The sequence below is a fragment of the Tamandua tetradactyla genome, chromosome 16 (assembly GCF_023851605.1).
Source record: "Tamandua tetradactyla isolate mTamTet1 chromosome 16, mTamTet1.pri, whole genome shotgun sequence".
In the NCBI taxonomy this organism is placed as follows: domain Eukaryota; kingdom Metazoa; phylum Chordata; class Mammalia; order Pilosa; family Myrmecophagidae; genus Tamandua; species Tamandua tetradactyla.
In genome coordinates this window covers 76145070-76419706 of record NC_135342.1, presented here as the reverse complement: position 1 = coordinate 76419706, position 274637 = coordinate 76145070, and the positions used below count along the sequence as shown (strand labels likewise).

The window sequence follows — 274637 nt, the reverse complement described above, 5'->3', positions numbered from 1 at the left end:
ACTAAAAAGAGGTGGTGATGCATGACATTGTGAGTGTACTAGATGCCACTGAATTATTCACTTTAAAATGGTTAACTTGATGTTATGTGAATTTCACCTCAATAATTTTTTTTTGTAAAAAGGTAATCTGGAAAAAAAATAGTGGCGCCCCAAAAGTTTGTCGTAAGAAATGAGACACAAGCGATTCATCACCCATTTCCCAACTGAGATTTGTTTCTCTGCCACTTTAGTGTATAAGCTTCTAACCATATGGATGGCTTAGTCAAATGCCTCCTTAGGGTAGTCTGATAAATTTATCTGCACATGCTTATTTCAAGTCACATATTGCATGATTTAATATGTGCTTTAGGGAATATTGCTTTTTTCCATTCTCATGTTTGATGAAAGAATTTTATTGCAACCCATCATATGTGTCTTTGTTGTGACCAGGTGTCTTATTAAAGTCACCTACTGGGCAGTCAGCATATCAATTTTACTAAAAGTTGCCTGACTTAACAGCGTCTTGTGAATTTCACTGAAAATGTTATAGCCCAAGCCACAGGATTTATTCCATGACTAAACAATCTGTTGATTTATTTTTCACTCTTTTCTCAGTCATGTACCAGCCCAATTCACTGCAGAACCACTTACTGTCCTGCTTTTTAAAAAACTCTTTAAAGGGCTTATTATAATGTCAACCACTTAGAATTGTGGAATAATGTACCTTATAGATGAATGCAGCAATTGATACGTGTAATTCATTATTACCCAATCTACATGTTAAATCCCTCACTGATCAAATGAGATTAAATGAAATCGGAGGTTGTGGAGAACACTCTAAGAACCCTTGGTTCCTAAAAGTCTGTGCAGATAGATGCTAATTCTCACTGGACTTTTCTCTGCTCCAGGGGGTTCCAGCAAGAAGACCTCGGGAACATGCTTCCATTTACAGGACTCTCCTTTAATCTGTGATTGTAAGCCTGTAACACTTCTGGTTAAAATGTCCATTGTATGGGAGATGATGCACATATTAGATGGCAGTTTCCCTTTTTTCACATTTTTAATTCCTTTTTTTCTTTGCCTCATTTGTACCAACCTTCTCAAGTAACAGCTGAAGGTATCCAGTGCAATGATGAGCATTTGGGATTCCTGTCTCTTTCTCAAACATTACTTGGTTGCTTAAACTTAAATACTGGAATCGAGATGGCAGCCCCAGTTCTGAGAGACTCTGTGAGCACTTGAATATAAGGCTATGCCTCTTTTCTGAGGGATGATGAATAGGATAGAAACTGCACTGGATGTTCAACAGAAAGCCCCTGTCACGGGTTAGCTGCTGGTGGGTGGTGGAGGCAGGATTTGAACCTGGGTCTTTCTGGCCATGCTCACCCACATCCCAGCTTTACTGGGAGACATTTGGGTGGGGAGGGCTGAGTTTGTAACTGCTCCACATGGACTCACACATGGGTCAGGAAGTGACCTCAAAGGGTGGAGGGAACTTTCTTTTCCTTTTCATATAAAAAGAAAGAAGACAGAAAAACAAAATCACAAAGAATAACACGAAAGAAAATTGTCCTTGAACCAGCATGATCTCAACTCCTCCTATCTGACGTCCCTTGCCAGTCACAGATACGCACAAGCTTCTTTTCCCATACCTTCTTTCCGTCTGCTGAGAGCCTTGTAGCACTGGGCTTTTCACCTCTCCGAGCTTCAGTTTCCTGCTCTGGAAAATGGGTCTAATAACTGCACCTACCTCTGAGGGTAATGGGAGGGATTAAATGAGATGATGCAGGTAAGGCACCTGCTCCAGTTCAGCCATCAGTGCTGGTGATGTTTCGCATTGCTTTTGGGAAGAAGGAAAAGCTGCATGGTGCAGGAGAAAAGTATGGACTTTGAGAGCTGGGAGATCTGGGCTGTGTGACCTGCCATTTCCTCAGCTGTGTGACCTTGAGCTGCTCAGAAACCCTCTCTGAACCTTCCAGTTCCCCATTTTAAGACCTACTCTTGAAATATCCAGAATAGGCACATCTTTAGAGGCAGGAAGTCGATTAGTGGCTGACTAGGGCTAGAGGAGAGGGAGGATGAGGAGATCTGAAGACGATGGCTAAGCGAGGTGGGGTTTCTTTATGGGGTATTGAAAATGTCCTAAAAGTGATTGTGATGATGGTGGCATAACTCTGCAAATATCCAAAATCCATCGATTTACACACTTTAAATGGAGGCAATGTATTTTATATGAATTATAGCTCAATAAAGCTGTTTTTTTTTAAAGAAAAAAACTACCTTTATAATTAATAGCACAATTACAAAAAAGTTCTTTCATGAATTATAACAAATGTATCACACTAAGGCAAGGTGTTAGAAATAGGGTGTTAGGTGTGAACTCTATATTTTATGCAAGATTTTTCTGTAAATCTACAACTTTTCTAATAAAAAAAAGAGCCACCTTATAAGGTTGCTGTAGAACTATAAATAATAGGATCAGAGCTGGGCATTCCAGGGCCCTCAGTTAGCCACCACTGTTTAACAGTCAGTCTTAACGGTGGGGGGGGGGCTTCCAAACCCAGGCTTCCTCCCCCACCTCAAAGGCCCAGGGCCCTGCCCCAAGGATCCTCTCCGGCAACCTTACCCCGGCAGCCAAAAAGGACCCAACCCCCCCCAGAACCTTTGAGTTTGGTTTCCTTTCCCGACATTGTTCAGAGAAGTACACGTCCCCTGGGGACAAGCTGAGTCCCAGCTGCTGGCTGCCCTGCGGGAGAGGAAGCACCCACCCAAAACGGGCCTCCAGACCCAGCAGCCTCTGCGTGGGAGGCGGACACCCCTGCTTTGAACTAAGGTCTGCTTAGAAGAGTATCTGGTCCCAGGTGTTTTCTTTGGGCCTCTCAAGAGCCTGCAGGATCCTACCGGGGCTCAGTTATTCATTCAACAAACACTTGCTGAGTGTCTGCAAGGGACCACGCTGCTAGGCTGCAGGGATGGAGTGGTAACCCAGACAAAGTCCTGCCCAGCTGGGTGTACGCTGTAGCTTGGGAGGACACACGAAGGCAGCTGTGGTGCAGACTGACCCAGTTCTTCTACCTTTTGCTCTCTGCAGCCCTGAACAGATCTTTCAGCCTCTGTGAGCCTCAGTTTCTTCATCTGTAACGTAGGGTTCTGTGGAGAGTCGAGTCAGCTAATGCACAACCAAGTCCTAGGCGGGGTTCCCGGCCCAGGGTGAGTGGGGCCTCTGGAGGGGACAGTGCAGTCATTGTGTTGTGATGGGATGAATGACACACCTGCCCTCCCTCCTGCCTTCCCACCTGTCCCCACTGTGCTGAGAACCAAGCTGTAACCAGTTCTATTCCAGGCCCAAAACCTGATGTAAAATTCAAAAGAGTTGGTTTCAAATCAAGAGTGATAGTGTGCTAGAGCAGCCAAGAATGCAGAATGAGGAAAGAAAAGGGGATGAGTGTGAATCTCAGCTCTACACTTACTTGCCTTGTGTGTTTGAGGGAGGGACTTACTTTCCCAGAGCCTCAGTTTCCAGGCTGTACTGCTAAAGCCAAAAGCCCCACCTCTAATGGCTGGAGCAGCAAAGAAGCATGTTCAGCATCAACATGAAGGCAGCAAAAGGCAGAAGAACTGGGTCAGTCTGCACCACAGCTGCCTTCGTGTGTCCTCCCAAGGTACAGTGTACACCCAGCTGGGCAGGGCTTTGTCTGGGTTACCACTCCATCCCTGCAGCCTAGCAGCGCATGGTGCCTTGCAGACACTCAGCAAGTGTTTGTTGAATGAATAACTGAGCCCCTGTAGGATGCTGGAAGCCCAGGTGTAGCTGGGGGAGGGTACCATGCAACCAGAAGTTCAACCGCATCAACAGGGACACAGAGTGTTTCCGTGCCCGCCACTCTGGACAGCCAGAACCGAAAAAGAAAAAGCCAGGAAAAGGAAACTTTCCCCAGAACCCCCAGGATTGCCAGAATCAGGTCACGGAGGGTCACAAGCCCCCAGTTCCTCAGTTACTCTCCCAGGAAATGGGACTCTATGTTTGGCTGGGAGCTGGAGATGGGGTCAGTTTCTGCAGAGTCGTGAGAAGGAGGCTGTGGGTATGTGACAAATGGGATAGCTGTTAGGGGGAGGGGATATGGATGTCACTAGGTAATCCCATGTGACAGCCCTCCCAGTTGTCGTGGGGCTACCTGAGCAGGTCAGTCCAGAGGGAGAAATCTTCCAAGCACCTCCTTTTTGTTCCCACCATAGGTAAGCAAGCCCCTTACTCAGTTCTTTCATTCATTCAACAAACACTGAGCCTTTATTTGACTCTAGACTGTGTCTTAGTTTCCTGGGGCTGCATCACTCCAACCTGCCTCCATCTTTACATGGCCTTCTCTCTGTGTCTCTCCCTCCTTTCTCCTAAAAGGACACCAGTTGTCCTAAATCCAGGTGAGCTCATCTAGAGATCCTTCACTTCATTACATCCGCAAAGACCTTTTTCCACATTCACAGATGAGAGGGTAGGGCTTAGACATATCTTTGGCAGGGGGTGGGGAGTGGGGGATCACAACTATATCCACTATACCCCATCTTAGGTAAATGAGTTGGCCCAGCCTTTGCCCTTGAGGTCGAGACAACCAGGAAGAGGCATTTACTAGGCAAAATGGTGGAGAACCATTAGAGAGATGACCAAGGGGCTGACCCTCTGCCTCGAGGAGTTGGGAAGACTTCTCAGAGGAGGTGACCTCAGAGTTGGGTCTTGAGGGATGAGTAAGAGTTCTTCAAAGGAACCAGAGGGAGAGATGCTTTGTTTAAAAGCCAGGCAGTTTTTGGCAAAGTTAATCAATGCTCTTGGAAGTCAGAACAGTGGTTATTATCTTTGCCTAGTTGTGGGCACAAGGCAGGTCCTGGGCTGCATGTCCTGGCTTTTCGTCTAGAGGTTACACTTTATGAAAATGTATCAAGGTGCCCAATTTCCTCTGCTTATGCTACACTTCAATAAAAAGTTAATTTTTTAAAAAAAAGGTTGTTCAGTATGCTAGCAGATTGTCTCTGAATATTTGTTTTCCAAATATTCTTTACTGAATATGTCTTTGTTATAAGAGGAAATTAAAACTGCTTTGAAAACAAAGCTGTTGGAGGTCACCTGGGAGGGTGGAGGTAAAAAGAGGTGAGCTGAGTGGGTCCCTGGGATGCTGGTTTCTGGGTCAGAATGCTGGTGGCATGGTGTGTTCAACATGTAAAAAGCCATAGAAGTGTACACCTAAGGTAAAGGCATTTTTCTGAATTATGGCTTGCATCAATAAAAAAGTTTAAATAAAAAGCAGTTAGCGAAGGGGGGAGGGAGCATTTAAAATCTTTGCATTTATAAATTTAGTAACTTGTTTCCATATCAGCCTTGTGGCAGGGCCTTTTATGCAGGAGAAAAATTTAGTCCTCACAGCAAAGCCGAAAAATTCAATTATTTTTGTGTCTATTTTACAGATGAAGAAACTAAGGCTCAGAGACACTGAATGACTCATGGAGGTGACCAGCCAGTTGGTGGCAGTGCAGCTGGAATCTGAAGCTGGAGAGCCTGCCACCAGATGGGAATTACTTCCACTCCCACAGGGGGTTGCTCCATGAGGTATGACACACACCCAGGGATGCCAACTGAATGAGAGCTTTAAAGGGGGAACCTGTGGCTCTGCATTTTAGCAACCCACCCCCTTGACTCTCTTGCACCCTCTGGAATAAGCAATCTGAAACAATAGGGAAGAGAATGCACATATGCCTTGTGGAGGTTGGAAAGCAGTCTGGACACTTTGGGCAAATATGGGAAGGTATTAGCCATAATAACAAGGAGGTTGAGCCTGGGGCCACCACTCTGTAGTGGGGTGGTGCACTGACTAAACCTCCCATGGGAACTAAGATAAATTTGCCTTAAACATCAGCTCCCTAGCTCATCATTCAGTTATTCTGCCTGCGAGCATTTAATGAGCACTTAGTATTATGCTACGCTATCCTAGGCCCTGGGGATATGTGATGAAAGATTCATTCTCTGTCAGGAGGCCACAAATGAACGGGAGGAACCAGCAGGTAAAAAGATGATCAGACACTTATTACTTTGGCTAAAATAAAGCAACTCACAACACCCAGTGCTGGTAAGGCTGGTGGAGCAACAGGTGGGAATGTGAAATGGTGCAGCCTCTTCAGGAGAGGACAGGATCTTACAAAGGCAAATATATATTTACCACATGACCCAGCAATCCTAGGCATTTACCCAGGAGAAAAAAAACATCAAGTCTTATCTGGATATCCTACAAAAAATCTGTATGCTCATATGTACGGTAGCATTATTCATAATGGCTAAAGACTGGAAACAGCCCAAATGAATTTCAAGTTGTGAATGGATGAAAACATGATGGTACATCCATACGATGATTAGCACTCAGAAATAAAAAGGAATCAACTACTCATACACACAACTCCAGGGAAAAAGCTCAAATGCATTGTGCTAAGTGACAGAAGCCAGAATAAAAAAAAGGCTATACACTGTGCGATTCCATTTATATGGCATTCTAGGAGAGGCAAAACTATAGAGACATAAAACTGATAAGTAGGTTCCAGGAGCTGGAGGCAGGGAGGGGGGTGACTACAAAAAAGCAGGGGCATTTTGGGGGAGGGTGTGTGGAATAGTTCTTTATCTTGATTGTGGTGGTGTGTACACAAATGTATATGCATTTGTTAAAACTCATAGAACTGTATACCAAAAAGGATGAGTTTTACTGAATGTAAATCATGTCCCAATTTAAATATAACTATGATTATAGTACAGATGATAAGCCCAAGGGGAGCTGAAGAGAAGGAGCTATTAATGCAGCCTCAGGGAGAGGGGGATCAGGGGGGCTTCCCAAAGGCAGAGACCCTTAAGCTGAGACTAGTACAAAGACTTGGAGTCATCCAAGTGAGTGGGGTAGAGACAAGCGGGAACAGCACGAATGGCGTAAGCTCTGGGGAGCGTCAAGTGATTCACTTCTGCTGGAGTGAGGGGTATATGTGCCTGGCAGTGAGATGGTGAGAAAGGCAGGTCCCAGCTCACACAGGTCCTGTGGGTCTGCACTTTATGCCCAGGACCACGGGTGGAACAGGAGAGTGACCTGGACAGACTTGTGGCTTAGAAAAATCATTCTGTGGTCCCTGGGAGGGTGGGATGAGGAAGCTAGGCTGGGAGCAGTAGAGCTAGTCAGGAGGTTCTTTCCCTATGACTGTGCATTCTTGAGTGAGATATCTGTCACTCAACAAACATCAACCGATCAATTGTTATGTGCCAGGCACTGTTCAAGAAGCTGAGGATACAAGAGTGGACAACAACTGCAAAAGACAAAAGTCACTGTGGCTCTGACATTCTAATGGAGAATTGCAGGTGGGGTGTGTGTGGATGCTTTGACAAAGCAGATGAACATAACGGGGGAGGTAGGGGAAGCTCTTCACATGTGATGATCAGGGAAGGCCCCTCGGAGGAGGAGACATTGGAACTGTGTCCTAATGTGGAGGAGCCGGCAGAGTGAAGGTCTGGGGAATCAGTTTCCCAGGCTGCAGGTCTGGCAAGCGCAAATGTCCTGAAACAGATGCCTGATTGCTTCTGAGGGTCCTGCATTGACTGCAGAACCCAGAATCTCTAAGAGCTGGTGGGGTGGAGGCAGCAGCACTCTCTCTGGGGTCTCCAGTCCAGCAGAGGGGAGCAGAGTTTTTCCTAGAAAAGGCTGTGTTTCCCTCGCCTGCCCAGCATGCTTCATATTTTGGTGAATAATCATTTGTGGCCCTGTGCGTGGGGACAACAGTCTGAGTCACCCTGTGGCAGGCTCCCTCCTGGCTCTAAAGGTCATAGCTGTTGCCACTGTAAGCAGCCCCTGTGTTGACAGAATCACACCAGCTCTAAGAGACAGGGGAGACTCAGGACACACCTGGGAAGGCCTAGCTGGATTTTCAAATTAGAAGAAAAAAACAGACCCAGCAAAAACACACGGATGTCTCATGACTCGGAGCGAATGGCTGCACCAGGTACCAGGTCCTCCCCACCGACAGAGTAGGATTCCAGTGGCCCTACCAGCTCTCCCCTGAGGTGTCACCTTCCATGGCCACGCAGCAGTGCCCGCAGGGGTATGCTCTTTCACTAACTGAGCCTTTGAATCAGATCTGAATTGGCTGCTCACCAGCCACCCAGACTGCCAACTTGTAAGGGGCCAAAGACAAGAAGGTGAACAAGAGGGAGAAAACTGGGCTTTCCAAAGGCCTCTCGAAGAACTGCAATGGCCCATGAGCTTGGCTTGCGGCACAGAAGCTGGGGTACAGAGTGAAATACCACAGGACATGCTTGGGTAATAACCAGAGGTGTCAAAACTGCCTTCTGGGGGTGGGGGACAGGGAGTCTATTCAAAGCTCTGCTGTGGGAGATTGTCTTTTCCAAACAGAGCTGCACACCATTATCCCATTGCACCTGCTCGTCCACGGTGCAGCCGTGACATCCCTCCATTGGGAGGAGGGGTCCATCTTCCCTGCCCTCGAACCTAGGAGATCTTTATAACTGCCTTGTCCAATAGAACATGGCAGAAGGGAAGGTGCCCAGGGGCTTCTGTCTGGCTCGGGACAGAGATCTAAATATGACTTAAGAAAACTGGTTATCCTGAGCTCACTGTGCTGGACAGACTGCGTGGGAGACCACAGAGAGTTTGAGAAGATGCCCGGGGAACCTCAGATGCCCACCCCTCCACTGGTCATTCTTCCCAGCCCAGCAGCCAGACATGAGCGTGAACAAGTCCAGGTGACCCCAGTCCAAGTCACCATCTGCCTGCAACTACACAAGAGATCCCAAGCCAGAGACACCCAAGCTGGGCCACTCCCAAATTCTTGACCCACAGAAAGAGAGATTATCACTGATCACTGTGGTTGTCAGCCAGTAAGTTTTGGCGTGACTTGTTATGCAGCAATAGATAACAATACAAGGGGTGTGCTTGCTGAGTGGAGCTTGCTACGTTTGGAATAGAGCAGAATCGTCCAAACAGTGGAACAGAGTTTGGGTTCTGCCACCTGGAACTCTCTCTCTTGGACTTTCCCTGAAGCCTCTTCTGCCTCTCCTCTAAATAAAATCTGAACAAATATTTAAAAATGATCAGCCTACCTTAGAGTTCCCATATTCCAGCATGGAACACTCACCATCAGGAATCCCTGCACTGCTTTCTCACTCTTTCCTCTGTCTGATGAATTATTTGTCATCCTATAGGACTCAACTCATGTTACAAGAAAAGCTGTATATGTTATTCACACATTCTTTAAAATAGCAGTGGACTACCATGCGATGTGTCATGCTGGAATATGGGGGCTCCAAGGCAGGCTGACAAACTCTGGGATCTGTCCTGTAACTACATGTTGAAGGTTGCTTTTTTCTTTCTTTCCTTTCTATATATGTTATAGCATATAATAAAGAAGTTATAAAAAAAAGTTTAAAAAGTAGCATTGGAGACTTGCTTTTAAAAAATATTAGTAGCAACATGTGTATGCATTTTCCATTCCTTTGAAATGCATAAAAATAAGACGCATTAATGAATGGTAAGAGGTATAAATAGGTGGACAGAGACATGATAAAACCAACACAGTAAAATGTTCATGATAGAAACTAGGTGGTGGGTAAATGGATGTTCACTGGCTTCATTTCCAGCTGTGTAGCCTCTGACCCTGGATCTCTGCCTTCCTAGATATTCTGTGACTGGCCTGATATCCTTTAATAAATTCCTTTTTTGCTTACACTAATTAGAATGGGTTCCTGCTCAGCACCCAGTGACTGACAGATACATTGTCTCTTCAGCGTGGTTCCTAATTATATAAAGAAAACACTGCAGAGCCAAAGGACAGGAAAGGAGATACTGGCAAAGGCTAAGCAGAAGTATAGGATCCTAGAATTTAAGGATGTACATATATGAGTATACATATATAACTTATCTCTGCAAGGACGCAGGGAAAGTGGCAGCCGTGGTTGGCTCGAGGGAAGGGTACAGATGGTGGGGCTCAGGGCAGAAGAAGACCTGTTTAGACCTTTGGAATTCTGTACCTGCATAAATATTACCTTTCAAAAATAAATCATAATTTCATTTATTAAAAAGACAAAATCAAAAGAAAACATGCTCAAATACTAATCAATGGTGACCTCTGCATGGCTATTTTTCATTCCTTATATATTTCTGCAGTTTTCAAATATCTTAGCATCCTCCAATGAGGGTTTATTATTTAATAATCAGAAAAAGGATACAATTTTACAAAAAGAATGGAATCATACAGAATAGTAGAAGCTATCTGAAAATAATATATCTGATAAGGGACATGAATTTAGAGTGTATAAAGAACCCTCCAGGCGGGCCGCGGTGGCTCAGCGGGCAAGAGTGCTTGCCTGCCGTGCCGGAGGACCCCGGTTCGATTCCCGGCCCCAGCCCATGTAAAAAACAAACAAACAAACAAAATATAATAAAACAAGAAAATGTTTAAAAATGTTTCCCTTTCTTCCTCCCTTCCTTCCTTCTCTGTCTTTCCTTCCCTTCCTCCCTCTCTCTTTAAAAAAAAAAAAAAAAAAAAAAAAAGAACCCTCCAACTCGATAATTAAAAGACAAATAATCCCTCCCCCTGTCTACGTGGGACATGACTCCCAGAGGTGTGGACCTTCCTGGCAACGTGGGACAGAAATCCTAGAATGAGCTGAAACTCAGCATCAAGGGATTGAGAGAACCTTCTCAACCAAAAGGGGGAAGAGTGAAATGAGACAAAGTATCAATGGCTGAGAAATTCCAAACAGAGTGGAAAGGTTATCCTGGAGGTTTTTCTTAACGCATTAAGTAGATATCACCTTGTTATTCAAGATGTAGTGGAGAGGCTGGAGGGAACTGCCTGAAAATGTAGAGCTGTGTTCCTGTAGCCATGTTTCTTGATGATGATTGAACAATGATATAGCTTTCACAATGTGATTGTGTGAATGTGAAAACCTTGTGTCTGATACTCCTTTTATCTACCTTGTCAACAGATGAGTAGAACATATGGAATAAAAATAAATAACAGGGGGAACAAATGTTAAAATAAATTTAGTTTCAAATGCTAGTGATCAATGAAAGGGAGGGGTAAGGGGTATGGTATGTATAATCTTTTTTTTCTATTTTCGTTTTTTTTCTTTTTCTGAATAGATGCAAATGTTCCAAGAAATGATCATGATGGTGAATACACAACTAGGTGATGATATTGTGAAATACTGATTATATATGTAGAATGGAATGACCAAAATAGGAATGGTCGCGTTTATTTGGTGTTTTTTGTATTTAAAAAAATAGAAAAAATAAATAAATAAAAGACAAATAATCCACATTTTAAATGAGCAAAGAATATTTCTCCAAGGAAGAATACAAGTGGCCAATAAGCACATGAAAACCTGCTCAACATCATTAGTCATCAGAGAAATACAAATCAAAACCACACTCAAAGGGCAGTGCAATGGTGGCTCAGTGGCAGAATTCTTGTCTGCCATGCCAGAGACCTAGGTTTAAATTCTGGAGCCTGGCATGCCAAAGAAGAAAAACACACACATTAAAATACCACTTCACACCCACTAGGATGGTGTAATAAAAAAGTCAGATAATAACAAGTGTTGGTGCAGATGTGGAGAAATCAGAACCTCATACATTGCTGGTAGGAATGTAAAATAGTGTAGCTGAAGTGAAGTCTCACAGTTCCTCAAACTTAAACGTGGAGTTTCCATATGACCCAGCAATTTCACTCCTGGGTGTACACCCAAGAGAGATGAAAACATATGTCCACATAAAAATGTGTACACAAATGTTCATAGCAGGATTATGCATAAGAAACTAAAGGTGGGGGCAGGGGGGAAAAATATTCATCAACTGATGACTGGGTTAACAAAATGTGATATATTCATACAATATAGTACTGTACAATAATAAAAAGAACAAAGTTCTGATAGCTGCTGCAACGTGGATGAGCATTGAAGACATTTTGCTAAGTGAAAGGACCACATATTGTATGCTTCCATTTATACGAAATGCCCAGAATTGCAAAACTACAGAGACAGAAAATAAATTACTGGTTGCCAGGATCATGAAATGGGGTGCTGGGGGGAAATGGGGAGTGACTGGTAAGGGGTACGGGTTTCTTTTGGGGGTGATGCAAATACTTTATAATTGACTGTAGCGAGATTGCATAACTAGGTGAATACACTAAAAAACACTTTCAATGGGCGAGTTGTATTTGTCTGTGATTTATATCTCAATAAAGCTGTCAAAAATTGAAAAAAAACTGGGGGGAAAATTGCCAAAAAATGTGGAGTTTTTTTCCTATGAGTTTTACTATTTTATTTGTTTTTGTTTGCTTTCTGTCCTGTTTGGTTTCCTAGACACAAGGTGGAGACCAGCAAATATTTGTTGATGGATAGATGGAAGGACAGATGATTAAAGGATGGATAGATAGATGGATGGATGGACAGACGGATGGATGATGATAATAGCCAGCCTCCAAAATGGCCCCCTGTGATCCAGGCCTCCTGGGATTTATGGCCTTGTATTGTGCCCTCCCATACCGAATAAGGGATGATGTGTGTGATCAATAGAACCCTATGGAAGTGACAGTGTACAGTTTCTGAGGCTAGGTCATAAAAGGCATCGCAACTGCCACCTCGGTCCTTTGGGTTGCTCTGAGGAAAGCTAGCCAACTGCCTGGCCGTGAGAACCCTCCCCAACAGCCAGCATGAACTAACTAGCTGCTCCTGAATTCCTGACCCACAGAACCCATCAGATAATAAATGATTATTGTTGTTAAGCCATTAAGTTTTGAGGTAAGGCAGAAATAGCTAACAAAGTCAGATCTATGAATGGATGGATGGATGGATGAAATCTTCAATTTGGGTCCTCCTAGAGCTTTCTGAAAAGTAAAAGGATATGCAACAACGCCACCTCTTTTCTAAACTCCCTCTTTCAGCAGGACTCCATCCACAAAAGGCGTGATTGCACTTCTAACACTTGTCCTCTCTTTTGCCCAAAGCTGCAGCCAGTGGAAACGACTGGGAGCTCCTCCATGATTTCAGAAAGCAAGTGTGGAGACTGGGTTCGCTTGTGTGAGGCTCGGGCTCTAGGTCCAGGGGCTCATGAGAGGGATCGGACTCAGAATGGACTGCTCAGGAAGCAAGATGAGGCAGCAGTGTCCCTGAAAGAGCAAGGCCGTCCAGTAGATACCACTAGGCTCAAAACCTAGAAATCCCCTTGCTTGGGCAACTCGACATCTTTGCGCTCCCAGTTCCTCATCTATAAGAGCTAATGGCAGTAACACCCTCCCCGTGAGACCCTTTAACGACAGTGCTGGTGAAAGGCCCATGGGGCTAGGCGCCTCACTCACCTTCCTTCCTTCCCCATCAGCTCTGTGCCTGCCCTCCTCTGGCCTGACACAGTCTGTGGTGTGGTCACCTGCACAGGCTCTGGTTGCAGATGACCCGAGATGGAGACCAGACTTGGCTCCTCCACTGTGTGACCTTAGGCAAGATACTTAACCTTTCTGTGTGTCAGTTTCCTCACCTGCAAGGCAGAGATAATAGTAGCTGCCTTAGAAGGTTGTTGTGAGGATTAAAGGGGATAATCTTATAAATCAGGTGGACGGTTGGCACAAAATAAGCACCCTGAACGCTGGCAGTCAGGTGATCGGCAGCAGACCACTGTTAGCCCATGAAGCTCTGTCTGAAAGGCAGGAGGAAGGGGGCGGCAGTTATCTGGTTGGCCCTAGGGAAGATGGAGCCCATCCAGGGGCCCCCTCATCATCCCTGGGCTCATAGCCCATACTTTACCCTGATGGAATAATGATGGCTCTGCCACTTGAATTACCCCTGCCCTAGCAACCTCCCAAATCCCAGGCTGCCCTTGAAACACAAGGAGCCCATCCTTCATCCCGAAACTGCTGGGGCCTTCCCTGGTCTCCATGGCAACATGGGCTTGGTACTGTCGATTGGCCTGGAATCAGGAAGCAGATCATAGGCATCCGCAATCCTCTTCCCTGGGGTCCCAGGGGAACACCGGTCTCAGATGGACTTTGTGGCTGTTCTCTGCATGGTGGCCGATGGCCGGGAGCTCCAGAGAACAGCATGGCTTCACTGTGAGGCCAGCATTAGCAGGTGAAGTGGCTTTCAAAGGGGGCAGGCCAGGGCCATGTCCCATAGACAGCACACCTTCCTGCCTGCCAAGGCTGATCATGCTTTGTCTCTCATCTGGGCCACTCGCAAATTGTCTGGGCAGGGGGCACTTCCAGTCCCGTTTTATAGATAAGGAAATGGAGGCTCAGAGAGGCAAAGCCATTTGCCTAAGGACACACAGCTGGTTCTTTTGGGGGCCACTGCTTCTGATGCAGGCTCAGAAAGTCAGTCTGACTCCAAGGGCTGGATTTCAATACTGCAGTACCTGAGGCATAGGCATCCAATGAATATTTTTAAAACAATGTCTTTCCTTTTTATACAATGTTATTTTTTTAAATAATAAGTAATAATGTTAACTAAATTTTTAATTCCTAAAATGTGCCAGACATTTTCTATACTTCGTTATATTTAATCTTTATAACATAGTCTATTTAACATCCCAGGACAAGTACTAGGGTTCTTTTTGGGATACTTCTAAAGATGTAAGACAGGATGAATCTGTTATGTACTCCAGAAAAGGCCATGTTCTTTTAATCCATTCCTGTGGGTGCAGACCTGTTGTGGGTGGGACCTTTCACTTAGGTTGTTTCCATGGAGATGTGACACAGCCCATTTAAGGTGGGTCTTAATCCTCTTGCTGGAGTCCTTTATGAGAGGACAAAAGGCAGAGATACTTTGGAGAGACCTCAGAGAAGCTAAGAGAGAAATGCCAGAAACATTTTGGAGAGAAGGACAAGCAGATGTCACCATGTGCCTCCCCATGTGACAGAGGAACCCCAGATGCCAGTAGCCTTACCTGACAGAAGGTATCTTCCTCTTGATGCCTTAATTTGGGCACTGCCATGGCCTCAGAACCCTAAACCTGTAACCTAATAAATCCTCTTTGTAAAAACCAACCCATTTCTGGTATATTGCATTCTGGCAGCTTTAACAAACCAAAACAGCTAGCTGGTTTGGATAATGTATGCTTGGGAGAGGTGTCAGGTGGAGTCAGGGCCTCCACTAGTGAACTCAGCCAGAGAGTCACACAAGAATTCATTCATTAAAGCAGGCATTGAGTGCCCACTCCTTACTAGGACCTTGGTGCTGACAAACTATGAAGTGAGATGCACTGCTTTGTGAATTTCCAAACTGCTTACCACACAGCTTGATAGGAAATGAGAAGAACAAAGAAGACATGAACAGGAAAGGAAAGGGGATGGGAATGAAAGTGAATGGAGGAGAAAAGTCAGAGAAGTGCCCTCAGAGGCTTCTCCCACATCACAAGTGGAGGTGGCAAACCTAGCAGTGAGCATCCAGGATTGGGGGTCCTCAGTTCAACTCCCTGGCATGGTCCCTAAGAAGTCTACCAGGTCTGGCCCTGATCTTCTTTCTGGAATCACCCCAGTTCAGCAGAAGCATCCTCACGAGGGCAGGGCTGTGATGGGACCAGACCAGACCAGGTAAGCGGATGGTCAGCGGCCTCACCCCAGCTCAGCCTCCACCTAAAGGCAAGATGTCCTGGCCCAGTATCGAGGCCCTGGCTGCTGTCCCAAGTATGGTTAGAATTTTCCTCTCCACAGCATCCTCCAGTCCCCAGTCCCCAACCAAGCCCTCCGGCCACTTTCCTCTAGACAAATGGGTCAGACCATGCGCCCATTTCATCTCCCTCCATCCCCTCCCAAAACTCAGGACCCAGACTGGACCTGGTCACCAAGAATGGCGGTCAAGGCCAAGGGAAAGAAGAAAGGTGTCCTCCTAGCCTTTTCCTGTGCCAGCCTTTGTGGCCAATGTCCTCAGTTTCCCCACTGTGTCTTGGGCTCAGGCTCTCCCAGAGTTGGCTCAAGGCATTATTTCCTGACTGTCTTCAGAAGCTTACGGCATGGATGGAAGAGGTTTCCAGCAGAGAAGAGCTTTCTCAGGATAAATGGAGGTTCCCAGAGACCCAGAAAAGGGGAAAAAGAAATCCAAGTCCTAGGAACAGCAGGGAGGGACAGGCTGGCTCAGCAGAGATGTTCCAGGAAGGGGCCAGCCTGGTGGGAGCGGGGGTGGCCGTGGAGGCAGCTCAGTGGACACTGTCACACGTGTGAACAGAGCAAACAGCTGTGAGCGCTTGCTGTGTGCCAGGTTCTAAGCAGAAACTTGCCATCTATAACTCATTTAACTTTCACCATTACCCCATGGGGTTGGCAGCACTGCCATCCAGGAAACTGAAGCACAGAGGGGTTAGGGGTCCTGCCTGAGGTCACACCAGTGAGAAATGGCCGAGCAAGGACCCACAACGTCTAAGGCTTGCCCCGGGCTTCTATCCCTTATACCACCCAAGGCCTCCCATTGCCTTGGCCCTGCTTTAAATCCCATGAGTCTGGCACCACACTGGGTTGGGGACACCCCAAAATGACCAATACCGATGTCTTACCAAACTGGCTGATATGACTATGAGTCTAAAAACTAAAGAAAAGTCATACCTGCTGCAGGTGGGGAGCTGGGGGCTGCTGGGAAGAGGTGGGAAGGGAGAGGCAGAGCAGAACAGATGGGGGGGGGGGGGGTTGGTAAATGATGCAGGGAACGGACCCGCGGTAATTGCGGCTGGTTTTCCTTATTAGGAGCTGGGGTGGGGGTAGGTGGGACCCTGAGTGGCTCACTAGGCCCAGGCTCTAGTTAATAAAGTTAATACCCTTATTAAGCACTTGCTGTGTACCTGGCACTGTGCTTAGCACATTAAATGCATCTCCTCATTTAATTCTCACCACAACCCCTCAAGGTACGATTATTTATATCCATTGCACAGATGAGGAAACTGAGGCCCAAAAAAGAAAAGCGACCTGCCCGAGGCCACATCTTCCTACAGCCATTCTCTCCCCCAGCTCGCACCTCTGTCCCAAGCAGGCACTCGTCACACGAGGTGCCTGGGACTGGGCTAGGGGCTTCCATCCAGGCCTGGAGCCCTCGCCTCCCCGGGTATCCTAAGGGATCTGGTTGTCCCTGCCGGGTGTCCTGGACTTGGGTCATGTCCTCCCCGGAAGATGCTGGAAGGTGAAGCAGCCCAGGTGGAACCTGAATGGAGGGTGCCCAGCTCAGGGCCAGCGTTTCAGGCCTTGCTTGGGGGGTGGGGGTGGGACACCCTCCCTCTCTCACTGCTCTCTGGGGCACACAGGGTCCCATGGAGAGGAGAGGGTGGAAAGCAGTGGAGCCGGCCCTCAGGCCCAGCTGGGAGAGCCTCTCCAGGAGACCCAGAGGCCTCCAGCGGCTGCCATCAGTGCTACCGCAGCTGCCACCACACCAGGAAAAAGAGGAAGTGGTCAGAGGCCAGCAAGAACCTTAGAAGAGGACATGTCCCAACTCGTGCTGCCCCCTCCCCATGGGGAGAAAGGGCCCCAGTGGCCCGGTGCTTCATGGACCCTCCCACCCGGGAAACACGGAACCTGCTTTAACCCTGCAGCCAGGTCACGACAACACCCTAGAGTTCTGAGGGCTCCTGGCCTCCAGCCTTTGGGGAGCCCCGAGGCCCAGGGGACAAGTGCTAGACATTCAGTAAGCTCCTAACCCCTGAGCCATGGAGCAGGGCAGCACCTTGAAGTCATGGGTTCAAATCCAGCTCTGAGGCTTATTAGCTGTGTGGCCATGGACAGGCTGCTTACCCTCTCTGGGCCCCAGCTACCTCATCTGCAAAATGCAGGTAATAAGAGTCCTTACCTCTAAAGGTGGTACTGAGAATTCAGTGAGGTATGAGCTGTAAAGTGCTAAGTGCAATGTCTGGTATGCAGTGAGTGCTTAATACATGTTAGCTGTCATTATATGTCAGCAGAATCTCTGGGACCTGGGGCCCACAGGTTGCCTCCCTTTCGTAGGGGGCCAGATCTGGGACTGGCAGTAGGTGGAGGCTGGGGGCAACAGGGGAGCAGAGCAAACCAGCCACCCTGCTACATGAATGGAAAGAGAATTGGAAAGTCTTAAAGTCAGAAATGGAGGCTCCCCATCTCTGCAGAGGTCCACCTTGACCTTCTGTCTAGCACAGTCTAAGCCTCAAATTCCCCCAGAAAAAGAGGCACCACCCAGGTGCCAAACAACACAGAAGAAGGATCTGAAACACTATCACACAGCAAAGCCAAAACTCTGCTAGCTTGCTCCGGTCTGCAGCCACCACCATCTTGAGTCCATTCTGCAGAAACACTCTCCACCATCTCTTGCCTGAGAGGACAAAAGCTATTATAGTTTTCTGGTTCCACCATCAAGAAGCACAGAGCAGGGCCAGGCCTAGGCTGAGGTAACTGAAGTGCAGAGGGCAGGACCCTGCGAGTGAGCTCCTCCTTACATTTTCACTCTGGGGGCCTCCCTTGGCCTAATCCTGGCTTTGGCAATGGGGCTCTAATTCCCACTATGGCTTCCTCCTTCATACACCCCAACCACCCCCACTTCCAAACTATGCACCAAGAACTGAACAATATGCTTTATAAGAACATCCTGGAATTATAAGAAGGAAAGAAAAGTAGGAAGGAAAGAAGGGAGTAGCAGTTTTTGGCAGGAATCTCCCTCCCTTATTTTTTGGAGCACTCCACACTTCACCTCGCAGAACAACTCATTTTATTAAGACTGAAAGTGTCCTCTGCTTCCAGCCCAGAAACCTTTTCCAAAATATCCTCATAAGGGGCATCACCTAAACATGAATTTCTATTATGAGACATGGGACAGGAATCTTACATTATTTTTGAGTGACAAAAGACCAAGGAACATCAATAACTAGTTCAGCAATTCACAGAAAGAAAAAAAAAAAAAAGACTGTCAACCTCACTCATCACCAAAGAAATAAAAATGAAATACCATTTCCACATCTTCATCAAATAATTTGCTAACTTTCCAAATTGTCCTGTATTTGTTCACGCATATACACCTCTGCTTATCTCTGTTTATAGTTAGTTTTCTCCCAAAATGGGATATTTTCCTACTACTGTTTATTTTGTTTGTTTGCTTGTTTTGCTTTCTACTTAAAAAATATATTGTGGGCATCTCTCTAGGTAGCAAATCTAGCACACCTCACTCTCTTTGGCAGCTGTAGCATTTCACACCCCATGGTGCAGCTGCTGGGGGTGGGGAGGCGCGGGGAGGGGGGGAGTCTCAGCCATTTCCAGCTGTTGTGCCTTTGTTTCCCTCTTACAAGGAATGCAGCACTAACCATCTACCCACATGGATCTTTGAAAGCTTAGGCGACTATTCATAGAAAAATACCAAACTGCCCTCCAAATTCTTTGCTATTTCATTGAAAACCACACCCATCCATTATTTCAATTTTTTTTAATTAAAAAGAACACTTTGTTCAAGGCGTATAAAATAATTTGAGAAAAACCAATCTAGGGATTTTTGGAGATCTATGCTTTCAGGAGTTACAGAGACGGTAAACAGCAGGCCTAGATGGGCTAAGAGGTTCTTTGGATGATTTAACCTCTGGCCCCCACAAATAAACCGCCAAACCAGTTTTGCATGAACATGTAAATCAAACCCATGCTTTGGGCACTGACGTCTATTTCCTGCCTGGAGAGCCCCTGGTCAAAACAGTATCAGGAAGGCAGCTGGGTTGAGCCTCAGTGAGCACCGGTGCCTGGAAGTAAACTGCACCCTGTCCTCTCACCCCAGGCCCCCTCCTGTCACTAGGCAGGATTCAGTTTTAATCCCAGCTGTACTAACATCTTACTGTACAACTTTAGACAAATTGCTAAACTCTCCGAGCCTCAGTTTTCCTAATCTGTAAAATGGACCTGATAAAACCTACCTGGTTCACAGGAGTGTAACGAGGATTAGCTGAAGGAATGGATGTGAAAGAAACTGGCTTTCCTTCCTTCTGTGTTGGATTTGTCTTCAGGTTTACAACAGAAGAAAGGGGAGCCCGGGCTGGGGTTTTCTGACCACAAGTGCTTTACCAGAAATTGTCTTCTTTGAAGTTACTATTTATTTCTCTGAATAGGATATACACACACATGTTACAGCATCTGAAACATCCATAAGGGTAGGCGTGAGAAACAAATCTCCCTCCAACTTCTCACCCCTCCCTCCCAATCCAGGTCCCCTCCCTAGAGGCAGCCTTTGTTTCTTGGGTCTCCTTCCACAAAAATGCTGCATTCTGTGTACATAACTCTGCCATCTGCCTTTTTTTTTTTTTTTTCTTAATTTAACAACATTCCTGGAAGATTTTTCCCTATCAGTATATATGGGGCTTCCTCACTCTATTTTCTCCCTGGTTTGTTACTTTCAAAAATTTCAAAACTCTAAAAGTTGCAAGAATAGGGAAATTAACAATCATATGTTTTTAACTCCAATTCATCGATTATGAATATTTGACACATTTGAATGCTCTCTTTCTGAACCATCTGAGTGTCGGTATTTTGAGCCTAAGAAGGACATTCTCCTACATAACTACAACACAATCATCACATTCAAGAAATTCAATATTGATACAATACTGTTATCGAACATGTGGTGCATAATCAAATTTCTCCAGGTATCTAATAAAGTCCTTTTTAAAAAAACAGTTTTCTGTTAAGCATCCTGCATTGCATTTAGCTGTCATTTCTCTTTCATCTCCTTTAATCTGGAGCACTTCCCCAGCCTATTTTGCCTTTTATGACATGGACATTTTTGAGTGGCCAGACCAGCTTTGCAAAAATCTCCCTCAATTCTAACTTGTTAGATTCTTTCTTCACAATAGGTCGAGATTAAACTTTTTTTTTTTTTGCAGGAAAATTATAGACAACACCGTACCTCATTGTTTTAATGGCAGCATAATATTCCATTATATGAATGTACCACAGTTTATGCAACCGGTCCTCTCCTTTCCTGGTAGATGTCTAAGTGAGTTTCAACCGTTTGTTTAATATGTAGCACTACAATGAATATTCTTGGCTGTGATTTTGGACGTGTCTGAAGGATAAAGCCGTTCAGGTGGAATCTTTGGACTTAAACTTACATAATCGTAATTTTGATTGCCTTTGCCAAATCGCCCTTTATAGAGGATATATAATCAGCATTCTTAGGATTATGAGACACTTGTCTTACTTTAGTGATTCTTCATCTGTGTCCTGCCTGGTAAGTCTACACATCCTTGCTGAGTCTATGGATGTGGTAAGAAATTCCTGAGAACTTGTCCTCGGTGTACATGTCCTTTTATCTTTCCCCTAGGAGTTTCTGCTGGGATTTGAATAAAATCGTTATTTTCCCAAGGTACGATGAAATCCAAAGTGCTCCCCTGAAGCAGAATTTTTGCTCTTTGTTAAAAAGCACATGCTCAGCTTTGTAGACCGTCATGATTAAAAGTGAGGAGAGATTAAGATTCGTTAAGGAAGGCGTGGCAGGCACTCTGCCAGTTGCTTGGTGATGTTATCAAGACTCTGAAGAGAGAATTATTAATATTCCATTTTACAAATAAGGAAACAAGTCCACAGAGCTTAAGCGGGCTGTTTACTCAAGCTCAAATGACAGCTAACGTATCCAGACCTGCTTCGCCATCACGCAAGCGTGGAAGGCTTTTAGCTCCATTCCTTGCCTCTTTGGCTGCTGGGGGGACGGAAGCGGTGTAGGGAGACAAGACAAATCCTTCTCATGAGCTAAGTCCAAATGGTGATACTCCCCTAACGCAGGGTCGGTCTGAGACACATTCACCTCATCTCAGATGGCAAAACCCTACCTTTCCGGAGGGCAACGCTTTCCGGACTCTTCCGGCCACACCCACCCCCCTTGGACTACATTTCCCAGAAGGCAGCACGCCCACACTTGGCTTCCGCTTCCTGCCCAGATGTTTTCTGGGTGTTGCAGTTTCTGTGCCGGCGGGTTTCGGGGGACAGTGGGGGGACAGTGGGAGGACAGGAGGACCCCGGGGCCGTCGGACGGCAGCCCCCACGTGGCGTAAAGGCATTGGTTGGAGTAGATGCCGCCTTTAGGAACCAAGTGCCTCCTTAGCCGGCCGCTGGCTTTGTTTCATGCCGCATCGCCCGTTGACGGTGGAGCCTCGTTTGGGGGGGTGACACGAATCTCCCTCCTTTGTCTGACTGCTGCTCCAGAAACTCACCCATTTTCTTAATCCTTGAGACATCACGTTCCATCTAAGCAGTAAAGAAAACAAAAAGGAAGGAAGCACCTTTTGATAAGCTAATCTTGTTCCTACAGATAATTCGGATCATGGTATTACAGGCAGGAAGCTCAGGAATGAAGTTTGGCTGCTGAAGTCGGGTTCTGAATCAGCTGAAAGCAGAGGTTCCTGGAGCTCATAAGCCAACCTAGAAGCCTGGGGATTATGATTGAAAGGCTCCATGAACTTGAACGGGGAAAGAAAAAAATCCATCTTGTTTGCACTAGCCTCTAGATGAAATTTAGCATCTCCTGTAATTATAACCATGAGCAACAAAGCACAGGAGAATCAGCAGGTCCTCAACTGTGGAAACACCAGATATTGTCACTTCACATTACATTTGCTGCAAATTCTTAAAATATCATTATATCACTAGAAATTATCAGACCCACTGCTAGATCTGGTTATTAAATGTGTTAATAACAAGCACAGGTATCACTATAGCACACATTTGTTTTTTCTGTTTTGTTAATTGTATTTCAATATAACTATTTACTTTATAATGCTTTGATTTTATTTTAAGTACTTAAAGATTATTCAGAAAAGACAGCCACCGGTCCCCACCAGGAAGAAGCCCTGGGAGCAACCTTTCTTTTTCTTGTTATGTGTCCCATAGGAAGGATCACTGAAGGAATTGGCACAGCTCGCCTCCAAGCAGACAAGACCCAGAGGGACGTGAGCGCTGGAATGAATATTTAAGGGCTATTGGAAATGAAGAGCTAGTTCCCACAGTGGGTGTTGTGGGAGTGCAAATCTGGGGTCCCTATAAGCAAGCCACTCCCCACTGTCAGAAAGATCCCACCCTGGAGAGAGCTGCTCCACGAGGCAATGAACTCCGACACTGCAGTGACCTCCTCCACCACCACCCACTCTCGCCCTCTCCAAGGAGTTAGCCACGCTGCAACCAGGACTAAATCGGGTCATGTCACTCAGTTGCCCTGCATCTTTCAATGGCTCCCTATTGCCCTCAGGATGGCACCTGGACTCTATACTGTGGCCCTCTAAGCCCCCTAGGCCTCGCCCCTTCTGACCTGTCCTGCTGCATCTTATTCTACCGGCCACCCCATTCATCCACTGCTCCCGAATGTGCCAGGTGCTCTCCAGCCTGCCGGCTTTGGACTGTGCAGTTCCCTCTCGGGGTCTGCTTTTCCTCCCGTGCGTGCCCTGCCACGTGCACTGCACATCTGGCCGGGAGACGTGTGGCCCAGTGGCTCTTTCAACGCGGAGAGAGTGACAGGAACAACCAGGTATCAGGAAGTGAAAACCGGGGCCGCTGAGGTGTCCGGGGCTACAGTGACAGCACAGCCTCCACCTGGGGCTGGAGGAACAGGAATGCGTGCGTGCGTGTGTGCCCGAGTGACACTGGAAGGAGGGGCCCCACAGAACTGCAGGGACCAGCCAGTCCCTGGGCCCTGGTGGCACCTGACCCTGTCCTCCATCACGCTGTCTGGGGGTGTGACGAGACACCACTGTCCATCTGATGTCTGTCTCCCCCACCCCACCCCCCCAGAACCCTAGGAGCGGTGACTTAGGTACCCAGCACATAACAGGTGCACCCCCCGACCCCATACCCCACCCCACCCCCGAAAAAAAAACCTTCGCTGAATGATTCATTTCTCAGGGGTCATGTCCTGGAAATCCCCACCCTGGCTGGACTAAGACTCTGCCAAGTTATGTAAACTCCCCATCTTGAACCGGGGCTGGGAGGAGGCGAAGCAAGGCAGCTGCTGGGGCAGGGAAAGCACTGCCGGGGCCACACAGGGGGCGGGCTCCGCACTGATAGTGACAGTGGGCGCCCCTTCAACGCTCTGCCCCGGCAACCTCACCTCCTTGTCTGGCCCTGCCTGGAACACCACCCAGCACCCAATAGATGCTCAACAAATACCTGTTGATTGAGTGAATTAGGCCCGACCTCTCCTTTCCAGGGGCATGGCCCCAATTGGAGGAAGGAATTCCCTAGGTCACCTTTTGGCTGAGAAGGGCTAGTCTGCCTTTTTAATTCCCACCTCCTTCCCCGGTTTAGTGGGACCTGCCGCTGCATTGGAGCCAGACTCCCTGGCTTCAGATTGCAGCAGCTCCACTGCCTGGCTGTGTTTTCTTTAGGCAGGTACCTTACCTCTCTGAGCTGCATTTGCCTCACCTGTAAAATGCAACTACTGCCAAAGCCCCAGTGGAGCACTTGGCACACAGTAGACACTTTATAAAAGTTTGTTTCACTGCACTGGGCATGACTCCAGCTGTGAAAAAATTGTATGTGTGCATGTAAAAGGGCTGGAGTGGGAATTGGGCAGAAACCAGAAATACTCCACACACTGACTCAGGCATGTGCTTGGGCCGCTGGAGTCTCAGGCCCAGCCCTGTACGCAGCAATGGATCAGAGTCCCTTAGGAGTGGGCAGGGCTGGGAGCTGAGATGGATGGTCCCACCCAGCCAGTTCCCCAAGGGAGAGGGGCTGAGCTCCCCCAGGAAGAGGGAAGGAAATAAAATAACAGCAAACCTGACCACACCCCACGCTCGATTCTAGGCACTGGTATTTGAACTCACTCCCTGAAACAGCCCTACAAAGCAGCACCCCAGCTTACAAGTGGGGAAGCTGAGGCCCGGGAGGCTTAAGTCTCTTGCTCCAGGCCACTGTCAGTCGGCTCCAGAGCACAGGTGCTTCTCCGCTCCTCCACACCACCTGTGCCTTCAGCAGAGGCCCGGGACGGCCTTGGGAGCAGCCCCAGAGTGGGGGGTCTCGGCCCTTCCCAGCGTGGTGGCCAGGTGCAGCCTCTGCAGGAAGCCCCTTCCCAGGGCCCTCCAGTCTGGAACATGCCAGGGGCTCTCAGAGAGCATATCAGAAATTGAGGCTACATCCAGGTGCCACCCCAGGGGCAAAAGGCCTGGCCTGAGGACCCGAAGGCTGCTGTGTGACCCTGGGCCAGTCCCTGCCCCTCTCTGGGCCGTTTTCTTCCTCTCACCAATGAGCGAGTTGGGCCTGAAAATTACCCTGTCACTGAGGGCCCCTGGGCTCCCTGGGGGAAAAGCTGGGGAACTACCACTGCCACCTGTGGTCAGCCAGAAACCCCTCGGCCCCCGCAGCCAGGTGCTGGAGCAACAAGAGTCCTTCACCCCAGCCCACCCCACGCCCCGGCCCCCACCCCCACCCCAGGCCTGGCTGTTCCCCTCTGCCACAACTTCCCCTCCCAGAACCAGACTCTCCAGGGCGGGGGCTGCCTAGAGAGGTGTGAGACCCCCACTAGGACAGTGGTTCTCTACCGGAGGGCACCCCCCAACACCCCCACCCCAACCCCCACTGGTAGGGTTGTCAGATTTAGCAAGTAAATCTGCAATATTTAGAACATACTGATACTGACAGAGTTCTGCATTATCTGCAATTCAAGTTTCACTGGGGTATCCTAACCCCCAAGGAACAGTTGGCCACTTCTGGGGACATTTTTGATTTCACAACTGGGGGGCGGGGGCGGGGGGTGCTGCTACTGGCACACAGGGAGTTGAGGCCAGGCTGGTGCTAAGCATCCCACAGTGCACAGGCCAGATCCCACCACGGGATCCTCCAGCCTGATGTCACTGGTGCGGAGCGCCAGAAACCCAGGGGCAGCAGTGCACAGCCACTCGCGGCCCCAGGCTGTGTCACCGGGAGGGGGTCATCCTTACGGGAAGGCCAGGAAACTGAGGCATCCGTTAAACGGCACGTCAGGGTCCGAGTGGAGTCTCCCACCCACAGTGTTTCTCCTCTCCTGGCAGTCAGGGCTCCCTAGAGGAGCAGGATGTGTGCCTGTGGATATAAGTAAAGAGATTTCTTTTAAGGCACTGGCTTGCCCGGTTGTGGAGGCGGACAGGTCCGAAACCGGCCGGGCAGACGGCAGGCAGGACATTGTAGGAGGTGCAGGCTTGCAGTCACGAGTTCAAAAATCCCTCTTAGGGGCCGGCAAGCTGGAAACTCAGAGGTGCTGCAATCTCGAGACCCCTCCCTCAGGCGGGAAACTCAGGAAGCAGTGGGGCGCGCGGCCCTGGGACAGAATATCTTCTGGAAACCACAGTCCTTGCTCTTAAGGCCTTCCGCTGCCAGGACGAGCTCAGCCCGCGGTGTCCGGGCGGCTCATTCAGTGAGTAGCTGCTCCCAACGGTTACCCGCAGCGCCCAACCCCCCTCGTCTCCCCTCCTCCAGGAACAGTCGCGCGGGTCAGCCGGGAATTACAGGTGCAGGGGGACAGATTGCGCCGCGCATGGTCCTTAGTTTCCCCCGAACTGGCCCATTCCTGGCTCCTCTGGCGTGGAGCAGGGCAGCCCCAGAGAGGGAGAAGCCGCAGGAGTGCGGGTGTCACCGCTCGGTTCCACCGCCAGGGGGCAGCAGAGACTGGGAAGTAATTCTGGCCCCTCCAGCCTGCTGCTGCGGGAAGGAATTGAGGAAAAATGCAAACTCCTGGGTCCCAGCCGCAGACTTGGATTCAGCTGGTCTGGAGTCACGACCAGGGGTCGCTATTTTTCTTAACAGCTCCCAGGTGCTTCTGACGTGCAGCCAAGACTGAGACCCGCCTGTCTAAGTCTTTGGTTTTCATCTCCGGTTGCAAGCCCCACTCTAGGCCAATTAAATAAAAATCTTAAATCAGAATTAAATAAGAATCTCCGAGGGTGCAACTTTGGCGCTGAATTTCTCCTAGAAGTGCCCCAGATGGATTTCACCTGCAGCCATGGTTGAGCAGCACTGGTCTAGGATTATTCTAAGATTACAACACCCCGGAGAATGAGGGGGTCTATTTATTCATCGTGGCATTTTTAAAATGCGTCCACAGATTTGTCGATAGTCCTCCTGCAAGAGATGGCGCTGAGCCCCCCTCCTGCTGAGTGTGGCGGGCACTCAGCGACTTGTTTCTAAGCAACAGATCGGAGGCAGCAAGACAGGCCTGGCAGGGAAAAGGCACAGCATCCCTGGGAGCATTTTCGGCCCCTCGAGTCCTCGGGCCCCTGACACTCAGCAGTGTACGAAGAGGCCTGCGTGGAGAGGAGCCCGAGGTGGGGTGGGGGGGGGTTGCCCTCGAGCATCAGATTCCCCTCCTACCCACTGCACAGGGGGCAGCCCCAGGAGAGACTCAGTCACAGCCAGCAGCCAAGCCGGCCCCACATTCCTGACTGCATGGAACCCTGAGATAATAATGTTGTTTTAAACCACAAAGTTTGGGGGTGATTTGTTATGCAGCAGTCAAGCTACCTGCTTGCTTATCCTGCCATCCACGCACCCACCTGCCCCACATTCCTCTATCCGTCCACGCACCCACCCAGACCACTGTGCCAGCGGTCCGGGCCCCCTGGACAGGCCTAGGCAGGCCCAGGATGGCCTCGGGCCTCCGGGGACTTCCCCGCCTGGGCCCACTCAGCCTCATTCCCGCCTACCCCCCACCAGTCCCCCAGGCCCGCTCCCAGGGTGGGCTTTGTTCTGCCCCAGCCCCTCCCCCTGGCAGAGAGGGTGGGGTGGAGGGTGCTAAGGCCACTGGCTGCAGCTCAGGGGGTGAGCTTTGGGGCAGGTCAGCTGGGGGATGGCAGAACTGCCCACCTTCCAGGGAAGTGTGTCAGGAGAAGCTTTGGGCAAGGTGGGCAGCCTCAGAAAGGCCCATTTCCTTCCTGGAGGGGGAGACCTCACCATGTGCCCGGATCCCTGCAGGGGCCTGGATCCCGCCTGACCTGCCACACACCGAGTCCCAGCCCGATCCCTTCTCGTCCTTCGGGGCTTACCTGGCATGCCGGGGCCGCAGTTTCTCGTCTGTAGGATGGGAGTAACGCTGCTTCCTCCTGAGAATATTCTCAGGATTAGATGACACGGTGCACACAGGACCCTCAGGCAAAGCTCCAGCTAAAAGCAAGTACTACAAGAGGTCACTGCCGCTGTCAGCCTGGTACAGAGTGGCAGCCAAACCAGAGTACCCCTGCAGCTGGCCAGGGGCCCCTGCCTCTCCTTCCCTGCCGCTTTGTCCACCCTGCTCTGGCTGCACTCACCTCCTGCTGTTCCTCTAACACGCGGCACCCACTCCTGCCCCAGGGCCTTGGCACCAGCTCTTCCCTCTCTGCTCCTGCTCCACCTCCTCCTCCAGGTCTTTGCTCAGTTGTTGCCTCCTGGGTGAGGTCTCCCCAGCCATCCTTCCCCGACTCTCTCTACCCCCCTTTTAGAGTCACTTTTTTCCATCTTGGTTGTCCTTCTAAGATTCCTCGTCTTTTTCTTACTGATTTAGCTTCTTGCCTGACTCCTCCTAGAGTGCAGGGCAGAGGTGCGGGTCTTGTTTGCTTGCTGCTAGATCCCAGCACCCTGAAGGCCGGCCAGCATACAGTAGGGTTACAACGAGTTTCCACGAACGAACGAGTGGTCATGGCAAGAGGACACTGAGCAGGCTTTCTCCAGCTGGCGTGAAATCGGCATCGAGGAATTGGTTTCCCATGTTCCAGAGAAAGCCAGAAAACTGGGCCAGTCCCCTACAGGCTGTTAAAAAGTGGCAGCAAATCAAGATGCCCCTCAGTAGGGGAGTGGGTGACAAACTGTGACACAGCCACACGATGCAGTATTATCCAGCGATAAAAAGAAAGGCGCTCTCAAGCCACAAAAAGCCATGGAGGAATCTTAAATGCATATTATTCAGTGAAAGAAGCTGCTCGACCTACTGTAGCCTCGTAGTGGGATCCCAGCTATACGACCTTCTGGAAATGACAAAATGATAGAGACAGTGGCTAGGTGGAGCCCAGGACATTTTTTAGGGCAGTGAAACTCTTCTGTAAGAAACTGTAATGGTGGGTACATGACATTATCCTTTTGCCAAAACCCATAAATCTGTGTGATGCAAAGAGTGAGCCCTAATGTAAACTATGGGCTTCCTTTACTAATCATATATTACTATTCTTCATAAGCTGTAATAAATGTACCTCACTAGTGCAAGAAGTGGATAGTAGGGGAAGCTGGGTGTGTGTTGGCGGGAGGTTGGGGGTGGGTGGTAAAGGGTAACTCTGTACTTTCTGCAAATATTTCTGTAAATTTAAAGCTACTTGTTTTTGTTTGGTAAAGTTGACAAAATGCAAAACGCCAGAAATGGGCTGGCTTGTAATAATGGGATTTATTAGCCTACAAGCTGGCAGTTCTGAGGCTGTGAAAATGTCCACATTTTGAGTCATAGTTAAGACGATACCTTCTTTCTGGAGACGGGTTGCTGGTGATCCAGGGCTCCCCTCTGCCCCATGACCAGGCACAGTGGTGCCTGCTGGCCTCTCCCTTCTCTTCCTGGTTTCACTGCTTCCAGCTCCTGGCTTCAGTGGCTTCCTCTCTGTCCCATCCCTGAAGTTCATCCTCTTAGAAAGGATCCAGTAAAAGGGTTAAGACCTACCTGGTGTGGGCCTCAACTGAACCTAATCAAGAGGTCCCACCCACAATGGGTTCATACCCTCGGGAATGCATCAGCTTTAAGAATATGATCTTTTCTGGGGTATAGAACAGCTTCAAACCATCACATTATAAAAGATAGTTTGTAGGGAAAAAAAGGAGTTGCAAAGATTCCACTGCCTGTATGTCATCCCAGGGTCAGACTGACTCCACTGCACCCCAACAGCCTGGGGGAGGGGTGGAGCCAGAGAGAGTGAAAGCCCGCAGGCACCCTGCAGGTCCTGGGGTGCTGGCCTGATAGGGTGCACTGCATCTCCCCATGGCCCTGCCTCCCACCCTCCCAGCCAAGGCAAGCACGGAGATCCCAGAGGACCCACAGAGCTGCTGACCTCCACACTGCCACTGCCTGAAGGGGGTGAGACCTGGCAGGGCTGCAGGGGGCGTGTGCCAGGGCTGTGCGTGTTTTGGGGAGCCACGCGGATGCTCTGGAAGGAAGCCAGCTGGAGACAGCTTCCTGGTGTCCTACCCCAAAGGGCTGGCCACAGGGGCAAGGTGGCCCCCCTGCAGGATGGGGTGACAGGGGAGGGAGTTGGGGGGAGGCGATGGGAGAGAACGACTTGGAAACGTGCCCCGGGAACCGGCACCTCGCGCCTGCCCCAACACCTGTGGTGAGCCAGGGAGCGACATGGGCCAAAGCAGGGCCACGCAACACCAGCTGGGCTCCGGTCACCTGTCCCCGCCTGCCCTCACCCCAGCGAGAGGGGGGTGTGAAGGAGCACGCGTTGGGGATGAGACAAGTTTCCGACCATCCTGGACTCTGCTCCCGAAAGTCTTTACGAAACTGGGAGGTAAGACTCGAGGTTTAATGACCAAGACAACAGCACTTCATTTCTGAGCTCCTGGGCTCAGGGCCCGCTGGTGACTCTGACACCCCCGTGTCCTGGTGAGGCCACCAAGGGCATGGGACAAACTGGGCAAAGCCCCGGGGAGGCCTCCTGGCACCAGAGGTGCTCAGGAAGGGGTCCCAGATGTAGGGACACTGAGAGCCCAGCAGTGGAGTGAAGGGCTGGGGGCCTGCGGGGGTCAAGAAGGGGTGCCTGCTCCGCCCCCCCTTGGTAGTAGCTCCAGACAGGGAGGTCTTGGGTGGTCCCAGGACCATTTTACGCCGAGCAATCTCCAAGATTGCGGATGGACCCTGGACCCCAGATGGGGAGGGTTGGCGCTCTCAGGGGGCCCCCTGCCTGTGCGGCTGCGGGACAGGAGTGGGCAGGCTGGGGGGCAGCAGGGGCCCTCCAGGCATATGCTGGCCTCTGGCGGGGTCGCTGACTCAGTCCTTTCTGCTTCCCTCCTCCCCAGAACGCGTCCCGGACTGGGGGTCTCTAGCAGCTGCTGCTGGGAAGCTGGGGTCTCCATGGCAACGCAGCCGCCCCGGCTTCCCAGCGCCATGAGCTGGCCTGGCCCGGGTCAGAGGACTGGGGTGCCCAGGGCCCCGGGGTGGGGGTGGGGTGCTGCTGATCTGGTCACCCCAGGGGCCCCAGGCAGCCAGGTGTCAGCCGGCTTCCACCTTCCCATCGCCACCTCTTCCTACCCCTCTGCCCTCAGATTGCTGGCAGCTGGCTGCTGGCTCCACAGCCCTCACTGCCGCTTTCATCAGCAGGAAGCCCCCTCCCAGGGAAGGGTGCGCCAGGGAGGGGGACCTCCAGCTGTTCCAGGCCCCCAGCACCTCAGCGATGTGCACGGCCCAGCCTGCTCCCCTGCCCTTCTCTCCAGGCTGCCCTCTGCCCCCACCATCCAACCCCTCAATAAAGCCAGGGGGTCCCCGATTTATCATAGGCCCCTCCCCATTCCCTCACCCCCTAACGGCTTCCGTGCTTCCTCCTCCCACCTCCAGACGTCTGCTCTTCCAGGCAGCCTCCCACTCTCCCCCCGCGAAGGCTGCGGACCCCACTCCTGCCGCAGGGACCCCCTCAGGGCCCCCTGCCCCGGGCTGGAGCAGCCGCCCCGCCCTTTAGCGCTCGGGGACCGCCGCCACCAAGAGGGACTGGTGTGCTACTCTGGCGGCCGGCCGCCTCCTCCCGCAGACCGGGTGTGTCATGAAGCCAGGGTGGCGTTTGCTTCATTCCCTCCCGAGTCCCCGTGCGCCGGGCACAGTCAAGGCGCGCAGCACATCTCTGTTCGATAAATGAATGGATAAATAAATGAATGAATGGGCTGCGGGGAGCCGGGGGTGGGGTGGGGACAGGCGGGGGAGCTGGGTCGCCGTCGGCAGCCCGCGGTTAGGCGCAGCCGACCCCCGGCCCGAGCGCTCCGCCCTCCTCTTGCTGGGGGCGGAGCTTCTCCGCTGTCCCCACTCAGGCTTGTCATTCATTCATTACTTTATTCGCCAGAAACGCATGTGTCTGGTTACAAGCCTTTCTTCTGTGAATGAATATATCCTTAGAAAAAGTGAATTAAAATGTAAAAAGATACTCTTCCAAACGGGGCTTCAAACTACACCTGTGAACCAGGTCGCTTGAGTCAGCTCTGCAAGAGACCATTCCAGGGTCCGGCCAGAGAGCATTTTCTTCTGGGGGGAGTTACTAGGCAGGACTCAGGGGTGGCTTGGGGTGGCCTCTTGATAAGCATGCAATCTAGGTAAAAAGAATTTCATCCATGTGCAAAGGCTAATTCGAGTCCTGGCCCCTTGCTGCCTTCCACTCCCTCCGTTTCCTGGATTAAAGGAATTCTAGAGCCAGGCTGAGCCACAGCAGCCACTGCCCTTTGCAGTTCCCAGGCAAGATGTGCTGTAAGTGTAAAAGAAACACTGGGTTTCAAAGACTTAGCAGACACCAAACAAGAAGAAGGTAAAATGTCTCGTTAAGAATTTTTTACGTTGATTACATGTTAGATGATATTTTGGATCTATTGTCTTAAAATATGTTATTAAAATTAATTTCACCCATTTCTTTTTACATTTCAGTTGCGAGGCAACTAGGAAACTTAAAATTATGTACGTGGCTCACCTTTTATTTCTACTGGGCGGTGCTGGTCCTGAGCAGCCCCCACCAGCGGAGGGGAGTGCACCCCATGCCCCAGGATGGGTCTTGCTGGAGCCCCAGGCCCTAAGGGAGACGCAATACTACGTCCAGGAGACGAGCCAGAGGGAATAATTGCCTCTGTTCTCCACCTGGGGGTGGGGGAGGTGCCCCATTCCCAGGAGGCTGCTGAGATTGCCAGAGCCTCGTGCCCTCAGCTGCCTTCCCAGCCGCTGGGATCTGACAGCTCCTTCTCCTTTCCAGCAGATCAGAGAGGAGACACCAGTCAGCGCTTGAGGGAAACCAGGTCTTGTTGCCCTCTAAACGTCCCCCCTCTCTTTATTACACTTCAAGGAAAAACACACAGGGAAGGGGTTGTCACTAGGAAAGGGAGGCATCCCTCCCTTCCTTCCTTTCCTGTCTCCTGGTCCTGTGGAGGTGACCAATGCAAGGCAGGTTTCAACAGGTCCATGCGTGGCTCGGAGGTCCGAGGGGGTTTCTTTGCTGCCAGCTCCTTCCCAACCCATCTGAGAGGGACCACGCAGGCGGGTGGCGTCCGGGGCATGTGGCCTCTGTGGTGTTGCAGGGCTCAGGACGCTCTGTGCATGGTCCAATGTTCCGCTGTCACCGTCCTGAAATTCTTCATAATTTCTGAACAAGAGGCTGCACATTTTTATTTTGTTCTGGACTCCATGACTGTGAAACTGGCGCTGAGCCCAGGGCACCTCCGCCTTGAACGGCTCAGGGATCAGCTGGGGGCCTTGCTGATTCATCCCGTCTGGGATGATGGGATCCCATCTCTACCTTTCCAACCGACTCTCAGACCTCGCTGGTGCTGCTGGCCCATGGCCCACACGCTCACTAGCCAGTTTCTAGCTCAGCCATTCCCTTCTCCAGTAGGAACCATCTGCAGGAAGGGCGAGAACAGGAAGGCAGACCGGACCTCCTAGCACCCCCGGGGGATGGTGGGGGTGGTTTCAGGACCCCCTCCGAATCTGGATAGGGAGCACCAAGAAAGAAAGCAAAGCCCCGTGCCCCACGTGAACAGCTGTGCAGGTTGCGCACTGCACAAGAGCACGGGGAGGGGGGAGGGGGGAGGGCGGGGGGGGCGTTCATGGCACAGATTTGTACTTTGTTGTGCCAATTTCCCAGCAGGTGGCAGTAGAGTGCCTTGAGGAAGGGACAGAAAACATTTCCCAACCGGTGGCTAGCAGTGACAGAAGTCACCGTGGCGTCATCACTCACCCTCCCCGGCCCAGAAACGGGCGGGCAGAGAGGATCCGCAGCCATCTTTCCATTAAGAAAAATGTTCGATGCCACTTTAAAAAAAACGGACGGGTGACATAAATGAGTAAATTGCACAAACCTTGAGGGCAGATAAAGATCCATGAATTTTATATTCATCAGCATCCATGGAGTGGCAGAATAAGATGTAGAGAGCCTAGAAGGTTCTCTCCTGCTCCTTCCCAGACAGAACACCCCCTCGCAGGGGGGACCACCACCCTGACTTCCTGATGAGCTGCGCCCGTTCCGGAACCTTCTATAAATGGAAGCACACGGCCAGCCCTCCTTTGTGTCTGGCTCCTCTCACGCAGCACGTCTAACCAATTAATTCACGGCTCTGGGTGTCTCAGTCGCTGGCTCTTTCCCCCTTGTTCTGTAGAATTCCAGCCTATGAATAAGTCGTGGTTTATTTATCCGTTTTCCCGTCGATGGAAACGTTTGCGTCGTTCCGCTGTCCGATTACCCAGCACTGTTTATTCATTCCCCGCTAGCGGACGTTTGGGCTGTGTCCGCATTTGGGGCTGTCATGAATAAAGCTTCTGTGAACCTTCCCGTGCGTGTCTCCTGGTGGCCACATGTGCTCAGTTGTCCCGGGGGCCTGGCAGTGGGTCAGAGGGTGGGTGTGTGTTTAGCTTTAGTAGATACTGAAGCCCTCCAAGCGGCTGAGCCAGTTTACACTCTCCCCAGCAGTACGGGAGGGTTGCTGTCAGCTGCCACCCCCACCCTCACCCCCAAACCAGGGCCGGCTGCTCCCCAGCCCTTCCAGCTCCCACCGCTGAGGCCTGGGCAGGTACACCCGGGACCCTGTAGTCTTCTTGGGGGAGCGGGGGACGATGCCAACTTCTCCCTCTGTCCCTTTCCGCGGCTAGTGACTTAGTTTGCGCTTCCCTAGAAGCAGACCCCAGGATAAAGATTCGAGTACAAGTAGCTTATTTGGGAAGTGGGCCCAGGAGATACCAATAGGACAATGGGGAAGGGGCAAGGAGAAGGGAAGGGAACTCTAACAAGAAGGGCTTGTTCAGCTCCTCTGGGCCCTGGAGAGTGGACACAGGCCTCCAAGATGCCCACTCCCCACTGGGAGTGAGAGGGTAGGGGTGGAAAGTGATGCTGATTCTCAGGTCCGAGGCAAAGAGTGCCAGGTGCTGGCATCTGTGGGCCATCGTGCAGGGCACAGTAAGAGGGAATGAGCCAAGGAAGCCGAGCGCCATCCGGGGCTCCTTCCTCCACTCCAATCACCAAGTTCTGCAGATTTTACTCCCAATCTTCTCTCGAACCCATCCGTGTCTCCGCAGGGTGGCAGCCCTGGTCTCGGCCTCCATCCATTCACCCACCAATATCATCATCTCAACCCCCTCCCCTGCCTGCCCCACCTCTGCTTCCTCATCCACAAAAGGGGATCCCATTAGCAGCCGCCTTATAGGCTTGTTGTTAGGAGAGTTAAATGAGTTCAGACCTGGCATGAGTTGGTGCAATATAAGTGTTTCATTAAAAAAATGAATAAAATCTTTGCACCCCCCCCCCCCCCCTTATAATCACGCATAGACCTCGGGATCAGTCCCAGATGTCCAGATAGGGTCAACAGGGTCCTGGCTTGCCTCAGCCTCCACCCTGCCCCAGTGCCCACCACATTTGCAGTTCCTGGCATCTGACCTGCACTGGCCTGCTGCCAGGCCTTCGCCTGTGTTATCCCCATTCCACTTCCCCGCTGTTGACTTTGCAAGCATCCTCATTATTCATTCTCAACTATGCCACTTCCTCCAGGAAGCCTTCCTGCCCTCCAAAGCCAGGATTAGGTGTCCACCCCATAGGGCCCCTGGTTTTCTGTGGTAGCATTTGCCACATAAGCTTGTGATACCTGCCTCCTTACCAGTGTGTTCCAGGTCACTGGAGCTTCTGGAGGACAAGGGCCACCTCCCCTGCTTCTCGCAGGCTTCCCAGCACCCCACAGTGCCTGGTAGAACCAGGTGCATAGCAAAGAATTGTTGAACATGTGAATAGGTGAATAAATGAATGAGACCCTTTTCCAGGACCTCTTCCCCTACTGCCTTTAAAAGAAATTTCCAGCAGGGGCCAAGCCAGCTTTAGAGCAGTGACGAGCCACCCCTTGGCTAACCAGGCTTCAACATGGCACAACTTCAGGGAGCACCATTCACATTATAGTCTAAATGACTGAAGACAGCACGTTCTCCAGCCTGAGAACTGTGCATCGACCGGCTTCGTAGATCCCAGAGCTCAGTTTCTAAGGCTCCAATAGTTGCTCTCTTGGGAGCATTTCTCCCTGCCCCTAATTGTAGGATTTACCTCAAAATGTCCTGGCTAATACTCGGCTCCCAGCACTGGGGCTTTCAGGTCTCACTGGGCCTGTCTGGGACAAGCTCCATCAGCTGTTGGGTTTGCTTCTGGGGGGATAATAGGCCGGGTCCTGGTGTGAGACAGAAAAGCCGCTCAGGGGCAGGGGCTGGGGACTGACCAGGGATGCCGAGGCCACTGGAACTAGCAACTGAGGGGAGCTGCTACTAGCCCTGGGTGAGGAAAGGGTCTGGGGGGAGCTCCGCGGCAGCTGGCGAGACCCCCAGAACTAGCCCTGGTGGGGAGTCGCGATGGCGCTAAGGCTGCCAGGGCAGGAGGGAACTGCGGCACGGTGGACTGGAGGTGGAGGGTGGCTGCACAGAAGCCAGGAGGCCGCAGGGTGAGGCACCCTGGCCTCTTTCTCTCCCTGCCCGCCTACTTCTGGCTGGAATTCTCCAGACTCAACTGGAAGCTAGCGTGAAGGAGCCAGAGGTTGCATGACAGTGCAGGGGAGGCCTCTGAGTGGCCAGATGCACCTTCCAGTGTGCTGGAGTGATGGGTGCCTGCAGCGAGCAAGCCCTGGCTGAGGGGGAAGGAGTAGAGCCGGTGTAGGCACGCGTCTCGCCCGTGTGCATGCTCACACCTGCTGGGGCATGGGGGGTGCAGGGGTGCAGGAAGGATGGATGGGTAGCCCGGGGCCAGGGAGGGGGAGCAGGGAGCGCAGAGAGGGACCTGCTGCCCGTTGCAGGACAGATGACGGGACTGGCCTGAGGCGCAGGCGCAGGATCATTCTGGAGTAGCCTGGACAGGACTGGCTAATGGCATCCTGGGGCTGTAGACCTCTGGGGGGTGGGGACACCCTTGTTGAGCTGGGAGATGGAGGAGAGGGGTTGTGTGTCCCTCAGATAAGACATGTCCAAGTCCCACCCCATGTCCCCGTGAAGGTGACCTTATTTGGAAAAAAGAGGGTCTTTTCAGATGTGAGTGATTAAGATGAGGCCACAGAGGATTAGGGTGGGCCCCAATCCAGTATATTCGGTGTCCTCATATGAGGGGAATTTGGCTCCAGACACCAGAAAGAAGGCTGGAGGAAGGCGGCCACCAGCCAAGGAGTGCAGGGGCCCCGGAAGCTGGAAGAGGCAGGAGCCTCCCCTGGAGCCTTGGGAGGACACGTGGCCCTGCCCACACCTGGGCTGCAGGCCTCTGGCCCTGGATCTGGGAGAGAATGCTTTCTGCTGTTCTAAGCCATCTAGTTTGTGGTATTTTGTTACAGCACCCACCAGAGACTAAGACAGACAAAGACAGATTCTGGAACACACTGAGTCTGCCTTTTGGAGATAATGGGGAAGAGAGAAGGGTGTCATGAAGAGAGCCGGCTGCAGGGGTCCAGATGCCTGCTCCCCAGAGGGCAGCTCCTGAGCCAGTTGTGTCCATACAGCAGAGGGCCTGTCCTCTGCCGGGTCAAGACCTGCTTCTCCAAAGTTGCTGGGTGATGAGCTGGCCTGGAGTTTGTGCAGCTCTGGGCTAGGAGCTGTCCCCACAGCCTCACTGAACCCCAGGACAGGCCTTGGTCTGGAGGAGGGGGGTCTGGGGGATCACCTTGTCCCCTGGAAGAGCTGGCAATGTCTGGGGACATTTTGGCTGTCACCACTGTGGGGCTGCCACTTGGCATCTAGTGGGCTGAGGGCAGGGCAGCTGCTCAACATCCCACCGTGCACAGGGCACCTCCCCACCCCCCGGCAGAGACTCATGCGATCCAAACACCAACAGCGCTGAGGGTGGCAAGCCCTGGCCCCTGGCTATCTTGAGCCTGGGGGTCCCGGCCTCGTCCCCCACCCCCCCCCCCCCAGCTTGCTGCACCACCCCTGGCCCCGCAAAGCCACACACACAGGCCAGCCATCAATGAGTCACTTACAGTTTATTTTTGCCTGAAAGTATTTCACATCTCTTTGTACACAGCTACGTGACAGTAGTATTAACCATCAGGAAAGCGACAGTGTGAAGGGAAAAGGTGGCAGGTCTTGTTTCTTCTTTTTTTTTTTCCTTTTTAATTTTTTGGGTTTTTTTTTTGTTGTTTGTTTGTTTTTGTTTTGCTTCTGCTTCTTCCTGCTGCACCAGAGTGCTGTAAAGTACAGGGACTGGAAGGGGGGGAATAAAACCAAACAACAAAAACCAACAACAACAACAACAAAACAGAACACAAAACAAAACACACTCACGCACGCACACGAAAGAAAACCTGGCACGTAAAATGAATTAAGACTGAAAGCCAATTTCTTTTTTTTTTCCTTTTTTAAAAAAATGAGGGTCTCGTTGGGGGTAATAAAGTCTACCTAGCAAAGTATAAAACGACAAAAGCATGGTTTCCATTGAATAAGATTAAATATATATAAAACAATTACATCGGCTGTGGGTTAGGTCTGGAGGTGTTGGAGGGGGCGGGAAGGAAGTATTTGTGCTAAACCAACAGAAAAGGGGGCTTGGGGGAGGGGGACCCCAAATAAACCATGAAGGGGCCATTCTGTACAGTGAGGGCTTGTTAAGAAAAAGCCAACTGTTCTTATAAAAGAAACGGAGATGGGTTTGCCCTCGGGACGGGGTTGTTTGCTGGGGTCACCTGGGGAGGGCAGTGTCATCTTTCTTCTCCCAAGAGGCCATGCAGAGGCGGCATGCACACGGGTGCGGGTGGCTAGCGAGGCCACGGGTCGCAGGATCTCAACCGGGGGCTGGGGACCGGGCAGGGACCCAGCGCTTCCAGGGGGGCTGGGCAGGGACCAAAATTAGCACCCCCTCCCCCCTCTCCAAATCTGCAAAAAGGGGGCCGGGAGAAAGAGCTGGGGCCGCGGGGGAGTGAGACGACAGTCTGGGGGACCCCGCCTTTTCCTACTCCTGCCCCAGCCAGGCCCCCACCCGGGAGGAAAGTCGGGGACCCCTGGGAAATGGGCAGGCTGACGGGAGAGCAGCGGCAGACGGAATCCGTTACGAAAAAGCAATTAATTTTCCAACGAGGGTTTTTTTTTCTTTTTTTCGGTTTGTTTCCTTTTAAAAAAATAACAATAACACCACCACTAACCCGACAGCGACAGCGGACGGGCCCATACAGTACGACACGCCGGGGGGGGGGGGGGGGGGGGGGGGGGGCAGAGACGTCATAAATAAGAGGAGGGCGGGTCCCAGACCCGCAATTTGTCAACATTTCTTAAATAGGTGCATTATTTAAATCTTATGTACAACAGAAATCACTTTGCATAGCAATGGTGAGGGCGCAGACGAGGGGGGCGGGGGGGGGGGGGGCGAGGGAATGACGCCATGGAACCTTCTTGTCCGCCGGGGTGGGGTGGGGGAGGGAACTGCTCCCACGCGGCGTTAAACACAAAGGCGAAGAAAATCCACAAAGGGCCCCCCTCCCCCGACGCCCCGCCCCTCCCCCACCCCGCGGCTACTCCTCTCCTTGCTACAAAGTCCGTTTTAAGATCAGGTCAAGGTTTCCAATTATGAAGCTAAAAGAATTAGGTGGGGGCTGGGCGAGCTCACGGACCCCTTCCCCCCACCCCACTCCCCCCTCCACCCTCGGACCCCAGAAAGACTCCCCCATCTATCTCCCAGCCAGGACGCGGGGGGGTGGACCCCAGGACCGGCTGCTCTACGGCTATTAGTCAAGAGTTGTCTCGATGCGGCTGCAAACTCCTTCCAGCTGGGAGCTTCACCAGGCCTCCGTGTAGCGGACGTCCACCTCCTTCAGATTGGGAAGCTTGGCCTGGGGTGGGGTAGGGGGCAAGAAGGACCCTGGTCACACGTACGCCCTTCCCTTCTGGGACCTGGAAGGGCCCAGCTCCCTTGCCGCAGTGGCTGGTGGGCCTCACCACCCCTCTCCCCCATGGCTGTGGCCTGCCGTGGGGTCCCTGGCGCTCTCAGCCACTTGGACGACCTTCGGGAGAACACAGAGTTGGTGGGATGTGCTCCAGCCCCAGAGAAACCAGGCGGGGGCTAGAGAAACCAGGCAGCAGCAGCTGGGATTCCATGCCCCCCATCTTGAAGGAGCTCTGGGTCACAGCTTTACAGGTGGGAATACCGGGGTTTGGACCTCAGTTCTGCCTCCCGGAGCCTCGGTTTTCCGGCCTGTAAAATGGGCCCGAGTCTAGTTGCTGATTCCCAGGACAGTGCTAGGGACTGAATGACGAGGTGCACAGAAAGCCCTGAGCTCTCCCAATGGGAGCTAGTCTTATTTCTACTATTCTGGTCTTACTTTTACTCTCCTTTGTGTTCAGAGCGTCATCAGGAAATGGGTGGGGTGGAGGAAGTGGGAAGGCACTCATTCCCAGGCTCCTGGGAGTCTTCCCACTCAGAACTCCCCCAACATGGGGTCTGCGGGGAGCTGTTCCGATGCCTCCGGCTCCTCAGAAATGTCTCCTGCTTCCCACTGCTGCCACCCAAATACTCTTCCTCTGTCCTCCGTTCCTCCTAAGCAGCTGGCTTTCTCTTGAGCCTTCCCAGACAGCTGCCTCCTAACTGCTCTCCTGCCTCTTGCCTCCGGCTTCTCAACCTTCCCGGACGCTGGACAGCACGGCCTTTTTCACATACACACACACACACAGTGCTGATGTGTAATTCTTCGCTGCTTCTCTCCTGTGCTGACCAACCCTCAATGGCTCCCCACTGCCCAGGCAGGGGTAGCCCGCGTCACATTTGGTTGGGCTGGGCCCATGCTGTAGAAATATGTGGGCCAACCTGCCACCCTCTGACTGCATGGAAGAATCCAGGCTTCCAGGTTCTCTTAAAACAGTGGAGGACCTGGTAGGATTGGGCTGTATAACTGCGTGGCCTGGCTGGCTGGGCCCTGAGAGGCTCCCTCCTTCCCATGGGTGGGGGTGGGGGGTCCCCCAATCTGCCATCACCCAGTATGTCCTGGTGTCCCCTCGATGGGAGCCTACATGTCACCGAATTGGTATCATGTCTCCTAAACGGGTGAAAACAAAAAATTGACTACAAGTGATTTTGATTTTTCCACGAGTGGCCTACTGTGTTCTTTTTCCTGCTTGGTCTTGGGAGTGTGTGGATTTTTCGATACCACTGGGTCAGTGAAAGCAGACCTTCTCGAACTCTGAGCAGCACAGGACTGACCTGGGGACACATCGCACATTCAGTCCGGGAGGTGTGGGTGGGCCCCGGAGTCGGCCTCTCTGACAGTCCCCCAGCCACTGCCTGTGCCGGCCTGGGGGCTACCCCCTGAGCAGGGCAGCAAGCCCTGAGCCAGTGGGTGCCCATGGCCTACTGTGACTCCCCCTTCCTACATCCCTCTCTCACTTCAGTGTTCGCTGCACTCTTTGGACCCTTCTTTCTTTCACCAAAGACCAAGATCTCTGTTTGGTGAAGGCTCTTCTGCCCCCAAAGGGCCGAGCTGCATGCCCCCTCCTTGCAGGGCCCCGTGACCCTGGGCCTGCCTTGGCCCACTGTGCCTGTCTCTGCCAGGCCCCAAGCTTCCTCCAAGGCAGCGAGTGGGCCTCAGCATCCCTGGTCCCCAGTGTGGCCAGGCAAACACCAGGGGTCCCGCAAAGCCCTGGGCCGAGCTTGAGATGGAGGCTGGAAGAGGCTGCCCAGTGTCCCTGCTGGACATGGGTCTTGGCCAGGGGTGCCAACTCAATGGGGGCCCCACCTGCTCCTTTTGGAGCAGCTGGGACAGGCTCAGGATGACGGGGTGGCAGGCGCTCCTGCCCCCTTCAACTTCCCCAGGATGAGCTTCTATAGCTGCACATGCCCCCCTTCTGCCTTTCAGATCACCTTATCCTTCCCCAATTTTATCTCACCAGCTTTGCCCAGGCTCGTCCCTGGATAACTGCACCAGCCCTGCAAATGCTCCCCCTGCTTCTACTCTTGTTGCCACTCCCCCCATCTTCACAAAATCCATATTCCACATATCCGCCAGCATGAGATACCCTTCTCGATCCTCAGAAGGCTTTCTAGCAACTTGGATGAAATCCAAAGCCCTTCCATGACTGACAGGACTTATTTCATCTGGACCCAGCCCCTTCTCTCTCTCACTTCTGATCTGTTTGCTACAAAGCCAGTTCAGGCCAATCCTGGCTGCCCCAGGACCTCTGCACATGCTCAGCCTCTCGTGCCTTGCGTCCCTGGCTTCTCAACTTTCGTCTCACAGGTTATGTAGTCTCTTCTTCAAAAATCGCCCCATGTCAACCAAGCCCTCCTTATTTTCAATCTCTCAAATTCCTGCTGGCTTTTTCCTTATCATGCAGTTCAATAGGCCCTCGTTTTGATGATCTGTTTGTCTGCTGGTGAAACTGCCTGTCTGTCTGGGAGATCAGCGACATGACGGCAGAGTGCCAGTATCCAGATACGGCACAGGAATGAAGGGAAGAAGGAATTACCTTTAGATCCTCGTAGGTATCAGCCGAGAGCTTGGTGCTGTTCATGTTTAAACTGCAGAGACTCTTCATGGCTATACAAGGACAGACACACAGACAGAGAGTAATTAGCATAGTGAGGCCCTGCAAGGGCAACTGTGGGTAAGGGAAGGTCAAGCTGGGGCGCCAACTGGAGATTTCAAGCCCTGTCAGGAGACAGGAGGGGAGAAGGTGGACTTCCATTGTTCCAGCTGGGACGTACCACGGGTACAGCAAGTCCACTCCGGGCATGTGCTGGGTGGGACTGGGCCCACCTGCTCTCCCCACCCTCTGAGCCTCCCTTGCTTCTCGTCCCACTGTTGTGTCCCTTCCCTGCCTGGATCAGACATCTCCAGCACTCGCCTGCCACACCCCAGACCAGCTCTGATGGACCAGGCCTGGCCCTTGCCCCTGGGGAACTCCAGAAGCTTTCCTAGTAGGAGCTGACTCAGGCCCCAGCTTCACCCAGAAAGGCTCAAACTGGACAGTCAGTGCACTGAGTCACATGGGGAGCTTGTTAAAGATGCAGGTCCCCTTGCTCCAACTCCAGGGATCCTGACAGTGTGGCTGGAGGGAGCCCAGGAATCTGTATTGTTATCCAGCGCCCCAGCAGGACTCCTATGAGAGTGGTCCAAAAAGCACTCTTAGAGAAGTGCCTCCAAGCCTCACCCTCCCCACTCTCTACCAGCCTTGCCCCCACTTCTCCCCACGAGGCCATCCAGTGTTCCTTTTTCCTCTAGAATATGAGCTACACGAGGGCAGGGGCTACTTTTTTGTTCTAAGTGCCAGGCACACAGTCAACGCTTGGTGAACAGTTTTTTAATGAATGGACAGATTGCTACATCCCAGCACTTAGCACAGTGCAAGGGCAATGCGGGTATTCAGCTAAAGTCTACTGAAGGGAGGAGGGCCGGCGGAGGGGGGAGGAGGGTCCCGGGGACTCACAGCTCAGGGCCAGCAGGCCGGCGTCGGTGACAGGTGTCTCACACAGGTTCAGCACCTGGAGCATGGTGAGGTGTTCGGACAGGAGCCGTAGGCCAGCGTCTCCAAACTGTAGGGTGCAGACCTCTCAGCACTGGGACCTGGCTACACCTCCCCCAGTCACCCCTGAGAAAGGGGCCCGAGGCCCAGGAGTCCCCGACCTGGCTAGGGCAAGGGACAGGGCCCTTATCCCCCAGGCTGCAGGATCTGGGGCGCTCTCACTGCTCCCTAAGAGACTGAATGCCTCTCTGGACCTGGGTTGGAGTCCAGCTTCTATGGGGGTCAGGCAGAACCCTCCCTGCCATCTGTTGGGGAGCAGGCAGTGCACCCCCAGCCCGCCATCTTTTCCCACCTGGTGGAAGTTGAGGTGGCTGCTCAGTCGGGCCCCAGGGCAGCCTTGGGCTGCCCCAGCCCCAGTTCCCTTCGTGTAAAACGAGGACGAGGGCAGAGCCCGCACTTCACAGGCCTGGGGTGAAGGTCACACCAGCTGATCCATGCGAAGTGCCGGGCGGCACGGTATGTCTTGAGCTCAGAGCTCGGCCCCTGTTAGCACTTGCTCTGCTGCTTGTTGTTGCCACGGAAAAGACACATGGCCACCTCCACGCTGCCTGGCAGGTCGGTGAGACGCTCTTGGACACTGTGCAGGTCCTTTCCCTGCCCTGGGCCTCAGCCTCACCAACTGTGAAATGGGCCATTAGGTTCCAGGATGTGTTGAATCTCCTCTGGCCCTGAGAGAGTGGGCACTGAGCTGGGGGAAGGAGGGACAAGAGGATGCAGGGGGCAGCTGGGGTGCAACAGTAGCTACCTGAGTGGACCACAGGTTCAGCTGCTTAAGAGAAGGCAGTTTGATGAGGTGCTCGGCGCAGGCACTGGTTACGTTGGTGAAGGCCAAACTGAGGTTCTCCAGGTTTCCAAAGGAGCCAGAGCTCAGCAGACGGGCCAAGTCAGCATCCTGCAAGCAGAAGGCAGGTAGGGGGTCTTAGGGGCACACCTGGGGCTGCTGGGAGCCCCCTGAGATGCTGAGGGCTCCCACCCACCTCTCCTAGCACCTTTCCTGGAAAGGGGCCCTTTCCCTCGGCCCCACAGAATGCTGCTGCTGGGGGCGGCAAATCCCCTGAAGCTGGGGTGGGTCATGGGTGCTGTTTAGGAGGAAGGGAGGGGCTGCCTGCCTGCCCGGTGGAGGAGAAAGCAGTCAGTGCAGTGACTCATCCCCTGAGTCAACGACTGGGGTGTTCCAATGCTATGGTTCCCCCTTAGGCATGTGCGGGCATGTGTGTGCTTAGGCAGCAGTCCGTGTCCATTTCCCATAAACGAACACTGCAAGGCTCCCTCTGCTCTCCCGTGGGGATCGGTGAGTGCTTAAGCACTAAGCTGTGAGGTCCCTGAGGGCAATAACCATGCTCCTTCTGTCTCAGTGACAGAATACTTGATTTTTAGCTGTCACCCAGCCACCCTGAATTAAGACTAATTTCCCAGCCTCTATAGCAGCTAGGCATGGGCATGTGCTAAGTCTGGACAATGTAGAAGTAGAGGTGTAAAGTGGTACATCCAGGAAGGTCCTTAGAAGAGACATGCCCTTCTTGGATTCTGGCTGGCTGGAATGGAGAGATGACAGCTGGAGCTTGAGCAGCCTTGAGAATCATGAGGTAGGAGTGAGGTGATGTGCCAAGAGTAGTGGGACAGCAGGATAGAAGGAACGAAGATCCCTGAAGACTTTGTAAAATGGGGACTATAAGATGTACCAGCCTCACTGTTTTTGAGGATAAAGTGAATAATACTCAGCAGAGTTATGAGTTCATTAGTTCAACAATAATCTTCATCATGTTTTCATTTTCTCTTTGGTTTTGCGCAACCTGGTTTCTTCCAGGAGGAGCTGGCCTGCCAAGTACCCCGGGGTCCTTGTCACCCTCCCCCATCACCTCCCACCTCAGAACAGACCCTGTCCTGCCAATCCCCAGCAAGGGTGCTCCAACCCACGTTCTCCCCTCTTCCCAGCCCTGCAGAGTGAACCAAATAAACTCACTGTGGACTTGGAGGGCAGTGTCAGCCTGGTGGGCCCGCCTTTCCTTTGCTGCAAAATAAACCAAGCTGATTACGACCCATCTGTTCCCCAAGCTTCCGCCCTGCCCTTCCACCTCTATTAGCACCACTCGCTGTGCCAGCTTCATTTTCTTGGGTGGGAAGAAAGCAATGTGGTGTTTTGGTCTCAGAGGCAGATCCCAAGACGAGGTTATATGGCAGGTGGTCTATTCGAGAGGTGATCTCAGGAAACATCAGCAGGGGTGGGGTGGGGAGGTGAGGCGGGAAGGGAAGGCACCCAGAAGAAAGTGGTGATATCAACTGAGCTATCACTGGTGGTACCTGGGGCCGAAGCCCACTGGGCAACTCTGGGTGATGGTGGAGAAGCCACAACCCACAGATAGCCCACTGGAGTCAAGGCTGCCCCAGGAGTGCAGGGGTGTGAATTCCCTGCTGGCACTGACAGTGACTGCTGTGCATGGCTCTAGGAGTGAGTCAGCACCAAATCCTGGCTGGGCTCCTCAGGAGCTGTGTAACTCTAGGCCAGGGTCTTTTCCTCTCTCTGCCTTCCTTGGATAATCTAGAAAGCAGCAGAGGGTAATCCTGCCCTCTTTGGGTTTAGAGGCGCATTCAATGAAATAAAGGCAGGTACAGATGCAAGTGACAGTCCTTGTGCTCTGTCCCCAGCCTTCTCAGGCCTGCCTGGTGGGGACTCACCAGCTCCTTCAGCTCCCGCTGCCGGTCGCACAGCTGCTCGTACATGCGCTTGCCCACCTCCGTGCTCTGCAGGGTTGAGATGATCTGCAGCTGGGTGTCGTTGTTGTCGATGATGTTGTACTCCAGCATCAAGCACAGGATCTGCCCGACACCACAGGGGTGCGTTAGGAGCCCAGATGGCAAAACCCTCAGCCTGACTCAACAGCACCCCTATGCCCTGGACAGGGATTCTATAGCTAGGCGCGCCCTGGCTGTGTGAAAACGGGCGTATCGTCAGCTCCAGTTTCCCACTGTAAAGTGGGAATATAGATGCACACCCAGCTCAGTGCACAGTAGGTCCTTGGTCAAGATGCAGGGACTGCCTGCCAGGACCACTGGAGCTGTTGTGGAGGCCGAGAGACCAGATGCCCATCTGCCTACACATAGCAGCTGCTTTCGTGCCGTTCATGGAATCAACCTGAAGGCACCTGGGTACTTCTTCAGCCCCCTGCTTCCTGCAGGGCCTCATTTGGCTGCATACTCCCACCCTACTTCCCAGCCCCCTTCTGCCTGGGATCAGCATGTGGGGAGCCCTGCTTTGAAGAACTCCCCTTCCAAAGACTTCTCCCTCGCCAAGGAGAGCTCACCAGCCCAGGCACCTCCTATCGCTTCCTGCCTGCTTTCTCTCTCTGCTTACACCCTCAGCCCCAAGGCCCCCTTTCAAGCGCAGTCAGGACCATCACTTGGGCTGAACTCCAAATCCTCACCAGGACCTCTGACACTTAGTAGGCTTTTGGTGCACGTCCAACTGCAGCCTCCAAACCTCCGGCCCCAGTCTGCTCACTGGGTTCCAGCCGCCCTGTCCTGCCAACACGCCAAGCCTCCCAGTCCTGCCAACACGCCAAGCCTCTTCCTGCTACAGGCCCTTGACACATACTGTCCTCGTGGCCTGAAATGCTCTGCTCCTGCTTTCCTCTAACTCTTCCTTGGTCCTCAAATCTCACCATGACTCTCATCTCCAGGGAAAGCTTTACGATATGCCTATAATTTCTTTGACACTCTTCCCACCAGAGGCAAGAGTGTCTCCTGCCCTTTAGTATGGGCCAGCCTTGGTCACTTGCTTCTAATGTGAAGTGAGGCTGCCTGGCTTCCAAGGCCAAGTTAGGAAAAGTGATACAACTTCCGCCTGGTCTCTCTGGGAGCCCCAGGCTTCTGGAGATTTGGGGGATGGGGTAAGCAAGGAGAGAGAGGAACAAGTGAGAAATGATTTGAGGGGCTGGGGTCAGGAGGTGAACTCCTTGGGGAGTGAGAGGGCTACCCTGAGGCCACTGCATGGAGAGAGACCCTGCACCTCCAGGCCAGGCTCCAGGCGTAGGAATGAAGAAGCCTTCAGATAACCCAGCCCCAGTTCCCATCGGACCACAACTGCCTGAGCGACCCTTCGTGAGAAGCGCTAGCTGAGTCCAATCTTTCCAAGATCCATGAGCAAAATGCATGGTTATTATACTTTTAAGGTACTGTTTGGGGATGGTTGTTACACAGCAGCAGACGTCCAAGACAGAAACCTTCCCCACTCCCTAAGGCCATGTCCTCCCTCTTTGTTACACATGTCACAATCAAAATTAAGAAACTGTTTGAGGAAGGCCCATCTCTCCTCCTAGCACTGCACCTTCCTTCTTCACTGCTGTCTCCCCAGCCCCTGTGACAGGTCTTGGCTGCTGAAGGCCCCTGTCTGGGGCTTGGGGCTAGCTCCTCACCTCCACCATGGTCTGGTTCCCCCTCAGTGCCAGAAGCATGCAGGGTCCCAGCTTGTTTTCTGCCAGGGAGAGCAGGAACTTTTTGGTCTTGTAACAGGACCCCATGAGGATGTGCACCTAGAAGGTGAGAAAGGTCCAGGTGAAAAGGCAGTGGCTACCTGGGGGCTGTAGCCATACAGGATCATTTAAGGTAGACCTTAAATAATGGCCATCTGCCAGCCCCCCTCGGGACTCTGCTGACCTTTGTCCTTCTGGATTCTCAGCACTGTGAGAACTGAGCAGAAGTCTCTGAGCAGCCTTGCTTGGGGGTACATGAGCCCAGCCCTCCCATGTGAGGGACAGGTCACACTGGGGAACCCTGCTTCCCCTTCCCTGGTACCCTTGTGAGCTGTAAAGGTATTTGGGAGACTGCCCCCTGAAATCCACAAATTGGCAAATGTTGCTCCATCTGGGGTTACCTTTTGGGTAGCCATTAAGAAAGCTTTCCTTCTGGCACATCTTGGAGATGGAGATCCAAGGGTGGGGGTCCCCAGCCAAGGTCTGGGAAAGAGCCATGTACCCTGTTTGCTCTCCCCACAACTTCATGCAGTACAAATGCCCTTCTGTGATGAGAAATGGCAGCCTAATTAAGGGGACCTCTCCAAAGCCACGCGTCTCCATGGAAACGAGGCACTTCCATCCAAGAGGCTGCCTGCTTCCTTCTCCAGATATATTTTTTCCCTGCTCCATCACTTACAACCCTGGCATACAAATGAAACCTCTCAGGTTGAGAAGCAGCCAGCCCCTGAGATCTCTTAGTCCTGCATCAGGGGTGGAGGGTCCACCGGGTGTTGCCACGGTGAAGGCGGTGACGTCAGAGAAGCCAGCAAGAGGGGAGAGGGAAGGAGGGCAGTGGTGCAGGCAGGCAGGGACTGGCATGTTTCGGGAGGCTCAGCGCCCTCAAAAAGACTCAGCTGGCAGCAGGCGCGGAGCAGGGAAGGAGTATGTCAGGAGCGTGTCAAGGAAAGGACGTAAAAATAAGGCCATTTTCAGGCAGCGCCTGGGTCTGTCGTCACTGCACTGAGACCTCCGCTAAGCTTGCTGCTGAGATCTCTGTGGCCTGTTCCCTGCCACGGCTGCCCAGCAGAGAGGAGGCTGGTGACAGCCATCATTTCCAAGTGCTGACTGGAAAATGGGCCTGGCCAGGCGTGGCCATGCTCCCCGCTTCCCACGTGGAATGCTGAAGGGTCAAGAGGCCAATTACTAGCCAAGGACATCAAGCTCATGTACGGCTGAGCTGGCCAATGCCAAAGCTCACGCTTTCCCCATGCGAGGTTAGGAGAGGAATGAGCAGCCCGGGGATGGGAGCTGGTTTCGTGGTGAACGGCTGAGGCCACTGGCCTCTTGAACGGAGCATCTGGCCTGGGGGACGAGGCAGCCTGCTTCTCCTCCTGGGAGATGGGTATTCTTTGCCCTCAGGAGGGGCGCTAGCTTGCGCTGGGTGGGCTCTGGCAAAGGCCGAGGAAGGTACTTTGATGCAGAAGGCCTGGGGGACTTCAGCAAGTCACTAGCCCTCTCTGGGCCTCTGTTCTAACACAGGTAGAATGAGGATGATGAAGGTAATTGACAGTATGGTTGTGAAGATGAAAAAAGACAGTACATGGGATGCGTCTAACACAGTGCCCAGCACAGAGAAAGTTCCGGAAGCCACTCTGAATGCTGTTGTTGGTTGCCCTCAGGCCCCTCACCTGTAAGGGGCTGTGCCGAGTGATCAGCCTGACCCTGACATCTCATTCTAGGGATTAAAGGAGTTGGGGGGGTCACTATGGCATGGTGGACGTGACGTGGCTGCTGTGCCGTTAACTGTGATCGGCCCAGCTCTGCCCAGCTCTGCCTAGCTGCCTCACCTGAAAAACGGGGTGGTGATCAGCAGCACCCGCCCCCCAGAGCACGTGTGAGGCTGGCAGAGGTGAGGCAGGAGGAGACGCGTCACAGCCGCGGCTGCCCCATCCTTGGCGGGGCTGTTTTAGCCGGACATCCCCCGGGCTGGCCACGGCTAGGAATGGCCCCCAGCTGTCCCCGCTCACGGCCAAGAGGGCGGCTCCCAAGGAGCCCTGCACCACGCACCATACTGGCGAAGAGCTCCCCGTCATCGTCGCAGGCCACCCCTCCGGGGCTGTAGAGCTGGAACCAGCCATCCTTGCCAGCCCGCACGCTCAGCAGGCACGAGTGGACCTGTGGCAGGGGAGAGACACGTCCAGTCAGCTCTCTGCAGACCGGGGACAAGGGGCACTGGCTGCCGAGGACTGGGGCCGGCCCGCGGCTGAGAAGCCCGTTTCTCTTTGGCCTGGCCACTCCCAGACGTTTGAACCAGAGCAACAACAACTGTCTTTTTGAGAAACGCCTCTTCAGTTCCACGGGGGACACTCAGGGGTTTACAGTCTCCACAGCCACGGACTCCAGGCATTCACCAACAGCGGCCTGGGGCGCTTGGCCAGGACCCGGCTTGGGCAGCAGCCAGATCAGGGCAGGAAGGAGGTCCGGCAGCTCCTTTCTCCAATGCCGTCATCTGGGAGAGGGCGCGCTCCTTTCCCCTCTCTTTTCTGGGTCTCTGCCCTCCTTCCTCTTTGAGCCCCTGTCCCTCCCGCCTTCACTCTCAGCACCGACGCTCTCCGGGTGTGCCCCTCCTGGGTCTCCGTCCCCACTAACCTCGCCCTCCCTGGCACTCCCCACCTCCTCCTCTGAGCCTCTGGGACCCTCTCTCCAGTGAAGAGCCTGTCCAGGTGGGGGGTGATTTCAATGCCTAAAATACAGCCCTCCCCATGGCTCCCAAACACCTCAGATGCTTGTGAGTGCGTGTGGGTGGGCATGTCTGTGCACACGTGTGTGTGTGAGTGCACGTGCATGTTTGGGAGGAATTCCCACCCCACAACTGCAGAGAGAGAAGCAAAGGGCTCTGTTTCCACCCTCCACTTGTGCTCTAGAGAACGCAGGAACCCTGATGGCACCTTCCGGAGGGAAGGTCAGTCTCTGCCAGGAGCCTCTTCTCAGGCTTTCAGCTGCACACGACCCCACACAGACCACACAGACAACACAGGCAGCTGGGCTTCCGTTTCCCCCTCGGAGTTGGAAGAATACCTAAGTGTTAACTTATCTACTTCAAAGGTAACAGGAATCAAGAGTTTGAAACTCTATTTAGCAAACAGAGCAAAAAAATTTATAAGAAAACTTTAGGCTTCCTTTACAAGGGAGAAAGTAGGAAGGGAGAGTGGAGAGAGGAAGAGTGAGGTGGGAAAGGGGAGAGAGAGAAAAAGAAGCAGGAGAAAAAAGGAAAGAAAGAGGTAAGACAGGAGAGGGAGTGAAGTGGCCGAGGTCTAAGAAAGCCTGTTCCAGCTTTTCCTCACTGCGCCTGAAGATAACTTTGGGGATCGGGGTTCAGAGTCACAGTGTGTTCGGGACATCCTTCTAGAACTGTACTTTCCACTGGGCTGGGAGAACCACCACGCTGGAACCTCCCGTGACGCTTGTTCAGAATGCACTCTTGGGCCTGCAGGACCCACTGAATTATAATCTTTAAGGGGTGCAGCCTTCTCCAGGCCCAGGGAAAGCGTCACAGGCCCACTTCAGTCCGTGTAGCACAAACCAACCGGTTCTGCATCACCTCCTCCGGCAAGAGGAGCTCACTTCCTCCTCCCTGTTTTGCTGTTTGAATGTGTCCAGGTCTGTCCCCACCTGGGAGCCACATCCCTGTCCCACAGATGGAAGTGGGCCATAAACAGCTCAATGGCAGAGTTGGTGCTCATCTCTGCAGCCCCGGCCCAGCCCAGGGCTGGTTGCTAGCACAGGCCAGGGGGCAAACTTTCTGGGTTCAAATCCTGACTCTGCCATGTACCAGTTGACCTTAGAGATGTAGCATAAGGTCAATCTTCTCAACTCTAAAGGGAGGGTCATGGTGACAGATAATGGAGCCAATACTAGCTCCAGCGCTGTTAGGGCGTGGGGATTAAATGAGGAAATGCTGGCCTGACACTTGACAGACACTGGCAAATGACGGTTGTGCTGCCACCACCGTTATCATATTGACGTAGTGGAAGGGGAGAGGCTCTGGGGGCTGATTTCCCAGTCCCCTCAGGTCTGTCTTGCACACTCAGTCTCTGGGGTACAGGGGGCGCTCCCCCCAAAAGGGACAGAGAGACCCCAGGGAGGCCCCCGGCGACCAGGCCCAGGAAGTGAAACCAGAAACGGGTTCCTTTCCCAGCCTGCCGCCCCCCAGAACGGCAGAAGCAGAGGCCCAAAGCCACCGGGAGCTGGCTGGGAGCGCCAGGCTGGCACCCTGGGGCCTTGGCACCGGCAGGAAGGGCCACCAGTGGAAACCAGTTCTGGTCAGCGGGGTCTGCAGGGAAACTGACCCGGGGAGGGAGCTCTGCAAAGGGGCCTTGGCCAGCTGCTCGGGCTCCTCGGTAGCGGGGGCACCCCGGCAGCCCCAGAGGGGCTCCCACCACCTGACGGGAGGGGTCTCACCTCTTGTCGTGGGTCCTCAGCGAACCTCTGAATCACGTACTTCAGCTCCCTGCAAGGCACATGGCGGGCAGGGTCAGTCCCAGGGTGGGGGGACGTGCGGGCCAGGGTGTGGGGAGGGCGGAGAGAGCGCAGGGCCAGGAGCAGTGGTGCAGGGGGAACAGGCACCCCGCTTTCCCCAGGAGCCGGGAGCCGAGAAAGGGTCAGAAGAGGGGCTCGCACTGAGGGTCGGCCCCACACAGGGGGTGTCTGTACCAGAAGAAGAAGGTCATGGGGGACGGGGGGCTGGTGTGGCCCAAACACTCACTTGGTGAACTTCTCATGTGCCAGAGCTCTGCAAGGAAACAAGGGAACGCTGCCGTTAGCCGGACACTTAGGAAAAGGCGCCGCGCCCTAAGGACGGTGCCCCCACCACCCCCGCCGCTACCCCCGCCACCATGGCTGATTCGAAGAAGGATGGGGGAGCTGGAATTGAGGTGCCAACGCTTTGCTCCTACTTGAAACTGCAGAACAAGGACCTCGTTTGATGAGAGGGCGGGTGGCAGTGGCAGGCACAAGGCCAAGCCCCTGTGTGGCCCCCACTGCTTCACCACTGTGGTCCCCGGCCTGCAGTGGGTGGCTGGAGCCAGTGCATGGGTGCGTGTGTCTGCATATGGGTGTGCAAGCCTGCACATGGGTGTGTAAGCCTGCACGCAACCCTGGGGCCCAGGTGTGCTCCCTAATTGCCCCGCAGGGACACGCTCACCGCTGCATGCACCAGGAAGGCAATTAGGGCCGTTCCTCTGAGCAGGTTGCATCACGGCCCTGCTCTCTCCTGCGTCCCCTGGGCCTACAGGGACAGGGGCTGCAGCCAATGACAGGGCTGCTCTGTGGAGAGGACCTCAGGAGTCGGATTTCTCTGGTCTCCAACCCTGGGGGCCCCTGGGGTGGGCCAGGCCAGCAAATGGGGCAATTACCGGGGGTAATGTCTTCCCTAGAGAGGCACATTTCACAAACACGAGTTTGCTAATGGGGCCCCTAGAGAGCCCCAGCCACCCGCCCTGGCCTGCCTCCTTTAATCCACCCAAACAGAGGCTGGCAGGCATTTTAGGGCCTGGCTGTTTAGACAATGCCTGCTCCTCGGGCCATTAGCCACCAGACCATACTTTCCAATGATGAATTCAATAGTGGGAGAAGGGCCGGCCAGAGGGAGGTGGAGGGTCCACTGCTGGCCAGAACCGCTGCAGCATGAGCTAGCCACCCTGATGGGCCCAGGCGGGGGCAAGGCGTCGGGCGGCGCGGAAAGCAGCTGCAGTTGACTTTCAGCACCGCCCTCGGAGACTGGCAAGGAAGGTACAACTATTCTCCTGTGACTCATGATAAAACCAACTTTACCACATGCAAGGCAGTGCAGGAAGGGCCTCGCGCATCCCCCTCTCCTTGACTCCTGCTAACGGCCCGCTGAGGTGGGTCTCTGAGGGGCGCTGGGCCTCGCCGGGCCCGCAAATGAGGTGGCCAGCCCCGGACCTGCCTGTCTGCTGGCTTTCGGCCCATGGGCCCCCCTACCCTCCACCCCGTGATGTGGGCGTCCCACCAAAGCCCTGCCCGCCCCTGCCATGCACTCAGTGAAGGGTTGGGAGTTTCCCACAGGCCGGGAGTTCCAGCGGCATGCGCGGGACTTACTCTTTGGGGAATGGAATGGGTTGAAGCAAGCTGGCCAGGGACGGTCTCCAGTCATCGTAGTCGGACCTGGGGGGAGGGAGCAGCGGGCGGTTAGGATTGGTCTGGACAAGGCACTGGTGCACACGGACAGATGGCAGAGTCGGGGCCATGGGCTGCCTCTGTGCGCGGGAGGACCAGCCAGCCTGTGTCTGTGACGTGGCCACGAGACACAAGACGGAACCTGCCCAGAGATTCCCTGTGGCCACAGGAGGGGCCTAGCCGGCTAGCGCCCCAGGTCCCCGACCCCCCACGCCTGGCTCTGGGCGCCCACAGCATTTTCCGTATTATCTGTGCCCACTTCTGAACTATGGGAGCGTGTGGCCGGCCTGCAACCCCATTTTCATCTTTGATGGACCAGAAGTGAGTGCGATAATTACAGACTGACTCACAAGGAATCAAAGTCCGGTGCTGTGTCTTTGGGGCGTGGGTCAGCTCTCCTGATTCACCGATGCTTCTATTCCTGCGTCCGGACACCAGGAGGGTGATGACAATAGTGGGATTTAACACTGATGGCGACGGTCATGATGGAAACTAACAGCAGCACAATCTCACCGGTGCTTTCTACACGCCCTGCATTGTGCCCAGTGGCTTACCACCCCAGCTCATTTATTCTTCACGACACCTCAGGGGAGCCAACATGATGAGCCTCATTTAAGACAAGGGGAAACTGAGGCTCAGGGAGGGTGAATGAGCTTTTGAAGCTACCATGGCTAGGAAGTGGCTCACAACTCTCATCCTTAGTCCCGCCTGCCCTGCCGGACTGCAGCTGGGGTCTTAGCAAGTGAAGCCCACGCTCGGGCAAACACACTGGGCAAGGCAGGGGCGCGAAACTCCAACCAGGGCCAGGAGCCAGCAGCTCCCATGATGGTAGTGCCAGGCCAGGCCTGCTCCAAGCCGGGCTTGTTTGGCATCCTGAACCATCCACAGGTGGCCTTCCCCTCGGGGTACAGGGGCCGGAGGCCGGAGGAGGGGAGTTATCCTCCCAGAGTCACCGCACAGTGGTCCAGTCCGGCCAGGGAGGAGAGCCGAGCACACAGACAATGGCTTCCAGGTCCTGAGAGCCAACTCTGCCCCCAAGCCCTCCGTGTGCAACGGCTCAGGGGAGCCCCACCAGGCTCCTGCATGCACCCATTTCACAGAGGAGGGCAGCAGAGCCATGCCCACCCCCTCCCCGAATCACAGATGGCACTGGGGACACTTCTCAGGCCTCTGCAGAGCCCAGGGCCGCAGTCCCGCCCTTTCCAACAGGTGCAGCTTCCATCACAGCCCATCCCTGAGCAGCAGGAGGCCCAGGACAGGCACCCACAGGGAGGGGAAGGGACCCAGAGGTCCACAACAGCCCCTAAGACACAAGTGGCGATTCAGCCGGGAGTCAAGATTTGACTCAGGGCTTCTCAGCCCACGCCCCAAGCCTTTCCCACTGCACTCCAGAGCAACCGTGAGCACCTGCATTGGCTGCCCTGTGATGAGTCCCACCAACCTGGGCTCCCCTCATCCCTCTGGCTTTGGGGACTTGGCTGAGCTCAGCACCTCCAGCATCGCAGACCTTCCACCCTTGCACATGGAGGAGCTGGGCGCAGCAGCCCCTGCCCAAGCTGGGAAGTTGTGTCCAGGAGCTGTGACCACACACACCTCGCCCTGTACCCGGCCCTGGGGGACGAGGCCAGCACCCTACCTGGAACCCCGTGTCAGGCACTGGACCTGGAGACAGGTGGCCCTCGGGTAAGGACTGCTCAACTACAGGCCTGGTGCATGCTGGGACTCAGCCACGAAGGGACCCGGCCAGAGCTGTGCCAGAGCCACTAGGGCCATCTATCCAACAGCCTGCAGCCAGACCCACAGATACCAGGCACTACCTCAAGAGAGGCCTGAAGGCGCTCGGACAGGGCCCAGGTAGTGGAACCGACCTGGCCTCCAGCTGTCCTCAGTCTTAACCCCGTGATTCCTGAAGGTTTAGAATTCAGTGATTCTCAGACTTACTTTCATTGTCGCCTCCTCCCAGCCCCTTGAAAAATTTTTAAGCTTTTTATTTTGAAATACTTTCAAACTCATAGGACACTTACAAAAATAAGACAACCTCATGCAGAGAACTCCAGCTTGCACCACCCGCACCAGACACCCAGGTCACATTCTCCTTACTGCGGTGTCGTCACCACCTTCCAATATGTACATTTCCCATCTCCCTAAACGGGGACCCTACACCCACCAGGCATTAACTCCCGTTCCCCCTGCCCCCAGCCCCTGAAAACCTGTACTCTAGCTTCTGTCTCTATGAGCTTGAACATTCTCGAATATTTTCTTTGTAGTTACCGCAGGGCTTAAATTGAACACCAGAAATTTATATGACAATCTCATTTGCTTTGACACTAGTATATGCAAACTATGTTCCTGTACTTCCCGTCACCCCCCTTTATGTAATTCTTGCCACAAACTGCACGTTGATACATTATAAGTCCACAACCCGCTGATTCATCATTTTATATTATTCATTTGCCTTTTAGATCCTGCAGGAAGTAAAAAGTCAAGTTTTATCCCAGAACACACCCCTGTCATTACCCTTACTGAAGATCTTTATTTCTTCTTGAGCCTTCCTTCAACCGATTGTCTGGTTGTCTTTTCCTTTCAACTTGTAGAACTCACTTTAGCATCTCTTATACTACAGTTTAATAGTGAGGAAGTCCCTCAGCTTTTATTTAACGGGGAATGTTTTCATCTCACCCTCATTTTTTAAAAGATACTTTTGTGGGACATAAATTCTTGGGTGGCAATTTTTTTGCTTTGAGCACTTTTAAATGTCATCCCACTCCTCACCTGCACAAGCAGTCGGCACTGAATCTCATCGAGGATACTTTGAATGTGACATGTTGCTTCTCTCTTGTGGCTTTCAGAATGCTCTTTGACCCTTGGCATTTGATTGTACCATCCCATGGCCTGGGTCTACTGGGATTCGTCCTGCTTGGAGTTCATTGAGCATCTTGGATGTGCATAGTCATGTCCTTTGTTGAATCTGGGAAGTTTTTAGCCACCATTTCTTTCTCTCTTTCTTCTCCTCTGGGCCTCCCACAACGCATCTTTTGGTACACTTGATGGACGTGTCCCTCAGGTTTCTCAGGCTCTATTCACTTTCCTTCACTCTTCTTTCTGTTTGTTTTAGGTTCCCAGGCTGTTCAAAGCAAATGCCATGAAACAGGCTAGGTTAAGCAATGGGGATTTATTCGCTTACGGTTTTGAGGTAAGGAAAATGGCCAAAGCAAGGCATCATCAAGGCAACGGTTTCTTTCTGGAGACGGCTGCCAGCGGTTGTTGGTGCCTCTGCCTCATGGCAGTGCACACGGGGACGTCTGCTGGTCTCTCCTTTTTCTTCGGGGTTTCGGTGATATTCAGCTTCTTGCTTCCCTGGCCTTCTTTCTCTTTCGGAAGCTCATTCTCTAATAAAGAACTCCAGTCATAGGATAAAGGTCTGTCCTGACTGCGGCGGACCACACCTTAACTGAAGAAGCCTCACCGGAAGGGCTACTTCCAATGGGGTCACACCCACAGGGATGGCTTGTGTTTCAGGACATGTTTTTCTGGGGCACATACAGCTTCAAACCACCACAACCCTCCCCAGATCAGATGATTTCAATGGTCTTGTTTTGAAGTTCACTGAATCTTCTGCCAGCTCCAATCTGTGGCTGAACTCCTCTAGGGAATTTTAAATTTCTGTTACTGTGATCTTCAGCTCTGTTTGGTTCCTTTTCAGCACTTCTATCTCTAAATTATATTTACGTTCATCTATCATTGTCCTGTTTTCCTTTAGTTCTTTGTCCATGTTTTCCTTTAGCTCTTTGAACATAATTAGGACCATTTCTTAAAAGTCCTTGTCTGGTGTCTCCCAGGTCTGGTACTCCCTGATGGTTTCTGATGCTTTAATCTTCTTTGCCTGGGCCACCACTTCCTGTTTCCTTCTATGTTTTGGAATCTTTTGTTCAAAAATGGGTATTTTGATATTTTAATGCGCATTGCAGGAATTTTGATTCTGCAGCACTGTCCCTTAAGCTGTACCCAGCTAGTGTCACAAAAGAGCTTTCCTTGAATGCCAAGAGCTAACAAAATTTTAAAAAATGGGAAAAAGAAGACATCTTTCCTAGTCCTTCCCTACTGAGCCCTTCAGCTATCTGCCCTGGTGTTTTGGTTTGCTGAAGCTGCTGAAATGCAACGTACCAGAAATGGATTGGCTTTTATAAAGGGTATTTACTAGATTATAAATTGTGGCAAAGAAAACGTCTGAATTTAAGGCATCAACAAAATGATATCTGGACTCTGAAGAAAAGGCTGCCAGCATCTGGAACGCGTGTCAGCTGAAAAGGCATGTGGCTGGCATCTCCTGGTCCCATCCTCCTGGGTTGCATTGCTTTCAGCTTCTGATTCCAGTGGCTTTCTCTCTGAGCTTCTGTGGGTCCTTGCTTGGTATCTCCCAGGGAAATGCTGCCTCCAAGTATCTGATTCTCTTGGCTCTCTGCCTCAGCTCTGAGCTCTCTCTGTCTTCTGCCTTTTATTCTCTTCATAGAAGATTCCAGTAAAAGAATTAAAACCTTTAACTGGTGGGTCACATCTCCATGGAAACAACCGAATCAAAAGGTCCCACCCACAGCATTTCTGTACCCACAAGATTGGATTATAAGAGCACATGGCTTTCCCGGGGTACGTAACAGTTTCAAACCAGCACACCTGGGATCCCAGCCAGCTCTGCACCGAGCGGGTGAAGGGTGGGGGAGAGGCCACCAGGGCGCCTCAAGATCTCACAACTTCTGAAGGGCCTTTTCCTTGACTCAGAGTTCACCCTGTCACTGCAGTCCTGTGAGTGTTTCTGAGTTCTTGCTAGTTGTTCAAAGCATATGTAGCTGGACAGAGCCCTCGAGCATCTCACTTCGCCATCCTGATAGGGGCCTGCCAGTAAAGCTCCCTCGTGAAACTTTAAAACCAGGGACATGGTGTGTATCTGTGTGTGTGCCGTATGTGCACCTACACTTTATACACACACACACTAAGGCTGTATTTACCCCCAAAGAGCCAGTGTCCACCCACTGCAGACACGAGGTTAGAAAATCCCTGCATGGAGGCTGCCCCCTCCCCACCTCCTCGCAACAAACCCATACTAAAGTGGAGACCTGAGAATACTGATCACATTCGGGAAGGGCTCACAGGAAAGACTTAAACGTGGACACCCAGAAAGAAAAGAGTTCCCAGGAAAGCCCAAGTGAGTTTTATCAGCAACGAGAGCTTATGCTCACTAAAGCATTTCCTCTGGCAATCCCTGGGCGTGCTCACAACAGTCAGCGGGGGATGGAGCAGTGTCGTTTGGTTTCCATGTGAGGAAACTGAGGCTGTGAGAGGTCAGGCTGCTAGGATGCACAGAGCAAGAGTTCAAAGCCAGGCCATCTGACACCAGTGCCGAGTACACGGAAGCCAGAGGCCTGTGGGACCCACGCCAGGACACGGAGCCTCCTTTATGGCTTCATCCTGCACGCTTCTTTCACCTGCACAAAGCCAGAGACTTAGCTTCTCATAGCTCCACCTTGGTGGCACACATGGGACCAAGAGGGGACTCAGAGGCAGAAAGAGGAGGAGGCCAACTGGCCTCTTTCCCCATTTCTGTCCAGCCCAGCTCCAGTCTGCAGGGCAGCCTCTGACCTCCCTATAAAAGCCGGGTCCAGTCTGGGGTGCATGGTGGCGGTACTGGCCAGATGCTGGGGAGCATGGGGGGGCAAGGTGCCCGATGGCCAGCCTGGGAATGGGATATGGGTCCTTTTGCAGGCGCCTCTCTGTGACAGACCAGCAGGGTGCCCCCCATCTGCACTCAGGGATAAGCATCTGCCTCTAGAAGGGGGTCTTTCTCCCCTCGGACCCAGCCTGGCCAGGGCGTGGAAGGCCTAAGACCTGCTCGAGGAACGGGTAAGGCAGCCAGGCCTTTCTTGGGCTCGGAGAAAGGGAGAAAGAGGGGGAGGTGCCCGGTACAGCCGAAGGCCTCCAATGGGCCTCAGGTCCAATCTCCCAGATGCAGAATTCTCACAATAATGGTACAGTTGAGAAACCGAGGCTCAGAGAGGTAAAGATGCCAACATGATCCACAGTAGAAAGGAAAAGACGCTGCCCTGCACACTTCCATATGACTGAGGAGCCAAGCCGGCCCCAGAACGCCATGGCCTGTGGGGAGAAAGCATAGCTTCGCCGATGCCTTGCTTTTGGACTCCTCTTAACCTCAAACCTGAGAGCCAATAAATCCCCACTGTCCAAGTCAACCCACCATATGGTCTTTGTTTTAGCAACTGAGAAACTACAACAATGAAAATCAACTTCTGCCAGGCAGGCATCCTCTGAGCACTGTGTCCAACCTGGAGATGGAAACAGTGCTGAGAAGGGCACCTGTCCTCAGCAAGTGCCTGCTGGGCACCCGGGGCTGGGACGGAAGCCTAGTGTACACCAATTCACTGAATTCTCAAGGCAACCTGGGAACTAGATGCATTGACAGGGATCATTATCTTTATTTTACAAACTGGGAAACTGAGGCTCAGAGAGGTGGGGTAACTTGTCCAAATTCAGACAGCCAGTTAAATGGTGGGGGTGGAGTCTAGGCACTCGGCAGTCAAATGGAGACCCCCCCCCCCCCGCATCCCAAACTCTGAGAGGTGCTTAGCCTTGGGCAAGAGTGGGCAGGAGGCACCAGGACCAGAGGCCCGAGTAAGGGTCCAGTTGACCCTATCCCACCCCCTCACCAGACACTCCAGCAACATTCCCGGACTTTGTCCTGAACCCAACACTGTTTCCACCTCCCTTTCCATCTCTTGTCTTGTGGGATATGGTTTCCAACCCACCCCCTGCACTGGACTCCTGAAGTTTCTTCTCTGTGGTGCTGGGGCACTGGTGGGGCAGCCCTTCCCCGAGCAGGACAGTCCTGGGCAGTACAGGGGCTTCCCCTCTCTGTTCCCACCCTCTCCATTCCAGGAATGTCTGCTTCCCAGCCACCAGGACCATCCCAAACTCGAGTGCCCCCTTCTGGCTGAGGGCTAGTGCGCATCAGGGCCTCCTAGGATACAAAGTTTGCAGTCAGATGTGGGCTGGTTGGAAAAGAGGAGAACATCCCCACTGCTGTCCCTGACAGCCACTCTCCTGTTCCTGGACAGAGGAGAGTGAGCCTGCCTGTGGTCCAGGGAGGGCCAGCAGCTATCCGTGCACCGTCCCATCCGAACTTCTCAACAACCCGATCAGGTGGCAAAGCCGTTCTGCAGGCGATGCTGGCATTTGGAGGGCCTACGGGTAGGCATGTACGTCAATGCTGATGGGACACCAGCAAGTAACTGAGGTGTGCGGGATGGCCCAGTAAATGACAATTTAAAGAAGGAATATATAGATGGATAAACAAATGCGTGGTCACACACAACGGCCCAGCAGGAAAACAGCCGGACTCCAAACTACTCCTGACTCCCCAGCTGCTGTGACTGGTCCCCGGGTCTCTGTGCCAGCCCCGGCCTGGGCCTCACGGAAAATGTTTTCAGCATTAATGCTGACCTGGGCTTGATCTAGTTTTCCTTTTCAGGGCTCTCGGGAATTTCTGGAGCTTAGTTTTCAAAGGTGTCAGATTCTAACAATGCACAGGTGTCCCCGTGGGAATGGGAGTCGTGGGTCAGAGGCTGTGCTCTCCAGAGCCCACTGGCTGGGGGCGGCCTGCACCGACCTGTGCTCCTGGGGACCAGCAGCCCCTTCTCCGATGGACAGAAGCTTCCTTAGCCCCCCACAACATCCTCTAAAATACCTCAATTCCACACCAAGTCACCTGCTGTTTAAAAATAGCTTACACATAACTCTCGCTGGCCCACACTTTGATATTTCTATTACTGCTGACAGCAGCTCACCTTTCTCAAGAACCAGACATCACCGAGCCAGCCCTGTTAAGGGGCCACGTCACTGAACCCTCACCACAGGCTTCTGAGGAGGGCATTCACTTCACAGATGCAGAAACTGAGGCCAAGAACCCAGGATGTGGCCCACCGTTACCCAGCAAGGGAGCCCTCAGTCTGATTCCCTCCATGCTCATACGCTTGCTTCTTGCAACCCAAGTGTGCACTGAATGTCGTATTATCCAACTCCACCCTCCCTCCACCAAAAGTGCTATTATTAAATCAGTGATGGATCTTAATGCCCAATGGTGTCTTACAATAAAGGAAACAGCCACAGTCACGACTCACCTGGTGACTCCCTTTTGCCGGTGTCTGCAGTGTGAAGGGGGCGCCTGCTCTGTGCTGGGGGCTCCCGGCCTTCACCACCCTCACTCTAACTGCCCCTGGCCCCTATGATCATCCATCCTCTAGCTGGGAACGGAGGGTCACAGAGGACAACAATCTCATCCAAGGTCACGCCCTAATATGTGGCTTTGGTGGGACTTGAACCCAGGACTGCCTGACTCCAAATCTGCTTCTCCCAGTGGGTCATACTCTGGGGCCTTTTGAGCTGCTGGGGCTGTTTGGCTCCACCATGTCTGAGGCCCTCCAGTGCCTGAAGCACCTGACTGGGCAAGGACAGTTAGCAGGGGGCAAACACTGGCCTGATTCGTGTTCTGAGACCCCCAAGTAAAGGAAGCCTCTGGAAGTGTAGACCCTGCGTCGTGGAGACCCTGGGCCGGGGTTGCTGCTGCTTTAGCTCCCACCACAGTCACTTCCATTAGGAATGCCCCCCGGGCCCCACTGGGAGCCAGCCTGCTGCAGGCCTCGGCTCCAGCCTGACCCCGGCCCCGACCTCGGCCCCAACCCACACTGAGTGGGCAGCGCCTACACCCCGGCAGCTGGACCACATGGCCAGGCAGGGAGCCTGGAAGCAAATCAGGGAGAACAGACTTCTCATTTATGGGAGTGTTTATGAAGAAGAAAAAAACATGTGTGTCAACTGCATGATGATACCCAATCCTCGGTGCTCAAAGAGAAACATGAGTCAGGACCCAAGACAGCTGAGGGCCTGGGCGTTCGCAGTATCTGCAGAACCCAGCCGGAGTCAGGGCCCAGGGCGGAGAGCCCGGGCATCTCCAGCATGGTGGGCCCCTGTTCCAAGCAGAACGGCAGCCCGCAGGGGCCATGGGTGCTTGACCCTTGGAGGGCACAAGTGGAGACTCACCCCACCTTGAAGACACTTCAGGGCCAGGGCTTCTCTTGAAGATGCCCTGTGAGATGGGATTTGATTCCCTTTGGCTGCGGGGCCACTGACTTCTCTTGAGCCCCACCCCAGCCCTCTGCAGCCGGGACAGGGCACGAGGCTGCACTGACCTGCTGGGGAGGCCCACCTGCTCCTCTCTGGAGCCAAAGCCAGGGCCTGGGAGGGGAAGGCCGTGGGGTTGGCTGCTGGCGAGGTAAGGTGGATGAGGAAGTTGCCTCTCGCTTTTCCTTTCAAATCACCAGAAACCACTAGAAGACATGTACGTGACTGTGTTTGTTGTGTGTGTGCACATGCATGGGCCCATGTGCACCCATGTGTACATGGGTGTGCCCTACATGTGTCCAGGTGCATGTGTGCCTAAGCCTGGGTGAGCCTGTGTGTGTGTCTGTACACCAAGTCCACATGTCCATGTGCATGCATGTGTTCACGTAGGCGTGTGTGTTCACCTACAGAGACACTGTGGGCCTTGCTTTCTGGGCACATCCCCGGGCAGCACGTCCTGCCTGGAAACCAGGCAGCCAGACGCCACCTCCACTCCTCGGCTAGCAGTACTATCTTGACTGAGGATGACATGGGCTACATGGTCCTGAGACAACAACACATGGACAACATGGACAGACACTCCAAGAGTTTCCAAGTGGCCCCCAGACTTCATGCAGACATCCTGCAGCAGTTAGACAAGAGGGCCCCATCGACTCGCAGCCCCTTTGAAAAGCCCAGCACTCCCACCAACTGCCTCTGGAAATGCAAACTTCTAGATTTGGGTCTCCTCAGAGGGGACCAGAGCTCAATTCTGAAGGAAAGGATTTGGGGGGCGGGGGTGGCAAAGGGAGGCCACCTCTGCTGAGGTTCTCCAGACCCGAGCTGGTCCACGGGACTGCAGAGAGTTCGGCTCAGGGCAGGAGAGTATAGTCTGGAGTTCCTGAAACTGGGACTCAGGACCCAGGCACAACTCGAGACTGAGGCAACGCTGAGGTGGGAGAAGCCGTGAAAAGCAGAGCTGGAAAAACCCTTGGGGTGTGAAGGACACTCCGCACTCCCCTAGTCTAGAGTCATGCAACTGAGGCCCAGAGAGAGGCAGGGACGGGTCCAAAGCCACCCAGCTCGGATGTAGCACTGCCCAGGGCAGACCCAAGGCTCGTCACCAGACCTACACTAAGCCCCCATCCTGCGCTCTGCCCCGCTTCCCCACCAGAGCGCTCAGCCAGGACAAGGCAGGGGTTTCAATGGACCTGAGAAAATTCCAGATAGGGCCATTTTCCAGATCCATCCCTCTATACACACAGATACATGCAACACAAGGGTGCACACACAACCACACAGACACCCAGGTACACAGGCACAAACACTCTCACACCCACAACAAACCTACCACAGTACACATACCTGAACACATGACCTGCCACTCAATCAGACACATTCTGACATCACATACTAAGCACACACAATCTCACACAAGCATGCAGGAATCACACAACACAAAACCACACTTACACAGTGGCTCACAAGCATTCTTGCACACATACACGGAGAAACATGCATGCACATTCCAACTCCTGGGCACAGATGCTCAGATCCACACTTAAGACGCCTACAGCCATTCATGCACAAAATGTGCACAAGTGCCCAGACGCAGTCATACCTCTGCACTTGGCCATGTACACGCAGAAGCACCCAAGACACACAATAGGTCCCCAGAAAATCTATTCACCCACCCACATGCATGTGCATGTCCAATTCCTATATGCAGACAAACACACATACACACCCATACCCACAAAGACACATGGGTGAAATCACTCAAGTGGACTCAGAATTCACACTCACTCCTACACAAGTATGGAGATGTTCACTCACATGCACGCACACAGGTATGCTTGTGTGTGTAGCCTATACTCGAGCAGGCACGTCTATGCATCACCATTACACATGCCCTGCCATGTACACACAAACACACTCAGACACATTGCATGTGTTCAGAGACACACACACACACCCAAAGCCACTTGGGCATACGCTCAGAACATGTACTCTCAAAAGCCTGTGCACATGTGAGATTGGATCCCACAGGCTCATGCCTCAGCACACACTGAACTCACACCCCTCCGTCCCACATGCCTGTATAATCACACTCACAGCCACTCCTGGGCTCACCCTGGCACCAGTGTGTGCTCACAGACATCCTCAGAGGGCATGCACACCTCCCACCGCGCAAGCGTGGCACGGCCGCAGGAGAGACAGGCACTCACAGCAGCTTGAGGATCTCCACGTAGCAGCCGAGCGTGCGGTCGGCCTGCGGGCCCAGCTCGATGCTCAGGCTGCTGCAGGCCGGGCTGACCAGGAGGCAGTCGATGAGGTTGGGCTCGCTGTCGTTGCCTGCGCCGGCCGTGAGCGCCGGCTGGGCAGTGCTGGTGCGCTCCACCTCCACGTGGATCTCGCTGGAGGCCACCACCGCCGGCTTGAGGCGCGCCTCGGACAGCGTGGCTTCCTGGGACACCAGGTCCGGGCTGGGGTGCAGAAGGCGCAGAGGTAAGGTGGGCTTGCGGTCGCACGGCTGCTGGCAGCCGTTCCGGATCTCCTTCAGGCTGGGGGAGTTGTCGCGGCTGCGGAAACAGGCAGAGGAGGGCACGTGGAGAGGAGCCGGCCCCGGCCCCAGTGGAACCCTGCCCGCCGCGAACTGACAAGACTCCGCAGACCCCCACGACCACTACCCCACCCTATGAGTGAGGAGGCTGAGCTCAGAGGCGCCCGTAGGAAATGGTGGAGCCAGTGCTCAAGCCTACATTGCCTCTGAAACCCTGGCTGCCATCCCCACACGTCAAGGGCTCAGTAAATATTTGTTGAATGAATGAATAAATGTTCACTTTGACGTGGAATGGTGAAGGTTCTCGGCACCCAGCTTCACCAAGTGGACTTCCCTGGACACCTCCAACATGCCCGAGACCTACTCAGCATGTTGGGTTCCAGCTGCTTGCTCTGGTCTCACAACCTCCTTCCATGCCATAATTTTCTCCCACACAGGGCCCCGCCCTCCCCAGCCAAGGGAGAAAGCGCAGCATCCCCATCTGCCTGGGAAGCCACTTCAACAGGATCCCAGGCGCCAGAACTCTAGCCTGGCCCCTGGAGTCTGCAGATCCCCCATCCTGTACCGCTCTTGGCTCAACCCCCAGTTACAGTATCTCCAGCTGTCTGCAGGGACAATGTTTACACGGGGTGTCCAGAGGCATTAGTTGAGAAAAGGGCCCTGTGGCAGAATTAACGTCAGATGTGTTTGGGAGCTGCTGGGCTAGACCTAACTAAATTAGGTCTCTTGTCAGCAGGACTGATCAGAGCCTTGCACTTGGTTAAAGCACCCCTTCTCACTGCTTCCTAGTGTCCCCGATTCCCTGGAAGTCATGGCCAATGCACAGTGCGATTACACAGGTGTGCTCAGATGTCTCTGAAAGGTGAGTGCTATCATCTCCCTGCTTCAGGTGAGGAAAGGATGCTCCCAGAGTGTGATGACCCTTCCCCCCAAGTGGAGGAACTGGGATTGGGCTCTCTGCCCAGCCCAGGCTCCTCCTCTCCAGGCTGTCCTGGCTTTCATAGATCCTTTAAGGGTCTGCTCAGGACTCCCTCCCCAAGAAGCCTACAGCATTTCTCCTAATTGCCGCCCCCACTCTTCCTACTTTGCACTCCTCCTAAACCAGAGCCTCCAACCCTGGCTGGACACTGGCCTCCCCTAGACACTCCCAAACACCCCAAAGCCCAGACCGACTTCATCAGGATCTCTGGGGTGGGGATCCCAGTGATTCTGAAGGCACCCCAGGTGTTTGGCCAAGGCTGTGGTCCCCTCAGCTCTAAGGGGCACAGGGGATGAAAACCAGCTGTTCTTCCATGCCCCAAGGGTGCCATGCGTGTGTCCTGAGCCCCCATGGAGGGTCCTGCTGCCAGCACCAAGGATAGCTGCATGCCTGAAGCACAGTGAGCGTCTGCGTTCATCCAGCACACATGGCCCCTGAATAGAGCCACTTAGCTGGGAAAACGCAAATCCATCAGCTGAAGTCAGAGAAGGCTGCGGTGGGTGGAAAATTGTGTGTGGTCTGCGGGGGCGGGGGCGGCTAACTCTCTTGATTGGTTCGGATCTAATTGGCTACCCAAACACTCAGCACTCCATCTCCCTTTGTTTGCCTTTGCAGGGATTTAGGAATGGATTTTCAAGGCTGTTTGGCTCAAATCAGTGATTTTCCAGAGAGCCACACTAACCTGGGTCAAGCTGTCCTTTTGTATGGAAGGACATCGCGTACCCACCACGAGCATGGTGGGGGTCCCCACAGGACATCACGGGGTTTTATCTTGAAGGGACCATCCCACAGGGCCTAACGGACCTGAACCAACCAAACACATGATGGCAGGAGGCCTTGGGGCTCCTTCCCAGAGGAATGAGAGGCATTGGTTGGAACTGAGCTCATGTGGGCTCCCAGGGGCTCGGCTCTCCGGGCTGGGACCAGCCTGTGTGGGGGCCGGCAGGTCCCCCTCTCCCTCACCAGGCCTCCATCCCGGGCACCCATTATGGCATGAATGGGGTCCCCCAAAAGACATGCTCAAGTCCTAACCTCTGGTCCCGTGCAGGTGACTAAGGTAATGGAAATAGGGTCTTTGAAGATGTGTTGATTAAGATGAGGCCAAACTGGACCGTAGTGGCCCTGCTCCAAGATCCACCCAGGTCCTCTGCATGCACATCTGGGTTTGCACAAGACTATCTGGGAGGCTTGGCCAACAAGGCCGTCTGTGGCCTGGCCCTGCCTTCCTCTCTAGCATCATCTTTTGGTTCTCTTTCTCTTGCTCTGCTCCAGCCACATTCCAATTCCTTTAACAACTCCCCTGTAGAGACCCTTGACCTTCAGTGTGGGGCAGAATCACTTGCAGAATTTGTTAAGAATGCAAATTCCTAGAGCCCTGGCCCAGAAATGCTGTGCCCAGGAATATGCATTTTAGATTTTTTTTTTTTGGTGCATGGTCTGGGAATTGAACCCAGGCCTCCCACATGGAGGGCGAGCAATCTACCACTGGACCACCTGAGCATTTTAAAAAGCCCGTCCAGGCGATGCTGAAGCAGGTGCTCCGGAACAACAGATAGAAGTGAATGCCTGGCCTCTGCGCATGCTGCCCTCTTCCCGCCCCTGCCCTGCTAACAGCCAGGAGGTCTCCACTGAAAACAAAACTCCCTTGAGGAAGCCATCTGAAGCTCCTGACATCTAATGTCCCCCAGGTTGTGACAACCAAAAATGTTTCCAGACGTTGTAGACTGTCCCTCAGAGGCAAAATAACCTGCTGAATTATGGTAAGTGAAATAAGACACAAATGAACAGACATTGTATGATTTCTCTTATAGGAAACATCTAGAATAAGTTAAATTCATAGATAAAAAGTAGATTACAGATCCCCGGGGACTGGGGTGGGGCTGGGGAGGCACGAGGAGTTACTGCTTCGTGGATACACTGTTTAAGGTGATAAAGTTTTGCTAATGGATGGTAGTGATGGCAGCACAGGTTGGGAATGTAATTAATACTACTGAAGTGTACACTTACAAATGCTTAAAACGGGGCTGCAAGGGTAGTTCAGTGGTAGAATTCTCACCTGCCATGTGAGAGACCTGGGTTTGATTCCCAGCCTGTGCACTAGCCCCCAGCCCCCGCGCCCCCAAATTAAACAAATGCTGCTGCAATAACAGGACAGTCATGGAAAAAGAATGAAATGTGACCCCCACCATTCAGCATACAAAAAGAAAGAAAAAATGCTTAAAATGCTGTCTTATGTTGCATGTTTTAGCATAATAAGACAGTAAAAAAAAATCCAGCTGAGAACCAATGACATAAATTAAGACTTGAAACATTTCTAGGAATCTAGAAGGTTCCCTCATGCTTTCCCCCAAGTGCCCTATGGCAGAGGCACCCACCATTCTGGCCTGTCCCCTACAGAGCAGCTTTGCCTGTCCTTGAACTTCATGGCATGTGTGTTTTGGATCTGGCTTCTTCCCCTCAGTATTACATTGGTGAGATTGCTCCACCGTGGGCTCACGGACTAGTTTATTTGTTTTTGCTGCTATCGAGTAGCTCCTTTGTATGTCCAGGCCACAGGCCACCTATCCATTCTACTCTCACTGGCCATCTGAGCTGAGGAAGTCTTTCTCCTATAAACATTCGTTTACATCCTTTTTTGGCGAGTAGAACAAAAGATGCAGGAGTAGAGTTGCTGGGCTGTGCGGAAAGCGTAGGCTTAGCTCTACAGCCTTATTTTTAAAAACCTTCCCAGGTGACTAAAATGTGCAGCTGGGATGGAGACTCACTACCCCAAATGCGATGAGGCCGCTGGCTTCTCGGGTCCCAGCCCCAACCACACTGCCTCGCAAATGCTCGCTTACTTGCTCCCTCCCTGCGGAACAGGAAGCCCGTTTTCCACCTCCAGCGCCTGGCACATACCGAGCACTCAATAAATGAATGTCAAGGGAAGGAAAAGAAGAAACGGAGCCAGCCACCACTGTCCCCCTTCCCCATCGGGGTTCAGGTGTGTGCCGTGCCTAACGCTGGTTCTTTCCCGACCCTGACCTCATCCTGGCAGCAGAATTCCTTGCAGGGCCTGGGGTGGGAACTGGGACAGTGATCTCCAGTCTCCTAGTCCTTCTGCTGCCTGCTTCTGAGGCAGGGGAACCCCGCTCCAGAGAAGCCGTGCAGGGCTTCTGAGACACAGAGGGAGAACGCTGGGATGAGCTGTTTCCTGCTCAGGTGTCCACAGAGCAGGCCCGTGGAGGCTGAGATGACTCGGAGGCTGTGGGATCTGACACTCCGGATGTTCTCGCTCCCAGGAGCCACTGGGGCAGTGTGAGTTTCAAATGCACACAGGTCAGCTCCAGACCCGGAATGCATGTGGCCAGGGGCAAATGACCGTGTGTACAAGGGATGCCTGGGATGGGTGAACAGGCTGTGCACTGCCCCACTCTAGTGGTTCCAGGCACAGCTTGGTCCCCTTAGGCTTGTGCAATGCATTACTTGCTCAACTGGATGGAGGGGCTCTAGCAGACACTATGTCTGCTACATATGAGCACCCTGCACTCCATACCCCTCCAGTGACTCTGGAGGTCACTGCAGGATGTTTTTACATGAAATGATGGCATCCTTTGTCACTCTGCCTCGCAGGAGGGATGGGAGCTAATGCATGACCCCCAGCTTCATTGCCTCTCCCTGGGGCAACTCTGCGTCACTCTCACATGGCCTCTCTGGAGGGCCCCAAGGGAGGAGGTGGCACCTGACTGCAGTGGTTACTTGCTACTAACACGCACATCACAGGTTGCCCCCGCTCCCTCTCACTGCCCTTGGGACCATCACCCCACTAAGCTCCTTGCACCCAAGCCCTGACCCCAGAGCTTACTCTTGCCTTGCCCTGATCCTGGTCACTCTGGACCACACTGCTCCGCTTTACTGTCTCCTCAGCACTTCTCACCACCCGACACCATCCTGCATGTGTATTTACACTTAAATTCCCCGGAAGGTAAGCCCTGTAGGGGCAGGGGCTGCGTCAGTTACTCCCCAGCATTGGAACAGGGCGTTACACACAGCGGGCGCTCAATAAACATTCCCTGGGCAACAGGCTAGCTTTTCAAAGAACAGAGGGAAGGGGAGTGAACCTTATTGTCACTCCTTATGCCAACACACACACACACCACACCACATGCAAATACATTCACACACACTACACACATGGATGCACATGTTCAACACATGCACATGCATTCACACACATGCATTCACACATGCACATTCACACACAAGCGTGCACGCAACAGATTCTCACACACGGACACACCCATGGGTTGCACGTGAACAATACTGCCAGTAATGTTGCTGGGGACTGGCCCTTAAGTCAGTGGGCTCACAGGCCTTGGCACACACACTGCAAAGCTGGCCCAGCCAGAGCTGCCCCCTCCCTGGTAAGTGAGTCCGTGCAAGCTGCCAGCTGTGGTACCCGACCCACTGTCCCCATTCTGGGTGGTACCATCCCCCTGCCCAGGCTGAGGAGCCTGTGGGAGCCCTCTTGGTAGGGTAACTGACCTGTTGATGAACTCTTCATAGCAGGAATAGATGGCTGCCAGGCACACGGCCACCAGGTTGGGCAGGACCCGGGGGTGGGGGCAGTGCCCGGTGGGGCCATGCATGCTGGAAAAGAGCAGAGGGAGGGCTGAGCACTGGCAGGGAGCAGGTGGCAGCAAGCCTGCTGTGGGGGATGGGGGCTCTGAGCCTTGGCCGTGGAGCTGCCCCCTCTGGCCTTGGATGCTGACTCTGCCACAGGCAGCCAGCAAAGCTCCGTCCATGCAGCCAGGTTCGATCCAGCTGAATGGCCAGGATAAGCGGCCCTCAGCTTCCTTAGCTTTAAAATGGGCACAACAATGGCCCCTTCCCCACTGGGTTATGAGCATCAACTCCTCTAATTCACAGGAAGAGCTTGGTATCCGATGCTAGCATGTCCGGCCACAGTCACGTTCACATCCATGAATCTGGACTGAATATACACGACATCCCCTTTTATTCTCAGGCAGGTCCCCGCTGGACGATTATTATGGTCCCCCATCAGCACGGGGGCCAGGACAGAGTTGTGAAGTCCCCCATAAATGCCAGCCTGTCGCGGGCCGCCCAGGGCTTGCCCGGGCCTCAGTGAGCGAGTGGCTCTGGAGTGGAGGGGAGGGGGGGTGGCAGGAGCTGTGGGAGCAGGGGCGGGGGCAGGGGCAGGGACCCACCTCTGAATGAACTTCTTCACCACTTCCATCCCCGCGTTGAGCTCGTTCAAGGCAAGGATGTACTCCTGAGTAAACAGCCTCAGCCGCGGGCACTTCCCGAAGTCCTGCAGGGGGAGGAGAGGAGGAGCACTCAGGGAGACCTGCAGACGCCAGGAGCACTGCTCAAGGTAGCCGGGGATCCAGCAAGGGTGTGGGGGCCCAGCTCTGCCCACATCTGCTGGGCTTGTGGGAAACAAGTATCCCAACCACCACCGTTTTCTCTAAAGCACACACATTCTGCACTTCGAACAACTGGCCTTGTCACATCCTTGCTTAAGTCCTTTAATGGCTTGTCTGTGGAGATCTGGAAATTTCCGGACATTGGAGTTTCTTTTCCGGCACTTTCTGGCTAATACGCTGGCATGGCACCCACTCTTGTGTTCAGTAGGGCAGAACTGAGCTGCTACACAGTCATGCTTAGAAAACTGTCAAGCAGGGCTGCCCTTATGCACAGCCATAAGGAACTCACAAATGTCTGGCCAGACCTCCAATGCCCATCCTTGCCCTTGGGGAAGCTCGAAACTCCTCTTCTCAGTTAGCCGAGAGTTTCTAATCCCCTCCCGTCCCAGCTTTCTAGGAGCTATGATCTGAGGTCATTCAGTAAGGCAAAAGTGATGAGATGCCCCATCTCATCACTGATTTTGTCGTGGGGATGAGGGGGTCTTTGGGAATTCCCAGGCATATGAATGAGGCATGGGTAGTGCTGGAAAGACAAACACCCCATGTCCCCAAACTCTGTCACCCTTAGTCAAAAGACGCCTGCTTACTCCTGAAGGGAGATGAGATGAAATAGGAAGGAGAAGAGCCTAGTACCCAGAGGGGGCCAGGGGGTGGGGGCGGCTCTGGACACAGGCTCTTGGGGGTGGGGGTGGGGCGCTTCTCCTACTCTGGCTTCTGGGACTACCTTTTTTTTTTATTTGTGAAAAATAACATACAAAAAGCCATAAATTTCAAAGCACACTGCAACAATTAACTATAGAATACGTTTCAGAGTGGTATGGGTTACAGTTCCACAATTTTAGGGTTTTCCTTCTAGCTGCTCCAGGACACTGGAGACTAAAAGAAATATCAATATAATGATTCAGCAATCACACTCATTTATTAAATCCTATCTTCTCTGTATAGCTCCTCCCTTTCTTTTGATCTTTCTCCCAATCTTTAGGGGTCTTTGGGCGTTACCCATTCTACTTTTATCACGTGGAAAGGGCTGTCGCTATTTTGGAGGGAGATGGAACTGGCTGATATTCTGGAGGGACTGGCCCCCCTGGGTTTCAGGACAGGTTCCAGGTCAAAATTTAAAGCATGTCGATGATCTTGCCTCTTTGGTTGTCGAAAAAGCCACCCTCATGAGGCATCTGCCCTTCAAAAAGGAAGATGAGACCAGGCTCGAGGACAGTAGGCGCCAAGGAAGCAGAGGCAGGTGCGAGAGACGCGCTGGGGGGAAGGGAGGCAGGTGGGTGGGAGCGAGGAGACCACGTCCATCTCCTCAGTGGAGCCTCTGTGACCACGGCTGAGGCCAAACTCTGAGGACACCGACTGAGGACGAGGAGACCCCTGCCTGCTGGACAGTCTTCTCCCCCTCCTGGGCAGGCGGCAGGGAGAAAGGCATGTCCAGGAGCTACACATTGCAGCGGGGCTCGGCTTGGGGACTTGCAGAGAAAGAAGTGTGGGCGGGAAAGGCCCCCCACCCCAGCCTCACGGCCTGCCTTGCAGGAGGGGCTGGGAGGACGCCCCTGGGCTCCTGACGCAGCAGCTCTGTCAATGGATGGTCAAACCCCTTGGCCGCATGGTGAACGGGAGGACGGGTCTCAGCAGGCTCTTGACCCGAATCTCCCCAGAACTGCGGGAAGCTTGGGCGTCTCCAAAGTTGGCCCTCTGACCCCCACCCCGCTTCCTCCACGGAACTTGTTGAAAAAAAAATGCAACCTGAGTCGTGACTCCAATCTGTGAAGGAAAATAAAAGTGAGATCTTCCTGATGGATCTGAGCATCCCATGGGGCCCGTGGAAGGCCTGAGCTGAAGGCTGCCAGGCAGCAGGAGCGAATTTCCAGGACGGGAGGGGGGGAGGGGGACACAGATGGACTCGTTTCCTTACAGCCTGCCTAGGATTAGACTTTACACAAGGAGGGCAGGAGAAACTTCAGGTGGATCACACACCCACAGACACACAGAGAAACACACACACACACACACACATGCACACAAGCACACTAACCATATGCCCAGACATGCACACACAGACACAAATACTGACGACACACACACATGCACACACACACACACGTTAACCTTATGCAGATATGTACACACAGACACACACACAGAGACACACATGCATACAAATACACACACAGGCACACAGACACAAACATTTCCTGGGCTAGAAAATGAGGCCCCTGCGTAAAGAGAAAACTCAGACTTCCCTTAGCACGGTTTTCAAACTGTTGAGAAAGAAGCCACCAGAACCCACCAGTCCACCGGAAAAGGAACAGGAAGTTGGGTGGCCTTGGGCCTCTTTTCCCCTCGTAAATGACATCTCTGAAGCCTCCTTTCCACTTTTAGGGTTTGACAATTCTATGGAAACTGCTGAGGCTCCTGGATGGTCAAGGTCATTTCCTTGGAAATGAACATTAACAGGATCTAGCAGCCTTTTGACATTAGTGCAGGGGACATTTTGCCTCCCTGGGGAAGTCAAATCTTCTCCCTTTGGAAAGTAAGAAGTTAGATTACCCAGTGGCCCACTAGGGACCACAGCCACATCTTGCTTCCTTTGCCACAGAAGGATACTCCATGAGTGGCAAGTGGGCCCAGGGATACATGGTCATTCTAGTAGATGAAACTTCACCAATTGTTTTTAGACTTTTCAAAGCCAGATCACTTCTCCAGACGTAACACCTAAAGGGCTTTTCCATTTGCGTGTAACATATTTGGGCCCAGTGAGGAACACACTTTGAGATTTCCAACCTCTCTAAGTTTCGGTTTGCTCATCTGTGAAATGGGGCGCTGGATATATATGCAAGATATATATGCTTTCTAATGAGAGGGGAAGCCCTGGAATTCAAGCACACCACTGAGGCCTAGGATTTGCCCCCATACCCCAAGATCCAATGCCCCCTTAAAGAGGGAGCCCACATATGGGGTGATGAGAGGTCCTATTGGTGCTACCCAGTGACTCAGTACCCACCAAGTCTCCAACCCAGGGCCCAAACGGGACACAGGGCAGCTGAAGACCAAGTGTCAGGGAGCATCATGGGAGCACGTCCGAGGTCTGTGGGGCACGGCGGCCAGGGCTCCCCAAGACGGCACCTCCGCACCTAGTCTCAGTGCCATCTCTGCCCAGCAGACAGCTGCGACCCCTCAGGGGCCTGCGCTTCTCCTTCACAGAGCTCACGGCGGGTAATTAGTGGACAGAGCTTTACGTCGTGCCCAGGGCCCGGGAACGCTGGGGGGCATCCCGTCCACAAGGGAGGGTTCCCACCCTGGGGCCCCTCACCTCCGCCAGCCGTGCCAGATACTATGAGTCTGGATTTGCCCTGTAGCTCTTCTGATTTTTATCCAGAAAATTATTACACAGCCAGTAGTCCTGGCCCAGAAAATGAAGCAAATATAAAGGAGCCACTGTACGGTGGAGTCGGGGGCGGGGGGCGGGTTGTCCAGATTCTGACATTCTCCCTTTGAAGTCAGATGTCTTCAAAGAGCCCTTCCCAAGCAGTCACTGCTCCCCAAGCGCGGTGTGCCTCTGACAATTATTTGGAACTCTTTTCCCCAGGGGTTTGTCTCTTTTCCCCCAGCCAGAGTCTTTTTTAGGATTCTTACATACTGTGAAAGCATTCTTCTTTAGGCTTTAATAGGAAAAAACAAAGCCAAGGAGGGGATGCCGCATGGAATCCCCCAAACTCCTTGGCAGCACCCCAAGCCCCGAGGCTCTGGGAAGGGCCCCTCCCCTGGCTGCCTGCACCCTGGTGGCCGGGGTGGGGTGGGGGGGCAACTCACCATGTTATGCTTGAGGATCCTCTGGACCACGGGCGTAAACACCTCGATGACCACCATGGACCGGGGACGCTCCCTGCAGTGCTGGGGAGAGAGGAGCGCATCACCGGGGGTGGGGGGGTGGGGGCACTCCTGCTAGAGAATACCGCGAGGCTTGGGGCAATTTTCTTTCAGAACAAGAAAAGTGGGCGGGGGGCAGTATATGCCGGCAGCTTGTTATTCAGTGAAAGGCTGGGACAGGCGACTGCGCCCCAACACCAGCCTTGCCTGGCACAACGAGACCCTGGCAGAACCACAGCGTAGGGCGCACAGGGCGGGGGAAGGCCTCCTTGGAGACAGGGCACCAGCGCGCCAGGGCTGCAGGCTTCGGACGCCAGCATCCTGAAGCTTGCACGGTGATCTGCTGCTGGCTTTGAGCACTGGGCAGTCTGCTGGCCAAATCCAGCTCTCAGGTGTAATTTATTTCCCCAGCCTGGTGTTTCATTGTTTGTGTGTTTTCTAAGGATGGAGAGTAAGCAGACATGTAGCCCCCACCGTCCCGCATGCGCTGGCAACCCCCTCGTCCCTGCGAGTGAGTAAGGTGGCCACACGAATGAAGACAAGGGGCCTGGACATTATCCCAGGGCTCCCCTGGGAAATCCCAGATAAACATTCCTCCCCCCAGCGGCCTCGAGTGTGGTGGGAGAGGCTGCCTGGGTGAGCCAGAGTGGGGAACCCTAACCCCCAAACTCCCCTCTCTGCAGGCTGCATGGTGGGCCTGCACCCTCCTCCCTGCAGCAGTGGCAGGGCCACCCCACATTTTAAATGGGGTGGGGAAAGAGTTCTATCAGGGAATGCTCAAAGGATGGCTTCTTCTACATTACTGTTTCTCTTTTCTTTTCCTATCATTTTTTTTTTGACTGTGACAAAATACACATAGACTAAAACTTACCATGTTAACCATTTTTAAGTGTTCAGTTTGGTGGCATTAAAATACATTCACAATGTTGTGAATTTGCCACTACCATCTATTTGCAGAACATTTTTATCATGCCAAACAGAGACCATACCTACTAAGGAATAATGCCCTATTCACCCCTCTTCCAGCCCCTGTAACGAGTCTCTCTCCATGAATTTGCCTATTCTAGGGATTTCGTATAAGTGGAATTGTACAATATTTGGTATTTTTGGGAGGGGCTGGTTTATTTCACTGAGATGAATAATTTATAATTCATAATAATTTATAATAATAATACTTTCACTGTAGCAAGTATCCATGCTTCATTCCTTTTCATAGCTGAATAATATTCCACCGTACAGGCAGGCCGTTTGGTCATGCATTCATCAGCTGGTGGACAGTGGGTGTGTTTCTACCTTACTTCACTGTTTTTCTAACGGGGCCCTGAGGGCAGCCTTAGGACAGGAAGAGGGGTGAAGGTGAAGGGACAGACTCCCCTCACCCCCCCAAATCATACTCCACAGCCTTTTTGATTTGAGCCAGGTTTGTGCTTCAAGGCAAGATTTACTTTGAACAAAGTTGCATTGTTTTAGAACAAGGATTTGAAAACCGTGACATCTGGGAGAGCCCCTGCAGCCAGAGAGGAGGACATGGAGAGGATATGGATTAAAATGGATAAAATGACGAGATGACAGGGCAAGGCAGGTAAGGGACAGCTGCTGTTCTCTACAGGGCCCCAGTTCTGGTACCTGACGCCACCCTGGTGGGGCTGTGCCGTCCCGAGTGCCGGCAGCAGTTTGGGGTCACCAAGCAGTGGTTCTCCCCATCGTGTGTCCTAGGGGCTTGGCACCTTGATGACACCTAGACACCAGGTGCCTGCTTGCACACGCACATCCTACTCGCACACCCTCATTGGCAAAAATGTGCCTGCTACTGCCCACCCAGCGTGACCCACCTCAGCATGTGGGCAAGGGACACACTGGCGAGTCCTGAAAAATACCTTGGACATGCTGGGTCAGTGGGCCAGGATCCCCCTGCTCCACAGGCCACTGGGGAGGGTCTTGTGGTGGAGAAATGGACTCAAACAGACCAGGTGAGGACAACACAATCCCGTACAGAGAATGCTGCAGGCGGGGCCAGGCAGCCAAGTGCACCCTGTGCCCCTCTGCTCCAAGTGCCTGCTGCTCTGTCTGCTGCTGCTCTGTCTTCCTGGCGCTCACAGTCCCAAAATGATGGTCTGCAGAGCCCACGAGCCAGGGAGGAAGGAGCTGACGAGGGGAGTGCCAGGAAGTGGCAAGCTAGAGGCCCTATGTCTTTCCATTAAACACACACACAGTAAAGAATAAATATGAATGGTTTGTGTGCTGGTGTAGCCCCTAGACCACTGAGCTGTACTCTAGCAAATAAGGGGTGCTGGGCAGGCACTGGGTGACCCCACAGGAGGCTGGCTGCAGGCCTGGCGAGTGGTCGCCCGCTCTCAGGCTCGCCCCAGCCCACCTGGCAGTACCTGCCTGTGTCTCCGTGCAGGGAGAGCCCCAGGGCCACTCCCCCACTGTGGGCCAGCCAGGGCTAAGAATAACTCAGCTCTGACGTCAGAAGCTCAGAAAAGCTGCTGCAAACTGTCTCCAAGACAGCGTGAAGTGATTCCAAAGAAAAGCCAGGCACTTCCCTGCCTCCCACGGTGAGGACCTGGGCCTTGAGTATCAGCTGACTGGCAGAAAGGGGGCCGCAACCCCCAAACGGGGCGCCTGGCAAGGCCTCTGAAACGTCCAGGGCCCTGAGCGGGGTCATGCAACCCGTGGCCCAGCACGCACAGGGTGGGCGTGCCAGCACAGCCCCGGGACCCAGGAGGCCGTCCGTACCTTGCAAAAGAATTCACAGAGGTCCGGTGGTGGATGGTTGTTCTCCAGCAATGGGGCGATGGCCTGAAAGACAACAAGCACACGTCAGTCGGGCTGCGAGGAAGGACACGTACGTGGTGGTGGTGGAGGGCCTGCCGACATGAGAAGGATGACTCACCCAGGAAAACAACCCACTGCTGGGGAGGGGCGGAGTCGAGGATCCCTTAGAGAAGCAGTCGAATGACCCCCCTCAAAAAAAACAGACACCAATAACAACGCATACTCTTTAGGGGTTTTATGACCCCTTGGAGCCCCCAGAACCCGAGGCCCCTGGTGAGACCCCTGATGAGGGGTACGGCAGTTCTGAGTCCGGAGTGCGAATCCTGGACTGCTGAGGCTGTTGTGGCTCTCTGAACCCTGCTTCCCCACCCATCAAATGGAGGCAACAGAAGCACCGGGGGTTGGCTGGGGCCACATGTCAAAGTCCGGGTTTTTGAGCCTCAGCACTGCTGACATTTGGAACCAGATAATTCTTTGCAGTGGGGGTGCCCTGTCTATCGTAGGGTGTTTAGCAGCAAACCTGGTCTCAATCCACTAGATGTCACACCCCCACCCCCAAGCTGTGACAACCAAAAATGTCTCCAGACACTGGCAAATGCCTCCTGGGGCAAATTCACCCCCGGCTAAGAGCCTTGGTATAGAGATATGCTCACAGAGCCAAACACGGGGCCGGCTCTGAGCAGATGCTAGCCCTTGGACTAATGCTCATACAGGGTCCACTATCCATTTGCCATTTGGGCAGAGGGTTAGGAAACAGGACACCCAAGACCCAGGACCCAGCCCCGAGACTGCCTGCTATGTGACCCTGGGCGAACAGCTCAACCTTTCTGGGCAGGAATTAGCTTTCCAGTCTATAGAAAGGGGAACATAAGAGCTAGTGCTTCACAGGGCTGTTGGGAGGAGATGATGAGAGAAAAATCTAGAAGCTGTGGAGTGTCAGGTTTGGGAACACCCCATTGTAGCCCCACCACTCTCACAGCCAGGAGCGGGGCCTGCGGGGGAAATCCACCAGCCCAGCGTATCTCTGACACCAGCCCAGAGGGTGCAGCAGGGAGGGTGACACTGTCATGTTCCCAGGAAGGCTCTTGATGGCACAGGCTCCCCATCTCCTGCTCTCACAGCACAGATCCAGCCCCCTCGGTGTCGGAGGATCTCCTCAGATCTGCCCCTAAAGCCATGCCCTTGAATTTGGCAGGGGTCCCTCAAGGCCTTCCATTTGTTCTCAGAACCATGAGGGAAAGGAAAGTATCACTGGAGGCCGAATAAGTGGACCAGTGCCAGCTATGAAGTGACGGTCCTCTGTGAGGAAGGAAGCCATCCGTGGAGGCTCCCGCTCCTGGAGCCAGTGCCCAGGGACGCCAACAGAGACCAGGGCTGTGTCGCCCCCAGCACCAGCCTTGGGACTGTTTGCATTTGACCTGAGCTGAGAGGAATAATCTTAAAAGTACAGCTCCTCAGCCACACTAAGCCACTTCGAGTGCTCCAGAACGTTTGTGGCCAGCAGCTGCCGTGCTGGATGGTGAGACACGGTACATCCCCACAGCTGCAGGGGTTCCCCTGGGCAGTGAGGGGTGGGGATTCGAGGGAGGCAAGGAAAGAGCCAACCCTCCTCGCACAGCCCCTCCCCAGCCGCATGGACCAGTCCCTGGGACGAGTAACGGTTATCACAGTTAAGAACCCTCACAGCCGCGGACGCTGTAATTGGGCCCCTCCGGGTGCCAGGCTGGGTGCTGACCCCACCCTTTTACTTCATCTTCACAAGCTGGGAAGTGCCCCCTTCTCACACATGGGGACACTGAGGGTCAGAGAGAGTAAGTCACCCGAGGTCAGATAATTAGAAAGTGCCAGTGGGGACCTGTACCCACGTCTGTGGGACTCAAGAGCCCGAGGGCATCACTGACCATGCCACCTCATGGCACCACTTCTCTCCACGGCCAGGAACCAGTCTGGGGACAAGGACTGCATGCAAACAGAAAGCAGACGAGACAAAGCACAACAACCCAGAGCAAGCCAAGGCCAAGCGGTCAGCTTTGCAGGCTCATTTTTGGAAGTTCGGCACCTGGTCCGACATGGGGATTCTCTGCTTACTTTCCTTCCTTCTTGCCTTCCTAGCAAAGAAGCCAGCTGCTGAGCTCTCCCGGCGTGCTGGCTGCTAAGCAACCTGCCGTGGTCAGGCTGGCAAACATAGGATGAGGTCAGGCCCAGACGCCTCCCTCCCAGCCGCAAGCCACTGCCCGGTGGGTGGCTCCACTCACTGGGCCCTGTGTAAGGTTCAGTCTCCCTCAGATGAGACCCTTATACCCCCTGCAAGCCTCCACAGGAATGAGTCGAGGAAAACGGGGTAGAAACTAAGTGCCCACAGTGTGTCAGGCACGGGCTTGGTGCTTTCATGGCCATTATCTCATCTGATCCTCATGACAATTCTGTGAGGTCAGACGGAAGTTACTTTCATTTGTATAAATGAAGACACAGAGTGTGAAGGAGGTTACGAGGGCTGCTCTGGTCACAGACAACTAGCAATTTCTAAACATGCAATTAGTAATAACAACTCATATTTTTGTGGATTCTGTGTATGAGCCTGGCCCTCTACTAAGCACGTTACATGCAGCAGCTGTTTTAACCCGCCCAGCAGCCCTGTGAGAAAGATGCTGTTACATCCACTTTACAGATGAAAAGACTGAGGCTTGGAGTGTTATCTGGAGATTATCTGAATGGCCATCTAGTTAAATACAAATATTCTACAGCCATTACAAAGATTGGGGTAGACCAGTGGCTCTCACTTGGGGGTGGCTGTGCCCCCGCCCAGGGGTGGTAGATAATGTGTGGAGACATTTTGGTTGCCACAACTTGGGAGGAGGTGCTAGAGGGGGTGGAGGCCAAGGCTGCTGCTCAACCCCCTGCAATGCCCGGGAATGCCTCAGCACAGACTCCTCCTGCCCCAGTGCCAGTGGTGCTGAGGTCCTGGTGCCCTGAGAAAAACCTTCAAGACACACTGTTAGGTGAACAAACAAATGCAATACAATACACCCAGCATCACGTCGTTAATGCTGAAAACAAAAAAATAAAAGCACAAGCCCATCCATCTTCCTGCGCGCGTGTGTGTGTGTGTGTGTGTGTGTTTGCGTGTGTATGTGTGTCACCACCTTAGGAGGCTTGGGGTGTAGATGAAATCTTTAATTTAAAAAAAAAAAAGAATATATACTCATGAAATACTAGCAAAATTATTTAAAACGTTAATAACATTAAATAAAAGTCCTTTTATTACTCGCCCCAAGTCTCAGCCCACATGTGAGGGAGTGGGATCTGAACTCGGGTCTGAACCACAGCCCCAAGCCCAGTCCCCCATCACCCACGCTCATCCAGTCGTGTGCCAGCTGTTCCTAACCCACAATGACCTTTTGCACAGACGCCTGACGGACGGAGTGAATGAAACCAAGTAAAGTCGCAGGGGGTGAAGTACGCAAAAAAATACCGAGCCCCGTTGGGAGAAGACTAATTGCCAGTAGGTCAAACAAAATCATGTTAATTGCCAGAATGAAAGGAGGCTCTGGAAGACTTTATGATAATAATAACAGTGACAGTAATAAAAGAGTTCTGAAAGAGAGGCTGTGCAGTGGGGGTGAGGGGGGAGAGCAAATTCTTCCTTTCTCAGGCCTCCCTGCTGAGCGGGCAAGGGAAAACTCAGCCAGCACAATTAAGGGGTCAGTGCAGCCAATTTAGCTGGATAAATGCTGCCTGGACTTCTCAGATCAAAATTTCTTTCCCAGGCTCACTCTAAATCCAAAGCGCCTGCCCTCCTTCCAGGGCCCAGGCACACCCAGGGGGCCCCAGGTGCTGCCAGTGGGAAAAGAAAGACTCTGGCTCCTTCCCTGCGGCCTGTTGCCTCCAGGCTCTTCCCCAGCCAGTCTCTCTGCTGTGCCTCTGCCCAGGCTGGTCCCTGTGCTGGGCTGTCTTTCCCGGCTAGATCTGCTCACCTGGCACACACTGCTAGCCATCTTTTAAGACTCAGCTCGGTCACCGCCTCCTAGGAGCCCTCCGTCACCTTCCTCCCAGTACCACCCCAACAGAGGTGGTTCTGTGCCCCTTTGTGCTCCTCTAACACCTGAACAAATCTCAAGGGTCACCCTAATCGTGTTATTTTTCGACTGTCTGTTAACCTGCCAGGTTCTCGCAGCACACGGTCACTTCCTCAACAGCAGAGCCCACATCTTGTCCAGCCCCATCTCTGGGAATACGGACCAGTGCCAGGCTCCTGCCCATCCAGCGTTTGGTAAATGCATTTATTAATTCCTATTATCCCAGAGAAGGGTGGTTGTGGGTGATGGGTGGTGTGCCCAGGTAGACTTCTTCCCCTTTTCTGGTGAGAAGGCAGTGGATGGTCAGGGCAGAACCCAAAAAAGCCTGTATAATTCTAGCGAACACCCACCGGTACCCTTCCCAATTTCAGATACAGGCTGAGGCTCTACGGAAGCTGCTGCTGGTGTTCTCCACACCTCCTTTTGTGCTCACAGGAACCAGCAAGGAAAGGAGGGCTATTCTCCAGGAGGGTTTGGCCAGGGCCATGTGGGTGGAGCCCTGAAGCCCTGATTCAGCACAGAGAATACTTAGGAGCTTGGGGGCTGAGATGCTGCAGCCAGGGCAGGTGACTGCTGGCCCCAAGACCCCACCTAGCCTCCTGCTTCATTTTCCATTCTATATCTCTGCTTCCTGCAGCTTTAGGCTCTAGCAACATTGAATGGGTCACTGCTTCTAGAACATACCATATTGTTTTAAATCCCGGTGCCTTTGCATAGGTTGTTTCTTCTGTCTGGAATACCTTTATCCCATTTTGCCACGTGGCACACTCCTATCATTCCTTCAAAACCCAGCTCAGACATCACTGTCTCTGGGAAGCCCTTCTGGCTCCTTTCCCAGGTGAGTGCATCACTCCACTCTCCATACTTCATGCCTCTATTTGTGTAGTACTCACATTTGTTTTCTGACAATACAGGAGAAGCTCCTTGGAGGCAAGGGCCAACTTAGTCATCTCTGGATTCAAATGCATCATGGCACAATGGTTGACACCCAGTGGGTGCAACTTTATTCTCTTCCTTCTCTCTATCAAGAGTCACAGTTCATAGCTTAAGATCAACTAGGAAGGTTTTTTACTTCAAAGATGCTTACATCATAGTCAATTCCCAGAAAATATCTCACTTTACATATTAGTGGGAATTGAATCCAGATTCTATTTTTGGGTTAATTAGGAAACATATTGTGGAACAAGAAAGAGATCGTTTACTTTCCAGCTAATATGGTTACGCCTCTGGATAAACGACTGGTCTCTGTCATTTCCTGCTTTGGGCTCGCCCTGGCAGGCTAAGGAAGGAGGAGGCAATTGAGACCCATTTGCTATAAGCCTTGGAGACTGGTCACTGCTCCACTCCTCAAGCCCCGGGACCCTGAGATGTGCAAGAACAGGAGGGAGGCAGGTCTGGCGTGACAAAAAGATAACCCTGGGGCAGGACTGCTCTGCCAGGGGGCTACACGGGCACCTCCAGAGTCACCAGCAGCAGGGGAGAGGACAGGAGCGAAGAGAGAGCAAGCGCGTGAGAAACTTACCACAATGATGTTTTCATGCTCCTGGGTAGTCAAGTTTGTGTTCTAAAGGACAGAACAGGGAAAGCAGAAGGGGGGAGAAACAACATTAGGAGAATGAAACGTTTTTGTTTTTTGTATGCTGTATGGCGAGGGTCACATTTCATTTTTTTTCCACGTAAGTATTCCATTATTGTAGCACCATTTGTTGAATTTTTGTTTGTTTGGTTTTTTAGGGAAATGCATGGGCCAGGAATCAAACCCGGCTCTCTCTCATGGCAGGCAAGAATTCTACCACTGAACTACCCCTGCACCCCTGAGAATAAAACATTTGTATCTCAAAGGTTCCCTCAGTTTTAAAATGCTTTCAGCCTCTCCCTTTTCCCTAATGGAACCCTCAAAAGCAGGGCTTGAAAAGGACAGCATGGGGCAGGCAGAATTCACTACTGGCCAGTCCCGTGACCTTGGGAGATTCCCTTCTCCTCAGCGAGATGCAGTTTCTTCTTCCGTAAATGGGGAACATAATAATTCCCCTTGTTCAAGGGTTGCGAGAGGAGAAACAGACAGGCCTTGAACCTTGTCAAAGCTATACCGCCCGGAAGTCAGAAGGCAGGTTTGTGACCAACATGTACGGCAAAAGACCTTCTCGTAATCTCACTCTGTGCCAGAGACGCTTTTGGAAGTGGCAAGGATATTATTTTAGTGGCTCTCAAACTAGGTTCCTAGGGAATACTGGTGTTCCCCATACCAGCCCAAGATGTTTCAGCTGAGTTCAAATTTCTAGCAGTTGACTTGCAAAAACAAAATTAGGTTTAATGGATTGAACTTGCGTAACTTTTTTAGTTTTGTTTTTCACCTGCACCTGGAATTTTCCAAACACATTTGGTGCCTGCTACCGCCATCCTGAGTATACAGACGAGGTCAGGGATGAATACGCGGGAAACAAGGCATCGCAGGAAAACTCGAAGACAGCCTCAAATTCCTTTCTTTGCTGCTCTGGTGGTGTGTCCTGTTTTTGTCTGTGTTCGTGGGCGTGGGCTTTCGTGCACGTGAATCTGCTTTCCTAACAGAACCACCTTCTGCATTTAACAGTGAACTGGCCGGATCAACTGGTCCCAGTGCCTGGTGAGGAGTCCCGAGCTCCAGCTCCTGAGCAGGTGCACAGAGCTTCGGGGCATCTGACACGACTGTACCAGTGAAGGGAGAGAAAAGATAGCGGCTGCCCGAGGGATGAACGGGTGCCAGGGAATGGGGACGGTGCTGAATTCCAGGAGTCCTTTTGGGGATCGCTCCACAGCCCCAGGTTCTCACAGCGAGACGCTGACCCAGGCAGGGGCCGACTTAACACCCCCATGAGCCTTGGAATCCAAGTGCACAGGGAAGGAGGCTTTTTGGATTCTAACATCTTTTTCCTTTTGTGGATGCTAGTGGAATCTGAGCAGCCTATTTATGGTAGATAATTAAAAATCAGTCGTTTTACAGCCCCAGGTAGAGGGAAGCCTGGTTTGGGTCTGTGCTTGCTACTGATGAGCTCACTGTGCCACAAGCTCCATGAAAGGGCTTTGTTAGACTCATTCCACCCGCTTTCTTTTGATGACAGGTTCCCTCATGATCCCATTCACTCGGATGAGTTTCTCGAGACTCAGTGATGCGGCCACGCCCAGGTGCAGACTGACAAGAGGGAGAGCAGGCAGCTCAACTGTTGGCTGTCCTGACCCCCAAGTCTGTACTTCCAACCTCGGAGCTGCAGTGCCTGCTGTGGACAGCTGCCGTGGACAGCTCCGAAGGGACCAGCCCACTCCTTACCCCCAGGCACCTTCCCACAAGAGCCCAGTTCTCCTTGTGCCATCTTCTTTGTCCTGGTCAGCGGTGACAGCCACAGCTGTCTGCAGGAAACCTTCTTTCTTCCAGGGCCACCACGGCCCCGGATAGAGGCACTCACTACTAGCCACTGCATTAACCGGTGTTGGTTTCAAGACACCGATGATCTCCCGAGGAGGCTTTGGAAACAACTTGAGTAAAGACGATAGAGAAGGAATCTAGCATCATATATTTTAGAGGACAAGAAGGTAGGAAGATGCATCTGTCTTGCTAGCTCTCCCCTCTAACCATTTATCAGTCACTGTACATCAGGCCCAGAACGAAGTGTTTTCTCTGTTATCACCGAATCAATCCTCCAAACTGGGCACTATGACTAGCCCCAATTTAAAGTTGAAAAACTGGGGCACGGTGAGGGTTAATGGCTTGTCTAAGGCCACGTGGCCACTGCAGGCAGAACTGGCCACTGTCCTACACTGTTCTGTTCTCCACTCTCTGAAAGTCTCTGCCAATTCCCATTTACATCACACCTCCGTGCAGGAGCGTGGGCTCCGCAAGCCACAGGCCCAACCACAGATGCAGGCCCAGCCCCTGGCTCACCGCTTCTTGGGGCAAACTTGGCCTCATCTCTCGCAGGCCGGGTGACTCCTCTGCAAATTTTAATACTTGCCTTATGAGGTCATTGGGAGAAATTCAAAACATCAGTGTCCCCCAGTGCTTGTCAAAGTGACCGTCATATAGTACTTGCTCAAAAAAATGCCAGTGTCCCTCCAAGAAGCATCATGGCTCAAGAGGGCAGCCGCCTGAGCAGGACGCTGGGATAGGGCCGGAATGTCAGCTCTCGCCAGTGCAATTGGTGAATGACACCAAGTCACCACCTGGCATGCAGAGAAAGAGCACAGCAGGCAGGAGCGTCTCGTCTCCCCTTCTCCTTTAGTGCCTTTAACCCCACCTGGTACTTGACGGTCAGCTGACTTTGAGGTCCTTGCTTTAAAGCCCAAGAAGTGTTGCTAAGGCCATGGCTATGTGATCACTGGGGCACGTGCAAGCTGGGAGAGTCCTGCCACGTGCCATCTGTCCCCTGTGCACCATCATCCTGACAAGGTCCTACTCCAGTGACATCGAGGTGGGGGCCCTGCAATCCCTCACTTGGAATTGTTGGCAGAAGTATAAACTTGCCACGTGGGCTGGGAAGGTCACTCAGGGTCTCAGGGCCTCAGTTTCCTCATCTGTAGCCTGGACACAGCCTAGCCCGCCACTTGGCAAAAATGGGAATACTGCACGTGATGCGGCATGCATGGCCTCAGGCACCCGCCTGGCACACAGTGTGTGCTGCCTGTGGTGCGCGTCCTTCTCCTCTGCGGTTACAGGCCGGCCCGTGGTCTCTCTCCGGGCCTGCGTGGGAAGCCTGAACTTGAGTCGGGCACGTGAGCCTCTCGGCCTCAGAGCTGCAGACATTGCACGTGAACCCTTTCTGTGCAGGAATCTGAACAGGGCTGCCTCAGCCCGAGCACACCTGTGACTATCCCGGGGGTCTGCAGTCTACCTGCTGCCCCGCCTCCCATGCATGCAGCCCCTCCACCCAGCAGACACCAAGGCCTGGGCCAGTTCCCGTGACTGGTGGGCAAAGGGAGGCATCCCAGGCAGTAGGGAGCCTGTGTGGGAGTGGGGTGGAGCGGGGAGCTACCGAGGAAGCTGAGGGTGCTGGAGCAGCAGGGAGCCAGTCTCAGGGATAGGGGACAGAGGCATCACTTTGGCACCTGTGGGTAAAGTTTAAACCATGGGCGAGCACTGCAGTGTCCTCTGGGGCCAGGCAGGTAAATAAGCTAGAAGTATTCATACTTGGAAAGCCTCCGAACAGAGCCTGGAACTTAGTCTGCAGAAACAAGTGGTTTCCTAAATCCCCCAGCCCCCATGGACAGCTGACGGGCTGATGAAGCTTCCTTGTCTGCTGACCGCCTCTCTGCTGGGATGTAAGCTCCCCGGGAGCAGGGCCTTTGCTTGGCTCCAGGGTCCAGAACCAGGTCTGGCACACGTACATGGCCAGGGCAGGGGGGCAAGGGCCAAGCACATGGGGCAGGTGTGTCTAAAGGGCGGCTTCCAGGGGCCAGTCGCACACGCGCTGCCAGACCTGCTGTTTTTAAAGAGATCTGCAAGCCCCGACTTTGTTGTGAAATCCCCTGATTTTTTAAGGCTGTGTGGGGTGATTGGAGCCACGTGCTTTGTCAGCCTGGACCCCAGGAGCTGCTGTGGGGCCAGCTCTGGGGGGAGGTGGAGGTGGAGCTGGGGCAGCCAGACCCCACACCCCCTCCAGGAAGGGGCTAGGGAAGTCTACAGCCGCTCCCTGATGTGTGGGGCCTGCAGCTGCTGCTCCCATCACCTCCAGTCCACCTCAGGCCCGAGATCTGAGCCCCCCACCCCACCCCAAAGCCAGTCCCCGACAGCTTGGCCGGCAGCTACGAAGCCAACCCCTGGCCAGCCCTGCCTCGGACCCCCTGGCGGGAGAGAGCCCCCTCCCAGGGTGAGGGCTGGTGCTCAGAGGATGCAGAGGGGACCTGCTGCCAGGGCGGGGTGGCAGGTGACAGCAAGCCGGGTGCGTTACCTCGGAGAGCAGTCTGGACACGATCTCCAGGGGTGCCTGGTTGATGGAGTCGTCCTGCAGGGGGGACGCCAGGGCCATGTCCACGAGGGTCCGGATCTCCTTCAAGACGACCTCCCAGCGGCTCGGGTTGCTCAGGACTTTCTTATATTTGTAAATCTTTTTCTGGTCGGGAGACATAAAGAGGCGAGAACGGGTGACGGATGGAAGAGCCAAGAGGAAGAATCCGAGACCGGGGGAAAGAGAAAGTGCAGCTGTGAACCAAGCGCTTCCCACAAGGAGACGGACAGCGGCTGGGAGGCTCAGCTCCATGCACAGCCTCTTGCAGGGCTCCCGGACACGGGGAGACCAAGTTCCCACACTTTCCCCAGTGATTAAAGAAGAAAACAGAACTGAGATGTCCCTTTCGGATCATATTTTCTGCCAAACTTTTACTCTCCCCAGCGTGCTAAGAGCATAAAGGACTTTCTCTGAGCCAGAGGCACTTTTCTGCTGGTTCCTGCCGGTCTGAGGCCTAAGAGGGCCTGGAAGGGTGGCGTCGGGCTGAGAACCCCACAGACGGGGTAGCCGGGGCCCAGGGCAGCTGAGCGCCAGGGGGTCCTGGGCATCCAGCTGGTGAGGAAGGCCGCAGCTGCCTCACCTTTGCTCAGGGTCCAAAGCCAGAGAGAGGTTGGGGCGGGGGCCAGGATTCCATATGAGGCCCGCGGGTTCCGCCTCTCTGACATCACGGAAACAGCCCGCGGAGGCGCCCGCCCGGGCCGGACCCCCTCCTCTGCGCTGCCCCAGGCTGCTCGGGGGTTTCCACTCCTTCCCGGATGAACTCCTTGGTTAAGTGCTCTGCTCCCGGGGGAAAACCCAATTTTAGAGTCACCATGCCAGTAGCCAGCTGGGGCGACATGTCACAGTCTTGGAGCCAAAATCTGAACGAGGGACGGAGTTAGGAGGCGACAAGGGGCCCTTGCTGGCCCTGGAGGGGCCAAGAGAAGTTCGGAGCCTCCCACGGTGGGGGGGGGGGGGGCAAGGCCTGAGAAGCGGTGTTTGGGGGAAACATCCCACACCCAGTGGAGCCTCTCCTGGGCAGCGTGGGGTGCAGGCAAACCTGGGCTTCCCAGGAAGGGGAGCACACTGCCCGCCTCCGGAACCGGGCAGGAGAAACCCAACGGCAGCTGTCAGAGACCCAGGACCCAGGTCAGGGGTCCCCGTGAGGGGCCACGCTCCAAAACCAGTCCAAAGGCAGTGCTGGAACCCACACAAGAGGGACTCCCCGCCCTGCCTCTCTTGAAAAAAAACTTTCAAAGGGATCAAAGTTACAACTCCCGGCGAGAAGGAGCACCCCATTTTCCTTCCGCGTGTTTTTTTTTCATGCCCCGTACTTTCCTGGAGCCCCCCACTCACCACTCACAGCCACCACCAACCCCCTCACCCACACCCAACACACTGAGAGGAAAAGCTCACTCTTTCCCCCATCGCCCCATCGCCCCAGATGCTGCTCACGTAAATCAACACAGCTTCTCTCTCCTTCTCTCCATCTCTCCTCCTCCCACTCTCACCTTCTCTTTCTCCATCCCTCCTTCTTCCTCTCCCTCCCTCCCCCTCCATCTCTCCCACCCCACCGTGTTCTGCCATCTCCCCTCCTCCCTGCCCTCCCAGCCCCTCGCTGACTCTGCAACAAGAATTAGTCAGAGCGAGGGGGGCTCTTCTCAGAGGCCAGCAGGGCAGGGGAAACGCTGTCCAGGCAAAGCCAGCCTCATTCCCTCAGGCAGGGCAGGAGAGACCAGAAACCTTGCCTTGGCCAGCCAAGTGGAGCCTGTCCAGACGGGAGAGACAAGTCCCTGGGGAATCTGGAGGGGCTGCAGGGCTGACGAGCCTCTGTCATTCCTCATCCCCGTGGGCTCGTAGAAGCGTAACCTGCCTCCTTCCTAGTCACCCAAGCCGCAGCCGCCCTCCCCACCGTGAGCCTGGTGCATGTCCATGCCCCACGGCCGGGTCGGCGCAGAGCCCAGGGGCCGGTCACCCAGCCAGGGGAAGACACCCCCGAGGAAGGACCTGCTCCGACAAGAGGCCGAGCGAACACCCCCGAGCCCTGGAGACTTGGCGTTAGTCCTTACCAGAGGACGGCTTAATTTCTAAATGACCGTGAAATGTCAAAAAAACTCACCGTCTATCAAAACCCAAAGAAAACCACGCTGATCCAAACCCCTGACTTCCCAGAGAAGTTTCTAGACTTGACTAGACTCTGAGCTCTCAGTGCCCTCTCTTCCGATCAGCTGTAGGTGATTTACTTTTGAATGAAATACCACGCCATTATTTTGATGAAAACAATGCCTGCTCATTATACAAAACTCAAGCCATACTGAAAAACACAAATGAGAAAAAAAAAAAAAAAGGCCTCAAAAATCCCACAAGCCAGAAAGAGCCACTGTTAATATCTGGTGAACATCCATCCACCCAGCTGACCCCTGCAGGCGCTGGGGTGGGGACCAGCAGCCCTGTTTCAGCTCCCCACCGCACACCTGGCTAAGGAGGTGGGGGCACAGGCCAAGGGAGAGTGCGCCCAGCCCAGCGCGGCCGCATCCCGTTAGGGTGGAAACCGGCAGGCCCTGCTGCGGAAGGAGCTGGCCACGGGAGAGTGTACAGGGGCCACCTTCAGAAAGGACTGGCCGGGCGGTTCCAGCACAAGCGGGAGCTCCCCCAGAAGCAGACCTGAAGACAAGGGGCTGAGCGCACATGGTTTATTCTAGCGGTGATCGAACAAATAGGAGGGAAACAGCGGGGGAGGGGTGGGTGGGAAGGAAGGCCGGGAAGAGAAGGCAGTGGGAAGCTCAGCATCATAAGGCAGGAAGAAGTGGGCAACGGGTAGCCACATGGGGCTGGGTCTCGCTGGGGAGCTCGGGGGGACAGTGCAAAGCAGCCTCGGAGCTGACCCACCCAAGGAGCGAGGAGGTGGGGACTCTGGGCCCATTGATCAAGGGCTGCTTCTGGGGGCACTCACTGCCCAGGGCTGCCCGGTGCCCAGGCCCACGTGCTCAGAGGGCAGAAGCTGAGCTGGGAGGGGAAGGACACCTGCAGCTTCTGCTGTATGACCGCTGGTGTCCTCTGCCTACACATAAGGTGTCGAGGGTCCTTCAGGTTAAGTGACTTGTCCAAGGTTGCAGATAGGACGGGATATCTGAGGTTCAAAGTTGGCTTTGGCTGACTTCAAAGCCTCACTTTTGCCATCACATGAGCAGGCCCCGTGGAGCTGGATGGAGAGGGAGGGAAGGAGAGGAGGTGTGGAGACACCAAGAGTCAGGAGAAGAGGTCAGGAATGCTTGAGGATGTGGGGCGAGGCCCAGGAGCAGAGGCCAGGGGACGAGCAGGTGGAGGGGCTGTGGGGAAGATCTGGGTGGCTGGGCAGGCCCTGGCGTGAGAAGCTGGTGGAGCCGGGGCAGGGCTCTGCTTCCCACAGGAGGCTGTGAGTCCCAAACAAGGTAGCGGCAGGGGCAAAGGCAGCACATCCAGAACCGACTAGAGCCCAGTCACCCTCTTCAGGTGACAGACGGACACACTCCACCCCAGGAACTGTGATGAGTCCACCAGGCATGAATCATGGTGGGACTAGGACAAAGTTGGCTGCAGAATCCCGACTCACGGGCTCACAGGCGCCCAGCCCTCAGCCTGGCAATATGGCCTGCCCACTGCCCCCTACTGTCAGGAGGAGTGGACGGGCGGTCAGCTTGCCAAGAACAGATCTCAGGCACTGCTGATGGGAATGTCAAATGGAACAGCCACTTGGGAAAACAGTTAGGCAGTTTCCTAAACAGTTAGACATAAATTTATCACGACCCAGCAATTCTGCTCCCCAGAAACTGCCTGACAGAAATAAAATATGTTCAAAGACATGTTTGCAAATGTCCACAGCAGCATTATCCAAAATAGCCCCAGTTCGATTCCCAGAGCCTGTCCATGCCAAAAAAAAAAAGCCCCAAACTGGAAGTAACCCACATGTCCATCAGCTGGTGAATGGATAAAGAAAACAGTGTACCCATACCCAGAACAGACTTCGTCATAAAAAGGACTTTTCTTACAGGCTATGCTTTGGAGGAACCTCACAAATGTGATGCTAACTGGAAGAAGCCAGATGCGATAGCCACACATTGTATGATTCATTTCATAGGAAATGTCTAGAAGGGCGAATTTACAGGGACAGAAATTGGAACAGTCCGTTACCTGCGGTGGCAGGGTGGAAGTGGGGTCAGCTGCAAACAGATACTGGGATAACTTCTGGGGTGATGGAAATGGTGTAAAACTGGATTGTGGTACTGGTTGATGGACTCTACAGATTTACCAAAACCACTGAATTGTACATTTCCAATGGGCAAATTTTATGGCACGGAAATTATACCTTGGGTGAGCTGTTTAAAAAAAAATATCCCAACTCAGGCAAAGGCAGAGGCAGTGTGGCTGGGAGCACGGGCGCAATCAGCCAACTTCACCTAAAATCCAACCTCTGTTTCACCCATCTGTCCATTCATCCGTCCATCCATCCATCCACATCCATTCAGCCACCCGGCCACGATTATTAGAAACCATCTACCATGACTTGCCAGGCTCTGTGGCCCCCACAAAGGACTCCAGGGTGAGCAAAGCCGAGAGACCCCGACGTTCAAGAAGCTTATGGCCTGGCACTTGGACCTTAGCTTCTCCCCTGTAAAGTGGGGTGAGAACGACTCCATGGGACAACCCACACGTAGCACCCAGCCCAGCTCCAGGCTACACAGCAGCCCCGATTAGCATCACCTACCCGGTCCTATGAGCGCCTGGTCCAGGGCAGGAAGGACCTAGGGGGCTCCCAGCTTCCGTGACGAAGCCCCACCCCGCCCCAGTCAGCCACCAAAACATAGAGCTGGTGGGAGGAGGCCGCCTGCTGTCCTTCCCGAAGCGACAGTCACTCCATTGCCGGCCTCGCCCTCGCTGCTGGTCCGGGAAGGGAGGTTACCTGGGCAACAGCCGCCATCGCTCTGGTAACTGCTCCCACGGCAGAATCAGCCCAGACGCCGGCTTCCCAGGCTTCCCAGGCCCCGGAGAGCGGAGCGTCTCAGTGCCTCCACGCGAGACGCTCTGCTACCTGGAATGTGCCCCTCGCCAGGAGAGGCGTGACTCAGAATGTACTGGAAACATGCCTCCCGACGCTGGGCCGGCTGCTCCGGGGCGTGCAGCAGCACTGAGGCTTGCTCGCACACAAGCACGCATGCTCCCCACCCCCCTTCTGGAGAGGAAAAGCTGCTGGGGCGGCTCCACGCGGCCGCAGAGAGCCGGGGGAGGGGGGGCGGAGGAAGGGCAGCACCAGAGGCCCCCGAGCTGTGCTGCCTGGGTACGCAGGCCACTGGTGACTGGTCACATGGGACTGAATTAAAATGACACATCTAGAATGTTCCATTGCTGCTGACAGTTCTGCTGCCAAAAATCTCGGAGTCCCCTCTGTTACCAAGCCCCAGAGGCCAGCAACAAGCCTGTCCATCTCTCCTCATCCACCGGCCAACACTTGCTGAGACCCACAGGTTTGTGACACTCTGATGGCTCCAAGAGGGGGCTTCCCACGAGGAGCCCCCGGCAAGCCTGCCCTCACCAGAAGCCCTCAGACTTCTCCTCCAAGGTTTACAGACTGACTCCCCCACCCCAACTGCCTGCCCACCAGGAAGGCAAGCCGTTTCGTTCACTCCTCTGGCTTCCCTGATTCCAAGACAGGGGACCCTTGACCTGATGCCCTCAAGACCCACTCGACTGGATGCTTAGGCAGGCCATGCCACCTGCCCTCTCGGCCACACCTGTGTGGGGGTCAGAGGGTCCCAGACACTTGGGACATTTCTGGCCTTCTCTTCGGATGTCCAAAATGGCTTCCCTTGAAACCGTTTAGGATTAGCTCCAAAGACCACCCTTTTGCCTTCAGACACAACCTGCCCCAACCCCCCTCACTCCAAACTGCCCATCTGACCCCCAAGTCTTGACCATCGACATAAGACCAGCTCACAAAGAGCCCCTTTGCTGTGGGCAGAGACCCCAAGGGTCGAATGCAGCTCCAGAGCCTTGTTTCAGACGCCTGCTGCCCCACATGGCCAAATCAAACCCTGGGCTTAAGCCACCACTCACCAGGCCGGAGGACAGGGTTGCCCCAGAACCGAGCCTATTTCCAGGGGAGCACACGTGTCCTCAGCACCAGGGTAATTGGAGGGTGCTCACTGATCTAATGAAATTGTGGGCCCTGTCATAGCTAGATGATATATAGCTAGGAGCAGATACCCCAAAACTGATTTTTAAGGAGATACTATAAATGCACATTTTGATTTTTTGCTTTGTTTGTTATAGAAAAGGTCTTCGGGGCCAACACCCTACTGGGATTAGACTGAATGCTCATTTTCTTCTCTCCACTTGGGACTCTTCCCTGACCCCAGGCTTGGAAGGGGCAGCCCCGGTGCCCTTAAGAATCGCAAACTGAGGGCCTCACAAGAGCCTAGCACCCTGACCTGCCCAGGGGCTCCAAGCCTGAGTACCAGGTCCTAGAAGGGTCCGGGGGGTTGTCAACCTTTATGCTTATAATTTATTTATTATATTTTTGTTGAAGTAACATTCACATAGCATAAAATTAACCAATGACCAGTTTTGTAAGGGATCAGGAGCTCGACCCCAGCCAAGTGGAAAGTCCCCCTCAGGCCCATGAAGAACACCCGGTCATGGGGCCAGGATGTGGGAATCATACAAACCTGTTTTTGCAAAAGCTAATAGCACTCTTTGCTTCTGTAGATAAGCTTGCTTGCTCACAGCTGCAAAACCAGGATGTGGGTCTGTGAAACAAATGCCACTTCTCTGCTTCTGTGAATCAGCTTGTGGTTTCAGCCTTTATAAGCCCATCCTGCAAGCCCCACGAGGCTGCTTTCTGAATCCTCCTTCTCGGGATTTCTGAGGCAGTCGCCGGCCAGCTGATAGACTCCTAATTGGCTTGCAAATTGTGTGGTCCTTCTGTTGGTGCACCCCACAACAGTTTAAAGTGCTCAGTGCAGTGGCATTTATACATTCACAACATGGGTCAACCAATCACCCCTCTCTAGTGCCAAGATATTTTTTTTACCCCAAAAGGAAACCACGTATCCATTAAGCAGCCAAGCTCCACTCCCCTTGCCCTCACCGTGCAGCAACCATGAACCTGTGTCTGTCTCTATGGCTTTACATGTTCTGGAGTGTCACATGAATGCAGTCATACAATATTTGTCCTTCTGCGTCTGGCTCCTTTCACTCGGCATTATGTTCTCAAGGCTCAAACACGTTGTAACAAGTATCGTATTTCATTTCTTCTTATGGCTGAATAATATTTCATCGCATGCACAGACCACGTTTTGCTTATCTGTTCGTCAGCTGATGGGCTTTTGGGTTGTTTCTATCTTTTGGCCGTTTTAACAGCTGTCACTGCTACTTGTCAGAACTGGGATAAGCACCCCCTGCCTTGGCCCCTGACTGCACAGATCAATGCAAGTTCCACCACAGGGTAGTCCAGAGCTTAAGGGGTCCTGGAAGGGGAGCCCAGTTAGCCAAGACAATTACCAAATACCCTGCTCCCTGGACAAAATAATCAACAAATGAATCAACCAATGTTTAGCATCCTGGGATTCTTTTTTTTACAGGATAGTTTCAGGGCACTCCCCTGGGTGGGCGGGGAGTGGAGGAGCCCACATGGAATGAGTGAGCCAAAGCCCCAGCCCATCCGGCACAGATCCCCCCCAATGAAGCTACTGATTACAGTAATAGGGGCTCCACTCATCGAGAGCCCGCTCCACCCAGGATGAGTACACTGCGTAAGGGGCTATGGCGAGTGACACGAAGGCTTGACAGTTAACACTTCTGAGGGCTTCCCACTGGCCAGATCAGAGCACTTCAGAGTATCCTCACAACCATGCAATGAGATGAGCACAGAATTGCCCCCATTTCACAGATGAGGAAACTGATGCCAAGAGGGGCTAAGCCAGAGCTGGAATGGGGACCCCGGTCTGGCTTTGGACCCTGAGTGCCTGTCCCCGGTACCGCTTAGACACCCCAGAGGGAGCGAAGCCAAAGGCTTCCTATCTATGACTAATGCTGAGGCTTCAGACAGCGTCCTTCAAATCGGAGGCTCGCACCTCGCCTCCTGCAGCCGGGTGTCCAGCTAGCGCCTGCCTGGAAAGCTGCTCCTGGGGGAGATGGGCAATTTGTTGGAATGAGGGGAAAGGACCTGTGTGCTCAGTCCCCTAAGTGCCCACTGGGGGTGGCCACCCCGAGTCATCACTGCTTCCAAGGAGATGGCAAGAACGCAGCCGCTGTGTCTTGCTCGGCGTCTCTGGGGCATCCGCCGGTTGCCCCGGTAACCACGCATCTGGCTGCCAGGTTTCCAGCTGGGTACCAAATCTGAGCTGGCACTTCAGGGCCTGCGACACCTCTTATAAGAGCCAATCATCACTGATGCGATTTTACTGCATTTCAAAAAACTGTCCGTGGCCGATTCCCTCCCGGGGCTGGGAACTGCTCGGGGCTTTGTGCTCTGTTTCTTCCCCATTTAGCCCCACGGCGGCTAGAACCGCTAAGGGCACGTGGCAGGAGAGTCATCACCAGAAATAATGGCTAGTAAGGTCCCACGCGGAGCCAGGCGATGCAGCAGATGGTTCCCACGCTCCAATGTGCACGCAAACCCCCGGCGGGGTGGGGCGGTTTGAAATGCAGACTCTGGCTCAGGAGAGGGCGGCCCCTGGGAGTCTGCATTTTTAAGTAGGTTCCAGGGAAGACCGATACTGCTGGTAACCTGGGTCTGGCCCACTCCTTCCTGTGAGGTGGGCTCTGTCCCCATGTCACAGAGAAGGAGGCTCCGAGGGTCACTACCTGGCCCAGGGTCACCAGTCGGGAAGCAGCAAAGCAGGGACCGAGCCCAGAAGCTGGCTCTCAAGCACTCAGGCCCTGCCACCATGCTTGGCAAGCCAAGCCACCCTTTCCAGCCCTCTTATTTATTAATTTTTTAAAAATAGTTTTATTGAGAAATATCCACACACACATCCAGTCCAATCATATTATGCAATCAATGGTTCACGGTGTCATCACACAGGCGTGCATTCCTCACCATGATCACCTCTACAATGCTTACATCACTCCAGAAAGAGCAAGAGAAATAAGAACTCATGTACCCCTTACCCCAACGCTCCCTCCCACTGACCCATGGTACCCCAATCCACCCAACCTTCACCTTCCATCTTCCCCCACCATTTACCCATTTTTATCCTTTTTTTAACTCACCTGTCCACACCCTGGGCACAAGGAGCAACTGACACAAGGCTCCGACAATCACACAGCCACACTGGAAAAGCTACACAGCCTCGCAGCCCTCCTCCAGAGTCAAGGCCACTGGAACACAGCTCAGCAGCCCCAACCACTCCAACACACCCCAAGCTAAAATGAGGCACCCACACAATGTACAAGAACAACCCCCAGGACACCCTCTCATCTCGGCCCAAAACTGCCCAGCCACCAAAACTCCACCTTGTCCCATCTCTCTCCCTGTTCTCTCTCCCATGACGCCAGTCCAGCTCATCCTGGGTCCCAGCCCATCCCAGGAGTTCTGACCTATGCTGCCAGGGAGATTTAACCCCTGGGACGCACGTCCCATGCAGGAGGGAGGGCAGTGAGTCCACCCACTGAGTTGGCTTGTGAGGCCACATCCGAGCAACAAAAGAGGCTCTCCGGGGGTGACATAAGTATCAGGAGGCCTAGCTTGTCCTTTGTAGGAATAAGCTTCATAGGGGCGAGCCCCAAGATTGAGGGCCCAGCCCACCAAATTGGCCATCCCCAGTGGCTGCAAAAACATCAGGAACTCCCCAGATGGGAAAGTTGACTATTTCCTCCTTTCTCCCCAGTCCCCCAAGGACACTTTGCAAACACTTTTTTGTTCACTGCCCAAATCACTCTGGGACATGTTAGGACATCACACTAACCTGTACACACCAACAAGATCTCACGTCCTATTCAAGAGTCCATGTAACTATGGTATTCAAGTAAATTATCAAAGAAGTTAAACCAGACAATGTGCCACCCAGAACCTAAATTTTGCACCAAATAAACATCCCTGCCCCTGGCCTTGCACAGAGGCTACAATCTAGGACCCCTTACAATACAGCTCTCTTATTTTACAAAGGAGGGGCAGGCAGCCCCTGGGGATGGAGGCAGTGGGGCTCTCGGCAACCCCTCCCATCTCTGTTCTGGGTTTGTGATCACTGGGTTTTCTCTCCCTGGGGGAAGATGTGATGTCCAGTCTCTTTCTTGCATGGGGCGAGGGGGGGGGGCAGAATAGAAATGCTGCTGTTCTCTCTCCATCTCACCCCCACCCCCAGCCCATTTCCTGATTGCATAAGCCTCAGTCTGCAGCTGCCTTGGGACAGGTGGGGCAGGGCGCCCGCCACCTGGGCCCTGCATCAGCAGCGATGTCAGGAGGAGCCCTGGCCCCACCTAGGGACCAGGAAGGCTGCAGGGGATGCGCCAGGAGAATTCAGGCAGGGACGTCAGCACTGGAGATCTTCGCAAGGGGAGTCACCGGGGAAGGCTCAGAAGAGTCAGAGGACACTGGCTCAGAGCAAGTGGCGGCCCCTTTCCTTTCACGAGGGTCCCTCAGGAGCCAGCAGTGGTGCCCAGCATGTTGCCAGTTCACAGGACAGACCTCAGCATTTTTCCCCACACTGCCCTATCTGGAAGATCCCCTGGTGATCTGATGTACAGCCGGGGTCAGCCCTGCTGGACCTCAGCACAGAGGAGAGTTCCCCCGCTCCGGGCCAAAGCCCTCTCTGGCTTCGGGTCCCCTTGGCTCTGGTCACCTCAGTGTCCTAAGCAGGAACCCACCTTGCTGAAGAGACCGGTGGCCACCCACAGGCCAGCCCCGGGCGTGCCCTCGAGCGGCTCTGGGTTGCACACTCCCTGAGCCAAGGGGAGGCTGCTTTGCACAGGAAGTGCACCGGGTGAGACCCTGGGGAAAGGCGGCCCCCTGCAGTGAACTTGCTGCTGCAGCCCAAGGGAGCTCCTCTCCGCCTGCCCCCTCAAGCCCCTCTGTGCCCCTCGAGCCTCTCCCTGACCCCGTTGCTTGCCTCCCCTCGTGACCGCTCTGGGGCCGGGCACCAGCTGACCAGAAGGGCTGCTTGTCAGTCCCCACGCAGGCTACAGGAAGAGGGAAAAGGGGAGAGGGCCGAGCAACCAGCACGACAGCGAAAGGAACTCTCAGGTGTAAGCATGAGGCCAGGAAGCACTAGCTGAGGAGGAAGGGACTGTGAGGCGGCACGGGAGGTGACAAAAAGGGGGTGACAGGGATGTCATCATGGGGCCGTGACACTCCAGGCAGCAATGGCTCTATGCCCATTTCCCATGGTTCTGTAACCACACTGTCCCCTCCGTGGCTTGTGAGCTGCCTGTCTGCTGCTCCAGTTCCGACAAGATCTGACTTAAATACTACGGCTGGAGACGGGGCCTTGGAGGAAAGGAAACTTCTCCCAGCTGTCTCTGTCAGATTAGCTGGTGGTATGAGCTGATGGTGACCCCATAAAGTGATGCCCTCATCAGAGCCCTGGAACCTGTGAGCACGACCTTATTTGGAAAACAGGGATTTGCAGCTGTGACTCAGAAAAGGCTCTTAAGACAAGGCGATCATGCCGGAATACGTGCATGGGCCCTACATCCAGGAACTGGTGGTCCTTAAAAGAGACTGAGAGGGTGCATGGGTAGTTCAGTGGTTAGAATGCCCGCCTTCCATGTGGGAGACCCAGGTTCAATTCCTAGACCATGCACCACCCCCCAAAAAGAGACTGAGAGAAGCAGGCCATGTGAAGACAGAGGCAGAGATGGAGTGAGGTGGCCACAAGCCAGGGAACACCTGGAGCCAGCAAGAGCTGGAAGAGACCAGTAATGCATTCTCTTCTACAGTTTCCACTCTGCTGATCCCTTGACTTTGAACTTCTAGCCTCCAGACCTGGGTGATGATACATTTATTTTATCTTTAGCCACTGGCTTTGTAGTCACTGGTAGGGCAACCCTACAGAGTAGCCACCAAATACCACCAATGGTACTGTGGGGATGGGGGCCCCAAGTGCCTACCCTCCCCAGTTCCATGCTCAGCACAACCTACTCATTCCACTCTCCCCACCTCTGCTTCCGCCCACCCCAGGCTGAACCTCCTGTGAACAGAGAGGCCAATGGAGACCCTGTCTGCAGCTCTCAGCTGTGCACACTCTAATGGCCTTAGACTGCACCAAGCCTCCTATGTGATCTCAGGCAAATTGCATCACCTCTCTGAACCTTAGTTTCCTCTTCTGTAAAATGGAGATAAGAATGGCACCTGTGCCTCTCGGAGCTGCTGCGAGGATTACAGGTGAAATTTCAGTCTGAGCGCTATAGGTGCTTCATAAACTGTAGGTATTGAGCTCAAAAGAAGGTTAATGAAAGGTAGTTAAATTCTAAGGAAAAAAAAAAAGTCGGGGTGATTAGAAGCCCCCTAAATGCCCAGCAATGGAAATATGCTTAAATAATCCAGGGCCCCCCACAGGGTGCAATACTACTGGGGGTTGAATCACCACCCCACAAAGACGCAGTCAAGTCCTGAGCCCAGGCATGTGGGAAAGTGTGGGCACACGTGCAACTAGGGTCCTATTTAGAGGAGCCAAACTGAACCCTGTGGGCCCGATGCCATATGGCTGAAGTCTGATTTACAAGCAAAGGAAATTCAGACACGGAAGTCAAAAAGCCAGCAGCCAGCAGAGGCCAGAAGTCACAGAAACCAGAGGCACAGACCCCAGGAGTGGCATGTGACGGAGGGCCGCCAAAACACTCTAGAATCCGGGAGAAAGCCTGCCCCACCAAGCCCCTGATGCTGGACTTTGAGCCTCCAAAACTGCGAGACAAGTGATTCCTGTCGTTCAAGCCGACCCGCTGTGTGGAACGCATCACGGCGGCTGTGGCAAACTAAGACACCCACAGGGCAGGTAGAGAGGGCCATGCGGGCTCTGCTGGATGATATGCTTGCTGTTAAGGGTAGAAGCAGAAACACGCAAAAGCTCTTTTTATGTGCACACGTACTGGGGCATGTTACACAGGGCGGGGGTGCAGAGGGGTGCGCTGCAGGCAGACAGTCCTGTCTTCTTCGCAGGGGGAGGTGGCACAGAAGGATCAAGGGCCTCAGCTTTATCTGTCCTGTTTCCAGTCTTTGCAGGAAGCCGAACTCGCATATTGCACAGTTAAAATAGAAAAGAAAAACGGGAAATCCCCAAGGATTTTGGAATTTGTATCTCTGACAGAACTCAAGTCAGTTGGATCCCATATTCTTAGAGGGAACTAGAAGGTATCTCAGACCTCACATTTTTCACTTTTCAGTGTTTGAGTATAATATCTGATTTTTGAAACATTTATGATCATTAAAAATTTTGATTCATATTGAAGAGTGTAAGGGAAGAGAACAAAGACCACAGAAATGCCATCACTGGGCTTGCAGTTTTCCTTTGGTGACCCTCATCTCATAGTCTCTTTCTGCTTACATACATGTGCGTGCGCACACACACACACACACACACACACACACACACACATCAATGCATAAATGTGGATCAATTTAGGTCCTATCATACATGGATTTTTGGGGTTATATTTTCTTTAAACTCGCCTCGGCCCCCATGCTAGAACCCACGCTACCCTACGGTGTGTTATCAGGAGTCAGCAAGCTTCCTCCGTGAAGGGCCAGATAATAAATATCTTAAGCTCTGTGGGCAGACGGGCTCCGCTGCAGCTACTGAGCTGTTGTAGCCCGAATGGGTGTGGCTGTGTTAAGAAAGAAAAACCTTTATTTACAAAAGCAGGAGGCAGGCCAGAGAGTTTGCCAAACCCTGGTATACATAATTTTGCATCTTTTTCCATCATCATATATAATCAAATACTAATACAGGGAGAGATTCTTTCAGTTTTCAGTTTTTGTTGTTTTTCTCCTCATTTTGTCTGATAAAAATGGTATCGCATTATGCATTTATCTTTGCGTCTTGCTTTTCTCTTAACAATACCTGGTGGTGCAGATCTTCCTGTGCTATCTGTTTTTGTCAGCCACTCACTGCAAACATCACTGGGCAAAGAGAGGATACAAATGAAAAAGTCAGAAGGAAGTGGACACAAGTGCTCCAGCCTGAGCTTAGCCATGGGGTCCAAATCCTCTGCAGTTTTCCTGCCACTGGCCATCAGTTTCAGCTCCCAGGGGGCTTTTCCTTAGGGGGACACCACCTAACTCCCTCTGAGTTCTCCCCTCTCAGCACAGCTCACCCTTCCAAGGTACCAAAGTTCACCTGCCTTCCCCAGGCTTTCCAAATCCAAAGGCTGGTGCCCCATCACTCCTTAACTTGAAACACAATACAGTATCTCCCAGCGAGGCAGTGATGCAACCTCACTTTTAAAAGGAAAACATTCTGTTTCGGAAAAGACTGACTTTTCCAGTGACCAGTGATATAAAATTGGTGGTGGGCCACTGATGTACATGGTGGCACTATTCACAGTTGCCAAAAGATGGAAGCCACCCAAGCGCCTATGAAAAGACGAGTGGATACACAAAATGCAGCAGATACCTACAATGGGGGACTACACAGCCCTAACATGAGGGGAGGTCCTGAGGCATATGACCACGTGGATGAAACTTGAGGCCATAATCCTCAGTGAAATAAGCCAGTCACAGACAGACAGACACTGTCTAATCTCGATATTGTGCCTCTGGTAAAGTGGCAATGTTAAGGCCGAGGTGAGCTGGATGAGCTGCCCTGAATAACAGGCCAAGAAGTGCTCAGCTTCCAGCTGGAAAGTCAATGCTGCGTCCTCGGATATTTTGCTCCAGTGAGATCTGGATGGAAATTTCGGAGACAGACGGGGAATGGGGTACCCTCCTGCCCACATTACCCTCCCACCTCCACCCTTCCTTCTCTCCTTCCTTTCTCCCTTCTCCTTTCCTCTTTTTCAATCTCTTTTTCTTTCCTAAAAAAAAATTAATTAAAAAAAAAACATAATTCCCCATTCCCTGCCCACATCTGGCCCCTAGTAACACATATTCTAGATTCTAACTTTACCAGTAGGATAGACGATTAAAAAAAAAAATTAGTGCTGGGGGGGGCCCCAAGCAGAACTCAAGCCCAATCATAAACACCACAGTTGGGTCCTTTTCAACAAAAAGCCATTAATATAAGGCAGTATTTCCTGAGAAAACATTACTGATTAATAGCAACCCTAACCAAATAAACTGGAAAAAAAAAAAAAGAAAACAATCCCCTACCAGAAGCTGCTCTTCCCCCGCCTCGTTGGAGGGGCCCGGCCCCCAGCAGGCTCCCCTGCCCTGAGACGCAGAGGGCAGGACGTGTTCTGTTTCCTTCGAGCCTGGACAAGGGAAGTCTCTCCGTCCCAAATAAGGATTTCCCTAGCTCAGCCTCCCAGTAGCACCTCCACAGAGGCCTCTGCTGTTCATTGCACTAAGAACTTTATCTAGTGTTTGCCGTACTTCAAAGGGCAGCTGAGCTGTTCATCTCTCTGCTTGGGAAGCCCCCCGTTCCCTGTCGGCTGCCTCCTCTGGGCTCCGACAAAAGGCCATGATTTATGAGCACCCTGGAAAAGGTTCCCTAATAACTGATTTACAGTGCCCCAATAAAGTAATTTACAGTTGGTCTCTAATGGACATGTCAAGGCAGAAAGAATGGTGCCCCTGAATATAAGAGAAGGGACAATGGTGGGGGGGGCAAGTGGTACAGGGGGCAGGGGTACAGGGGCAGGGGTACAGGGGGCAGGGGTACAGGGTGCAGGGGTACAGGGGGCAGGTGGTACAGGGGGCAGGGGGCAGGTGGTACAGGGGGCAGGGGTACAGGGGGCAGGTGGTACAGGGGGCAGGGGTGCAGGGGGCAGGGGTGCAGGGGGCAGGTGGTACAGGGGGCAGGGGTACGGGGGCAGGTGGTACAGGGCGCAGGGGTACAGGGGGCAGGTGGTACAGGGGGCAGGGGTACAGGGGGCAGGGGTGCAGGGGGCAGGGGTACAGGGGGCAGGGGTGCAGGGGGCAGGTGGTACAGGGGGCAGGGGTACAGGGGGCAGGTGGTACAGGGGGCAGGGGTGCAGGGGGCAGGGGTACGGGGGCAGGTGGTACAAGGGGCAGGAGTACAGGGGGCAGGTGGTACGGGGGCAGGTGGTACAGGGGGCAGGCTATACGAGGGGGCTGTGATGTGTACTTCCTTGGGAAGGGGGGCCCTCCTCAGACTGGGACGCTGAGGACTCGACTCTCCAAGGGCAAGGCCAGGGCAGAAATTAGGAGTGTGATCTCAAAGGTGTTGACCATATCTAAGTTAGTGGCACCGATGGAGAGAGTCTGGCAGGGTTATTCGAGCACTAAGGATAGGTTCAGCCATTTATGCCTGATCTCAAGGTGTGAGTGATGCAGCCACAGGGTCTAACCGGGACAGAAGGTGGCCTTGGACCTGGGTTTGAATTCTGGCTCATGCACATGGGAAAGTTAATGAATCTTCCTGGGAGTTAGTTTCCTCCCCTGTGATGTGGACACTGTGAGGCTGAAATCAGATAGCATGGACAAAGTGGATGAAAAGTAGCAGGCACTCAACGTTGTTCCCCTTTCCCATCTTCAAGCAAACCTGGGGTTCTCAAACTCTGGCGTGGAAGCTGTGCGAACATCTGCATTTCTAATGAGCTCCCAGGTACAGCAGCTTCTGCTGGTCTGCAGACCACACTCTGAGAACCAATGGGTTTCTGGTTCAAAGTCGCCGGGTCAGAGGAGGCCAGGAGGCCTGGGGCGAGATAAGGGTCCCTGCACTCCTGGACAGGGCTCCAGCCCAGGAGGCAGATGGGCCACTCTTCCAGCCCCACCTGAAGGCTCTGACACTGGCCTGGCTTCCTGCTACCCTAAACCAGCAGGCCCTCGAGGGGTGGCCTCAGGTCCCCCGAAAGGCAGTGTGTGCTTAGGGCTTCTGCAAAACTGTGTGTTGGTTCTAAGAGTGCCCCGGGGTCCCCTGTGGGCGGTCAATTAGCATCTATCCCAAACACTTCCATCCCAGAGGTGAGCTGGCGGCCCCCTGGGCCTCTTCGGTCACCTGGGTGAGTGAGGGCCTGGTCCCTCTGCGGGGACGGGCGCTGCTCTTTTCTATGCCTCTGTTTGGCCTCGTTGCCGAGCCAACAGGCAGAGAGTACCTGGGGAGGGAAAGAGAAGCACCACGTGCAGCCACCCCCTCCCAGGATGGCCCCCTGGTCGTGAGCTGACCAGCACCCCATTCAGGGGCCTGCAACCCCCACCTGGCTGCGAATGCCACCGGCTGCAGACCCCTGCGGGTCAACAGGCCTTTCTAATCAAGATATGACCTCACACTTATTTAAAGACAAAAGATACTTCTTAAAAGAGAAAGAGGGAAAAAGGTTTGGCCTTAAAGGGCAGAAAAGAAGTCCACCTGCAAACTGTTTATATGAAGAAAAAAACTTCCTTTTATGGCTCAGTGAGTCATGGGCCCCCACCCAAGCCTGCCAACATGTATGTTGGATGACACTAAAGCTCTGGTTCCCTCTTTCTGGACAGGGGGAAAAAACACACAAATGCCACTGTTCTTGGCTATTTGTTTTGTGACAAGCTGTAATGAGCCCCTGCTGAGGCCTACGAAAGACGGTCACCCCAAAGACTTAGGGTGAGTCTTAGCACCTTCCTGCCCCCACCCACAAGCCCAGGCTGCCCTTCTCTGGGGGCTGGGGGAGCTGTGGCCTGGGGCAGGCAGAAAGGGAGACAAAGGGACAGGCCCCACATCCCAGCTCTATTACCTCCTAGCTCTGCGGCCTTGGCAGATCACTGCACCCCAGATTCTCCACCTCTCAAATGGGGGTGGTGGCAGGACCTGCAGGGGAGAGGATTAGGGAGCCAGTGCCTCCCGGCCTCTGGCCCCGAGAGGAAAGGTGCCCAGCAACTGTGGTCCCCCTTCTCCCTTCCCTCTCAGGACGACATCTCCCCATCTGGAAAACAGGGTCTTTCATTGCAAGATCCAAAGTCCCACCTCACTCTGCCCTTCTCTGGATGGAACAAAATGAAACCTTAAAAAGGAGAAAAACAGACCTGTAAGTGCCACTTTGGGAAGACTGCCACGATACATGATTGAAATATAAAAAGGGCAAGAACACCCTCCCCCTACATGGGACATGACATCCATCCAGGGCTGAAAGTCTCCCTGGCAGCATGGGAGATGACTCCCAGGGATGAGCCTGGTCCTGGTACGGTGGGATCAACAATTCCATCCTGACCAAAAGGGGGAAAAGAAGTATAACTAACAAAGTATCAGAGGCTGAGAGAGTTCAACAGAATCGAGAGGCTACTCTGGAGGTCACTCTTAAACGCAAGCTTCAGTTAGACTTTGCTACCTATCATAGCTTGCCAAACCCCAACCAGGACCATTCCAGCCAATCCTTAAGAACACCTAGGATAATATATAAGATTCTACAAACGCTGCATGCACTAGGTAACTTTCCAGAAACCTACAACCTCCAGATGGGTCCTTGAACCAGGTAAGTCCTGAAATCTAGGGGGCCCAGCCTCTTCAAAACATCAGATAATTCCATCTCCCTACCCTGTATTACTGACAGCTCCTTCCAATATGAAGAAGTTAGAATTGCCATAGCTCAAACACCCCTAAAGAGAGGGATAGAAAGATAAAAAGTGATGGTGTAGTTATACAGAGAAGGTAGGGTTTAACAAACAAATATGATTGCTGAATTTCTTTTAGTCTCCAACATCTTAGAGCAGCTAGAATTAAAAATCTAAAATTGTGAAATTGTAACCCATACCAAACTCTGAAATCTGTTCTACAACTAATTGTTGTGCTGTGCTTTGAAATGTATTGTTTTGTATATATGTTATTTTTCACAAACAAGAAAAAAAAAGTCAACTGTGATGATAAAATATTTATTCCTTCTAGGCTCCTATATTCTGGAGCAGCTAGAAGGAAAAATATTAGATGATGGTGTGTTAGCCCATGACAAATTCTGGAATCTTTCCTGTAACTACTTGCTGAAGAGTGCTCTGAAAATTATTGTATCTTCCTTCTTTGCTTTGTATATGTGTTATATCATACAATTTAAAAAATTTAAAAGGGGGGAGGGGCAAGGAACAGAACAGGGCGGGTCATAAAATCTGCACGGTGTTTATAGAGAAATATTCGTAAGAACCTTCCAGAAAACCATGAAATGCTAAGTGTCTGCCTTTCCTTTGGGAAAACGGCCCTCCTAGGGAGGAGGAGACTAACTTCTGATTTTAAATGCTTCTATACTTTAAAAAATGTCACCATCTACATGCATAACTTTTTCTTAAATGTTAATTTAAGAAAATTATTTGGCAGGGCAAAGGATTGACTGGGAAGGAGCAGGAGGGAATTTTCTGGATGATGGAAATGTCTCTGTCTTCCTTTGGGCAGTGGTGATTCTGGTGAATTCAAAACTCATCACACTGAACAGGTGGGATGTGTGCGTTTTATCACATGTAAATTACAGGTGGACCTTTTAGGTGCTAAAGGTGGAGATGTAAAGGTGCTTTTAGGAAGCTAAAAAGCACTAACTGGAGGTTTTAAGGACGGTGAGATTTCTTTCGTTGTTGTTCTCTTTGTCCTTTTCCATATTAAGAGAAAGCCCCAAACTTGATAAATGCAATTTTCAGCTGCCCGGGGCCTCAGCGCTTTCACCCCCTGCTGCTGGGGGGAGAGCACATCGTCAGACCAAAAGGTGACCACAGCCGACTCCCTGACCAACGATTTCCCACCTAGGTTAACTCAGCAGGAAGGTAAACAAATATTCACCAAAAGACACACAAACGCTGGACTGTTTCCAGTGGTTTTATTTGTGTGAGCTCCAAACCGGAAACATCCGTCCATGGTGGAATGAACAAACGGATGGAGGACATCGACACGATGGAACAGCACCGAGCACAACGAACAAACAAATGATTGCTACACGCAACAGAGGAATCTTGTAAACATCATTTGGGGCCAAAGAAGCCAGTTTCAAAGACTTCAGACTGATTCCATCTCAGCAAGTTCCACGGGAAGACAAACGAACGGGAGCTGCTGGGCGGCCGTGCTGGCTCCCGGGTGCGGGTGCCCAGGCCTGGGGGGGCCTGAGCGGCTGCTGGGAGCCTGGCCCTGCTCTGTTTCCGACCCGGGTCCTGGGTGCACCTGTATGTTCCATCTGTGAGAATCCAGGTGGTTTTTTCCTTTGTTTTTTGATATGTACACTTTTCTACATGGCTATTATCTTTCAATGAAAAGGTTATTTTAAAAAACAAACAAAAATGCCCCATGTCTCTTCCAAAGAGAGCTCTACTGGGCAAAAGCAGAGAAGCCCTCCCAGGGCTGAGGCTGTGCCGGGGCTGGTTCAGCCTTCATGGCTCAGCAGTGCGGCTGAGGCTCCTGCAGAGAAAACCGCAACCCGGCCTCTTCCGTGCCAACTCCTGTCAAAGCCGAGAAACCCACAGGCCTCTTTCTAGTCGAGAACCTGGGCCCAGAGACCCAGCTGGGTTTCAATCCCGGCTCAGCCAGTTTCGAGCTATGTAACCTTGGACAAGTCCCTTGCCCTCTCGACTCCTCCTTCAAGACGGGCCCAATAAAACTTTGAGAAGATAATAATAATTGTTTTCTTCTCCTTCTTCTGACAGGAGAGTTCCTTAGTGCATGAACTTTCCTCCCCAAGGCTGCCCATTCCTCTGCCACTTGTTAGTTTCAATTCCTGAAGCTCGTTTGTTGTTGGTGACAGGGTCCCTGATGACCCATGGAAGGGAGCGGGCGGTGGCTGGCGGACGCCGGAGACTGGGCCCTCCTGGGGGTCTCCAGCCCTGCCCCTCCAGGCCTCCCCTCCCGCCTTCTGCTGGGGCCCATGAGCAGGGACAAGCCGCTGGGCCGGCTCTGGGGGCAGCTAGCTCTCTCGGTCTCAGCTCCAGGCCAGCTGCACCCTCCTGCTGAGGCCCCCCCATTGAGTCTTGGAGCACGACGGGGCTCCCTACCTCGTGGGGAAAGCCGCTCCTTTCACGGTCTCAGCTGAGGCCTTTTGATCCCTCTTAGGAGGTCACAAAGGCTTTTTGGACCGAGTGCCAGAAATTAATCTGGATGGAATTCCTTCCTTTTCAGTCTGGATAAAGCGGACGGGGGTTGGCCTGGAAGAGAAGGGAGCCCATCTCCTGCCCATCCTTGCCCCGTCCTGTTTTCCCTTCCTCCATGGAGGGTGGGATCCAGAAGAGGAAACCTGCATGTCCATCTAGAAGCTTCCCAAAGGTTTCATGAACATGCCCCAAAGAGGCCAGTCAGACAACAGGTCTGGGGATCAGTTTCCAGTCACAGTCGATGACCATAGGCCGAGGGACTCACTAAGCAAGGGGAGGACTCACTCTCTTTGTCAACCCCAGGTTGGCCAGCAGTAGCTCTGGTGACAGGAGACCCTCAGGGGCAAGAGGACTGCACAAATGGATTAATGATGCCTGCCACAGGCAAGTGTGCTGTGATGGAGTAGTAATGCCTGCCACGAGCGCACTGGGGGTTGGTGGCAGGTATGCCATGCCCATCTTCTAGGATCCGTCGACACCAAAGGGACAGAGGCCTTATTCACCAAAGAACAAAGAAAATAATTAACATTTACTGAGTGCTTGTCCTGTGCAGGTGTGATTCTTCAGAGCTATTAATCCATTTAACTCTCACAAGTGCCTGGTGAGCTTGGTTTTATCACAACTCCCTTTTATATTATTCAGAGAGGAAATAACTAGCCCAGGATCACACAGCAGCTAGCAGGTGGTGGAGCCGGGTTGTGAACCCAGGCAGTGGGCCTGGTGCCCTCATCCTCAAGTATTGCACAAATGATTCTCCCGGAAGCAAAGAAGCATCATCTTCCTTGGTGCAGTAAGCTCTGCCCTCTTCACAGACCACCACGCGGCTGTCAAAAAGCCCCTTCCTGAAATGTTTAAGCAGCAATATTATGCTGAAGCAAACAAAACCATCCAGCACTTGGCTATAAACGTCCAGACGTTGGTGCAAAGACAGAAAGGGCCCGCAGTGAACCCAGTCAGGGGCAGGATGGATGGGGTGGGAGGCACTGCTCCTGACCTGACACCCGCCCTCGGGGCGGCTGTAGAGGGGTCTTCACCATCACGGTAGAAAGGAAGAAAAAGGGAGGCAGAGAGAGAGGAAAACCAATGTGGAAGAGCTCCTATGGGGCGAGCAGGGTGAAGGGGGGCAGAAGGCAACACCATCCCTCAGCTGGGAGGTGATGGCCTGGGCTGGAGCAAGGGGATGTCTCTCAGCCAGGTAAGGGCTGGGCCAAAGGGGCTGAGATTTCCAGCCAGGAGAGGGAGCCTGAGCAGCGGGCCTGGGGTAGACATGGTGCAGGATGGTCCTGGGCACGGGGGCGGGGGGCCTGGCAGTGTGGTGTGGGGAGAGGGCAGTGGGCTGCGACCCCTGAGAACTGCAGCTGCTGGGGCAGAGGCTAATTCACATGGGCCCTGCAGCGGCGTCTGGAAGCCTTAGAGAACAATGTAAAGTGCTCGGGAGTCTCGGCAAGAGACAAAACCCCAAGGCTCTCTCAAATGCACCAGCCACGAGGGCTGAAGGGAACTGTGGGATCCGGTAAGACCCCCGAGCCCACAGGTGTAAGGTATGAGAGGCTCTGTCTGGGATGTGTGTTCACATGTGTGTGTGTGTGTGTGTGTGTTGTGTGTGCACAGCTGGAAGCCTTACTCTCATTGGTTAAAATCCCACTTTCTGGACTCAATCAGACCAGTGTTCAAATCCCAGCTCTGCCAGCAGACAGCTGGGTGACCCTGAGCTTGGTTTAACCCGGCCTCAGTTTCCCCAGTCTATTTCCACACCTGAAAAGAGGGTGGGTGGGAAGAACAGGAGTCTCCTCAAGTTTGTGGGGCCTCCTCGCTCGGCCCAGGAGCAAGGGGCGCAAGGCACTTGGGGGGCCATGGGGGTGACTGCTGTGGGCTGGATAAAGACGCAGGGGAAGGTGAGCTTGGGAAGGGTTTGTGGCTTGGCAGAGGCGTCCACAGGCCCTAGCTGTGGACACTGGAAATGGCCCTTCCCTCAGAGAGTAAAAGCCGTGAGAGGGAGGGGGTCCAGTGAGGACAGACCTCCTGAGCCTCAGGCCTGCCCCCCACCCAGGGACACCCCCGAGCTCGGCCCTCAGGGAGGGGGCTGGAGGACCGGCAGCCTCTTGTCCCTCTGACCTGGTTGCCCGGGAGTCCTGGCACAAGCTGGGGGCCTTTCCCCAAGCGTGGGCATGAGGGTGAAGGGCCCAGCTCCCTGAGTGACGCAGCCAGGAGGAGAGGACCTCGGGGTGAGAACCTGGGTTCGAGTCCTGGCCCTCCGTGGTGGGGGTGGCTCAAATTCCAGCCCATGTCGCCTCCTCCCCTCCGCGCTTCATCTGAATGCTGGGGACCGAGGAGATGGCTCTGGGAATGAAGGGCAGCACAGCAGGGGTTCCTGCAGCCACTCAGTAGGTGGAAGTAGACAGCTATCCTAGGCTGTGACTGTCCCTCTCACTGTGGGACTCTGTCCCCTCATCTCTAACACGGGCAGTGCTGACCCCACACTGCCAGGCACACACCTGGGAGAAGCTGTCACCGTGGCCGGTACAGGCCATATCTGCGGGACCCTCCTGGGGCCAGGGCCATGTTCACGGCTGTACCCAGACACCCTGACAATGGGGCCCCGCGCTTGCGGGCCGCTCACTGCTACCAGGCTCCTTTCTGCTGCCTCACAAGGAGTTTCAGCCTCCCCAGGCCCGCTGAAGGAGGTGCGATTATCATCCCCATTTCACAGACGAGAAAACTGCAGCCCACGGAAATCTGCTCCAGACCCAACAGACGCCAATGGACATCCACCCCCCAGCATGAGCATGCACAGCACACACACACAGCCCCCCAGCATGAGCGTGCACAGCACACACACACAGCCCCTCAGCATGAGCGTGCACAGCACACAGACCCCAAGGGCCATTCCCTTGCCCCGTCTGCATCAGAGGAGAGAAGGGGCGGCCCCGAGGCTGTGGCCACGCGGGTGGGTGGGGAACCCTGCATGGGGCAGAGGAGGCTGTTGTCCAGGGCAGGCAGCCAGAGGGGACGCAAACCTGGGCTGGGATTTTTCCCAGTGCCAAGCGCATTGCTCTGCCCTGCAGGACCTGGGACAGGAAAACAGGCCGGCTCTTCGCTTCACACACGGCCTGGCAGTCCAGCCCATTCTCACTGGGGCTTGGCCCCCGGGGCTGTTCTGAGTGCCCCAGCTTCCCCTGGGGACAGAGCCATCGTGGTTTCCAAGACCTCTGTGCAACAGCCTGAGGAGGCCTCTCAGCAAGTGCAAAGTCCGTTACTTCCCAGCGTGGAGGGCAGCAGAGGCTCTGGCTCTGCCAAGCAGGGGTGCCCCAGCATCTCAGGGCTCCTCACGGTCCTGTGCACACTCACACACACACCGTCCCCTCACGGCCCTGTGCACACACACCATCCCCTCATGGCCCTGTGCACACACACCGTCCCCTCACGGCCCTGTGCACACACACACCGTCCCCTCACGGCCCTGTGCACACACACACCGTCCCCTCACGGCCCTGCACACGGAAAGGCCCATCTCCACAAAGCCTGGCCTCCGTGGACCTGGGCAGAAGCAAGGACGTGGGTGTGAGTCCGTAAGGAGGCCTCAGTGCCTCCATACCCCTGGGAACTGGCCTCCGGGGTGAAGCACCCAAACCAAACAGGGCCAGCCTCCCGGACACCTGGGCATTCTAGGAAGACCATGGGCAACCAGCCACCCAGATCGACCGCCAGCCTCCTTCCTGGGTGGGAGCTGCCGCTCGTCTTCCCGCAGGGCTCGAGGCCCTTCTGTGGTGCTCTAGGCTTCCGGACCTCCCTGACCCACACAGGCGAGGGCAGGCCAAGCCGAGAGGCAGGGGAGAGCTGCGGGGAGAGAGGCAGGGAAGGGGCTCCAGGGCTGGGAGGCTGAAGGTGAGCCCCCAGGCCCCATCTCGGTGGCACTGGGACCTTAGGCAACAGGGGAGGGGTGACTGCATGTGGACACCCCGACCATCTATCTGAGCTCCAGCCCTTAAGACACGGTACTATCAGGAGGGAACAGATTGGGAGGAATCTTATGTAGATGTTTTATTTATACGCTGTCTTATTGCAACTTGCAGCTGATTCTATAGCAGCGTTTTCCGACCTTATTGCCTCCCTAAGAAGGCTTTTTAAACCCTTTATTCCCCTTAATTGCTCTCCCGTCCTCCTGGAAATAAAATACTAATATGATTTCATTGGGTAGGGTCAAACTTTGCAGGACCACTTAACATTGTAATATCTAAGAATTCTGGGGGAACCCCAAGAACCAGTTTTGGCCCCCTCGGGGATGCTATCACCACAGTTGCAAATGCATGTCCCGAAGATGTCAGCGCTGCAGCGTGAAAATGAAAATAATGAGAACACAGGATTGAGGGAGTGACATTCTTTACAATTAAAAAAGTGTTTTATGCATGTGAACTGCCATGGAAATATATATCGGTGTGGTGGAGAAAATGACAAAATCAGCATATAAAAAATTAAAAAATTCAAGCTGAGCTTGTGGGAATTTTAAATGACCTTAATCTTGACATCCTGTTTTTGTCAGCTGGAGATAAATGAAAAGAAAAGAAGAGGAAATAAAAGAAAAGACAAAGACCCAAAATGTTTGTAAATACAGAGGGAGAAGAGTTTGTCAGGAGAAGCGGAAAGTCAGCTTCTGAGAGCGAGGAGTCCAGGGTTCAGATATGGCCTGGCACAGCTTGATCAAGCAGAAGGTAGGACAGCCCTATAGATTTTGATTCATATCTGCTGCCATGGGCAAATCGCTTGACCTCTCTGGGCCTTGGTTTCCTCATTTGCTGATAGAAGAAGAAAAGGAAAGCACCTGGCCATGCCTGGCACATGGGAGGGTCTCAGGAAGTGCATCTGCTATTGAACATTTGCTGAAACAGTCCAGACCACAAAGCAAGTAAGTTACAGGACCAGAATTCAAACCCAGGCCTTGCAGATCGCTTGACTAGCCAGCAGTACCTCCAAAATACTTTACGTTTCTTGGCCATTTTTAAAGCAAAGAGCATGCCTCCTCAAATCTCACCCAGACTGGAGTGGCAAAGAATTCAATCAAACGCCGACATTGAGATATCACTGCCACCTGGTGGCAATGTACCTGAATCTGGTGGTGGTGGGGGCAATTGTTAAAGGGGAAAAACTGCCAGTGTCTCAAGTGAGTTTTAAAAACCAGCCAACACTTGTAACGTGAGAACAAAGATCACCATCCCAAATGCCGACACTCTGCCAGAGCCCGCCAGTTCCTTCCCACTCCCAGCTTGGACTTCCTAAGCTACTTATATATTTATATACTAATTTAACTGATCAAATTCAATAGCCATAAACAAACCCAACACCACCCTAAATGAGTGCAGCCATCCGGTCTTCATGAGAAACGCTGGAAACCCACATCTTCCCGGTTCTATACTTGTTCAATCAACCGTCTGAACCCAAGTGCAATCCTTGACATTTGAATTTGTACGTTTCAACCTTGAAATTTTTAAATTATCTTTCTAGCCAAAGTCTCCTGGGGGGTGGTTTGCTGTGCCCCCCACCTTAATCGGCACAGCTTACAGTTATTCACAAATTTCCCGAGCACTGCCTGCTCTGTGTTTCTTGAAGTCATTCAGAAAGAAACAAAATGCTGACCAGGAAGAGGTAAAAAGCAGAGCCTGGGCAGACATCACTGAAGACGCTGACCTTGACCACCTCTTAAATGAGGCAATTCCCCAACCTGTGTAGCAGGTAATAAGTCTCCAAGTACATTTCTGCCCCATCCCGAGCTTAAAAGGGGAAAAAACACAAGGTGATCACCGACTGATGGTTCACACATAAGACAGGCCTGGAAAGAGAAGGGGAGGTGCCTGTGAGAAGTCATTTCCCCTGGAAGTGAAATGGTCTCTTCTCTCAGGCAGTGTCCCCTGCCCACCGCTGTCCACTGTTTCCTTTCCTCCCTCTCAATGACACTGGCATTTAACGCTCAGGTGGCCCACGGTGGGTCTGGACACGTGCCCCACCTGCCCTGGGACACACCTGGGCCCAGGCACACCGAGAGCCAGACACCAGGAACAGGACGTTCTCCCTGCGGACTCAGGACCCCCCACTGCATCTGCTGACCCTGCAGACAGGCAGGGGCCACCCGGCCACCTCAGCTGCCACCTTGTACCTCTGACCACATTCAGACACCCAGAGGTGTTGGAAAGCTCTAGATTTGAACCCACCCTATGCGGGACCTTGGGCTCCAGCCCGGGCCTTGGCTTTCCCATCTGTGAAACAGGAGCCATGTGGCGAGGATGGAATGGACGCGATGAGCCTGGCAGAGTCCCTGGCACATGCCAGGAGCTCCGTAAAGGGCCTTCCCTTCACAGACCCGGCTTGGAGACTCACACTCTGCTTCTGAGACTCGGGCCCGCGGCCACAGAGCGAGGGGACCAGCAGCTGCCGGGGGAGAGGACCGGATGGCCCCTCCTTGGGGGTGGGCTGGAGTAGGAAAGAGGCTGCCTGGGGCTGCGTTTCTGCCACCCGCCCTGGCCGAGGGAGAGCCCCCGAGGCATGACGGGAACTCCGAGGCCTCCCCCGGGCCGTCCCGGCATCCCTCACGGTGGCACAGCTGCCTGGCCGCCCCTCCCCCGCCACCGCCGCGACAGCTCCGGGCATATGCCGGTCAGTCCAGCCACACCCTGCAGGCTCCGGGCGGCCACAGGCCTGCCTCGGCTTGTTCGGAGCTGAAAGAGCGGAAGGCGGAGGAGAGCGGGTGGCCGGGGCGCGGCAGCTGGCGCTCCACTCCCGGCCCCTGCGCTACAGCTTCCACTCCCCTTGCCCCGACGCAGAGGGCCGAGGGGCCCATCTCAGGAGGCCGGGCCCCCACGTCTTGGAAGCGGCCAGCAGAACACTAATTCCCTATACGGGCCCGCAGGCTCCGAACTACTCCATGTGGTGCTAGAGCCAGGAAATGAAGCCCGAGAACCAGATAACTGAAAGGAAGCACAACGACGTGAGCGGGTGTGCCCTGCCATCAGAAGTGACTTTCAACCCAGAACCCTGAGCCCCGGCAGAGCTGCCTCCTCTAGGCCCTCAGGTCTGCCCTTATCTGGAGAGCAAGTGGCTCGATGGCCCTTTGGGAGGCAGACACGCAGCTTTTTAGGGCTCACGAGCAAAGTCAGGGCCTGGTGGGGTCAGTCACTTCACCAAGGCAGGGAGAAAGGCAGATGGAGGGAGGCCGATGCTTTTATGGAGTGGGGCAAAGTTCTTCGGCTGACCACCTGGAAGGCAGGAGCACCCATCTCCCTGCCTCTGTGGAAGAGGACGGCTCCGTGCTAGCCCACGGCTGCCCAGGGCGGAGGCCGCCACCTCGGAGGAGCGGCTGAGTCGGGACTTACCTTCCACTGCAGAGAATGGAACCACTGGTCTCGTAGGTAGCTGTTGGCAGCCTGCAACGACAAGAACAGGACAGCGGGGTCCAGTCAGAGCATTTTACAGGCCAACATGGGGGCCCAGCCTGCTCTGGTAGATAGTGTCAACCCCGGAAGCTAATGAGCCTCCCGAGAGAGCTGCTGAGCTAGACACAGGCCGTGCAATACTGAAACAAGAGCAGTGACCAGGGGGGATTTTCTGGAAAATAAACCATAAACCATCCCCACCATTGTGGGCTCATTTTTCTGGGTACACGTGACCTCAGTCACTGCTGGTGGGAAGAGCTTAAGGTGTGCCCACATCCTGACTTGTTTGGGATCACAAGACGGTACTTGGGAAGTCCTTTCCACCAAATGCAACCACCCCTGGCAGCCAAGAGGGCCCAGCCCAGCCCTGCAAGGTGGGTTCTCTCCCTGCACCCATTTCACAGAAGAGAAACTGAGATCCCACGAGCTCACATCAGTAAGCGCAGGCAAACACAGGAAGCCTGGCCTCCACTCCACTCTCCTGCCAGCTGGAAGAAGCACCTAGCTTTGAACGTGGGCAGACCTGGGTTCAACATCACAGTGAGGGGAGCAAAACTATCTCGATTCACACCTCACCAAGAGTGCACATGACGTGAAGCCTTGGAGAATTCATCCTTGATTTTCTTATCTGTAAACTGGGGACAGCAGCCCTGACTGGAGAGCAAGCAGCTTGCAGGGCTGCTGTGAGAACATAGAGTGATTCTCAAAGGGCAACAAGAAACACTGTCTGGTGGCCGGTGGCCAAGCAAAAAAGTAGCCATTGTTTTGCCACCATCACCATTGTCACCATCGTCATTAATTACCCTCAAATAAAACATGGCTGGAGGAAGCCTCGGCCAGCTCTGGACAGACCGCCGCCGCCCCCACCCAGGGTTCCAGCTTCATGGAGCCCTCCGTGTGGACTGGGGCTCTGGTCCTTGCGAGAACCCCAAGAGGATGGCGCTGTTGTCATCACCATCCTCGTGGCACAGATGAGGACCTGAGAGGCACTAGGGATGGGGCCAGGAACGTTCCAGAATGCATGAGGTCTGAGCCACACTTAAATCACACTGTGTAGCTTTCCACTGGCCTCCCCCTCAAGGGCAGAAATGTCGCGTCCGTTCTCGGCCTGGTCCCACAGGGGACCCTGCTCCAGGGGACCCTGACTCTAACCACAGGGGGACTTGCTCTCCAAGCACGAATGTCCGTCCACCTCTGGCCCCCAACCCACAGACAAACGTGCACACGCACACAGGCCAGCAAGCCTGGGCAACTCGGGCTCACCCCCATTCAAGGAGATTGTCAGAGGCCTCCCGGGCCAGGGGCTGAGAAATTTCTGGGCTCAAGTAAATTAACCAGTTCAGTGCCGTGAGGCTCTCAGGGATGAGCCCAGAGACTCATTTCAAACCCTGAGCGGATGCACAGCGGACACATGGAGGCGAGGGTGAGTTCTAGTCTCCATCCTGAGTGCCAACTAAGCAGAGAGAAATTCCTGGTGAGACACAGAGTGACCGGTAATGGCTGAGACAGACAGACAGGGTCAAGTTCTTACTCTGCTATGGTCTCAGAGCGTGACCTGGAGCCAATCGCTTAACGACGCCGTCGGTGACACCAAGTGGGGCCACGAAGGCTGAAGAGGAGTTTGCCAAGGGAGACGATATGCCCTGAGGAGTGTGTTGCTGTACCACTTGCTTTCTACACTGATCTAGTTCTTTGGTCTTGTGACAATTCTTGCTCATTAGGATGACAAAATACCCCCCATACTTGGGATGCGGTATGCAAAGAATCCAATGGCTGAACTGAGATAATCCGAGTGGGGTGCTGACCAAACCCAGAGCTGGGCACAGGCAAGACACCCTAAGACAGGAGCTCACAGCATCTCAGCAGTCTTGGCCAGCAGTGTGCTGATGAATACTTAACAAGCTCCTAGAATAAAAAAGCCTCAGGCTGTAGCATTTGCCAGATTTCCATGATGTGCACATTCTCACCTCAGCTGGTTCCTCCCTGCCACGGGAGTGACAGTAAATCAGAGTTGGAAAGAGGTGCTGGAAGCCACTCCTGCCCACCCCTGGCCCACAACCACTTCTGACACCAAGATGGCCAGAGAGATGGGGAGCTGGGGCAGGCAGAGTACCACCCCCTCAAACACATGCGTGTCCTAATCCTGTGACCAGGTGACCTGACACAGCAAAAGGGGCCTAGCAGATGTGACTAAGAACCCAGAGATGAGAGATTAGCCCAGACTGTCTGGGTGGGAGGAGGTAATCACCGGGGTCTTGAGAAGAGAGAAGCAGAAGAGTCAGAGTCAGGGACCAAAGCAGAGGTTGGATGATGGAGCCACAAGCCAATGAAATGTGGGCAGCCTCAGGAAGCAGGAACGGCAAGGAAATGGATTCTCCGCTAAGGTTTCCAGAAAAAACCAGCCCCACCGACACCCTGACTTTAGTCCTGTGAGATTCGTGCTTTGGCTCTAGCGCTTTGTGCTGCTTTAAGTCACCAAGTCCGTGCTGACCTGCCCCCGCAGCACAGCCGTGAGGACAGGTGGCTCAGCACTGCAGAGGGCTGTCCACTGGCTCTGCAGGCCCACAGCGAGGCCAGGCACTGCCTGGCCCTGTCACTGGCTGGGCCCAAATGAAGACTGAAGAGTGACAAGAGCAGAGGGAGCCGTGAAGGATGGGGAGAGGCACGCCTGCCTCCTTCTTCTGGGCCCCTGGCCCTGACCCCGGGAATGCTCCTGTGTGCAACTGCTCCAGGGAAGAAGCGTACACATTCTGTCCCCCACTGTCCCCAGGACCCAGCGAAGGGATCGCTGAGTGGGCTCCGGGCTCCTGGGGAGCAGGGTCTTGTTTCTAGATCCGCTGCTCTGATGAGCCGATTTTTCTCTTTCGTGGTTGGCATCAATCTCAACACATTCTGAGCACTTACTGTGCCCAGATCCTAACCAAGGTGTTATGGGAGACAAAAAAACATATCTAAAGATAAATAAGGCCTGTTGCTTGCCCAACAGATCCAACTTTAACCCCTTTCATAATCAGTTCTGTGCTGGAGCCAGCATGAATTGGTTCACAAGAAAAATCTGTGCTCATCTCTTTCCAACTCTGAATTCGGTGGTGTCAAGTCAGTAGCTGGAAACTGGTTATAATAAGAGTATTTACACCACAAAAACCGGCAAATGCTACCACTCAGGGCTCTCTCTTCCTTGGAGAGCCAGCTGTTACAAATTCACTGGCACCCCACTGTTTAATGATACTTTCCCACTGTGTGCTCTTAGACTGGCCATTTAACTTCTTTGAGCATCTTTTTCCTCACCTACAAAATGGGAATTACAAAAATACCTACACCAATAGGGTTTCTGGGTTAAATTAGTTAACATATGTAAAGATTTATATGTTTGCCACTTCATACGCTCTTATTATTTGATATTGCATTAGTTTTCTATTGTGACTATAACAAATTGCCACATATTTATGGGCTTAAAACAACACATTTATTATCTTATAATTCTGGAAGCAGAAGTGTGAAATGGGTTAAATCAAGGTGTTTCTTCTGGAGGCTCTAGGGAGAACTGGTTTCCTTGCCTGCTGCAGCTTCTAGATGCCACTCACATTCCTTGGTTCAAGGCCCCTCCTTCATCTTCAAAGCCAGCAGTCTAGCATCCCCCGAGCTTTCTCCCACTCTGAGCTCTGCTTGGTCCTCACACTCCTCTGACTCTGATACTCCCGCCTCCCTCTTAGTAAGGACCTTGCAATGACCTTGGACCCACAGTTAACACAGGATAATCTCCTACCCCAAGATCCTGATCTTGGCCTCTGCTGCAAAGCCCCTTTTGTCAAGTCAGGTAACAGAGTCGCAGGTTTCAGGGATGACAATGTGGATGTCTTGGGGTGTGTGTGTGTGTGTATGAGTGTGTATGGGGGGTGGGGATGGGGTGGTTCTGCCCACCGCAGATATTACTGCTCTTATTATCAGTTAGGATGGAGCTAAGCGCACCTGTCATGTACAGTATGACCTGAGATAATGTGCCAGATATGTGAATAGAGGGTACACACCAGATGCTCAATAAATGTCCAGGAAATACGAAACAGTAGCAGCAGCTAACATTTTCCCTAGGGCTCCCTATGTTTCGGGCATCGTACACTATCACAACGGCCCTCCCAACAGCCTTCGAAGCTAGCTATTATTATTACTCACCCAACTTATAGATGAGGAAACCGAGGCTTAGAGAGACGGCGCTCTCCACCAGCTCCATGAAACTGGGTGAGGTACTTAAACCCTTCTAAGCCTCGGTTCCTCATCTGGAAATGGAAAGCATCACTCCTGCCCCATGTTTAGTTGTGAGAAGGAAGTGTGACAACACATGGAAGCATGCACCCCCAGGCCAAGCCCTGTGAAAAAAATGCATCTGCCCGTTTTGTGCTTTGAAAGACAGCATCCACTGTTGTCCCACCCTCTGGTCCCTGCAGCCTTCAGCAGCTTTTCCAGGAACGGCCAGAGATGGGGGAAGGCGTGTCCACAGGTTCTGATCCCTCCAAGAGCTGAAGGCTGCCCTCCTCTCCTCCTCTCCTCCCCACCTCTGGGCTCAGCCTGGGCCTCTGGGTTTCTGTGGAGGCTCCTGCCAGGCACTGAGTTCTTGTCAGCACAGACCTGTCTACCTGGAGATTCTAGGCACCCTCCAGGGGTAGTGCCCGTTGGGCTGTGGGAGAGGGGATGCTGCCAGCTTGCCATAGAGGGTCCAAGGCCTCAAACGATGGCTAGATTTTCCTGGTCCTGGTGAGCCTGACATGTCCCAAACTATCTGTATGGGGGACCTCTCACTGCAAACTGCAAGGCTCTGCCTTGCCCAGCCCCTCGCCTGCCTGTGACTCTGCTTCCCTCCTTCCTCATAAGCCTCAGTCCTGCTGAACATCTCCTATTTCCTCACCAATTCCCTGCTCTCTCCTCCGGCTCTCACACATAGTGTACTCTTCACCAAGAATGTGCCACCTGCACCCTATCTCCCTCCATTGCCTGGTGACCTCTATTTACTCTTCCGATCTCACTGGAAACACCCTTTCTCCAGAAGACCTTTCTTTCTGTGGCTTTCTCTCTTTCCAACAGGGGCCAAATCAGGTGCCCCTGCTAGTGTTTCACAGCAGTGGGCACCGCACCATCACAATGTCCTGGAATCACCTGCTTGGTGTCCCTCTTCCCCTCTAGGCTGTGGGTGCTCTGAGGTCAGAGACTATATCTGACTTATGCACTACTGTGAACACAGAAAACAGAAAAATATGTCAGATGAGCAACTGATTCACTTGTTGAATGAGTAAATGAATGATTAGATGGATACATGCATAGGCGGATGCATGGGTGCATGGATGAAGCATTGCTACACCCATTCTACCCGCTGAAGAAACTTTCATGTCCAACAGAACTTCAAAAGAACTCTTCAGCCTTCATACTCTCTCTTGTATCCAGAGCCCTGTGTTGAACTGTGGCTCTGGAAATAATCATAGTGGTCTTTTCCTAAATGCTTATATGTGCCAAGCACCATGCTAAGCATTTTATATATAATATGTCTGATCTTCACAACGCCCAAGGAGATGGGCATCATGTGCCAAGTTCACAGTTACAGCAAATGAGGCCCAGGAGGTTCTTTCTGCTGCTCAGGGTGACAAGACTCGTGCGTGGCAGGGCTGGGATGGAACTCAGGTCCCTCTGACCCCATGGACTGCTCTTCCTGCTACCCAATCCTGGAGCAGGAGAGGGAGGCACTGAGCTCTTCTGGATTCCTGGAGTTAGGCTGGGAAACCTAAAAGCATTATTTCCCCACAGCAGCCCTGCTGGTGAAAGAGGGGAGGAAGGACTGCCACCCCACTGCGATTTCCAGGGAGGCCGCACCTCACAAACAAGGGGGTGGGCCACAGCTTCCCTCCAGGAGAGGGGGCGCTGCCACCCATCTGCTCACGACCACTTCCCTCTTAGACAGAGTCAGACAGGCTGTGACAAAGGTGGGCCATAAACTGCTCCTTCCTTGGGCTTGTTTAGTTTAGAATTTCTCCTAGTTTAGAAGGTCAGAGGCTGCTGGGAGACTCCCCGAATCCCAGCGTGGGCCTCTCTGAGGGCCTTCCAAGCAAAGGGGAAGAGGCTCCCCTGCTGTGCAGGCAGCTGGACCAGGCCAACCCAGCCCCTTAGGGTCCCCAGGCAGGGCTCAGATTCCCAAAGATCACCAAGAGCAGCAGAGACTTAACCCTGAGAAAGGACCCCTTGCCCCCACCATAAGCATCGGGCCGTGTGGCCGGCTCAGGCCTTCTGACTTCTCATAGAGACGAAAGGGCCCCGGGCCAGGCAAATTCTGCCTAATTTCCGCCTCCAAGGTTGCCAAATGCTCTCATTGTTGCATTGTCTCGAGAGGTGAGGAAAACAGCTCAGAGGGCACCGTGGGTGCCAGTTCCCAAGCTCTCCTTCTCCAGGCTGACTTCATAGGGGGGAAAAAAAACACCTGCTTCCCAAACCGGAAAGGGCTTTCTATACAGCTTCCAGTAAGAAGGGAACCCCACCCTGTCCCTGCTGCCAGTGTTTGGGGTAAACAGTTACCCTCTTAGTGGGGGACTTCTGCAATGTCGGTGGGAAGAGCCCACTTTCGAGAAGGAGTGCCTCCATGCTCCCGGCCTTGCCCGAAACTCTGTTTTAGGAGCAGTGGGATCTGTCCCTGTTTATGGATGGGTGACAGTTCTCAGAAGACGATCTGCCATCAGGCCCGCTGCCTCACCCCTGCAGTCAGGAAGGCAGGCCCAGGGGTGCTGGCGTCCTGCCCTGGCTGTATTTCTGGAGGTGGCCCCCTCAGTGCGACCTGAGCAGAACGGACAGGAAGGGAAGAAGGAAACCCAGTGCGTCCTCTTTGCAGCTGGGGATTCTATTGTCGCCACATTGGGGGAGCGCAGGTGGAACACAAAGCATCCAGAAACACAGTAGACGGACCCACGCTGAGAAGCTGGGTGCCTCCCTCTGGCAATTCAAACTGCTCAGTGCCTCTGAAGCTGGGGAGAAGGCACATGTGCCTAAAACTGTCTCCTACCCTTCCTCGAACATACATGGGCCAGCTCCCCGATGTCTAGGGAGACACTGATTCCAAGTCTAACAAAGCAGTCCCCAGGAAGAGAGAAGAGGGAGGAGTGGAGAGAACAGGGGAGAGACAGAGACAAAGGGAGGCAGCCATGCACAGAGAGAAAGGCGGGCAGGTGGAAAGTGTCATAGAAGCCTGGAAAAGACAACGAGAAAAAAAATCCCAGGGAGGCCTGGAGAGATACTGAGAGTGAAATACAGCAAGAGGTAAAGAGAGAAAAAGGAGGAGAAAGACACATGGAGGGAAAAAATTGTCAGGGAGACAGAGGACAACAGACAGACGGATACAGGGAAATGAAAGAGAGCAAGTCAGGAAAGGCTGCGGCAGGCTGGGATAGGGAAGGGACACCGGCCCCTGACGTCCCCAAGCAGAAAGGAGCTTGCAGCAGGATGGGATGCTATTAGGGTTTGCAGAGGTGCTGAAAGACTAAAGAATGCCCGGCGATGACAAGGTTATTGCCCCTGGGAGGGGGTCCAGTGCATGGAGTCTGAGGTCAAAACAAAAAGTTTCTAGGGTCCAGTGCCATCCCAAAGAACTTTCTGTAATGATGGAATGTTCCAGACCCGCACTGCCCAGTTCAAGCGCACCAGCGGCACCTGAGTTTCTAACTTGATTTGACAAATTAAGTTGAAATGTCAACAACCATATGGCCAGGGCCCCTGTCCTGGGCACCTGAACAGGGTGTCACCTGGCCGGAGGCACCCAGGTGAAGCTCTTCGAATCGTCCTTGCCACGGCACACCTGCTGCTTCTCGGCCCTCCCTACCCCAGAGCAGGGAAGCTCCATCCCCAGGGCTGCAGGGGCTACACTCTACGGCGCCGTGGTTCTGTGTCAGCGGGAATGAGGACAAGCCCACAGCCAGCTAAAGCCACATCCAGAGGAGCTCATGCTGAAGAAAGCCCTGCCCAGCACCTCACAGGCACCCCCTTAGGGGCTTGGGGTGTCCCCTGGACTCCCCATAGCCCCATGGACCTCCCAGCCCGGAAACTACCTCCAAGATGGGCTGGAGCCCATTTACATGAGCCAGCCACAGGCCCCCATGAATCCCTGGAGAGACTTCTTCAGGAGGTAGAGGGGAGGAGGGCGTACAGACCCGCAAAGCAGGAGCTGATCCGGGCCTGCCTCCCCTGGCCTGACGGAGCCGGCGTGGGCTGGGGTGGGGGCGCACCCACCTGGCTGCCCTGGGTGAGGGGGGCGGAAGGTGCAGCTGCCTGCGCGGCCGGAGCGGGGCGTCCAGCTCTGGGTGGAGGAGCAGCCTCCTCCTCCTCGTCCTCTCCTTCCTCCTCGTCCTCTCCTTCCTCCCTGTCCTCTCCTGCTCCAGCCTCTGGCTCCTGGAGGGGATGCTGGGGGCCCGCCCCCCGCAGAGGGAGCGCTGACGCGAGGCCTTGGCCGGACACAGCCCGGCGGGCGAATCATCACAGCTGGGCTCGTGGCCACCACCAGGGTTAAAGGGACATCCCAGGACCGGCATCGCCAGCAGTCTCACTGCCCTTCTGTCCCCAGGGTGGGGGGCACGGGGAGGAAGTCCTGCTGCTCTGGCCTTCCCTGGCCATAGGGTCTGCCCCTTCTGCTGGCAGAGCAGGAGACCTCCACAGCTGGGACAAAAAGCACTGGGGGGGGGGGTTACCTTCTCTTAATGCACTAGTTCAAGCATTTCCCTCCCTCCTGTCTCCCCCACTGCAGCTCTCTGCCACTCGCAGACCCAGCCTGACTCAGAGGTGATCCCTCTCAAGCACATGCTGACCCTGCTGCATCCCTGCTATCCCTTAAGAGCTTCCAATGGCTCCCTATTGCCCTCAGAATAAATACAGCACGTGGCTTGTTAATCTGACTAACAAGGCCAGGACCCCACAGCTCCAGACGCTTCCCACAAGGCCCTGTTGCCCACCTCACCCTCCCCTCCGGCCAGAGCAAACACCTCCCCCCACATGTTCACGGTCTGCACCCATCATTCCCTCTGCCCAGGCACACTCCTCCTCATCCCTCTGGACCCAGCTCTAATGTCACCGCCTGTGGGGAGCCTTCTCTGGCACCCCCAGGACAGATGAGTCACTCTCTCCTCTGGGTCCGTCCCTCTGGGCCAGGCCATCAGCTCAGCAGTCATTTGTTTATGGCTCTGTCTGTCTCCCGGGAGGGACAGGAGCTCTTCAGGGATGGGGCCACTGGCAGCTTTGCTCAGCAGAGAGGAACGCTGTGACGGTATGAAAATCATCCAATGGAACATTCTCAGGCTTCCCTCTCTCGCTTGCCATAGAATCCTGTTGTTGACCACCCAGTCTCCCACTCCCACTCCCCCAGTCACCCATGGAGGCCTGGGGCTACCACCCCCTCCACAGGCTTTGGGCTGAGTCCTCAAGCAGGCAAGTGGCGGGAGGGGCGGCTGTCAGGAGGGGCTGCGCTGCTCTCTGTAACAGAGGTGAGTGGAGGAAAGGACAGGCAGCGAGAGAAGCTTTGTTGGCTGGGGGGGAAGAGGGAAATGGTGAGGGAGATGGGGAAGGAAAGACAAACTTCGAGAGTGTGAGAGATTTAAGAAGAAAATAGCCTGGGGACAGGGTGGCTTTTGCAGCCCTCTGAGAGAGACGCGTATGGGCTTTTCCTAAATGGTGTTCAGCTGTTCAACACGGCCTGCCGAGCTCGATACGCCCCAGGAGCAGACTGCGGGGCTCTTAGCTCCAACGTGGAGACACAATCCACCGGCCACTTGAAGAGAGATGTTCAGAGAGCATCTCTGTGGGCTAAGAGAAGGGCTCCCTGGAGTGACAGGGTTAGAAAGAAAAAATAACTCTTAAAAGAAAGGTCAATGTCAACCTTCCTTCCACTGATGAGAATAAGTTTTTTCTAGAAGAGGAGCTTCTGCCTTGGCATCCTTGCCTGGAGTTTGGGGTGGATCCCACTGATGCTCCATCTAGCATGTCTTATGCATGTGCTTTGGTGGCCATTCATTTTTGCCTGCCACTACTCCTTCCTCAGTGGGCTTCTCCCTCCCCCCGCATGGTAGGGTTACCATGGGAGCACGCAGCATCCCATGGCAGGGGGACAGGGGTGCATGGGACTGCAGCAAAACCACTCAGGATCTTCCAAGAGATTTTATAAAAAGAAACCTCTGGGAAACAAGGCCCCATTTCTTTCAGGGCGTGGCTTGTGGCTGCCAGTGGCTCATTTTTCCACATGCAGGGAGAGACCCTGCATGTCAGTGAAGCTAATGCAAGGAAGCAGAGCCAAAGACGAGTATTAATGACATAATTTGGCCCATGGATCCAGCTATGCCTGAAATTCTCTCTTGGACTTCCAAGTTACTTTAATACAGTTGCAGCATTAAATTCTCCTTTTGTCACAATTGTGCTTTTGTCATTTCCAACCATGAGCATTTTTCTGAGGAAAGAGCGCACACTTCCATGGGAGTCTAAAAAAACTAGATAAAAAGAAGAAGCCCCCTCACTTAAAGTATAGCAAAAGGTAGCATCTGTGGCTCATTTTCTTTTCACAGGCTTCTAAGGCCTAACAACCAATCTGCGTGCCTCAGTTTCCCCATCTGTACGATGGAAATCAAGTTCTGTTAGGAGAAACCAGTAAAGCTCATTAGGAGAAAAGGCTAACAAGCAAAGCTCCAAGACTGTGCCCAGTATGCAGTAGGAGCTCAATCCATGTGCATACCCCACCCCACCCTCTCATGAGTCCCAGTTTACACCTCTGATATACTTGAAGGGGAAAAAAACCCTAAGTTAAACAGCCTTTCCCCCTGGTAGTTAGTTGTCTCTCTCCAAGGGAAAAGTGGAGGGCGAGAGTGGGCATGAGGGAGAAGAAACTGCTTACTCATGTTTATTTATCCTACCTGCAGTAGGACAGTTCCCCCAGGAATTGTGAGCTGTAAACAGTACTTCGGGGCGTTCTCCCAGGACAGCAGCTGAACGTCTTCAATAGCACTGTAGGACACTGAGTTTTCCATGTACCCAGTTGGCTGTAGCAAAAAGAAAGAGAAAACACATGCATTGGTTACAAGATCAAGTATAACATCCAGCCCTCAGAAAAAGGTTCCTGAAAACATCCCCACCCTGGTGACAAGCAAACCGAGGTGGCACAGATATTAGGCAACTTTGGGGACCAAAGGAAACCCTGTCTTTCCCTGCTGGTGGCATCCAGCTGAGAGGGGCAACTGGCACGGTGGAAATCCATACTCGATGTTTGGGTGTGCAGACTCGGGCCTAACTGGGGAGCCCCTGAGGCCATCACTGTGCACAGTTCATCTCGGCATCGGCAGGGTCTGCACAGGATGGAGTCTGGGTCCCTCCAACCTGTACCGTCTCCCAGCCACCATCACCTCCGGCACAGAAGACCCAACGGCGGCCCCACAGGCTTCACTGCCTTCCCTCTCCAGTACCGTTCTGCTCTTTTCCACTCAATCTCCAGGGCAACGTTCGAAGACGGCAACTCCCCTGGTCAACATCCTTCACTGGCTCCCAGCACCCCAACAATACAATCCATGTTCCTGTTCCCGAGCCGCAGACCCCGGGACGCCCCTTCTCACACCCCTACCCCAGCTGTCTCCTCGGCAACTCTCTAGGCTTCAGCTCAACAGAACTTTTGGGGGACCCCCACTCTCTTGCAGACCCCATCACACATGCTTATCTCCACCCTATCTCACCATTTGTAGACTCATATTGTATAATTCTCTGTTTAATGTCTGCCTCCCTGGCTGGACTGCAAGCTCTGGCAGATGGCAAGGGCTCAGCAATATGTGTTGAAAGAGAGAATGACAGCAGCTATTATTGGCTGATGCTGTGGGTGGGGCTGGGGCAACACAAATTCACGGCCACTCATTGCTTGCTGAGTCTCAGTGCCCTGGAGAGAAGGTTCCAGGAGCCAGGGGGGCACGCTGGCCACCAGTCTAGGGTGCTGTTCTCGTTAGGTGGCCCCAAAAGCTGGAGATCAGGAGAAGCAGAGACAAGTGGAGCAGAGCCAAGAAGAGGCAAGACAGGCCCCTCCCCCACGCTCCCAGGTTCCCAGCACCCACCCAGGCACTTGGCAGGCAGGGTCTTACTCCATCCCCAAAACCCTCCTGTGACCAGCCCAGTGCACAGATGAGGCTGCTGAGGTCCAGGAGGTCATGTGACTTGTCCAAGGTCCCCCTGATGGGGCGCGGCCAGGACTGAGTTCAGGCCCTGCTGGAAGCAATGGGGGAACGCAATTCAAAGAACGTGGACCAGCAAGCTAACTCTCCCGTCAGGGTCTAGGGCCACAGCCATGGCTTTCTTTCACTTTTTTTTTTAACTTTTAATTTTGAAACAATTCCAAATTTATAGAACAGTTGTAAAAGTAATGCCTCCATTGCTTTTTAAAAAAATTTCCATCATGCGTGCCAAAGTTGAGATATGGGAGGCGAGGTTGACGACTGGGGCTGCCTCGACTTCCCTGACATGATCAGCCCCCAGGTTCTGGAAGTAAGCGCGTGGGGGGGGTGTCTCATTCATTCATTCGCTTCCAACAGATATTTATCATGCATCTATTGAGTTCCGGGCCCCATGTAGGGTGCTGGGGATGCAGCAGGGAACACGGCAGGCGACATCCTTCCCTCCTTGAGCCAGCAGGGCACATAAACAAACATTGCACCTAGAGAAATAAACAACCGCGGAACGGTCGGAGTAGCCTTAGAAGAGATGGCGGGTGGTGGCTGTTCAGATGGCTGGGGCCACGGCAGGGTGACTGAGGGGACGGGCAGGCCAGGGCATGACGGCGGGCACGGGCTGGGGCCGGTGGGCAGTGACACGGGGTGATGGGCGGGGCCACATCCCGGGGCCGGGTGTCACCCCCAGAGGACGGAGCCATTGTGGGGCTTTTCGGTAAGTTTACCGGCCTCACTGGGTCTGCGCGTGGAGGACAGACAGACCCGGGGGGAGAGGGCGGACGCGGGAGTAGCTCCCCCACGGGTCCCAGCAGGTGACACTGGGCTGCGGACCCAGTGGGCGCAGGGAGGAGGGAGCCGAATGAATCCTGCCCGTCTCCCTGCCCAGTTCAGCCCAGCCCCCAGGCCACCAGCCCAGTGTGGCCTCAGTGTCCCCACCAGGATGGCTCTCTTGATGTCAGCCCCTCCCCGAGTCAGCCAGTGGGGCTCCCCTTCCCCGTTCTGCCCTGCTCCGTGCCCCCTGTGCTGTTATGTTCTCAATCTTCAGCAATAAACGACTCAGCCCTAACAGGACATCTTGTCCTGGGCAGCATCAGGGAAATCAGCAGTCTGAGGGGCTGGAGGGCTGGGCTCAGTGTTCATCCTGACCTATGGTCAAGTCTTGATTTGCATCTGTAACTTATTGTCTCTCTCCCCTTGCTTAGGCGGCAGCACCGCAGCGGTAGCAGTTTTCGCCCTGCTTTGTTCCAAGCACCAAAAGATGCCTAGTACTTAAGAGGTACTTATTTTCTTAATGAATGAATGAATATTTTACTAAAATATAAAAAGGTTCGCCTGTGTCCTACCTATGATCGCTACCCATAGTGCACTTGGGAAGATGCTGTCTGTCCTTTGGAGGCAGTGCGCCTGCCGCAGGCCGCTGGGTAGCCCAGTGCCCCTTCTTTGCTGGGCCCCATCTACCTCCCTTCCTCTTACAGGTCCCATCATCCTCCGAGCCCCAGCCTCCCCGAACCCCCGATGCACACGAAGGCCGGAGGAACGGGCTGCGATGTGGTCATCCGAAGCATCTGGAAAATCACTGAGCTGCACCAAGCGGTACAGAGAAATGAAAACCCTGTCCCAAAGCCCCGGCCAGCGCAAGCGCGAGCGCAGCCACAGACAGCAGGGCTGTGTCGTGACCACGAAGCAAGGAACGTGATTACTCAAACCTGACGAGTGACCAGCCTTGTTCCTTTAGAACCACGCCGTGTGCACATAAGTAGGAACCCTGAGGCTGCTAGCTCCCACCACAGCCCCCCCGCCCCCCGACACCTGCATCCCGACGGGCCCTGCCTCCCCAGCGGCCCAGCCCATGGCGACACACGGTGACAGCGACATGCAAGGGGACGGCGACACGGCAGACGTTAGTGAGTCATATGGTTTGCGACACGGGCTTCCTCTTCTTCGTGACCCTGATTTCCCACCTCTGCTTTAGCTTTCTTAGCATGGCCTTAATCATAAGTTGCAACAAAGGCGTTCTGGAGTTGGGCATAAATAAATCTATACAGTTTTCTAAAAGCAGATGCATTCCTTTTCCACTATTTGAAGCCCTGCTGGCGAAAAGCAGAGTTTCCTGAATGAATGAGACCTGAACTTGCACCACTTTACTGTGTAAGGATGCAAATTACTGCACCTCTCTGAGCCTGTCTCTCCAGCAGTCAAATGAGAGAAAGGATTATCAGAGCGTTAAAGAAGCACCTGTCTGTCAGGGGCTTAGCACAACATCCGGGACATATGAAGAGCTCAATAAAAATGACCTGTTTGAGAAAGACCCCGTCGCTCTGTGGTCTTCCTCTCCTAAATCCATAACCCAAGTTTAACCATGAGAAAACACCAGGCAAACCCCGAAGGAGGTGCAGCCCACCGAACACCTCACCAGCACTGCGTAGCACTGCCAGGGCCACCAAATGCAAGGGATGCCTGAGAAACTGTCCCAGCCAAGAGAAACCGAAGGGGACCTGAGGACTGAAGGTAATCTGGGATTCCGGAAGAGAAAACGACATCAGGTCGAAAAAAGGAAATCCAAGTCAAGAATGGTCTTTACTAATAATGCGTCAACACTGGTTCATCAGCTGTGACAAACGCATCATTACACAACAGGGGAACCCACCCGTGGGGTATATGGGAAGTCTCTGAGTGATTTTCACAATTTTCCCGCAAATCTAAAACTATTCAGCAATGAAAGATTTATTTTAAAAGCTGCAGTTGAAGTGAGAGAGAGGAGCTGTGTGTTACTGCAACTATCGTCTTCATCGCCATCATCATCACCATCAGAGCCCAGGGGAGGACATGTGGGCTTGCAAAGGGAAGCGGGACTACTCAAGGGCCCCCACACGGCCCGTGGGCCCGACGGCAGCCAGCGCTTCGCGCCAGGCACTTCCACAATCCTGGGATGGTCTTACAGAAAACTGAGAGTTCTCTGCCAATCTGCACATGAAAATCAGAGCTGTGGTGGAAGAGGTTCCTGCAGGGGGTGGGAAGAGACTGAATTCGATGAAAGAAGAGCTAAGCTCTCCTCTACTCGAGGGAAGCCAGGAGATCCAGCTCTCAGAGGTTATTTAAGAAGACTTCAGACTGAAGGGTTTTCTTCTAAAAGTAAAGTATGACATGTTGTGTGATTCGGATGATATGACATCCTGGGATGAGCAGAACTCTAGGACCAGAAACCCAAACAGGTTGCCAGCAGCTAGGGTGGGGAAAGGGACTTTTAGGGGGTGATTACAAAGGAATATGGGGGAACTTTTGGGGGTGATGGAAATAGTCTCTATCTTGATTGTGGTGGTGGTTACTTCACTGTGTATGATTGTCAAAACTCACAGATCTGTACACTAAAAACAATGAATTTGACTATATGTAAATTATAATTGACTGTTAAAAAGACAATGCATGAATATTAAAGATAATTTGGAAAATGATGAGTAAAATAAAATCACATAAAATCATATCAATATTGCCTTCAGCACATGGCTCTATTTATTTCCTGATTAATTTCTATAAATAATTTTTTACATAGCCAAAATCCTATAATATATATTATTTTGTAATCCACTTTTGGAAAAAAATAATAAACCCACAATGCTGCATATCCCATTTTTGGAGAAATAATCTTCAGGACTATTCTTTGAGTGGCTGTAAACTATTCTGCCATCATTTATTTAATCATACCCTTCTCCCCGCCCCTGTGAGGCAGGGCCTTTGCTTCATTTTATGCTGCTATAAACAACTCCACAATGAACATCCTTGTGGAACACGTTTTTCTGCTTTGTATTTAGGATTATTTCCTTAGGCCAGATTCCCAGAAATGGAATTACTAGGGCAAAGGGTAAGAGCATGTTTTACATTGTTGCCAAACTGCTCTCATTAAAGAGATATTAAAGTGAATGGGGGAGCCCGGCTGAGGTGGAGGGGTCTGGCGAGCTTGGCCCCCAGGTCCCCCGGTTCTGCTGGAGCAGGTCCCTGTAGGGTGTCGCCCGGGACCGTGACAGCTCCACGCGGGCTGGTGGCGACAGGGAGGCCTGCAAGCCGGGCTCCTGGCCCCTGGGGATGCTGCCGTGCCGAGGGTCCGGGAAAGGGTCAGCAAACTGTTCCCTGTCCATCTGCACTCAGGGATAATGGGGAGCCATCCGGAGTCTTTTCTCTTCCAGGCCAGGAAGGGGTTATGCCCACCCTGCCAATTTCTGGATGGGGGGCGAGGAGTGCGGGATCGGGGGGAGCCCCCAGAGCCGGGCGCGCCAGCCTGGCACCTTTCCAGGTTCCCCACCTGGCCGGAGCGGGCAGGGACGCTGAGACCAAAGTCGCCCCTAAAACAGCTCCCCAAGGACCCAGGTGTCTGCTCAAGGCGCAGCCTCCACCTCCCCTTGCGTTTCTGGGGAACCAGCTCCCCCCACCCGAACCGGCCTGCTGGTTTCCATGGCGATATCTCTAGAAGCAACTATGAGTCATGATGCTCCAAGACAAGGCTCTAGGCTTCCTCCCAAGGCACACGTGGGAGAGGTGCCCGTGCCCCGAAAGGAGAAGGCAGGGTCAGGAAGCCCGTCCGCGAGCGCACTCCCAAGGCCGGGGGTGTGGGAGCCCGTGGCGAGCCACGGGGGTGCGTCTGCTGTCCCCACGCGTGGAGGCCACCGAGGCAGCACGCAGGGGAGGCACCGCACAGCCTGGTGCCAGGAGACGAAGGAGCCATGAGAGGACTGGCTCCCCCTGCCCCCCACCTCCAAACCCCCACTTCCAAGGAGAAATCCCATGTCTGATGGTGGGGAGCCCCCTCGCAACCTTCCCTGTGGCCTTACCCCACATCTCCTGAGACAACCCCAGCCACGGCCATAGTCGGGCTGACCTCACTGCGTGGTGGCGCCCTGCAGTGGCCTGGAAGGCGGGGGGGAGTGGGCTGCAGCCCCCAGCCCCACCCCGCTGCACATGTTTGCAGTGGCGGTGGAAAGAAGCACCCCAGGTGCTTCTGCACTCCACCCCTGCCGAGTGGAAACGGGACAGGTGCCTGCCAGGGGCTTCACATATGGCATCTTGTTGAACCCGACGGCACCGTGGGGGCAGGGGCTTATGCCCATTATCCCAAAGCCACCCAAGAAGAAATCGAGGCAGGTGCGGTGGCGACATGCAGAAGGCCCTGTTTTCGGGGGACAGATACAGGACCCCTTCTCACAGCAACAAGACTGCGACCTCTGTCCGTCCCCTCTGCCAGACCCTTCGGGCCATGGCTGGATTTGCTGGCCGGGTGCAGCACGCTGCAGACACGGACTTGGGCAGAGGCGCCGAGGCCCAGCTCAGCAGGGATCTCGGGCCTGACGGCTGCCACCCGGCCCCCATGGTATCTCCGGCTCGGCCTGAAGGGCAGGACCCCCCCCACCCCGATACTCATTTGGGAAAGGCCTGTCAAAACATTTTGATGTTTCCTCTAATCCCACAAAGGGAAAACCATACAGCAAAAGCAAAACACGCTGCTAGATGGGCCAGGGAGGGCCCCAGTGGCAGGACAGACCTCTGCGAACACCTCCTGTGCCCACCCTGGCATCTGTAAACCACACACGGGTCCTGGCTGAAACTCAGCTGCCCCAGGGCCATGCCCACTGCCAAGCCCCATCAAGGGAGCTGTGCGACCACCAGCCCACCACGCCTCCTGCAGGCCCAGGAGTGGAGCCTGATTCTTGTGTTCTGTAGTTTTCCAATCTTTCTCCTCGGCCCAGGGCTACTTCCTATCGCTGCCAACACACCTTTTCCCTCCCCGAATCGTGACCTACAAAAGGAAACCACGTGGCCCAGCTTGCTAAAGTTACAGGTAAAGTAAAGGGAAGAGGGCTTGGAGGAAGAAAATCTATTAGCCAAAAAAAAAATACATGCCCTTCATATGTTTTGTGGTATTTTGTTTTATCTCATTTTCTCGGTGGTGGGGATGAGGGTGCCGAGTCCTTCCAAAGGACTAGGAACCCCAAGTCGGTGCTGGCCAGGAGGGTGTCCTGAGGTGATGGATACATTTGCTGTCTGGGCTATTCAATACAGTAGCAACAAGAAGTAAAAACCTAAAATTGTGGAATTGCAACCCATACCAAATTCTGAAATCTGTTCTACAACTAATTGTGGTGCTATGCTTTGAAACGTGTTGCTTTTTTGTACATGTTATTTATCAAAAAAAAAGAAAAGTCGACTGTGATGATAAAAAAATATTTATTCCTTCTAGCCTCCCATATTCTGGAGCAGCGAGAAGGAAAAATCTGAGATGATGGTATATCAGCCCATGACAAAATCTGGGATCTGCCCTATTACATCTTGTTGAAGAGTGCTCTGAAAACTATTACTTTTTTCTTTCTTTGCTTTGTATATTTGTATATACAATGCACATACGTATTCGTATATATGAATGTACAATTCGTATATTGTTATACTATACAATAAAAAAGTTATAAAAAAAATACAGTAGCAACAGCCAAATGTGACTACTGAGCACTTGAAATGCAGATGGTGTGAATGAGGAATGAAAATTTAAATTTTGTTTAATTTCCCTTAATTTAAATTTCGATAGCCACATGTGATCAGCACAGTTTTGTATGATACCTGACATTTACCTGGTATGCCACCTAACGAATACATCTCACCTGACAGCTGGTCAGCGCTGTTGGTCTTAATTTCACGGACGAGAAAACTGAGAGCCCCAGCCGTCCCCAGACGTCCCCAGCTGTCCCCACAGGAGGCTCACCTAGGACTGGGATTCATGTCATCGTTCAACAAACGGAGCCCCTTTCATGTGTGACCCCTCAATGTGGGTCAGAAGGATAGAAACCTGTGTCCCTGTGTCCCTTGCGGCTGCTGCGACACCCCAGCAAGTCGGCCAGCCTCCCCAGCCCAGGCCCGACGGGGTTGGCAGTGGGCGCTGGTGCTGGGCAGCCCTCCCACTGCGTTCTGCCAGGGCCTCCCCAGGGAGGCCTGGCGCCTGGCCCAAATGCTCCCTGGAGGCTGGGATGCACCCCTGCGGCCCCCCGCACCCACCTCCCAGTCTGCACTGCCTTCCCCTCCACTAGCCCCCCACGGCTCCCTCCCACCTCTGCTAGCCCCTGCATCCTACAACCCTCCCTCCCGGGAGGGTGGGTGCCCCATCCCACGTGGCAAACCATTAATGGAGGTTCTGGGCAGCTGCACAACTTGATCAACACATAACTATCAAGAACGGGGCTGGGAAGAGACCTCTGGACATCACGACCTTGGGTTTGTCAACAACAGCCACATGAGGTAAAAAGCTCCACCTCAGTGACATGCCACCGTACCCCTCCAGCAGGATGGCTCAAATGGAAAAAACAGATAATGCCAAGTGTTGGCATGGATAAGAAGTCACTGGAATGCTCCTAAATGGCTGGCTGGAGATAAATCATTAAATTACTCTTAAAACAGTATGCCAGCATCTGCTAAAGCTGAATATATGAATACCCTACAGCCCAGCAACTCCACTCCCAGGCCTAAATGTCTGCACTTATTTCCCCAAAGACCCGAACACAAATGTTCCCTGAGCACAATTCATTACAGCCCCACGATGGAAACTACCAAAATGTCCCCCAGTGGCAAATACTCAGCAATAAGAATGATCTATGATGACACAAGAAATGGATGAATCACACAACCCTAATGTTGGGCAGAAGTGGGGCTAGACACAAAAGATCACACATTGTGGGATTCCATTTATATAAAGCTTAATCCATGCTGGGAGAAATCAGCACATAGGTTATTGGGGTGACTGACCATCTGGTGTGCCTGGGACCGAGGGGCTTCCCAGACAGTCACGGCCAAAGCTGGGAAAGCCCTGGGCAGACTGCAGTGAGGTGCTGACCCGGCTAGTTACCCTTGCGGGGGGTTGGGGGCAGGGATGGGGACAGACAGTACTGGAAAGAGACATGAGGGGGATTCTGGGTGGTGGGGACACAGGGTGCTTACTTTGTGAAAACTCAAGCAGTAGCCAGCACACACACTTTTCTGCCTGTATGTTGTGGGTCAAAAAAAGATTTCTTTTTTCTTAAATCAGAAGTTCTAAAGTAGAATCCAGGCTCCACAATTTTTGCCGGCTGTGTGGCCTGAGGCAAGTCGCTTGGCCTCTCTGAGCCTCCATCTCCTCTCCTGTAAAAGTGAGTTAACAGCCACACCCACTAGGATGGCTACAATCAAAAACACCACCAAGAAGAAGTGCTGGTGGGAACATAAAATGGTGTAGCCACCACAGAAAACAGTTTGATGGTTCCTCACAAAGTAAACACAAAACTACCACATGACCCAGTCATTTCAACTAGCTATCTACCCAAGAGAGCTAAAAATACACGTTCACACAAAAACCTGTGCGTGAAGCTTGCAGCAGCATTATTTATAACAGCCAAAAGGTAGAAGCAACCCAGGTGTGTCCAGGGATAGGTGAATGGAGAAACAAAATGTGGTCTCTCCATAAATGGGATTTTAATCAGCCATGGACGTGCCACCACATGGGTGGCCCTTGGTGCCATTATACCGAATGGAAGACTCTGAAGGGCACATGTTTTATGATTCCATTTATAGGAAATATCCAGAACAGGCAAATCCACAGAGACAGGAGGTAGACGTGGGCTACTGGGGGCTAGAAGGAGAAGAGAGTAGGAGGCTTAGGGTTTCTTCTCGGGCAGGGACTGGGTGAGACGAGACGAGGACTCACAGGTCTGGGTGGGCCCTCAGCCTGGTGCCAGGTGCACAGTGGGCTCAGCACCCGGAGGCGATTCTTTCCACACTTCAGCAAGAGGGAAGAAGGGGGCTCTTCTCAAACACTCTCCAAGTTCTCCCACCAAGCACAAAGACGGAACAGAGAGGGGAGGTCCAGCTCAAAGTCTGCCCGGCACCTGGGGTGACCAGCTGGGTGGCCGGCGATCAGCAGGCCCCATCAGACAGGGACAGTCTGGCTCAGACCCGCAGGCACCCCTAAGAGGTCTCCCCCAGGCTGACCCACCTCCTCAGCCTGAGTTGATCTCTCCCTGGGGCCTGGGAGGGGCTGCCTGGGGAGACAACCACCCTCCCTCCTGCTGCCCGCAGCTGGGGCCAGGACAGGGCCAAAGGACAGGGCTAGCCAAAGCTGCCTACAGGCCGGCCCGCGGACACGGTCAGGAGGCATGCTCTGGGCTCATTAATCACGAATCCGGCTATGGCAGCTCCCCTTTTATGGCTAAATGGTTCAAGAGGCTTAAAATAGAGCAGAAGGCAGATTTCCCACATCAGACCCTCCAATCACAGCTGTCTCCATGGGTACGGGAAGATGGGAGGGAGAGGCTGGGTCCCCAGGTGAGGGGCTTGGCCTCTGACCCCCAGGCCTGGGCCGAGGCTCCTGCGGGCTGTGACAGTTGACAAACACCCGGAGGACGCGGGCAGCCAGGACCGTTGCCTCCAGGTCGAGCTCTGGCCTTACCCCCTCTCCCACACCCCGCCCTGGGCCCGCCAAGACGCACGGGGTGCCCAGAGGACTGACCGATCTGGGAACGACAACATGATGTGGCAAGCAGGGAATGGGGGGTGCAGCTTCCCAGAGGCACCCCTGGAGCCAGAAGTGGGCAGGCCCCTGGCCTGGGAATGGGAAGCTGTTAGATGAGGGGCTGGGAGGGGGAGGGCAGGGCTTCGCCCACCCTTGACCACCCAGCCTTCTCAACCCCTCCCTCCCACCTGGTCCACCTCGCCTCTTTCATAGCACCCCTCCTTCCGTATCCTGTTAAGGTGTACTGCATGAACAGCAAAGCGTGTATAGTGCAAAAGGGCACACATCCTCGGCAGAGGGCGGGATCTGTTTACACATGTACACACCCCTGTGCAGCCACAACGCAGGTCAAGCCGTGGGGATGGGGGACGCCCTCCCGGGCCACTACCCACCCCACCTCCCTCCACCTCCCTGCACTGCTAGGTCTGCTTTCTCTTTATGGTGCAAAACGCCTGCAATGGGTGCGGCATGTTCTCTGGCCCGCTGAGGAGCCATCCTTTGGAAGGAAGGACCCCAGTTTTCCATGGACAGGTGGGCTGTTTCCAGCTGGGGCCATCAGGTTTATGGCAGCTGTGGACACCTCGTGCCCGTTTGGGGGTGGTGAGCAAGTGGGGCACTCTGTCCCGGGACCCCCCCTCCCTCAGCGCCTGGCCCGGGGGGCTCGGCTCCTCTTCTCTGAGCTCACGGAATCCCCCGGGGACGCCATGGGTCACCACACACCCTCACGTGGCGGGACGGTCTTGTCATGTTTTTCAGCAACCAGAGAAACTTGGTGGCTGGAGTCAGCCCCATGGCCCTTAACAAGCTGGGGGTGGGGGCAGAAGGAAAGGAGGGAGGAGAGAGGAGGGAGGAGGAAGGAAAGGGGAGAAGGAAAGGAAGGAGAGCAGGAGGGAGAAGTCAGGAAAAGAAAGGAGGGAGGAGTGGAGGGGGGAGGAAGGCGAGAAGGAAAACGAGGGAGAAAAGGCTACTTTCCATGGAAACGTGATTATGCATTGCACAATGTGGGAAGGTCTTTGCACCAGGTCAATCTCCACGAGAGGTTCTGGGGTGGGAGTGGGACTCTCCCCACTTTACGGATGCGTCACTGGGGCAGCAGGAGGCACGGTCACTTGTAGGCAGGCCATGGACGCAGGACTTAAGCCCGACATGTTGCCATATACCTGATATACCTGATGCCATATATAGCTGCCATATACCTGATGGCCCCAGCTGTCAGTCACCGTGCCATGTCCACACTGCCCCAAAGCCCCGGGATGCCGACGCACAGGCGGCCACAGTCAGTCACAGGCTGCAGAAAAGGGGGGAAGATGGGAAGGAAGCAGGGCAGGGAAGGAAGGGGCCTCGGGCATGAGATGCACAAGGCTATGCTTTGTTTCCTGGTCCTGAAACCCGCTGTGACCACCCCTGCCAGCCCCGGGCACCAGACGGACCTGCCCAGAACCCACTCGGCAACTTGCAAAGCCACCCGAGTCTGAGCACAATGGACAAGTGTGCGGAGACAAAACAACTCCAATTACAAGCTGAAAGGGCGCTGCTGACCTGCTGTCTGCTGCGAGAAGGAAACGGAGGCAGACTCGTCTGAACCGCACGTTCAGCCCTGGCACAGGTCTGGCCCGGGACCCAACAGGTCCTGTCACGTCGGGCTGACTCACCCTTTCCAGAAGGTACCAGCCCGCACTGACCCAGGCGGGGGATGGCTCTGTGCGGCCAGCGTTCCCACGGCTGGTCTCCAACATGCCGAGGCTGGCGGCCTGGCCTACGTGGGAGGCTGTGTGGCCAGGGGGGCCCTGGGGGGGTCATGCTGAGGTCACTGTGTCGGCGATTTCTGCCCTGCACGTTTTCTAGGCTAACGCCAGCTCTTCTTCAAGGCGCACAACTGGGGGATGTGATCCTGTCACAGGCACAAGAACCTGGGCAGGTGAACAGGTCTTTTCTGGGAGAGGAAAAGAAATACAGGCTCTCCCCGCAGGTGTGGGGCTAAAGTGGGCCTGCCTTCCACGGGGGAAGTTTAGGTACGAAATTTTGGGTAAACTCATCAGTCGCAAAGGCTCAGCAAAGGCAGAAGGTGTCTCTTTAAATTCTCATCAAAACGTCCTTGTTTGGAAGCATGTATGTTACGTCACCAGCCGGTGGTCTCACCTGCAAGGTGGGGGTATTACCAGGGGATATATCAAGCAGTAGTTCCTGAGGGTTCTCCAGCATTACCTCTGTGTGATGGGTAAATTCCACTTCACTTTACTAGGAAGCTAGAGGGCCATACCACCTATAATTGCCCCCTGCCCCGCCTCCACCGACATCCCATCCCCTCTCCTATCTGCTTTATATTTTACTCATCATGGAACACCCTATGCATTTTACTTCCTTATCTTGTTCTCCACCTGGCTTTCCCACACGAGGAAGATTCCATGAGGGTCGGGATGTTGTTTGCACACAGCACATAGTAGGTGCTCAGTGCTACAAACGCTGACGTCTCTTGAGCTCCTCCTGAGTGTCAGACGCTGTGCTAAGTGGTTCTCACGCACCCTCTCATTACTGGAAAGAACGAACCAGAGATTTTATTTCATTCAGCCTGCTCTTCACACTTTTCAAAATTGGGAAAATAGCTCATGATAAATAGGGTCTTTGAAGATGTGATTGGTTAAGATGAGACCAAACTGTATCAGGGTGGGCCCTTCATCCAATATGACCGGTGTCCTCATAAGAAGGGGAGTCCTGGACACAGACAGAGCGGAGAATGCCAAACGACGACTGAGGTAGAGAGCGCCAAGGTTCACGGCCAAGCCCCTGCCAAAACCAGGAAAGAGGCGGGAACAGAGGCTTCCCTACAGACTCTAGAGGGGGTGTGGCCCCATCGACCCCTTCTCTCCACACTTCCGACCTCCATAACTGTGAGTCAACAAAATTCTGCTGGTTTAAGCCATCTGGCTTGTGGCACTCTGTATGGCTGCCTCAGGAATCTAAAACAAGCACCTACCAGATACCTACTCATTCACTTGTCAGCATTTTCTCCAAGAATAAAGGTAGCCTGGAATCCCTTTGCTTAAGGACCTCTTGGGGAATCAGACACATCTGTAGCTTGTTAGAATTCTGTGGGTGTAATATGTGCAGATAGGGAGGTAGAGGAGCCCTGGAGAAGATGGGACTAATTTCCCCCACTTCCTGGAAGGATCATTCAAGAAGCCTTCAGAGAGTATAGAACATTTGAATTGGGTTTTGAAGGGTGAATAGGAGTTTATCAGGCAGAGACGGAGACGAATCAGAAAAGCTGGCTAGATCCAGATTATGAAGGGTCTTGAAAGCTAAGCTGAGGTGCCTGTGTTCCCATGGGGTCTCAAAGGGGTTCAATTCCCCTAGGGGATAAGGCATCAGCAAGCTAGTGCATTTGAGAGCTTACTGGCTTGTAAATAGAGAACCAAGGGATAGCTCCCAAGGACTGCTGTGGCTATGTGCCTCTCAACAAAGTGAGCCCTGAATAACCATTGCTTTCTTTTATCAATGTTGCTACTATAATAGTGACAACCTGCCATCATCCTCTAATGAAGGAACAGAATGCTTTGCTTTTCTATTAGGTCTTTCCTAGGACACAGAGGACATGATGTGCTTTTTGCCACTTCCACAAAAAGTATTTCTACACCTCGCTCTATCAAAATAGTAATAGACAAGTTGGTTTATCCATTTCAGCATCCCATTTACCCAATGATTTTCAAATCCTATCTCTGAACAAATCTGGATGGGTTAGGTCCTGAAGACAGAAGGGTGGGCACAGACAACACCATTCACTGCAAGGGGCTATTTAGACCTACACATACCCCAAATTCTTTTTTTTTGGAAAAAGACAGATGCATGAATAAATAAAACATAACAAATCACAAAAGCCAGAGAGGGGAGCAATGAAATCTGAGTGTCAGAATACCTGTTTGTTTGATCACTCATTCATTCAACAAACATTCCTTGGCACCTTTGCTGGAAAGGACAATGGAGCACAAACAGAGTGGAGCACATGATTACAATGTGCTGACATAAAGGCTACAAGAGGGGTGCTGAAACCCCAGGGGAGATAGCGTAGAAACTGCTCAAAGTGGAATACTGAGACATGAGTAGGAGTTTGCTGGGCCAAGGAGAAGGAACGGTGTTCTAGGCAGAAGGAAAAACACGTTCAGGGCGTGATGGGAAGTGGGGAGTGTCTGCAGCTTGGAGTTTACGAGGCGGGAGGCTGAGGGATGAGACTAGAGAGCCAGGCTGTTTTGCGAAGTGCTGGAAAAGCTGCATTACGGGGGTGCAATTTTGTCCTGTGGCTTTGGACAGACGGAGAGGCTGGCTGGAGAGCTGGAGAGCTGGATGCAGTAGGACAGGTGGGATTCTCCTCCAGCTCATTCCTGACAGGGATGCAGAACGTCCGGGGTCCAGGGAAGAGGGCTCATCGGGAGGTGTTACACCACGGGGCATCTACAAGTTCTACAGTTTGTGGTGACCTTCTCTGCCAAACGTCTTGAGGTATCAGAAGCCTCTGCTCTTCCGTACCAGGGATCAGAGAAGTGTCTCATGTGCAGGAGGGCAGCCTCCATCCTCGGGGAGAAGCATCAGTTACCGGACAGAGAGGGAGGCAAAGAACTGGGGTCTTAGAGGACACATTCAAAGGCCATTTCCAGAACAGAAACTCATCCGGGCCTCTAATCACGAGTAGGCACTTTAGATGGTGGATGACGCCTGGCTGGCCTGTACAGGGTGAACTGGGACTTATTTCCAAGGGCACGCTCTCCTTTGGTGGAGGACCCGACACGAGTCTTCGGAGGCTGCTGCAATCAATCCCTGTTGATGGCTCTTAACATTGGATCGGGCTCCACAGAGACCTCTCCAGCCCCTGTAGGTGACAGCAGGGTTGTTCGGCCAGAAGGAGGGAAGGTTTTCTTTTGTTCACAGATAGAGATATAAAATACAAACGCTGGCTTGTCACACAGCTCAAAATAAGTAATCTAAAAACGGGATTAAGAACCTGTTTCCTTAAATCCACAACTCCCCTAATAAAAAAAAAGAATCTGCTTCCTGAGCTTCGGACTCACAGTTTAGCCATTTGTCAAATATTTGTGAGCATTTCCTACGTGCCACGAGAGCACTTCCAATGCATGCGAAGTGTTGGGGACATGTCATTAAACCAAACAGACGAGATCTCCTCATGGTCCTGGGGTCTTCACTGGCGTGGAGGCCTTACCTTCTACCAGGTGCCTGCTGGGCGCTGCCATCTTGATGTCCTCCAGACTCAAGGTCAGCACGCAATGGGCTCTCTCTGCTGTCTTCCTGGGCCTGGACTGGGGCAACCACGTCGACCAGCTGTCCACACTCAAAACCTAATGCATAGTCTGAGTCACTGTCTCTAATGCTTGACTCTGGCCATTGGGTCCAGAGAAAGGAAAGGGCACCCCCAATCATCAGTCTCAACTGCAGGTGACAGTGAAAAGCAGGGGCGACGAAGCAATAGGCCTCCTCCTGGGATGTGGCCACTCCACTGTGCATCTTTGACCCGATCGTAGGAAACTCTTCTGACCATGTTCATTGAGTGTTGGGTCCCTCTTTCCGCAGTGACAAGCTTTCCCAATGATTTATTTTTAAAGAATTCCTATTAAGCCAAGGATGGGTGCTCAAAACCTTATAAGAATAGATCGGTGGCCGACTGCATTCAGGGTCAAAGAACAGAGCCTCCCTCACTGCCGTCTGGGAGTACAGCTGTCCAAGAGGTCCCAAGCCCCAACCTCGGGGAAGTACTGGTGACAGGGGAGGATTTGCACAGACTCGAGGCCCAGCACTTTCCCAGCCTGCCCACCATCCACAGGGGGACAAAGGGGCTACACAACCTAGAGGCTGGCAGAAACCCGTCTGCAGCTCTGGGAACAAGTCCGTCTTTCACGGCCCAGCCAGGCGGCCAAGGTCAGAGGCAACACAAGCCAGAGCTTACCCTCCAAGTGCCAAGGGCCTTTAGAAAAACTGAAATAGAAACACCCCCTCTTTCCTAGCTTTAAACAGATGTGACAGAATATCCTTTGCCCTTTTCCTGATGACATAATCACCATTCGTAGCATCCCCTGCTGCACCCTGCCACCATCAGGAGCTACTGAATGGTGGAAAGCTACTGGTCCCTGTACAAAATGCCCCCAGCGGCTGCGCATCCTGCACTTCTCTTTTCTTTTTCTTTCCACTGTTGTTTTCTTTTTGTTCCCAGTGTCCAGGCTGTCACCGCTCCCTTTTCTCTGAGGGACAGCACAGCAGCCCATGCAAGATACCCACCTCCTAATTTCTTGGAAATTGGTGTTGGAAACCCAAGCAATACACTTGTCAGAACTGTATCCAGTGGGGGCATCAGGTGCCTTCCTGTAAATGGAGCCCGTGGGTACCAGACAGCCAGCGACCAGTCTGCTGGGCACCGCTTCCTGGGAATCTGGGCTGTGCTTGCGAGCAGGGTGTTCGCTGGAGGCACGGGGTATTCTTCTGTCTACTGGCAGCAAGGTCCACTGCACACTCAAAGATTAGCATCCTTACAACTGAAAAACGATCCCGTTGAGCACCAGGGAGCGATTAAAAGCCACCTCCTGCCTTTTAGGGTAGGGTTCTGATTCTGAGAGGCACCCGCCCCATTCCCCATTCCCCATGCCAGCCCTGCTCCAGCCAAGTCCAATAAGCGACTTGAAATGCATCCCTAAGGCCCCGTGAGCCTCAGAGCGATCAGGCTGCACTGGCAACTTGGCAAATGAACATTGTGGGAGGAATTCCTGGGAGCACTGGGCTGAGTGCAAGGATGTTCCTCTATGTGGGAAGCAGCTGCTCGGGGAGGGGTCTCCAGGCCCTGCAAGAAAGAGGTAAATGGCAGGTGCTAAAGAGCTGTGGGCCCTTTTATGAAAACATTTGGGCTCCAGAGTCAGATTCCCTGGGTTCAAATCCCAGCTCTGCCACCTTGGAGCTGCCTGACCTGAGACAAGGGACGGCATCACTCTGTGACTCAGTGTCCCCATCTGTATCTACCTCAGGGCTTTACTGTGAAGACTAAAGAAGACCGCTTCCTAAAACGTTAAGCTCAGCAATTCCACTCCCAGGTATCCACCCCGAAGAACTGCAAACAGAGGCTCACACAGATAAAAGCACACACCCGTTCACAGCACAACAGTCACGATAGCCAAAAGGTGGAGGCAACCCAAATGCCACTGACAAGCGGGTAGATAACCTAAGTGCGATCCACCCATACCGTGGAGCATTATTTGCCAAGAAAAGGAATGACATGCTTATTGACAGATGCTACACAATGTGGACGAACCTCAAATACATGGTGCTGAGTGAAAAGAATTAGGCACAAAATGTCACATACTGTATGATTCCATTTATATGAAATACCCAGAATAGGTAAAGCCATCGGGACAGAAAGGAGACAGGTGGCTGCAGGAACTGAGGGAGGGGAGTAAGGGGGAGGGGAGAAAAGGGGGGGGGGAGAATGGGGGAGAGACTTCCTAGCAGACATGGGCTCTCTTCTGGGGGTGATGAAAATGCTTTGGGGCTAGAGAGAGGTGGCGGACACACACATAGTGAACGTACTCAGTGCCGCTGAGCCATTCACCTCAAAAATGGTCCATTTTGAAATCAGAAGGAAAGAGACAATAAAGACTGAGATGGTATAATCTAGGAATGCCTAGAGTGTATAATGATAGTGACTACATGTGCAAATTTAAAAACGTTTCTGCATGAGGAAGAACAAAGGAATGTCAATAATGTAGGGTGTTGAAAATAGATGGTAATTAATGTTTTAAAACTTTAATTCACGTGTGAGACAAGCAAAAAATGTTTATTTGGTACAGAATTTATATTTTGATTAGTGCATTTCCTAATACAACTTATGTGAACAGCTTAATCAATAACCATAGTACTTGGAACCTTGCGTAGGGCATGAGATTTTGTAGGTTTGTTCAGAGTGATGCCCTGATAAATCCCAGAGCGATCTGAACAGTGAATAGGGAAGTATTTGCAGAGTCCCCTAGGGGGAATGGGGAGAAAGGGGGAAAATTCAACTTCCCCAAGTGGAGAATTCTTGATATTCTCACAGGTAGTGGGGACAGCCAAAGCAATAGGCCAAGCCTCCAATCTTGGGGTTTGTTCATATGAAACTTAACCCCAGAAAGGATAGGCTAAGCCTACTTAAAATTAGGCCTAAGAGTCACCCCCAAGAGAACTTCTTTTGTTGCTCAGATGTGGCCTCTCTCACTCGGCCGACACAACAAGCAAACTCACTGCCCTCCCCCTCTCTACATGGGACATGACTCCCAGGGGAGTGGACCTTCCTGGCAACATGGGACAGAAATCCTAGAATGAGCTGGGACTCAGCATCAAGGGATTGAGAGAATCTTCTCGACCAAAAGGGGTAAGAGCGAAATGAGACAAAATAAAGTGTCAATGGCTGAGAGATTCCAAACAGTGTCAAGAGGTTATCCTGGAAGTTACTCTTACACATTAAATAGGTATCATCTGTTTAGTTAAGGTGTAACGGAGAGGCTAGAGGGAACTGCCTGAAAATGTGGAGCTGTGCTCGGGTGGCCATGTTTCTTGAAGGTGATTGCATGATGATATGGCTGTTGCAGTGTGACTGTGTGGTTGTGAGAGCCTTGTGTCTGATGCTCCTTTTGTCTACCTTATCGATGGACAAGTAAAACATATGGATTAAAAATAAATAAATAACAGGGGGAACAAATGTTAAAAAAAAATGGTCCATTTTACATGAGTTTAAAAAAGAAAACAGCAAAATGATGGAATGGTAGCCCGTGACAAACTCTGGGATCTGTTCTGTAGCTACTTGATGAAGAGTGCTTTGAAAACTATTGCTTTTTTCTTTTTGCTTTGCTTTGTAAACATGTTATATTACACATAAGAAAAGTTAGAAAGAAAATGGATGGATGGATGAACAGAATGATAAGGCAGATGCAGCAAAATGTTTCATCTATGCTGGGTCTGGGCATCTGGGGGTGTGAGAGGCTGGGGTTCACTGTATGGGGTTTGCATGATTTTTTGCAATTGTCCTGTAAGCTTGAAATTGTGGTCAAAATAAAAAGTTAACCTTCCCCCCTCAAAAAAGAAAAAAGAGCAGAGCTGAGCCTGGCACCCAGCGGGGACCCCCTTCTCAGCATCACAGGCTCCCTGCCCACCCAACGGGGCTGTTGAGGGCACCAAGTGAGACGATGGTGCAAAGGGCAGGAAACAGTGCCTGCGGAAAGCGTCAACGCTCAATCCGAGACGATAAAGGGGAAGGGCAGGCGGTGGTGGGTGTGGGGAGTTTGGAGGTGGTCAAAGGTCAGGGATCAGGTGTGAGAGCCAATAAAGCAGGGGTGTCCAAAGGCAGAGGGGAGCACCTTCCTTCCCTCTCGCCACCCGCCCCTGCTCACAGTGATCCTAAGGGGCAAGGAACTCTCAGGGCCCAAAGATACAGGTTAGGTTCTACCACAAACATGCTTTGCTCAAAAGACAACCTGAGGGCGGTACAACGGTGACTCAGTGGCAGAGTTCTCACCTGCCGTGCAGGAGATGCGGGTTTGATTCCCAGGGTCTGCCCATGCCAAAAAAAAAAAAAAAGACAACCTGAGCCCTCTCTGCCCCAGCTTAGTACTTTGCAAACCTGTCGAATCATTTAATTTTATCTCTTCAAATGAAATGTTACCGGGATCCCCCTGTGTGAGACACTCAGGAGGAGTGGTCCTGGGGAGACTTGGGCTGCTACCCCACCAGCCCTCCCCGCTCCCTCCTGTTCAGGAACAATCTTGGAAGGCCCCGTTTCCTTCCACTTTCCTAGTGAGACGCCCAAGAACTAGTCCAGCCAGTTTCTGCTGGGTTCCTCCAGGTGAACTTTGTCCACAGAGAGACAGAACTGCTGTCCAGTGAGAAGTCACCTTCTGAAGTGTGGAGGGCTGGGGATGGCTCAAGAGGACTGAAGTAGGGCTCAAGGGTGCAAGTCAGAGGGACAGACCTTGGCACAGCAGAAAGACCTCCGAAACCCCTCCAGGCTGCCCGAGGGCAGAGGCAAGGAGCCTCAGCATGTTCAGACAAAGCCTGGGTCTTGGGCTGGCCTCCCCCCACCCCATCCTCATCGTCCTCCTAGTTGCTAAAAGACCCTTCACCATCCCCGCAAGATCTCTAAGAGGCAGACGGCGCCATCCCTGTTTCACTGCAGGGGAAGCTGAGGCACAGAGGTCAGGATGCTTGCCCTAAGGTCAACTGGACCTGAATCCAAGATTTTACGGAGGAGGAAAACAGAGGCTCAGAAGAGGGGAGCTGCTTTCTGGAGTAAACACAGCCGAGCCAGTCTGGGACGGCCCTTCTGGACGAGGAGACTCCAGTGCTTCTCCTACTGACGGGCTGAGAGGCCAGCCAGCGCCGAGGGCCAGGGCGAGGGGTCTGCCGTCGATGCCCGCAGCCCGTGTGGGTTCCCCACAAGGGAAAGCCCCAGGTGTCCCCATCCAACAGGCTGGGAGCAACATCGTGCACGCCAGCCGGCCTGCTCCATGCAGAGTCTGTGCTTTCTGGACTGAAGGCAGCACTGGGAAGGGTGGGGAAAATTCACAAAGACAGGTCTTCTCAATGATGGCTCCAAGAAACTCCAACCCAAAGGGGGATTTTTCTGATGAAAAGAAAGAAGAGGGGTCCGTGGATAAATACACGCGATCCGTCTCTCTGTTGTTCCCCTCAGGGTAGCAGGTTATAGACCCTGAGACGTACTGCAGCCGAGAATGCTGTCTACGCCACTTCCACACCCACACCACGGAACCCGTGTGCTTTGTTTACTCTGCTGCTGTGTTTGCTGGTCAGTGGCACATCGATTAACATCCTAGAACAAAACCCTTTTCAGGAAATGCCCAGCTAAGATTTCATTGGGGAGGGGGTGGGTGACAGTGGTAACTTCCACTTTGGGACAGAGGAGAAATCGTTGTCCCCCACAGGGAAAAGCTCGTTCCCCTTCATAAGGGACTGTGGTGGCGTCGCCTCAGCTCCTGGATAAAGCGCCAGCTGAGGCCCCGACAACTGGGTGCTGGGCTCATGCTCAGTCTCACCTCCTGCCACCCTCCCTCCTCCACAGGCGAGGACCTGAGCGGGGACAAACCCTCTTGTGTTGGTGCTGAGTGCTCAGGGTCCCATTCGGTGCTCTGTGCCTCTAACGACAGACACCCCCTCAGAACCCCAGAGGAAGCCCAGATACGCATCACCTAAGCTCCCCAGGAAGGGGAGATTTTCAGGGATTAGAAAAATCATGCTCATTTCCCTGAACTGGTTCAAGACAGAAGGGGCATGTGGTGAGGGAGGTGGCAAGGCCATGGAGATAGGAGTGAATTCAGTACCACGGTGTACCCATCTCACAGATGAGAAAACTGAGGCTTCCGGCCCAACTCAGCATTCTCTCGGGGTTCCCTGCTCTGAGTCACCCTGTCAGGTCCCAAGCTCCTGCAGCTGAGAAGGGTGAAGGGGGGACTTGACTCCTGGGCTCTTAGCTGCTCACGATACTCGGCCTCTCATCTTCACTCTTCACTGCTGTCACGTCACAGTAACTCAAGCATCCTCAGGGGATCAAGGATGTCAAGGCAAGGAGTGGCTCCCAGTTGGAGCCTCCTGGGCCCGGGACCTGTTTACCCAGCACTAATGGATGAAATCGGTCTGGCGGGACCTTCCTTCCTGGGGGACCCAGCTCTTCCCCTGGAGACCCAGTGGCTTGACTCAGGGAATGTTTTCTGTTCCCTGCAGCCATGCATCACCCTCGCTCCCAGGCTTCCTATAAAAGCTGGGCCAGCAAAAGCCTTGGAAGAGACTTCAGTCTCTGCTGGGGGATGCAGGGAGGAGAGGAAGGGGACAGTTGCCAAGGTCAGTTCAGCCCAAGTCAGCTTCTCAGCAACATTCCAAGAACACCAGATCCTCAGAGGAGCTGCAAGGTCCCCGTCGCACCTTTGCGTGACTTTGGCTCAACTGCCAAACTTCTCTGGGCCTCAGTTTCCTCTTCTGTTACATGGAGACGCTAACGGGCACTTGGTACAATAAGGGGCCCCTTCACCAGGTGCAGGTGAAATGAGATAATCCAGGTAAAGTGTTCAGCACGTGCTGGGGAAGCACACAGTAGGTGCTCAGGCCATCTCAGGTATGGTGTTATAGAGCAATGTACTTCCTTTAGAATGTTCTGAAAGCAGCAGGACATGCCTCTTTGAACCCACTACCTCCTCTGTGGATTGGGGACAGAGGGGATCCCCTCTCAGGGGGCCACAAGGATGGACTGAGAGGGCTCTTGGTGAGCAGCAAAGCCCTGTACGGATGTCCCTTCAGTGACTGCCTGCCAAGCACTGACTTTGCACTGGATCCTGGGGTTATGGCAGGGACAAGGCCATCCTCACCCACATGCACTTACATCTGGGCCACCTTTGCACTTGGTGTCAGGGCTAAGCAAGCTGAGAAGCGACCTTTTATTTCTATGACAGCTCCCCTCTGTTGGCCCAGAGCCCCCCAAGAGCAGGGATGGGACCTGTATCCCCAGCACCTGCTCCCAGGTGGGTGGCATAATAAGCAATGGTAAGGAAACTCAAATGGAAGCCTCCCCTTACAGAACCACCTGCCGGCTCCCCCTCCCTCTTTTTGTTAATGATTGACAGCTCTGCAACTTGTCCAATACCAAACACCACCACCTTTTCCAAGTGGGCTACACGGACACCAGGGACACGGGCCAGGCACTGCCCAGGCTGAGTTCACAGGTGCTGCCCTGTCCCACCAGTGGCCAGGACCCCCCATGTTCTCCCACTTGCCAGGGAAGGGCCCCTCGGCCAGGCAGCGGGTCATGCCAGGCCCCGGGGTGGCCCAGAGGTGGCCGGGAGGAAGGACAGCGGGTGGGGAGGGTGGCCGAGGGAGGCTGGCCGTCTGCTGGGTTCCCGGGAGATCTGAGGAGGAAGGCAACGTGACGGCCAGCTGCGGCAGGACACTAGGGGAGGGACAGAAGCCCCGTGGGCCCCCTGTTCTCTCGGGGTCTCCTGGAGAGCCAGCCGTCCACCCCAGCACAGCCCAACAGAACATTCTACACTCACGGAAAAGTCCCCGTTCAAGACGGTGGCCACCAGCCAGGCGGCTGCTGAGCACTTAAAGTGGGGCCTATGCCACTGAGGGATTATGACTTTTTAAGTTCACTTAATTTTACTGAATTTTAACTCTAATCTGAACAGCCACCCGTGGCCATGGCTACTGTATTGGACAGCTCAGGGCCAGAGGCTGGCGGTTAAGCTTATGATCTGGGGATTAAACTGCACCCCCAGGATAGCGGCAGAGAGCGCAGGGCAGACGAAGGCAAGCACCCCAGAGTTCTGCCCTCGCCTGCATGAGCCCCACTCTGCCCCAAGGCCCGCAGGCTCACACTTGTGACCCTGAAAGTCTGGGTCAAGCACTGCACCCTGCGCCTCCAGTGCATTAACCCACATCACAACACAGGAGACAGCAGGGGGGAGCGCGATCGCGGTGCCCATTATACAGATGAGGAGACCGAGGCTGGGAAAGCGGGGCTCACGGGATCTGAACTCACATCTGAGTGGTTCCGGAGCTTTGACCACCAACCTACAGTCAGAGCCCATCCTCTCCCCTCCCACTACCACCTCAACATACTCCCACCCTCAGGCCCCAGGCAGCAGGGGGCCGCTGGGCAAGTCCCCGGTTGGTGCCTGTAGAGAGTAGGGACGCTGAGCATGTCTAAGGAGCGAGAGCTGGTGGGTAGTGAGGCCTCTGGGGTACCCACGGGACCCTGGGGGCCCTTGGGCATGGAGAGGCCATCCGCTCTATTCAGCCGCAGGAAATGGAAGAGCCCTATAGAGTCAGGCAAAGTGCACACCCGGCTCCCTACCTCCCCTCGTCAGCAAAGCGCCCCCACCCGGGAGGAGAAAGCATCAGTTTCTCTCTGGGTGTGGGGGTGTAGATTTTATTTTTCTTTGACTACCAACACTCCATGGCACAGGGGAAGCTTCCTTCCAGGCTTGCAGCCCCCAAACCATGAAGTCACTTTCAAGAAAATTGACAAATACATTGCACACACTTAAAAAAAACACAACCCCCAAAACCTCTTTTCAACGATGATGTCTGAGCCTAGGTTTGGCCAATCACCCCCCGGTCCAGCAGTCAAGTTCACCACTGCTCCTGGATGAGGGACAGTGGGTGGCCTTTCTTTTGGTAAAGAAAATTCTCCCCTAGTGGCTTTGTTTGAAATTCCGACTGTTCTTATAGGATGACAAGCTTTTTTCCTTTTTTTTTTACTTGACTATGACGGCTTTGCTAGTAGGGCCCAAAGGTCACTTTATTACATTTCTTGTTTCTCAGTCTGAAACTCACCGATACTCGAGGAAATCTGGGTGGGGGAGGGTGGTGCCAGCACCCGTGTGCCTGGGACAGAGCCATTTCCTGGGAAGTGGGACCACCAGTGGTGAAGAGGGGGGCGTCCCAGGGAGCCGGGGCCGGTTGGTCCCCCATCTCGATTGCATGGAGGACTGCAACAGCGCTTGTCACCTTTCATAGAAGCACCGGGCCGATTTCACAGCCATTGCGGGGCACGCTGTGTTCTTGGCCTTGGCCAGTGCTGAGCATGGGACTGGGGGCCAGGGACATCAAGGAAGGAGCATGGGACTGCAAACAAGACTGGACTGGGTCCCCACAGGCAAGCTGGGCACCACTGAGCAAGGAGCGTCTGCAGCCTCGGTCTCCTTGGCTGTAAAAGGCCAGCAAGGCCCACCCATAGGCTGTCCCGGGAATTAGAGAGACTGTGCCTGCCCGCAGGAGGCACTCAGGAGCTGGGGCGCCCCTTCCTCTGTCCACCATTAAAGACCAGGAAGAGGAACAATTAATGCTGCTGCTAAATTGCAAGAGAGGATGCGAAATGGTCTGTTTAACAGCTTACACCCACTCAGGGCACCCTGTGAACTCTGGAATGGCGGACGGGGACTTTCCAAGATCAAGCCCCAGAGCCCTGCCTTGGAGTGGGTGGGGTCATTTAGGGTCCTCCTGCCCTGAGGAAGAGCGTGCAGGGGCTGTCACCATCCCGCACCCACCGCCAAGGGGGAGGCTGATTCTGCAGGCAGAACTATGGGACCCGAGGCTCAGGCAGGCCCGCGGACAGCCAGGAGGTGGGCTCTCCTTCGCGGGAGCTCAAGGCCTGCAAAGCCTTGGGAGGAGCACTCAAGGGCCCCAGGCATGAGAAAAACGGAAAGCGGCCCAAGGACCGGTCAGAAGAATCCATCAAAGTCAGCGGGGTGGGACCCGTGGCCGGGAGCAAGGACTTCCTGGGGAGTGAGGCCACCGAGCATCCCGTGATGCAAGTCTTCCCAGACACCCTTCCTGCAGCGAGGCAGAGGGCTGGGGTGGGGTAGGCCGGGCCTGCGAAGAGGACGTTTAAGCACGGGGCCACCCCAGCTGGTGACAAGAAGTGACAGTGATTCTTCCTGGGTCCCGCTGGGCGTCCCAGGGCGTGGGGCAGCGAGGGGGTGAGGGGAGGGGCCTTGTGCTCCTCTGCACCCAGGCGCCGTGAAGCCACGCCCCTCTGGGTGACCTTTTGGGTATGGCCAAGACCATCCCTACCGCTTTACCAAGCCAAATTACCCCAATGCTGTGTTACCAGGCAGGGTGGGAGGGCGGGAGAAGCTCACTGAAGTGGGGCGAATCAGGCTGCAGATGCGAGTTCCAGCCCATCCTCATCGCTGTGGCAGTGGGAGGGTGATGTGCGTGTCCCATCGAATGGGAACTGGGAGAGCACCGTGCAGGCTGGTGGCAGGACTAGAAGTCACGCACGTAACACGGCCGGCATGCAGTAGGGCTCAGGCAATGGCAGTCTGAGCACCGTAAAGAGCCAAACTGGAGGCCCTGGAGGGAGACTGAGGAGGAGGCTGGAAGGCAGGACAGACAGAAGGGGACAGGGGACCTCGTGACTACAGGCAGCTGGCTTCTTGCAGCACCAGAGAATCTGTCCCAATGGGCGGTGTTTTCAAGAGGGAAGCCTTGCCCCTCCCTCCCTGCTCTCATCTCTCCTCCCAGGAGCCTCGAGGAAGAAGGAGACTGATGAGGAGGGTCTCAGTCCCAGATGGGGTGGGGTCCCTGTCCCAGGGCTGCAACAAGGTGCATTTACCCACCTAAGGTGCAGCAAGCCGCCTGAACGGGGCCTTTCAGCATTTGCCTCTTCAAAACCAACTCGTATTTTACAGACGGGGAAACTGAGATTCTGAACAAGGCCGTGGTTTGCCTGCAGTCATCCAGTGGGGAGGGCAGGGCTGGGGGTCCAAGCCTGGAGCCTGCACCCAGGATGACCGCGCCGGAAGCCCAGGCTGACGTCATCTGAACCGACCACACAGGAAACGAGGAGGGGTTACTGACGTGGGCACATGTCGCAATGTGTGCTGCTCAGGGCTCAGGCACAGCAGACACCCAGCATCAGGCATGAACCCTATGACTCCCTTGTTAGTCGCACAAAATCAGGCAGCTGCACAAATGTGCTTTTCCAACAAGGTGCCAAAGCACGGGTGCCCGTGGCTCAAATCACAGCAAGTGAGGGGTCCAGCCGGACCCCTCTGCAGAAGGGCTTGGTGGGAGGCTGAGAGACTCTCTGCTGGTTCTCCAGGGTAGAGAGGGGCCAAGGAAGACTCCAACAGGCCCGGCACACAGTAGGCCCTCAATAAAGAAATGCTGATCAGCTGAAGGAGTGAAAGCTAAATGAATGAAGTGTCTACAAATAATACGCATAAGACTGTCCACGACACATGAGAGCTGTACGAAGCACTGTACATGCATCCGTCTGTTCAGTCACACAACAATTCTATAAAGCAGGTTTTGTTCCCATTTTACAGAGAGATTGTGTAATGTGAGCAAAGTCACCCAGCTGGGCAGGGGTGGGGCTGAGAGTCACAGCAGTAGGTGCGAGGGCCGGTTCTCACTAGCTCACAGGAGCCGACAGTGCACATCTCTTCCCAATGTTGCACTCAGTGATGTCACTTTGGTTGGTGGAACTCGGCCACAGTGGGAGAATTTACACCCCGGTAATTGGCAAATGCTACACTCGGGCCTCCACCTTCCCCACCAGAAAGCAGATTCACCAGTGTGTGCTGGCTTAAAGCAGGCACTTGCGTTTTCGATCACCGGGCTGTATGGCTCTCACTGAGTGTGGGTCTGTCTGTGTACTGTGGGCATATGTGTACGTGTCCATGTGTATGGTATGCATGTGATATGTGGTGTGTGTGTGTGATATTTGTGTACCTGTGTGTGGGGAAGCAGGTTGTATATGGTGTGATGTGTGTGTGTGTGTGTGTGTGTGTGTAAAGCTTTGCCCTTCAGAGTTCACAGCCTTAAAAAGAAACTCGCGCACCCACACGAGGGTACAAATACTTATGGGATGATTGTCCCAATGAGCAGTAGGAAGGTTCAACTGCAGTGAGGAGATGCCAGACCCCCAGGGGCCCCAGTTCATACAGTCTACCCCTGACAGCCAGGACAGGGCAGAGAGGAGACGGTGGCTTCAGGGCTACCTCTGGGTTCAAATCCTGATTCTATCTACAGTGGAACCTTGTGCAAGTGACTGTACCCTCTGAGCCTCAGTTTCCTCATCTGCAAAATGAGGCAATAAGTCCTCCCAAGCAGGACGTCCAGAATGAGATCTTTAAGTATAAAATGCCTGGTAAATTTTTAAGTATAAAATCCCCAAAGCTACAGAAATTCTCGGTGACTATGGGACAAGGGCAAGAGATGACAGGATTATGTCACCCAAAGGTAAACCAATTTAAAGGAGGGAAACCACACACACAGAAGCAAAATGGACCACGATGTGCAGCAGGCACCATCTTCTTTGTCAAATGTATTGTCACAGTTACATTTCTGTTAGTTTCCCAGATGAAGAAAAACAACACGTGCTTTTCAATTTACATCTCTGATTACTTGGATGTTGATTCTTTTTTCACACACTTATTGGCCCCTGCATTTCACCTTTTGTGTCTTTGCCCATTTTTCCCTTGAGGTGGCCACAGCTTCTTATTGATTCATATACACTTTTTACATAGGAAGATTATTTAACCCTTTGTTTGTCACATATGTTGCAACTGCATTTTCCAAATTTATCATTAGCCCTTCAAATTGGTTTATGGGGAGGTTGTTTTGTCTGTTTTTCCCTGCTCAAAGTCTCCTTTTTTATGTAGCCCGATCCATTCCTCCTTTTGTCCCTGGTTTCCATCCCCTTCTTCATCAAAAGGAGCCAAGCATTCGGGGCTGTTGTTGATCTGTGACCCGATCCCTGGCAATTGGCTTGAAAGTGAGAAACAAACGTACAAGTTTCCGCTCTCCTCCCTCCATCCCCAGGCAAGCCAGGACCGTGGCTGGGCTTCCTCCCTGCCATGCCTTCCCTCTGTGGGGTCCCTCCCCAGTCCCCTAGAGCTCCTGCCTGGCAAGGGGAGAGAGTGAGTCATGCCCAAGGCACGATGCCCTCACCCTGAACTTGGACGCGTGAGCCGGGAGACACAGCCCACAGGCTGTGGGTTCTCCCCCAGCAGGCAAAGGACAGGTGTGGTCAGATACAGGGAGGGAGAAAGAGCTCCAAGTCAAAGAGAGAGACAGACTCTATTGAGCTCCCCTGCCCCACGACAGAAGGCCAAAAGGCTTCAACATCACGCCAGGGGAGTCTTACATCAAAGGCGTTCTAGAATGCAAGTCCCTGCCCCACTGGGCCTCAGTCTCTCTATGTGCAAAACAGGCCTTTTCTCTATACAGTTACCTCCCACTTAAAAAGAAAAATCTCATCTAACGGTCATGACCATTTAGCACATAGCTCCCAGCATCCCTGGGATGGGTCTATTGAGGTTTTCTGGCCTCAATTTCAATCCAAAGAGCATCTAGAGCAAGAAAAGACTAGGAGAACCTTCTAGAAGCTTCCACCAAGCCAGTACCAAATCAGTGAATCAACTGACAAACACCTACCCTCAGGGAGGTGACAGGGGCAGAGTAATGCACCAATGCACAAACACACTTTCAGGTGGTGATCAATCCTGGGGAGAAAGCATGGCAGGGAAGAAGGGGGAAGGCACGGGGAGACAGAGAACAAAGGTCCTAATGGCAAAATGGCATTGGAACAAGGATCAGAAACAGAAAGGGCATTTCAACTTTGCTGCAAGCCAGGCAAGGGGTGGGTACCCCCCTGCACCCTCTCCTTGGACTACCTTCACACCATCCATCCCTTCAACACCCTCATCTTTATGGATGTGGAAACCGAGGCCCAGGAGGGGAGGTCCCTTGCCTAAAGTTGTGCAACAAGAGGGTTTCTGATGCAAGCCTGACTCTTTCCCCCAACCGTGGGCCTAAGACACACGGTTCTCCCAAGGCCCAAATAACACTTAACTCTGGCCTCCCAGGTGCGGGAAGGGCAAATAAGTGCAGCCAGAGACGCCACCCAGAGACATTCACGCCACATCCAAGGATGAAAGAAGCAGGCTCCGCGGTGAAGCAACAATGCCCCCAGCACCAGGCAGGGACGTGCTGTGGGGATGAGCAAGTCCCTCGAGGGCAGCCTAGGCTTCTGGGGATGCTACCTTGGTGGCATTCCCCACCAGATGGCAAAACCCCGGGATTTTATTCCAGGAATGCTTCAGTGAGCATCAACAGAAGGCCATGGTCGGAGGTTCCTTTCCTTTAGGGCCAGGAGAGGCGAGGCCCCAGCATCTCAATGAACGTTCACAGATATCACCGTTCTGCAGCCGGAAGGCTGCCTTGTGCCCCTTCCTGATCAATGATCCCCAGAAGTGACCACTCATCTGACCTCTATCATCACAGGTTCTGGAACGTCACATAAAAATGGAATCATTCAAAACGTACTTGCTTGTGTCTAGCTTATTTTGCTCAATACAATGTCTGTGAGATTCTTCCAGGCTGCTGGCTATTTTTCACTGCTGCATAGTATTCCATCGCATGATCACGTCACGATTTATTTATCCATCTACTACTGATGGCTGTGTGGGTTATTTCCAGTTCAGGGCTATTATCAACAAAGGGGTTCGTGTTCATGTCTTCTGGTGGCAGAAGCACTCAATTCTCTTGGGAATATACTTGGAGTACAGTTGCTGGTCCTAAGATAGGCCTGAGTGAATTCATATTTGATCTCTGCCAAGACCTCACTGGCAGGCAAGAGGAACCTTGGTTCCTCTGCAGATGAGGAAGCAGAGCGGTGAAGGAGTATGCCCTCGGATATGGAGCCAGCGGGGAGCACCGTGGGGACTCGAACCCAGCTCTGCGTGCCTCCGGCTTCCATGGCTCCTCCCCCAGGCTCCTGCCACGGGCGCTGTGAGTGGCCCTCCCAGGAAGGAGACGCCAGAGGGCGCCGGGAGAGCGGCTCCTTCATGTGCTGGATGGGGAGCTAGACGCCACTCTGCTCCTGGGAGGCCAAGAGACCAGGTACTGGGCCTGGCGAGCTGAGCAAACAGAGACGCATGAATGAGGGCTAAGTCCACCCAAACCCAAGCACATAATTTTATCTGGAACCAAAGGCGGCCAGCCATGCTGGCGCGCCCTCCTTCTTGGGGAGAGGGCAGCCTCCGATCTGAAGCGCCTTTGTCTCCCCCGGAGGGTCTGAGACAGAGTGGCAGAAGCCTCGCTTGTCCAAACAAATGACAGCCAAATGTCTCCTGCGTCCCTCACCACCCCGTTCAGCCTCAAAGACCCAATTATTACCCCCCCACCCCGCCCCCAGTCTCCAGTTTCTCGCCTATAGTTTTCTGATTGGCTGTTAGGGTCCTAGTCCTGAAACCCGAAGGAAAGGGAAAGGTGACACATCCCTCTTGAGACACTTGCGTCCACTTCCCTGTGCTCCAGGCCCTGAGACGGGGCTAGGAAAGCGGGGTGGGAGCCAGCAAGCCCTGAAAGGGTTCCTACCTGCCAGGACGAGAAATGGACTCACAGGTGTGTGGAAAGCCACTTCTCCCCGGGGAGGGGGAGTGATGTCTTGGAGCATCAGAGGTGGGGAAGCAGCTCAGGCTTCCTGGGGGTGGGGTGGGGTGGGGTGGGGAGCAGGTAGAGTCACCTGCAGGCATCCCCCGGGGATCCTGCAGAGCTCAGCAGTAGAGCAGGTATCCCAATAACGCCAGTCCCACAAATCTTTTGGTTTCACAGTGCATATAAAAGTCACGTTTACACTATACTGCAATCTATTAAGTGTGCAAAAGCATTTTGCTAAAAAAAAAAAAAACACCAGTATATATACCTTAATTTTAAAAATGCTTCATTACCAAAAAACAAGCTAACCATTATCTGAGCCTTCAGTGAGTCATCACCTCCTTGCTGGTGGAGAGTTTTCCCTTGATGTTGGGGGCTGCTGGCTATCACGGTGGTTGTGGCTGGAGTTTTGGGGGGTGGTGGCCAATTTCTTAGAATAAGACAGCAATGAAGTTTGCTGTATCCACTGACTCTTCCCCTCACGAAAGATTTCTCTGTAGCACGCGATGCTGTTTGATAGCATTTCACCCACAGTAGAACTTTTTTCATAATTTGATGCAATATTCTAAATCCTTTGTTGTCACTTCATCGATGCTCACGGTACCTTCAGCGGGAGGAGGTTCCATCTCAAGAAACACCTTCTCTGCTCACCCATAAGAAGCAACTCCTCATCCGTTCAAGTTTTATCATGAGACGGCAGCACTTCAGTCACATCTTCAGGCTCCATGTCTACTTCTAGCTCTCCTGCTGTTTTCACCAATCTGCGTTACTTCCTCCATTGAAGTCCTGACCCCTCAAAGTCATCCACGAGGACTGAATCAACTTCGTCCAAACTCCTACGTATGGTGATATTTTGGCTCCACCCGTGAATCACGACTGTCCTTAACGGCATCTAGAATGGAGGATCCTTTCCAGAAGGTTTTCAATTTACTTTGCCCAGACCCATCAGAAGAATCACTATCTTTGGCAGCTATTAGGCTTGAGAAATGTATTTCTTCAATAAGACCTGAACGTAAAAAAAATTCCTCAATCCATGGACTGCAGAATGGATATTATGTTAGCAAGCATGAAAACAACATTCATCTCGTTGCACCTCTCCTTCAGAGCTCATGGGTGACCAGGTGCATTGTCAATGAGCGGTCATATTTTGAAAGCAATCTCAACAGTGGGCTTAAAACGTTCAGTCAACCATGTTGTAAACAGTTGTGCTGTCATCCAGGCTTTGTTGTTTCATTTCCAGAGCACAGCAGGGCGGACTTGGCCAAAGTCTTAAGAGCCTAGGATTTTCTGAGTGGTATATGAGAATTGGCTTCAAGTCACCAGCTATATTAGCCCCTAATGAGGGAGTGTCAGCCTATCTTTAGAAGCCAGGCACTGACTTCTCCTCTCTGACTAGGAAAGTCCTAGCTGGCATCTTCTTTCAACACAAGGCTGTTTCATTTACTTTGAAAATCTGTTGTTTAGTGCAGCCACCTTCACTGATTCTCTTAGTTAGATCTTCTGGGTGACTTCCTACAGCTGCTACATCAGCATTTGCTGCTTCACTTTGCACTTCCATGTTCTAGAAATGGTTTCTTTTCCTTAAGCCTCTAGAACCAACCTCTGCAAACTTCAAATTTTCCTCCTGCAGCTTCCTCACCTCCCTCAGCCTTCTGAGAACTGAAGAGTTAAGGCCTTGCTCTGGATTAGGCTTTGGTTAAGGGAATGGTATAGCTGGTTTGAGCCTCTACCCAGACCACTAAAACTTTCTCCATCTCAGCAATAAGTCTGTTTCGCTTTCTTATCATTCATGTGTTCACTGGAGTAGCACTTTTAATTTCCCTCAAGAGCTTTTCCCTTGCATTCACAACCTGGCACAAGAGGCCTCACTTTGGGCATGTCTTGGCTTTTGACATGCCTTCCCCACCAAGCTTAGTCATTTCTAGTTTTTGATTTCAAGTGAGAGACATGGGACTCCTTCTTTCTTTCACTTCAACACTTAGAGGCCACTGTAGGGTTATTAATTGGCCTGGTTTCAATACTGTTGAGTCTCAGGAAATAAGGAGGCCCGAGCAGAGGGGGAGAGACAGGGGAATGGCTGGTTGGTGGAGCTGCCTGAACACAAAGGTAAGTTCTGATTAAGTTTCCCCTCGTATATGGGCATGGCTCGTGACGTCCCCAAACAATTAACGGCAGTAACAGCAAAGATCAGATCACCGTAACAGATATTAACAATGAAAAATCTGAAATATTGAGAGAATTACCAAAATGGAACAGAGACACAAAGTGAGCACATGCTGTTGGAAACATGGTGCCAGTAGACTTGCTCAACGCACGGTTGGCACAAACCTCTCATTGTAAAAATGTACTATCCGCAAAGCACAATAAAACAAGGTATGCCTATATTGTCTCTGTCTCACTCCCTCCCTTTGAAAACTTCCCCTCTGAATTTCCCCTGGCCCCACTGCTGTTAGTTACCATGAGGCTTCCCTCCCCGCCCCCACCTAGTGGTCACTGTCATTGGTTCAGGGGGTGGCACTGGGATACATTGGGGATACACTGGGGATATACTGGGCTCCTTCTTTGGGAATTTGGAAACAGAGTGAGAAAGCCCAGATTGTCTCCTTTCCTAAGGTGAGCTCAAAAGTTCAGCTGGGGCATGTTGAAGGCTGTATTTTAGCAACAGAGAGGAGTAAGAAGAAACCCAAAATGCAGAGAAGTGGAGATGAAGGAATGAGCAAATGCTAGGAAGGCTCAGGTCCCTGCCCCACTGCTTTCCTATGACCCCTTGAGATGAGCTGCTGCAATCCACCTGGATTGGGGAAGGCTGTTTGGACTCTGCACTTTTCAGTGGGTCTTGAAGGATGAGTAAGTCCCCCTGGCGTCCCAAGGGGCAAACTCCCCTTTGGAAGGTCTGCCATGCTGCCCAAAGGCCTCCCTCCAAGGCCCTCCATGGGCTAAGGCTTAGGGAACTGGCCCTTCCCTGGGACGGGCACTCCGGGTCCTAAGAGGGCCCTTTCTGTAAAAGAAGCCCGTCCTGTTCCTACTGTTCCCCAGACATCAGCCAGAACGTGCTGTGTCCCCTCCTGAAGTGTCCCATCCTTCTCAAGGCACACCAGAGCACCAGCCCTCCCTGGGCCGGCTCGGGGAGAGCACCGCTCCTGTTCGTCCACCCACCCATGTCCATTCACCCGGGCAGCTCGTCTGCACGCACCCACGCCTTCCCTGCTCCCAGGATGCGTCCTCCCGGCATACTCTCATCCGTGAACGTGTCCTCCCTGCACTCACCCAACAGCGTGCACGCTTTATCCAGCACTGCATACACGCTTCCATTCATCACATACCGATCAAGCCCCTATTGTGCACCCAATTTCTAAAAGTGTGATCTGCAGGGCCACAGACACTAAAATCACCCGGCTGTGCTCGTTCAAAACACAGAGAGGGCACCTGACACCAACAGCAGCCCCCAGACCCACACTCTTGCTCCCGTTTTCATTCCTCTGGGTCCCCCACCTCCTCGCAGAGTCCAGGGAGGAGCTCAAAACCCACATGAGATGGAGACAACGCTCCTCTCTGACAGCTCTGTGGTTTCATTTCTGCTCTGAAAGCATTAAATACATAACACGCACACACAAGATAGACGTACTTTGAAACTGAGTCCCTTGGAGGCCTTTGCGAACCCTCAGGAAACTCCCCCAAGAAAGCCCGACAAAGGCCACAAAGAAACTCTTCCCCCATGGCGCCCCTCCTAGGGCTGTAGGAGGGCCGCCGTCTCTTCTCCCCCGGGAGACTGATTTGATCAGTTCAAGCCTGGGCTCCCTGGCGGGCGGGCTGGCCGGCTTACTGGCCTGTCCTGGGCTCCGGCTGTTTCCGCCAGCGAACGACCAGCTCCAAAAGCCAGACCCAGACACCCTCGGGAGGAGACAGCCAGGCTGCAGCCATGGGGTTGGCCTTGCGCCGGTGGTCTGCAATAGGAGTTTTAATTTTCCAAAGTGCTGCAAATGGCCAGGCCAGCACCGATCCTTAGCAGGCGCAGGGCCGAAGGCAGAGCTTTTCTCAGGGTGGATCAGTTTTCCAGGAGCCTCATCTCTGCACTAGGAAGCCCCACAAGTAAAAGAGAGAGTTTGAGAGGAGTCCGGGCTATCCAAGATTACCCAGCCAGGATTAGCCTGCCTACCAAATGCAGCAGCGTGCTTTCTGCAGCGCAGCCCCCCTGCTCAAGCTGGTGCCCGACTGCCTGGTTTAGGCCACACCAGGACCTCTCAACCTGAACCTGCAGATGCGTTTCCTGGGGTTTATGATGCAGTGGGTTGGGGCGGGGCCTGGGACTCTGCATTTCGAACAAGCCCCCAGGTGAGACTGACCGCTCCGGTCTTTGAAGAGCAGAGGGGCCATAATCATCGCTTCCCCTTTAACACCAAGGAAGCTGCAGTCATCGAACGGTAACTTGCCCAGAGTCACATGAGTAGTGGAGGTGGGGAACTACTGTTTAATGGATATAGGGTTTCTGTTTGGGCAGTGAAGAAGTTTTAGAAATAGCAGTGATGGTTAGACAACATTGTGAACGCAATTAATGTCAATGGATCATACACTTAAAAATGGTTAAAATGGCAAATGTTATGTTACATGCATTTTGCCACGATTTTTAAAACTCCACATCACCCTTGACGAGAGGCATGGGCCCCAATGCCGCGTCCTCCTCAGCCCTAGGAGGTAGGTCCTCATGGTAACAGGTGAGGGCTTCAGACTCACACAACTCTGAGTTCAAACCCAGACTCTATCACTTGCCAGGGGTGTGACTCTGAATAAGCCTGACTGCACCTCTCTGAGCCTCAGTTTCCACATCTGGAAAATGGGGGAGCCACCCCTCCGCAGGACAGCTGTGAGAGCTAGCATGCTGATGCAGTCAGCGTCCATAGGAGATGGAGCAAAGGTTCTCAGGCCGAATCCCAGTCTGGGGGGCCCCATGTGCAGCTGGGAAGGAAGGAGGAGGGCAGCCCAGTGCAGCCCTGCTTTGCTCATAAGCTGTTCTCATGGGCCACACAGTCCAGCAAGGGTCTTCCTGGACCACGAGACCAGGAGCAGGTGCCTGCCAAGTGTGGCCAGGGCTCCCTGCTTTTCCTCGGGGCAGGAGGGTCTAGCACCCCACAGGTGGTTTTGGGGGCGGGAGCTGCCAATGAAAACGTTCCCTGCGAACAGGGCTAGGCCTCGGCACTGCACCTGGGCCTTTAAACCATCTGCCGTGGCCCCGCACAGGCCCCCATGTCCTCAAAGTGCACTGAGCTCTGCATGAGACTCCAGGAGCCCCGGTGTCAGGAACTCGGGCGGTAGAGGGCCCCGGCCACTCCCTCATCACGGTGGGGCCAGGCCACCCTCTACTCCTCATCCCATAGATGGCACCTCCCGCCTCCAGGGTCCAGCAAGCTGCCGCTCCTCTCACCTCCAACCCAGGAGCAACCTGTCATGGCTACCTTCAGACATACTCGGAATCTGGCCATTTTCCAGCCTCCAACGCTCCCTCCATGGCCAAGCCCTGGCATCACCTCTTGCCGGGATTGTCACAGGAGCCGCCAGCAGCTGCCCCCGCTTCCGCTCTTGCCCCCTTTAGACCAGGCTGTCCAGAGAGCATTCCCTCACGGTGGAAATGTCTCATATCTGCACCAGCTCATGAGGGCTTGAACTGTGGTTCCTGGGACTGGGGAACTGAAGTTTCAACTTTCTTTCGTTTGGGTTCATTTACATTTAAAGAGCCGCATATGGCTTAGTGGCAATCTTATTGGATAGCAAAGGTTTAGGCTTATTCTCCACCCTCTGCTCAAAATTCTCCTAAGGCTCCCCTCTCACTCAAGAAGATTCAAAGTTCCAGCAAGGCCTGCAAGGCCTGCAAGGCCCTCCATGACCTGCCCCGCCCCCCTCCACACACTCTCTCTGACCTCGGCTCCTACCACTCTCCCCCTCACACACTCTGTTCCAGCCACAATGGCTTCCCTGTAGTTCCTCAAACCTGCCAAGCCCACTCCTGCCCCAAGGCCTTTGCACTTCCCATTTCCTCCCACCAGTGCAACTTCCTCTAAATACCCACAGAGCCAGCTCCCTTAATCCAGGGCTCTGCTCAACTGTCTTTCCAGACCCTGAGAAATGACACCCTAAGACTCCCACCCTCCCCTCTTCTGCCTCGATGTTTCCTTGAGGCACCTATGAACACACCTGGAATACAGATCTACTTGTTTCCATGTTTCTTCTCTCTCCTCCTTCTAGCACATGGGAACCAGGCCAACTGAGGCTCTACTCTCTTACCTGTGCCCGGGTCCCTGGACCTAGGACATCAGCAGGCACGTGGCAGTCTCTCAATAAAGGCAAATGAAAGTGTCACAGGTCAAATACCCCATACATAGTAGGTGCTCAATAAATGATGCCCGGTTGTGCTGTAATAGTAATAATTATTCTCATCCCAACCCAACCCACCCACGACAGGGTCTGACGGCAAAACCACCTGATGAACGTGGCCAAATTTGGCATTCTCCTTTCCAACAAAACCCAATACAGACAAGGACAAATATTGTATGATCTCCCTGATAGGAAGCAATCAGAATAAGCAAATGCACAGAGTCAGAACCTAGAATCTAGGTTACCAGGGGATAGGGTGGGGGTAGAGAATAGAGTTAAAATGTCCAATGGGATGACAGAAAAGGTTTGGTAATGGATGGTGGTGATGGCAGCATGACACAGTGAGGGTAATTAACACTCTGCGTTACATATTTGAAGGTAGTTAAGAGGGGATGAAATTTCAGATAGTATATTATGCTACTAAAATTAAATTAAAAAAAAAAAACCCATGAAACTGCATGGTGCAAACAGAGAACTCTAAGTTATACCATGGACTGAAGTTAATAGTACAATTTTTTAAATGCGCTTTCTTCGATTGTGACAAACGAGCCACACCAATGCAAGGTGTTAATAACAGGTTGGTATATGCGAGTCCTGTGTTTTATGCATGAAAAGGGCAAACAAACCAAACAAAGAGACGGCGCCAGCCCCTCCTGGTCACCCTCTCCACTGCGAGGGCCAGGATGCCGGCGGCCCCCACCCAAGAAGGAAGTCCCCAGGCTGGGGGGGTGGGGTGTCAGGGCTGGGTTGCCAGGCAACCCCAGTCCTTCCCGAACCTGGGGCAGCTTGCACCCGCCTCCGGGAGGGCCTGTGTTTGCACAGCAGCCTTATCTGCTGGGCCCCCCAGCCATTGTTTGCGCCTCTCTTTAATGGCAGTTGAAGGCAATCAGAGGCAGGCTCCAGAGGGCCAGGGGCTGGAGGTAGGGGGGAAGGAAAGCTCGGTTCCCTGCGGGCCTACTGTGCGCCCCACTGGGGGTGAGGAGTGTAAATAACAGAATGCAAGAAAGGCACTTCCCGGGGTGCCTGCCACGTTCAGAAGCCCTCAGTGAAAGGTAACCACTGCTGTCATGATGGTTTTCATTCTTGGAACCACCTCCAGAGCAGCCTGCCTGGTTGCCTCTCCCTCTCCAGCCTCAGTCCTGCCTCCCCTGCCGCGCGCTGATGCTACCCCACGGCCTCGGCACTGCTCACTCTGGGGCTGGGCAAGTGCCCATCATGGGGGCCTGTCCCGAACATTGGAGGATAGGATGTTGAGTGGCAACTGTGACAATCAAGAATAACTCCAGATGCTGTCAACTCTCTCCTGAGCAGCGAAACTACCCCTGCTTGAGAGCGCCTGCTCGAACCCAACTCCCCACTCCTCCAGCATGTGCCCCCCATGGCCCCTTCTCCTTAGGCCTGGCTCACAAGTAACTACCTGGGGGGCTGCCCACCCACCTTGCCAGGCACAGCCCACACCATCCACAGGCTGGCAAGTGCCCTGGATTTTAGCACAAAAGGGGGCTATTCAAAAGAATGAGTGGAATCTTCAAGGGAAAAAAAGAAAGGTTAAAAACAGAAACGCCTAGAATTATATATCCCAAATACTAAAGTGCTCAGCCCTGGGTGAGAGGACTATAAGGGATTCCTACTTGCTCTGCTTTCCTTTACCTCCTCTAAGCAAGAGCTGTTTGCTGTAAAGGTTAACTTTTTTAAAAAGAGTAAAGGCATTTCATTCACATACATGAAAATTAAATAACATTCAAGGAATTATTTTTAACAGCATAGAGAAGTTAATCCTTTTTTGAGGGCACAATGCAGATCTAGAAATATTCCAGTTAAACTATTTTTGAAGGAAAGGGGTGTTGGCATTTGAAAAAAACGAGCCCAAGGCACTGAAAATATTGTGCCGGGTGGAGCAGCAGTGAACACAACAGCAACTCAGTTCTTTCAGGATCTTATACATACCAAGACCTCAACAAACTCTGGGCCATCTCATGTGCTATTCCTCCCACCCAGCACGCTTTTCCCTCCATGCTCCCGCAGCAGGCTCCTGCCATGCCTCAAGCCTCAGATTAACCATCACTTCCTCCTAAAAGCCCTCCGTGATTGCTCTTACCCAGACCAGACATTTTGCCTCTTTTTTTAAAAAAAACAAGCTTTTTATTTTAGAATAGTTTCAGATTTACAGAAAAGCTGTAAAGATAGTACAAAGAATTCCAGTGTACCCCTTGCCCAGTTTCCCCTAATGCTAACATCTTATATAACCAAGGAGCATTCGTCACAACTAAGAAACCAACACTGGCTCATACCTATTAATTTCACCAGATACTCTATTTGGATTTCACCAGTTTTCCCCAAACGTCCTTGTGTGTCCTGGGATCCCCTCCAGGATACCACATTGCATTTAGTCGGCATGCCGCCCTAGCACCCTCTGGTTTGGGAGAGCTTCCCACACTTTCCTTGTCCTTGCTGACCTTGACAGTGTGAGAAATACCGGCCAGGTTTTTGCCCAAATGTCCCTCGATTCGGGTTTTGCTGACATGAATCTCCTTTTAAAATAGGCATCCATCCCCCTTGTCATAAGCAGGTCACTGCTTGCCTTCCCCACCCGACCTTCCACCCCACAGGGGCAGCATCTGCCTCGTTCAAGGGGCAGCCTCCACCCCAACAAGCACACATGTCCCAGAGGCGCCAGAGCAGCCAGCCAGCCCACCTGGGGCCAGGTGAGGGATCTGCTCCTTCCCCGAGGACTCTGCCCTCTGGTGAATCCGAAACGGGCCTGTAGCAGAGAGGCCCACAGCAGAGCACTTCCGGCCCCAGACAGCTGCTGCCTTCCCGGAAGGGCTGGTGACCAGAGGTGGGCAGCCAGCGCCATGGGTGTCTTGGCACCTGGGCTGGGCCCACAAATGCACCTTCCTTGGCCCTTTGGGATGCCTCGGGCGCTTAATGCACTGTCTGGGGGCTCTGGTGGGACGAGGGGTCTTGGAGCAAAGGCAGCAAAGGAGGCTCATCTCCCCAAAGGATGGCTTGCCCCAGCAGCCCCCATCCCCCGCCACACCCCCCAGGAAATGAGAGCCACAACATCCAACAAGATGGTACCAGGACTGCTGATGCCAGTACCCAGCAAGCACTCATACTGTGCCACGCGCACAGCACTTTACAAGGTTTCGTTTGGTCTTTGTCTCATCCAGGAGAAAGGTGTTATTACAAACCCCCATTTTACAGAAGGGGAAACTGAGGCTCAGACAAGGGACACAACTTGGCCAAGGTCTCAACCCAGTGGTGTGACCCAGGAACAGGATGCCTCTGCCAGCAGGAGGCTTCAAGGCTTAGGGAAGCACAGCCACAGGACACACCCCACTGAGGGACTCGGAAACTGATGGGAATGCCCGCTCACCACCGGAGCTGCATCTTTCAGAGACAGAGACTAAATATAGAGGAGACAGCAATTCCACTTGGTGGGGACCAACCGCACTCAAGTTGTACGAGGAGTGAATGACAGCAATGGGAGCTCCTATTCACCAAGCACTTACTGCCCGCCAAGGTTATCTTCTTGAGCTGTCATCTTCTCAGCTCCCCACAGGAAGATGTTATTACTGCCCCATTTTAGTGATGGGGAAACTGAGACTCAGGGAGAATGAGCATTTTGCAAGGAACAGGACAGACTGTAAACAGTTCCAATAGCAAGGATCTGGTGCCCAGGGCCTCCACTGACCCTGGGGTATGTGGGCAGACGCATCTAAGTAGGAGGGAGTCTTGGATCCCTGCAGGAGAGGGGCAGAGGGTCGATAAGGTGGAGACATTTGCACTGAGGCTGTGGGGCTAGAGGAAAGGGCAGGAAGGCAGGCCTCTCAATGCTGACCCACATCAAAACCAACTCCAGGATTTCTCATTTCTGCCTCTTCATTTCTGTGTTTCTTTCCTACGACCAGTTTTATTTACTCATCCATGGAAAGTTCCGGCAAAGGTTCGCTATGTATTCAGGGGAGGCGACCCAGTCCCACTGCACACCTGTGGGGTACTGAGGAGCAGGTGCACGGCCCGGCTCTGCACCTGCAAGTGTATGACCTCAGGCGAGCCACCTGGCCCAGGAGCCTCAGTGCTCTCCTACGTAAGGGGAAGGGCTGGGACATGCAGCCAGGTTGCAGGGCTCATTGGATGGAAGTGTGGGTGCCAAGGCGCCCGGCAAGGTCGGGCACACACAGCTGTGCGGGAAGCCAGGTTGGAATTGGAACCAGGCGGCAGGCCACGGAGGAAATGGCTGTCAGCGTCTCCCAGCTGACAGGTGGACATGCTACTTCTCCAACAGGCCTGCTCCAAACACGCCCTGGCCCCAGGTCCCTTTTGGTGGGGGTATGGGACCCACAAGTCCCCCTCGAATGTGCCTGGGACCTCACGTCCCCGGGAGGTCTGGCGATGACGTTAAGTGTGGAGGTGGGGCAGGTGGGGAGGTAGGGGGTCAGCATCTCCTCATCTCCCCCAGAGTTAAAACCTTCCCACCTAAGCCCCCGGGGATTCCGATTTCCTCAGGGCCACAGTGATCCATGCTGGGGGAAAAAGGAAGCCAGGGTATTTTTTTTTTCTGCTCTGCTTCATCACGTTTCTCCTCGGTGGATGATGCCTGCTGCTTTTTATAACTATGACAACACTGGAAATATTTCTTGTGGATTTCCGCAGCAGGGGACATGACAGGCTCTCTGCTCCCTCGAGGCCCGGCTGGGGGCTGCAGACCCGAACAGGAGGCCTGTGGGGTGGGGAGGGACAGCCAGCGCGGAGGTGTGTGGCCTGAGGCGAGAAGGGGCTTGCCAGGGTCCAGGAATTCCCCTGCCTTGGTGAGGCTGCCCATCCCTGGCTGCTTTCAGCCAAAGGCCCCCCTGGGCTGGGGCTTCGCTCTGCTGACAACTTAGGGGGAAGACAAATATATTCTGAAATTGCTGCCCTGCACCGAATGCCTCCTCTGTGCCAGCAGGCACCGTGCTCAGTGCGCTAGGATTTGGTCGGTCCCGCAGCAGCACTGCAGGAAGGCAGGACGGTCCCCGTTCCACAGACAAGGAACCGAAGCCCAGAGGAAAATGAAGTGACTTTCCCAGAGTCACACGGCCAGCACAGTGGCCGCAGGAAGGACACCTGTTGGAACTGGTGCCTGAAGGAGATGAGAGAGTGAGGTGGCAGGCCTAAGCCAGAGAGCAGTTATTTGGAAGAAAGGGACAGTATGCCATGAATTAGGTCGGACAGAGATCTCTGCCAATCCAGGGCTCTGCAAACATCTCTAACTCCTGGGAGGGGCTTCCTGGAGGGGTGTGTTGTGAAGGATTCTGCAGCTGCAGAATCTGGCTCAGCAGGCAAGAACGGGGATTGATTACAGCTGCCTGCCCTGGGCACAAACACGGGAAGCGGCAGCACGGGGGCCACATCTGTCATCACTAGTCTACCATCCGTCCTTCCAATCCGGAACATTACTCTGAGCCTCCCTGGGCCAATCAGCTTCCCCTTGCACAAAATGAGCTCAGATGGAGAGTACCAGATCTCAAACACCTTTAGCAGAGAATTTTTTTTTTTGAATGTTCAACTACACAGCTGGTAATTGTGAATTCAGAAGTTAAAAAAATATCTTACTGGAAAGGCAGCTCCCATTCAACATTCAATTCTTAGGCACCAACTGGGCCCTTGTTGAGTTTAGCACGGGAGACAGATGTTGGAGAATTAACTCAATAATTATTTAATATAGCTGCTCCCAAGGCCGTGAAATGGACAGTGCAGGGGCTGTCACTCCCGCTGCCTGGGCAGCCGCTGCCTCCCTGTGGAGGTTTGATTCCGACATGGAAACTTACTTCTCTGTCCACAGCCACTGGAAACACTCACACATGGGCTCGGGCACCTAGAAGGGTGTTGGAAGGCCAGGCAGTGTTGGCATGCAGCATAAAGGGGCGGCATGGGTGGCAGCGACAGACCCCACTGCTCTTGGCACACAGAGTTAGGGATCCTTCCCCGCCAGCAATTTTTCTATCTTTGCTAATTGAAAGCTCATGCGTCTTCTTCGACTTTTTTCCACCCAAAAGAGGAATCTTGGCCCAACTGCCTATGGCTTTTGGCAAGGGGTGAGGCCAAGGGAAAGAGAAGACACGCACGGCAGTTCAGGGGGTCTTGGGGGAGGGCTTTTCTCACCAGGTGATAGAGGTCTCTCCTGCCCCTCAGCTGGGCGGCGGGGACCTCCAGTCGCCTCCCTGGCTGGAAGCTGGCACCAGAGCAGGCCGACGGGGCTTGTCTGGAATAGAAGTCCTTCAGCCGAGGAGCCTTAAACAACCACTCTGTCTGGCCTGGGGAGGAGGAGGGCATCTCCGAAGCCCGTGCTTCCCCCAGTGCAAATGGCCGAGCCCAGACTGCCCAGCCCGACTTTCAACTTTGTTGCCTTTGCAAATATGGTCCTGGACCTGATTTTCCGCATCCCTCCAGCCCAGGGTGGCCAGAGGCATCCCCTCCCACCTAGGGAAGCGGGCAAACAGGGCAGCCTCGGCCAGAGGCCAGAGCAGGCCCTAAGAGACAGAGCGCAGGCAAAAGCAGGCAGGAGGCAAGGCCCCGGGTGCCTGGCCCTCAATTTATACCTTTGATTTCCCAACTCATTTCCCTCATGTCCTCCTTCCCCAGATCTTAGCTTAAGAGTCACTTCTAAAGAGAAGCCTTCCTGTGCGCCAACCCCCAGGGGAGACCAGGACACTTGATAAAAGGTTCTCACCTCTCCCACACCCCTTGTTTGGCATCAGCCTGCCTTCTGGATGGACTGGCAGCATCACCAGGGCATGGGCCGTGTTTGCCACTCCACCAGTCCCATAAAATCCACGCTGGACTTCTGACTTCCAGAATGGTAAGTGATACATCTGTGTTGTTTTAAGCCACTAAGTTTGCGATAATATGTTATAGCAGCAGGAAAAGCCTCATGCACTCAGTCCATGCAGGGGACACTCTCGGGACCCCCAGGCAGTGATTATCACCCAACTGAGCCAACATCCGTGATGCAGCAGACACTACTCAGGGCCGCCAAGATCTGGGTTGCCTGTGCATCTGGGTGCACAAAGGAATAAAATTCCTTACCCCCCTGGAAGCGAAGCCATGGCCACATGACTGGTTCTGACCAATCAGATACAAGAGGAAGCGACACATGGCTTCAGAGGCCAAGGGCAGTACTGCCAGTGCTCGATCCCCCAGCCTCTGCAGCTTCTGGGGGAACAGGCGGCATCACCACCTAGAAGAATATCTGCCAGCCCAGACCCCCGCAGGGGATGGTGAATGAACCAGAAGAAATCCTTGTTTTAAGCTGTTGGGATTGGGGATCATTTGTCACAGCAGCATAACCTCGCCCATCCACTGAAACATATGGAACTGGCTCCAGAAGCTGTCACCCACACACATCGGGTGGCACAGTTACAAGAGGGGTTTCAGCCACTTTGGCAGCAGATGCCACCTTCGCCCCAGACCCTGACAACATCCCAGGGCTCCCTTGCCGTTTTCCCAACTTGGATGGGGAAGTTAACCTTTGGTCTTGAACGCCCAGGAAATGAATTCACTTCTTCCATACGGCATGGAGCAAAAAAGGGAAGATGGAATTGTTTTGGCTCCGGGCAGCCTCCCCGCCATCACACCCCTACCCCCCACATCTAGTGGGACCCATACCTGCAGGAGCACCCCAGTCGCCCACCCGCCACCATGACCAGCACCCCTGGTCCCCTTGCCTTTCCGTTCTCAGGCCCCTCAGTGCACCTCCGGTGCCCTGCTCCTCTGCCAGGCCTACGAGGCCACGTCTGTGCCAGGATTCCAGGAAGATAGTGGATGTTTTCAGGGCTCTACTCTCCCATTGGTTGCTTGCTGATTAGCTGGAGTGACTAATCAGAAAACAGTGGTGAAGCAGAGACACGACTCCCATTATCTTGGGTTTTGGTTGCCCGTGGTTACCCAGGACCCTCTGGATACAGGCAATGGAACCGTAGGGGATGGGGGTGGGGGTGGAGATTTCTCTGTCCTCGCCTGGGAAATCTTGAGAACCTTGAGGGGTTGTCATCAGGGAAAAGGGTGGCAGTTTCACTTAACAATGACAGCCTTGTGGTCACCAGTGTACAAATGTCAGGGTCCTTGGAGCCCCTGACTTCAGCTTCTAATACATTCTAAGTCTGAGAGGGTGAGTTCAGAAGCACAAACAGCCCCCCCGGAGGTCTGGCCTCTCCCGGCACCTGGAGCCAATGCCTCTGGGCCATGCCAGGAGGGCGAGGGTGGAGGCCACACGGGCATGCTCTGCTGCGGTGGAGACAGGCCTACACAGTCCTGCCTGGTGCTGCCGAGGCTTCAGAGAGTGGGAGCAGGGGAGTCAGAGGAGGCAAACTGCCAAAGTCTCTGCTGCCTCCCCCACAACCCCACAGGCCAGAGCCAGGAGGAGATGGCACTAAGGGGCCGCCCTGTCTGAGCCAGGCCCCCGCCAGGCACCCACCTGATCCTCATCACAACTCCGCGTGGCTGCGTTCATCCTCCCCTCAGTGGTGGCAACACTGAGGCACACACAACGCGCATGGCCAGTGTTGGGGCATGCAACGACGCAGTGTCAAGGTCAGGGGTCAGCCCAGGCCTCTCGGTGTTCACCAAGCATGAGAATGGGGGGAGGAGAAGAGCTGACACTGGCACGCACCAGGGGACCCGTACCTAGGGTCTCAGACCTACAGCCATGGGGTGGGGTGGGCTTGCATATGTCACACACAGCACACACACACACACCGTGCATGCACACACAGAGACACACATACATCTGATGGTCCAGACACACATTTGCATATACACATAGCACACACACACACACACACATGCACAGGCAGGCACTTACGCAAACACACACACGTACACACACAAACATGCACAGGCAGGCACTTACGCAAACACACACACGTACACAAACTCGCACAGGCACATGCACAGAGACACACTTACACACACATGCATGCAGACACGTAGTTTCTCAACATGGAGAGAGAAGAGGCCACACCATCTCTCTGCACAGAGACTTCCAGCACCCTGTGCCCTACTGGGGCAGCCAAGCCCTACTCTGGGCTCTGTGTACCCAGACTGCCGTGTTTAGCAAAGGCCCGTCCTTGCCACCCCTGCCCTTTGTGGGTGATTTCATCTCTGATGGTGCAACTGCCAAAGATAAACAAACAAGGAGGTCTCAGTCTTCCTCTTGTAGAACCCACCACCACCACCGCCACACACAGAGCACAGAAGAGATTCCCCTAGGAAGGACAGTTTCCTGGGGACACTCGGCAGACCAGGGCTGTCAGGGAACAGGGAAGAGCACACTGGAGAAGAATCTCCCCAATAGCACTCAGCCTGCTCCCAGCCTCGCTGGGGATAAAAGTCTGATGAAGAAAGAGCAGATATGAAACAATGACCTGCCTTTGCAAGGTTGGCATTTTTCAGGGTAAAGTTCTGACTACTGAGTGATTTACTGGCTTGGCCGGGTTAATCATTGCTTAAGAAGTACAAATGGCTCCCTAAGCCTTCCAGCTGATCACCCTGGTCACTCCTGGTCAAATGGCAGCAAATCAGAGCCCTGGCCTTGCTCTTCCCTGCATCTCCAGCTCTTGAAGTCCAATTTGATGGCTGAATAAGCCCGTGACCCATCATCAAAAGAGCCCTCTATCCTGCCCACCTACTATGTGTCCGGCCTTGGGCTGGGCCCTTTCAAAGTGGGCGGCTAGTAAACAGCATTAGCAGGATGGGTGCAACAGTGTGGCTCAGTGGCAGAATTCTCGCCTGCCATGCCAGAGACCCGGGTTCGATTCCCAGTGCCTGCCATGCAAAGCAAGCAAACAAACAGCATTAGCAGCTGAGAGCGCAGGCCCAGGGCAGATAAACCTGGCTCAAACCCCAGCACTGATGGATAAGCTCAGACTCTGCTGGCTCCCAGCCTATACAATGGGTTGCTGTGAGCATAAAAGTGGGTTCTGGACAGGGGCAAATTTGCACCTCCACCCGGGGGCCATTTGGCAATGTCTAGAGACAATTTTTATTTTCACAGTTGCAGGGAGGGGTGCTACTGGCATCCAGTGCGTCGAGCCTACTGTGCACTGCCCACCCCCACCTCCGCCCAAGCCAAAGAATGACCCAGCCCAGAGGTAGCAGCGCCAAAGCTGGGGGCTCGTGGCGTGAGGCGTCCATTCCGATGCCTGGCCCAAGGCAAGTGCTCAACCAAGGATAGTTGGAATCCTCACCTCAGAGCTGCTCCAAAAGCCCTTCCACGTGACATGAGAATGGTCATTCTGCAGAGAAGGAAGCTGGGGTCGCAGGGGTCGCAGGGGCTGTGACTCCCTCAGGTCTCAGCAAGGAGTTCAGCTGTACTGGGGTCTTCCTGACTCCAAGGAGCATTTTTACCCCATGGCAAGTGGAGCACAAGCTTGCGCCAGGCCTGCCACACCCCAAGCCTCTCAAAGATCATTTTGCAATTCTGCAAAGGGGTTCTGAATTGTTTTCTTCAGTGCACTGGACACCATGCTGGGAACCTCTAGATGGCCCCATGCAAGCCACTTCTTTCCCCTGCCTTTGTCCACTCCCTGTACCCTGCCTGCCACCCCCAACTTTTGCTTGAAAGGGCAGTTTTCTGTCTCCAGGACCCAGCTTCCACCTCTGAGTGACATGTCCATGCCCTGGTCCTGCAAACCTGACCCCCTCCAAGCTGGCTGTCCCTGGCTGCGGGACCCCTGCCTGCAGGCCCAGGGTGAAAGGTGCTCTGTAACCATGGGACTAGGAAAGCCAGCAGGGGGCCCAAGGAGGGGTTGGCATGCCAAGATGTAGGAGATCCTGCCAGTCCCATGTGGCCTGGTCTCTGTCCACCCCCAGCCTTGTGTCGCAGTGCCCCCTCCCACCACGGTCACATAAACCCACGGAATCCACAGTCAGCCATACAGATTCTTTCATCCCTCCAGGCTCTTTCCAGAGGCCTTGGCAACTGCTCTTCTTTCCACCTAGGACAATGCCCCCCTCTCCCTTTGCCACACTCCCCATCATGTGACTGCAATGTCACCGAAACACGCTTCCTCCAGGAAGCCACACTGGCATTGAGGGGTCCACTCTGTGCACCCAGGTAGAGCCCTGAATTGCATGCCATACATGCTAGTCTTTGCCCAAACCACAAGGTTGTGAACTCCAGGAGAGCAGGGAGCCTTTCCCAGCACCTCAGCGTCCAGACAGTGCTGCCCAATGGACCCTCCTGTAGTACTGGAAACGCTCTGGATATGTGCCCTTCCACACGGGGCTGGGGGGCACTAGAAATGGGGCTCATAAACCCGAGGAACTGCGTTTTCAATTTTGTTTAATTTTAATGAAACTTAAGCAGCCACGTGCAGCTAGTGGTCACCTGAAGTAAGCAGGGGCCCAGCACATGCTCAGTGGACGGACAGTGAGCGGATGAATGATGGGTGACAAGCGCTGCCCTCGGCACTCTATCTGTGCAATCCTCTATCTTCTCCCCAGGCCGGAAGCTTCCTGAGGGCAGAATACTCAGTACTCTATCCCCAGTGTTTTGTACATGATGGGAGATAGGCCCTCAATCCATATTTGTTGAATGAATGAATGAAGGGCCAGCCAGTCAGCCTGTTTCCCTTCTCTGCCAAGCCCAAAGAGAAGGGCAGTCTGTGGGGCTAATTTCTGAATGTATTTACAGCCCAAGTATTCCTTCCCCGTGTCCCCAGCTCTGCCAAGCCTGGCGCCAGCATGAGCCCTCTTCACGTGTTCCTCCCCCAGACGCCCTGGAAGAATCAGGGCACGTCTGTTTGCTCATGGCTCCGAGCAAAGGACCGAGGTTCCTCATCTTCCCGATGCTGTGTTCCCTGCCTCCCCAGATGGGCAGCAGGGTCCCTTGAGGAAGCTTTGGTGGAAATGATAACTCGTGACCATGAGAGTAAATGGGAGAGTCTCGTAGAAGTCAAATGCTTTTCGTCCCCCACCGCTGGCCGTGATGCTCTCCAGTGTCGCCACCTGCGACACGTGTCACCTGCATTTCTCCCAATCCACTGCCCTATCCCTCTTCCTGCAGATGGAGCGTGAACACGCTACACAGGTCCCCACCTAGAGGCTGGCACCACCTGGAATGAACTTGGGGATTTTCCTACAGGCCTGAAGGGAGAGGCCCTCTCATTCAGTGGAGACCAAAACTTGCCAACCACACGTGAAATCCTGTGCAAAGATCCTGGGGCATGTGGGAGGGCAGGCATGGTGGTTCCGGTGCCCAAGAGAGTTGGGCCTTTGGAGCTCAAAAGACACCATCGTGTGGAAATGACACCAAGAAGGGTTTGGTTCCCAGGACAGAACATCAGCTGAGTGGTAACTTGTCCCAGTTTTAGGGTGAGCACCCTGCGGCACCACCTGCTAACTGTGGAACTCTGGGCATGTCACACCTCTCTGAGCCTCATTCTTCCATCTGCAAGCTGGGGATAAGGCTGGCACCTGCCTCCCGGGGCTATGCAGATCAAATGCATTCCTAACAGCAAAGGGCTTGGCACAGGGCCCCGCATGGAGCCAGCACGCCTAAACACAACATTGTGGTTGCTTTTCACAAGCATCTCTTTTAGCTACACAGCATAAGTGTCTTCCGGTGGAACTGCGACCCCCTGCCAGGCCCTGTGCTCAGCTCTGCAACTATAAGATGAACTGCATACTGTCCCTGCTCTCAGGCTGCACAGCATTTGCTGGGATGATGGACGCAGAAACTCAAAAATTATCATTACATGGACTAAGTACGTCTTGCGAGAATGGGAAAGGCCAAGGGGTCCAGGAGGCAGGGCTCAGTCCGAGGCAGGTCTAGAAGGGTTCACAACCTTTTGGACTGTGCCGTGAGAGGAATGAGATGGGGTCCCTGGCCGTGGGCACGGCACCTTCAAAGGTCCAGAAGAGCACAAGGTTATGGGCTCTTGGGGAAACAGCAAAGCGTTGTTTGTGGCTGGAGCACTGAGTGCCTGGTAAGGAACTGGCAGGAGATGAAAATGAAAAGATTGAATCGGGGCCAGATTTGGCCCTGTCTGCCAGGAAAATAAGGAGTTGAACTTTGACTTGCGGATGACAGGGGGTTTGAAGTAGCACTCAGAAAGTTACTCAACTCCAGAGACTGGGAACACACCCCCTCCACACATACCCATAGTCACACATATGCATACGCGCGCGCACACACACATGCACATGCATGCATGCATGCATGCACGCACCCTGGGTACGCCTGGTGCCACAGCACAAATGGGAACATGCAGGCTCCCAGATGTACAAGAAGGAGGCACCAGGAGCCACACAGAGGCCTGGGGGGCAGTCACCAGCTGTTGGGGGTAGGAAATATTTATAAACAAGAGGTTTCCTGCACACGCACACACACACATACACACACACACATACACACTTACCCACCGAGGGCAGGCCAGCCCTCAGGGCAATTCCTTCATGATATGCTCCCAGCACGCTGGGTCTGCCACGCAGCGCATCACAGTGACTTGGCAATAAAAACCCAACATTTTCCAGTTGCATAACTTCCCGGCCTCAGTCTTGTTTTAGAACGAAATCCCCTCCCTCTCCGTCACCCAGAGTTAAATGGGACGTGGCAGCACGGACCACTGGCAAATACTCTGTGAATCTGGACATGTGGTGTGGCCATCAGAGAGGACAAGGGGAACACATGGAGGGAAGCATCTGGGCCGGGGGCAACGGTACCAGGTCCAACAGCTGTGCTGCATTCTCCTTCCGCCCCTCTCCCTCTCCAGAGCAAATGCACTGTTTTCTGAGCAGGACTGTTACCCCAAGGAGCTCATTCAGAGTAAAGATTTCTGGTGTCAGGAGGATGCAAATAAAAATGTGCTCAAGTTCCTTAAAACAGTTGCATTGTCCTAAGCGGGATAAACCTATTTTTTTCCCCACCCCGCAACATGGTTCATATCAGCAATTTGTTCAAAAAACCCTTTTCTTTAGAGACAAAGTAGAAGTTGGAAATGGATGGGACTTCAGAGGTCACAGTTGGCTCGGAGGGAATACCTTTTTAAACAACAAAGTTGAATGTAGCTATTTTCTTGGAAGGTCAGACTGACTGCCTGAGCCAGGTAAGAATTTTCTCTTGGTCTCAGAAAATTAAACCTCATCTTTAATGAGGTTTAACTGAGCCTGCTATGAAGTCAGACAGTGTATGAAGCACTTTATAGTCTTTGCCACAGCCACAGATAGGGAAACTGAGGCTCAGAGGGAGGAAGTGACTTGCCTACAGCCACCAAAGAAAAGCCAGGGTTTGAACCCAAGGGTCTAACTCCTGGGATCACGCTCTCAAACTTCGACCCTGACCTCCCTCCCACACGTTCAGTCCATGGCTCTGTTGGGGAAGCCCACATGTACCCTCAGCAGGGCCCAGGAGGACAGTGGCAGAGAACTGGGCATCACCGAACCTTCCCCATGGGGATGGCAGGCCCACAAGATGTTCTAGCAATAAGGAGCAGTCCATGGGGCTCGACGCAATTGTTTCCAAGCAGAGAGGGCCATCTGGCTGTCATGTGGCCACTGATGTGACAGGGGACTTTTGCCCAGGACCAAGATGGCCACAAAGCTCAGTTGGCTGCACCACTTTGAGCCATCTCCTGACCACTCTCTCTTCGGATTCCAAAAACCAAACAAGCCCACCTTTATATCAACAGGTATACTGAGGCCCAGATAGGGGATGCAATTCCTCTAAGGCCACACAGCAAGCAAGGGCAGAAACACGTCCCATGATGCCCAGACAAACTCACAGGCGGATATCTGCGCTTACCTTTCACTTAGGCCTGGGACAGAAAATTCACACACCCTAACAGGAAAACCGTAATTCTACTATACAACTCTACCCTTTCGTGAAAAGTCTCTTCTCTCTGCTTTTCCACGCTGGGGACAGAGAATACTGCCATCAGACTAAGGTCCAGGAAACCATTCCTGCCATCTCCTCTCTCTGAAGAGGGAGTAACAGTACCTGCCTCTCGAGTCCAGACACCCGAGGCTGTCCATCTCCCACCCCAGCACCCAGCATGGTGGGGCTCGAGAGAAGCTTGCTGAATGGAACAGAGCCAAGCACTGGTTGAGGGTCTGAGCCTTGGGACATCTGGCATCTATTCACTGGTAAAAGACTTAAAGTCCTGCCTTCAAGGAACCCCCCGCCTGGGATTGCTTAAAGGAACCAGTCCAGGTTCTTTTCAAACTAAGAACAACCAGACCCAGGCATTCTGAGAGGCAGCCTCCACCTCAGAAAGGCCTGATTTGTACACAGCTCCAGCTCTCTGCTCCTGCACTGAGCTTCCAGAGTGAGACACAAGGAAGGGAGAGACCCTCTGTCCAGCTGCAGGGCCCTGCTGCACTGTATGGAATCTGATGCAGCAATCGACCAGAATAAGGCATAGCTCTGGCGTTCTCATTCCTTCTTTTCCCTTCTCCCATCCACAGCAGCTATTGTTTTTTTCAGCGACACCTCTACTGAGTCTTTCCCAAGCATTCCATTCCATCTTCATAAACAAACCATGCTCTGTTCATACACATACTCCACAAACTGATGGACTGTTCAAACAAACTGTGTCATTGTGATGTGCAACCAGCATAATCAGGGCCCGGAAGAAGCACAAGAGGACTTCCGGGAAGAAAGACACATGGGGACTCCTGGGTGAGCCCTCGGAGCCCTCGGGTCAGCCAGAACAACGGGCACAGGGCATGGACAGCATGTTAAATAACACACTTGTGCCATTTAAAATTAGAGGGCTGTAGACAGATAGCCCACCCGGTGCGGTTCTGCTGCACTAACCCAGACACAGCCCCATTCTATCTGGTTCAGTGAAAAAGCAAATTGCAAAAAGATGCAATCACTATGACACCTTTTATGTTTACGTAAAGAATCTCATGTCAAATTACACTACCCGCTTTCTAAAGATCCACCTGCTTCTTATGTGAAGATATCGAGAAAAGACTGGAAGGGCGGGGGGTCTAGTAGGACTGGGGTGTGGTGGAAGAACAGGGACTTTCCACTTTTCCGTCGGGTGTCATTTTTCACAGGGAGAATGTATTCATATATTCAGTATGCAAGTGAGTTTTACTTTTGTAATCCTCTAGATTTAACAGAAGAGTTCAGCACCCCAAGCAAATAAGCCAGAGCCGGATAAGTACATAGCTTTCAAAAAAATTCAAAATAACCCTCAAAATAAAAGACATCTAAGAGGCTTCAGTGAAAAGCCTGTCTGCCCTCTTCTTTGTCAGGGGATCAAGGCAAGGCACAGGCCAAAGGCACTCATGGCCGGAGCGTTTCAATGGACAGGGACTAAAAAAAATTTAGTGGATTCATCAAACCAGTGTGTTTTGACCCGATGTGAGGACCACGGTACTCATTAAGCTGCTGCAGTGGCCGACTGCTTTTGACCTATGATTTGTCTCTTCAGCCATTTAGCTTCGTAGGCTGCTCAACTGACAAATCCACTGAGGAGTAAAAGTGGAGGATCTTGCAAAGTGGCTGAGATTATTCTGCAAATTAGAGAACTACTTTCAGCCTCACGCATGGCAAATGTCTATTCCTATCAGGGAGGAAACAGATTGCGAGGGGCTGGGGCCCAGCACAGAGGAGGCAGTAAGCAGCCACTGACAAACAATCATTTCATGTAAATTGTGTTCACGCTACAGAGCCTGTAAAGAGAATTACCTGTCCTAGCCCAGGTGGGAGGAGGTGTCCTATGGGCACACGGAAGATCCCCTGGGCAGGTGACATTGAAGCTGAGATCAGGAGAGGAACTGAGAATTAGTGAAGGAAGGAAGGCAGGAGAGGAGGTGGGTCTGAGCAGAGATGGGTGTGTGCTCCGAGCCGGTGAGAAGGTTGACCCAGGTGAGTGAGAAGGCTTCGTGATGTGATGGCACTGCGGAGGTGGGCTGTGAGGCCCCGGGGGAATCACGCATGGCACTGCGGTCCAGATGAAGAATTGTGAATTTTTTTATGGGGGGGCCATTCCAGGATTTTCGAGCAGAGGAGTGGGATTTCACCCTGCGGTACCTTTTGCACATTGCCAGCTGAAAGCATTGCTCAAGCAGCCTTGTGCTTCCAAAATGGCCCTCGTTCTCACCCAGCGAATGTGTGCCAAGCCCCTGCGATGGCCTGGCACTCTGCAACTGCTCCGGCCCTTCGTTCTCAACCCCCGTGTATGGCCTGCCTGGAAACCTTTTACCATTCTGCACAAAACCCTTGGACTGCTGGGTTTATGGAAACGTTCCCAAAAAGGTTTTTCCCTGCAATCGAGGCGCCTGCTTGGAAAAGCCCTGGTGCAAGCATTTCTTTCTCCCAGGCGGCTACACCCAACCGTTTCTGCTGTAAGATTCTGCGTCACAAAAGGGATATCCCTGGCTAAGATGACATTCAAATGCACTGGAGAACCCGGGGCAGTCTGAACTCAGGATAATCACGTCCCACCGGTGTGCGCACTTCCTCTGAGCCATCTAATCGAATTTCCTGTGAATGTGTGTGTGTGTGTGTATAGATAAATACTGGCCCACAATGAACTTGTAAACAGCCTGATTTTATCAGTTTTAATAGAGTAGGTTTCCAAAAAACAGATGGATGCTGTTACTTTTATTTTAATTTAAAATGAGCACAATTTCCATTGAATACGGATAAAATTAATGACCTTAAAAGGAATTAACTTGTCTGTGAAAAAAAAAAAAACAAACCAGATAAACCCATTACAGCCTGGACAATAGCACAGACTCAGTTTGAGATGCCGTGGTCTATTTTGAGATTAACCCCTTTTTAAGTTTTCTTGGAATGGGGCTATGCTAACACGTTCTCTTAGGGTGGAATGAACATCTGTGCAACTTGGCTTAAATGGCTGGGGATAGATCTCTACCCTGAAATTACTGAAACCAAGAGAAATCCACAGGATCAAGACCAGACTAAGCAAACCTTATAAAACTATAATCAAATCAACTTCCTACCCATGCCAGGCTCTTCTGAAAACTGCAGATATTAACACACTCAGCTTATGAAGGATAGGGAGACTCACATTCACCACAAGCGAATCCACTGAAAGAAAATCCAGTGAAGCCCCAGCACATGGCACATTCACAGCACATTTACTTCCAACTGTGTTTCAACCTTGTTCCAATAATCCCTTCAGTCAGACTAAGCCCTTTATCACAGCATTTATGCCACACAAACTACTGGAAACGGGAGTGACTGTTTATCCCTTACTTCCTGGGTGCAGTACAAACTACTGGAAACGGGAGTGACTGTTTATCCCTTACTTCCTGGGTGCAGTGATGGGAGTGACGCTTTGGAACACAACTTCCTGAGTCAGGACCCACCTCTACGCCTTTCCAGCTGCCTATCTGGGGAAAGTCGTTGTACCTCCCTGAACCTCAATTCTCCCCTCTAAAACTGCGTTCAATGAGAGCAAGTACTGCAAAGGGTTATGATGAAGATGCACAAGACAATGTGTGCATGCGTGTGTGCGTGTGTGTGTGTGTTCTGGGCACACTGTCTAGCATGGGGGGGAGCCCAGACAAAATTATTTCTGTCCTTGCTCAACCCTGAACACCGGGTCTGCTCCCACCCGTGGCCCCTGCCCCCTACACTCGCCCTGCACTGCTGGGCTGCTCAAGATTCTCTGTGCAGCAATTCCCACTCACGCCTTCGGCCCTGGCCATGCACTCCACCCAGTGTGTGCTGTCACAGCCCTGCTCCACACGAGCAATTCCCGAAATGCCCAGGTCTGTTTCTTCTGCTGAACTTTCATGTGCCCAAATCCAGCTTGACCATTTTTATCCAATTTTCCTTCTCAGGCTCCCCCAGCATGGCCAGCAAACGTGCCTCTTGATGTGCTCCAGGAAAGGCAGAGAGAGGAGATGGTGGGGCAGGCTGAGAGTCACATTCCAGTTCTCCCCTGACTGTGAGATCGCCTGCAAGTTCCTTTTTCTCTTTTTTTTTTTTTTTTTGCATGGGGGTAGGCACCAGGAATTGAACCAGGTCTCTGGCACGGCAGGTGAGAACTCTGCCTGCTTGCAAGTTCCTTTTAAAGTCTGCGAGCCCCACACAACCCCTGCATGTAGAAGATGCCAGGCAGAATCACACATGACTGATCCCATTTCTGTGAAGTTCAGAAACAGGTACAACTCTCCAAGCGGACACAAGTCAGGAGGGCATGAACCCTTGGGGAGGTGGCACCTGGCCAGGGGCCCAGGAGGTTTCAGGGGAGATCATGCCCTATTTCTTGATCTGCATCCTGGTTACCTATGTGTGTTGAGGTTGCAAAAATTCACTGAGCCGTACACTACCAATGTGCATTTCTAAACATGTGCCTCAGCCTCATGACCTGTAAACAGAAGGCATTCGGGAAGTTAACAAACTACCGTGAAGGTCTCTGTTCATGCCTCTTCTTCCCTGACCTCTTGCCTCTTGCACTACGTAAATTCTACCCACGTTCATCCAACAGTCACGAACTAGGGGCAGGGGTGAAACTTACGAAGTGCATTTAAGACAAACTATAAGGGAATATTCTAATCTCAAAGATCAATTTATAATGCCTCAGAGTTAACCCGCTTATGAGAAAGACACCGAATTGCATCCCAGAGCTTATAATGTTTTAAAACTCTTGCCCTAAGGCATTGGAAAGATGTGTAAATAGCAGCACCTGTTTAAAAACAAAACAAAACAGAATATAAAATGTTATGTATTTAGAAAATGTTAAAACATGCAAAGATTTAGAAAAAGACTTGGAAAAATAGCCTCAAATAACAGCATATATTGTTCTGGACAGCAGAATTCTGATTTTTTGTTTTTTTACACTTTATGTATTTTATAATCATATTTCTTAATCATATAACTAAATGAAAGTAAGTAAATTTTATCTATGCTTCAAGGCTAATCTCCGCTATTTCATGAAGTGTCTCTTTAGCCTCCATAGTTTTATTTCGTGCCTCTCTAGATTCCTACAGCACTTAAGGGGTCATCGCTGCTCCTCCCTTGTCATGAAAAGATTTCAGCCCTCTTTCCCACTGAACTCAGATAAAGTCTCCGGATCCTTCTTAACACAGTCCCAACCCTGTGGAACACATATTCCATCCCTAATTATACTCTCTCTCCATTGCTCCTATGGGTTTGTCTGATCCCTCAATTCAAATGTAGGCTGCTGGCGTGCAGGCTGAGTTATGTCCTTCTTCTCCCCATCTCAGCTCTACGCAGAGGTGCTGAGAAGCTGAACAACCACACGTGTGAATGACCATGCTCTCTGATAACAAGACCCCTTCCCTTTGGCTGCGCGCTTACTCTCCGCTTATTTCCAAATCAAGACCATGGCAGCTGTAGCCCCCAAGAGCATGAAGTAGGAGCATGAAGAAGGATGGTTTCAACCTGGCAGGCAATGTGAACACAACTGGGCTTACCTCCCCGGGTGCAAGATGCCAGGCAGGGGTAGCAAGCAGGTGCCACCTGGGCCCCCCACGGTGCATCCTGTCCACCCCCGTGTGAGCGATAAGACGGCAACTGCCCATTCCCACCACAAGGACTGAGGAGCTTTTCCCAGCACCTCTGGTCACCCTCCCAGCAGGCTCAAAGAACCAGTTATTGCCTTCTCACGGCCTCCAGGTCTCCCCCAGTAATTAACACTTATCTGATTTCAAAGTTTCTGCAGGGAAATTAATCTCTATTGGCTAGTTATTGCTGCTTTGCAGACACTGGCTGCTTTGGACCCCTGGCTTAAGAGTTCACATTGCAAACAGGGAAGGTGTGGCCCAGAAGCCGTGGCAGGCACGAGGTCCCTTATCATGGAGGTTCTCTGGACCCTTGGGGGACATGGCTCTCTGGGGGAGGGGACATCCAAGACCCTCTGACCTTAAAGAATGAAAGGACAATTTTTTCCAAAAGTCTGCGGCCCATAAACTGGCCTAAAGTCTTTCAAGGTTTCACTGCAAAACTTTTTATTACAGAAATAACTCTGTTTAGAGTTTGAGCCAATCCAATAATTTCTTTGAGCCAATCCAATAATTTATTAGGTTGGGCAATAGTGCAGAATACCTGTAGTTGGGAACGTTTTGGAAATTCAAGGATAAATGGCCACAGGAGTTACCAATGAATTCTGCTCAAAGGTAAATTCTGAGAAGTGAGGACAGAAGGCCTGAGACATCGGTGGAAATAATAACTGCTAAAATAAGGTGCCAGGCAGGGTACTAAGCCAAGCACGTATCCTATCTCGTTTCTTGCCGATAACTATGTGGAAGCTATGGGCGAACAGCTCCACTTGGAGTGAGGGATGCCTAATAAAAACAAGCATTCTAGTGACACGCTGGGCAGAAGCAGAAACAAACAGGAAGCCCAGGGAGGCGGGAGAGGCCAGGACAAGGAGCGATTCAGGAAGGACCCCAGCATCCACCGACAGGTGAATGGGTAAGCAAAATATGGTCTATCCATGCCACGCAGTATTATTCAGCCATGAAAAGGAAGGACATTCTGATACATGTGACAAAACAGATGGATTCTGCAGACAGCACGCTGAGTGCAAGAAGCCAGGCACGTATCCGGTGATTCTGTTAATATGAAAGATCCATAGAAACTGAGAGCAAATGGTGGGGCCAGGGGCTGGGGAGAGAGGAATGGGGAGCACCTGCTTAAGGGGTGTGGGATCTCCTTTTGGGGTGATGGGAATGTTTTGGGACTAGACAGAGGTGACAGCTGCAGAGGACTGTGAATTACCAAACAACGCAACTGCACACTTTAAAATGGTTAGTTTTACATTGTGTGAATTTCTCCCCAATAAAATATAGCAAAATTATGAATCTAGACTTACTAACACAGCACAGTGGCAGAGTAAGTAAATCGGCAGTAACGAACTGAGAGTCTAGACACAGACTTCAGGGTGTATGTTTAAAATACTACACAATAATAGGGTATTTTTAAATGGATAAGGAAGTCTTATTCCGTGAATGATATTTGATAATTAGTTAGCTATTTAGAGGGAATGAAAAAAACGTGATACCCTGTCTCACACCTTATACCAAAAATTAACTTAGATTAATTTACAATCCCATGTAAAACAAAAACAAAAAAAAAATGGGGAATATTTGTGTGACCTTGAGATTGAAGTAAGCCACAAAGTAACGGCAGAAGCCACTAATTAAGACACTCAGATGTGCCCAGAGAAAAGAGCTTAAGTCTTCCATATATCAAAACACACCTCAAACAAAATTAAGAGACTGGGTGGGTGGGTGGGGATAATTGCCATATACATATTTGTAAAAGGATTAATTGCTTTTCTATGATAAAACAGAAGCCCCTACACAGTTTTTAAAGGGATCTACCCCCAATCTTCTTAAAAAGTGAAAAATCTAAACAGTTTACAAACACAAGAGAAGGGGGAGCCAGTGAGATTCACTTTCACAAATAGTGAACGAGGCAGACAAACGAGGCCGCACACAGCCTGGCCCGCTCAGATCGGGCGCGTGGGGCCTGGCAGGGAGGGCAAACGGGTCCCACTGCCAACGGCCCACGCCACAGGCCACCCGGCCCAGGGTGGAGGGGCAGTGGGAGCGTCCAGCAGCCGGAGCTTCTAGCTGGAGACCCTTCTCCTGCCCCAGCGTGAATCAGACAGCAGAAGACAGAAACGCTCATCGCCCGGGTCTCCCTTCTCCACCTGGGCCCTTGGGGAGACCCCTGTTGCAACACCTCATTTTAATAATGCACAGCACCGCCCTAAAAATAAAAATATCATCTGGTGAGTGCCCACTACAGCCCGGGCAGGCAAACTTCACGCTGAGGAGCAAAGTGTGGCTCTGGGAAGGAAGCTGATTCATTCATTCACTCGCTCACAAAACATTTAGGGATCAGCCAACAGGCACGAACCCTGGGGTAAATGCTGGGGATAGACCACTGAGGGAAAAACCAAAGCAGACAAAAACTGCATTTCTAGCAGGAGGAGACAATAAACAAACAGGAAAAACACAATAGGTTAGATTGTGGTAAGTGCTAAGGTGAGAAATGAAATATTTGGGCGGGGAGGGGGAGATGTCACATTTTAGAAGGGACGGCAAGGACGCCAGGCACAGAGAACCACATCCCAGGAAGAAACACCCCCTGCCTCCCCCAGAAGCACTCGGCCATTCTCTTTCCCTGATGCTGCTCACGGAGAGGAGGTACCAGGATGGCAGCTCTTCCCGGCTCCAGGCGGGACCCAGCCACCCCCCAACCCTGCAGCACCCCACACAGCCTCGCCTGCTTCCTCTCCACCCAGGGAAGGGTTCTCCCAGCTCAGCGGCAGTTAGTACCAAGGGCAGAGCCAGCCCAGTCCCTGGAGACGTGTGGAGCTATCTGCAGGATTTAGAAGGTATTTGAAGAGACAGCAAATAAGCCCAGCAATTTGTCTGTGGGGCTCAATTCATCAGCCTGGCAGGAGAGGTCATTCAGGAAAGTTTTCAGAATGAGTGATAGTCAATGTCCTAGAAGGCAGTTATGGACCTACGTCTACGCCCGTGCAGGCATGTAACACACACGAGTGCACACATACGCACACACCTGTCAAACACACAACCAAATGGGGACAGCTTGCATTTGCTTTCTCAGCCATTAAATTATGAGCTTGTATGCAGTTAGTATGTAGAGAGCAGGGAAGCCTGGAATCCTGAGTCCTGAGACTGCAATTTGAAACCCAGCTCACATGCTCAAATGCTCACAAGCTACGTGCTGCCTTGGGCAGCGGACTTTCTTAACTGCCCTCTACCTCGGTCTCCTCATCGATAAATTGGGGTTCACTGGATTACTGTGAAAGTGACAGGTAAAACCAGGAAAAGCACTATGCTTTCTGTCCAATACACAAAATGGAAGCTTTCAAATCACAGTATGTTTCCAGAACTATTTGCAGTGTAACTGTTTCATTTTAGAGGGCAAACCAGACTCACGTAAGCAAGTTTATGAGCCATTTCTAAACACATATGGCAGCAGAGGTGAGATAATCAACAACTAGTGCCAACTAACAATTTGCAACAAGAACGAACATCTCTCAGGCAATAGTCTTCATTTTTTTCTTTCCTGGCTGTGGCATGATTTGAATCAGCCAGTCTGGAAAAAGCCACAACAAATGCTTTGACCTCTTGAAATCAGTTACCTTGGAAGGAAAAGGAATGATTCTTGAACCCAATGGGCCCAGTTCTCCATGCAAAGGTCAGAGAGCAGATCTCGACTGGCTCCTTGGGGAACGTTCCATGGCCATTTGGGCATGTCATGGAGATGCCTTGGGGGTCAAGTGCCTAACTCTTCTTTGCCAGTTCTAAACAGGAGGGTGGAGATGGTGGTGTCCACAACGACAAGACGACAAAAGGGCAGGGTGGCAGAACTGTGAGGTAACTGGGTGACCACCCAGAGGCTATCAGAACAAGCAGACGTTAGCCAATGGCAAACGTCCGAAGTTCCGCAGTGGATGGCAAGTGGGCAATGAGTGGAGCAGAAGTGCTGGGTGCTAGGTTTCACTTTTCCAATGATTAACCCTGGAACCTTGGGAAAATATATGCATATTTCTAATGCAGGGGTTGTAATGATTAACTAAAAAAGTGTATGCAGAAGAGGTTAGCACAGGGCCTGGTGAGCCAAGGCACCGAGCGAGGCTGCCCTCAATGAATGGTGCCTGGGGTGGGGGGGGGGGTGGCTGCTGGTTCTATCACTAGGCGACATCCCGTTTCCCGGTGACACACAAGTCTGGGAGGCAGCAGCCACGCAGGCACCCAGCGAAGAGAGACGTGGGTGGGGGGCGGGAGAGGCTCCTCGCTGCTGGGGGTGGGGGTGGGGGGGTGACGCTGAAGAATGAAGCTGGCTTTTGTGAGCAGGAGGCAAGAGATGCGAATGAGTTGTCAGGAGTGTCAGCTGCAGAGGGTGCTGGGTGAGTCACGGAGTCAGATGGGCTGCACCGATCCCACAAACGATGAATCCTCCCACCAGGAGAAATCTGTTTGACTTTAGAAAAGTACAGGTTACAGTGAGACGCACTAAACACCCCTCCTTCCCGCTCTACGGAGGGGAGAAATGAGTAACGGGAAATCCATCAAGGTCCCGCAGGGAGACACACCTTTATTGGGATTTTTTCCCCCCCCCCAAAAGTGGGGCCCTGTTCAAACCATATTTGCCTGGGATGAGTTACTATCAGAATCCCATAGTAAGAGGCTCAAACATCATAATGCATGGGATCTGGCTAAGAATGGGATTTTTCTTGATCTTAAATGAGGTTTAATTTTTCCCCTGACCTTAATTGTAGTAATAGTTCACCTACAAAGAAAACCTGATTAGAAGATGTACTCTTTATTACTATTATTATTATTATTATTATTAAGGAATTTGTGGTTTTCAGCACAATTATACATAAAATACAGGATTCCCACATAACACCCTGTTATCAACACTCTGCACTGAAATGGTTCATTTGTCAAAACTGATGAAAGCACATTTTTATAACTGTATATTAACTACAGTCCTTGGTTTAACTCAGGGATCACTGTTAGTGTTTTGCAGTTCCATGGACTTTTTAAAAAATTTTTATTCTAGTAACATTATACAACCTAAAATTTTCCCTTTTAGCCACATTCAAATAATTCAGGAGTGTTAATTACATTCACAGTGTTGTGTGCCATCACAATCGCCCATTACCAAAAGTTCTACATCGTCCCAAACTGAAACTCTGCACATCTTAAGGCTTAACTCCCAATTCCCTACCCCAGCCCCTGATAACGTATATTCTAGATCCTGACTCTTATGAATTTGCTTATTCTAATTATAACATGTCAGTGAGACGATACAATATTTGTCCATTTGTGTCTGGCTTATCTCACTCAACCTGATGACTCCAAGGTGCATGCATGTTGTCACATGTAGCAGAACATCATTCCTTTTTAGGGCTGAATAATATTCCACTCTGTGTGTGTGTGTGTGTGTGTGTATATATATATATATATACACCACATTTTATTTATCTATTCATCAGTCGGCTTGAGTTGCTTCCATCTTTTGGCAATAGCGAATATTGCCACTATGAACATCAGTGTATGAATATCTGTTGAAGTCCCTGCTTTAAATTCTTTTGGGTATATACTTAGAAATGGGATTGCCACATCATATGGTAATGCTATATTTAACTTTTTGAGGAACTGCCAAGCTCTCTTCTGCAGAAGCAGCCCCATCTTACGTGAGTGAATGAGTGTCCCTATTTCTCTACATCCTTTCCAACACTTGCAATTTTCCATTTTTTAAATAGTAGCCATTCTAGTGGGTGTGAAATGGTATTTCACTGTGGTTTTGATTTGCATCTCCCTAATGGTCAATGATGCTGAGCATTCTTTCACATGATTTTTGGCCATTCATATATCTTATCTGGACAAATGTCTATCTGGTGTCTCTTGCTCATTTTTCAACTGGGTTGTTTGTCTTTTTTTTTGCTGTTGGGTTGAAGAGTTTCCTTACATATTCTGGATATTGATTCTTTATTGAATATGTGGCTTCAAAATATTTTCTTCCTACTATGCAGGTTGTCGTTTTACTTTCATGATAAAGTCCTTTGACACGCACAAGTTTTTAATTTTGATAACGTCCCATTTATCTATTTTTTCTTTTGTTGCTTTTATTTTGGGTATAAAGTCTAGGAAACCACTGCCTACTGCAAGCGTCTATAGATACTTCCCTACATCTTTTTCTAGGAGTTTTATAGTTCTGGCTCTTATATTTAGGTATCTGATCCATTTTTAGTTGATTTTTGTATATGGTGTGAGGTAGGGGTCCACCTTCACTCTTTTGAAATGAGATCCACTTTTTCTAGCATCATTTGTGGAGGAGACTGTTCTTTCCCAATTGAGTGGTCTTTGCCCCATTGTGAAATATCAGCCAGCCATAAATTTGAGGGTTGATTTCTGAGTTCTCAATTCAATTCCATTGGTTTATGTCTGTCCTTGTAATAGCACCATGCTGTTTTGATTACTGTGGCTTTGTAATAAGTTTTAAGATTGGGAAGCGTGAGTCCTCCACCTTCATTTTTCTTTTTCAATAGCTTTGGCTATTATACCCTTCCATATAAATTTGAGGGTAGGTGAGTCTTGACTGGGATTGTGTTGAATCTGCAAATCACTTTAGGTAGAACTGACCCCTTAACAATATTTAGTCTTCCAATCCATGAACACAAGAAATGTCCTTCCATTGTTTTAGGTCTTTTTTTTATGTCTGTTAGCAATGTTCCACAGTTTTCTGTGTACAAATCCTTTACAAACTTGGTCAGATTTATTCCCAGATATTTGATTCATTAATTTCTGTTGTGAATAGATTTTTTCTTCTTCCAGTTGTTGATTACTAGTGATTAGAAACGCAACCAATTTGTAGGTGTTGATCTTGTACCCTGCCACTTTGCTGAGTTCATTTATTAGCTCTAGGAGGTTTGTTGTGGATTTTTCAGGATTTTTTGTATATAAGATTGTTACATCTGCAAACTGTATACATTTTACTTCTTCCTTTCCAATTTGCATGCTTTGTATTTCTTTTTCTTGCCTAATTGTTCTGGCTATTGCCAATGTAACCACGTACCACAAACTTAGGGCTTAAATTCATTCTCTTACAGTTCTGGAGGTCAGAGAAGTCCAAAATGGGTCTCATTGGGCTAAAATCAAGGTGTTGGCAGGACTGTGTTTCTTCTAGAGGCTCTAAGGAAAGAATTCATTTCCTTGTCTTTTCCATTTTACAGAGAGTACCCATATTCCTTGGCTCATGGGCTCTTCCTCCTCTTCAAAGTCAGCAGTGCCCAGCTGAGTCTTTCTCACTGACTCGGACTCTTCTGCTTCCACTCTTCTCTCATAAGGATCCTTGTGATTACACTGGACCCACCTAGACAATCCAGGATAATCCTCCCATCTCAAGATCCTTAACTTAATCACACCGGCAAAAGTCTCCTTTGCCATGTCAGATAACATATTCAGGAGTTCAGGAGAACCTCAATGCCTTGGGGGCCCGCCTTCATAAAAGCCTTCCCAGTGCCCCCAGCTTCAGAGCCCACACTCCTTGAAAGGCCCACCTGATCTGCCCTGCTGACCTCTCCTGAGCCCAGTCTCACACCTGGGCTCTCGCCCTCTACCTATCCACATTTAGCCACTTGACATTCCCTGAATGTTCCAGGCGCTGATCACCATGCATGTTCCTCCATCAGGAAACCATCTTCCTGCTCTCCCCAGTTATCCTCCCTCACTGGGCCCATCTCAAGATATCCTCAAGACTCAGCTTCAACATCCTGACCTCCAAGCTTTTTCCTGATCCCCCAATGCAGTCTAGATACCTCTCCCTTGATCCCCCTTACTTATGCCATCATATGTGTCAGACTATATTGTATCTGTTTACCCATCTGTCTTTTCCTATGAAGAATATGGGGAAGTACCTCAAAGACAAGAACCACAGTTTATTTATCTGTGTCTGGTCCAAGGCATGATTTATAATGAGTACTCAGTAAGTGCTAGATGGACAGATATAAGGATGGATGGATGGGTGGCCAGGAGGAAAGGAACAGTCAGTAAAGCTAACTTTGGGGAGGGAAAGGGAACGCATGACTGCCTGGAATAAAAGTACATGCGCAATAAATATTTTTTGAATGAAAGGAAGGAGGGATGAAGCGAGGAAGGGAAAGGGCATGAAGCAGGGCTCCAGCCTATGCTGGGAGAACTCAACTCAGCAGTGGCCAAGCCAATGTGAAGAATAATCTTGAGACTTGGGCATCCTCTGTGCTAAGTCAGACAGGGAAGCCCCAGCAAGCAGGTAGCTGGGACCTTAGAACAACGGCCAAGAGTAACAGACACAAGGTCAAACAGAATTAGCAAAAAAAGTCAATAAACTATTTTAATCTCTCATGATGACTCAAAAGTGCATCTCTTAGGGAACGATCAGATATAAGAAGAACTTCTTCCAGACCAGAAATCAGTTCTAAGCTCCAACTTCATATCATAATAACCCAGTGCATGAGCAAGCAGAGCTTCAAAGTACACTCAAAGAACACTCACTCAGGGACCAGACTTTCTCTACATCTGGCTCTTCATACTTTATCCTGGGCTCAGCATGGAGACCATGGCAAAGTCGGGAGCCCCAGGGTCAGAGGAGGTAGGACTGACATTGGAGTCATCCAAAGTAAAAATAAGTGTCTTTATCCCAAGGCCAGACAAGCACCAATTTGAACTGTTCCTTTTTCTATGAAGTTGTTACCTATGTATAAATGCTATTTTTTCTAACGCGTTGCTATGGAAACTGTCAAAGATAAACAAAAGTTGAATACTGATACATACCCTTCAAAACTGCTGAAATTAAAAAGAGTTACAGTAACAAACATTGGCATGGATGTGAAACAACCAGAAATCTCATATACAGCTACTGGGAGTGGTATAACTACTTTAGAAAATTGTTTGGCATTATCTACAAGACTTAAACCCATGCACACCCTCTGACCAGAAATCCATTCCTAACATTATAAGCCAACAGAATTGCAATGTGTATTCCAAAAAAGGTACAGGCAAGAGTATTTCTAGCAACATTATTCAAAAAGTCAAGGAATGGATACAACCCAAATGCCCATTCTTAAGATGCAGTATTATCCAGCAATGCAAATGAATAAATACATTCATCTTCAGCTATGTACTAAACGTGGATTAATCTCACAAACATAATATCGAGCCAAAGAAGCCAGACACACAACCACACTGTGCTGAAACTTAAGAAAAACTGAATAATTGGCAAAGACATGGTGGTCAGTCGAGTTAACTTTGGGGAGAATCAATAAGGGCGGTTACTGGCAGGGAGGGGCCTGAGTGTAGTTTCTGGTGTAAGCACTGTTCTAACTGATGACTTGGGTGGAAGCTGGGATGTTATAAAATTCCTTGAGCTATTCATTTGGGCTGTGTACATTATTACCGAAGTCGCACTTCAATAAAAAGAAAGAATTTAAAAAGTTGAAAGCATCTTACAGTGAATACCCATATACCCATCATGTGGATTCTGTAAGTTTACGATTCTTGATTTTTCTTAGGTATCTGTCCATTCCTTTACCCATCCATCAGGCCATCTGATTATTACCGTTACTGCTATTGAGACGGAATGACTTTTTTTGACCTGCAGGTCATGAAGCCAGTTTAAGCCCCTCCGCGCAGCTGCCCCACCACAGCCTCTTGGCCAAGCCAGAAGGCTGCCCCCAAACCTAACTCTTCACCATCACTGATTCCCTAGCACTTCTCCTTCCCTGTCCCACTTTGGGCAGAGAGATTCTCTGAAGCAGGAGAAAGCCAAGAGAACACATTCCTCTGCAGATTCAGACCTGTCTGGCCTGCTCATGTCTCAACTGCCCCGTCACCGCAAGATGCAGTTTCCTCCAGTGAAACCAGGCCTCGGATTGCAAAGCTCACGCCCTGTGAGCTCACTCTTGGGAGTCCAGACAGACCTGAAACATGTACAAAGCTATCACATAAATATGGGAAAAGATTCCCGGTCATTATAAAGGGAAATTTCTCTTCTTATTTTTGGGGCAGGGAGGAAGGCTGGAAAGCAGTGGAAGCCCAGGACCCTAAATCACCCGGACCTCGCAAAAACACTTTGATTCTCCTGCGTGGGCTGGCCTGGAATAAGGCAGAGCCTCTCCCATCGGTAGCTCCCGCATTGTGGGCCGGAAGCACCGGGAGGGCACGGCGAGGCCACGTGCACTCATGGAGCTGGGGAAAAGACGTGACAGGTCTTCACCTGCCTTGAGCCTTGGGCCCCTTGGCATCTAGTGAAGGCTGTGGACCTCTTAGAGCAATGTTTTCAAATATATAAAATAAATTCATAGTATTCCAAAGGAAACCAATCATAGTGAAATACAGTTATCAAAACAGTTTAAATTTTTGTGGTTGAGTAATAGATGTTGCCTTTATTAATGTATTAAATAACAAGATCTAGCTGAATATCTAAGAACTACCATAATTTTGGAGTGCTGATGAACATAAATGGTATTTCAAGATATCTATGACCACGGTATGGGATATGAAAACATCTATGATTTCTACTGGTAACCAAATCATAGGTTCACTAATAACTCTGAGGTTAGTTGCCCACATTGAAGGAAATGTTAAATTTCAGTTATAGGCTTATGACCATAAAGGTAGAAGTTGCGTTTTTCCTATTCAAGTTCAAAGATCCCCTGAATTCTACCCACGCACCCAGGTTAAGAATGCCTGGAAGTAAGGAGCTTCCTTTTCACTTTCTTTACTTTGTTAGGATGATAAAATGTTCTCTATAGGATGGCCAAGGGAAGGAGCAGAGTTGTCTGGTGGCTCTCAACAGGTGACAATTCCCATGTCTACAGGAGGGTCATGGTCACCACTGCAGCCACTACTCAGTGGGCAACAAGGACACACCTGTCCGGATGGGTGATGAGCGCCACATAAGCACGGTTGTACCGAGGTGGCTGGTGGCCCCATGAGGTCAGCAGTGATGGGTGGCTGCCCTACAGATGACTCAGATAACTTTCCCAAGGCTCACCCACTAGGATCTGGTGAAGCCGAGTGGGAGGGGGACTCTGACTTAGAGTTTTGTGTTTGTCTCCTCTGTGCTCACAGCCAGCCTCTCCCTCCAAACTGCAGGCTCCAGCAGGACAGATGCATCTCTGTTCCAACCATCCGGGTGTCCACAGCGCCTGTCACAGAGGCAGCACTCAATAAATACTTGCTGAGTGACTGAGAGCATCTAGATCTGTCCGACTCCAAAGCCGCTTCCCTTATAAGGGAGAGATGGTAGCATTTATAGGGTCTGGTCTTTCAGGTCTCCAGATGGCTGTTGGGATAAGCCTGGAATCTTGCAGGGCAGAATGTTCCACTCAGAGCCTGGCACAGAGGTGGGCTCCCAGGAAGCTGCAGTTAAAGAGACACAGAGTCTACCCCAAGAGGCATATAAGCACACCCGCCCACGGCTGCACATATACTCACACTGCTGAGAAAACACCTATGACTCAGGAGTACTGCAGAGCAGAAAACCAGTAGCTACGGGTTTCTGCCAGCCTGCCAAAGGCTTGTTTTTGGTTCAAGAGGCACTGACATTCAGAGAGAGCTGGGGGATGAGGTCTGTGTCAGTGTTACATCCCATCGCCCTGCTTGAGGGAACTGGGCCCAGGCAGAAGTTCAGGGTTACCTAGTGGTGACTCAGCCCAGGGGACGCCTGGAGGGGGCCGGCTGAGCAGCTCTCACGCCAGGGGCTGAGTCTGCCACCTTTGACCAGGTGCCAAGGGGTGGTCAAGGAAATGGGTGCGGCATGCGCCGAGCAAGAAGCGTCACCGTGCCATTTCTGTTACAGACAGCGTTCCAGGCCACCATGCCCTTCCAGGGCAGGGGGGGACTGACCTAAATTATGCATCGTAGGGCCGGGTGACTCGACGACCTGGATTCGTCAGACTGGATTAGTCGGTGGCTTGGCTGGGGACCAGCAGTTCTGAGGTGTCATGAGGGAAGCCCTGCCTCTGGAGCACGGCCAAGCCCACCACCGCACAGCTGTGTGGCCCCCCTCTCCAAAACGGGGGCTCTGTCCCCCTCCTCAGAGTTGCCACCTCGGTGGAATAAGATGCCAAACACAGCCACTTTGCAGCAGTGAACAGAGATATCTGCACCTACAAGAGTCAACGGGGAGAGACCTCAAAGCATACACATGTCACGGCGGGGAAGAAAAGCAGCGTGGAAGAATCTTTTAAAACACAAAAAGCTGCATATCACTTATGGTCGTGTGTGTGTGTGTGTGTGTGTGTGTGTGTGTGTGTATGTGCAAAAGTATTTCAAATGAGACGGGCAGATCCACACCACATTTATGACACCGAGCATCAGGAACAAGCAGGTGACCTAGAAGTAAATGTCAAGGTGACTGCAACTTTTCCAGGAATGTTTTATTTCTTTCACTTAAGAAAGCAAAGCAAAGGAGATAAAGTAGTAACGATGGTCAATTTTGGATGGCAGAAATGTGGTTTTTTTGGTAGGCGCAGCTTCCGGCTTTCTCATTTATTAATTAGCAAACCTGGGAGTCATCTCCACATCTGTGTGTGGCCAAACAACACATCTGATTGACTGTGACTCCTAAATTGGGTATTTGTTTTTGTAGTTCTCAAAACTCAAAGACAGAAAACCCATCACAGCTGGCTTTGGGCCTGCCACGGCCCTGCCTTCCGCAGAACTGCAGCTGGGGGGAGACCTGGGCCTCTCCTCTGCTGGGCGCCACAGCACCAACAACTCCACCTCGCTTCCCTTCCGCCCAGGTGTACCCACCTGACACGGGTTCTGACAAGGGTCCAAGCCACCAATCGGGCGCCGGGAAACCCAATGACGTCATCGATCGCCAATCAGAGCTTCCAATCGGCCTGAGCCAATCGATGCTGCCACACTGGGCTGACGGGATTCCAGTGAAAGGCAATGAGCCCGCGCTCCTCTCCCTCGGGGGCCTTCTCCAGTGTCAGGTCACGGGCAGCGTTTCCGGGCACTGAGACCGCCCGCAGACCCAACGCCCACCCACTCTTACCTCCCAAACTTGAATCCTGCGTACACACTTTCCTTCCCTTACTTCTAGGTACAAAAGAAATGACTTCCGGGCCCCAGCCCATCACTGTATCATACACTCGCCTCTCTACTGAGAAATTTTATCTATAGGGTTTCACGTGCCAACAAGGAAAAGAAACATTCCAGAAGCATTTTTTCCCCTTTTCCCCCAACTCAGCTAAGCCCCAACTGAAGAAAAGTATCACCTCCTTGAAAAGCCAGCTGATCCCCCTAAACAGGGGCCATTTGAGATCTGGATGGAACACTGGACAGGAGTTGGAAAAAACGTCTGGTTTCTCTGTTAGTTGATCATACCACATCTGCATGCAAATAAACAAGGCCTTGGAAAAGGAAAAAAAAAAAAAAAAAAAACTCGCTCCAGGGAACCAGTGGGAGGGGCTTTTTGGAAAAGCTCCCCACACACTCTGCCTGCTAGATTCAGAATCCATATGTCACCCCATCACCCTCTAGCTGAGGTGCCCCTGGGGACACTTGGCCCTCTCCTCTCTTCCTGTTAGAAGTAAAATCCCTGCCATGCAGCCCTGTCCTTCCAGGAACCCTTGGCGGCGTTTCGGGGAGGTGGCCGGCCCCAGAGTCTCACCATTTTACAAAGCAGCAGTGGGGGCAGCTCGTGTTGTGCTGCTGAGGGGGGCGGCGAATGAGGGGCCGCCAGATAACTAAAACCTCTACTGTCTTCCTGCCTCTACCGACCATCACCATAGGAACCACATCCTGCTGCTGTCATGGCAACTGCACAGTACCATCCGCTCAGCAAGCAATGATACAGAGGACACTCGGGAAGGCTTTGCTGCAAGACTGGAGCTGAAAGGGCCCTGCAGTCCACAGTCATGGGACCAGGAGGTGACAGAGGAAATCCTGCAGAAGCCAATAATTTTTTTGATTCAAAAGCCCTCCTCCTACTCCTCAAGAATTAATATCCGCAAAAGTTAAATCCTTTATCCTGGGCTGCAAAAATCCCCAGGGTAAAATGCATCAGATAAGGGCACCGGGGGGACTTCTTTCAACACATGGGCATGGCTGAATTGAAGAGGGAAGGGTGTAAACCAAGGGGCTCCCCATGATTAAAGCCCCAACTTCACACGGATTCACCCCCTACAGCAGGCAAGGTGCTGGGTTAGGCCCTTTTCCAGAAGCAGCAGACTGATTTCACCCTTACAACAATCCTTCTCAGAAGTCTGAGTTCCCACTTCCACCCACTTCCTTTTACAGAGGAATGAGGCTCAGAGAGGTTAAGTGGCTTGTCCAACGTCACACAGAAGACCAGACAGGGCTATGTGAATCTGACTCACAGGCCTGGAGAAATTCTGGTCAACTGTTATCATTTGCAATGCAATGTCCCATGAATCAGACTGCACTTGCAAGTAACAAATAATACTGATGTTTACTAAGCATCATTTTAATAAACATTCATAACTACTCCATAAAGATTGCTTATTTTGTGTTAGGCATTATGCTAAATACTTCACATGTAATATTTCATTTGTGTCTCATAGGAAGTCTATAGGTAGATGCTATTACAAGTGAGACGCAGGAGATTAACTAACTTGTCTAAGGACACACAGCAAGCAAAAGTGGACCTGGGAGTCACACTCAGCCAGCTGGACTCCAGAGCCTGGCTCTCAGCCACGTCACTACACCATTCATGGACTACCTGGGCGGCTGGAACACTGATATCAGACCCCAGCCTCCCACCACGGCCTTCTGAGGCCTCCCAAGGCCTCCCACTGCTCTCACCTGTTCCCATCACCCCATGAAACTGTTCAAAATGACCCCTGCTCGGTTCACAGGGCAGCTGCGTCACACCCACAGCTGTGTTCCTGCAGTCCCAGGCACAAATCTGGAATAATCACTGCTTTCATTTCAGCCCCCTTCGGTGCAGACTGGATCTTCCCAGGGAGTTAGAACTTTAATTCTCCCTCCTCCACTTGGAAGCAGTGACTGCAGAACCCACTCCCCACTCCCTGCAGTTCAGGACGAGAGAGCTCTCAACACTAAGAGCTTTAGGGCAGAAAACTACCATTGACGGAGAGTCCCGCGTGTTTCGGCTCCTTGGGAGGACATTTTCATGATGTATATATTAGGTTGCACCATATGAAATTGCCATTTTGTAAGTTAAAAAGTGGTCGAGCACTGGCAATCCCTATAATTTATCCTTCTATCTGAGCTTCACAACAACCCCACTTTACAGAGGGGGGACATGAGGCTGAGAGAGCGTCAGTGCTTGCTCTGGGTCACAGTGACAGGAAGGAGCAGATCCTGGACTGAAATCCAGGCCTATCTGGTTTCAAAGTCAAAGTCCTTTCCCTCTCCCATGCAGAGGCCATTTCCCCAACTGCCCTACAGTGTGGGAAGCCCAGGAAGGTGTTACTGAGTGGGAAAAGAGACCAGAGAAACCACTTCTGAGTGGGGGATTAGGGCTTTCTCTGGGGTTTCAGGGTCTGCTCTCAAGTAGAAGCCCGTCCACTTTAGTGGTGAGATGAACACACACAGTGATTTTAGTTTATATGTCTTACTACCAGCAGACACCAAATGTACAGAACAGGTTGACAGTTACTTCGCTGGCTAATGCCCAAGGTGGGGGCCAGTGCCCAGGTGGGTGCCGACGCCCCAGGTGGGAGGCCAGCGCCCACCTCCCAGCACTGTTTGCAAAATGAGAGCTGGGAGCCCAGCACCATGGCTGCCCAGTGTGGTGCCCAGTATGTGTTGCCCCCTTATCCACAGCCGGCCTTTGGATCGCTCACTGGGGGCAACCGCCCAGCCTGGATGCCTCAGGAAGTACGGGAGAAAGCCTTCCCCTTTCCTCTCCCAGCATTCCCTCCCAGCCAGGTCGGGTCAGGCTGTTCCCGTATTTCCCTCCACCATCTCAGGTCGTCGTTTTCGCTCCTGCCCCGGACGTCGCTCTGCACCTCCCAACCCTGCAGGGTCAGCAAGCCCAGAGGACAGCAATGGGCAGATGGGTTTTTTCAAAATCATGACAGATTTTGTGTTCAACTCTTCTTCGATCACAAGAGAACCAGACAGAAAATGTGGGGATGAGGTAGTCCATAGGCTTTAGCGCTGGGAGTCTCAAACATGATTTAGGAAACAGCACCCCAGTACCCAAGATTTCCAAAGAAACGTGAATCCATGAAGAGCCGCGGTGCCCGCCCCTCCTCCACACCCAACACACACACACGCCCAGCCATGGAGGGGGGCGGGGGGGCAGCCAAAGGGGCTCCTTTCATTTACTCTGCCTGCAAAGAAATTCCACAAATCTACTCGTGTTACTTTTCCTAGAAAATTCATGAACTATAAAAGGTTCCCATTGTCATGGCGGGAGGGCAACATCTAAAATAGATGTTGAAAGCACTGCCAACTTAGTACCACGGCTATGCCTTCCAATCCTCCAGAGAATGTCTAACTCCAAAAATGGCATTCCCAAAGGATGGGATCATTTCCGACATATTCCTAAGAGAACTGCCGTTTCTTCACATTTCTTCTTGATGAAATGTTTCTAGCCTCCCTGATGTTTTTGGAGATTCCTAGGAGAGACTGGTTTAAGTGTTGGTTTTTCTTTCTCTTAAATAGTTCATTATTTATTTTGCCAGAAGTACAGAAATCGACCAAGTCCCCTTCAACTGAATTCAATCTCCCTCTCTTCCCCCAAAAAAATCCCTGTGGCCAGTCTGGGAGTTTCCTTGGAGTCAATTTTCCAGGCATTTATGTTCATATAAAAAAAATGTATTTTGCTTGATGCTTTTGTATAACAAGGAGTCTTGGATAATAACACGTCTTGGCCATCTTTCCATAGCAATGAATTTTAGAATGATTTCGTTCTGTTTCATTGCTGCATAACAAAAAAATATACCAAAAATGTATTGACTTATTCCTTCATTGATGAATGCTCATGCTGGCTACTTTTTCACCTTGCTCCGTGCACATCCTGGGGCCTGTCTTTGTGCACATGTGGGAGACATTTTTAGGCTATCCCATGGATGCTTTGATACCTGCTGCTAGGTGTCAAGGCACAGGCATGAACAAGCCAGGCCCAGCCCCGTATGATCTGGTTGAGGCCAAGTGAGCCAGATAGCAGAGGGAGCCTGGGAAATCGCTGAGGGTCACCCCAGCTGGGGAGTCAGGAAGGCTCTGTGAGTCCTGAAGGTAGAGCTGGCCAAGAGAAAGGACAGAGAGGAAGAGAGCTGGGGCAGGGGGTAGGGAGAGATCCAGGATAGAAGACAGCATGTGCATGAGAAAAAGCAAGAGGTGAGCAAAGTCTGGCTCATTTAGGAAAGGAAAGATATTCAGTAAGATACTGGGGAGGGCACTGGGAAGCAAGAAGGTTTAACATCAAGGAGCAGCATGATTGGCTTTATATTTCAGAAAGTTCCCAGGTAAACCAAGAGTAAAAAAGTGGGATGAGATGAAAACCCAAGAGATATGGATTTCCACAAGCAGAGGCATCTGCAGGAGGAAGCCCTGGGGGGAGCAGAGGGAGGAGGAGAATATGGGAATCTCCATCTGCAGAAAAGTGCAAAGAGCAAAAGGGTTCCTGGCTTAGACCTGAAGTCAGTTGACTGGACTGGAAATCACTCAAAAGCTGGGACCATGTCCTCTCCACCCGGTGGATCAGTCAAGGCCCAGTCTGGAGACAGAAGCCACTTGAGTGTTTGAACAGAGGGACTTAAACACAAGGAAATGGTTGCACTGGGGATGGAAGAGCTGAGGTTAGCTGCCGCAGGAAGCCGCCACCACCTACAGACCGGACGACAGGGGAGGAAGGGGTGTTACTAAAGCCCAGGGGCTGGGACCGCGGGCCTGTCCAGTGGGAGCTGGAGGCAAGGAGGAGACACAGCAGCTCTCAAAGGGATTTCTGGAGACACAGGGGGAGAAATCCTCTGGCTTCTCTTTCCCTCCCGTCTCCAGCCTTCAGCTGAGCCTGAGACATGCAGCCTGCAGGGCCCAAGGGCAGACAGGCCCAGGCTGGCACAGCGATCAACCTCTGATACTAAGAATAGCATCTGGAGCATAATATACATTGGCTAAAAGCATAAATAAATCAAGCGATATTTCAGGACCCCCATTCCCGGGATTTCCTGACAGCTATCAATGCTGTACTCAGACGGACAAAATGAGCCTCTCACCAGCCTCAATCCTGGCCCTGAACACCCGAGTACTCACAGTAAATCGATATTCTGCTCCCAGAAGCCAAGCGGTGCCTGACCGGCCATCAAAGCCAAGAGCAGATGTGCCTCCCCCCCACCCCACCCCCTGCCCACTGCTGCCCACACTGGTGCTATCCAAACAGGGCCTACATTTCGAAGTGTGAGGGACCCCAAAGGTTGATGGAGGAGAACCAGGAGGCCAAAGGATTTCCTGAACTGAGTCACCTGGAGGTCTCCCACACAGGTGAGAGGATTCAGTCTCCCCTGGGCAGCATTCCATAAAACCATGGCATATCCTTGCATAATAGAAGTCACAGAAAGTTTGGAAACTAAGCCAGGGACTCAGAGCTTATAAACGGTGGAGCTTGGACTTACCCTCTGAGCTCCCGCGACTAACCACTACACAGAGCTCTGTCATGGGGTGTCCCGGCATGCCAGAAGCCAAACGAAAAGCTCTGCATGGTCTGCCCCATTTACTCCTCACAACATCCCCATTTTGCGGATGAAGAAATCGAGACTGTGTGGGGTCAAGCAACCTGTCCAAGGTCAGAGACTAGGCAGTAGCTACCTGGACCAGGTGCAGGTGGTCTAATTCCAGAACTCACCCTCCTGGCCATCTGAGGTCAGCCGCGCTCTTAAGGTCAAACTGAGCTGCCCCTTCCTGCCATTTCTGGAATCTTCTCTCACCCGGATCTTCTGGAGGTGGTCACGCCCCCCCAAAGGGGAAGCTTTCTTGGTCATCCTCCCCCTTCCTGGCCACCCCCCACCCCCCAAGCCCAACTGCAAGAGCTGAGAGCACCTGCCCTCTTCATAACAAAACCAGAGATGCAAATCCACTCCTCAAATAGACCAGAAGTGTCACCGGATTCTAGCCTCTCATATAGTAAATACATGAAATCATTCTCCATAAACAAATACATTATTTTGGGGACGAAGATTCTCTGGACATCAACAAAGCTGGCAGTGTTTTGTTTTTTAACTAACAGCAACAACCACGACAGAAAGTTCATGGTCTGCTGGGGCCGAAGCACAGCGCCTTCCTTTAGCCCCATCACTGCACCAGGCAGTGGGGCCAGGAATGCCCGGCCGGGGCTAAGGGGGGAGGCAAAGCAAATGCCGTTTGCACAGAGAGGACAGTGCAAAGGTTGCAAGTCAATGGGGGTGAAAGCCAACCCCGGAGGTTCAGAGAGGTGGAATTCTAAAAATTCACACCAGGATGGAGTAAGCTACTAAGTCAGGAGCCAGCTCCAGCCAGGCCTTTGCCCCTTGCAAAACAGCTCGGTCTGGAAACTGGGGGAAGGATCCACTCTGGGAAGCATCCAAATCCGACCCCTGCCCCCGTGGCGCGTGCCCCAAAGGTCTGTGCAGCAGCCAGGCCAGAAACGAAGAGAGGGCACTGGCTCCTGGGCGTCACTCCACGCGCACTCGGCCTGGGACAGCATCCCCCTGCGCGGCGGCAGAGGATCAAAGGCGGGCTGTGTCTGCGAGCTGGCCTCCCCGGAGGATCCCAGGGTGGAGCGGAGCCCAGGCGGACCAGGTGGTGTGATGGATCAGCTTTCGGCCGCTTCATTCACTCGACAGCCGTTTCCGGAATACCTACTATGCGTGGGGCCCGAGCCAGCACGGCCAGCCTGGCTTCTGGGCTCCAGCTTCTTGCTGGGGCCTGGGCAGCCAAGGCCGGGGGGGGGAAGGTGGCACCTATGAATAGTTGGCCGGCAGGAAGCCCCACATCCTGTGTCTGCTGAAGAGCGATGAGCACAGGCAGGCCCCACTCTAGGAAAACTCCATCTAGAAAAGGGGGACTCTTCAACCAGCTAAAGCAGCAAGGGGCTTCTAGCTTCATGAAAGGGGATCAAAATCCAAGTAAAAGGCACTCACCGGCCAGAGATGGGGCAATCTGAGCATTGAAAAATCAAAAAAATAAAAATAACTGCAAGGGATTGAAACTTGTCAAATTTAAGTTTAAAGTCATGAATTCATACTGATAGAAAAGGAACAACCACAAACCCACTAATCTTTGGAGGAGTCACAAAATCGGCTCATTACTCTAAAACTTGACGTAGAGAGGAAGAAGGAAGCGTACTTTCTGCCTTTCCTCTACACACTGCACATGGGAGCAACCAAGCGGCTGATAAGGAGACGCTCTCTTTCAAATGATTCCATCTCATAAATGAAGAAGGAAAAGTAGACTTAAAACATCTCCACTTTGCAACCCCTAATGGAATAATGAATCTGAACAGTGATCCCAGCTGGCAGCTAAAATGTCAGGAGGAAAGATGGTGGGGAAGGTGTTAGCGGATGGGCCAGCTGCCACCCAGGGGCCACGGATCAATCACACCCCGAGACCCCAGCCCAGAGGGGCCGCAGGAAGTACCAAGCACCACTGACAGAGGATCTGTGCCCCAAATTTTAACCTACACCCATCAAGTCTCTCAACCAGCACTGTCCAATAGAAATACAATGCCAGCCACCTACGTAAGTTGACATTTTTTCCTAGCCATCTTTAAAAAAACAGACAGCTGAAATTAATTTTAGTAGTATATTTCATTCAGCCAATATAGTCAATGTGCTATCATTTCAACATGCAACCAATACAAGCATTTTTCATAAGTTCTGTACTCTTTTAAACTGGTCCATTCTTCAAAATATGGGGTGTTTTTTACACTTACAGTTCGGACCAGCCACGTTTCATGCACTCAGTGGCCACATCTGACTGGCGGCTGCCATACTGGGCTATGCAGATCCACATCTAACTAAAAATGTGTGGGACTCACAGAAAACACAGGGCACAGAGGAATGTGTTAAATGATACCATTTCTCAAAAAATCATTTACGAGACAAGTGGGAACACGAATATTGACTGGATATTTGATAGCAAGGAATTCTTGTTAGTTTTGTTGGGTATATGATAATGGTATTGTGTTTATTTGTACTAAAAAAATGACTTTTTTTAAAGATACCTACTAGAGTATTTTCTAATGAAATGATAGGACGTTGAGGATTTTCTTCCAAATAATTCGCTGGGTGGGGGAGAAGGGAGCGTGGGTCAGCAACGCAACGAGGTCAGCTGTGAGCTGGTAACTGCGAAAGCCGGTGGCGAATAAATGCGAGTTCATTTTACTCTTTTGTGTTCTCAGCATGTCTAAAACATTTCCCCAAATAAAGTTGTTGTTGTTGTCTTTTGTGTGTGTGTCTGTGTGTGTTCTTTTAATTAAAGAAAAGCGGGATCTGTCTAGGATTAGGCAGAGCTGTCCTGGAGAAGGGCGAATGGGGTGTAGTTTTGAAGAAAGCTCCTGAATTGCACTCTAGGGTTTAAATCCTAGCACTTTCCCTGGCTAATTATGTGACCTTGTGCACGACCCTTCAGTTGCTAAGCCTCAGTTTATCCATCTGTTAAATGGAGCTACCAACAAAAGCGCTTAAGTCACAAGACTTAGAGACTTAAGAATTAAATAAAATAGCCCAAGCTAAATGTTTAGCCAAAGGTACAGAATGATGCTAGCTCATTAACATTAATAACCATCATCACTATCAGCAGAGAATATCGGAGACCGGGGCATCAATCTTGGTCCCACTAGGGCAGTTCCAGTTACAGGTTTGAGCTGGGCTTCCCCACCCAGGGCAATGACGCCCTCAAGGCTCTATGGGGTGCAAATGTCCTCCAGGAGGGAACAATCTTGAGAACCATAAATGACATAGGAAAGGGTAGTGCCATCTGTAAGGACAGGGTGCTCATGGGACAGAAGATTCGAAGCCAAAGTATGTAGGGCCTATGTCAAAGGCCCTACTGGAGAGAGAAAAGAAAAGCATCCTCACCTAGAATTATAATGGAAATCGAACAGAAAGAGAGGTCCCATCTGCCTGCCCAATCCGATTTAGCCACAGCGCCTCCAGGGGCACAGGACTTCTAGGTAGGGAGAAAGATGTCTGGAGTCCCCAACCTGGGGCCCTTGTCCCATCCAAACGATCATACTTCCATCCTCCAGTCCGACCCAGGCCCAGGTCATTTCCTCCCATGTGCTAAGGGGGAGCACGAAGGTGGCAGTCTGGGACTCCTGCACCCCGAAGTGTGCTGCGGGACAGGTGAGCCCTAGCAGACACCTGGTGAGAGCCTTCCCTTGTCGGGGCAGGTATCTGAAAGGTCTGAGCACTTGATTCAGGGTAGACCTCTGGGCCAAATGGGTCCTGCCTGCTCAGGGTGGACAGAGGGAGGCAGACAGATAAGGCAGCAAGGAAAGACAGCCAGACCACAACAACTCGCCGAGAGCCCACCCGAAGGCAGGCACACGCCTGAAGACCATTCCCGCCTTAAGAGCTGGAAAACCTGGAGTTCAGAGCAGCACAACAGGTAACAGCAGGCAGGAGAGTGGCTCCTGGTGCAGGGGTCAAACCCAGGCAGGGAGATACAAGAGAAAGCGTGCAGGCCAAGAGTGTGACAGCGGCGTCCCTGGGGCTGGCTACCCTGCAGGAAGGTCCTGCCCACACTGCCCCTCTCTGTGCCTCACCTTGTGAATCAACGCAGGGCTGCAGAGGGTACAGGAAAGGACCAACGTGCTGACTCTGGCCACCCACCTCGGGGTGTCCTCACCATCACTTCAAGAGGGCCGTACAGCCCTGCTCTGCACCTGCACCTGCTGGCATTTCTCTCCTGAAGGGCAGATCTTTATTTTTACAATGGTGATTGCATAATTCATCTCACCTTACGAAAGTGGCCACTCTTGAGGCAAAGTGGAAGGTAACCTGAACTCTACTAAAGGGTTCCCTGCTGGGAGTGGGGGACTGAGCAAGCCCAGAGCAAGAAGGGGGCTTCGGGTTCCAAACATCTAATTTCCACTTCTGAATGAACACGCCAGGTGTTCAGGTCTGCACATGACCCGCCAGCAGGGCCAGGGTGGCCCACTCTGGACCTGACACCTGGTCTCTTGAGCACTGCGCAGCCCACACTGCAGAGCTGACAGCACGTCATGTCACGAAAGGCCATGATGCGATGGGGAGCCCCACTGGGGCACCTGTTCCATCCACTTTGGAAAGATCTGATCATTCTCTCACCATCCCAGCCCTGCCTCCTACTTCGTCTTCCTCTCAGAAAAGACGGAAGGGGTCCAAAGCCCCAGTGCAGTAGGGAAATACCTATCAATATCCCAAAGTACGTAACCTTTGACCAGCCAGTCTGCTTCTAGTAATCCATTCCAGAGACATCCTCACACGTGTGGCAAAGATCTGCATGCAGCAATGGTCCCTGCTGTGCTATTTAGAAGGAGCAAACGGCTGAGAACAAGCCACAGCCCAGAAGTAGGGGGAATAGTTCAACTACCATGCCGCGTCCATACCGTGGAGAACTCGGCAACCACAAAAGGAGAATGAGGGCGCTGAGCTGATGGGGAGCAACCCCACACCTGTTCAGTGAAAAACATAAAACAGGAACATGCGTCTAAGGTTCTGTCATTTGTTTAAACAAACAAACCGAGGAGATAAAACGTGCATGGATCCATCTGTTTATATCTAGAATATCTCCGGAAACAAAATGACTGGAAAGGAGCAGGTGGGTCTCTTCTGGAAGGTGCGGGGGCCTGGGTAGCTGGGGTGTGAGGTGGGAGGGAGTCTTTTCACCGCACACCATCCTTATAGACCTTCTGAGAGCTGCATGATGCGAAAGTATTACTTATTAAAAAATAAGTGTGTACGTTTAATCTTTTGACTGCAAGATTAACAGGGGCTCCAGCACTCGCTTTGCCGGGGCTGCTCCCGCCTGTATTGTTCCATGCTGGTCTAATCATCTCTGCCAGGACTTCCCATCACCTTTCTCCCCAGGCCTGACAGAAGAAGAAAACACTGTCCTTCCTCAGTATGAAGCACAAGCTGGCACATCTCAAATGGGCTCGACTAAAGGCCTGGGAAAACCAGTAAGAACGGCGAAATTACAAACTCCCCAGAACGGTCCGGCCTCACGAGGCAGGGCTCGTGTCCCAGGTCCCCCAGTACCACCGAGCCCTGTCCTCACAAGAACCCAGTCCTCTTGTGTCTCTAAGAACCCAAAATATGAAGAAGGACAAACGCTAAGTGATCTGTCCACCTCAATCAGGAGATTTCATTCAAGGCTTGTGTTTAATTTTAAGCCTTGTGAAAATTTTGCTTTCCGCTCCATGTCTGTGCCTGCGCTAATAGCAAAATAATACTTTAAATGACCCCCTAGTTAAACTGTTTAACCTTTTCCCCCTTCACCAAATCTTCTGAAGTGGATGCTCCCAGAAAGAGGTGCCATGTTTTAAATTACATACCAGTTAAATCACTTAACCTTCCCCACCCTGAAAGTTTTCAAGATATGTATTCCAGGAGAATGGACCGCGTTTTAAATTGCATACCAATTAAATTACTTAACCTTCTCCCTTTGAATCAACCAGTCAAATGGATGCATGGGGGGAAATACACTCTACTTCCTGAACTCCTGACCACCCCCCACCCCCAGCCCCATTGGGCTGCAGGTACCCCAATTCCAGTGGGGTGGTATCAGGCTAATCTTTAGTACTTGCTGAAGGAAGGTACCCAAGACCCCCAGAAAGCCAGGCTGGACACATAATTTCACCTTAAGGAACATTCAGGAACAAGCCTTTGAGCCATTTCAACTTCAAAGAACCTCTTTATTTTCTTCCCACTTACTCTTTATATTTAGAAGACTTTTCCCCCCTCAAAATACTGAGCCACATCCAACATTGATTTTGCTTTCCATTCTTACGTCCATTTATCTTAATACATAATATAAGGATACAATTTGTATAAGGCCATGAATAGCAGCAAAAGGAAGGCTCGGATTTCCCTATGTAATGACACGACTACACCTAAGCCAGGATCCACCTCTCAAGAACAAATGTTGAGATTTCACTGGGTTCTCTAAAGGAACGAAAACTTTGCCTGGACCCATCATCCTTTCTACCTCATCAGAACTCAACTCAGTAATTACCATCAAAATGGTAAAGAGTGCAAGCTCAGCACCAGAATCTCTCAGACCTGGATTCGAATCCCCGTTCAGCCAGCTGTGTGACCTTGAAGCAAGTTCCTCAACCTCTCTAAGCCTCAGTTTCCTCACTCCTAAAATGAGACTAAACTGAGGCACCTGTGAGGGCTGCAGGATGACTAAAGATAAACCTGCATAAGTTACTCAGTATAGTGCCCAGCACACAGAAGGAACTTGATAAACATTAGTTCTTATTACTCTTGAGTCCACCCAGCTGATTATTTCACCCAGAACCCCAAGGCCAGGGAGGGGAAGTTATCTCGGTCCAGGTTCCTAAGAGTTTCCTGAAACAGCTCACAACTTCTTCCTTCCATAGCCTGATAGAAGAAGGCAAGAAGACTTTCAGTTCCCACACCAAGAAAGTATTAAAATTATTCTCCAACAGGGACCAAAGACCCAGCCCAGTGGGTCTCACCTGACACTTAGGGGCCCACAGACTCTGCTGTCTTTGAAACCCGGGATGTAAATAAACAAACTCTGCAGCTCTCCAGGCTGCGGGAGAGCCCATCCTGGCCAGAGAATCCATGGCACAGGGAAGGAGTGGGGGGCAGGGTTGAACAGTCACTAGGACTTGTTCTGAGCACATTTGCTCCAGCCACATGGCAGGATTCCCCTTCTCCTCCTACCCCAGTAGAGCCATGTGAGTTGCTCTGGCTAACAAAATGTGAGAAGTGATGTGTGTTACTTCCAGGCTCATGTACAAGTTGCTCCATCCCTTGCCTGACTCTGTGACCGTGAAAGTACATGTTGCCATGGGATGTTAATCATCCTGAGTCCTGAGTGACTGGTGAGCAAAGCTCTCTGCAATGAGTCTTGGACATTTAGCCTGAATGGTAAAGTAAACTTCTTGTGTGAACCTACTGAGGGGTGGGAGAGGGAGGGGGTCTGTTTGTTACTGTAGCATAACCTGCCTAACTGGCCGATACAAGGAGTTAAAGAGCATGGCAGCACTTCTCAAACTATTAGGGGTGAAAGTTCAGCTTTTATCCTTTAATTTTCAATCCGCCACAGACCAATACTTAGGAAAAGTACAATTTGAAAAAAAAAATGGCATGGCAATGTCAAATTGCTAGAAAAGGTTCTATATCCCTTACTCTTTTTTTTCTTTACTTTTTATTCTGAAATACTTTCAAACTTACAGAAAAGTTGCAAAAATAATACAAACCCCATACAGAGAACTCTTAACATAGCTCTATGCCCTCCAGATACTCAGCATCACCACCTTTTGCCACATTTGCTGTATCATTCTATCTAGCCGTCTATCTGCCCACCTCTCTGTCTGTTTATCTGGCTATCTATTTATATATCTACTTTGCAAACATGTGACAGGAGGTTATATGCTGCATATTCCTTAACCGCTTAATACTTCCATGTGCATTTCCTGAGAACAAAGATACTCAGTTTTTTAATCAGAAAAGTTGTGGGTTTATAGAACAATCACATACAAAATACAGAGTCCCATACACCACCCTATGATTAACACCCTGCATTGGTGTGGGATATTTGTCGCAAGTGATGGAAGCAGAGTTTTATAAATGTACATTAACTATAATCCATGGTTTAACTTAGGGCTCACTGTTTGGGTTGGGCAGTTCCATGGATTTTTACTTTTAAATTTTTATTCTAGTACCATATATACAACCCAACATTTCCCCTTTTAACCACATTAAAGATAGTCACTTATGTAACTACCTTGAGTGTAATTATCAAATTCAAGCAATTAAGACTGACAGAAAGTTCACAGTCTATATTACAGGTTCTTCATATATTCTACAACGTCCTTGGGCCTTTTCTCCTTCATTATTAGTTCCAGTCCAAGATCTAATAAACACATTGCATTAACTGTCATTTTGTCCCTTTAGTCTCCTTCTTTTTGAACTGTAGAAACAAATGTATCACACACACTTCCCCCCCTCAACCCCTCCACGCACACCTTCCAGTGGGATTAATCACTTCCACGATGTTTCAGCACACTCATCACCATCTTTTACCAGAACTTTCCAATCACCCCAAACAAAAACCCTAAACTCATTATATACTAACTCCCCACTCCACCTCCCTCACCACCACCCACTCCTGGGAACCTGTACTCTACTTTCTGTCACTATGAACTGGCATATTCTAGCTATTTCATATAAGTGGAATCATACAATATCTGCCTGACTTTTTCACTCAACATGATGTCATCAGGTATCAGAACTTCATTCCTTTTTAAGGCTGAGTCCACTGTACGTGTACAGATGACATTTTGTTTATCTTTCACCTGCTGAGGGGGACAGTTGGGCTGTTTCCACCATTTGACTATTGTGCATAATGCCACAATGCACACTGGTGTACACATAACCATTTGAGGATGGCCAGGTCATACGGTACTTCTATGCTTAACTTTTCAGAGGAATCACCAAACTGCGTCTCACAGCGGCTGCACCATTGCACATTCCCAAAAGCAGTGCACGTGGTTCCCTCTTCTCCACACCCTTGCCAACACCCTACACCTGCTCTCTGCACCTAGCTCGTAACAGACCCATAACCAGCAGTTCGTAGAACTGTGTAGGCCTGTGGACTACTACACTCGGAGCAGCACGGCCTGTGGAGTCAGGGAGATGTGGGTTCAAGTCCCACATCTGACATTTCTCATTTAGGGAAAATAGTTAAACCTTTCCAAGTCTCAACTCCCTATCTGCAAAATGAGGATTTTCATATAAGGATTTATATGTAAAACAGAGCACAATGCCAGGTATAAAGAAGGTGTTCAATAAATGTCAGCTACTTGTCCACGTCCTTCCTTGTTCCCAGTTGATAATAAATGTGTCACAGACAAGCCTGGCAATGAGCTCAGCATCTGGAGCAGGGTTGAGGGCTCCAGGCAACCTCAGAGATCAAGGCAGCAAGTTGAGATTGGAGAGTCACTGCCAGCCACCCACTCTGGGATAGGGTAGCCAGATAGGCATTCAAAGGGGGCAGAGCTCTCTGGGACTTGGCAGACTATCTGGTGGTCCACTGAGACCAGAGGATAACATCTACTGCCTTAGTAACTGTGGGGAAAATCCTGAGATCATTTTAACCATTATGAAACCAATGCTCACAGCCATTTGTGAGGCACCTCTGTGCTGGACTCTTCCCTCAATTATTGATGCTTCACAATGACCCCAGGAGTTAGGTATTGTCAAGTCTATTTTGCAGTAAAGGAAATTGAGGCTTGGTCAGGCTATGTCAAATACCCGCAGTCACACAGCAGAGCCATGTATTGTGACCCAGGTCTGTCTTCACTCCAGAGCAGAGTGACTAAGCACCTCGGTTTGCCCAAGACACACGGTTTAACCGCCCCTATTTCACAGGCATTGAAGAGGACAAGTCTCTACTAAAACATGAACCAGGAGGCCAGAGCAGACACCTAGCTGCTTAACAGACTGCCTGGGAAAGCTCCATCCCATGACATTTGCGAACATACATAAGGACAGAGAGACAAGGACTGTGATGGATGTGTGCCCAACATAAACTAATTACCCGCTGTCCCGGGGACAGCAAATGGCTCCACACAGCCCGAGGTCTGTGCACAAGTGGAAACTTCTAAATCCCGGTTACTTAGCCGGAAGCCTTTCTCTCATTTGCTTCTTCTTTTTTTTTTTTTAATTCAGACAATAGGTAATCAGAATGAACCTGGTTAATGGCTATAATGCCGCAATCCGCCAAACAAAGCAATGAGGATGTGATCATAGCGGTAATACTTTGCATTTCTCAGAAGGGCTGGTCTTGGCCGTGACTTCATTTCCCAGAGTTGCTGGCTGCATCCGTGTGTCCATCTGTCCCTCCCACCTTCCCCCCACACCCTGCATGCTATTCAAATGTCTGGCATGTGACAGATGCTAAGGGGGGTGGGCTGCCGAAGGAGAACCCCTCCTCGATGACATGTCCCCACCACCTCCATTGCTCACCTGGACCTGGTACCCACATACCTGGGACTGTCCTTGCTACAGAAGCTGACCATATAACCTACCCTGCCAATCGGGATACTTTTGAGAATGAAATAGGGGCACAACTAATAATTATACTAGGACCAGGATAAAGCAGGATCATGCCAGGACCACTGGGCCGGGAGGCCACCCTACTGAAGTGTATCTCACCCAGTCCACCTAGGGAGACAGTATGGTCCAATGGTCACAAGTCCAGACTGCCTGGTCTGCATCCAGTCGTGCCCCCTGCTGGCTGGGTGAACCATTATCCTCTCTGGGCCTCAGTTTTCACATCTGTACAATGGACTAGGTAGTAAACACCTCATGGGACTGCTGTGACGATCACACCAGTTAATGCTGGTAAAGCCAAAGAAGGGGATCTAGCCCACAAGAGGGGCAATGCTCCCACCATCTCCGAGACGCGGCACCATAATCATCACTGCTGTACAGCGAAAGAAAGTGAGGCAGAGAGGGGCTAAGTAACTTGCTAATTAGTGGCAGAAATGGATTCAAACTGACTCAGAGCTCATCCCTTAACCACCCTACAATCCTGCCTGCCCCCACTCGCTAAAGGACTGATGGCCACAAGCTATGGCATTTTCTTTCCCCATTTCGGAATGTAGGGCACAGGTCAAGGTAAGAAGTCCAAGGAGTCCCTGAATCAACACATGGCACAGGGCACTCCTGGGTCTACCCTGTGCCCAGAGAAGGGGTTGACTCAAGGAAGGGAATTTGGGCCCTGTGAGGTTGTCTAGAGCACACAGAGATCCCAGCCTCAAAGTAGGAAGGCATTTGCTGCCTGCGCTCCACCACACCAAAGTTCCCCACTTCCCTTCTTGCTAAATTACTCGATCTCAGGAATTCCTTTGTAAGACTAAACTGGCATGCAATCTCCACCCCTATGGGGAGTGGAATTTCACCAACACAAATTATCCAGTTATCCAGGAAAAAGGAGGAAGTTTGCCTGAAGTTTCAGATTCTTGGTAGGTCTTAGAAAGCTCAGGCCCTCGAGCAGCTCCTGGAAGCGGCAGGAAGTGGTTTGCATTTGCTTATTTTCCAAAGGATAACCACTAGATTTGCTCGTAAAAACTTTTTAACCGATTGGCAGAGGGTATCTAAGCAATCAAATGATTTCTCCTCTCCTTAGGTTCTACTTCTTTTGTTAATTCAATTTTTGGGACCCTCAAAGAGGCAGCGGCTTGGGGCCTGACAGTGCTTGGCATGTGGAAAGAAAGAAGGAGGGGTGGAGATGAAGAAACGGATGAAGAAGATGTGCAAAAGGAGCGATTCAATGCCTCCTGGAGGCTGGGAATGCTTTGGATAAGGGGAGAAAATGGAGAAGGGGCCCCTCCTGGCTTTGAGGGAAAAGCCCAAGCCAGGCCCAGAGACATGGAAGGAGAGTGCTGAGGTGCCAGCCCCGCAAGGGTCCTGGGGCACTGGGAGACACGGCTGAGAGTTGGGAGGCTCACCATGGGCCAAAATAGGAGAGACTCGTCCTAGGCTGACAAGTCCAGACTTGGATCTGAAAGCACAAGGAGCAGCTGCAGGCGCCGAGCAGAGCTGGCAGCGGATGGTGGACATGGGAGGGGTTTTTCAGAGTGCTCTGCTAGGGTACATGAGCTGCAGGGGAGTGGGGGGTATGGAGAGCTGCCAGGAGATGTGAGGACTTAGGGGGAGGACATGTGAGTTTTCTGCCACCAGCTCGTGGGGCACCTGCAGACAGACAGTTCTGCCACCTGGGGCTCTAGGCTGCTGTGCCCAGATTCCCAGAAGTGGGGGAGGTGCTGGGGTCCAGGGCAATGGTGGTGAACCAAAAGTGACCAAGGGGGAGCCAGGGCAGAGGAGAGAGCAGGGGGCATCGTGAAGAAGAGCCAGCTGGGACAGTGGGGACAGAGTGAGCCCCAGGCTGGCCCTGGAAGCTGGAATGGGTGAATCCAACCTGGGGGGCCACTTCCCTCTCTAGCCCAGCGAGTGGGAGGAAACAGAGAATGAGCTGGAAGTGGGGGAGGGGTGCTGGAGCAAATCACGGGGTGCGGGTCTGATACCCCAGGGCAATGCAGCTCTGAGGAGCCTGTGGGCGGTCGGGTTACACAGACAATGGCAGGTCTGTGCTCACAAAGGTCACGGGAAAGAAGGGAAGGTGAGAGCACAGCCCTCCTCAACGCTACTTCATTCGACCTCTCCACAGCCTCGGTGGGAGGAACAGCCCCATTTTCCCAACAGGGAAGCCAAGGCCCTGGTGAGTTCAAGAACTTGCCCACAGACCCAGAGCTGGCGAGCAGCGGGTCTCAACCCCATTCCGTCTGACTGGGGTCTGCCATCCCAGCCTCTGTGCTGTACTGCGATGCATGAATGAATGGATACATGAATGAATGAACCAACAAGGAACAATGAGAAGGAAACCAAAACTTGGCGCCAGAAGAGGAGCAGAGCAAGGGAAGTGAGGGAGTGCACAATTCCCTGTGGATAGCAGTGGCTGGAGAGGCGATGGTGGCAGCCTGAGGAGGCAGGGACTCCCGGGACCCCATGCCACGCAGGCCAAAAGAGCCCTCTACCTGGGCCCAGGGCTGCGACAGAGAAGGGGCCAGGGGATCAGGGCACCTGGCTGCAGGTCGAGGCTTCCAGGTCTGCAAAGCTGCCTGCAGTGGCCTCTCCAGCCCTGGCCCTGCCAGAGAGTCAAAACCCAGCCTGGCGGCTTGACTGCAGGGCCTGGGGCACTCCAGTCTTTGGTGTAAATTAAGAAAACTGGCACTGTGGGCTGCTCAAGTCCTGTGGGATTTTCGATTAATAAGAGCCCAGCTGCCAGGCCCAGGTGCCCTCTGGAGAACCAGCCTGCAAGGCCGGACGTCAGAGCAAATGAGCTATTACCGTGATCTCTTAAAGCAGCCGTGTCCAAAGCCCCAGGAAGGCTCCAGCCAGTGACAACAATGAGAGAACGTTTCCCTCCCCCATCCCCTTGCAGAGTCTTCCGGAAGCCAATAGCCAGGTCCAGGGGCTTAGTGGAAATGGTTTCTTGAGACTCCAATTTGTCCTGAGCCCCGACTGTGCCACTCACCTGCAGGATGACACTGGACAAGTGACACAACCTCACTGAACCCCAAGTTCTTCCCCCAGGGACACGGACTGATGACCGATTATCTACCAAGGGCTGTTGGTGGAGAGGACCCAGGAGCATTTGCTCCCAACTGGGGGGTCATCTTAGAAAAGGCAGCCAAGGCCCAAAATTATCTGGATGGATAGGAGTCCCAGGCCCAGGAGAGTTTGGGGGGTCCCGTGCCCTCACCTGTCTCGGAGCCAAGACCCTACCATGAGCCCCCAATATCCCTTAAGGTGTCACCCAGGGCACCACCCCCGCAGTCCAGTTCCATGGCCTCTTTCTGCCACTAGACTCGCCTGCAGCATGAGGACGAAAAGGCCAGCTGCCCAGTGGTGTGCAGGGACCCCAGCACTGCCTTCCAAGCAGCCCTGGGTCTTCCCTCTAGGAAACGTCCTTTGTCCTCTCTTCCCTGTGCTCTTCGGAGGAATGCTCTTGGCCTCCTATAGTTATAACTGAGAGGAGGCTCCTGAGACGGTGCAGTGCTTTGCACACCGTGTTCCTGTGCCTGCGGGTTCCCCAATTTTGCTCCAGGGGTCCTGCAGGAGCTGACCCCCATCCCAGCCTGCACGACGTGCTTTTATGAACCTTCTGTTCACGATGGTGTTTCAGAGGAGAGATGTGACCTCAAAACCCCTGACAGAGGAGGCACTAAAGTTTATCTCATTTAAAATTGCAGCGCTTGTCCCACAGAACTTCCAGCTGGGCAGCTTTACCCTTCCCCATGGCCCTGGCACGCGCAGGCCTGGCTTTCACTTCCTCGTGGACTGTCCATCTCCCCCCACTGGCTACTGGTTACCTCTGGGAGACCAGGGACTTTTTTGCGTTGTTCACTATTGTATCCTGAGCACTCAACAGGCACAGCAAATATTTGTGGAATATTGCATATTTTTTTAAATAATAACTAACTTCTATAATTATGACTAATAACAACCATAGTACTTACTCTGGGCCAGACACTGTTCTTAACATCACAAATATCAACTCAACCCACTGCTCACATCTACCCTTTGAGGGAGGGAGGGCCCATAGCTATCCCCATCTTACAGGGGGAAAACAGGCCCAGCCGAGCTCGCACCGCACCCTCACCCCTGCGCTGATTCAGTCCTCAGCTCACTGCTCCTCTGGGCCCTCACCAGGGCACTGCTTCCTTTGTCACATACATCTTAGAGACAAGAAGAGTGAGGACAGGTTCCTGTCTAGTGGGGGGAATAAGGCAGAAAGAAAGCAATCGCCAGCAGCAAAGTAGTGAAGCAGGGCTAATAGCCAGTAGGGAGCCAGGTGGCTGGAACCCAGGAGGGCTTCCAGGTGACAGCGCTCAAGGACACCAGGGCAGTGGCCAACCACTTTGGAGTCTCAGTCATGCCTCCACTAAATAAAAGGAGCCCAGGGCTCTCTCGGATGAGGGGACTCCCCTGCAAACCCTCCAAGAACAGGTCTCAGATTTCCACCAGCCCAGTAGCAGCCTGAGCCCCTGGGCTGGGGGGAGCCCACAGGCAAGGTGGGGAGCTCAGCAAGCCTCCCGTGCTGTCCTCCCCACGCAGGGACCGCACCCCTGATCGGCCTCTGTCCCATCCTTCCCTGGGAGCCAAGGCGGAAATCCGTAACTTCCCTCCTTGCAGGAAAGGGAACAGCCAGTGAGAGGAGGCCTTGCTGTTCTTCAAAGGTCCCTCCTGCTACCCACTTGTGCAGGACAGCCTTCCTCCATGTCCCTCACCCGAGCAGGAGACAGAGGCCCCCAGCTGGCCTCGTCAGAGCAGCCTCGGCTTTCGGTGAGCTCCCACCATCCTTCCCTGGAGAGGTCATCCAGGGGGCTCCTTCTTCCCTTTCCCCAGGACTGCAAGGCCCACCCTGACCAGCACCATCTGTTTCTCCGGAGAGATTCTGATGGCGATGGTGATGATAATGGTGATGATTATAGCTGATGCTGACTGAGCACTCAGAATGTACCAGGCACTTTATAGTCATTAAGTCACGCAGTTCAAACCTATGCTATAGGGGGGCATGATTAGGCCCATTTTATAGAAGAGACACCGGAGGTTCACAGAGGTCACCCAACTTGGCCAAAGTCTTGCCACCCAAAGTGGCAAATCCTCGAAAGCACCCCAGTCTAAAGTTTCAGTCATCAGAATCAGGCATGAATCCCAGCTCTGACGCTGGCTCTGTGATCTATGGCTAATTACATAACTGTTCTGTGCCTTGGTTTCCTCATCTGTGAAATAGGGATAATGATGCCCATCGCAAGGGGTTCTTCCCTAGGTTAAATGAGAGAGTGCAGGAAAGAGCTTGGCATCTAGAATCTCTCACTAAATGGCAATTAAGATTATATATTCTTATTAACAATATTCATGATAAAACTATATTTCTTGTTGTTTGGGGGCAAAAGTGCCAGGTACGAGGGGCACTCCGGCGAAACTGAAGAGTAAAAATAACAGAAGATTTCGCGTCTGCCTGAACTGAGTCGGAATCCCGGCTCAACACTTCTTACTGTGTGACCCTGAGCAGGTGTCTCCACCTCTCTGAGCCTCAGTTTTTCTGTGAGTAAAATGGGGACAATCAGATCTAATTTTCTGCATTACTGAGAGGGTTAAATGAGGCCGGGACTGCTGCTGTCAGCGTTGTCACTGTAAAGACGACAGGACAGCCCCTCGGGGCCACCTGTAACCTATAGGAAAGGTGTAGGTGATACATGCAGTACTCGGCCCAAGAGGTCTTACCGAACTTAGGTCCTCAGGAAAGGAATTGAGCCTGGGCTCCTCTCTAACCCCCTCCTTTGATGCTGTATTTCCTGTGGGAAGTGTGTCCTGTTTCATTTCCTCCCAAAGGTGAAAAGTGGGTTGTCTGGTCTTCCCTTGGAAAGTTCCTAAGAAGGACCAGCCCAGGTTCCGGGCTCCGTGAGAACTGGGCCCACCCTCCCCGGGTATGGCCACGTGGCTTCTTTCCACCTTTTACATCAATAAAAGTCAATTCTGGGGAAAGCGTCAGCCTCTGCATCTACTCCTTTCTCAGCACACATTTGGGAACACCCTCAGGTGACCAGGATATGCTCTGGGTCCCTCCGACACCAGGCTGGGGACAGAGAGGCAGGACACTGCCAGTGACCGGGCAGGTGCGTACAGGGGCACCACGCCAAGGTCAGCTGTGGCGCCAACTCCACCCTGGGACAGAGACGTGCATGGAATCCAGGGTGACCATGAGCCAGAGACCCAGGAAGAGGCGGTTCCAACAGCCTGACGCCAAACTACCCCCCCAACCCCCCTCCCCCAGGGATGGCTCAGTGGGCGAGGACAGCACCTGGAGGGAAGCTTCCTGAACATTCCTTACCCCATGGACTCGGCTGTTACCTTTGAGCAAGGACTCTGGCTTCAACCTCTCACATCACACTGAATCACATTTCTAAACACTCACAGATAAAAAAAAAAGTTGAGATAACAAATAAGTCATCTTATAAATAAATCACCTTTCCTAAGACTTCCTAAATAGCTCCAGTCTATAGGATGGGCCTGAAAAATGAAACAAATGAATCACGGGATAGGGCTAGGCTTTGGAATCATGCGGGGCCATACGAAAATCTCTGCTCTGTCACCTGGTCACTGCCTGACTGCAGCAGGTCGCATCACCACTCTGAACTTCGGTCTCCTCCTCTGTCAATTCTACTGCTGTAAGGACTGCAGAAGGAACCTATGCTTGGTTTAGACCCTCAGAAACAGTCTGTCGTTGCCACTGTCACAAGTTTCATTAGTGACCTGCAACTCAGCTTTCCTGCATAAAATGGGACCTACTGGCACGTTGCTGGGAGGATTAAAAGAAGCAAAGCCCTGGCAGGGATTTGGGCTGCGCAGTGACTTGGCACTATGACCTTTATGCCAAGGCCCCCATGCTTTACGAGCCGGTGGGCCGTATCATTCTCATTGCTCTGCAGATGAGGAAATACGGGTCTCAAAGCTGAGCGCCGACGCCCCTGACCGCAGTGGTCGTGCATCCATGGCCTCTCTTGGACCCGACTCCACGCTGACCCCCAAAGCACCCATGCTCTGTGATGCACGCATCTCTCTGTAGCTGCGTCTCCCGTGGGCTGCGTCTCCCGTGGACTATGTCTCCCGTGGGCTGCATCTCCCCACGGATACGTCTCCACATGGGCTGTGTCTCCCCGTGGCTGTGTCTCCTGTGGGCTGCATCACCACATGGGCTACATCTCCCCGTGGGCTGCGTCTCCCGTGGGCTGCGTCTCCCGTGGGCTACATCTCCCCATGGCTGCGTCTCCCGTGGGCTGCGTCTCCCGTAGACTATGTCTCCCGTGGGCTGCATCTCCCCACGGATACGTCTCCACATGGGCTGTGTCTCCCCGTGGCTGTGTCTCCTGTGGGCTGCATCACCACATGGGCTACATCTCCCCGTGGGCTGCGTCTCCTGTGGGCTGAGTCTCCCCGTGGGCTGCGTCTCCACATGGGCTGCGTCTCCCCACGGCTACGTCTCCACATGGGCTGTGTCTCCCCGTGGCTGTGTCTCCTGTGGGCTGCATCACCACATGGGCTGCATCTCCCCGTGGGCTGCGTCTCCCCGTGGCTGTGTCTCCCGTGGGCTGCGTCTCCACATGGGCTGCGTCTCCCCATGGCTGCGTCTCCCGTGGGCTGCGTCTCCACATGGGCTGCGTCTCCCTGTGGCTGCGTCTCCCGTGGGCTGCGTCTCCACATGGGCTGTGTCTCCCCATGGCTGCGTCTCCCGTGGGCTGCATCTCCCCGTGGGCTGCGTCTCCCCGTGGGCTGTGTCTCCCCATGGGCTGCGTCTGACATGGGCTGTGTCTCCCGTGGGCTGCGTCTCCACATGGGCTGCGTCTCCCGTGGGCTGCATCTCCCCGTTGGCTGCGTCTCCCGTGGGCTGCGTCTCCACATGGGCTGCGTCTCCCGTGGGCTGCATCTCCCCGTTGGCTGCGTCTCCCGTGGGCTGTGTCTCCCCGTGGGCTGCGTCTCCCCATGGGCTGCGTCTCCCCGTGGCTGCGTCTCCCGTGGGCTGCGTCTCCCGTGGGCTGCGTCTCCCCGTGGGCTGCGTCTCCCCGTGGGCTGCGTCTCCCCATGGGCTGCATCTCCCCATGGGCTGCGTCTCCACGTGGGCTGCATCTTCCCATGGGCTGTGTCTCCCCGTGGCTGTGTCTCCTGTGGGCTGCATCACCACATGGGCTGCATCTCCCCGTGGGCTGCGTCTCCCCGTGGCTGTGTCTCCCGTGGGCTGCGTCTCCCCATGGCTGTGTCTCCCGTGGGCTGCGTCTCCACATGGGCTGCGTCTCCCCGTGGCTGCATCTCCCGTGGGCTGCGTCTCCACATGGGCTGCATCTCCCTTTGGCTGCGTCTCCCGTGGGCTGCGTCTCCACATGGGCTGTGTCTCCCCATGGCTGCGTCTCCCGTGGGCTGCATCTCCCCGTGGGCTGCGTCTCCCCGTGGGCTGCATCTCCCGTGGGCTGTATCTCCCCATGGGCTGCGTCTCCCCATGGGCTGCGTCTCCCCGTGGCTGCATCTCCCGTGGGCTGCGTCTCCACATGGGCTGCGTCTCCCCGTGGGCCTCGTCTCCCCGTGGGCTGAGTCTCCCCGTGGGCTGCGTCTCCCCGTGGGCTGCGTCTCCCGTGGGCTGTGTCTCCCCATGGGCTGTGTCTCCCCATGGGCTGCGTCTCCCCGTGGCTGCATCTCCCGTGGGCTGCGTCTCCACATGGGCTGCGTCTCCCCGTGGGCTGCGTCTCCCGTGGGCTGCATCTCCCCGTGGGCTGAGTCTCCCTGTGGCTGCGTCTCCCGTGGGCTGCGTCTCCCAGTGGCTGCGTCTCCCGTGGGCTGCATCTCCCCGTGGCTGCATCTCCCGTGGGCTGCGTCTCCACATGGGCTGCGTCTCCCCGTGGGCTGCGTCTCCTGTGGGCTGAGTCTCCCCGTGGGCTGAGTCTCCCCGTGGCTGCATCTCCCGTGGGCTGCGTCTCCACATGGGCTGCGTTTCCCCATGGGCTGCGTCTCCTGTGGGCTGCGTCTCCCGTGGGCTGTGTCTCCCCATGGGCTGCATCTCCACATGGGCTGCGTCTCCCCATGGGCTGCGTCTCCCCATGGGCTGCATCTCCCCATGGGCTGCGTCTCCACGTGGGCTGCGGTGGCTGCGTCTCCCGTGGGCTGTGTCTCCCCATGGGCTGCATCTCCCCGTGGCTGCGTCTCCCGTGGGCTACATCTCCCCATGGCTGCGTCTCCCGTGGGCTGTGTCTCCCCATGGGCTGCATCTCCCCGTGGCTGCGTCTCCTGTGGGCTGAGTCTCCCCGTGGGCTGAGTCTCCCTGTGGCTGCATCTCCCGTGGGCTACATCTCCCCATGGCTGTGTCTCCCGTGGGACCCCCCTGGGGGGTCCCCTCATCAGTGGTAGGCCCGGGGGTGGGACTCCCCTCGCCCTGCAGCCTGGCCCAGGAGCAGAAAGCAGCACCCATGGCCAGGGGCTCCACGCGCCCCCACTCCCACCCCTGCACCCTCCTTTCTCGCCCTCTCCTCTGCGTCCTCCACCTGCTCTCAGACACAATCTCTCACACACAGTCACACACATGTGCACTTTCTCACACATTCTCTCACACACACTCTCATACCTTCTCACTTTTACACAGACACGCACCTCCTCACACTTTTTTCACGCACTTTTCCCCACACTTTTATACACTCACACACACTTTCACCTTCCACACATTTTCTCATACACTCTCTCTCTCACACACACTTTCTCACACTTCCTCTCTCTCTCTCTCACCCACACAGTCGGACCCAGCCCTCCCCGGGACCCTTTCTCCTTTACCCCCGCCTCTCCTCCGTCCCCGGCAGACACCATCCCCTCCTCTCCTCTCCCACACCCTGCCTCTCTCCTCCGAGGTTCTTGTCCCCATTATCCTCGCTGCCATTTCCCGTCATCTATTTTTGCCACCTTTGTCTTTTGTTTCTCCCTCCATCTTTCCTGGTGCCCTCATTTCCCTTCCCCTCTTGGCCCCTCCTCCTCCTAAAGTGCCCTTGTCCCCAGACCCCTCAGGCTACCCTGGCTCTGGCCACCTGCAGCTCCCTGAAGCCCCCTCCCCTGCACTCAGTCAGAGAAGGAAGGGGTCCTGGGTTCAGAAACATGCCTCATCTCTGACGCTGACAGCCACCCCAGGGCTGAGAGAAGAGGGACAGAGGGATGGGGGACAGGGGGACAGGGGGATGTGGAAAGAGGAACAGGGGAGAGAAGGACAGGGGGAGAAGGACAGGGACAGAGGGACAGGGGGACAGAAGGACAGGGGGACAGGAGAAAGATGGCCAAGGACCACATCCATGAGCTGAAGGCACCAGGGCAGCATCCCAAAGCCAAACCTGCACCTCCATCAACTCACAAAACTAACTAAGGAAAAAAATTAGAAACAATGACACCCGGAACTAACGAGGCTCTATGGAACCAAGACATCTGGACACCCGACGTCACTACAAAGGGGCTCGACTCTGGGAAAGCTCTATGGCCTCAATGATTATCAAAAGCCATAAAAATGTCCATATACCTTTGACCAGCTAATCTCGCTCCTGGGAACTTTTCCAAACAGAATTATTCATCATCATAAGGGGAATAAATTTTTTAAAAAGCTACGAGCATGCAGACGCACCCTGCGGCATACTCCACGGAAGATCAAACACTGGAAATGGCCTGAATACCCAACCTAAGGGAAATGGTTTCGTAAAATATGGCACAACTCAAGAGACTGTCGGGCAGCCGCTGAAGAAACATAACCCATGCTGATGACAGTACAGAAAAAAAACAAAGCATGAAAAGCCTCAGGTTTGTTCACTAGCCTTGCAGTGACAGAAAAATACATGGATATTCGATAACGACTAAGAGAAATGAGTGGAAAATCAATAAAGTAGCCCTTGAAAGTCAAATCCATTCGGCTCCCAAGTTCAGACAGAGCAGGACACCAAACCATCCGAATGTGTTTGGTTCCTGGGTCTAGACTGGCACACAGCAAGAGTCTGGAAGGTAAGTATACCCAAGTATACCCAAACGCATTCAACTTTTGCATGTTTGGGCAGGCTGGGGTGTCCGTGGCTATGTTAAGGTGTTAGAACTGTAAGGCAAGATGTTTTGTTTCTTTTTTTTTTTTAAAAAAAAAAACTCTTTAATGCTGCTTTGATTCAGTTTTTACAATTAAAAAAAGGAAAAAAGCAGGATTCGCATGTACAAGGTTTTAGAGTTGAACAAAGGGCTTTCTCCTATAATCTTACTTGATCCTTACAAAAGCTCTGGAAGGGAGGTAGGGCAGAGAGTTTTACTGACCCCATTTTTACCAAGGAGAAAACCAGGAATCAGAAAGGTTGTGACTTCCTCCGAGTCAGAGTCATGGGGCGGCGGAGACAGGACTGAAAGCAGACCTCAGTCCCCACGGCCCTCAGGCGCCGACACCGGGGCTCAGCCCCTCCACTCTGGCTGCAGCTGCCCACTGCGCATGACCGCCTGGACCACCTACTAACCCCAGGGCTGCCAGCCGAGACCCTACAAAGCAGCGCCCCTGATTCACAGTAACCAAAGGAGTCCCCGCAGGCCCAGGGCTACACCCACCCCAGGGGCACCCACAAACGGGACCTCTCCCCCGGCCGCTCGCCTAAAAGTGATGCCAGAAGGAAAAACCACCCAGAAGCAAGAGCCAGGGGTGTGCATCAGTCCTAAGTTCAAGTTCCAGCTCCTCCTGTGTCAGACTGTGTGAGGAATCACACACAGCCTTGACCTTGCCAACTGGTAAAGTGGAAATTACGGTAGGGCTTCCTCTTAGGACTATGGGACAGAGGGGACTGTGTGCACCCAGCTGGATGCCTGGCCCACAGTTTATGCCCCACAGCGCCCTCCGTGCTTTCTCTCAGGCATCTATCTGCGCATGTTCCCATCCGGAATGCTCTCCCCACGTGTGGCTTACTCGGTCAGTTCCTTCAAGTCTTGCTCAAGCATTCACCCCCTGGACAAACCCACATGCTGAACCCACGCCGCTTTGGTCTTCTCTGTGGCATCCATCTACTCTGGACACGATGTGCATTTCTGGGCTGGTCTAGTAGTGCCAGGCTCCCACCCAGAGAGGGCTGCGTGAGAACAGCAACGGGCCACCATGGTGCCATGTTCCTGCCACAGCACCAGGTGTGGGGCAAGTGCTCAGAAGGGGGGTGAACTAGTTAATTAATATGTGGTGGAGATGATTTTATCAGAGAGCAATAAAAACATTCGGTCCACTCTTAACCAAGGGCTGACACTGCCTTGATGGCTCCCCAAGGGCCATCAGACACCCCAGGACACAGTGGGCCTCTGGCCCAGGCAACTGGGATGTCCACGTGCCCCACACCCTCTTCATGTCCCTCCCTGCTCCCTGGGATCAAAGGGCGCCAGTCCAAAGGCTGGCACCCAGAAGAAATTCAAGAATCCTACTGGCCAGATACACCCAAAATAAATGTCTTGCTGTGGCTGGAACTGCAGATTTCAATATAGCCACTGGATTCCGGAACCCCTGGAGGAAGTGGAAGCCAAATTCCTAGCACTGAGCAGCCTGGAGAGGTTTCCCCCAGTCTCTCCACCTTGCACCTCCTGCTGCCTGGGGAACTCAACCAGCCAGGACAGGGATCTCTGGCACCTGCAGAAAGGAGCTGGTGTTTGCTAGAGGCCCTGCGCTCTGGGCATCGCACTCAGCACCACATATCACAGTTCAGCCTCCTCCTGCACCCGAAGCCAGCACCATTTCACATAGAAGGAAGTCCAAAAATCCAGATGCACAGGCCAAGGCCACCCCAGGGGCTGGATTCTGGGAGAAATGGCAGTTATGGGGTCTGTTTAGTAATTACACATGCTGGGTCCAAGCACCCCACAAGATAGAACAATCCCAAAGGGCTTTCAGGCCTCTGGGTGCAGTGGCACTTTCTGCACCCCACCCCCATCCACCCCCATACACAGACTGTGGAACAAGTACCTCAAGTAAGACTCTACTGTTGGTCTCTCGCCAAAGCTGCTGCATCCAAATGATGCCTCTCACAATAGAGGAGAAGAAAGGACCACTGTACACAGAGTTCTGGAAGCACTTTCTTCTCCTCAGTGACTCTGGGTCTCTGCCTCACCCAAATGGGTGACATTCCTTCTGCAGAAACAAGCACCACCTCCCTCTTCACCTGGCCAACTCTAGCTCCTCCCAATGTGCCCGCTTAGATGTTGCCTCCTCCGGGAAACCCTCCTGCCCACCTCTGCACAGGTCAGCAGGGACGTGAGCCTTCTGAGGCCTTGGACAAGGCAGGTCTTGCTCATTGCTGCATCTCCCGAGCCTGACAGTGTAGCCAGGACATAACAGGTGTTCAGTAAACTGATAAATAAATGATTGTCAAAAGACAGAATGAATGAATAAAATGAAAGAAAAAAATGGAATGGGAGCAGATGGATGGATAAAAACACATGAACAGAAGAATGAAGTGTGAGTGAAAACTGGAAAAAGAGGCTGAAAACCCTCTCACCCAGTGATCCTCAAGTCGAGTATCAAATGACAATAGTGTACATTCGAATTTCCTGAGCAACCCCATCAGCCACATCGAGATCACGAGGGGCGTGTGGCAACACAGTGAGCAGGGGACCCAGGCAAGAGTCCCCTAAGTGCAGTCTAGGAGCTCCAAGGCCTTCCCAAGCCTCTCTGGGAGCCCCAGGAGCCAAAGTGGGACTAGGGGGACCCCACAGGGGTGCAGCCCACCAAAAGTGGAAGGGGAAAGAAATTGACATTTAATCCTTCCCATAGTACCCGGAGAATGTCCTGAAGGAGACAGAAAACAGGCCCACAAGGCAGGCTCGCCGGAAGAATGAATGTGCACGCATCGCAGGGACCAAGCCTGTGAAGTGTTCCCTTGTGCACCAGGGCCCAGCTGAGCACCTCACACGTATCAGCTCACTAATCTGCACAACCCTATGAGGGAGACAGAGGCCAGGAAAACTGAGGCACAGAGACATGCAGGGAGCTGCCCAAGGTCACACAGCCTGTGCATGGAGAACAAAAAGCACAGAGCCCACGCAGCCAGGCTCCAAACTCTGAACTCTTAGTCACTGTGGACACTGTCTCTCGGCTCTAGTGTGCAAGGGCATGTCACTAATAATAACTACTCCTCTCATCTTTCATATGCTAAGGTCATATAGCCAATCGTCATCATCATCATCACCTCTCATTTTTAGTAGACTAAGGTCAGGTAGCCAATATAATGAGAAGAATCTCAGCTTCATTGTGCTAAGGCCGTACAGCTAATAATAACAGTAATAATGCTCTGAGCTTTCATATGCTATGATCAGAAAGCCAGTCAATAATAATAATAATAAACAGGGAGTACCAATGCACCCCTAAAATCTGGATGGCAGAGGGGCTTGGGGACAGTAACTCCATAGAGCAGGGCATGAGAAGACTGGTGACTGCATGTGCATTAGGACCGCACGCTGGGTGGGGGTGGCCCCGAGATGACTCTGGGTGACCCCCCAGCACTACCGTTGAGCCCTTTCTCTAGGCAAGCACCAAGTTAAGCACTTCACGTGGATTTCTCCTTCAGCCCGCACATCTCCCCTCTGAGGGTGCTGCCATAAGAACCCCAGTCTGCAGGTGAAGCAAGCGGAGGCTCTGAGAGGTTAGGTGACTTGCCCAAGGTCACAGAGCTAGGAAGTGACATTTGCACCTAGCCTCTCTCTGACCAAAGAGCCTGACCCTTGCCCTCTGGCTCCAGCCTCCTTCCCCTTTTGGAGGGGAAGAGCAGCCTGGAAGCCAAGCGGGGACAAGGACAAGACAGCCTGGCCTGCCCATTCCCACCAAGTCAGCTCCCCCAGCCCCCCAGAGGCCCCAAACCCATCACCCTCAATGGCTGTGCGGTTTGGTCTGGGGACCTGGGAAGTGGGGTCGGAGTCATTGTCACCCCCGGCCCCCCGGGCTTAAACCGGGATCCCCAGGGCCTGAGGAATCCGGGTGTCCGCCCGCCACGACCACCCAGCGGGCGCCACCTTCCTCAGCAGGCCGCCATTTCCTAGCCTGGGAGGGACAGGGATGCCCCAGCCGGCCCCCACCCCTGCGTCCTCAGCCCAAGTCTGGCCTCCCTGTTCCCAGCAGGGCCTGGACACTCTCCCAGGACCCCCCGCGGGCCGGAGGCCCAGTCTGGCCCAGCAAGCGCCACTCCGGTTTCTCCAAGGACCAGGGTCCGGAGAAGAGCAGTTGCCCGGCCGCCCAGTCCCCATGTCCCACGCTCCCTCCAACGCCCCCAGCACGGTTATCTCCTGCCTTGTGCCTTTAAACCCCAAGGGGCTGAGGAAATACTGGAATGTGCGAGGCCTGAGGTCAGAGCCTGGGCTGGATTTGAGTTGGGTTGAGATGAGGGGAAAAGGCCAAGAACAACTCGCTCATTTACTTCATTTCCAGACTTGGCAGCCAGCCGGGCCGGGCTTCCAAACCGAGCTGGCTTTGGCCAGGACATCTGCAGCAGCGCGGCCACAAGGCACATCTGGATCCGCTTAGGAAGTTAAGAGCCATGAAGTTCTCTTAAGACATTAGTTCCTGGGAAGCCTGGGGCCCTCTGGGGAGCGGGTGAGGGGCGGCCCAGGCTAGCCCCACACCCTTGGGCCAGCTAAGGGCATCCAAGGCCATCTGACTAGGTCTGGGGGGTAGCTTCAGGTCTGCTGGGGGGCCATGGCATACCCCCAGGTGCAGAGAACCTAGGGGATGCACCAACCCCACCCCTGCATTTTTGGCTGTGCGGCCCTGGACACCTCTCTCGACCTCTCTGGGCTGCTGGGCAAAACATTTCACCTCTCCCAGAAGAGACTGCAACTCTGGTGAGGACCTAACATGCCATTTCCTATTTGCCACTGTGTTTCAGGGCCGAGCACGCATCAGGCCCATGTATCAGGTGAACCCCAAACAGACTAAAGGAACCTTGGTTTCCTTGTCTGTAAAGCGGGGTTGATGAGCTCTACCTCTCGGGGTGCTTCTGATAGAAGACAGGGAAAGCCTGGACACAGAGGACTTTTAATTTTTCAGCTCTTTTAAAATTTTTAAAATTTTAAGTCTGTACTTGGCACAGCAGCATGTTGAAAAGTCAACCCCCCCCCTCCCGCCAACCTCACGGCCAAGTTCTTGTGAACAATGAATATCCCGGAAGCCTCATTTTGATTGATTTATTATTTTTTCAAGCCTGTCTTCTCCACCTAAGCCAAAGCATGTGCTCGCCTGGACCAAGCAGTTAAACCCTGTGCAGATGGGCACATGGAGCCCATGAGGATGGCTGAAGGCACAGGCTCGTGGGGCCTCAGCCATCGCCTCTAGGCTAATGAGCCCCACGCAGCACTGACCTGTGCAGGAAAGTGGCAGGGTCCATGTGGGGACCCAGCACCCCAGTCCCAGCCCACACTCCCATTCATTAGCAACGACCCCTGCCTCCTCTTCCCTGCTGTACTTGGCCATAATAACGGTGCCCATTTCCTCAAGTTGCTTCATGACTGTGTAAAATGTTATTCACGTAACTCAAAAATACCTCCAGTTCTCAGGAAAGTCTCTGGAACAGCGTAGGTGCTCAATAAGTGTAGCTTTCATGATTACTTCCGCTGGCTGCCTAAATCTACGGCTAAAACGAAGCCATTGGCGCACACTGATTCCAGAGGGATGACAGCAGAGTTGTGGTGAGGCGTCACCTCCAGCCCTCCAACCCCCAGCTCTCCACCCTGGCCTCAGCTGACAATCAGCTGGGGTGTACACAAAATACATGTCCTGCAGAAGTCCACGGGATGCTGCCCAGCAGAACTAATGTGCACTGCTACGGACAAGAATCATTTGCATTATTACCAGTTTTCTATAATGAAAGAATGTAAAATAGTTCAAAAGGCAGAAATAATTCAGATGGGTGAGCTAGAAAGGTCACCCAGTCATCCTTTTTCACCCATTTCAAAGTCTTTTGCAATATTCCTTCATAAATGTGACTCCACAAGTCTAAAAAGATGGGTGTAGAACATATAGTAGGAAAAGTTTAGAAAAAACTTAAATGTCCATTGGTAGGAAACTGGTTTAATAAGTTCTGGTATCTGTATGCCATAGAATACTCTGTAACCATTAAAATGGCTGTCACAATAAAAAAGATGAGGTCACGATAAAAAATATGATGCCGCGATGCCACCACACACCAAATGAATCCAAACCTCAGGGTGGGACCAGGCGTCGGTCCATTTCATAAAGCGCCCCAGGTCCCAGGCGGCTGGTTTGCTGCCCAGCTGGGGGGCTGCTCTTCTAAACCCATAAGGAGAGCCTTGGACAGAAAAGAGCCTTCTGAGACTGCCTGCAGGCGGGAGGGGAAGAGGGAGGGAGGGAGGGAGGAAGGTGACTTGAGAAGGAGGAAGAGGACAGAGCAATAAGGAAGCCAAGAGTCAACCCGGGCAGGCTGCTGGGCAGGAGAATGACTGCATCCACACTCGTTTCAGTCCTGCCAGAGCTTCCAAGTACTACATCTGCCCTGGATCTGTCACTTAATGGTCCAACGTACACAAGCTGCAGTGGTGAGCTTGAGATAAATACCCAACAGTCCCATTTAGAAAAGCCCCACTCCTGCCCCACCTTCACCCTTTGCTGGCCTGGGCCCACAAAGGGGAAACTGTTTAGACACTGGGGTTTTCACAAGCAGGTGCTATTTCTCCAACAGAGTCAAGACAGAGCTCAACCTGCAACAGCCCCAGGCTCCTCGGGAGAGCCAGCAGGTAGGTTGCCATGACAACTGCGCGTCCAAAACCTTGGCCCAAGCTGGGCTTGATGAGAACTGTCAGGGTTTCCCCAGCACAGGTGGATTCTGCTCCTTCTGGCACATCCCAGAACACTTCCACAGGCTGCTAAGGAAACCCCGCCCATCTGCCCCCCACACCCACCACCCTCATTTGTCACCAAAACTGGCTGTACCCAAAGGAATGGGGACCAGCCAGGTCCGCAAGGGAAGGCTGACTTCTACCAGGTGGGGCTCCAAGCGGGCCTGGGGCTCCTGGGGACAGGATACCCTCAGAACAGGTCAAACCATTTTGCGTTTCTGCTTGTAAAGCTAACATGCAAGGTGCTGGGAAGGTATCTCTAGCCCCCCACCTGACTTTCCTGCCTAGAAGAAAACTCAGCACAAGGTAGGTGTTCAACAAATATTAACTAATTAATTAACTTTAGAAGGGATAAATAGAGAATTGAGCTCAACTAGATATGCTACCTTACACCAAGATTCTAGTGGGAGTCAAAGGATAAAAGAAAATATAATGAGTAGAAAACACAAAATACAGACAATCCCTATCTAGCTCCTTAATTTTGGTCTTTTGATTTGGACAGAAATCACCATTATTTGCCTAGAGAGATAACATGCTGCAGAGGAAAGATTGTGAAATTCTAGAAGCAGAGTCTGTAAACCACTGTGCTATATAAATAGCCAAAACCTGAACTGACCAGCAGCAAAGCTAGCTGGAAGAGGGATAGGAAATCAGGTCCTCAGACTGGACTACGGGTGGGAATGGAGCCTGGGCTCAGACCAGCACTCCTTGATGCACCCAGCCAGGCCCCTGGAAACAGGGTGGGCAGTAGAGGGAGAGAGGCAGGGAAGGAGGCATGTAGGGTTTGGGACCTGCCATTTCCTGAATGTCTGCTCTATCGTCACCCTTCTCCCTTAAGGAGAAGGACCTACCCATCTGACCCCTACACCCTCCTAGCACCCTCCTGGTGCACTCTGCTGCTAACATTCACTTACTTGCTTTCCTAGAAAACACCAGGCCCAGCCCTGCCCCAGGGCCTTTGCATTTGCTGTGGCTACCTGCCTCGCTTGCTCCCTTACCTCCTCAAGCCTCTGCTCAGATGTCACCTTCTTACCTAGGGCCTCCCTGGCCACCCTATTTTAAAACACCACCACCACCCACAGACACCTGCCCCCCTCCCCTTTGTTCTCCCCAGCACCCTCTGTCCTCCTTAACCTGCGAGATTTTTTTATTCACAACATTTATCACCAGCTGACATGATTCTACAATGACCTGCTTATTTTCTCCTTCCCCCAGTCGAATTGGGGCTCCAGGAGGGCCAGATCTTGTCTGCTTTGCTCATGGCTGCTCTCTCCATGCCGCGAATGAGGCCTGGCACACAGCAGGTGCCAACAAAAAGTCACCTTCCTTGATCCTTTCTGGCCCTCCTCTCACGCCCTCCTTAGTTATGGAAGGGAGGGGGCTCGGCTGAGGAGCGGTGAAGTCAGGATTTGAACCCAGGCCCAGTGACTCCTGAACCCAGGTGTGTCGCTTCCCTCTGTACCGTGAGGATGCCCGAGAGGGCTCGGCGGACCCTCTGGTCTCAGGGATTGATGGGCACTGGAGGGCATCTGCCATCCATCCCTGTGGAAGGGGGCTTCTATGCGGACAGATAGGTGGGGGCAGGGGAGGGCTATTCCCCACCATGCCCCATTCTCCCAGAACACATGCGTCCACATCCCTCCAGAGGCTCAGAGGGAGCCAGGTATTCTGGCACCCAGCCTTCCTTTCTCTTATCTCCAGACCCACTGTCCCCTGGCGTCCCTGCCAGCCCCGGCCAGCCCTCGCTCTCCCTGGTAGGCTGAAGAATGGCCTCAATCCCCACACCTGTGAATATGGGACCTTACGCAGGAAAGGGGACTTGCAAATGTGATGAAGTTAAGAACTTTGAGAAGGGAGGCTGTCTTGGGATATCCTGGCAGGCTCAATGTAATCCCAAGGGTCCTTATAAGAGGGAGGTAGGAAGGTCAGAGTCAGAGGAAGAAGCAGAGGTTGGAGTGATGGGGCAAAAAGCCAAGGAACGGAGGCAGTCTCTCTTTGCTAGAAGAGAGATTCTCCCCTAGAGCCTCCAGAAGGAACTCAGCCCCACCAACACCCTGATTTTGGACCTATAAAACCTGTTTTCAGACTTCTGACCTCTAGAATGGTCAGATGACAAACCAATGTTGTTTTAAGACACTAAGTTGGGGCTCTTTGTTATAGAAGCAAGAGGGAACTAATGTATCCACTAAGCTCTAAGGTCAAAGGGCACCTCTCAGGGAGGCCTGCCCTGGTCCCCTAGCTTGCTCAGATCCCCAGACTCCTTCTTCCTTAACTGTGTATCAGCGGTGAAGAGCTCATGCTCTGAAGCCAGACAACCTGCATTCAATTTCAGCCTCCCCTTCTTATGAGCTGTGCAACCTTGGGAAAATTTCCCAACCTCTCTGGGCCTCCTTTTGCTCATCTGTTACTCAGGACCACCCAAAGAGGCAAACCCTGATGATGCAGAGAGAATTCAGGTAGAGACAGGATCTAGGGAGCTGGAATGAGGTCTGCCCCTGAGACCTGTAAGATCCTCCAGGCTGTAAGATAAACTGTGCATGTCTTGTCCATTATAATCCCAGAGACTCAAATAGCAGCCAGGCTATCAGATCTGAATATGTGTTGAATGAATGAATGAATGAATCCCTGCAGCATCAAAAAATCTCAAACACCCACTTAAGAGACCAACTATCTGACAGCAAGGACCCTTAAGGAAGACAGGCAGCTGAGCCTTGAAGAACAGGAGCTTCTCCTGGGCTTAACTCCAATGGCCCCCAAATATTTCAAACCAGGCAGTGGGAACACAGATGGTCAGCAAGACCTTCCCAGGAAAAATGCTGCATCCACTCTGACCGATATTTCATTGGCCAATCGTTCCTCTCCCTTCTGCTTCAGCTGACTCTACTACAATGGCAAGGGGAGACCCACTTTAACAATGGCCGCAGGGAGATCCCCACAAAGGCCAAGGGGAGACCCCACAATGGCTGAGGCGCACCCACTTGTCTTTCCCTAGAGGTGTTAAGAAGGATTGGGGTGGCAGACCAAGACCTGAACAAATCTCATCCCTTTAAGGGCCAGTTCACAGGGAAACGAAGTTCACTACTCCCACTCCATGGTGTTGCTGTAAAGGTAAAAGGAGAGAAAACATATGAAGTATATAGCGCCTGCATACAGTTAGCCCTCCATGAATGCTAGTTACATAATGTTTAATTTTTTTATCCCATACCATACACTTAAGCAGCAATATCAAAATCATATACAAATGGACTAGGTGAGGAAGGACTGGGTGGCAGAAAGGGCGAGGGCTCCGGACACAGATGGAAAATCTGAAGCTCTGTGAGCTTGGGTAACTTGCTTAACCTTTCTGAACCTCAGTTACCGCATCTATAAAATGGAAATATCACCTATACCAAAGGAGGGTTGTGACAGATGATATAATGCACACTGAGAGTTCTCATGCTGGAATCACTTCCAGAGCTTTTAGAAAGGCTCTGCCCAGGCCTTCCCCTAAACCCAAGTGGTCGGCATTGCCAGGGTGGGGCCCGGGCATCAGGGGCTCTTAAGATCACCCTGATAACTCAGAAGCATGGATGTTTACAATAGGCCCAGCACACCATAGGTGCTGGGTAAATCTGAGCTTCTCTTGCTATTTCATCAGCTGACAGGGATTTCTATTCATCCATTCAACGAACATTTGTATGGTCCTACTACATGCAAATTCATAAGTTTAAAATCATATGCTGATTGCCAAGGGAAGGGAGTAATGGGGAGTGATTGCTTAATGGGTACAGGGTTTTGTTTGGAGGTGATGAAAATGTTTTGGAGCTGGATAGAGGTGGTGGTTGCACGGCACTGTGAATGCACTAAATGCCACTGAAGTGTTCATTTACAAAATTTCACCTCAATTTGAAAAATGCATAAACAAATAAATAATAATAAATGCTGACACCCCAAAGACATTCTTTGCTATGATAAATGGAGCTGCCTGGCTCCCGCTGAGCTGTCCACAACAGACCTTGCCACTGGAGGAGGTGACACTGTCCCAGTTTTTCCAGGAGAACAACTTCGAGTAACTGAACGCCCTCTTTACAAACAGGATGGAGGCTGTGCATTTGTTTTCTCTATGGGGCAAGGCGAGATTAAGCAAAGAAAACACAGTGGATCCCCTACCAAGGAAAAACCCTCTCCAGTCAATAGCAGAACTAAAAGGGCTGGTGCGGGCTTTCACTTCCCACTTGCCCAAGGCCTCCAACTTCTTCTGGGCATCCAGCAAAGCCCAGAAGCGGAAGTGGCGGGTGATGCCTCCCACCCCTGCTCTGGGGGAGGGGAGAGTGGGATTTGTCCCCACTTGTTTCCAATCAACAAGGAACAGCTGTGCTAGCTCCAGGACGCCATTTCTGCAGCTCCAGGCTTCCCTGCTGGGAGGTGGGGTTCTCCAAAGGACCCCTAAGAGGGGTGCCGCATGGCCGAAAGGGACCTGCATCCTGGAGCCCTGATGGCACTTAGGTACAGGAGAAAGGGACACCAAGGTGGACTAGCAACGTCTGCCATGGCAGGATGGCAGAAGGGCAGGGGGCAGCCACAGAGGGCCACTATATTTCCCATCCCTGGATGAAATCCTTCACCGGTCTACCACCGGGTTTGGTCCCTGCGTTTCAGAGCTGGCGTGCACTCCTCGGCCTCCCTGGCTGACCCACATCCATTCAACCTCTGCTTGCACATTTCCTTCCTTGGAGGGCTCACTACCTCCTCCAGCAGCCTCCTTCTCCATGTACAGGGGGCTAAAATCCCTGCCCAACAACCCTTCCGAGGGCTAGCAATCTCCAGTTCCATACAAATTATGACAATTGCTTGTTCTACTTTACACCCATGCTGATGTTTGAAGAAAATTTATTTCTTCCCCTGCTAAAAGGCTTGATACCTTCAATGTGCAAACAAGTTCCCAAACGACAGCCTGCTCTGGAGGCAAGAGTGTATGTCAGCGTCCTGCTCACAGGGTGTCTCCCCGACCAGGCCCGTTCCTTCCCATCAGCAATGGAATGGAGGCTGGCCCTGAGAGACTTTCTGAATGGGAGGCTGTGAGTTCCCATGCTAAGATCCTCTGTCTTCCCCCTTGCAGCAGGATGCACGTTCCCAGGTGAAGTCTACATTTCCCATACTCCCTTGCAGCAAGAGGTAGTCACGTGACTCCGTCTGGGTAAGGTGATAAAAGCAGACATCTCCTTAGGAGGGTGGAGGTGTACCCTTCGTCTCCACTACCCCCACCCCTACTTCCTGGCAACTGGAACAGAGATGCAATGGCAGGAGCTTAAGCATGATGGAAGGCGCTAAAAAGGAACCAGGGTCTGTGAAAAATATACACCCATTGTATCAGTCCTAACGTGAGAGCCATGGCCTAGACTTCTTTTACATGGGAGAAAAAAAAAAATACTTCTTTTGTGTTTAAGTTTCTGTGTTTTGCTGGTTTTGTTTTCATTTTTTCTTAGTATCATATGATCCCTGAACCTAAATATTGGAAGCATCAGATCTGGTTGCAGATGGTCATGGCCACTGCATTCACACAAGGTGGAGCACTCAGCCATCCCGCAGAGGGAGGAAGCCAACACCAGGCCTGGCAGTGTCAACGTCCAGCTCATCCTATATCCCAGTATCTGCCCCTGAAGAATGCAGGGTCAGCATCTCCAAGGTGCTATGTTTCTGCAAAAGCAATGGATGGATTAGTTTTACGGGTAGATGGTAATACACGGGGCCACCGTTTCCCCAGCACCTACTGTACCTTTCAGCTCAACACTCTGCCTGAATTACCATCCCCACAAGACAGAAGCAATTATCCTCAGTTGTAGATGAAGCCCAAAAAGGCCTAGCAAGTCGGGATGGGAACCCAGGCCTGCCGACTTCCACCTCGAGTTCTTTCTACTCTTCTTCCCTGTCTCCTGAAGATCCTCAGGAAGCCCAAGAGGCTGAGCCAGGCTGACCCTGAGAATGAGGGCACAGGAAGGGAAGCAGATGAGAAGATGGGGAAGCAGGAGACACTTTTGTACCTCCATGGAGAGAGATGTTTATAAAGACGTTCGCTACAGCACTGCTTATAGCCATAGAAATCTAGAAACGACTTAAATGTCCACCAACAGAATAAATAACTACACCATGGTTTAGTCCCACAACGCAGCACCCTCTAAGGAAGGTCCTAGGAATGGACCAGAACCATCTGTGGCATCTTAGATGGATCTCACAAACACCGTGGTCAACAAACAAATATTAAAAAGCAAGCCACACAACAAATACTCAAGTTATGAAACGGTTAATATAAAACTTTAAAATCTGGGAAACAATATGGAGGCTCCTATAAATAGCAAATAGTGGTGCAAATGCTGAGATATGCATAAAGGAAGGATAAACACCAAATTCAGGCCAGAGAGAAAGGAGGGGGTAGGAATCAGAGAAGGTAACACAGGGCACATCAGGAATCGCAGCTGGAATGGCCTATTAAACTGGACGGCAACTTTCAATATTGCTTTCGATACCTGGAACAGTTCATGATTTTAAACCAAAGGGGAAGATGAGCAGTTTATTGCATGTCAATTATACCTCAATAAAGTGGTTTTGTTTTGTTTTTTTAAAATGCACAGGAAGGAGCAAAAAGGGAAGGGAAAGGAGGGGAGGGGAGGAGGGGAGACGAGCTGGGAAGGAGGGAGGTAGGAAGGGGTTAAGGCCTCCGGATGCAGAAGCCTCTCCCCAGTGCCCACGCCGCTCTGCCACGGACACCACAGCAGCTCACCCACGAAGCCACAGTCTTCCGTGAAAAGGGCCACTTCACCTTCATGTTGCTGAAGCCTCCTTAGGTGAAATGACGTCTCAGAGCTTCCAAAATGAGTCACCTCCCAGCCTGGCCACCCCCAGAACCACTTTCCGCCCACCAGCAACTTCGGCAGACAAGCCGTGGCCATGTCCCTCTCCTCTCCACCCCCGCCAGCCCCCACGCACGGCTGGAGGCAGGGAGCGGCCTGGGCTCGCTGCCCTGGCTCCCAGGTGGGCCACGGGGAGGGACTGCAGGGCAGGAGGGGCAGGGCCAGAGAGGGGGAGCCAGGACAGAGCTGGACGCCCCGGGAGGATGCCCCAACAAAGCCCCTTGTGGTCCCGGGCAGGTGGACCATGGTCTCCAACTCTCCTGCATCACAAATGTGCCTGGCCCGGACAGGAGTCCTGTGCTTTGAGGAATCACATGGCCAGAAGGACACCAGGGACTGGGGCCCCCATTCTCCTGTCAGCTGACTCAGTTTACCCCTGGGATCTGCTCACCAAGCCACCCACCCTCAGGCAGCAATTTTAAATAGGGAAGCATCCTCCCACTGAAGGTCTGGGCTGAATTTAGAGCGAGTACTAATTCCCCACACAGAGAGCAGAAGTGGCGTGTGATCTGCCAAGCCCACGTGGGCCCTGGGTGAACGGTAGCTGGAGGGAAGGGATGGCGGGACAGAGGGAAGGAAGGAGGGAGGAGCCAATCAGCAATAAATTCAGTGGCTCTACCCAAGGATGGGCAGCTTTACTCCTACCGCACGCCTTGACCTCTCCAGGGTCAGAGGGTACAAAGTCTGGTGCCCACAAGGTCCGAAGGGGTATGGGAGGGCTGAGCAGGTCTGGGGGGACTGGAACATACGTGCCCAGCCCCAGGCGGGTAGCCACACTGACTCCACTCCAGGCTGCCACACGGGAAGGTGGGCAGAGCCTGGGGCCAGCTGGTTTACTCCCTTGGCCTCTGTTTCTCCAGCTGTAGAATGGGGATAATGATAAAAAACGCCCACGTCAGAGAACTGTTCCGAGGACCGGATGAGCAAATAGCTGCACGTCCCGAGCATACCACCGGACGTGGAGTAAGTGCAACCAATACATGTGCTTCTGCTGTTATTATTAGAAAATAGAAATTCAAATTTTGTTTGTTTGTTTTTTTTTTTTTTACTTGGAGGACTCTCCCAATTTTTAAATGTGGACAGCTCTTTGAAACACTTTTTTAAAAAACACTGTGAGGGCCAAGTCAAACATACTGGCGGACTGGAATTGGCCCGTGGATCACCGGCCTTGCAACCCTCTGCTCAGCGCGTTCCCAGCTTCCCTCCTTCCCTCTATGCAAGCCCGAGTTCTGCAGGCACCGCAGATTCTACCTGGGCTAGAGATCACTACCCTTCTCACACCAGCTTCCAAGCCCATGAATCTCTTAATGAGAAATAAATGTTTAAATCAACCCCCAGCCGACTCCCACACCAAAAGGACAGGAACTACTAATTCCTACCCACCACATCCAAGCCACCAGTTTTATTTCATACATAAAAAAAAAAAAAGAAAGAAAGAAAGAACCTACTAAAAAAAAAAAAAAAGAAGAAGAAGAAGAAAGAAAGGAAACCAACAAAGGCAGACTCAAAAATGCACTGCTGTTGACTTGGGCAACAAGTAGCCTTTGCCAGTCAAAGAGGAAAATAGCCCAGTTCTGAAACCCGTCCCAGACATGAAAATTATAGGGCAGTGTCTCTGATTTACCCCTGCCCTTTCTGTGTCATTCACTTGGGAGGAATGCAATTAACAACCCCCTCCCCCAGCACCCCCCCTCCCCCACATCACTGCAGACAAGAAAGAAAGAAACATCGGTGACCGCTGGGGCCGCTGCCGGCTCATATTGACTTTGCACTTGTGGGTGAGTTTTCCACACAGCACTGCCAGCCACAGAAGGGAGTGGGGGAGGCAGGAGGGAGGGGTGGTTAAGGACCCCCACATTCATCCCCGTTTTACAGATCAGGGCACTGAGGGCATGCAGAGGTGACAAGCTGTCACCCGGGTCCATCAGATGCAAGGACAATGGGCTGTCCTCACACCCTAGAGTTTGCAGTTCAATAGGTCAAGCCCTCAAACACTTGTTGGACAGCTACTGAGTGGCTGAGCCCAGAATTAGGCACTGGAGGGGGACAAAAGAGGAACAGGGCATACAGTCCAACCTTGACCCCTCTCTTGCCAATCTTTAGAAAAGGTCATCAGAGTTTGTCACTGCCCTGCTTCCAAAGACACTTGGAATAAAATCCAAGTTTCAACATGATTGGTTTCTGCCTGCCCCTCCAATACCCATCATCACAGATCAGCCACTGTGGCCTTCCCACCCCAGGGCCTTTGCACTTGTTGTACCCACCACCTGAACTTCTCCCCAGATCTGCACAGAACTGGCTCCTTCATCAGTGACACCTCCTCTCTCAGAGAAGCCCTCACTGACTGCACTCTCTAAAGCATGTGCCCTCCCTCCCATCACTCTTTACCACTTCATAGCATTCCATACTCATCCTAGCACCTGTCACATCTGAAATAACCTTGGTGATCTGCTGACTTGTATCTTTCTGTCACCCCAGTAAACCAGAAGCTTCCTGAGAGCAGGGGCCGTGTTGACTGCCCTGGGACAACGCAGGACACAGAGCGGACCTCCGGCAGCACCGACTAAATGACAGAGTTCACCATCTACTCCTAACCAGGGGGAGCCAAGGGCAGATGGACCAAGCGCTCCACTCAGGGGGCAAATCAAGTGCTGTGGAAACTCTGAAGACAGCCAACTCATGGGACAGCACAAAACACCAGAAATACAAACAGCTCATCTTTATTAGGCACTTCTGACGTCCTGGGTCTTATTCCAAGCTTGGTTCATGCATTATCATTTAATCTTGACCACAATCCCAGGTTATAAATATTGCTATTAGCCATATTTTACAGATGAGGAAACTGAGGCACAAAAGTTACATAACTTGCCCAAATCACACACCTAGTGAATTTGAATTCTAAGGAATGGTATGCCCAAGTCAGCATCGGAAGACTGACATCCATGAATGTGTGTGTAGACGTGGATGAGCACATACGTATATGAGTATACGCACATATATGTATGTGTATATGTATATAGATGTATCTAGATACTGGCATATATGTATATGAGGGTATAGATATACATCAGTGTATACACGGACGTATGTATGTGTGTGTATACATATGCATGTACAGGTTTATATGTGAGTGTGTACATGCATGTGTACATGTACAGATATACTTATATGTTTAACAATCATTAGTGTTCTCTTCCCCTCCCTAAGAAGGGGCTTCCTTTTGCACTGTCTTAGGATTCTCAGGGCTACAGCAAAGAGACGGCACCCAGGAAGTCAGGAATTGCATTTACTTCCTAACTAGTAGGTCACACTATATGGAATTATCACTATTCAACCACTTTTTACTTAGGGAAATGGCAAATTCACACAATCCCACCTTTGCTGTGGCGCCTTAACAGGCAGGTTGGGAGAGAACGCCTAGACCAGAATTTCCAGGCAACCTGTCAATTACTTCAGTCCCCACCTAGCTGAAACCTTCGTACCTTCTCCAGACAACACTAAGGAGGGGGAACAAAGCTGTTTCGAGGTCAAACTTCTAAAACATCTGTCTCCAACCTGGCCTCATGGAGCATGCCGTCTCACAGGGCAGTCAGCACCAAAGATGACCAGCAAGCAGAAAGAAAGCTCCAGATGCTAACACAGAATGCCAGGACTCGGGCTGCCCCTGGGGACCCTTGACCCTCTCCCCCAGCGTCTAAGAGGCGCCCGAGAGGCCTCCTCTTAAACGTGGTAACAGCAGAAAGCAGAGACATCAAGCCCACTTCACTAATCTAACGCTTTTCAACATCTTTTATTCTCTTCAAACGGAAACTGTCACAAGTTCTGTCTGATAAGTCTGAAAGTGACAGAGGAAGTGGTTTGTCCTTCCTCCTGCTCATGACTTCTGCGAGAGATAGCACAAAGCTTTGATGAAGTGTCAGGCCAGGCCAGGGCTTCCAACTGGGGCTGGAGCAAATGCACGCGATGAAGGAGGCCAGCCCTGTACCTGCAGACAGCAGTCGGTCTCAGGACAAATCAAGGGACCCCAAGAAATACATCTCCCAAGGGTTTGCAAAGGCCAGTTTCCTAGACTCCCATCTACCCACTGGGCTTTACAATGGAGACAAAGGAGGAAGCCAAAGAAAGCTCTCCACCCCCAAAGACTTCCAGGAAAACTTTATTAAGACAGGAGAATTAACCCAGCAGGTTTTTACAATTCCAGGAAGCTGGGAGTGGAGCATTATTAGCCCATTTTCCAGATGAAATATAATTACGGTGGTCAGAATATAAAATAACTTACCCAACTTAATTTCAACAACTTGCCCAGTGTCACCATAGCTAGAAACTGGCAGAGCCTGAAGTTGAACTTAGGAATGTCTGGCTCCAGAGTTGAAATGTCACCTGCTCTGGAAGCCCTTCTGGGTCCCTCCTTCATTTGTGATTTGCTAATGGCAGTAAAAATAGTAGTGGTAGAAAGTAGTAATTATAGTTCCCTCTTTTTCTTCTGTACTTACTATGAGCTGGACACAATGCTAACACTGGACATGCATTATCTCATCGAATCCTTTCAGAAACCCAAGGGATGGGTACCACTCGGAGCCATTTCACTAATGAGAAATAACAGCTCAGAGAGGTTAAGATATGTGCCCAGGGTCACACAGCTGGCAAGTACAGAGCCTGGGGTAAGCTCCCCACTCGCTGCTCTGATCACTGCATTATGCTTTTCGCCATGGAACACTCAGCCCAGTGTTCCCAGCACCAGACAGTCCTCGCCATATCCTGGGTCTAGATGCTTCTGGCCAAGAGTGACCTCAAGGGCCAGCCGCTTTGCGTTTCTCCACCCACTCCAAAGGTTGAGGGAGGCCATTTCCTTGTTGGCAATGCCCTGAGTCCCCACCTACGTCACTACCTCGGCCTTCCGCAGGTTCTCAGGTATAAGGATGGCCCAAGTCAGGGCAAAGAACGAGATCCTTTCAAGCAAGACTGAGTAGGAAGGAACATTCCAGGAGAAGTGTCCATGTTGAAGTCGCAAGTCCTGACCCCGGCAGACAGGCCACCTCTCCCTGGTAGTGTGCTCCCTCCTGAGTGTCCCCAGCCCACTCAGGACATGCTCTCCCGATGACCCCCGACGGAATGCTCGTCGCTGCTCCCCAGGCCAGCGCCCCATTCTGCGGGGAAGCCTGGAGCTCCTGCGCGCTCCCACCATCCTCTCAGAGTTAGAATCTTCCATCCAGGGCTCTCTCTTCTTCCTCATCTCCTCCACATCCCCAACCCCCAGCACAAGGCTGGTACACAGCAGGTGTCCCCTAAATGCGTGCTCCAGACACAGATGTGAACGCATGTTGAGGCCCCACTCTGTGCAGGCACCAGGTGAGAGTCTGACATTGAACATTTTCTATTTTCCTTCCTGCCACCGCTGGCGCGGCAGGTCCTGTCCTTGCCTCTGACGGGCCCACAAGGAGAGGGAGGCTCGGCAGGGGCAGCAGCCTGCCTGAGGTCAGGGGGGTGGGAGGCAGCAGAGCTGGGATTCGAACCCAGGTCTCTGCAACGCCAGAGCTTGTCCTCTCTACATCTAGGACATCTGGGTGGGGGTGAGCCAACATCACAGTTATTTCAGAGCAAGGACTGGGGGCCCAAGCTGCACCCGGGAGACGGCATGCTGTGGCCTTCTCCAGCCCTCCTCTGCCTGTCCCCGTCCGTCCCCTTCGCAGCCTGGTCCAAACGCCTCCCCCAGTGTGTGCATCCTGCCCTGCTCGCCTGGACCTAGCGGCCCACAGGCGCCCTCAGGTTAGAAAAGAAGGCACAAAAAGGAGGGCAAAGGGAAGGGAGAGTAACGTAAAAGAGGTTCGGGGAAATGAGACACCAGATTCCCTCTTTCCAGATCTGAACTTGAGGTACAGAGGGCATTTTCGAGGGTGTGGCATTCAAATCCTCCTGCTGTCACACTGCGGGGGGGGGGGGGGGGTGCTGGAACCCCTTTCTGAGGTCTCCTCCGTGATGGGCTCCCACCCCTTCCTGACCCGCCCGGGCCGAACATTCAGGGGCAGGGACGGGGCTGGAGATAGGTGACAAACATGGGCCAAAGTCCAGTGGCCACACCCGAGCTGGGTCAGCGCGGCCAGCAGGTGCCACGCGGCCTCACCGAGGCCCCGGTGTAGCAAACTGAAAACGCATCCCGTAACAAACCCTCCGAGCCCGACAGGAGCCCTGTCCCCACCCTGCGAAGGCGGATGGATGGACAGACGGAAGCACTCTGAAAGGCAGCCTGGGGTTTCTATTTGTCTGTCCATCCCGCCGAGCCGTCTGCCTGTCCGCTCTGGCCATCTTGACCCTCTAACGGGAAGGATCTGCATCGCAAACGAGGCTCCCGGGGAAGGAGAAAGCCGTGGCCCTGCCACACAGCCCCTGTTCCTGGGCCGGGCTGCGGAAACTCGGCTCTGGCTTTCCCCTGCTTGGTGAGGGAACAACAGCCTCTTTCAAGGCTCGGCCCTTTTGTTCCTGGTTCACAGGGAGGGGGCAGCCTCTCTGGCACAGGGCGGGGGCTGCTGAGCAGATGGGACCCCGCCCAAGGACCCGGGGCCCCTCCCAGCACCGCAAGTGCAGAGGCCCCACCCGCAACCACCCAAGTCTGCTTCCCAATAACCCTGGGTCAATCGCCTTTCGATTGGATGGGGGGGGGTGTAATTTTAAAACCACACAGAGGTCAAATTCAATGCTGTATGATGGGCCCTTTGCAGGAATAATAACAATAACGAGTAACGCGACTGAGAACCCACATGTGCCAGGCACCATGTGAACAGCTTCGCCTGCAAACCTCAGTTTTAAGTTCGCATAACCCTACGAAGCAGACATCATTATCCTTCGCTACACAGACAAGGAAACTGAGGCTCGAGGAACTTAAGGCCATTGCCCAAGGCCATGACGAGTGAGTGGCAGAGCTAAGAGTGGAACCTGGTGGCCGCACCTCCTGGCCTCCAATCAGCCAGGAGGGAGGGAAGGAGGGGGGAGGAAAAGAAAACAGAAAGAAATGAGTCTTCCTTTTCTTTTTCACACTTGCTGTGGTCATGATCCTGTGCGCATGTGTGTGTAACCCTCCCCACCAGCCCTCCCCCAGAATGCAAGCTCCCTGAGGGGGGGCCCATGTAGCTGGACATTTGTGCAGTGGAGGAAGGTGCCCGGCCCCAACTCTGGGAGTGAGCTCGGCCTCTGGAGCCAGTCTTGGCCTCTCCCCCAGAAGGGAAGGAAGAGAGACAAGTCTCCATGCTCTTAGCGACTCTGCCCAGCTGGGCCCCCAACAAAGCCACCTGCTGCAAACCAAGGGTCCGGCTGGAGAGGACACCTCGCTACTCACTTAAGGCCCATAGTCAGCTCACTTATCCGTTTCACTTATTCATTCAGCAAACAGTAATCGAGCATCAACCACAACCGGAAGCTGTGCTAGGCAGCCCGCCCGGGACTCACACCATCCAGTTAGGGGCGGACAATAGGAAAAGGAGGCAGGCAAAACAGGACACGGTGGTCACAGGGCAGGGGACTCGTCCTGACCATGAAGGCTGCTTCCCCGAAGGGGACAGGAGTCTCACAGCCCCAGCGGCACCTCCTCCCTCCGCATCAGTGCCCACCCAGAGAGTTTTATAATCCCAAAGGGAGATACAGCCCATGCTACAGCATACACCGCATACTCCCACGTGGACAGGGAAACAGCACAAGCAAACACATGCCCTATCAAAACGTCAATTATTACCTCTGGGTGTTTGCGTTCTGGGTGAGTTTTGCTTATTTGTGTTTTCTACTTATTCTACAATGAACCCGGGTTCCTTGTTTAATGGGGGGTGTGGGTGGATGTGGAATTAACATCTTTAAAAAACAAATGAGACCTTCCCTCTTCTCCAAGCAAGATTTTCCTAGATTTCCAAGATTTTCTATCTGGTAGATAAAGTGAGAAAATGTGGAAGGGTGGGGACAGTGAGGTCTCTCCCGCTGGGTCTCAGTTTCCCCAACTGTAAAACGAAAAGCACCGGCCTAGATGATCTTAAAAGGCCCATGAAATGAGATGCAGTGTCTGGAACCAGGTTCATTTTTTTGCCTCCTGACACGGAGCTAATTCCAGGAAGCCAGCCTGGCAGGTGAAGGCCACCTGGTCATGGCGCCACCAGAGCCACACCCTCTTCCGTGTAAATGGACAGTACACATCCAGGAGGGACAGCTCAGGCCCTGCCTGACCACCTCCCCCAGCATCTCAGCAGTGATGCCCAGGCCACCCTGCCCTCTGAGCCTCAGTTTCTCTGCCTGTGAAACAGGGAGACTGATAAAACAACCTTTCTCCACACCCCTTCTTCCCTTAGATTCCAGCAAAGGCTCTCCTGGAAGGATCCCTAACCTCACCCCAGTGCTGGTGCCTGGAGACGTGGGTGCAGGAGCCAGGTGACTCAGAGGGCTGGGTCAATCCCGGCTGCACCTGAGCTCCTGGGACCACAGGGAGGCTGCTGGGGGAGGAAATGTGGGGCACCCACATCCTTCCTTGCTCTCCAACACCTACTTCGTTTTTCCCTAAGTGGACTCTTAGTGGGAACATCAGAGGGCACCCAGAGTCACAGACCCAGGGAGTCGCTTGGGGTCACAGGAGAAGCAGCAGGACTCAGGAAAAAGAACCCACACTTGGGTCAGCTGACCCGGGCTTGAATCGCAGCTCCATGACAGAAAGCTGGCTGGCCCTGGGGGCTCTTGGGGGCCGACCCCTCTCTTGGAAACGGGGACATCACCCACACTAGGAGGTGGTAGTGAGAATTAAATAAGACACATAAGCCCCTGGCACATAGTAGGTGCTCAAGAAATGGAAGGTTCTATCATTTCACCAAGGTTAGCCCTCGGCAGCTGGAGTCCAGCCTGGGCAGACAGGAGTCTTGACTTGCCCTACAAAATCTACAGGGAGGGAAGAGGTCTCTATGCACACAGCACTTATAAAAACGAATTTCAGAGTCATAAAAACAGCCACATCCCGCCAAACTGCCGAATGTGGTGGGAGTAATGAGGCAAACAAAAGGGAAAGTTCAACTTCTTTTTTTTTGGCTTAAGAACATGCAAATGCAAAAGTCAGTGACCAAGAAATCACTGCAGCAAAATTCCACTTCTCAATATGAAGTGGTCCCACGGAAGCCCCTCTCGCCCATCACTTACATGTCCCACTACAGGATATGGCTAAAGACCTGTGCTGGTTAAAGTCGAGTCAACGGCAAGAAGGAAACTCATTTCTTGGGGTCCTTTTTATATGTCACCCGCCACCAAGGATGACCCTCGGTCTCTTTAACTACGCTGGGTCAGCTTCGCTCAAGTCTTTGGAATCCAGGAGAAAGAAACCCACTTTAACTGCTCACATCGTCCACATCACAGGGGAAACACAGCTCACTCCAGCTGAGTTTGCTAAGTAGCCTCCTAACAGAGACTCGGTAGAGATGCCAACCTTTTCCAGCATGGAGAAACCCATCCTTCCAAGGTCAAATTTAAGTTGGTCAGCTACAAGATCCGCTGTGGCCTATATGGCGACTCCTCGGGCATATTTTTTTTATGCCTGAGATCCTTTAATCCTTGGCCATCAAGGGTTTGTACTTGCTGTCCCTCCACTTTCCAGGTCAGACAGGTGAGATAGCGGGCCCAAAGTCATGTCCAAAGTGTGCTGGAGGGGGCCAAGCTGAGCCACCATCTACTTGATTTTAAGGGGAATGCCCCCCGACTCCACCACAACACAGCCCTGGCAGTAAGATCTGCCTTATCAAAGAGTGAGAAACTGTTTTAAATCTCAAAATAAACATTTTAGGAGCAAGAAGTGCCAACCTTGAAACTCCAGACTAGGATTAAAAGAAAATATTTCACCATAACCAAGACTAAACACAGCTCAAGTGAGCACAGAAAATGCTGCTTTCCTGGCCAAAGGATTGGGAACTCTGAATAAAAACCTTGATCTTTCATATTTAATGAAACATTCTTTATCATTACCATGGCTATTTCCATGGAGAGTTCCATTTCATGATGTTGAAACATCACAGACCCCCAAGTGTTTAACCTGGGGTTCATGAATCCCTAAGAATGCCTATAGTAAAGATGCTTAAAAATATATAGGTGTTGGGGTGCACGGGTGGTTCAGTGGTAAAATGCTCATGTGCCATGCAGGAGACCCAGGTTCAATTCCTGGCCCATGCACACCCCCCCAAAAAAGGTGCTAAATTTCATGAGCCTGTCATGTTACCATTTTGTCCAGGGAAAGGGTTCCTATCTTTCACCCAGTTTTCAAAAGGAGCCCATTACTCAAAAAATGAAAGATCCAACATCCTGGAACATCTATTCAGTTGGGAAGATTTTGGTCATTTCTATTTTTTGCAACCAACAAACAGAATCATTGACCATTCACCCCCATAAGAGGATGGAAACAAGACCAGGAATGAAAGAAAAAATAAATCACTTCCCAAAGCAAGTCATAGAAGCATAAACTGGCCAAATTTAAGTGCAGACAATAAAAGAGTACTTGAAAAATAACAATATTAATACAGTTTCATGGGCCTCAGAGAAGGAAAAAGGAAAAAAAAACTAATGTTACTTGAATCAGCCCTCCCTGCAAAGCAGGGCCCCTCACAAACACCAAGCTCCACTGAGCAGGGACTCGTCTCACAGCTCACCCACTCATGCAATGTCTAGGACAGTGCCTGGCATGTACTGTGCACACAATAAATATCTGTTTGAATGTGCTGATTTTATTCCTCACAACCCGGGGAGGTAAGGATGGTAATTTCAGGTTTCACAGACGAGTCTCAAAGATATCGTACGATTGGCCCAAAATTGCAGTCAGTAAGAGATTTAGAACGTGAACCAGGATCCATGCACTGCCATGCAAAACCCAGGTCCTCTCCCCTGTGCACCACTCTTTTTAGATGTCCAATTTTTAATCCAAAGTCATGTCTTACTACAGCGCACCCTGGGGTGGAGTGGGCTTCAGATTCAGCAACCCAGCGGCTCCCCTGAGGGCCATTTAACTTCTCTGAGCCTCTGGTTCGGAGTCTACACAGTGTGAGACGCTGGACCAGCTTCACGTTGCATGTCAACAACAACTGACTAGCCATGCCTGTCTCTGGGCCCACTCAGAAGCAAGGCCAAGATTGATTAGCAATGTCTGATCCAGGAGGAGAGGCGGCATGTGTAATATATTTGCCATCCTAGAACTAGATGATCTGCAAGTTCTTTTCCAACTCTGACACGCTCTGATTCATGAAAAGTTTAAAAGGTTTGGAAGGGAGCGGGCAGATGGAAAAGAAAGAAAAGACTAACATTTTCCAACACTGGCCATGCTGAATTGGGCAAAGCCAAAACCTGCCGCCCAGCCAGTCCCACGTGCTCCATGCACACAGCCCAACACATGGGAGGAAGTGCAAAACATCAGCTGCCTGCACACCCAATAAGACACCCCATCCAAGCCAGAAGCAGCACAAGTGTGGTTTTGTCTGGCTTGGCCTTGGTTATAAAACATCTCATCAGTAAGCCTAGTAACCACTCAGCAGGGAGCACCATGTGGGTTCAAATCTTGGCCCTACCACTTAGCCCATCTTGAGCCTTAGACAAATTACTTCCCCTCTCTAAGCCTCACTTTCCTCATCTAGAAAATCCTCATGAGATTGTCAAAGGATTAAACACAATCATGCACCAAAGTTCTTAACCCAACAATAAGCCCAAAGTAAGTGGGCAACAAAGGGCCTCTTGCTATCAAGGCTAGCAACATTTGTTTTTATCTTTAAAGGGGGCAAATTTTCAGAAAAGAGTCTGAGTGTAGGGGGTGAGTGTCTTTTGCCTGTGTTTAGCCCTGTGACCCATCTGGTTCCTCTGAACTCTGAAGAGGAAGCCGTTCTGAAAACAACTCCATCCCCCTCCAGCTCCTCATGTATCAGGCAGGGTCCAGGAAGGAAACAGATGGCACTCAAATGGCATAATTTGAGGGATTTTAATTCAAGGACAATATACGAAGGTGTGGGCAAAGCATGGGGAAAGCCTAAGACATGGTTCTTACCCAGGGTGACCAGCCATCCCACTTTGCCCGGGACTGGGGGACTTCCCTGGAGGTGGGACTTTTGGTGCCGAAACCTGGGACAGTCCTGGGTCAGCTAGCATGGCTGGTCACCTTATCTGAAGGGGCAAGGGGAGAGAGCGGTTTCAGAGACCTGCGTGTGTGGAGGGGGTCACGGGACAGGAGCTAAAGTCTGGCCAAGGACTGCAGCCCCCGCAGTGGCCCTGAGGGGGAAGAGTCGGAATAAACACCAAGCACCTTCTCCTCGGCCCCCTCCCTGCCTCCATCTCTGCCCACTCTCTACTGGCCAAGCCCACTGGAAGGACAGAAGCCCCCTGAGGAAGCCCTCACAGGCCAGCGAAGGGCAGAGAAGGGACTGAGGATTTGAAGCAAAAGGAATGGATCTGGGACTCTGTGTTGGTGCTGGGATGTGACCAGGGGAGCCAACCCTGCCTTGCAGAAGGCTCCAAAGGGGGGGCTTGTGGGGGAGCCGAGCTCCCAGGCCGCAACCAACAGGAAGGAAAGGAACCTCCCTCCCCTGGTTTGGATGGGAACAGTGGGATGTGCTGAGAACTAGACTCAGAGCTCCCTGAAGTCGCTGCCATCAAAGGGTCTAATTCATGGCATTCGTGAGGACGGCTCAGTAAGGCTGGAGGGAGAAGCCACCTCTCCTTCAAGCAGCAGCTAAATGGGGACTTGACACTGTCCCCATGAGTCAAGTTGGGGCCGAGAAGATTCAAGTGGCCCCCCAAGAGGAGGGTTATTTCCTGGGCTCTGTCTCAACCAGTGCATGGGTGAGGGACCCGGAATAGAAACCCTTCTGGGGAGGGGGCTATAAGATGTATACAAACTGTGCCCCGTGGAAGGCCTGGGAAGGAGGTCCCCATGCGCATGCTACATCAGAGGCCTCCATGTGCATCCAGGCATCTGTCAGGGGCAATATCATTTAGAAAATAAAACTGACTTTCAATTCTGTTTTTAAATCATATTTTCCAAGATCCAAATCTTATTTCCCAAGCACTGCTGCTGAAAGCTGAGGAAGAAACCAACAAGCATATCTTAATCCTCCCAACAGCGGGTTTTCATCTTGCTGGGGTCAGAGCCGAGGCTAAGTCCGTTCCCGATTCAGGTGCTGGAGTCACAAGCACAGGGCCAAAGGGTCACAGGGTCTTGGGGTCACATGGTCACAGGCACATCCTAGAGGATTTCTGGACAGCTCACAGTGGAGACTCCCTCAACTCTGAGGTCCCAGTCAGATGTGGGGTTCAAAAGAAAACTGTAACACTTTTCTGTCACTTCACAGCCTAGGATACCTGGGGTCCCGAGATCCTCCACCATCGACCATAGTCATTTAAAGCCCTATATTGATTGAGATTAGGTATTCCTGGATGACTAGAACCCAAAACGCTGCCTTCAGCAAGTTCACAGTTGTGTAGGAAACAGACCTGTAGTCAGGTAATTGTAACATCACAGAAGTATCACCAGACGCCATGATACTGATCGTGATGGTGACACTGATAGTGACAGTGACAATGATGGTGATGGCGATGATGGTGATGATGCCATTGATACTAACGGCGGTGATGGTGATGGTGGTATTGATGGTGGTGATAGGGATGGTGACACTGATGATGGCGGTGATGGCGACACTGATACTGATGACGGAGATGGTCATAATGAGCATTTGTTGAGTCATTATTACATGCGTGCCATTCTAAGTTCTTTCCACATACTGTCTCCTTTATTCTCATAAGGACAGTGGAAGGCAGCTAGTATTACTACAGCAGCTTACAGATGGGGAAACCAAGAGCTGGATCACACTGCTGGCTAAATGGTCTAATATGAAATGGCTGAATCTAAAAAGTACTCAGAACCACCATGCCCAATGAGTCTTAGGGAAAGACAGACCAGCGGGGACATATCTTTTTCATCCCCACCTTCCCCCGACATATAACTGAGAAAAGATTTCCAGGTTTCAAAGCAGGGGTAGAGTGTTTCGGGCCCCTGATGCACAGTGCAGACCCCTTCAAGTGTTGCTACCTTAAATGCCCAGTTGGGATGTGCCCTACACAAGAGTGCCCAGCAGAGACCAGGTAAGGGCCAAGATTGAGAGGGCCTCCGCTCCCCTAGCTGTGACCCCTGCAAGGGCTAATGGGCCCACAGGGGCACACAGCTAACCAGTGGGGTATCAGCACCCCCAGACCACCCCTACCTGCAACACTCTCCAGACTAAGACATTCACGGTCCCTCATCACCAAGCTACTGGCAGGTGAATTTCCTTTTTAATGTTTTTCCCAGTGAGGTGGTTCCACTTTTTGGGAAAGCCAAGTCACCTACCCCAGCCCACTACACCCCAAAACAACTGATTCAATTCAAACAGGATGTGAGAAGCAGGTTTCAAAGTCATTTTCCCCACACTAAAACTTTCTAATGCTAATTTTTCGTGCTCTCTTTTTTATTGGCATGATGCAATTCCCCTTTTCAACAACCCAGATCTCTGAAGTCCTGAGTCATCAGGAGGAAGGCAGGGACAGCAGGGGAGGTCACTCCAGAGGGATCAAAGGGGAAGGAGCTTGCTGCGGGCCTGGGCCAGCCTAGACTTCCTGCCCAGGGCCCAGATGCCAAGGCCCACAGGGCACTGACCCCACACTGCAGAGCACCCGGGGACCTGGACTCCTGCAGGCCCCTAAGGGGGCTCCTCTGTGACAGCTTCTGAGCCAGCAAGGGATCACGGGGTTGGGCGTGACTCCCCAACTCAGTCACACGCCAGCCCAGATGGCTGGAGCCGGCTCTGTAAATGGGGCCTTGTGGGGCCAGTGGGCTTTAAATGAGATATGCACGGTTCTCACCCGGGGCGGCAGTGTCCTCCCAACGACACGTGGAATTGTCTCAGGACAGTTCTGGTTGACGTAACTGGGGAGAGGCTGCTACTGGCGTCTACGGGGTGGAGGCAAAGGACGCGGCTCAGCATCCTCGAGTGCACAGGGCGGCCTGCCTCAGGAAAGAATTATCCAGTCCCAGTGTCAAAGACGCTGGGCTGAGAAACCCTGTAATGATACAAGAAAAGGGCCTAGGGTGCAGTGAGTGCTCAATAAAGGTGCCAACCTACATAAGATAAATAAAAAATAGTTTTTTTTTATAAATAAAAATAAAAATAAAATGCCAAGCTACATAAGATCTCATCCCATGTGTTTAATATGGACTCGCCGAGGAAAAAAGTGGATGCCTACAAGCCAAAAACATGAACGCGGGAGATTTCAGGGTGGTGGAATTATGGGAGAATTGTTTTCTTCTTCTTCAACCAGCATTTTCTTCTTTATTTTATAAGCGCAACATCCTATAATGTGATTATTTTTGCTTTATTTTTACAAGTGGGGAGGTGAATAGCGAGAAGAGAAGACGGACAAAGAGGCACTGCTGCACTGTAGAGGAAGAAGGGTGGGTGGCAGGGTGCAGGGGTGCAGGGACACATGGGAGCATCCCGCACTCCACCTGAGGAGTTGGGGGAGACCCCAGGGGCAGGTGGCCCTTGAAGGCGCCCGAGGCAGGGGCCAGGCGGTACAGGCAGGCGGGGGTCGGAGGCGCCAGAGAGCTGCCCACACCCGGGAAGGGCAGAGCCTGCAGCGCTAAATCCCACTCCGGGGAGGGTCTGCAGGTGTTTCAGTTTGCTAGCTGCTGGAATGCAATATACCAGAAACAGAACGGCTTTTAACAAGGGGAATTTAATAAATTGCTAGTTTACAATTCTAAGGCCGAGGAAATGTCCCAATTAAAACAAGTCTATAGAAACGTTCAATCTAAGGCATCCAGGTTAAAGAAGGCTGATGAAGTTCAGGGTTTTTCTCTCAAGTGGAGGGGCATATGGTGAACATGGTCAGGGTTCCTCTCTCATCTGGATGGGCACATGGTGAACACAGCATCATCTGCCAGCTTCTTCTCCTGGCTTCCTGTTTCATGAAGCTCCCTGGGAGGCGTTTTCCTTCTTCATCTCCAAAGGTCGCTGGCTGGTAGACTCTGCTTCTCACGGCTATGTCATTCTGCTCTGCTCTCTCTTTCTCCAAAATATTTCCTCTTTTATAGGACTTCAGAAACTATCAAAACCCACCCAAATGGGTGGAGACATGTCGTCACCTAATCCAGCTTAACAACCACTCTTGATTGGATTATATCTCCAGGAAGATGATCTAATTACAGATTCAAACATACAGTACTGAATAGGGATTATTCTGCCTTTACGAAATGGGATTTCGATTAAAACATGGCTTTTCTAGGGGACATACATTCTTTCAAACCAGCACAGCAGGCGTCCCGCTCACCACGGGGAAGTCAAGTTCAGCTCCTCAGTGTCAGGCCATCTCAGGGAGGAAACTGAGGCTTCAAGAGGTGGGCCTGATTATCCCAAAATGGACAAGGGCAATTGGGAAGCCAACCCCTGCCTGGACTCTTCTGGAGACCCATGTGTAGGGAGATGGCCTGGGGGCCCCTGAGAGCAGCTCCAACCTGCTGCCCACACCCCTCCTCTGCACGCCACCCCCCTTTCAGCATGGGGCCAGCCTCACCACTGGGGGCTTCTCGGACCCTCTCTCTTGAGCCCTAAATCCCTGTTCACCAGCTGCTCGCCATTACGTCATGCTCTGGTTCAAATCCCAGACCCATCATAGCCAACTGGGTGAATGGCGACTTCTCCCCATGTCTCCATTTGCTCATGTACAAGATGGGGCAGTGACAGCAGCAGCTCGCAGGTTCTTATGAAAGAAACTCAGCCCATCCACAAGAAGGGGAGCCCTGCATGCCAGTGGCCACTGCTGCTCCACCCAGCATTATGGAGAAGTCAGACTGTCTGGGTTCCAGTTCTATAACCTGAACTCTCAGGCCTCAGTTTCCCCGTCTGTAAATGGGAGCTCCTCTGAGTTCCTGCATCGAAAGGCTGTGGTGAGGATTAAATGTGTTTTTATGAGGAGAGGACTCAGACGGCTGGAGGAAATTAGGAGCATTATCCAGCCACCACGCACCTCCAGGCGTCCCACCAGTTGGCTCTGGGATCCGCCAAGCTCAGTAACAACCTACTGCTGGGGCAATTCAATCTCTTTCGATTTCCCGCCCTGAAGCCAGCCTGGTCACAGAGTCGTGGAAGAGACAGAGGTCAAGTCACCATTGTACCCCTTTCCAGTGGGCACTGCCCCTCCCCACCCACAGCCCACCAGGGCCCCAGCGTGCTTCCTCCCCGGTAGGCTCAGAGCGCAGGCCACGCCTTCAGCATCTGGAAGGTGCCCCCGTCCCCCTGTCTCCCAGGCCTTGGTCTAACTTGGTGCCACCTGCCCAAGAGGCCCCTGCCTGGGCTGGGCCTTGCCACCAGGTCTCCAGGATGGGGGTGCATAATGGGGACGGGGGGGGTCAGGCCTAGGATTCGGGGAGAATCAGAGACCTCGGGGGGCACAGCCCAGCAGCACTGGCCGCCTTCACCATGGTTGTTTAGGGGCCACGACAGGAGCTGGGAGTCCTGGGGCTCTGTGCCCACACCTAGGGTTGGCCAAGCACCTGCTAGGAGCCAAGAAACATTGGGGGTACCACACACTCTCCTTCCATCTCCACAGCAGCCCTGGAGGATGCAATGGGGTCTGAGAGGCAGGTGGGGTCATAAGGAAGGGGACAGGCAAAGACACGTACGCAGCTCATCCCACTCCCTCCATGTTCCTCTCCCCTTTCAGCAGGACAACCACAGTAATTTCATTCATTCATTCGAGTGTCTCCTGAGAGTATTGTCTCAGTTTCCCCAACTGTAAAATGGAGAGAGTCACAATCTCTCCTTGGCCGGTTGTGGGGATCAGCAACGCAGCCCATGTGACACAGCGCCTGGCAAAAAGCAGAACCAGATCCATATGGGTGGCTATGGTGGCCACCACAGGCATGAGCACCTGGCCCGGGATGTCAGCGGTCCCTGGGCTCCCGGGGCTCCCATCCAGGGGCATCTGGAAGTCCCCAGACTGTCCTAAACCACCAACACCCCTCCTCAGAAATGGCCATGATGAATCCAGCCCCAAACTTCAGCAAGTTCTGGTGGCCTCCTGGCTCCAGGAACCTACCCTACCTCCATCTGTCTCCCACCCTCCTCTGATGGTGCCTACCCCTCAGGACGAGCCACGTCAACCTCTCTGAATGCGCCCCCCTGCCTGGGCACACTCCTCCCTCCACGCGTTCCCAGCCCGCCGCCTACAACCCTCCTTTCCTCCAGGCACAATCCCATCTCCATCCCCCCAGGCAAGTCTCTCCCATGAAGTCCCCCCCTGGGCCACCCACTCCCATCGTGCCAGTTCTTCCCCCTGCCAAACAAAAGGACAAGACATACACCTCTCTGGGGAACGTGCTTTGTTCTACGTGTATCGTAATCGTCTGTGTACCCCAATTTAACAGTGAGCCCTTTGGGAGCAAAGATTCCATGTCACTTCGCAAGCACAGTACCTGCAGCACTCACTTTGCAAACGTAGTACCTGAGAGTACTCACTTTGCCTTCACAGTACCTGAGAGTACTCAATTTGCAATTACAGTACCTAAGAGTACTCAATTTGCTAGCATAGTAACTGAGACTACTCACTTTGCTAGCATAGTACCTGCAAGTACTCACTCTGCAAGTGCAGTACCTAGGTGCACTTCCTTTGCACACCTAATATCTGGTACTTGCTTCACAAACCTAGTAGTACCTGGTGCCTTCACTTCATAAATACTTGGCGTTCACTTTACAACGCCAGTTCCCTGAACTCTCATGACAAATTCACATAGGAATATCTGCCAAATATTCTAAACCGATAAGCCTGCTCATTTCCTACTAAGATGCTTCTTCGAGAAGCTGAAATAATTTTACGTATGTCTGACAGATGGACATACATTTGTAGACACACACACACACAAACATGGGGTCAGATCTGGCTTAGATTCTCTTCTTCCTCTGCCCAATTCTCCTTGACTGGGTCCTCATTCCCACACCTGTAAACTAGGAATACTTATCCCATAGGATTGTTCTAAAAATTAAATGAGCACAGTGCCTGGCACATGGCTGATATACAATAGAGTCATTGTAATTGTTAATGCATTGCTCCATCCCTTGCAGGAGGTTTGCTTACTCTATTTTATTTCCCAACAGAGAGAAGACTGCAAACTTTCCTAACCTGCCACCAACCTCAAATGCAGGAAGTAGGAAAGAGACTGTGTCATTTTGAATATCCTTTCCAGGGAAGCAGTTCTGTTGCTGGCATCTTGGAGACCTCAAGACCCACTGACACCTCTGATAATGACCCTGGGTGGGAAGTAATCACTCCACATCCTCCATTTTCTCCTGGACACATATGAAACCATGTTTCCCAGCCTCCCTTGCTCCTCGTTGTAACCATGTGGCTAGGTTCTGGCCACTGGAATGGCCGGACCTGCAAACCATCCAACCATGGCGCTCACTCTTTCCCCAACCCCAACTCAATGCAGAACCTAGAGGAGGGAAGAGCCCAAACCTGGTCTGAAGGAGCTTGCATCAAGAAAGGAAGATCCATTCAAGGACCCCCATCAGACTGTGAGGTGAGCAAGAAGGGAACTGTGCTGCATGAAGCCACCCAGATGTGGGGCTATTTGTTACAGCAGTGAGCCTGTGCTAACTGGCACACTTCCTTTCTACTACAACGGCTGCTCCACTTCTCTGCTGAGTATCCACACCTGTTCCAAAACCCATGCACAGATTCACCTGGGCTGGAAAGCAAGCCAAAGCGGGAAGCAGGGATACCAGGGGACTGTACTCCTATTTTCTGTTATTCTGGGCCTCTAATGAGTGTAGGACTGGCTGAGGAAGCTGCCAGAATTTCCAGTGTTGTCTTGCCCCTCCTGATAGCCCCACATGAGCTGGGCTCAGCCAGCCCTGCCCCAGGGAAGTACCTTCTTCCCTGCCTGATGCCTACACGTCCACCCACATACGGACTGGAGAATCCAGCTCATCCACTTCCCTCCAAAGTGAGTTTACCCGGCTAATCTGTTCATAAGCTTTCTCAATCTTGTCCTTTTTGACAGCAGCTTGAAAGCAGCAGAGCCATGGACAAAGGAAGTTACTGGGTTTGAATCCAGGCCCTGCTGGATTCTGAGTCATTTTGTAAGGGTCTTGGGCAACACACTTCCCCTCACTGCTTCCCCATCAGCAAAAAGCAAATGGTAAATTAAATAATCAGTATATTCTAAATCCTTGGAGCAGAGTTATGGACAAGAGAGAGAGTTTTTAAAAGTTTGCTGGGCTTTTAAATTTAAGAGTCTCTTGAAGCACTGCTTCAAAGCTATTTTCTTCACTATTTGTTGGGAAGGAATTAGGTTTTAAAAAAAACAAACCTACAATAGAGGCATGAAAATGGAAACTCCAGTGGCCAAGGAGGTACCATGTGCCCAGAACCCAGCACAGTCTAGGTGCGCCTAAGTATGTTTTCAATAGATGACAGCTCCTGGAGAGCAGGGGGACGGAAATTGACAACTGTAGGACATTTAGTAGGTGCCAGCCACTGGGCTAGGTGACTCCTAAGCTGGGTCCTGACTCAGGACCTTTGCACTTGCCATTTCCTCTGCCTGGAATGCCCTTGCCCAGATATCACCTCCTTCCCTGGCCACCAGGAATAAAGCAGCAAAGGCTCCTCGTTCCCACTGCTCACACCCCACCCCAACTGCCTGCTGTGTTTTCTCGTGGACCCCGTTACGACCTGGGGGATTTCATATTTACTTACTCGCTTTTACTTGTCCCCACAGAACGCCACAAGGGCGGGGGCCTGTTTTGGTCAGGTGCCTAGAACTTTATCTGTTGAGCGAATGCAGGAATGAATTGCCACGCCTTACCTCCCTTAACCCTGACGCCAGGCTAAAAGGAAGTTCCTATAATCCTCCTTGCTCAGATAAGGACAGAGGTTAGGGGACAGGCCCAAGGTCACCAGCTAGGAAGTTGCAGGGCCAGGACTCAGTCCTGTGGGTCCAACTTGCAAGTCTGTGTCCTTCCCATCCTACCCCTCCACCGGGTCTAACTGCGCCCCCCTCCCACGGCCCACAGGCCCCCGTAAACACTGCGCCTGGGACTGGTGGAGAGAAATGGCTGAGCGAGATGGGACCAATTTTAGCGCTCCCCTTTGCCTCAATCCACTCAGATGCCTCCTCCGAATGCTCACACGAGGCCTCCCCACCTTTGGTTGCTCCCAGCGCCAAACTGGCTCTGCTGATGTAAGCGGAGCTTCCTTTCCAAACACGCAGCCTCCTGGTGCCCCGGCCAGTGCACAGGGCGCCTCATCAGCAGACAGCGAGGAAGAGAAATTCTCACTTCCTCCCTTTCTCTACCAGGGGCCAGGCAGTCCAGCTTCCATCCTGGGGAAAGCAGGAAGTCTGGGGACAGAAGATGATGTGCTCAGGTGGGGCAGGAAGCAGCCGCCCCAGGACCTCGGGGTGGAGGTCAGTGGGACCTTGTCAGACCCCCTGTTCACCCCCACACAGCCCCCAGTGGGCCCTCGGAGGGGCTGGTGGCACCCAGCCGGACTGAAGCCTGACTCCAGGCCATGCTGCCCTCCTCTTCCTTGCGGAGAGTCAACTCCCCCTTACAAAGCACTTTCCCAAGAAGGAAGCAGAAGCCTTGGATGAAACAGAAACAGAAATGACTCCGCTGAATAAAGATGGGAGGATTTGTATTCGAAGCAACAAAATACTGGGAATAACCTACATGTCCATCGGCAGGGGGCTGTCCGACATCCACTGCCCAGTGCAGAACAGTTCCCGCATGCCCCAGCTAGACAAGAGAAACAGGGAACAGCATGTGCCTCCAAGCAGGGGAAGTAGGGGTGCGGGGGTAGGAGAGAAATTTCACTTGTCATCCGATGCCTTACTGTGCCATTTGAACGCATTCGGTGTGTTAGTTTCTGTTTTGTTTTGTTTTGACGAGAGGAGACTGTGTCCCCCAACAAATCCTTCTTAAACTGCTTTCAACAATTTCATGGCCTTCAAACATGCCAGAGCGGCTCAATACCCCTAACTTTCCCCAAAGCACTGTTCATTACAGCAGACTTTTCTCTGGAGACAGTTCGTTTTTAAATAGCCCTCCCATTTGTGCAGCATTTCGTGAAGCTCTTCCAGGGCAATTAGGAAGGCACGAAATCGGGGTACAGAGCGCTTATCACAGCCCTGCCGTGCGCTGGGCACTCGCCAGAACTACCTGCAATCCTCACCCCCACCCTGGAAGGAAGTACGAATGTCCCATCCTACAGAGAAAGGCACGGCCAGGAAGTCCCGGCCTCAGAATCCAGACCGGCGCCAGGTGACGGCAGAACCCGATGGGACATTCTGCCCCAGGGTGGAGATGCCTAGGCCAGCCTGCCTCACCTAATGCCTCTTTTAATCATTTAATCAAACACATAACTCAACTGTCTCAAAGGTCCGTTCCAGCAAAACTTCAAGTGGGATTCCCTTAGGAAAGCCGAGACCCGCTCAGGTCAAACCCCAGTGGGCCCCGAGATGGAGCCACGCTGCTCCCCCCTGGGGCACCTTAAGTTCCTCCAAAAAACTCACCTGGCAGTGCCCCAGTAGTGCCCCAGTAGTGCCCCCTCCCAAAGCCAGGTGCATGGACAGGCGGCTGAGGAGCGAGCGGAGCTGGGCAGAAACCACCTGGAGGGCAGCCCCACACCAGCCTCCGTGGCCAGCGGGGGAGCAAATCCCCAGCCCAGGAGCAGTCCCAGGCCTTCCACCTGGGCAGCACAATTTCACCTGTGGCCAGAAATGGCATCTCTGGTTGCACGAGGCCAACACCAGCATCAAAGCTTATTCCCCACTTGCAACATGCTGATTTGCAGCCTGGGAAGGTTAGCCACGGGTCACAGGGAGATTTGACTTTTTCTTTCTTCCTTTCTTCCACCCCTTTCCTCTGCTACTTCCAGTCAGCCAAGTTTTCTGAGCACCTAATTTGATAAATACTTATGACCAATGGCACTGAAAGAAGAAAAGAAAATCTTGATTTTTGCTAACTACCACTAAAAGCATCAAATAAAGCAGAGCTGGGGAGAGTGGGCTCACAGAGGATGGTATATGTGACAAAAGATAAAAAACAGCATGTGCATGTGCACAGATGAGTCCCCAGGGAGTTATGACTGCTCTGGAAGAAGGATTCTAAGTATCGGGTAGAAAGCACCAGCTCTGGGAGCCGAGCTGCCCGCCTGGCCCGAGACCCCCAGTGGGGTCTTGCGAAACAGCTTCACAGGGTCAGAGTCCAGGACAGGTGCTCCCCCAGGAAACATCCAACTAAAGAAACCGATAAGGATTAAGGTGGCTTTTGCTCCCTCCTCTCTGTGACAAGAGTTGCCCGGAAACATTTCAGTCGGAGCGGCGGAGTGGTGAAAACGTAAAACCCTGTTGTTGGTGAATGACGGCTGGGGAAATAAAGAGCCCTACTGTCCACCTGGCTCCATTCACTGTTTGGTCCACAAATACGGGGCTTTTCAGACTAGACCCACCATTCTGAGATGCCGTGGGCAGCATTAAAAAAAAAAAAACAACAAAAAAACGGATGGAATGAAAGGTAAGCAGCTTATTTGTATTTCTCTGTTGCAGGGGAAATAATAAAGCCCACAGACAAAGCCCTCTTCCAGCTGACAAACATGTCTAGCAGGTGATCAAATTCAACCCAGAGCCTGAGAACAACAAAATGGGTCCTGCTCCCGACAAACCCCAGGCTCGAGCAGGAGTCCTGGCTGTCACCTACAAGCCACATGGCAGTCAGCCGCAAAATTCCCGGCGAGGCCCGAGCCCTGGGCGGCCTGGATGGGGCCGGTGAATGAGCATTCTGTCCAAGACGGCCCTTCCCCCTATAGGTGCGGCCGTGTGTGCACCCGGGAAGGGCAAACGCCTCCAAACCACCCCCCACCCCCTCCCACGTCAGCCAGGTCAGCGTTGCCTTTTTGTGTTTCCTCTTTGTTTACAAGCGTCCGGGATCCAAAGTCTCCAAGAACAGGGGGCCTCAAACCCGCCGGCTGTCACGGGCCACGGCAGTGTTGGCTCCAGAAGGTTTTAATCAGTAAACTGGCCCAGGACAGGGGGCCCAGGGGCCGGCCCCAACCTAACCCCACAGGAGGCCAAGTTTGCAGCCAGGCCAAGGAGAGGCTGCTGCCACTCCTGTCTCGGGACCCCCCAGCTGAGATGACCTAGAGGGCTGAACCCACTGAACTGGCCTCCTTATGGACCCCACTGGAGCTGAAGATCTCTCCAGAGGGATGCAGGAAATGGTCAGCCTGCTGGGGTCCTGAGCTCGAGGGGCCATATGTTTTCACCCTGGCTCCATTCCGTGGTGTTCTCACAAGCCTGGTCTTTACTTCTGACAACGATCCAGGTAATTGGATCAGTGTAGACAGACTCAGCAGATCTTTTGGGGGCAAAGACTGTAGATTTGGTTTGTTTATTTGTTTAAATTCAGATCAATCATTCTGGATCTTGTTCCTGGAGCCCACACAGTTAACAGTATAATTACCAGATGGTTCCGAGGTGGGCTGTGTAGACGGTTTAAAATACAGATGATACACATTTCATGGACGGATGCAACCAGACATGAAACATACTTGCCCTAACAGCAGCTCAAGACTGGACCAGGTGGTAGTGCAAAAAAGCCACAAAGGTTGAAAAGGGTTTTTTTGTTGTAGTGACGTGCACGCAAATTCACCTTTGTTTCATTTGGGCTAATATTTCTCAGCTAGTGTTCGGGCCACACTAAAATGCAGACAGATTACATAACACCCAGGCCAAAGGGAAACCCCACAGGGACTCCTCTGCTTCCCCCCCAGAGCCTGGCCACCTGGCCACCTCCACAGCGCCTGATGAACATGGGACCAACCCCACCGTTGCCCTGAGGACCCCTCAACTTCACTGGGCCCACCCTCAGACAGCTGGGCACGCAATGGACCTGCCCCCCCACCCCCAGAGCCTTCAGGACACCCCCTGCCCATGGGGCTGGGTGACAAGAAGGGAAAGGGGACGCCGCCAGCTCATTGGACACTGCCTCGTGGTTCCTCCTTCCATGTTCCCCAGCACTGGAGCCAAGCTTAGCCAGGGCAAATGTTGTTCCGTGGACAACCCCCCCCCCCCCCCGCCACCACGTCCCCAGTCCAGGAAGTCGCAGCTGCTCTCCAGAGAGGCCCAAGCTACCCAAAAGGTGCCATCCTTTGTGGATGAAGGTGGTATAGGGGCATCTGGCTGCTTAAGAAACCAAACCACGGCCTCAGGCTTTGCCTCCTTCTCTCTCTTTCTCCTTCTCCCCCCGCCCCCACCTCTTGAGCAACGGGAAGTCAGCCAGCAGCCTTTGGCCCCCAAAGCTGGCTTCCCCCAGTGGGGGGCAGGAGCATGACCACCCATCCACAGCAGGCCACTGTGCCTCTCGACCATTTTGTCTCTCCCCCTTCCAATTCCCCTTCATTTTCAGAGGTCAACAGGGGGGGGGGGGGGAAAGAAGAAGAGAAGCCCCGCTGCCCCCCACCCCTCCCAAGCCAGATGAGAATTCTGAAGCCAGATTTGGGGACTCCAGATCCCAGGCAGGAACTGCTGAGGTCACTAATTCCTTCCAAATTTGAAACCCTCCTCTGTGCTGGCAAATTTTCTGAGGTTCTCCCTCTACCAAGCGAAGAGCCAGAGGCTGCGGCCTGTGGCTCAGGACGGGTCTAAGAACATGCACCAGCCTGAATTCGGGACGGGTCGCGACTCTCCGGGAGCCTCTCCCAGAAAGGAGTCTTTGCAGACGCTGCACCAACATTGCCCACGGGAAGAAAAAATAGGTGGTCGGAGTGCAACAGACCCAAAATTCAGAATCAAAGTCTTCAAGGCCCTCTGGGGGGTGGGGGGAGTGATCAGAGGAGTATGGCTTCTCCAGCGAACTTTTCCCCCCTCCCCATTCCTCGGAGCATGTGCCACACAGCCTGCAACACACACCAGGAGAATATGGGTGCGGGGCAAACGTCTATGACAGGAGACACCCTGTTTCCTAGCTGGGTTTTCTTGGCACAGGTGTGGGCAGGCGTGGGGTTCAACCCCCTCGCACTGCACTTGGTAAACAGGATCAGGGTGGGCCCAGGGGGGACGTGGGGTGTAGGGGGAGGGGCAGTGCATTCTGGAAAGACCTTCCACCTCTCCAAAGAGGATGGGACCCACACCACCACCACCGCCAGGCTCAGGCAGGCCCAAGCAGGAGTCGGTGTTTTCAACAGTCCTCGTTTCAAAACACAAAGCATCCTGTTCCCCCTCCTACCCGCCACCCCCACCCGGCGACCCCACCACAGCTGTCTCCCTCCATCGGATGAAGGCCACCATTTGCAGACTTGATTTCAGAAACAGATCAATGGCTTTTCCTGCCGGGTCTCATCTAGCAGACTCAGTTCTAGCCATGTTCTTTTAAAACAATAACAAAATAAAACCACCAGCAACAAAACACACGTCTGCACATACTCCACGCACAATGCACAACCGGCGCGCCCGAAACGGGTTTCCATCCTAGTACTTGGCAGGACCTGGGTCTGGAGAAGATATTCCAGGACGCCTGCCCCCACCCCCTCCAGCGCCAGCCTCCCAAGGTGCCCAGGAGATTTTTCAGAAAGGGAAGCACCCAGCTGGCCTGCCAGAGCCCCGGCAGGAAAAAGAATAAAAGACGGGTTAGAGCAAAGAAAGGAATTGGCTTCTGGAAATTCTTCGGATTTGGGGCTTTGGAGAGCTGCTGCTTTTTTTTTTCCACCCCCACCCCCACCCCCCCACTTGTGTTTTGTTTTCCCCACCAATTCAGATCCAGATGGGCAGATGGGGCGCCGGCCTCCCGAAAGGGATCCCCCAGCACCATCGGGGCTCTGCCTCGGGTCTAGTCCTGGGTCCCCCCATCCATGAGAAAGCCGAGCGCTGGGGCGCACAAGGTCCCCCACTGCCCGGCCTGGGGTGGGCCAAACGCTCTCCAGGATTCTCAGGGTCTTCCCGGAACGCGGCCGGCTGCTGCCAGCTTCCGATTCCCAAACCCAGCCCCGGGCCCGGAGGGGGCGCCTGGGTCCCCGCCGCCCCCCAGCAACCTCCCCAGTAGGGAGGCGCTAGGCTCCAGGTGCAGCGCCCGGGGGCAGCCACGGGGGGCGCCTCTCCCGGGCCCCGGGGGGCGGTGGGGGCGCAGCCCGGCCGCCGCGTAGAGCGACTCACCGTGGCGGACGCCAGGCTGTTGTCGGCCAGCGTAAGGTGGTGCGGCTCCCAGCGCCTCAGGAATTTCGAGGTGAGGATCTTGCTGAGAAAGGTCCGCGGGTGCCGGATGACACAGACCTGGATGTCTCCCTCCTGCAGCAGTTTGTACCTCATCCCGTTGCAGAGCAGGAGGGCCCGGCGGCAGGGCACGGCGCCCATCTTCGTGCCCTCGGGGGCCGGCACGTCGCCCCCCAGCAGCGGCTTGGTCTCCTCGATCTGCCGGGGGTCGCCGCCGCCGCCCGAGCTGCTGGTCAGATCCATGGCCGGGCCGGAGGAGGGGGCGGGGGGCGGGGAAAGGGGGCTGTCCCCGGCGGCTGGGGCGGCGGGGCCCCCGGATCTGGCAGCCCGCACCCCCCCACCCCCCAGGAAGGTGGGGGGGGCGTGGGACTGGGGGCGCCCCCGCGGGAAGGGGGGCGGGAAGGCCCCCTCGGGGGTCGGCTCGCGCGACCGGGCGGTCGGTCCTTCCTGCGGGGCTCCTGGCTTCCTCCTAGCTCGTCGGGTGCATGCTCGCGGCCGCTGGACCGGGCTGGCGGGGAGGGAGGGAGGGCGGAGGGAGGGGCGGGGGGATGGGGGAGGCGACGACGAAGGTGGACGCGCGGACAGGGCGCGGGCGTGTCTTTGTGCCGGGCCGCTCGTGTGTACAGTACGTGTGTCCCTGCGTCCGTCCGGGTGCGAGTGTGTGTCGGGGTGGGGGGCGGCGGGGGGGGTTCGGCCGGGAGATTGCGGAGCCGCGGGGCCGCGGCGCGATTGGTCCCCGCGGGGTCATGTGCCCGCCCCTCTGACGTCAATGGCGGCAACGGCGGCGGCGGCCGCAGCTCCTCTCGCAGGCGGAGCCCAGAGCCCGGGCGGGGACGGGGGCGGGGGCCCGGGCGCGGTCCGGCGGGTGGGAGACGGGGGTGGTGGGAGCGGCCCCTGGGGAGGGGGCTGGGGCGGGCGAGCCCAGACAGGTCGCGGGCGGGGCGAGCCTGGAATGCGGTGGGGGCGGGGCGTCACGGGCGGCCGCGCCCCCCACCCCCACCCCGCCCCGGGTGCCCAGGCGGGTGCCGAGCCCCGGCCCTGGCGCCCCCTTTCCCCCCAGCCCTGCTCGGCGCCCGGGGTTGGGCGACCTAACCTCTGCCACCCCCTCCCCTGCCCCGGCGGCCCCCCAGGCCCCAAGCCAGAGGCGTGGACTCGAATTGAGAAGCGTGCGCGGTTATCCCGAGAGCTCGCGGGACCCGCCCCGGCTCAGGCCGCTGGCCTCTGCAGGCCTCTTCCTGGCCCGGTGAAGCCGCCTGCTGGCCCCGGCCCTGGGGGATCCTCAAATGGAGGGCCCGAGCAGTGGGCCCCGGCCGACCCCTCCTGCCCCTGGAGGAAGAGCCTCTGACTGATCCCCTGTGGGAGCCCGATAAGCAAGCCCCTCGCCCCCGCAGTTCCTCTGCCCGCGCCCCCTGCAGCTCCCGCTTCTTCACCTGCCCCCCTCAGACAGGACCTGACCGTTCGCCTCTGCAAGTCTCCAGGCCCAGCCGGAGGCCCAGAAGCCAGTGATGGTCTAAGTGTCTTTGGGGAATGAAACACAATGTGGCCAACTCCAACTTGGAAGCCAGAGCTCTCCCTTTCTGCCACCCTGAGCGGCACCTAAAGCCACCCAGAAAATGCTCGGGTCTTCAGCCAGGCTTTTCCCAAGTCCAGGCACTTCTGTAGTTAATGCTTTTAAAACCCCAGATTTCTGCCTTTTTGTTAAACAAAGGTGTCTGGGCCACGCTCAGATGAACATGTGAAGCGTGTGTTGAATTGCATCGCTGATGTGGCCGCAATTGCACACACCGCTTCTATCCAGAGAACACAGGGCAGAGGCGCTCTCCAAAAGGGGCTCCCCTGGGCCTGGCCAGGGCTGGAGCTGGGGGTGGAAGGCAGGGCCTGGGCCCACCCACCGGGAGAGGGGCAGGCTGCCCTCCTGCACCCTAGGAAAGGCTCCCATCAACTCCCCACACTTGTACTGGCTTTTCCTTCAAGTCTCTAGATGGCATCGCCCTTGAGAAAACCATCAGGCAAAGCAGGGCACGTGTGAGAACCCCACCTCAAGATACAGATGGGGGTACAGTGAAGACTCATTGCAAGATGGGGTTAGATCTATTGTTCAAACCTTTACTGAGCTCCAGCTGTATGCAGCCGGGTTCAGGCACTGGGGTATTAGTAGTAATTATTGTAATAGCCCCAGTGTCCTGAGTGCTTTCTCTGTGCTTCACCTTTTGCATGCATATGCCACAGCGACATCTGTGAAGCAGGTACTTCCATCAATTCCTCTTGCAGGTGAGGGTACTGAGAGGTTAAGTGACTGGCCTGGGGTCCCTTAGCTAGTTAGGAGCCAGGCTTGGTTTCTGATTCCCAAGCCTATGGCTTAGTCAGAGGCATGAAGCTCAGAGCCCAGGAAGACGTGAGACAAGGACCACGCTGTGCTGGAACCAGAGGAACAGAAAGAGGGTCACCTGGCCTATCCGGGGGTGGCCACTGGGTACCTGTCCTGACTCGAAGGGGAAGAAGGAGAGAGGTGCTCCAGGAAAGGGGGTGTGGGGTGGCACATACAAAGGCAAAGAGGTGTAAGGACACCAGGATATCTAGGCATCTGCACTCATTGGTCACAGTGGGTGGTAGAAGTGCCTGGGGAAATGGGGCAAATGCCTTAGAGGTGAGCAGGGGCTGAGGAGGCAGCACCCAGAAATCCAGGCCCAGGGACCCAACTTCTCCAAGGGCAGTGGGAGTCACCCCCACGGACCCAGCAGGGACATGACACGTAGAAGGCTTTTTTAAATGAGCACTGGCTACAGGGGGGTGGGCCATGGTGGCTCAGCAGGCAGAATTCTCAACTGCCATGCCGGAGACCCGGGTTCAATTCCTGGTACCTGCCCATGCAAAAAAAAAAAAAGAGATCACTGGCTGCAGTGTGGACAAGGGTGACAGCAAAGCAGGCTGGAGGCAGGCAGTGCAAGAAGGAGGCTGTCACAGGCACCAAGAAGGGAGGTGATGGGGCCACCAGGAGGTCACAGTAGGCAGAGCAGCTGCTGTGTTCTGAGACATCTACTGACCCTGTGCCCCTATTCAGAGGGTGAGATTTACCAGGTTGCAAACATCCCCGATTTCTCCCAGGACCATCCCAGGTGACACGGTGGTAGATGAGTGAACAGTAAATCAGGATCTCATAATGACCAACATTTGCCAAGTGCCAGGAACTTCTCTGGGGACTATATGCTGTTTCATTTCTTTCTCCCTTCCCAGCCCAGGGGAAAGAAATTATCATCATCCCCTCTTAAGGTTGGGGAGCTTGAGACTCACAGCAGGTAGGACACGTGGGGATCCAGCCAACATTTGAATCCGAGGTTCTGATTAACCTCAAATTCCATGGTTTTCCTAATCCTCTGGGGCTTTTAGTGTCTTCCTTAGTAATATTTTCCTGACCAGACACTCAGAATTTAGTCGATGTCATCTTTAAATAATATTTTGAGATTTTAGTTTGAAGACACTGAACTGGAACCCAAAAATACTGCAAGAAGAGTTCCTGGCGGGCAGGCAGCAGGAGTGCCTGGCTGTTGGGAGCACCTGGCTCTGTGCCTGTATACAGTAGGACCCAGAAAATATGCATGGATTGGTGGTGGAACTCAGCTATTCCCTAGTGCTGAGGAAGGTATCAGCAAGTTGGGACGGCATGAGAGGGGAGGGCACTGGATGGGACGACCATGAGAACCAAGTCTCAGCCTCCAGGATGGGACTCTTGTGGCTCATCGCAGAGCCCCTTGCCTCCCTCCATCCGGGCCCTGACTCAAGTGAGTCTGAGACCAGTTGTCAGATTCCATCAGAAGCCCCCTCCCTGCAGCTCCCCATCCTCTCTAGGGATGGATTCTTGAGGCCATGGGAACCCAGACCCACCAAAGAATGGCCCAGATCCCTTAGAGTTCATCCTCCTGGCATTGAACTTGAACTTGGGAGGTTTACAGGACAACAGGAAGGGCTTGGAAGCTCATACACACCCTTCGCTCTCCTTGGGTTCTTCTTGGGCTCCCTAATCCAAGGTCACCGTCAGGCTGTCATTTTCTGCATTCTTTGCTGGAGGTCCCTCCTTGTTTGAGCCAAGTCCCCAAGTACAACTTTCTGTCCTCACCCACTCTCTGGACTACCCCTCGCAGTTCAGCAGCACCCTGGGCCATGTTGGTGGAGGGCCTGATATGCGTCAGGCTCAGTGCCAGGAGCTGGGGATACCCTCAGAAGCTCAGACCTCAACTCCCAGTTCTCTAAAGTCCCCCCTCAGGCTGACTCTGACAGGAAAGAGACCTGCCCCTCAGACTGCCCATAAAGGGATTTTATAGAGTGGCAAAGTCCCTGTTGGGGAGAGGAGAACAGCAGAGCTGCCAGTAGACCAGGGAGAGGTCTGGCAAAGTCCCCTTCCAACAGCCCTGCCCTGAGGCTCAGCAGACTGGCCGTGGGAGGCAGGGTGGTCTCTGGGGGATCCTCACCAGCCTTCCCACAATGCCCCCCTTGCCCCATGCCCACCTAAAATTGACCCCATAGACTGGACACTGCAAGTGGGCACAGTCCTTTCCTATTTTGCTCCTCACTGTATCCAGCGGGACACTGATAAATGTATAACATTTAACTTGCTGAAAAAGTGGAAAGCCCTGACCTTTGATGTTGGCCAATTTCCCTGGTGTAAAAACTCCCGGAGTGGCCAATTCAGCCTAACCAGCGTGCATCACTGAATACAGAGTTGGAAAGACAAGCCCTCACTTGTGGAGTGGTCCCATCATGCAAATACCAAGGTCAGCAAACCACCCCGAAGGGCTGGATTCAGCTCACAAGCTGCAAAGTCTCAATACCTGCTATCTGGCCCTTTTACAGGAAAGGAGTGTCATCTCCTCTGCCAACTCCTGCCATCGACGTAATTGCAAGAACTGATATACTAGTAAAATGCAGTAAAATTATTAAGGAGTGGTGAGTTTTTGATTACTTGGTACCTTCGTTTTTAATATAACTTATTTAATTGCAACTTTATATAATTTAATCTGTTTTAATGTCTGTGTTGAACAACCAGTTCACCAAATCCCTGAGAAATGAACAACCAGCTTTTGTGAGCCGGTTCACCACTGCCTCTTCAGGGACCGGCCCCCAATCGATGCACGATGATAATCTATTGAATGACTGAATATCTAACTCCAATGCCAATGATCTTAACCATTAGACTATACAGTCCTGCTTCATTCATTCATTCATTCCATTTCATTAAACACCTATGTATTGGCACCTATTGAGTGCCAGGGCCTCTGCCAGCTACTACAGATACAACTAATACAGCCACCTGGAAAGCCAGACCCACATCCCACAACCCCACGAAATATATAACAACAAAAAAGAGGCCAAGAAATCAAACTCCTCACCGGTTGTGTGTCTCCTTGGCTGCTTCACCACAAAGCGGAAGTCATAGCAATGCCTTCCTCCAGAGTGGAACAGATTAAATGAAACAACCAACAGTGAGCTCAGAGCCTGGCACAGACCAAGCATGTTCGGTAAGCGTTAGCTATTTCCCAACCCCACCATCATCATTTTTAGAACCCACGTTCAAACGGTGCTGATAAGGGGCCCTCCATCCAGTCCACTTCTCTGAGCCTTTCCCATTTGCCTAACAACCTGGGGGTGTAGAACCCCTAGATAATGGCATCTCCGCAGAATTTGAAGCAGGGGTTTCTAATCAGCACTGTCGATATTTGGGGATGGGTCATTCTTTGGGGGTGGGGGCTGTCCTGTGAATTGTAGGATGTTAAACACCACCTGTGGTTTGAACACCCCCCCCCCGAGATGCCAGTAGCAATCACCTCCTTTTGTGACAACCAAAACTGTCTCAAGACATGGCCATGTGTCACGTGGGGTGGGGCCCACGTACCGGGTTGAGAACCCCTGGTTTACAAGATGTTTTATTTTTCCCTCCCTATCAGCTGTGCCGTGGCCACAGGGCAGGGCTGCCATCTCCCTGGCATCCATGGGTCACCGTCTGGGGGAGATGTGCGTTCCTCATCCACAGTCACGCAGGGTCCCTTCCTTCTCAGACGCGGATTCCCGGGCGCTGGGAGCAGCACCCTCACTCCCCGCCCCTTTATCCGGCTGTCAAGGGACACGCACACCCGAGCACAGAATGAGATGCAACCTTCCTCCCTTTCAGCCGCGTTTT

General features: G+C 52.6%; 1 protein-coding gene and 1 long non-coding RNA gene across 5 annotated transcripts; one reads left to right on the top strand and one right to left on the bottom strand.

The window, feature by feature from the left end:
- Nucleotides 1-21895: 21895 nt before the first annotated feature.
- LOC143660388 (uncharacterized) lies at nt 21896-22673 on the top strand. Its single transcript, XR_013164002.1, has 2 exons — nt 21896-22119; nt 22286-22673. It is a non-coding gene; the product is annotated as an uncharacterized LOC143660388 (long non-coding RNA).
- Nucleotides 22674-39535: 16862 nt separating this feature from the next.
- On the bottom strand, nt 39536-268711 carry CMIP (c-Maf inducing protein). Of its 4 annotated transcripts, none has more exons than XM_077133124.1 (21): nt 268409-268711; nt 128543-128668; nt 117570-117620; nt 89058-89219; nt 84662-84703; nt 79025-79087; nt 76229-76309; nt 72197-72300; nt 71514-71618; nt 65676-66029; nt 54205-54270; nt 52850-52876; nt 52546-52594; nt 50152-50259; nt 48046-48162; nt 46310-46450; nt 45597-45644; nt 44379-44525; nt 43538-43643; nt 42578-42648; nt 39536-39951 (listed from the first exon to the last, which is right to left on the bottom strand). In XM_077133124.1, exons 1-21 carry the CDS (start codon nt 268706-268708, stop codon nt 39898-39900), a joined length of 2322 nt encoding a protein of 773 aa, XP_076989239.1. In that variant the 5' UTR covers nt 268709-268711; the 3' UTR covers nt 39536-39897. The 4 variants fall into 4 exon arrangements, with proteins under 4 accessions (XP_076989239.1, XP_076989240.1, XP_076989243.1 ...); XM_077133125.1 differs by lacking the exon at nt 268409-268711 and adding an exon at nt 140886-141606; XM_077133128.1 differs by lacking the exon at nt 268409-268711 and adding an exon at nt 129353-129431.
- Nucleotides 268712-274637: the final 5926 nt, after the last annotated feature.

Bases quoted from the DNA above. Each gene is read 5' to 3' on its own strand.
- CMIP (XM_077133124.1), bottom strand. From the start codon at position 268,708: ATGGATCTGACCAGCAGCTCGGGCGGCGGCGGCGACCCCCGGCAGATC. The intron at 54,271-65,675 runs GTGAGTGCCTGT...CCCTCCCCCCAG, and splicing joins GTGGAGATCCTCAAGCTGCT to GTCCGACTACGATGACTGGA. The intron at 42,649-43,537 runs GTGAGTCCCCGG...GTCCTTGTATAG, and splicing joins CGGCCTGCTGGCCCTGAGCT to CCATGAAGAGTCTCTGCAGT.